The sequence below is a fragment of the Triturus cristatus genome, chromosome 9 (genome assembly GCF_964204655.1).
Source record: "Triturus cristatus chromosome 9, aTriCri1.1, whole genome shotgun sequence".
In the NCBI taxonomy this organism is placed as follows: domain Eukaryota; kingdom Metazoa; phylum Chordata; class Amphibia; order Caudata; family Salamandridae; genus Triturus; species Triturus cristatus.
In genome coordinates this window covers 1,249,917,850-1,250,206,207 of record NC_140592.1, presented here as the reverse complement: position 1 = coordinate 1,250,206,207, position 288,358 = coordinate 1,249,917,850, and positions in this window count along the sequence as shown.

The following is a 288,358-nucleotide window of genomic DNA, read 5'->3' as shown; positions in this document are numbered from 1 at the left end:
TTGCCTTCCTGTAGGACAGTTCCATTGTCTTCCTGCAGGTCAGCTCCATTATATCCTTGCAGATCACCCCCAGTGTCACTTGCAGGTCACCCTCATTGTATTCTTTCAGGTCATCCTCATTGTTTCTTGCAGGTCATCCCTATTGTCTTCCTGTAGGACATCTCCATATTCTTCCTGTGGGACAGTTCCATTGTCCTTCTGTAGGATAACTCCATGTATTCTTACAGGTCATCCCCATTTTCATTTGCAGGTCACCCCCATTTTATTCTTGCAGGTCAGCCCCATTGTCTTCCTGCAGTACAATTCCATTGTTTCCCTGTTGTACTGCTCCATTGCCTTCCTGTAGGTCAGCTCCATTGTCTTCCTGTCTTAATCATTCAATCAATCAATCAATAATTTGTAGAGCGCACTAATCACCCGTGAGGGTCTCAAGGCGCTGAGCTGGGGGTGGGGGTGTAGCTACTGCTCGAACAGCCAGGTCTTGAGACGTCCCCTGAAGGTCAGACGGTCCTGGGTCTGTCGCAGCTGTGTGGGGAGGGTGTTCCATGTTTTGTCAGCGAGGTAGGAGAAGGATCTGCCACCGGTGGAGGTCCTGTGGATGCGTGGGACGGTGGTGAGGGCGAGGTCGGTGGAGCGAAGCTGGTGGTTCGGGGTGTAGAAGGTGAGATGCTTGTTGAGGTATGCTGGTCCGGCGTTGTGTAGTGCTTTGTGGGCGTGGGTGAAGAGCTTGAAGGTGATCCTCTTGTTGACTGTGCGCCACTGCAGGTCTTTCAGGTGGGCAGTGATGTGGGTGTGGCGGGGTATGTCGAGGATGAGGCGTGCGGAGGCGTTCTGTATGCATTGGAGCCTCTTCTGGAGTTTGATCGTGGTCCCTGCGTAGAGGGTGTTGCCGTAGTCCAGTCTGCTGCTGGCGAGGGCTTGTCTGACCGTCCTTCTGGTTTCAGTGGGGATCCATCTGTAGATCTTGCGGAGCATGCGGAGGTTGTTGAAGCAGGAGGACACAGCATTGACTTGCTGGGTCATTGAGAGCAATGAGTTAAGGATGAACCCCAGGTTGCGTGCGTGGTCGGTGGGTGTGGGTGCAGCTCCCAGGGCTGCTGGCCACGAAGAGTCATCCCAGGCGGAGGGAGTGGATCCGAGGATGAGGACCTCTGTCTTGTCTGAGTTACGTTTCAGGCGGCTGTTCTGCATCCAACTGGTGACGGCCTTCATTCCTTTGTGGAGGTACGTTTTGGTGGTGGCGGGGTTTTTGGTGAGTGAGAGGATCAGTTGGGTGTCGTCTGCGTAGGAGACGATGTTTAGGTTGTGCGAGTAGACGATGTTGGCGAGCGGTGCCATGTAGACGTTGAAGAGGGTAGGGCTGAGGGATGATCCTTGGGGCACGCCACAGATGATCTTGGTGGCTTCAGAACGGAAAGGGGGAAGGCGGACCCTCTGGGTTCTGTCGGTGAGGAAGGAGGTGATCCAGGTCAAGGCTTTGTCGCATATTACAGCTCCATTGTTTCCCTGTAGAACAGCTCCATTGTTTTCATGTAGGTCAGATCCATTGTCTTCCTGTATTACAGCTCCATTGTCTTCCTGTAGGACATCTCCTTTGTCTTCCCGTAGGACAGCTCCATTGTATTCTTGCAGGTCATCCCTATTGTTGCTTGCAGGTCATCCCCATTGTCGCTTGCAGGTCATCCCCATTGCCTGCCTCTAGGACAGCTCCATTGTCTTCCTGCAGGTCAGCTCCATTGTATCATTGTATTCTTGCAGGTCATCCCCATTGTTGCTTGCAGGTCAGCTCCATTGTCTTCATGTAGGACAGCTCCATTGTCTTCCTGTAGGACAGTTCCATTGTCTTCCTGCAGGTCAGCTCCATTGTATTCTTGCAGGTCATCCCCATTGTTACTTATAGGTCATCCCCATTGGTTCTTGCAGGTCATCCCCATTGTCTTCCTGTAGGTCTGCTCCATTGTCTTCCTGTATTACAGCTCAATTGTCTTCCTCTGGGATAGCTCCATTGTCTTCCTGTAGGACAGTTCCATTGTCTTCCAGTAGGTCAGCTCCATTGTCTTCCTGTAGGACAGCTCCATTATCTTCCTGTAGGACAGTTCCATTGTCTTCCTGTAGGTCAGCTCCATTGTTGCTTGCAGGTCATTCCCATTCTCTTCCCGTAGGACAGCTCTATTGTCTTCCTGATGGTCATCCCCATTGTTGCTTGCAGGTCAGCTGCATTGTCTTCCTGTAGGACAGTTCTATTGTCTTCCTGTAGGTCAGCTTCATTGTATTCTTGCAGGTCATCCCCATTGTTTCTTGTAGGTTAGCCCCATTGTCTTCTTGTGGGTCTGGAAGATTGTCTCCTTGAAGGTCAACCCCATTATCTTCTTGTATGTGAGCCAAATTGTATTCTTGCAGGTCAGCTCACCTGTGGTCTTCCTGGTCAGCAGCATTGTGCTGTGTGTTAGCTCCATCTTCTTATTTTCGGTCAGCCTAATTGTTAGTCAGCTCTGTTGTCTTGTCCTTCTCTGGTCACTTTCACGTCTTCTCAAATTAACATTTCCTTCACCATGGAATTTCCATAATTATTTTGTGATTTACCGATTCTGCCTCTTCACTTACTCCCAGTCGCATTCACCAGTTGCACCAGTTTGCTTTTCAGGTGTCCTCACAGCAGGGTGGCGCATGGTCTGTTCATATCTGAAAGATTCCCTAGCAGCACCCGGCATAACTACACTGCTCTATTGTTTTCAATAGCAAAAGAAGAACTGAATCCTATTATTTTGCAAGCTATTACAAACTAGTGATTTATATTCTTAGTTCATCTTTCAATATATGTGTTTTTTTATTCATCCCGAGAGAGATTAGTACAAAATCTTCGAAATAGGGAGATGTGCAAAAAAAACAAATTGCTCCACTTGAGAGATGGTTAATGGGTTTTGGAGGCGATAGCTTCGTTAGTCTTCTGCGTTCTTTCATCTGGTGCTCTTTTGCTAAATCCCGGTGGAAATGTCCCATTTTCAATATGTTTGGCCTGCAGCTCAGTTCAGGGTGGATTTATGCATCTCATATATTTGTAATGCTGTTTCTTCTCATCCCTCTTCAGATGTTAAAGATGCATAAACGTATCGAACTTTGGAGCTCATCTGGACCTCAGGGGCCCCATTCACAATACATGTAACTTGGCTCTGCCCCATCCGTCTCTGCAGCACACCCGGGTTGGAGCTCCCTGTCGTGTCTGTGGGGAACGTTTAGAGACACAGCTGGAGAAACTTTGTGAACAATCAGTGCAAGGCCGGCCGGACTACCAGGTTATTTTTTGTTGACCAGCAAAAAAAACAAAAGTGGGGGCAGCTTTGGGGGAAAAAAACCAAAATGTGCTGGGCCACTACTTGTTATTCTCATTGTTTGAAACTCCCTATCTTTATCAACTGAGATCTCGCTGTGGTATCTTGAGGTGAGCATAGAAGGAGCTGAGGTAACATGGAAATAGGGTGAGGTAGATTCAGAGGTGACTCGAACGCATCTGAATTCTGTTTTAAGATGCACCTTGGGATCCTCCTATCCTATTGCTGCAGAGTTCTTTATGGGACCCAAAAAGTTGACTTCCACAGCTGTAGCTCCTTGTGAACTTCGCCCCCGATTTGGCTCCCGGCTGAGAAGGTGCAGGCATTGTGGCTGGATAGCCAGGCAATCCTGGGCAAGGACAAGGCCCCCCTGGGTGTCATTCAGAGCCTCTTGGGGAAGCTGAATTTCGCTGCCAGGGTAATACCGCAAAAACCAAAGGAAATGATGGACGGAGTGTTGAACATTGCAAGCACTCACCCCCAGTCAACTGATCTGGGTTTAATCCATCACTGTTCTTTAGCCCACTCTGCCACCCCAGTTCAGACATGGCCATATGCAAATCAGTATGACCCTGTGCCTCATGGGAACAGTCCAGCCCGAACTGCCAAGCCATGTCTTCCCTGGACCGGAAACAAGCTTCCTAGGACCGGTTTCTGGCATTTCAGCCGTCTTCAGCCAGGCTTGCTTGAATCCAGTGGCAAAGTGAGCAAGGGACTCACGTCTGAGCATACCCTGCCAACTTTTGGCGAACAAAGCAAAAACCAAAGGAAATGATGGACGGAGTGTTGAACATTGCAAGCACTCACCCCCAGTCAACTGATCTGGGTTTAATCCATCACTGTTCTTTAGCCCACTCTGCCACCCCAGTTCAGACATGGCCATATGCAAATCAGTATGACCCTGTGCCTCATGGGAACAGTCCAGCCCGAACTGCCAAGCCATGTCTTCCCTGGACCGGAAACAAGCTTCCTAGGACCGGTTTCTGGCATTTGAGCCGTCTTCAGCCAGGCTTGCTTGAATCCAGTGGCAAAGTGAGCAAGGGACTCACGTCTGAGCATACCCTGCCAACTTTTGGCGAACAAAGCAAAAACCAAAGGAAATGATGGACGGAGTGTTGAACATTGCAAGCACTCACCCCCAGTCAACTGATCTGGGTTTAATCCATCACTGTTCTTTAGCCCACTCTGCCACCCCAGTTCAGACATGGCCATATGCAAATCAGTATGACCCTGTGCCTCGTGGGAACAGTCCAGCCCGAACTGCCAAGCCATGTCTTCCCTGGACCGGAAACAAGCTTCCTAGGACCGGTTTCTGGCATTTCAGCCGTCTTCAGCCAGGCTTGCTTGAATCCAGTGGCAAAGTGAGCAAGGGACTCACGTCTGAGCATACCCTGCCAACTTTTGGCGAACAAAGCAAAAACCAAAGGAAATGATGGACGGAGTGTTGAACATTGCAAGCACTCACCCCCAGTCAACTGATCTGGGTTTAATCCATCACTGTTCTATAGCCCACTCTGCCACCCCAGTTCAGACATGGCCATATGCAAATCAGTATGACCCTGTGCCTCATGGGAACAGTCCAGCCCGAACTGCCAAGCCATGTCTTCCCTGGACCGGAAACAAGCTTCCTAGGACCGGTTTCTGGCATTTCAGCCGTCTTCAGCCAGGCTTGCTTGAATCCAGTGGCAAAGTGAGCAAGGGACTCACGTCTGAGCATACCCTGCCAACTTTTGGCGAACAAAGCAAAAACCAAAGGAAATGATGGACGGAGTGTTGAACATTGCAAGCACTCACCCCCAGTCAACTGATCTGGGTTTAATCCATCACTGTTCTTTAGCCCACTCTGCCACCCCAGTTCAGACATGGCCATATGCAAATCAGTATGACCCTGTGCCTCATAGGAACAGTCCAGCCCGAACTGCCAAGCCATGTCTTCCCTGGACCGGAAACAAGCTTCCTAGGACCGGTTTCTGGCATTTCAGCCGTCTTGCCTGGCTTGCTTGAATCCAGTGGCAAAGTGAGCAAGGGACTCACGTCTGAGCATACCCTGCCAACTTTTGGCGAACAAAGCAAAAACCAAAGGAAATGATGGACGGAGTGTTGAACATTGCAAGCACTCACCCCCAGTCAACTGATCTGGGTTTAATCCATCACTGTTCTTTAGCCCACTCTGCCACCCCAGTTCAGACATGGCCATATGCAAATCAGTATGACCCTGTGCCTCATGGGAACAGTCCAGCCCGAACTGCCAAGCCATGTCTTCCCTGGACCGGAAACAAGCTTCCTAGGACCGGTTTCTGGCATTTCAGCCGTCTTCAGCCAGGCTTGCTTGAATCCAGTGGCAAAGTGAGCAAGGGACTCACGTCTGAGCATACCCTGCCAACTTTTGGCAAACAAAGCAAAAACCAAAGGAAATGATGGACGGAGTGTTGAACATTGCAAGCACTCACCCCCAGTCAACTGATCTGGGTTTAATCCATCACTGTTCTTTAGCCCACTCTGCCACCCCAGTTCAGACATGGCCATATGCAAATCAGTATGACCCTGTGCCTCATGGGAACAGTCCAGCCCGAACTGCCAAGCCATGTCTTCCCTGGACCGGAAACAAGCTTCCTAGGACCGGTTTCTGGCATTTCAGCCGTCTTCAGCCAGGCTTGCTTGAATCCAGTGGCAAAGTGAGCAAGGGACTCACGTCTGAGCATACCCTGCCAACTTTTGGCGAACAAAGCAAAAACCAAAGGAAATGATGGACGGAGTGTTGAACATTGCAAGCACTCACCCCCAGTCAACTGATCTGGGTTTAATCCATCACTGTTCTTTAGCCCACTCTGCCACCCCAGTTCAGACATGGCCATATGCAAATCAGTATGACCCTGTGCCTCATGGGAACAGTCCAGCCCGAACTGCCAAGCCATGTCTTCCCTGGACCGGAAACAAGCTTCCTAGGACCGGTTTCTGGCATTTCAGCCGTCTTCAGCCAGGCTTGCTTGAATCCAGTGGCAAAGTGAGCAAGGGACTCACGTCTGAGCATACCCTGCCAACTTTTGGCGAACAAAGCAAAAACCAAAGGAAATGATGGATGGAGTGTTGAACATTGCAAGCACTCACCCCCAGTCAACTGATCTGGGTTTAATCCATCACTGTTCTTTAGCCCACTCTGCCACCCCAGTTCAGACATGGCCATATGCAAATCAGTATGACCCTGTGCCTCATGGGAACAGTCCAGCCCGAACTGCCAAGCCATGTCTTCCCTGGACCGGAAACAAGCTTCCTAGGACCGGTTTCTGGCATTTCAGCCGTCTTCAGCCAGGCTTGCTTGAATCCAGTGGCAAAGTGAGCAAGGGACTCACGTCTGAGCATACCCTGCCAACTTTTGGCGAACAAAGCAAAAACCAAAGGAAATGATGGACGGAGTGTTGAACATTGCAAGCACTCACCCCCAGTCAACTGATCTGGGTTTAATCCATCACTGTTCTTTAGCCCACTCTGCCACCCCAGTTCAGACATGGCCATATGCAAATCAGTATGACCCTGTGCCTCATGGGAACAGTCCAGCCCGAACTGCTAAGCCATGTCTTCCCTGGACCGGAAACAAGCTTCCTAGGACCGGTTTCTGGCATTTCAGCCGTCTTCAGCCAGGCTTGCTTGAATCCAGTGGCAAAGTGAGCAAGGGACTCACGTCTGAGCATACCCTGCCAACTTTTGGCGAACAAAGCAAAAACCAAAGGAAATGATGGACGGAGTGTTGAACATTGCAAGCACTCACCCCCAGTCAACTGATCTGGGTTTAATCCATCACTGTTCTTTAGCCCACTCTGCCACCCCAGTTCAGACATGGCCATATGCAAATCAGTATGACCCTGTGCCTCATGGGAACAGTCCAGCCCGAACTGCCAAGCCATGTCTTCCCTGGACCGGAAACAAGCTTCCTAGGACCGGTTTCTGGCATTTCAGCCGTCTTCAGCCAGGCTTGCTTGAATCCAGTGGCAAAGTGAGCAAGGGACTCACGTCTGAGCATACCCTGCCAACTTTTGGCGAACAAAGCAAAAACCAAAGGAAATGATGGACGGAGTGTTGAACATTGCAAGCACTCACCCCCAGTCAACTGATCTGGGTTTAATCCATCACTGTTCTTTAGCCCACTCTGCCACCCCAGTTCAGACATGGCCATATGCAAATCAGTATGACCCTGTGCCTCATAGGAACAGTCCAGCCCGAACTGCCAAGCCATGTCTTCCCTGGACCGGAAACAAGCTTCCTAGGACCGGTTTCTGGCATTTCAGCCGTCTTCAGCCAGGCTTGCTTGAATCCAGTGGCAAAGTGAGCAAGGGACTCACGTCTGAGCATACCCTGCCAACTTTTGGCGAACAAAGCAAAAACCAAAGGAAATGATGGACGGAGTGTTGAACATTGCAAGCACTCACCCCCAGTCAACTGATCTGGGTTTAATCCATCACTGTTCTTTAGCCCACTCTGCCACCCCAGTTCAGACATGGCCATATGCAAATCAGTATGACCCTGTGCCTCATGGGAACAGTCCAGCCCGAACTGCCAAGCCATGTCTTCCCTGGACCGGAAACAAGCTTCCTAGGACCGGTTTCTGGCATTTCAGCCGTCTTCAGCCAGGCTTGCTTGAATCCAGTGGCAAAGTGAGCAAGGGACTCACGTCTGAGCATACCCTGCCAACTTTTGGCAAACAAAGCAAAAACCAAAGGAAATGATGGACGGAGTGTTGAACATTGCAAGCACTCACCCCCAGTCAACTGATCTGGGTTTAATCCATCACTGTTCTTTAGCCCACTCTGCCACCCCAGTTCAGACATGGCCATATGCAAATCAGTATGACCCTGTGCCTCATGGGAACAGTCCAGCCCGAACTGCCAAGCCATGTCTTCCCTGGACCGGAAACAAGCTTCCTAGGACCGGTTTCTGGCATTTCAGCCGTCTTCAGCCAGGCTTGCTTGAATCCAGTGGCAAAGTGAGCAAGGGACTCACGTCTGAGCATACCCTGCCAACTTTTGGCGAACAAAGCAAAAACCAAAGGAAATGATGGACGGAGTGTTGAACATTGCATGCACTCACCCCCAGTCAACTGATCTGGGTTTAATCCATCACTGTTCTTTAGCCCACTCTGCCACCCCAGTTCAGACATGGCCATATGCAAATCAGTATGACCCTGTGCCTCATAGGAACAGTCCAGCCCGAACTGCCAAGCCATGTCTTCCCTGGACCGGAAACAAGCTTCCTAGGACCGGTTTCTGGCATTTCAGCCGTCTTGCCTGGCTTGCTTGAATCCAGTGGCAAAGTGAGCAAGGGACTCACGTCTGAGCATACCCTGCCAACTTTTGGCGAACAAAGCAAAAACCAAAGGAAATGATGGACGGAGTGTTGAACATTGCAAGCACTCACCCCCAGTCAACTGATCTGGGTTTAATCCATCACTGTTCTTTAGCCCACTCTGCCACCCCAGTTCAGACATGGCCATATGCAAATCAGTATGACCCTGTGCCTCATGGGAACAGTCCAGCCCGAACTGCCAAGCCATGTCTTCCCTGGACCGGAAACAAGCTTCCTAGGACCGGTTTCTGGCATTTCAGCCGTCTTCAGCCAGGCTTGCTTGAATCCAGTGGCAAAGTGAGCAAGGGACTCACGTCTGAGCATACCCTGCCAACTTTTGGCAAACAAAGCAAAAACCAAAGGAAATGATGGACGGAGTGTTGAACATTGCAAGCACTCACCCCCAGTCAACTGATCTGGGTTTAATCCATCACTGTTCTTTAGCCCACTCTGCCACCCCAGTTCAGACATGGCCATATGCAAATCAGTATGACCCTGTGCCTCATGGGAACAGTCCAGCCCGAACTGCCAAGCCATGTCTTCCCTGGACCGGAAACAAGCTTCCTAGGACCGGTTTCTGGCATTTCAGCCGTCTTCAGCCAGGCTTGCTTGAATCCAGTGGCAAAGTGAGCAAGGGACTCACGTCTGAGCATACCCTGCCAACTTTTGGCGAACAAAGCAAAAACCAAAGGAAATGATGGACGGAGTGTTGAACATTGCAAGCACTCACCCCCAGTCAACTGATCTGGGTTTAATCCATCACTGTTCTTTAGCCCACTCTGCCACCCCAGTCCAGCGGGCAGAGTCTTCGCAAGGAGACTAGCGAAGGCCACAGCCAATGTGCGCAAAAAGTATCACATGGTCAGAATAGGGAAGGGTTTGAAGGAGGACCTCCTGATTAAGGGTGGGCGTAGTTCGCGAAGTAGCACTTCGCGAAGCTACGCAAAGTGAAGTTCGCACTACGCGAGCTACGCGTAGCACTTCGCGAACTGCGTAGTAACATGTTCGCACTGTGCAAGATGTTGTTTTCAATGATTGCACAGTGCGGATAAGCAACCGGCACTGTGCAATCATTGAAAATGGCATCTTGCACAGTGCGAGCTGTAGTTTTCTGCTGCTCGAGTAGATTTTTACTCGAACGGCAGCTTTCTCAACGCGAACTGGTAGTTTCTCATCGCGAGCGGTCGCGAGCATACGCGACCCCTCGCAATGAGAAACCTCGCATTGGGAATCTCGCCGGGAGGTTTATTTTCCATGCTCGCGATCGCCAACTTGATGTTGCTGATCGCGAACAAGGAAAAAGTCTCGCCGGGATGTCATTTTGCTTGCTCGCGGTCGCCAACTTGACGTTGAGGACCGCGAGCAAGCAAAAAATGACCGCAGCACTACGCAACACTACGCTACGCATGTTCGCACTGTGCTACGTGCAGTTCGCGTAGTGCGAAGTAGCGCGAACTTCGCAAACTACGCGAGCGTAGCGTAGTGCTTCGCCCAGGCCTACTCCTGATGTGGCATAAGTTTCTGCTGAGTTTTAATGGAACAGTCATTTGGAGATCCCCCTGGGCTGGTAGCAAAGAAATCTGTCTCTTCACAGATGCGTCAGGCAGGGAGGGCTTTGGCGCTATAATGGACTGCAAATGGTGCGCGCAAATGTGGCTGAATGCTTTGCGTAAAAAGAACATAACAGCAAAAATAACGGTACTTGAGCTGTTCCCCATAGTGGTTGCCCCACATTTGTGGCCTGAGGCGCTGTCAGTCAGAAGGGTGGTATTCTGGTCTGACAATATGGCGGTGGTGCAAGCCATCAACGGGCAGACAGCCTAATGCCCCTGGTGCTGTGTCTGTTGAGGGAGCTAATCAGGGCGTGCATGCGCTGCAATGTCGAGCTTAGGGTGAGACACATTGAGGGGGTCAAGAATGTAGCTGCTGACGCTCTCTCTCGATTTCAGTGGCTCCGTTTTCGGGAGGCCTGGCCATGAGCGAGAGCGGCGATGACCCCTTTCCCAGCGCATCTATGGCGACTTCTGCAATGGAACAGAAACTGAGGGCGATGGGTGAATGTTCTCTTGCACCAGGGACCAGAAAAAGATACAAAACTGAGCTCACCACCTTCCAGAACATTTCAAGGGCTCTGGGCCAAGCATCACATCCCTTATGACAGATGGTGCAAGGCTTCGTGCTATGGGCAAAAGAGCATTCATGGGTGCGTGGTCATTTGGCGTCACTAAGCCTGACACTAAGCTGAGAGGACAGCAAGATCCGACCAAGGCCTTCTTGATCAGGGCAGCTCTAAAAGGGTGGGCCAGGGAGGAAGTCAGAGTTCCAGATAATAGGTCGTCCATTGATTTCCACACACTCCAGGGCATGCTTGACGTAGTAGACCATGTCACCCATTCACATTTTGAGACCCGACTCTTTGCGGCTGCATTCTGCCTTGCGTTGTTTGAGGCACTCCGGATTAGCGAACTGGTAGCTAGGGCCAAAACCGACCAGTCAGGAGACGCCTTATGCAGCCAAGATGTAAGAGTGACGGATAGGTTGGTGATCCATCTCAGGAGGTCCAAAACGGACCAAGCAGGGCGGGGGGCTGACATACTGATGCCGCTGGGGGATCAGAGGTACTGCCCCGTTTCTAGAGTCAAAGAATACTTGGCCATTCACCACAATGTCCCTGGGTACTTTCTGATACACGCAGACCAGGTGCCACTCTCGAAATTCCAAATGGATAGGGTCATGTGTGCTTGCCTCGAGCAGGCTGGCCTCGCCCGTCCTGACAGGAAGTATTCTAGTCACTCATTTCGGATCGGGCGGCCACTGCAGCGTTTAAGGCAGGCATGGGGCAGGAATGCATAAAGAAAGTGGGACGCTGGGAGTCCCATTGCTTTGAACGCTACATTCGTCCTTGAGTGGGACAGGTAAATGTAAGCTGAGCCCACATCCTCCTGTTAAGTAAAAAGGGGCAATTGTATATTATGTGTGCAGTGAATTTCAGTAGCATAATGAGGTATCAATTGTATATATGTGTGCAGTGAATTTCAGTGGCATAACGTGTAGTCCATTGTGTGAACACCAAGAATATTAAAAAATAAGTGAGTGAAAATTGCATCTGTTTATTTTGCCAGGATTCCCAGTGTGGGTGATCGGCCACTCGTTCGTCTCCAGACTGGCTCAGTGGGCCGCACGCAGGAAGTGGATGCAAGGGTTCTCACAAACTAAGTTTGTCTGGTGGGGTTTCCCCGGCATGAGATGGAACAGCCTCCTGAACAGGCTAGAGCAGGGCCTGGCTGGGCAAAAAGGTTTCCCCAACATCTTAATAATCCACTTGGGAGGCAACGATCTCACTGCCATGGGCAGGGGTGCGCTCCTACAGGCTATGAAGACTGACTTGGGGGAGATCAGCAAGTACATAGGGTCTGAAATAGTGCAGCGCCTGGCTTGGCACGGGTCCAAGTCAAATGAAGCGGTGGAACATTCCCGCAAAAAGGTGAATAGTGCAATGCGCAAGTTCACAGACCAAAGAGGCTTTGGGTTTATCAGACATGAGCTGATCCAAATGAAGGTGAAGGGCTGTTTTGATATGGATGGGATTCACTTGTCACAGGTTGGTATGGACGTGTTCCTCTTGGACATGCAGGAGGCCCTGGAAATAGCAGGTTGCAAGTGAGAAATTGCTGTGGTGGGGGGGCTCTTTAGGCGACGGGGGCCGCCACCAGAGCTGTGGCGGAGTTACAGGGCGATCTGGAAGCATTATGGGTCCAGAAGGATACCTCTGCAAGAGCACAATTGGGGTGCCAGAGCCAAATCCCAGGAGCCTGGTGGGAGGGTCCTGGAACAATTACGTTGGGGCCCCGTTAGCCCTTTGGGCGGTTGTGGGCCTGAACGACCGGGATCTTGCCTTGCTACGCTCCACCCTGAAAGGGGCGTGAGTAATAAGGGACCAATGTGTCACGTGTAAGGGTAAGAGTAAGGGGATCACCCCCATAAGGGTAGTGCTGATTAGGTTCTCCACAGTGCTTGGCTGATCAGGCGGGCAGGGCAGCATAGGTTGGTACAGCTGCCTGCCCTTGTATCGCCCGTAAGATAACCCACCATATTTGCATACTTTTGTATGGAATAAACCTGCAGCAATATTTTCTCCAAACCAAAGTTGGGTATTTATTTATGCATGCCTACTCTGTTGTGGTGTGGGTCGGGTGTTTTGCCGATAAAGGGACTATAGGGTGAGGTAGATTCAGAGATAACTCGTACGCATCTGAATTCTGTTTTAAGATGCACCTTGGGATCCTCCTATCCTATTGCTGCAGAGTTCTTTATGGGACCCAAAAAGTTGCCTTCCACAGTTGTAGCTCCTTCCGAACTTCGTTCCCGAATCAGAATCATTGAAGCAAAGTGAACTGAGCAGAAAGTGCATATATAGCTTCCTTGTTTCAAAATGGCTGCCATTTAGCTTCCTTGTTCTAAAATGGCTGCCATGCATATTAGCTTATTTGTTTCAAAATGGCTGCCATGCATATTAGCTTGCTTATTTCAAAATGGCTGCCATGCATATTAGCTTTTCTTTTAATTGATGGCTGGTATACATATTAGCTTCCTTGTTTCAATATGGCTGCTATCCATGTTCGTTGTTGTTGTATGAAACATATCATGAGCTTGTGCTGTTTTCACAATTCAGGGACCCAGATTGTGGAACATGCCTATCTCTAGCATTTGCACCAATACAAGGATAGTTGGTCTTAGAAAAAAACAGATCTAGTGCCCTTATCCATAATGAAATAAATAAAATGTATAGCGCATGGTATAATTATTGTGCCACTTCTACAGCAAGGAGGCACCTGGAGGGAATTCAGGGCAGGGTTCAGTACACTGAATCATTTGCTCACACATTGAACCAACCGGATGTTGTATTTACCCAATTCATAAGAGTTGCCCATAGGCGGACTATCCTGCCCTGGGAGTTAACTTGTGTGTGGATTTCTGGTATGAGTTGTAAGAATGGCTATTTAGAAACCTCAGTCGCTCATGGAAATTGTGCATGGTGAGGAGTGGTGTAAAGGAGCAATTATGATCCCGCTCTCATGAATAATTAATCTCCCGGAGATACCCCCACAGCCTCCAGCATGGTTCATTGTGGTCGCGGAGATGTCAATATATGGGCTGGATCCAATCCCAGGCTCTAAGAGTATTGATGGTGAATGCCATGAGTGGCTTGTAGCGTGTCAATGAGAAGACAGACTGCTGCCGCGCGCGACCCTGTGGGAATCGTATGAGCCTGTAGGAAAGGCCTGACCTTTTCCAACCCCTTGGTGCCCTATAAATGTAATTGAAAAGCTGTCACGTGGGCATCATTTTGGCTCGAATGTCTTGGAGCTAAAAGATCAATTTTGTGTCGTGGGACTTGAGGGGCCAAAGAAACGCGATCATTCATTTAGGAAAAACTGTAACTCAGAAATAATAGAAGGGCAGTGAATCAGGGAGGAGAGCTCTTTCAGGGGAAAGCACTGCCCGCTGTGAAAACATCTGAATTAAAGAAAGAGCTGAGGCTGAGAAGAAAAGGTCACTAAAATGAGTAACAACTGTTCTGCTGAACGCACCCCTTCAAGCAGAGGGTAATGAAGGAGTAAGTGATTCCTTCTGCGTGCCATGATGGTCAAGAACACATCACAATGGATTCCTGTTATAGATATAGGCCCTGATTACAATGGCGGTGAACCCGCCACTGACAGGCTGTCGGTGGCGGGTTCACTGCCATCGTGCAGCCATTTTCCACCCACCAGATTGTGATGGCGGGCGGTGTGCTGGCAGGCAGAAAGTCGCCACGGGTCCGACAGTAGCAATTTTTCCGATTGCCTGTCGGACCACCTTGCATCCCCAGAATGGTGGCGGTGCCTAGCAGGCACCGCCCGCCCTAATGGGATGCAGGATGCCCGCCAGCCTTCAATGGCGGTTCAACCGCCATGGAAAGGCTGGCGGGGATGGACTTTTGGGGCCCGTAGCGTGCCCCTCTTTCCCCCGGGCACTTTGAATTTCCACTGGGGACATTTCTCTGCACCATGTGGCAGGCACTGCATGGTGTCTGCCACGTAGAGCAGGAACATTTTTAACATAGCGGCGGGTGCTGCAGCTAGCAGCAACCGCCGCAATGTTAAATATAGCAGATTGGCGGTCGCATTGTAATTACATGTGTGGGACCGCTGCCTTATTGGCGGGCGGTCCCCATCCCTGGGACGATGGCGGACGGACTGAAGTCTGTCCGCCATCGTAACGACCCCCATAGTGAGGTTGCGCTAGACCATAGAACTTCAGTGTGCATTACAAAGAAAACCTCATATGACAAGGGAACTTGTGTCTGCGAACTGTTCCATCCTTAAAATTCTTAAGCCGAGAGGCAGAGGAAGTGATATGGACCGGAGTTTTTGCAAGCCATAAATTAACAGTGCTGCCTCAGTCCTACTTCTGCCTAGTCCTTACTCAGTGAGGTGGTCACACCTCTCCACACGTGCTTAGGCACCAAAGGTCTCGAGTTACCTACAATCAGAAGGAGAAGGAGACCACTCAGCATCCTGTATCTCCCGTCTGTTTCCAACAGGTGTCATTGTGGGATGAGACTGAGCCACGTCCATTTCCAAGGTCATCGATTAGGGGAATTAAGATCATTGTCTGATAGAGCTCCTTCTCTGTGCTTCTTCCCTGGCAGACCAGTGTTATGTTTCGGACCAGGGTTCCGTCTTAAGGTGACTTCTTCTTTCCATAGGACCAGATGATTGGTCTACCTTCTTTTTTCCTGTCTCCTCCAGACTGAGGAAACAGCATTGCATCTCCTGGATGTCAACTGAACACCACCGCTCCCCAGGCATCCATGGGATAAGACAGTGGTCCTTGAAAATCCAGAGTATCTACCAGATAGGAACAAAGTCTACGGGGGACCCCATCTACTCGGTCCACAAATTCAGAAAGTCTTCATATCTAAACTGACACAAAGTTAGGTCCCTTTGAGGCACTGTTTAGGAAAATCTAAATCCCTATGATCAGAATTTTAATACCACAGTATTTCATATAAAAATATTGAGAAGTTTGCTTCAGGTCCACTCAGTCATATATTCCAGTTCTTCTCAAGAGTGAGTAAGGCGCTTTATTGTTCGGTTGGAAAAATTCTCACCTCTTCTGTTACCAATAGGCTTGCACTCAAAAGCGGGGCCCATTGATAAGTAGGAGCAGAGGAAGCTCCCCGCCTGCTGGCCTTGGAGTCATTCATCTGCTTTACTCACCGTAAGAAAAATAGGCTAAACGGCAAGTTGAAGTTTGATACAAGAGCAGAGCTAAGGTGAGAAGTTCCCACAAGATTTTGCCTTGAGATGTAGCAACATGCCATTCACTTTTCAAACAAGACAATCTGGCAATCTGTGTATACTGAGCTGGAACTGATTGGAGTAAAGCAGCATTGGTAAACTTTTAACGAAAGTATAATTTGTAAACAATATTCCATTGTTAGCGGTTGCTATTTACATTGGGTCTGTATGTTTAGTTAAGTGATTGAATGCCAGGAAGAGGTGTTCCAGAACCTCCCATTACTTTGTTCAGTAAGAAGGATGTGTCTTGTGAGTTAATCTCTTTGCATATGGATGTTTTGTGTGTGGATGTGTCTTTTGTGTGAATGAGTGTGGATGTGTCTTGTGTGTAGACGTATGTGGAGTGCGGATGTGTCTTGGGTGTAGATGTGTGTGGAGTGTGGATGTGTCTTGTGTGTAGAAATGTGTGGATGTGTGTGGCATGTGGATGTGTCTTGTTTGTGGATGTGTGTGGAGTGCAGATGTGTCTTGTGCATGAATGTATGCGGATTGTGAATGTCTTGTGTGTGAATGTATGTGTCTTGTGTGTGTATGTATATGGAGTGTGGCTGTGTCTTGGGTGTAGATGTGTGCGGATGGTGTGGCTGTGTCTTGGGTGTAGATGTGTGCAGATGTGTGGGCAGTGTGGATGTGTCTTGTGTGTGGAGTGTGGATGTGTCTTGCGTGTGAATGTGTGTGGATTGTGAATGTGTCTTGTGTGTGAATGTATGTGGATGGTGAATGTGCCTTGTGTGTGAATATATGTGGAGTGTGGATGTGTCTTGTGTGTGGATGTATATGGAGTGTGGCTGTCTCTTGGGTGTAGATGTGTGCGGATGTGTGGGTAGTGTGGATGTGTCTTGTGTGTGGAGTGTGGATGTGTCTTGTGTGTGAATGTGTGTGGATTGTGAATGTCTCTTGTGTGTGGATGTGCTTGGAGTGTTGATGTGTCTTGTGTGTGGACGTGTGTGGATGTGTGTGGCGTGTGGCTGTGTCTTGTGAGCAAATGTTAAAGTCTATATTATTGCCCCTCTCCAACACAACATAGGTTTTCACGTTCCAGATTGATGCTGAGCTGGGAGGACGTTTTCCTGGGGTTTCACCCAGCTGATAAAGGACTGGTGCCAAGCCAGCTCCCACCATTAACACTCTAATTCCATGACAGCAAATTACTAAAGAAAGAAGCAGTGACCATCTCTTTTACTCCGTTGCCTAGAACCCCCATGGTGTGATCCACATTATTTTCACTGTCTGAGCCAAGGCAATGGAGGTTGCAATAGAAAGAGACAGTGAAGAAACACTAATCACAGGAAGTGATGGAGAGGAAATGGAGTATCCTCTCTGATGTTGTTTCGCAGAAAGAGTTAAAACTACAACTAGGCATAGCAGAAACACCAAAACCAAAAAAGGAAATGTAAGGTTCGCCCTTTAAAAAAGCTTTTCCCAGTGCTGGGTGAGTGCTGTATCACTGCCATCTGGCACATTTCACCTCTGCCATACGGTTCCTCCCCAGAGCTACTGCTCCTTCTCTCGCCTCTCTGACACTATGGCCCAGATTTGCAAATATATATCGCAAAGCAGGACAGCGCAGCAAGTGAAGTTTCTGCGCTGTGTTACGAGGATGAGAAAGAACAGAACAGCGCCATATGCGATTCTGTTCTTCAGTTTGCAAGCGCTGGCGCACATAATGCTTCCATGCGCCAATGTTGGGACCTTTGCAACATGGTGCAAGGGTGTCTGTGTTGTGATCAGCTTTGTGTTTGGCAGGACGGGGTTCCCTCCTGTCGGAACCTATGCTGAAAGGCAATTTTCTCTTTGTATATATGTTGTACAATGCAGCACGCATGCAAAGAGGAAAAAATGAAACAAAATAAAACTATTTCTCCTCGTTACACACGGCTCAGAGAGGTGCAGCATTTTTACGTAAATCCATGTCTTCCAGTCTTTGTAGATATGTATTTGTATCAAAATCCATTGGTTGATGCACACAAGCACCCATGCACCACCCATGGAACTTCCCCTTGATGCAAATATACGCAAGACAGCGCATTGACTGTCTTGCGTTACTTTGGAATACGAGCCAATGCGAATAGTGATTTGCATTGGATTGTAGATACCAAACCAACACTTTGCAGTGGGTCTGCTTCAAAAAACGTAACAGAAACCTGACACGACATGTTTGTAAATCAGGGCTAATGTGTGTTTCCCAGACCAATACCAAGCTGCCATAGCAGCTCCAACACAGTTCCTTCCTCTCACAGTGGATGTTGGGGACAGTAGGCTGACGTTGTGTGCTCCGCTGCATGATCCTGCATTGCGTGGTGGGGTCTTTGCAGGCATGCAGTGCTGTGCCTGGCAGTGAGTGTGCTGCTTCCATGCTCGCCTTGTCAGGATGAGCTAGCCTGCTTCCCTTAAGCTTGTTTCAACCATGCAAACACCTGAGATGTTAAGGCTCTTGAACCCTGATGGTTCCCATCTTCCTGGACCACGTAGCACCTGTATGGCGTTTCCCAGCAGACATTGCTGGCCTGAGGCTCCACATCAGAATCCGGAGGCTCAACAGGAGTGGGCACGGGCTGTCATGGTATGCAAGGGCCTGCCACTTCCTGGCCCGCTCTTCCTCAGTAGACCTTGATGGCCCTACAGCTACCTGAATAAAGTCTATGCTTGGCCTGAGTCAAGACTGTTTAGGAGAGGGGTTCTGGGTACTGTCCCTAAAGGGCATGTATGCACCTTGTCCACATTGGCCAGACGGTAACCCGACCCCCTTAATGCGGGACACAGCAGTGACCTTGGTGGACATCCCAAAATACTATGTAGGCACTGGAGTACTACATATAGCTGGGAGGCTGAAAGGCCTTCTTCATCCTACATGAGCTGTGGGATGGAGAGAACATTTTCTGGTGGTGGGACCCACACAAAATGAATCCTCCACTTGGCTCATAGAAGAAAGGAAATGACAACACAGAAAATATACATCACCAGCACAGGACAGGTGTGTTATGGACGGGTGCTTCAGAAAACCAGGTCACACTTTTCTGACTACAGTTTGAAGAGCAGAAAAGATATTCATTCAGCCAACTTTCATGACAGGAGATCAGAAAAAAGCAAACTGAATACCAAGACCACATTCTTCAGAAAACTTTGCTGCTCGTGCCCATGCTCTGAGAAATAAAACACCCGAATTAATTGCCATAGCTGGACTTGGCAACAAGAAGAACACCTAAAACATATTCAAACCAGTCCCACATCCTTCCTCGTCTCATGCTATCTCATTCTTTTCATCCACCCATTCTCTCTCTTTTTATCTCCTTCGCTCTCCTCCCTTTCTGATCACTTTCTCTCTACCTTCTCCCTCCTCGAAGCCTCCCTGTACTTTTTGTAGTTATCATGAGGGAGCTGTGAAAACCTTCCTCCAGCCCACTGGAGGAATCCCAGTGGGATAACAGGCCCTTTCAATGACAGAGGCCATCCAGAGTTAGATGCAAGAACTTTCAAAGAAGACGTGTACTCATCACACCAGGATCGTCCAAGTACCTGCAGGGGGCTTGGAGCCAGGAGACTTTAAAAGGGGGGGTCAGGAGATCTATGCCAGTGCTTCAAGTTCTGTATTAGGCGTGGTTAGTATAAGCTGTGCATTAGGACACCCCAAGCCAGATTAACCTGCTACTTTCGTATGACAAGCTCCAGAAGTATAGCTCATTAGCACTCTAGGGGTATAATCAGGTCTTCCAGGATCATCAAGGATTCTGAATACCACTGGCTCCAAGGACAATAAACCACAGAAGAAGCTGAGGAGACCGGGATATCAGTGCAAGTGCTGAGAGGCAGAGCTCCAGAGACACAGAAGAAGACCTGAGCGTCAATAAGACGCTAGAGGAAAGGCACGGACCTACAATGCTCCAGAAACACAGATGAAGAACCTGTGAGTTCAAGAAGACAATGGAGTGCAAGTACACACCGCAGAGCTCTGGAGACTCGGAAGAAGAACCCGGGGGTTAAAGAAGACACTAGCGGACAGGTACAGAATGGCAGAGCGTCAGAGACACAGAAGAAGAACCAGTGAGTTAAAAAAGACATGAGAGGACAGGTACAGACCTGTAGAGCTCCAGAGACATGACGGAAGAACATGTGAGTTCAAGAAGGACAGGGACATAATGGCAGAGCGTCAAGACACAACAAAAGAACCCTTGAGTTCAAGAAGACACTAGAGGGCTGATACAGACCTGCAAAGTTCCAGAAACACAGAAGAAGACCTCTGAGTTCAAAAAGGAACCAGAGGGCAGAGCCCTGGAATCATAGAAGAACCCATGAGTTTAAGAAGATACTAGACGGGAGGTAGAGAATGACAGAGGTCCAAAGACACAGAAGAACCAGCGAGTTCAAGAAGACATGAGAGGACAGGTACAGGCCTGCATAGTTCTCGAGGCATGGAGGAAGAACCTGTGAGTTCAAGAAGACACTAGAGGACAGAGGCAGAATGACAGAGCTCTAGAGACACAGAAGAAGCCCTGTGACTTCAATAACACACTAAGGAACAGGTACAGACTGGCGGAGCTCTAGAGACACAGTTGAACCCGGGAGTTCAAGAAGACACAAGAGGACAGGTGCAGACTGTCAGAGCTTCAGATACACAGAAGAAAAACCTGTGAGTTCAAGAAGACACTAGTGGACAGGTACAGACCTGCAGAGCTCGAGGAACACAAACAAAGCCCTGTGAGTTCAGGAAGACAGTAGAGGGCAGGTAAAAACCTGCAGAGCTCCAGAAACACAGAAGAAGGGCTGTGAATTCAAGAAGACAATATAGGTCAGGTACAGACTGGCAGAGCCCTGGAAACACAGAAGACGCCCTGTGAATTCAAAAAGACAATAAAGAACAGATACAGTCTGGCATAGCCCTAGAAACGCAGAAGAACCCATGAGTTCAAGAAGACACTAGAGGTCAGGTACAGAATGGCAGAGCTTCAGAGACAAAGAAAAAGAACATGTGAGTTCAAGAAGACACTAGAGGACAGGCACAGACCTACAGAGCTCCAAAGACACAGAAAAAGAACACCTGGGGTTCAAGAAGACACTAGAGGAAAGGTACAGACCTGCAAAGCTCCAGAAATACAGAAGAAGAACCTGTGAGTTCAAGAAGACACTAGGGAACAGGTGCAGAACGCAAAGCTCGAGAAACACACAGGAAGCCCTGTGAGTTCAAGAAGACTCTAGTGCGACGGTACAGACTGTTAGAGCCCGAGAAACACTGATGAAGAACTTGTGAGTTCAAGAAGACACCAGTGAGCAAGTACAGAGCGCAAAGCTCACAACAAAAGGGTATCCCCTGCCTTCACAGAATTAGTTTCTAACTAAATACCCTGTCTGATATTTTCAATGAAAAATATATATTTTTCTTATGTTAGACCTTCACGCATTCTAGTAGTGGTATGCTTCAACATTGGGTCTCATCCTGATCCCTAAAAACCAGGATGGACTCGGCCATATGTGTATGTGTTCTGTGAAGGCAGGGGCTACCCTTTTATTGCGGGTTCTGAGTAAAACAGGGTGTTAAATGGTTACTTCGTCTTCAATAAGTAGATGACGCCATGAGTTCTCAACAAGTTGATTTGATAATTACATTGAGTGGAAGAACAGCTCGGCCCCCATCTAGCTCTGTCCATAGGCTCTCCTGATCTGCGCACCAACATTCCTAGGACATTACTGCATTCTAGAATAAAGATATGCTAATACACATTACCACACAGGAAGAGTGTGTCCCTTGGACCAAATTCAATGTCTCACTCTAGCTTCCTAGAAGCCGGGTTCCGTTGAGATCCCTGTATTTGGTTTACCAGACTGCAAAGCTCCAGAAACACAGACGCACCTGGGGGTTCAAGAAGATGCTAGAGGGCAGGTGCAGGCTGCAGAGCTCCAGAAACATAGAACACCTGTAGAGTTCAAGAAGGCACCAGCTGGCAGGTGCAGACTGGCAGAGCTCCAGAAACAGAAGAACTGAGAGTTCAAGAAGACACCCTGGGGCAGTGGGAGACTGGCAGAGACCCTGAGTCAGAAAGTCTTGCGGGTTCGAGAAGACACTTGAGGTTAACTGCAGAGTGCCAAAGCTTCAGAAACACAGAAAGAACCCTGCCAATTAAAGGCAATAATGTAGGAACTGGTGGTACCCTCAGTGAATGAGAGAATGAAGCTGGAGGGTCTTCAGTGGATAGCAACATCAGACAATGGTCTGCATATTATCATCATCTGCATCACTGGTTGTCATGTGCCCCCAGAAAGGAAGGAAGGAAGGAAAGGGAACAGCATCATACAACATTACACTTCACTGCCTTTTGGCTAGAATTGCACTATATACATATCAGGTACACACACACACACACACACATATATGTGTGTGTGAGTGTGCATGATATGTATTTAGTGCAATTCTAGCCAAAAGGCAGTGAAGTGCAATGTTGCATGAAACTGTTCACTTTCTTTTCTTCCTTTGGTTTTTTCAGTGAATATATATATATATATATATATATATATATATTCACTGAAAAACACAACAGTTACTGGGACGTTATAGTTAGGCTCAAGTTTCACTCATACAAAATCAGTGAAATCCAGCAGTATAACTCGTGCCCCTGCAATGCACTGCTTATGACCTCACATACTACATCACTCATGACATGGTCAGTGACATCAATTGGGGAAATGTGTTTTGAGACCCCCCTTTTTTCTTGGCTCATGCTTGACAACTCATCCTGAAACTTTCAACACAGAAGCTCAACCGAAAAAGGGGAAGTTTTGTTAACATTTAGTGAAGATTCCTCAAGCGGTGCCGAAGTTATTGGCAAAACCAAAAACGCTCTTCCTATGGAAACTTTGGTCCTAACTATAACTACCTACTGGCGACCACCAGTAGGTAATAATATATATATATACACACACACACATATATATATATCTACATGTGATCAAGGCCAGTTTAGGTTAAAACGCATCTGTTTGTGCCCGGATACAATTGATATTTGCAAACCCCTTGGATCAGAGTGGCTTGTGCATACTGGACTTGTGTAAGCTTGGTGGTGGATATCTATCTATCTATCTATCTATCTATCTATCTATCTATCTATCTATCTATCTATCTATCTATCTATCTATCTATCTATCTATCTATCTATCTATCTATCTATCTATCTATCTATCTATCTATCTATCTATATATATATATATATATATATATATATATATATATATATATATATATATATATATATATCGGAGTTCCAACTGTGCTCTCAGGTCAAGGAAAAAGACACCACACCGTCCAAGTTGCTTCAAGGGGGTTTATTGCTTCATAAACCCAACGTGACGCGTTTCACCCTCAACGGGCTTGCTCACACACCGTTATGCTGCCGGACCATCGTATACATACATTATTCGTACAACCATGGACATGAAAAGAGGACTCTTGCAAAGGTTTATACAGCGCCATGTTGGAAAGGTAAAATCTTCTCAGATAGCAGTACTTAATGGGCGCCATTACAAAACGGTAAAAACAAAACGTATAAAGTGGCAAAGCATACTTCACAATTCACTTATTTTTGAATGGAACATCGGTAACCCGCTCCTAGTGAGCTTGGTACTGGGACATGGCTGTCCGGCTCTTGCAAACATGTTTGATAAACATTAGATAAACAATAGAAGCACCCCCGGGACTAACTATGTGCCGTGTGGTTAATTCTCCACAGTTGCTCTCTATGCTTTAGTAGCGTTCCACATTCTGATGTCTTGATTAATATTAGGAGCGCGTCTGTGTACGATCTGTATGACTCCTTAATGGTAACACGTATTTCCATAGTGGATACCGTCCGTGTTAGTGATATATGTGTGGCAATTGCCGGAACATTTGGCTACAATGTACTTCCACCCACATGTAAGTTAAAATTTATGTTGCTGGGTGTCCTTGTGTATTAATAATTGGTTGCGCAATCTCTTGCGTCATAGATCTTTACTGAGTGTCCTTGTGTATTCATAATTGGTTGCGCAATCTCTTGTGTCATGGATCTTACTGATATAAAACTGGAAGCAGGAAAATAAACTGCCTGTCACACTTGTCCTGTCCAGCTGTACCGAATAATTGTAATTGTAATTGTAAAAACACTTATATAGCGCATGGCTACCCGTAGGCATCCCAGCGCTCTAACCTTGCATTGGTCTCTATTAAGTCCAGATGTAAAAATTACATTGAGTTGTATTGCAACATATTGGTCCACTGGTGCTCCCTTAACCAAAATCAAAACAAATTCAATTATAAAGTTAAAATAGAATTGATCTTATCTGTCCACTGGAGAGCAGCATGGGAAGAAAAGGGTAGGGATCCTGTGTCGCGGGCCCGAGACATAGTCCCTTCCTTTCTTCCTGTAAAAGAGAAACACAGGGTCAGTTGACTCAAACTACAATAGACATTCGACAGACAATCAGAATACACATCATTCGTTATATAAACAGTTCATCGTTGTCCTTGCTGGGCCTCAATACAACCTCCCTCATAGACCACCCTCCTTGGGGTATCCATACTGTTCTCAAATGTGATCGTATTGACGTCCTATTTGTGGATGGAAATTGGCTGTCCCTTTAGTCCCCATGTAGGTGTATGGCCATCTCCTCATCCATGTTATGGCCGTTCGGATACCTAGTCCCCATCCCAATTATGTGACGTGATTCACGTTGTCTCAGTTTAAGAGTACTATCACCTCCTCTCTTATTGGGTAAGATTCGTTCAATTACATATTAGGACAGTTTGGTATAGTCCGAAAAGTGTTTTACTTCAAAGTGTCGAGCAATGGGGTACTGTTGGTCCTTATTCGTAATCGCCCTCATATGCTCGAGGACCCGTTTCTTGGCCATGTGTGTGGTGCTTCCTACGTAGCTCAGTTGGCAAGGGCATTCAAGCACATAGACTACGTTGGTGCTACTACAAGTGAGGAACTGTTTAATGGGAATCATGCTGTTTGTACTGCTGTTCCAAAATTCCTTACGTAAGCGGCTGTTGCCGCATGCCTTGCAGTGTCCACAGGGGTAGAAGCCTTGTAAATCAATAATATTGCTTCTTTCCATGCTGGGTAAATCACTGTGTACAAGCATGTCTTTTAAGCTACGTCCTTTCCTGTAACTTATTGAGGGATGCGTAGGTATCATCTTGCCTATAACAGGATCTCCTTTGAGGAGATTCCAGTTCCGGGAGATCATTTTCTTGATTTTATCTGAGTGTCCGTTATAAGTAAGAATCAGCCTAGTTTCTACGTTCTCATCATTTGTTAATGAATTGGAATCAGGGGAGGGTTCTAGGATTGCATCTCTGTCAATCGTTTTAACCCTATCCATGGCCTTTTTAAGTACCCACATGGGATATCCTCTTTCTTTAAATCTTTGTGTCATGGTTAATTGTTCCTTTAGAAAACCTTCCTCTGTGCTACAGTTTCTCTTTGCTCGGAGCAATTCCCCGTAGGGGATGCTCCATTTGAGTGTGTTAGGGTGACTGCTAAGGGCATGTAATAACGTATTACCTGCTGTAGGTTTGCGAAACAAAATGGTTGTTAATTTGTTATTCGCAATTTCTACACACGTGTCAAGGTACTCAACCCTCACATTGCTTGTAGTATGTGTGAGTGTTAGATTGTTATTGTTCTGGTTCAGTCTGGTGATAAAGTTATTGGCTTCTTGTTTGCTGCCTTTCCAGACTACAAACAAGTCGTCAATATAACGTAACCAGAGTTTGACTTTAGTGAAATCATGTTGTAGGTTGGATTCCTTCCTGATGTCCTCCTCCCATGCTCCCATAAAGAGATTGGCAAAGCTCGGCGCGAAGCTGGTCCCCATCGCCGTACCGAGGGATTGTTTGTAAATCACATTGTCAAACATAAAGAAGTTGTTTTTCAGACAAAATTTGATAATTTCAAGTATCATCAGAGTGTGCTCTTTGAATCTGATGTGTCTGCGTTTGAGGAATCTTTCGCATGCTTCTATTCCTTGTTCATGATTGATGACAGTGTAGAGGGAATTGACATCCATGGTTACCAGTAAGAAATCATCTTCCCATTTTACATCATGTATTTTAGCCAAGAAGTCTTTTGTGTCCTTGACATAAGACGGGAGAGTAATTACAAACTCCCTGAGGAAATGGTCCGCATAGCGCGATAGATTTTCCAAGACACATCCTCTGGAAGAGATAATGGGTCTACCTGGGGGATTGACCTTATTTTTATGTATTTTGGGAAGTAGGTACATCACAGGGAGGATAGGGTGATCTTTCTTCAGGTAACAAAATTCTTCCCATTCAATCAATCCCTTGTCCTTCCATTCGCCCAGTTTTTCCCAAATCTGTACAATGCTATTGTTATAATCTGCACGGTTAGATCTGGAGTAAGTGCTAGTGTCGCTCAGTTGTCGCGTAGCTTCTGTTACGTACATTTCCCTAGACAGGATGACAATGTTGCCCCCCTTATCGGCGGGCCGGATTACAATACTGTCATCTTCGGCTAGCTCTTGTATCGCCCTCCTTTGTGTAAGGGTGAGATTGTGTTTGAAAGTTTGCATTTTCTTGGCCCAGTTCTGTTGCCTAAATTCCAGAAGGTTCTGGCTCACCTGCTCCTGGAAAGTGTCAATATTGTCGTGGCTCATAGTCGGTAAAAAAGTGGATTTTGGTTTGAAACCAGAAATGGTAGATGCGTCGCACCTTATCTCCATCTCATTCAAAATTAGTTGGGCCTCAGTATTGGCATCTCCGTCACTGCTATCGTTTTGTAATTCATGCAATGCAACCAACAGATCAATATCCCCTATAGTCAATTCCTCATCTGTTACAGGGCTCTCTTTATGGGGCCTGGTTCTATTTCTTGTTGGTTTCAAAGTGTGCCATTTTTTAAGTTTTAGTTTTCTGCAGAATTTAAAAATATCAATTCTGTCATTTACATAATTCATGGGGATTGATGGACAGAAAGAGAGGCCAAGGCATAGGGTTCTTTTGTCTTTGAGACTAATGTTTCTATTGGAAAGGTTCACAATAGTTAAATTTACCATGTTGTCATCCATTATGCGTTGGTCTTGGAGCGTGTCTGTTGTCTTCCCACTGGCTCCGAATCGTAGTCTTTTCTGTCTCCTCTGTAGGATCCTCTTCCTCCTCTTCCTCTTGGTCCTCTTGTTCTTCCTCTGCCCCTTCCTCTTCTCGTTGGTGTTGCATCTCTCTGATTCTCCTGATTTGTTTTCAAAGTTTGACGGCTCCATCTCATGAGCCGATATTCGTCTAAAAAAGACGTTGGACGTGAGGTGGCTTCCCCTTCCGACGTTGTTCCTTCGGATGTAGGTGTCGTATCTGAGCCTTCAGTGTTCGTATCACTTGAATAGATGGTCTCGTCCTCATTGTTATTAGCTGGTATTGAGGTTGTCGGTATGTTCTTTTTTGCGTCCTTCTCATAAAGATGGTCGTATTTTCTACTGTGTGTAAGGATTCTTCCTGACTCATAATCGCCACAGTCTCTGTGGAGTTTCCTTTGTTTTCTAGCCTTTATATCCTCTTCCACCAGTTTTAATCTCTTTTTCATTTCTTCCAGAAATTTACAGATTAATTCTTGTTCTGGGTTAGACTCTAATTCCTCTTTGATGCGTCTAATCTCTATTTTGATATTGTCTCTATCTGCCCAGGCGTATTTCACCAAAATCTTTAACATATTAGTCGAGCTGTTTGCAGAGTTCGCCGACCATTCCTCCAACATTTGGGGATTTAGTGAATCATAGGAGGGAGTGATGTAAATCCTTAATCCGCGTGGGACCATGCCCTTGTCTATGTAGTCCTGTAATGATGTCGCTTCCCACCACTTTGAGATTTCTTGTTTATGAAGTTTTTCATATTTCCTTAGTGTCTCCATAATGGTTGGTTCATTCCTCGTGGTGGTGAGAGCAGGGTTATGACCTTTCCCAGGTGCTCTCGCAAACAGCGTTTGTGCTGCTGCTCTGCGTTCATCATCCTCTTCCATTGCAAAAGAACTGATGCTCTCCAGTGGACCAGCTCCTGGATTTGGTGCGTGTCGATCCGAAACCCCCCTGTAACAATACAGGGTTCCCCTTGCCACAATCTAATCTGTGCAGGTGTCTTACAAGGAAATCCTTGTTCTTGAAGCACAGAAATAAGCGCGAGTCCTCCGTATTGTAGACCTCTCCTTGTCAGATGATATTAATTTGTGTTATGGTTGAACAACACTTCCACATAATCACTGCCAGGTAAAGCTCGGCTTGGACATGAAACGGATGTTGATTTGTCCACCCTTCGTGACTGTGGACTGTACTAGTGCTGTGGAGTCAGACGATGCACCTACAGGCGTGTCGAAAATTAGCATTCGAAAAAACTGTTCACAAACTTTGTGTGCGCCTGGACCTGCTGAACACCCGTTCTCTCTCGGTGATCGGCAAGTTTGTCAGCGTAATGTCTGCTTTCGGATGTTTGACAAAATACGGAAGTGCAGTCTTGTTGTATATCCAAAATAACAGGAGGTTCGCTCATGCGGGACTCGAAACACTTATTACATTAATTACCACGCATTAATCACACCAATTCCTCCCGCCTCCGACCCGTTGAACTTACCTCACGGTGTATCCCGTTCCAGGGATAGCGTGAAGTCGGGTCCTTCTCGGGGTATACAGGAATGCGTTGGTAGCTCGATTGTGGCCGGCCGTCGCTCTCCCATTCAATATCCAATAGAGATGCACTCCTGTCGGAAAGCGTAGCCCTCCGAGGGGTGGCACCGCGCCGGTGGAGTAACCCGGTAATATTATCCTTGTGAAACGGAGTTCCAACTGTGCTCTCAGGTCAAGGAAAAAGACACCACACCGTCCAAGTTGCTTCAAGGGGGTTTATTGCTTCATAAACCCAACGTGACGCGTTTCACCCTCAACGGGCTTGCTCACACACCGTTATGCTGCCGGACCATCGTATACATACATTATTCGTACAACCATGGACATGAAAAGAGGACTCTTGCAAAGGTTTATACAGCGCCATGTTGGAAAGGTAAAATCTTCTCAGATAGCAGTACTTAATGGGCGCCATTACAAAACGGTAAAAACAAAACGTATAAAGTGGCAAAGCATACTTCACAATTCACTTATTTTTGAATGGAACATCGGTAACCCGCTCCTAGTGAGCTTGGTACTGGGACATGGCTGTCCGGCTCTTGCAAACATGTTTGATAAACATTAGATAAACAATAGAAGCACCCCCGGGACTAACTATGTGCCGTGTGGTTAATTCTCCACAGTTGCTCTCTATGCTTTAGTAGCGTTCCACATTCTGATGTCTTGATTAATATTAGGAGCGCGTCTGTGTACGATCTGTATGACTCCTTAATGGTAACACGTATTTCCATAGTGGATACCGTCCGTGTTAGTGATATATGTGTGGCAATTGCCGGAACATTTGGCTACAATGTACTTCCACCCACATGTAAGTTAAAATTTATGTTGCTGGGTGTCCTTGTGTATTAATAATTGGTTGCGCAATCTCACTAAATCCCCAAATGTTGGAGGAATGGTCGGCGAACTCTGCAAACAGCTCGACTAATATGTTAAAGATTTTGGTGAAATACGCCTGGGCAGATAGAGACAATATCAAAATAGAGATTAGACGCATCAAAGAGGAATTAGAGTCTAACCCAGAACAAGAATTAATCTGTAAATTTCTGGAAGAAATGAAAAAGAGATTAAAACTGGTGGAAGAGGATATAAAGGCTAGAAAACAAAGGAAACTCCACAGAGACAGTGGCGATTATGAGTCAGGAAGAATCCTTACACACAGTAGAAAATACGACCATCTTTATGAGAAGGACGCAAAAAAGAACATACCGACAACCTCAATACCAGCTAATAACAATGAAGACGAGACCATCTATTCAAGTGATACGAACACTGAAGGCTCAGATACGACACCTACATCCGAAGGAACAACGTCGGAAGGGGAAGCCACCTCACGTCCAACGTCTTTTTTAGACGAATATCGGCTCATGAGACGGAGCCGTCAAACTTTGAAAACAAATCAGGAGAATCAGAGAGATGCAACACCAACGAGAAGAGGAAGGGGCAGAGGAAGAACAAGAGGACCAAGAGGAAGAGGAGGAAGAGGATCCTACAGAGGAGACAGAAAAGACTACGATTCGGAGCCAGTGGGAAGACAACAGACACGCTCCAAGACCAACGCATAATGGATGACAACATGGTAAATTTAACTATTGTGAACCTTTCCAATAGAAACATTAGTCTCAAAGACAAAAGAACCCTATGCCTTGGCCTCTCTTTCTGTCCATCAATCCCCATGAATTATGTAAATGACAGAATTGATATTTTTAAATTCTGCAGAAAACTAAAACTTAAAAAATGGCACACTTTGAAACCAACAAGAAATAGAACCAGGCCCCATAAAGAGAGCCCTGTAACAGATGAGGAATTGACTATAGGGGATATTGATCTGTTGGTTGCATTGCATGAATTACAAAACGATAGCAGTGACGGAGATGCCAATACTGAGGCCCAACTAATTTTGAATGAGATGGAGATAAGGTGCGACGCATCTACCATTTCTGGTTTCAAACCAAAATCCACTTTTTTACCGACTATGAGCCACGACAATATTGACACTTTCCAGGAGCAGGTGAGCCAGAACCTTCTGGAATTTAGGCAACAGAACTGGGCCAAGAAAATGCAAACTTTCAAACACAATCTCACCCTTACACAAAGGAGGGCGATACAAGAGCTAGCCGAAGATGACAGTATTGTAATCCGGCCCGCCGATAAGGATGGCAACATTGTCATCCTGTCTAGGGAAATGTACGTAGCAGAAGCTACGCGACAACTGAGCGACACTAGCACTTACTCCAGATCTAACCGTGCAGATTATAACAATAGCATTGTACAGATTTGGGAAAAACTGGGCGAATGGAAGGACAAGGGATTGATTGAATGGGAAGAATTTTGTTACCTGAAGAAAGATCACCCTATCCTCCCTGTGATGTACCTACTTCCCAAAATACATAAAAATAAGGTCAATCCCCCAGGTAGACCCATTATCTCTTCCAGAGGATGTGTCTTGGAAAATCTATCGCGCTATGCGGACCATTTCCTCAGGGAGTTTGTAATTACTCTCCCGTCTTATGTCAAGGACACAAAAGACTTCTTGGCTAAAATACATGATGTAAAATGGGAAGATGATTTCTTACTGGTAACCATGGATGTCAATTCCCTCTACACTGTCATCAATCATGAACAAGGAATAGAAGCATGCAAAAGATTCCTCAAACGCAGACACATCAGATTCAAAGAGCACACTCTGATGATACTTGAAATTATCAAATTTTGTCTGAAAAACAACTTCTTTATGTTTGACAATGTGATTTACAAACAATCCCTCGGTACGGCGATGGGGACCAGCTTCGCGCCGAGCTTTGCCAATCTCTATATGGGAGCATGGGAGGAGGACATCAGGAAGGAATCCAACCTACAACATGATTTCACTAAAGTCAAACTCTGGTTACGTTATATTGACGACTTGTTTGTAGTCTGGAAAGGCAGCAAACAAGAAGCCAATAACTTTATCACCAGACTGAACCAGAACAATAACAATCTAACACTCACACATACTACAAGCAATGTGAGGGTTGAGTACCTTGACACGTGTGTAGAAATTGCGAATAACAAATTAACAACCATTTTGTTTCGCAAACCTACAGCAGGTAATACGTTATTACATGCCCTTAGCAGTCACCCTAACACACTCAAATGGAGCATCCCCTACGGGGAATTGCTCCGAGCAAAGAGAAACTGTAGCACAGAGGAAGGTTTTCTAAAGGAACAATTAACCATGACACAAAGATTTAAAGAAAGAGGATATCCCATGTGGGTACTTAAAAAGGCCATGGATAGGGTTAAAACGATTGACAGAGATGCAATCCTAGAACCCTCCCCTGATTCCAATTCATTAACAAATGATGAGAACGTAGAAACTAGGCTGATTCTTACTTATAACGGACACTCAGATAAAATCAAGAAAATGATCTCCCGGAACTGGAATCTCCTCAAAGGAGATCCTGTTATAGGCAAGATGATACCTACACATCCCTCAATAAGTTACAGGAAAGGACGTAGCTTAAAAGACATGCTTGTACACAGTGATTTACCCAGCATGGAAAGAAGCAATATTATTGATTTACAAGGCTTCTACCCCTGTGGACACTGCAAGGCATGCGGCAACAGCCGCTTACGTAAGGAATTTTGGAACAGCAGTACAAACAGCATGATTCCCATTAAACAGTTCCTCACTTGTACTAGCACCAACGTAGTCTATGTGCTTGAATGCCCTTGCCAACTGAGCTACGTAGGAAGCACCACACACATGGCCAAGAAACGGGTCCTCGAGCATATGAGGGCGATTACGAATAAGGACCAACAGTACCCCATTGCTCGACACTTTGAAGTAAAACACTTTTCGGACTATACCAAACTGTCCTATTATGTAATTGAACGAATCTTACCCAATAAGAGAGGAGGTGATAGTACTCTTAAACTGAGACAACGTGAATCACGTCACATAATTGGGATGGGGACTAGGTATCCGAACGGCCATAACATGGATGAGGAGATGGCCATACACCTACATGGGGACTAAAGGGACAGCCAATTTCCATCCACAAATAGGACGTCAATACGATCACATTTGAGAACAGTATGGATACCCCAAGGAGGGTGGTCTATGAGGGAGGTTGTATTGAGGCCCAGCAAGGACAATGATGAACTGTTTATATAACGAATGATGGTTTTTTCAGTGAATTTGTACGTTTTTTTAAATGCTAAGTTATGTAATTATTATTTATTTATTTATTTTTTTTAAGGTTTTTCACCGTGCGCGTACCGTGCGCGCACGGTGCGCTTCGCGCACCTTGCGCGCTCTGTGGGCCCGCGGTGCGCTTCGCGCACCGTGCGCCCACGTTACGCCGTTCGCGTAATTTTCCCGTTTCTACCGTGCGCGCACGGTAAGCGCACTCCGCGATTTTTCGTAAAAATATTAAAAACATTTATGGCCCTAGGGGGTCCTTTGGGGACCCCCTGACAATGGCTAGGGGGTCAGGAACTGTCCACCCTGCCCCCTTTTCATGTTCTCCACCTTTATTTTTCACCTCCCTCGAACTGCGAGAGACAAAATGGAGGCCGACACTTCCTGGTTTCGACCGATTCAAATGTTTACTAAGATCTAACAACCAATCAGAATTGCGCTCGCGCACGGCAGGGTGCGCTTACCGTACGCGCACGGTGCGCGCCTATAGATATATATATGCTTTTAAATGCTATTTTCTCAGAAAAAACTGAACAGATTTACACCAGACCTGCAAAAGGCACATCCCTGACCTGAGGACTACCTCTCTGCCAAATTTCAAGGTTTTCTGTTCAGCCGTTCAGGCTGTAGCGCGGACTAAAGGTCCTATGGGAAAATGCATGGGGAAAACGCGTTTTAGGACCCCCCCTTTTTCTCAGCCCCCGCTTGACGAATTCACCCGAGACTTTTAGGGAAGGAGCGGAGCGGAGCGCCCCACCTATTTTGAAAATTTCGCGAGGATTCGTCAATCGACGCAAAAGTTATTCCAAATAGAATGTTGCGGATTTCCTATGGAAACACGGTCCTAACTATAACTATCTACTGGCGACCGCCAGTAGATAATATATATATATATATATATATATATATATATTATCCACTGGCGGTCGCCAGTAGATAGTTATAGTTAGGACCGAGTTTCCATAGGAAATCTGACAATTTGAATAACTTTGCCGCCGGTTGACGAATCCTCACGCAATTTTCAAAACTAATGGGGCGCTCCGCTAAGCTCCTACCCTGAAAGTCTCAGGGTGATTCGTCAAGCGGTGGCTGAGAAAAAAGGGGGGTCCCAAAACACGTTTTCCCCATGCATTTTCCCATAGGACCTTTAGTCGAAGGTACAGCCCGAACGGCTCAACAGAATTACTTGAAATTTGGCAAAGAGGTAGTCCTCAGGTCAGGCATGTGCCTTTTGGATATATGGTGTCAATCTGTTCAGTAGTTCCTGAGAAAATTGCAGTTAAAAGTACATAAATATCTACAAGCGCGCACCTTAACGTGCGCGAGCGTAATTCTGATTGGTGGTTACATGTTAGTCAACATTCGAATCGGTCGAAATCAGGAAGTGTCGGCCGCCATTTTGTGTGTGACAGTGAAAAAGAAAGGTGCAGAACGTGAAAAGGGGGCAGGGTAGAGAGTTCCTGACCCCCTAGCCTTTGTCAGGGGGTCCCTGAAGGACCCCGAAAGGTGAAAAAAACATTTTATTTATTTTGAAAAAATCGCGGGGTGCGGGCACCGTGCGCGCACAGTGCGCGCACCATGAAAAAACCTTAAAAAAAAACATTTTAAACTGTTTATAAGTTTATAGAAGATATTAAGTATGCTGTTCAACTTTATCCAAATTAAAAAAAAAGAGCTGAGCCATTCCATATTACAGGATACAGTCAATCTATAACTATATACATAGGTAGTTTATTGTAAAATAAATATATAAAAAATATAATAATACATACATAAATTAGCATTTAAAAAACCTTACAAATTCACTTAAAAAACCATAGGTTTCACACACGTTATAGTTAGGAATTAGCATTTAAAAAACCTTTCAAATTCACTTAAAAAACCATAGGTTTCACACATGTTATAGTTAGATGGACATTTCACTCGTAAAAAACCATTGAAATTCCCCCGTTATAGTTAGTTCAGATAACTATAACTCGCGCGACCGCCACTCTATCACAAGGATGATGTCATTAGTGATGTCATGAGTGATGTCACTGACCATGTCATGAGTGATATAATATGTGACGTCATCAGCAGTGGATTGCGGGTGCGCGAGTTATAGTTATCTGAACTAACTATAACGGGGGAATTTCAATGGTTTTTTACGAGTGTAATGTCCAGCTAACTATAACATGTGTGAAACCTATGGTTTTTTAAGTGAATATATATATATATATATATTCACTGGAAAAACCAAAGGTTTCAGGGGCGTTATAGTTAGGAATTTGCATTTAAAAAACCTTAGAAATTCACTGAAAAAACCATAGGTTTCAGGGGTGTTATAGTTAGCTGGACATTTCCCTCGTGCAAAACTCTAGAAATTCCCCTGTTATAGTTAGTTCAGATAACTACAACTCGCGCCCCCGCAATGCACTGCTGATGACGTCACATATTACATCACTCATGACATGGTCAGTGACATCACTGATGACATCACTGATGACATCTCAAATGACATCACTGATGACATCACTGATGACATCATCCATTGAGTATGTGTTTCTGAACAGTTTTATTATGTTTAATATATATAGGGAAAGGCCTGTTGAAAAATAAGTGGGTGTACAAGTGTGTGAATGGATGATTTTGTAGGTGCGTAACTGAGTCTATAAGTGAGTCATTAAATGTATCTTACTGCAGACTAGTGACTAAACTGTGTGAATGTCTGTATGTGTCTGTTTGTTGGTGTATAAGTGGCTGCATGGTTTTGTGAATAGCTATATGAGTGTCTATATGGGTTATTGATTGGTTGTCTGAGTATCTGTATGGGTGCCTGAGTGTTTGTGTGGGTACGGTGTGTGTGACTCTGTGACTAGATGTGTGAGTGGGTGATTCAGTGGGTGCGTGTTTTTAAGAGTGCATCTGTGATGGACTGTATGGTTGGGTGAGTGTATGTATGGGTGTGTTAGTGATTGAATGTATATCTCAGTTGTACATGTGTTAGTAACTACATATGTGAAACGCAGTGTATATGTGTGTAAGAGTATATAACTATCTATATGTGAGAGTGTGTGATTTTGAGAGTGGCTGTATGCACCATAGTGCAAGGATATCTGTGTCATGTGCTGTTTGTTTTTCTGCAGGAAGACACAGAATTTGTTAGTATTTTTATGAGTAAGTGAACTTGAGTGTTTTTAACTGTATAGGTGAGTAAATTTTACTGTCATTAATTATTTGCATGACTGACTAGATGTGTCAGTACCTCAATGGATGATTGGCGGTGTGTGAGTGTCTATATAGGTGTATAAATGCACAGAGTGACTGTAAGTATGAGTGACTGTACAGGTGACTGAGTGGAGATGTATGTAGACCTAAAAGTCAATGAGTGGGTGAGTAGTTATTGATATTGGAGTATCTATGGTTGTCAAAATGGCCATGTGAAATTTTGAGTCGGTGTATCAAAGGTTATATTAGGGTGTGAGAAGATACACTAATTTATCACATGGATGACATCATCAGTGATGTCATCAGTGATGTCATTTGAGATGTCATCAGTGATGTCATCAGTGATGTCACTGACCATGTCATGAGAGATGTATTATGTGACGTCATCAGCAGTGCATTGCGGGGGCGCGAGTTATAGTTAGCTGAACTAACTATAACAGGGGAATTTCTAGGGTTTTGTACGAGGGAAATGTCCAGCTAACTATAACACCCCTGAAACCTATGGTTTTTTCAGTGAATTTCTAAGGTTTTTTAAATGCCAATTCCTAACTATAACGCCCCTGAAAACTTTGGTTTTTTCAGTGAATTTCAAAGGTTTTTTAAATGCCAATTCCTAACTATAACGTGCATGAAACCTATGGTTTTTTCAGTGAATTTCAAAGGTTTTTTAAATGCTAATTCCTATCTATATAACTTATCTCTGAAGATATCATGAAAAGCATTCTTTTTTAAAAGTAGGGTGCACATTATTTTTGTGGAAAAGCATCTTTGTGATTGGTTAAGAAAAAGCAGTTTCAACGTGGAGTACATATCATAGGATAAAATTTGCTCAGCTCAACCACACCTGCTACTTGCATTTAGAAGGCACTGTTCGAACTTAAAACAATCGTCAACTTTTAACCTGCACGTGTCGTTAAATGTTCAAGAAAATGTTACAAAAAAATATCGTAAAGTTTTAAAAGATTGATGAACTTTTAACCTGCACGTATTGTAGAATGTTCTAGAAAGTGTGTTGATAGAATACGTTGCACTTCTGACTTCTATGTGTTGTTGAATATTTAAAAAAACGGATCATATGGAAAATATAAAAGAAACCAATAGAGAAGTTTTGAAACCTAAAAGAATCAAGGAACTATTCTAATTTATTCTTTACATGTATTTATGTGTGCAGCAACAAAATTATAGACACAACAGCACTAGGAAGAGGAAGAAGCAGGGAGTGGGGGGAAGGGGGGAGATGGGCAGAATGTCACACATGCACAATTAAGTACAACACACATATAGACTAACAATGGCCAAAATGAAACACACCAACAAGGAGCACAAGTCACACAACCTGCCAACATCACACCACTGAACGAGCATAGAAGTGAAAACCATGCTGCATTCATAAAGGATGTGTACAAAGGCCAGTCGTTGGTGTTGTGGGATGTCTGCGACCGTGGTCATCATGGATGAGATTCCCAGCATGTGGCACATGGTCGAGTTCACTGTGTGTTATGTTGCCAAACAGCTGCTCCTCCCTCCCACGAGCCCCCACACTTTTGTACGGTGAGCTGTTGTATCTCGTGCACTCGTACGGCACGCCATTGTAATGCCTATTTGCGCATGTCCTGCTACATTCCAACTACAACATCACAGTGCCGTTTGGAGGTGGTGCATGCCACTTTACAACATCGACTGCTGCGGCTCTTGTAACAGGCCACACTAGAACACAGAGACACACTTACCGCACTTCCTGTACACGGACATGCCCGAGACACCCCGTTCCCCTTGCCGGATAGGCACACCCCTGCACTGACCTGTGAACAACAGACCAGCACACGCCAGTTGTGCATGCAGGAGGATGCATACGTAGCTACATGTCCAGGCTCACTGCCAACGCTGAGGTGACAGCACACTGTGATGTTGCAGGGCTCGTGCCTATCATGCTAAGACAATGACCACAGGGACACACTTACTAGATGTGGGTTTGGGGGGCATTGGCAGTCCTGGAGTTGTTGAGATGAGTCTTCTGGCCCTCATGGGTATCCCTGAATCATGCTCATTGACTCTATGGCACCTGTGGGTGTTCTGGTGTGGCTCTTGGTTGTGTTCCCTTTCATGATGCAGGTAGTTGTCCTGCTTAACACCAGCAGAAAGCGGGTGTGAAATCCCTGGTGCTAACGTGTCTTATCGACGGAATTTGTTTCGCATTGCAATTGGTGTGAAAGTTGTGATGTGATTTTTTTCCTGTGCACAACAATATACGAACTGAGCAGTGTATCTCGTCAAGTTCCAGCACCTGACACACTATTCCCAATCAATATAAATACAATGAGATTTCTTAATAGATTTTGTGTGTACACTGTAAGTGCAGCCAATACCTCAGTGCAATACAATACAGGATTTTAGTATTTAGAATAAATCGCAAAGGTGCACCTCGTGTCTTTTTGCACGGGAACGGCTACTCTCCATTTCATTATCAGCACTTTAACGGAAGTAAAGTTGAGATAAATCTAACACACTATTCAGAAGTTGGTGCAAACTGCAGATATCACCAGTATTCCAGCGATAAGTGCCCCAAAATTTAACACCATGGTGGACTCCATCCAATAACAGTAATAAGAACAAGAAAGAGTCACACAGCAGTTAAGAGAACAACCAAAAACATTATTAATTTTTTTTTCAAACTTTCTTTTTTATAATAATAAATATATAAACGATAAACTATTTTCAAACTTTATTTTTTTATTAACATAAATATAAACAATAAACTAATAAACAAAATGTAATAACAATAATACAAAACAACAAGGCGGAACACTCCTGTGGGAACCACGGATGTCGACGACAGACCTGGAAAATCAGAAAGATTGTTAAAAAAAACAACAACATGGTATTCTCAACAAAATACCACAAGAAACAAATCACAGATATATAAAATGCATACAGCTAACAAAATTTTATAAGTTTAACTTACAAAAACTGTAAATGTTGCCGCTTTCAAATATTTACCGAATCTGAGGAAATTTTTTTGCAGAAGGCACCACGCCCACAACGTTTTTCTTCAGTGGTGAAGAAATGTTTAACTTTTTGCAAGGGGCAAACAAAGACCAATGCCACCTTCTTCATTCGCAAGATTTGCCAAAGAGTTCCTAACAAAAAATACTCGTGCGGCACAGCAAGTATGATGAAACACCTAAGGACCCTTCATCCGAACAATCTTGCACGAGAAGAGTGCAAACAGATGAGAAACACTCCTGTTCTGTATCTGTAAAAAAGAATCACAAATAAATGTATATTAATAACTTTCAAATTTATACTATTCCATTACTGTACAAACACATTTTATATAAAAACTGACTAAGAAACTATAGCCCTGAACCACAAGTGTGACGATCGTTAAAACACTACATGCATAGTGCATAATACTTTGAAGCAGTTCATGCCCTAAAGCCTACCTCACTAAAAGACTACATGCTAACTGACTAAATGATTACAGTACTATAAGGAGACACACTGGGTGAGTGACAGGGTGTTTGCTAGAAGAGTATGAATACTAACTAGGGAATTGAAGGTGTGAAACACAACTGTGTAGGTGATTAGAGGACTGCATCCATACTGCATAGGCATTTAAAGCAGTCCATGTGCTAAGGCCTGGCTCACTGCATGACTACTTGGGTACTCACTGAATGATTAGAGTACAGCAAGGAGAGTGCCTAGGTGAATTTATAAGTGCTAGGCTTTTCGCACAGGGAATGGATTAGTACTTGGTACTGAATGGGTCACTAGACGAGTGCAAAGGCAGTCACAAGTGCTGGACTGTATGGATACTGACTAGGAAATTGAAAGTGTGAAAGACAAATGTCTAGGTGGTTAGAAGACTGCATGCATAGTGCATAGGGGTTTGAAGCAGTCCATGTGCTAAGGCCTGGCTCAGTGTATGAATACTTAGGCACTGACTGAATGATTAGAGTACTGCAAAGATAGTATCTTGGTGAATTTATAAGTGTTTGGGTTTTAGCACAGTGAATGGATTAGTACATGGTGCTGAATGGGTCACTAGAGGACTGCAAAGGGAGTGACATGGTATTTCCTGGAAGTGTATGGATACTGACTAGGGAATTGAAGGTGAGAAAGACAATTGTGTAGGTGGTTAGAGGACTGCATGCATAGTGGATAAGGGTTTGAAGCAGTCCATATACTAAGGCCTGGGTCACTGGATGAGTACTTGGGTACTGACTGAATGATTAGAGTACTGCAAGGAGAGTGCCTGTGTGAATATATTAGGGTTTGGCGCAGTGAATGGCTTAGTACATGATGCTGAATGGGTCACTAGAGGAGTGCAAATGGAGTGACAGGGTGTTTGCTGGAAGTGAACGGATACTGACTGGGGAATTGAAGGTGTGAAAGACAAGTGTGTAGGTGCTTAGAGGACTGCATGCATAGTGGATAGGGGTTTGAAGAAGTCCATGTGCTAAGACCTGGCTCAGTGCATGAATACTTAGGCAGTGACTGAATCATTAGAGTACTGGAAAGAGAGTGTCTTGGTGAATTTATAAGTGTTTGGGTTTTGGCACAGTGAATGGATTAGTACATGCTGTTGAATGGGTCTCTAGAGGACTGCAAAGGAAGTGACAGGATGTTTCCTGGAAGTGTATGGATACTGACTAGGGAATTGAAGGTGTAAAAGACAAGTGTATAGTATGTTAGAACACTACATGCATACTGCATAGACATTTGAAGCAGTCTATTTGGTACTTAGAAACTGACTAAATAATCAGACTACTTCTAGGACAGTGCTTAGGTAAAACGTTTAAATTTTCAGTTCTGCCACAGTGAACAGAATAGTACATGTTACTGCACCTTAGTGTCAAACCCTGACTCATTTTATCAATGCATAAGCAAAGAATAGCTCCTAATGCTACTAAAACTTGACAACATGAGAGGTTTTAAATTAGTTATTTGTCAGCAAATACACGATGTTACCAAATGCTTCTCTCACAGTGGTTCTCAAATGCACACAGACTCACAGTGTGATTCTAGACAACAACCACTATACCTAGGAGTTTACCAAAAATCATTCACTACTGTGGAAGTGGTAAGCGAACTGCACACAATCTTCATATTTCAGGACTGCACTTTTATGTCAAAGCCTGACTCATATAAACAAAGCATAAGCAAAGACTGGCTTCTAATGCTACTAAAACATGACCGGTTTTGAAACAGGTATATGTCAGCAAATACACGATGTTACCAAATACTTCTCTCACAATCCTTACCCAAATGCACACAGACTCACAGTGTGATCTTAGACAAGCAACACTATCCTAGGAGTTTACCAAAACTCATTCACTACTCTGGAAGAGTTAATGGTACTGCACACAATCGACATATTTAAGTACACCACATCAGTGTCAAAGCATGACACATTTAATCAACGCATAAGCAAAGACTGGATTCTAATCCTACTAAAACTTCACAACATGACAGGTTTTAAAACAGTTATCTGTCAGCAAATACATGATGTTACCAAATGCTTCTCGCACAGTGATCCCAAATACACACTAACTCACAGTGTGATTCTAGACAAGCACCACTATCCCTATGAGTTTACCAAAACTCATTCACTACAGTGCAACTGGTAAGGGAACTGCACACAATCTACATATTTCAGGACTGCACTTTTCTGTCAAAGCCTGACTCATTTAATCAAATCATAAGCCATAACTGTCTTCTAATGCTACTAAAACTTCACAACATGACAAGTTAAAACAGTTATCTGTCAGCAAATACACAATGTCACCAAATGCTTCTCTCACAGTGGTTCCCAAATGCACACAGACTCACTGTGTGATTCTAGACAAACAACACATTTCTTCATCTAGAAGTAGTACTACATTTTAGTATAGAAACATAACATAACTCATTTCACAAATTCATAAACAATGACTGGTTTCTAATTCTACCAAAATATAAAAACTGCACAGTTATCTGTTTACAAACACATGAAAAACACAAATGCTTATCACAGAATGGTTTCTACATGCACACACATTGTAGAGAAAAAAAGTACTCCCTACACTTTAGCAGGAAAAATACATTAGTCTGATTAAAATCAAAATAGTCTACATACATCCCCTCACAATTAAATAACTCATCTTTCAAGTTCCTCTGTAGATTAAGGAGTATATCAATCACTCACCATATTTTCTTTTACAGAATCTCTGCACTGTGCACCTCTCAGCAAAAGCAAAGAATGAAAAAGTTTCCCTTTCATTTTCCACACATATACATGTAAACATCAAATCACAATCCTTTGCACATAAACTCAAAAGCAAACACACATTTCTATTGGTTAAACATTTCAACCCTTTCCAACTGAAATACATTTCAACCCTTCCCCCAATCTGCCTTCTGCCTGTTACCATAGAAACAGGTCATGGAACACTGCACTGAGCTCACAGGTCACAAGTTCAGCACACAATGGTCCTACACAAGACAGGAAGTGTGCTTGACTTTTCAACATATCAGCTTATCATATATAATGTTCCTTACAATCTGTTTTTGTTAACCAATAACAATCATACCTTTAAAAAACAGAAATATACACCCTACCTTTCAGTGTAGAAAGTTGACATAAAACCAATGATTTCTTGTCGTTTTTCAAAAAACGTTGCCGTGGATCCGCGCATCCACCGTGAGAGAATCCGTGCATCCAACGCGATAGGATGTGCGCACCGTGCGCGCATTTCTCGTGTTTTTTAAAAAAAAAAAGGGGGCCCCAGGGGGTCCTTTTGGGACCCCCTAAGCACCTCTAGAGGGTCAGAGTATTTCCACTCTGCCCCTTTATATGTTTCACACATTTATTCCCCTTGCATCTTCAGCCTCGCTTCTACCGAGGCAGAAAATGGCCGCCAACAGTTCCTGGTTTCGAATGTAGAGAGACACTCGACAGCCAATTAGCATTCAGCGCGCGATCGGGAAGGTGCGCGCTCGGTTCGGGGAGGGCGCGCTTACGCTGCGGGTACGGTGTGCGGATCCTCCGCGGCCATAGATATCACTAACTTTTTTACCCTAATTTTCTCAGGAACTACTAAACAGATTCACACCATATATGTAAAAGGCACAAGTCAGAACTGAGGACTACCTCTTTTCCAAATTTGGTGTCATTCCGTTCAGCGGTTCGGGCTGTAGCTGCGACAACAGATCCTATGGGAAATTGCATGGGGAAAACGCGTTTTGGGACCCCACTTTTTTCTCGGATCCCGCTTGACGGATCACCACAAAACTTTCAGGGTAGGAGCGGAGCGGAGCTGGCCAAAAGTTTGGAAAATTTCGCGAGGATTCGTCAACCGGCGCCAACGTTATTCTAAATAGAATGTTGCGGATTTCCTATGGAAAATAGGTCCTAACTATAACTATCTACTGGCGACCGCCAGTAGATAATATATATATATGTATATATATATGAAGTTAGATCGTCTTCAGGTAACCAATTGCCGGAAAACAGACGAAGCGAACCCAAGGTTTGTTAGTGCCAATGTTTATTCGGTGCCCAACACCATCGCCCCCATAACGCGTTTCAGGCGTCTCCACAGTAGGCTTTCTTCTTTGGTGGATATATAGATATATATATATATATCAGCTCCAAACTGCCAGTCGGTAATCGTACACATTCACAGAAGACAGCACTCACGGGGGAGAGTTCCAATGATGTATTTATTTCGGGAACTCTGGGCGCACAACAGACGCGTTTCGGCAGGTCGCCTTTCTCGATGTTTAGCACGAAACGCCGATATCGCCATTGCCTTAAATTCATTATTCGTGCTGACAAATTGCAATCAACACAGTGAAAGGACTACTCCGGCAGATCCCCACAATCTGGGTACTAAAATTCCGCCATCTTTGAATATTCAAAGTAGTGGCACATCACCGTAAATCGTATATAACGAACTATGTTACGAAATGCATAGATAAATACAATTCATAAATGTCATAACCCATAATTGAGCCCTGGATGGGCATAATTTTATTCGCAAAAATAAAGCGCAAATAAAACCTCTCTGAATTCGTAATGCAATGAACAGCGGCAACTGGACTTCATAAACAACGCAATATATAAATCAGTACAATATTCATGATAATTCAATGGATGAATTCATTACCCCAAACACAGAAAATCAGATAAGCATATACATCAAAAAATGTGTGTATGTGTAATAGACTCATTAGTCACCCAGGTGTACAGCTAATTCTTCACTACTATTTAGACCTTGCGGATTCTTACACTGTAGATCGATTATATAACGTGACTCAAGACGTCTAAGCTATCAGATACCATCATAGGTAGTGATTTACCTTCTAACCCTTTGGTCATATTCAAGAAGGCTAGATCCCTTCGGGACACCTTGGTACACAGTTATCACAATACTGTGGACTCAAAATCACCTTTTGGGGTACTTAATGGATTTTATCCTTGCGGTAAATGCAAGGCCTGTAAGAAAAGCAAAAGGGTCTTGTCATATAATATCCCAGGCCTTACAGCACCGAGGAAAATTACCAAATTTCTTACATGCACCACTCCATACACAGTATACTGTCTGACATGTCGTTGTGGACTCCGATACATCGGGAGTACCATACACCCTGCCAAGATTCGGATCCTCGAGCATATGCGGGCCATTTCCAATGTGGATATGTCCTACCCGGTTGCACGACATTTTAACCAATGTCATAAACGGGATCGAGACCTACTGTCATACTTCTGTTTGGATCATGTACCCATTAATCCAAGAGGGGGTGATAGGATTCAAAGACTTAGACGTCTTGAGTCACGTTATATAATCGATCTACAGTGTAAGAATCCGCAAGGTCTAAATAGTAGTGAAGAATTAGCTGTACACCTGGGTGACTAATGAGTCTATTACACATACACACATTTTTTGATGTATATGCTTATCTGATTTTCTGTGTTTGGGGTAAGGATTTCATCCATTGAATTATCATGAATATTGTACTGATTTATATATTGCGTTGTTTATGAAGTCCAGTTGCCGCTGTTCATTGCATTACGAATTCGGAGAGGTTTTATTTGTGCTTTATTTTTGCGAATGAAATTATGCCCATCCAGGGCTCAATTATGGGTTATGACATTTATGAATTGTATTTATCTATGCATTTCGTAACATAGTTCGTTATATACGATTTATGGTGATGTGCCACTACTTTGAATATTCAAAGATGGCGGAATTTTAGTACCCAGATTGTGGGGATCTGCTGGAGTAGTCCTTTCACTGTGTTGATTGCAAGTTGTCAGCGCGAATAATGAATTTAAGGCAATGGCGATATCGGCGTTTCGCGCTAAACATCGAGAAAGGCGACCTGCCGAAACGCGTCTGTTGTGCGCCCAGAGTTCCCGAAATAAATACATCATTGGAACGCTCCCCCGTGAGTGCTGTCTTCTGGGAATGGGTACGATTACCGACTGGCAGTTTGGAGCTGATTTTGAAGGCGGGATGTGTGCGTTGGGCTGGTGCAACCAGGGAGCGAAAAAAAAATAAAAAAAAAAAAAATTAATATATATATATATATATATATATATAAATACATTTATATAAAAATATTTTACCATTTGGTATACTTACCATCCTGTGCTGAGATCTCACTGGCCTGGATTACGCAAACATAAGTCTAGAAACCAGCAGAAAGGAGGGCAAAGTATTCTGGAGAGTTGGCAAAGTCATCCTCTCAAAGAACAGATGACCACCATTACCCCTGGGCATGCCAGATAGCCAGGCCAGTGAGCCAGGTTGTGGGCGGTTCAGCGGTAATGACAGACCTCATAAAAAGTATTGCCTCCTATTTGTGCTTTGACCCTTAGGGACTCATTTTGAGTACCCTAGTGCTGGTGGTGGTGATTCCACACCCTGGCGATATTGATAATGGAGGTCCCTTTTAGTCATTGGGTGTGGAATTACAGGTGGGTTGAACACTGCAAATCCTCTAAGAATGGAACAATTACCTTTCTCTACCACTCTGCAAACGCGTCTCCTGGTGCACTACTAGTTGGGGAATGAAGACCTCTTGGATGGTGTGGGGCCTTGGGGGCCAAGAAGCCCTCCTGATAACAAGCTAATCAGTAAGTTCTGGCTTCATTCCTTCTCAGACTGCTCATTCTCCACTGCAGTTTGCCCCAGAGATTTCATCTGCTGCGGCTTACCCTGCAGTCTCCTATGCACAGCAAAAGAGTCCAAGACAGTATATTGCTGAGCGAGCGACCTCCCTTCGTTTTAATATAAATCCCCATTCTTACGGCCTGCCAAGAGAACAGAGAAAATTATAATCCACAGCAGAGTTTTATTGAAGTCCCTTCACCAATGTGGCATTTAAAATTTAAAACACATAAATATTTTACAAGGAAGGAGCTCATCGTGGTCCCTCAGAACGAAGTTTCTATTGCATTAGAGACGAAATTCACACAAGATTTAGTGAAAAATGTTGGAAGACATCAATCTTTTGTATTCCATAATCGTTATATGAAGGGCACATTTTTTATCACACTCCGGTATATCACTGTTTCATAATTAAACAGGGTTTCAAATCACATACAGATTTTATACAGAGACTATTTCACTGTTAGGTTTTGAAGACACTCTGTGTCTAACAATACATCCGGGTCAGGTGAACAGGCAAGTCTGGGCCACCTGTGCCCGCATCCATGTCAGTAAAGAGGTAGTTGAAGCTGATTAAGTGGTAGCTGCACTTTCACAACATGCTGTAGATTCATGTTTTCTGTTAGTGACACTCATAAGAAGGAATGTGAGTCCCTGCAGTGAAGAAGCCATGAGCCGGCAGCACAGCGGCTCCAGTCCCTTCCACCCAGCATTCACGTGAAAGTCTTGATGGTCAGCCCACCCCTACCACATCATTTGACCCTGTCTTGTACCAATCAAGTGAGATTGCATAAAGATGTTAGATTTGTTTGTGTATTTAATATTTATTTTGCATTATTAACAACATCACTTTCGAATTTACTTGTACGCCAGTGGCGGCTGGTGACATTTGAAAGTGGTGAGGCGTAAAATAATTGTCGTACTTCACGGTGACGAGTGAGCGTATCGCACTTGCCTGAACCACCTACGAGGGGTTCGGGGGGGGGGGGGTTTCCCCCCCCCCCAAGAACATTTTGAAAAAAGAGTGGGCAAATGGTGTATTTTCAAGCAAACCAGAAGGTGTGAAGAACAGCTCAGTCAATACTTCTGTTTAGAGTTGTGGGAGTTAAGAAGCCTTATAGAAGTCTGACACATAATGAGAATGCTCTGGGAATATGGAACTAAAATCAACAACAATTTACTGGTACCGGAGTAGCACAACTATTCTTAATCATACTGGATAGATCACGGTACATCCAACATGAAATAAATTCCAGTTAGGGGTCTCATATAGTTGTGAATAGTGTGCTTTTCCTGCTTCCTGGTCCAAGCCTCTATTGATAGCATTAATTACGAACCCTCAGGTAGGCATGTCTGGGACCCTCAAGGAGTATTGTGAGATATATGTCTATAATTACTGCTAGAATGCACTATGTAGTCTAGTGCCTCAAAGTACTCAAAAGGCACAGTCAAGCACCTCTAAGCAGTTATAATGACAAATGTAAGCTCCTTTGGCACTCAGACACAGGCGCCTCAAAACTCTAATATTAGCAGTGAGGCGTACATGTGTTCGGTACAGTGAAGGAAGCTTTGAACACTTTGGAAGACAGACACAAGTACAAGTGCGCTCAGGAGAGTAAAGTTAAGCACAACTAGGCACTCTGAAAATCGGTCAGGCGGCTCAATATACGCATTATAAGCAGGTAGACAACGATGCAAAAGCAAACTAGTGGCAAAACACAAGCACCGTTTAATGCAACTGTAGATTTGCCCATTTCTCTTTGCTCTCAGTTTCGCTTATGAATTCATTTCGCCAGAAATAAAACTGCGATAAACGAATTTGCCCAGGGTCACAACAAGCTGCGCGCTTCAACAGCGGATTCCAACACAGCACAAGTTTTCATAGGGTAACCGCAGATCACAAGCCCCACGCTCCCGCACCCTTACGGATCATGAGGGCATGTGCGCTTTAAAAGGCCAGTAAAACAATGCTGCAACATGCACAGCACCTTACCATTTGAAAGAAACGAGACTGGTGAACTGGTTTTGTTTAGCTGGCAGGAAACTCGTATCGCTGAGGGCCAAGGCAGGTGGCTGAGCGCAGCTCTCTGATTCCAAGCGCTAGAAAGCAGGGTCGGTTGGGTCAGAAAACCAGCCCAGGCAATAACATTAAAGTGTCCCCATTAGCGAGCCAGATAGATAAAAAGCGTCCTACATTTGGAAAACGGGGAAGCGGTGAACCTGTAAAGACGCGCTGTACGGGTGTTTCGGAAGGCTGCATGAATCTGTGTTTGCAGTGAGCAATGGGGCATATCAGCAAGGGCCGGCGATAATTAACGCTCAGCGCACTTAGCGTGAGGATAATTATCAACGGCCAACTCTGAATTTTATCGCGGAGATAGCGTGCTATCAGCAACGCTTATCTCCAAAGCGATAAAATTCAGAGCGCAAGCTGCCAATTGTGAGATTATCGCTGGAAATACAGCGATAATCCCACAAGGTTTGGCGATAGCTTGCTGATAGGGATAGACATACTTAGCCATGATATCCACCTTACATAGGATATCATGGCTAAGTCAGAAAAATACCAGACGTAAAAAAGCAGCGTTAACCGCGGTTAGCGCTGCTTTTTTTTATCTCTAACAGGGTTAGCGAAATCCTTGATAATAGGAGAAATGTCGCTAAAATTATTTTACTCTGGAACGCCCCCTTTGCATCTCATTAGAGATGCAAGGGGAAGCGTAGAGTAAAAGGGTGCTGACATGCAAATTTGCGTGTTAGCACCCTGTTGCTGATAGGGTGCTAGTTTTGTCTTTTAAAGCCAAAAAAGCAGAGATAAAGCCCTTGTTGATATGCCCCAATGTTTGTTTCCAGGGCTGGCTTTAGCGCCGTGGCACCTGGTGCGGAAATCCATTTTGGCACCCCAAGACTACTTCATCAGATTCCCGGACTACCACCGAGCAAAAGTGCCCCTCATCTCTCCATAGACACTCTCTCACGTGCATTTCATTCATTAAAAGGCGCTGGTAAAGGCTGGCTGAGGCAGGGCTGGCTGAGCAGCGCAGGCCTGATATGAAACTTTCTGCGCTCTCTCCTACGAGGGGGTCTCGGCTGAGTACAGAACCTATCGTGGGAATGTGACACCATTTGTAAAGCGCCTACCACCTCGCTGGGGTGTTTTGTGCGCTTCGTTGCCACAGCATTACCTTTCCTTCATCCGTAGTAGTCTCCTGACTGTACCATTTGACAGACGCCATATCTGAGACCGCCAATCAAAACTTAACCCAGTTCAATGTCTTCCCATCGGTCCCAAAAGCACTTTCTTTGTTCTGTGCTCTGTTACCCCACCTCCTTCTTCCCCATGTCATGTGGCTGTCCCTTCATTCCCCTTCCTGCCCCCTTTCTCGCTCCTTGCTGACCTCAGTTCTAGCACCTCGTGGAAAATCTGTACCCTTCACTCTGTCTGATGTTGCTTTTGCCAATTTAATTTTCCCGTCGCTGGGTTACAGAGCGCCATGTTTCCGTTCGGACATTCACCAGGTAGCGCCTTGACTCTGGTAGTTAGCAGGTTCACTTCAACAATAGAGGAGGACCCCCCCCCCTAAACTTACTGGGGAGCCAGGCGACTGCTGGTAAATGATTATGGGAACATAAAACAATGGACAGATTTGAATAAGTGTTGTAAATCTATGCAACCTGTGAGAACTAACAAACATATCAAAACACAAAGCAAACACATGTAAGCTGGCAATACTCACGGGGGTGGAGGGGTCGCGTGGGGGCCGGGGGAGAGTAAAATAAAATAAAAAATAAAGAAAACTTACCTGACCGGGTCCGCACCGCCTCTGTTCCTGGGCCGGGGTCCCCCGTTGGGGCCTTCAACGTCTTCTACAGGAACAGCCGTGTCACTCGAGTGGCAACCCCTCTCAGCCAATACTGACGCCGCTCCAGCAGCGCCAGGATTGGCTTAGCAGGGATACTCGCCGCCCGCCTGCCCATTAGGAGACCGAGTGTTGCGGTGTTGATCAACCCTCACTCTCCTAATGTGCAGCCGCCATCCAGACTCAGCACTAGTGCGCATGAATGGGCTGGTCGGAAAAATTCTCCGACCTAAACCCAGCATGTGCACTTGTGCTACTGCCTGCTGTGCGCTCCGCGCCACCCCCTGGCCTGACAATGCATGTCAGTCAGCATGGCGCCGGACCGCTGACCCCCTTCAGACTCTGAAGGGGGTGGGCAGTCCAGCGTCGTGCTGACTGACATGCATTGTCAGTTTCCTTAAGTCAGAGCCGCCGAGGGAGCTGCAGGCGTGGGCGGCTTGTGGGTCAATGCCCCAGTGCCCTAATGGACGCACTGCCACTGTTGTATGCACAGACATGCTGCTATTACATTTGAAAGCACAACAAGGGAGACCAAGGAAATTAGAAAGGGCAATATATTATTTGCAAGTAGTTTAAGCAGCACTACAATACAAATACATTGCAGTAACCAAACAAAACCAAATGTGCACTGGTCGTGTTAGTGACAGTGAACGGAACAGTGACACAAGTGATATAGACAGCGTGAAATGACAAACAACAATAAAAGACAACAAATTATACAGGGTCAAAATAAATACAAAGTAAATCAGTACAATGCAATTTCAATATTAATTACTAAAGACCCTATAAAGGTCACATTTGACGCTGGTAAGTCGACGGCGTTTCGATCAATCTAAGTAATGGTCATCATCAGGACTTTGGTTACAATTTTCTTAAGTAGTGCTGTGTGAAAAGGAAAGAAAAAAAGGGAAAGATTTAAAAGATGTGCCCAAGACTTAAAACCAAGCCAAAGACCCAGGTTAGTAACTAAAAAGGTACCTGGCAGTGCCGACTCTAAAAGTCACTGTTCCGAACTGTAGTCTGTCTAAACCAGTTTGAAGATCACTAAAAGAATTTAAGAGGTAATGTAAACAGAAAAGGCAAAGGTAAAGCAGCCTTGAGCTATAAACATATTTATGTCCTACAAAGGAACCTGTTGTTGTAGCTGGAGGGTAAATGAATAAGGACCCACTTCCGCAGAGAAATGGAAGCAAATCAGATCTCAGTATGCCATGGATCTACAAAACCAAAAAGCGAAACTTATTAAGGCATCTTGGTACAAAGTGTCTCTATCAAGTGAGACTGAAGGTATCAATCCGAGGGCCCTTATCTGGACATAAATAATTTGTCGAGGTGATGGCAAGCGCATCCTTTATGTAAAAGGGGAGTTAGAACCTAATCATAAAGGGGGCAACAAACTAATTATCGACAAAGCCAAAAATAGGTCATGGCGAGTCGCGAGTCATATATTAAACAACTCTTACCCGAGTGTAGCAGGAAGAACTTATTTGATCGTTCGTGGGCACGAAAATGACATTCAATGTCAAGCGGAAAGCCGGTAGTCAATAAATTGGGCTACGGGTGAGAGTTAATCTCGAACTGCAAGTGAAGCATCTCAAACAGGTTGGTTAACCGTCAGGGATAAAGATTCCCACGGGGACGCGGGGCATTGCATACCGGGACTGAAACACTAGAGCGTGTATAAAAAGTAGCTAGAATGTTCCCCTGGGGGACCCGGAAATGTAATTAGTAGAGTCCAAAGCGTTATGCCGGTAAAGGACATAGAGGAAATATTAAAAGGCACCAAGAAGTTGCGAAAATACATTCGACAATCAGTATCAAAAATCCAAATAGATCCCATGTTCATAGTCATAAAATTCATAAATTGTGGCAGTATTTCCTTACATTAATAAAAAACATTGAGATATTTAGATAAGGATAAGAAAAAATCTCCAGAGGATTATTAAAGAACAATCATCAAACACCTTATAAATGTCAAACATGCAATGTCTGTGATCTTACAAGCAATACGAAAATATTTGTCACCTCTGACCATACCTACCAACTAAAACAATTTTCTATTTGCCGTACCACCAATGTCATATATGCAATTTGCTGCCCTTGTGACCTATTGTATATAGACCAAACAACCCAGATGGTTAAACAGCGTATAGCACAACATAAAAGTCGCATCAGGTGCAATGTTGAAACAGCACCACTAGTGATACATTTTAGAGAAAATAATCACTCTGAAATTGATATGACTTGGCAGGTTATTGACCGTCCTGAATTACCTATTCGGGGTGGCAATATACAACTTTTGCTGAATAAATGTGAATGCAGATGGATCGCACATTCCGTAAATAATGGGCTTAATTCCCTTGATGAGTGGAACACGCTAATTGCTATTCCATAATATGTTTCATATTTAAATTGCATGAACATATATGAACATATATGTTGAGCCCTTGTTTCGATTCTAGGCCTGTCACATGATTACTGCATGTATATATTTTACATCATTGACAATTGCTTACATCTCTTATATCATTGACAACTGTCTGCATGATTATTATGTAATGTATATTGGTGTTTGATGATTGTTCTTTAATAATCCTCTGGAGATTTTTTCTTATCCTTATCTAAATATCTCAATGTTTTTTATTAATGTAAGGAAATACTGCCACAATTTATGAATTTTATGACTATGAACATGGGATATATTTGGATTTTTGATACTGATTGTCGTATGTATTTTTGCAACTTCTTGCTTCTTGGTGCCTTTTAATATTTCCTCTATGTCCTTTACCGGCATAACGCTTTGGACTCTACTAATTACATTTCCGGGTCCCCCAGGGGAACATTCTAGCTACTTTTTATACACGCTCTAGTGTTTCAGTCCCGGCATGCAATGCACCGCGTCCCCGTGGGAATCTTTATCCCTGACGGTTAACCAACCTGTTTGAGATGCTTCACTTGCAGTTCGAGATTAACTCTCACCCGTAGCCCAATTTATTGACTACCGGCTTTCCGCTTGACATTGAATGTCATTTTCGTGCCCACGAACGATCAAATAAGTTCTTCCTGCTACACTCGGGTAAGAGTTGTTTAATATATGACTCGCGACTCGCCATGACCAATTTTTGGCTTTCTCGATAATTAGTTTGTTGCCCCCTTTATGATTAGGTTCTAACTCCCCTTTTACATAAAGGATTCGCTTGCCATCACCTCGACAAATTATTTATGTCCAGATAAGGGCCCTCGGATTGATACCTTCAGTCTCACTTGATAGAGACACTTTGTACCAAGATGCCTTAATAAGTTTCGCTTTTTGGTTTTGTAGATCCATGGCATACTGAGATCTGATTTGCTTCCATTTCTCTGCGGAAGTGGGTCCATATTCATTTACCCTCCAGCTACAACAACAGGTACCTTTCTAGGACATAAATATGTTTATAGCTCAAGGCTGCTTTACCTTTGCCCTTTCTGTTTACATTACCGCTTATATTCTTTTAGTGATCTTCAAACTGGTTTTGACAGATTACAGTTCGGAACAGAGACTTTTAGTGTCGGCACTGCCAGGTACCTTATTGGTCACTAACCTGGGTCTTTGGCTTGGTTTTAAGTCTTGGGCACATCTTTTAAATCATTTCCTTTTTTTCTTTCCTTTTCACACAGCACTACTTAAGAAAATTGTAACCAAAGTCCTGATGATGACCATTGCTTAGATTGGTCAAAACGCTGTCGACTTACCAGCGTCAATTGTGACCTTTATAGGGTCTTTTGTAATTAAGATTGAAATTGCATTTGTACTGATTTACTCTGTATTTATTTTGACCCTGTATAATTTGTTGTCTTTTATTGTTGTTTGTCATTTCACGCTGTCTATATCACTTGTGTCACTGTGACGTTCACTCTCACTAACACGACCAGTGCACATTTGGTTTTGTTTGGTTACTGCAATGTATTTGTATTGTAGTGCTGCTTAAACTACTTGCAAATAATATATTGCCCTTTCTAATTTCCTTGGTCTCCCTTGTTGTGCTTTCCCTGTTAACTTGATTCAAGTACATTACTTAATGGTCCTTACAAATGATTACCGGTTGAGACATTGTTGTTTTGATACATTACTTACCCGGTCTCTACTGGGTTAACAGGTTTACTCCTGTTATTTTGTTTTATGCTATTGCATTTGAAACAAATTTGCAATGTTTCGTTAAAGTGTGCTTTTCTGCCGTATGTTAACTGGGTCTCAATTAGGCCTCAACGCCATCTTGTTCGAAATGGATGTCTTCTGCTATATGTTCACTGTTCATTATTTCTGCGGCCTAGTGGTCATGCTTGTTTATTTCCACTGACGTTGTTGCTGCTGTTCTCAAGGAATACTTTCCAACATAGACATTGCATTTTCAAGGTCCTTCCGCGAGCTCACTGTTCGAGATTCATTCACAGTAGTTTGTCCTGTGATCTCTGGATGCCCTTAGCATGGAGAGGGCAGACTCAATATTTATGCAGTGCGATAGTGCTGGGAGACAAAATGATGTTTAATAGAACTGTGCTCTGATTTGCTAAAAGTGTTATTCTTTTGCTCAAACTGTGAAGATGTTTGCAGAAACAAAAGACTTTCTATGCAAGAAAGCAGTGTGCCACTTTTTTCTACACTCTCTAAATCTGTTACATACTTAGAACCTTTTCTCCTGACATCTTTCTGATATCCTCTATCTGAGACCCTCACCTGTCATCTCTTTCGTTTTCAGCGGTCTTTTCATCCATTCCTACTTGCTTCCATCTTTGCCACTTCACCATCCCCTGCCCTCACCTACTCTACTGTAAGCACAGCATTTATATTTCCTTCAGCACTGTCCACTACAATTGGCACTTACGTGACCATTGATCTGAAAGCCCTGCAGAGAGGCCAAGAATAACCCTGGGCGTAGTTCGCGAAGTAGCGCTACGCGTAGCTACGCAAAGTGCACCTAGCACTACGCGAGCTAAGAGTAGCACTTCGCAAACTGCGTAGTACTCTGTTCGCACTGTGCAAGATGCAGTTTTCAATGATTGCACAGTGCGGTCAAGCATCCTGTATGAATTGCTGTATGGGTGGAAAGTTCTGGACTTGCGGCGCTACAGTTGTTGAGGCCCAATTTTATATGTGGCACAATCCTCGTTAATGGCTACACCCAAGAGCCATTGAAAAGGTAAGGTTAGGAAACGGTGGAGGTTAGTGCCTTCTTATATGGTCCACGTCAGTGGATAATCAACATCAAGAACATTGCTCAAAATGAGGTTACTTGTGTTGTTTTTATTTATATTTTGGGCAAAAAAGTGCAGGTATAAATTGTGAAAAGAAAAGCAACAAGCCGACACGTGTTTCGCCCTAGTGGCCCATTGGCCTTGGGCTTTTTCAAGGCGGTTTCCAGTAATTGTCAAAAGTCTTCCTGCGGATGTAAGTAGATGAGTCTCTGCGGTCTCGTGGAAATCGAAGGAATGAGCTGTCAGAAGGAAGACTTTTGATGATTACTGGAAACCGGTCAAGCATCCTGCACTGTGCAATCATTGAAAACGGCATCTTGCACAGTGCGAGCTGTAGTTTTCTGCCGCTCGAGTAGATTTTTACTCGAGCTGCAGCTTTCTCAACGCGGACTGGTAGTTTCTCATCGCGAGCGGTCGCGAGCATACGCGACCACTCGCAATGAGAAACCTGACCTCCCCACATTGAGAATCTCGCCGGGAGGTTTATTTTCCACGCTCGCGATCGCCAACTTGATGTTGCTGATCGCGAACGAGGAAAAAGTCTCGCTGGGATGTCATTTTGCTTGCTCCCGGTTGCCAACTTGCCGTTGAGGACCGCGAGCAAGCAAAAAATGACCGGTGCACTACGTTACGCTACGCAACGCGTGTTTGCACTGTGCTACGTGCAATTCGCGTAGTGCGAAGTAGCGCAAACTTCGCAAAATACGCGAGCGTAGCGCAGTGCTTTGCCCAGGCTTAGCCAAGAATTGGATGTGCGTGTAGTTTCCACACCCATGTGACTCATTGACCGGCACGGTGAGGAACTTGCACTGCCTCCAGCCTCGACTTCAGCGCTCTCAATAGAGTGCCATCATAAACACACACGCGCAGCCTGAACGCACTCAGACACCTGGAGCCGTATTCTACATAGTGCCCTTGGGGCACATTTTCTTTGTGCTGCCCCCGGGTATTATGGTATTACAGAAGGAGCCGCAGACAGTTGTGCGGTCCCTTCTAGCATACTGCTACTGCTGGAGCCCATGTATCACCAGAGGTACCTTCAGAGGATGTCCCCTCGTTTGCAAGGGGGCGTGGCCCCACGCAAATGAGGGAATCAGTTTGCCTCTATTCCGTATTATGGATGTGGGGGCAGAGGCAAACAGGCTCTCAAGAGGCACACTGACAGTCGCCACAAAAAAGGTAAATCACTGTCATTGTGCCCCCTGAGGGCAGCCCTTAGTAGGGAAGAAAGGAAAGATTCCCCTGCAGTGACCTGTCCTTAGAGTGCAGGCGGGCTGCTGCCTGCGCTGTGACCGTCCTTAAAGTGCAGGCGGGCTGATGCCTGCGCTGTGACCGTCCTTAAAGTGCAGGCGGGCTGCTGCCTGCGCTGTGACCGTCTTTAAAGTGCAGGCGGGATGCTGCCTGCGCAGTGACCATCTTTAAAGTGCAGGCTGGCAGCTGCCTGCGCAGTGACCGTCCTTAAAGTGCAGGCGGGCAGCTGCCTGCGCAGTGACCGTCTTTAAAGTGCAGGCGGGATGCTGCCTGCGCAGTGACCATCTTTAAAGTGCAGGCGGGCTGCCGCCTGCGCAGAGACACATAGCGGGGCTTTGAAACAGCTGCTCCGTATTTCACTGTGGGCAGTGCAAGTTTGCAGCTGCCCTGAGGGCTGCACATTCATTGTAACGGGGCGCACTATCCCTGTTTGTTCCCCGCGCACCTGTTTAAAGCTGCGTCGTGGCGCACACAGGGACAGTGCGTCCTGCTCAGTTCAAAGGGTGCGCTTTAAAAGAGTCATACTTACATGAAAGACAAAACTACAGAAACACAAAAAGCAAATACTCTTAAGGAATGCAGGAAGAAGAAAACATGGGAAACGTAAACAGGGATTACATCACTGGCATGGAGTACCTAGCGGGGATTTTATAGGCATTTTTGAGAAACTGAAAAAAAATGTTGTCAGTAAAGAAAAGGTCCTGAATATACAGCCCAAGAGGGACCCGTTTCAAAGCTGTTTTTCAACTACTGCTGGATCTGGGACCCTGCGAGACCCGCCTGACTTAAAGCCCTGTGCATGGGCATGTCCGTAGCACTGACATGTCTCATCAGCAGCGGTGTTTGTAGGGTGCAGTGTCTTGGCCTCTTACTACTGACTGACACATTGTCAGCATCACAATGATGACTTTCAGGCAGGTGCGAGTCAGGGGGGGAGGGTTATAATTGGCTTTTGGCTCTAGACACCCCCACATCACGACCCACCCAGCTAAGTAAACTCGTGGGGTCCCCACCGAAAAGATTGTAAATACATTTGGGGGTTGCTTAACTAAAGCAATTAATTATGACTCCGGGAAGGAGCAGTACAGACTCTGCTTACCCTACTCCAAAATGCCTCTGTGAAGAGGCCTCTTCAACGACCAAAATATATCGACCGCAGTTGAATGTATGGCTACCATAATCTCACATGAATACAGCCAGACTCGTTCCTACCTGCTGGAGAACTGGGCCAGTTACCACTCTAGTCCAGCAGAGCCTCTTGAAGGGAGATATTCCTGCATTGTCGACATTTCAGAGTTCAATACATTTCGGTGTTTGTGTTTTTTTAGGCCGGGGGAGTACACCACGTTAGTTGAAAATACCAAAATCTGCATTGATTCGATATCGGTGTGTACCATAAACAGAATATGGATCCCTGGAGCAGGGGGCAGTGTTACATGTCTCTTTTCACATCTTGTTGTCCACTTTGCAACTGAGCAGTTGCTGCTTGCAATAACACTGCAACGTTTTTCGAGAAACGGTAAACAAGAGAGTCATGTAGAAAATCGGGAAACAGCCTTTACCACGAAGGCTTTTCTACGCGTTACGTTTACAACGGTACACTTACCTCGTAAACGTCGTCACAACGCGTATTGCTTCCACGACCGTCTTTACCACGCAAGCAACGTCATCAGGGAACGTCTTCTTCCTAATCCAAAAAAATGCGTCAGTCCTTTTTTAGTGTCGGCGAAGACGTGAGAAAAAGGCAAAAAAAAAGAAGAAAGGGGGCTGGGGGGGGTCTCCCCCCCAAAAAGAAAAAGCGGGGTAAAGGAAAAATCGAGGTAAAGGCAATGCGTAGAAGAAACATTCCGTTGTAACGCATGCGTGGTAAAGGCATGCGTTGCAACGGAATGCGTAGTAACGACATATATTCAGAAAATCGTCCTGGGGAACAGGGCCCTTTAGAAAAGTTTTCGATGGCAGTCAGTGGTCGAAGTGCACTAAAAAAGTATGGGAGCTGTGTGCAAATGGGGCGGTCGAGTGAGCTTGGGGCGTGGTCAAAGGCGTGGCTAAAAACAAACAATATATTCGTTAACTTTTTTCGGTCTTTCACCTTCAGGTACCTATATATAAGAAAAAATGCAAAGCTTAAATGAAAAAATAAATGCAAGTTAAATTAATCAGTGGGAAATGCACTACCGTACATTACAAAGCCTCTATTAGTTAATGCACTGGGGACTTCTGTGTCTGTAACCAGACAGCCGCAGAATTTTGGGGCATATCCGCAACACCCGGCGATAATTATCGCTCAGCGCTCTTAGCGTGAGGATAATTATCGCCGGGTAACGTGGATTTTTATCGCTGAGATAGCGTGCTATTAGCAACGCTTATCTCCTCAGCGATAAAATTCCTCACGCTATCTGCCTAACGTGAGATTATCGCTGGAAACCCAGTGAAAATCTCCCAAAATGTGGCGTTAGCTTGTTGCTATGGCCTCACAAACTTAGCCATGATATCCACCCTCCATAGGATATCATGGCTAAGTCAGTCCTGAAGCAGGTGTAAGGAAAGTAGCGATAACGGGTTATCGCTACTTTTCCTGACGCTATGCTTCATAGCGTGGGGCTTGATGATAGGAGAAATGTTGCTTAGCGACATTTCTCCTGTCATGTTAGGTCAGGAACGCCCACTTTGCATCTCATTAGAGATGCAAAGCTGGGCATAAAGAATCCCCACGCTAAAGCAAGGTTTCACGTGTTAGCGTGGCCTTGCTAATTAGGCGATAAAATTATCGCCGCTTTTCGGCCGAAAACGGCCGCAAAAGCGTCGATAATTTTTTTATCGCCTGCTTGTAAATATTCCCCTTAGCCTGGTCGGTGCAGTGGAAAATAGTGACTTTTGTGCATTTAGTGCTACGAGGTCCCATTCTGTGACATAAAGCACTGTGAATATGTAAGTCATTATTTTAAACTTGCATTAGACACAGTAGATGATAGGCTGCTATATAATGCCAAAACGTTTTAAGATAAAAAAGTGCTTCCAAAGTATAGATTTTAGTAATGCTCAGACTGTGTGTACTGCAATTATTGTTATAACTGCTCCTTAAAACACACACTTCACAGCTCAGCTGGTAAATCCCATGAAATACCACTCACAATGCTTGCACTACTGTGTCATCAGGAAGCTTCAAGGGATTCCATTAATTAAAGCACAAACTGGGTTCCAAGCTTCCTTTCCATTTGCAGATCGACCAGTTGCACACATTACATTTCTTTCTGGGAAGGAGGCACCGTGGCAAGAGGGCTTGTGTAGCTCTCTGCCTCTCCCTCGGGTTCAGAGTAGACGAGGCTCCCTGCCTTACACTTCATCTGAAGCATTCCAGCAGTTGGAATTAACCATCCCGGAATGGTTGCATTTTCATAAAAAGTAGGGGAACTGTTTTTCTCAAATTAAAAAAGTGTGGGCACGTCGTACCCTTCAGATCCTGCCCACTTCGACCACTGAGTTGGCAGTTAATATTAAAATATCGATTGAATCCCTTCTTAACACTTTAAACTCTGCACCAATCCTCTCCCACTGTGGCGCGCCGAACCACCCCTGACGTCACTGGAATGTGGATGGTTCATTTGTGCCGACAAAGTTACGCCAAAAGCGGGTATTGACGTTGACTCCGTGTGCTGTTTACCTCGGCGGTTTCCGTAGGCAGAAATTTCGCAGCCCCTCTCTTATAATGTTTGTTGAACTTCATTCTCTCAAACTTTTCCTTTCAAATGAGCCAAATGCCTGTAATATGATTCACGCTGAAGTCCAACTGGCGCCATCCGCCAGAATTCTGCCAATTAAGCCGCGAGTCTCCGTGCCAGGCAGGGTCTGCCCACGCCACGTAAACACAAACCAGTCCAAGGTGGCACTTGACGTTATGTCAGTGGCGGCGACGCCACGCAGAGCCCTGGCTGCGGAGAGGCCTGTTTGTGTTGGCAGGTAGTGGTACTGAGTCCAAAAGCAACACGCTGGCATCTGAAAGCTCTTCTCAGAGCAGCCCACTCTGCAGCTGGCATCATTAGAGCTCAGGGAGTGCGTAAAGCTTCGCAGCTGATGGCGCTCAAGGATGGAACCGGTCGGACGGCCATTTTGTTTGACCCATCATGCAAATGGCCATCTGGAAGGTGGGACGCAGCCAGAGAGAACTTTGTTGAAAGGGCCAAGAGGAGCTGGCAGGACTGCTCCACATGGTGGCAGTGCCAAGCGTGGGCCTGTCTGCATCTGACCTTGGAAGCCGGTCCAGATCCTACCCACTGGCTGCGAAAGGGAACAGAAGGGAATCCTTTGAAGGCACTCCACGTGCCGCTTGTGGTGGTTTGGACGCAAACTTACGAGATGGTGATTGTCCTCCCACATGGAACTCCCTCTTCCACCTCTCGTACCGCTTCCTGTTCAACCTCCAGACTGACCTGACCAGAACCAACGTTAAGACTCACCTGACTAGACCAAACTGCCAGACTGACCGACCTAACCAGAACCAATCCCCAGACTGACATAAATAGGCCAACCCCCAGACTGACCTGACCAGAACCAACCTCCAGACCCAACATTCAGACTGACCGACCTAACCTGAACCCAACTCCAGACTGACATAACTAGAACCAACCTCCAGACTGACCGACCTAACCAGAACGAATCCCCAGACTGACATAACTAGAACCAACCTCCAGACTGAATAACTAGAATCAATTCCAGACTCACCTAACCAGAACCAATCCCCAGACTGACATAACTAGAACCAACCTCCAGACTGACCTGACCAGAACCAATGTCCAGACTCACCTGACAAGACCAAACTGTCAGACTGACCGACCTAACCAGAATCAATCTCCAGACTGGCATAACTAGAACCAACCTCCAGACTGAGCTGACTAGAACCAACCTCCAGACTCACCTGACCAGAACCAACCTCCAGACTCACCTGACCAGAACCAACGTCCAGACTTACCTGACTAGACCCAACTGCCAGACTGACCGACCTAACCAGAACCAACCTCCAGACTAACATAACTAGAGCCAACCTCAAGACTGACCTGACCAGAAGCCACCTCCAGACTGACTGAGCTAACCAGAACCAATCTCCAGACTGACATAACTGTTGCAGAGATTCTGCACATATATGGAACTAAGTGCAGGAAACCAGGACCTCGTGGATAGTGGTTTACCAACCTATCACCTCAGTGCCCAAAATCCCCAAAAACGACTAGCAATAGTGTCTCATTCGTTCTCCGACTAACAGCGAAGCTACCAAAGATTAGAAAATCCAGAATACGACACTCCCGACTCCCTCAGGAATCACGGGAGCAAGACAACTCTTTCGCTTACTCACTCATACTTGTCCACAATAAGAGTAATCCGAGTCACGGTATGGTTTAAAATGTTTATTTTAACTAACCTGCTCTATGGTACAGTGCCATTACTAGCAGCAAAATGCTTAAACACAATATGGTCAGCATTGTCACAATTCCATAGAATACAAATGGGGATATAATTTTATAGAGACAGTGGAAAAGGGCTACAGTGCCTAACCACCCTCCCCGTGATAAGAAGTAGTTTATTATAAAAAAGAAGACCTCTGGGCTTTGTCGGCAGACCCCATACCTCAAGGCCTAGATGAAAGGTTTACATCTCGGGACAAGCACAGCTCTTCTCACTGGAAAGGTCTCTCTCCAACTGCCTGAACAACATGCTTCGCTTGCAATGTTAAAGCATACGACTTTCAGTAGTGCAGCTGTGTGTCATGTTATGTCTAGGTGCGAGGGACTGACCAGAACAGAAAAACAAGGGGCATTGTTTATCGACCTTGTACATCGTGTGTAGACTAAACCTCGGAGCACAGCAGAGAACGCGAAAAGCAGCCAGTTCTCATTTGAAAAGGGCACAAACAAAGTCTTGCAAAATAAACGCATGTAGTGTTGTGTGCAAAAGCAGCCTCATGGCAGCGAAGCTCATGCTAACTTAGCAATGTTGACAATGAACCCACCACCCATACTACATACCTAGAACCAACCTCCAGACTGAAATAACTAGAACCAATTCCTGACTCACCTGACCAGACCCAACCTCCAGACTGACCCACCTAACCAGAACCCAACTCCAGACTGACATAACTAGAACCAACCTCCAGACTGACCTGACCAGAACCCACCTCCAGACTCACCTGACCAAAACCAACTTCCATACTCACATGACCACAGAACCAGCCTTCAGACTGACATGACCCGAACCAACCCCCAGACCGACATGACCAGAACCAACCTCCAGACTCACCTGACCAGAACCAACCTTCAGACTGACTGATCTAACCAGAAACCAACTCCAGACTGACATAACTAGAACCAACCTCCAGACTGACCTGACCAGAACCCACCTACAGACTCACCTGACCAGAACCAACCTCCAGACTCACCTGCCTAGACTGAACTTCTAGACTGACCGGCCTAACTAGAACCAATCCCCAGACTGACATAACTAGAACCAACCTCCAGACTGACCTGACCAGAACCAATGTCCAGACTGACAGAACTAGAGCCAACCTCCAGACTGACCTGACCAGAACCAACGTCCAGACTCACCTGACCAGACCTAACCTCCACACCCAACCGCCAGTCTGACTGACCTAACTAGAACCAATCCCCAGACTGACATAACTAGAACCAACCACCAGACTGAAATAACCAGAACCAATTCCAGACTCACCAGACTCAACCTCCAGACTGACCGACCTAACCTGAACCCAACTCCAGACTGACATAACTAGAACCAACCTCCAGACTGACCGATCTAACCAGAACCCAACTCCAGACTGACATAACTAGACCCAACCTCCAGACTGACCAGACCAGAACCCACCTCCAGACTCACCTGACCAGAACTAACCCCCAGACTCACATGACCAGAGCCCACCTCCAGACTCACCTGACCAGAACTAACCCCAGACTCACATGACCACAGAACCAACCTCCAGACTGACATGATCAGAACCAACCTCCAGACTGACATAACCAGAACCATCCTCCAGACTCACCTGACCAGAAAACACCTCCAGACTGACATGACCAGAACCAACCTCCAGACTGACATGACCAGAACCAACCTCCAGACTCACCTGACCAGAACTAACCCCCAGACTCATATGACCAGAACCCACCTCCAGACTCACCTGACCAGAACTAACCCCAGACTCACATGACCACAGAACCAACCTCCAGACTGACATGATCAGAACCAACCTCCAGACTGACATAACCAGAACCATCCTCCAGACTCACCTGACCAGAACCCACCTCCAGACTGACATGACCAGAACCAACCTCCAGACTGACATGACCAGAACCAACCTCCAGACTCACCTGACCAGAACTAACCCCCAGTATTTATGAATGTTGTTATCTAAGTCTACCTGTAAATATATCAATTTCAGCTTCGTATTGTAAGGACATGTTATACGTTAACCCCTTCGGTGCTGACGACTGCTGGGAGCCGTGATGGCACACAGTGGGCGTGTGCTCATGATGGCTCCCAGCCGTCGTGACACCCACCCACGGGGGAAGTGCTGGCGCTCCCCCCGTGGGACACCGATCTTTGGTCCTGCACCAGGGAAGGCAGGGGAAGGGCTTCCCCTGCCTCCCCCCACACCCTCCTCCATGTCAGGCCACATCAAGCCATTTGCTTCCAGCGCATTGGGAAAGTAAGAGGTAAGCTTTGCCTCATGGAGGGTGGGGGGTGTATTTCCAAAGGCATCGGAGGAAAGGAAAGGGTTTTCCTTTCCTCCGATGTCTTGAAAAATGCATTCCTGCTGCTCGATCGCGCCTGGGGCGCGATCGTGCAGCAGGAATGCATTTTTTTGTGTTTTTTGGGCGCAATTTGTCTCGGGGAGCGGCCCTTTGGGCAAGGGTCGCTCCTCTTTTGGGGGTATAATTTTAAGTTGGATCTGCCCCCCTTGGAGGGGGGCAGATCCGTTTTAAAACATATCCCCCAAAAAATTGTGTGTGGCCCAACCGGGCGTTTTGGACAATCTGTTTTGGGGAGCGGCCCCATGGGCAAGGGTCGCTCCCCTTTTGGGGGTATAATTTTAAGTTGGATCTGCCCCCCTTGGAGGGGGGCAGATACGTTTTAAAAAATATCAACAAAAAAAATTGTGTGTGGCCCAACCGGGCCTTTTGGACAATCTGTTTTGGGGAGCGGCCCCTTGGGGGGAACATGTAGTGTTATTTTTTTTTTAAATCGGTGTGTGTGGCCCTACTGGGTTAGTATGATTTTTTTTTTTAAATGCCCTAGCTGTTTTAGGGAGTGGCCCCTTGGGCAAGGGTTGCTCTCCTTGGGTGAGCAAAATGTTTTTGGGGAGTGGCCCCTTCGGCAAGGGTCGCTCCATTCTGGGGAGCATTTTTCTTGGCCGTTTCTGACCCCTTGGAAGGGCAGATTCAACAATTAATTTTATTGTATGCCCACTAGGCCACCAGGGATTGTTTTTTTGTTGTTGGGAGCAGCACCTTGCGCAAGGGTCGCTCCCCTTTATGGTTAGTTTGTAGACTAGTGCATTATTTGTATATGTGATTGTAATGTTTTATTTCTCCTTTTTATTCTAGTGTAAAGCTTTTGATTCCTGTTTGCGGTTTCGGCAGTGGTTGTTTTGCAGTTTTACGTAGTTGACTTTTTTTGGTAAGAAAAACATTTTGTTGTATTTACTCCAAATGAGTATTATTGTCATGCATGAATTAATTTTTTTGTAAGTGGTTTCGTAATGGCAGCATATTTTGTTAGTGTTTTGAGCATGTAATTCTTTGCGATGTGTTTTGTAATGTCTTATGTGTCATTTTGTTTTCTTTTTCTTTTTTAGTGGGATATTGTTGATCCTTACTGTGTCTGTGCAGAGTAGGTGGTGGTGAGTCTAGCTGCTTCTGGCATGTGAGTGGTATCGTTTTGGAGTATTAGGTCTTTGTGATAAAGAGGCATTTTGTTTATAACTTATTTTTGAAAGTGTTTGTTGTTGACTGGTTTGACAAGTTACCTTTATTAGTAAGGATTATGGCTAGCCGTAGAATGACTGCTCAGCAGGTTGTTGGTATGCTGCTTGAATCTTCCTCTGAGCATGATTATGAGACTGACAGTGCGTCTGAGGGAGAGGAGGGAGGGGAAGATTCAGGCAGTGAGTTTTCTCTCCACATGGAATCATCGGATGATGAAGATACTCTCAGTGCAGATGAAGCTACTCTCAGTGCGGATGAAGTGCCTGTTTTAGAGGAGGATACTGCTGTGCCGATGGTACAAGAGGCATCTGGATTGCAGCCTGAGGCTGCTAGGCTTCCTACTGGAAGTGCTGGACTGTGGGTTGATCCAACTATGGTGCAGCCGGTGTTGCCTGCCTTTAGTGGTGATGCAGGGTGTAGAGTGGATTGTGAAAATGTTTTGCCTATACAGTTCTTTCAGTTGTTTATGGATGATGTATTTTTGGCTGAGATTGTTGAGCAGACTAATTTGTATGCTGAACAGTTTTTGAGGGACCACAGTGCCACACTTAAGCCCCACTCTAGAGCTACCCGGTGGACTCCCACAAATCTGGATGAGATGAAGAAGTTTTTGGGTTTGACTTTTTTGATGGGCTTGATAAGGAAACCGTCCATGGCTTCATATTGGTCTACCAGTCCCTTGATGGCAACAGCCATATTTCCTGCAATTATGACCCGTGATCAGTATTTACTTTTGCTTCGGATGCTGCATTTTGTTGATAATACTTTGGCATTGCCACAAGATCACCCTGACTGTGACCGTCTTTTTAAGATTCGGCCTGTAGTTGATCACTTTGTAGATCGATTTTCAGAGATCTATACTCCTGGGAAAGAAATATCTATTGATGAGTCTTTGGTCCCGTTGAAGGGCCGTTTGGTTTTTAGGCAGTACATCCCTAGCAAGAGGGCACGGTATGGAATTAAGTTCTATATGTTGTCTGAGAGTAGGACAGGATATGTTTTTAATTTCCGTGTGTACACTGGGATGGATTCCACTATTGACCCCCCTGGTTGTCCGTCTACTTTTGGAGTTTCAGAGAAAATTATGTGGGTTCTTGCTAGAGGACTGTTTAACAGAGGCCACCATTTGTACCATGATAACTTCTACACTGCTGTGCAATTGTTTAAGGATTTGTTTAAAGTTGACACTTTTGCTTGTGGCACAATCCGCTCTAACCGTAAAGGTTATCCAAAAGAGCTTGTTTCCAAAAAGCTTCAGAGGGGGCAGAGCAGTTCCTTGCGTAGTGATGAACTACTTGCTGTGAAATTTGTGGACAGGAGGGATGTGTACATGCTGACTACCATTCATGATGAGACTCAGTACTTTACCTGTGGCTGTTTGGGGCCAGTTTGCTGAAGTACGCAAACCGGTGTGTATTTTAGACTACAATAAGCACATTGGTGGTGTTGATAGAGTAGATCAGAGGTTGGAACCTTACACTGCTATTCGTAAGGCGTACATTTGGTACAAAAAGTTGGCCATCCATCTCTTCAATTTAGCAACTTTCAATGCTTTTGTTGTGTACAAGGAGTGTTCACCTGGGTCAAAGTTGACTTTTGTTCAGTTTCAGCAGTCTGTGATAGGAAGCCTTGTTATTGTGGAACAGGCAAGTGTTCCTAGAGTTGGAGTGGTGGAGGATGTGGCTAGATTGAAAGATCGCCATTTTCCTGATATAATTCCTCCCACGCCCAAAAAAAACAATCCCTGTAAGAGATGTAGAGTCTGCTTGCGAAGAGGTGTGCGGAAGGAGACTCGTATGCAATGTGCCGATTGTCCTTCTAATCCTGGGCTGTGTGTGCCCTCATGTTTCAGATTGTATCACACTATAAAGAGTTTTTGGGAGTAACCGTGAGTCTAATCGTGTACTGCCTTGTCTGTATGGTTTGATATAGTTGTTCAGTTTCACATGTGGCAATAGAATGATTTCTTTCGTTTCTGCTGTTGTTTTTGTAGTTATAGTTTGGTATCTAGTACCAATTGGTTTGTGTTTTCTTTCTTGTTTTAAAAAAAATTTATAACGGTGTGCGTGGACTGGCGCTTGGCTGGCAGTGTGCGTGGACTGGTGCTTTGCTGTCAGTGTGCGTGGACTGGTGCTTTGCTGGCAGTGTGTGTGGACTGGTGCTTGGCTGGTGGTGTGCGTGGATTGGCGATTGGCTGGTGGTGAGTGGACTGGCGCTTGGCTTGCAGTGAGTGGACTGGCGCTTGGCTTGCAGTGAGTGGACTGGCGCTTGGCTTGCAGTGAGTGGACTGGCGCTTGGCTTGCAGTGTGCGTGGATGGGCGCTTGGCTTGCAGTGTGCGTGTATGGGCGCTTGGCTGGCGGTGTACATGGACTTGCGCTTGGCTGGCAGTGTGCGTTGACTGGTGTTTGGCTGGCGGTGAGTGGGCTGGCGCTTGGCTGGCGGTGTGTAAGTAGTGACTAGCTGCTGGTCTCTACACACACTGCTAGCCAAACGCCACTCCACGCAATCCGTGAGCTGGTGTGGTTGGTGTGTCAGGAATGTGAGCGTGTGAAAGTGATGGGCCCTTGAATGGCGCTGTCTGCTGGTGTGAGTGTTGTAATGTGCTGGGCCCGCGGCTGGCGGTGTGAATGGTTTTGTATGTGTCACACGTATGAAAGGTGTATGAATGGCCTGTAAAGAGGTTGGTGCCTTGTCGTGGCTTTACAGCTCACGAGCTGTGAGTCAATGGTTCAGTTTCTCGTACTTTCAATTATTAACAGTGCATTTCTTTTTTGTGAAATCTCTGGTTAATACAAGTATATATACTGAACCATCGCTCACCCTCGTGCCAAATCCAACCAGTATGTATGTGTGCTTCAGGAATAAATGGTAGTGTAGATAAACATTTCTATTCTGTTTTCGTCAAGCAGGGTGTACCTTGTCCCTTTTTGTGAATGTTGTAATGTGTTGGTTTTGTGCCTGGTGGTGTGAACGTTCTTTTGTGTCTCATGTATGAAAGGTGTGTGAATGGCCTGTAAAGCGGTTGCTGCCTTGACGTGGCTTTACAGCTCACGAGCTGCGAGTCATTGGTTCAGTTTTTTGTCATTTCAATTATTGACAGTGCATTTCATTTCTGTGAAATCTCGTTAATAAAATGTTATATACTGAACCATCACTCGCCCTCGTGACAAATCCAACCAGTATATGTGTGTGCTTGAGGAATAGATGGCTGTGCAGTAATCTTTGTCTGTTTTGTCTCTCTTCCAAGCTGTACATTTCATTTAAGAATAACCTAACAACTGTAGTTTTTGTCGTAAACTAAACACCCATGGGAGTGCATGTTGAGGTATCTCTTGTGGATCCCAACATGTTATCTTACCCACAATGTCCTGCAAACCTCAAAATGTGACTGTGACATTTTCCTTGCATTATTTTGCCTAAATTTTCACGCGGCGGAAAGTAACAACAAATTTCCAACCCCCCTGCATTTCTCCAAGTATCCCAATAGAAATGGTACCTCACTTTTATGGGTGGGGCAAGTAAACGCGGCAGGGAAGGGCCCAAAACCTATTGATGTGATATCAAAATTACCTATCACAAACCAATCTGGTTTTGCAAGGGGGGTCCCATCAGTTTTTGGTCATGGGCTCAGCGGCCATCCAGGAAAAACTACCAAACCCACACATTTCTGAAAACTAGACACCCAGGGGGTTCCAGGGAGGTATGGCTTGCGTGGATCCCCCAACGTTTCCTTACCCAGAATCCCCTGAAAACTTCAATTTTAGCTGAAAAAATCGCTTTTTTCACACATTTCTGTGTGGGAAAGTTGTGGCATCACCGGGCTCACACAAATTTCCCACCACCCAGCGTTCCCCCAGGTCTCCCGATAAAAATGGTGCCTCACTTGTGTGGGAGGCCCAAGTACCCGCGACAGGCAAGGGCCCAAAACGTAGTGAGGCAACATTAACATTGCCTATCTCAAAACCACCTGGTTTTGGAAGGGGGTCACCTGGGTTTTTGGCCCCGTACTCGGTGGTCATCTAAGGAAACCTACCAAACCCACACATTTCTGAAAACTAGACACCCGGCGGCTTCCAGGGAGGAATGGTTTGCGTGGATCCCCCAACGTTTCCTTACCCAGAATCCCCTGCAAGCCTCAATTTTAGCTGAAAAAATCACTTTTTTCACACATTTCTGTGTGGGAAAGTTGTGGCATCACCGGGCACACACAAATTTCCCACCACCCAGCATTCCCCCAGGTCTCCCGATAAAAATGGTGCCTCACTTGTGTGGGAGGCCCAAGTACCCGCGAAAGGCAAGGGCCCAAAACGTAGTGAGACAACATCAACATTGCCTATCAAAAAATGTTTTGGGCCCTGGGGGAATGCTGGGTGGTGGGAAATTTGTGTGAGCCCGGTGATGCCACATCTTTCCCACACAGAAATGTGTGAAAAAAGTGATTTTTTCAGCTAAAATTGAGGTTTGCAGGGGATTCTGGGTAAGGAAACGTTGGGGGATCCACCCAAGCCATACCTCCCTGGAAGCCGCCGGTTGTCTAGTTTATAGAAATGTGTGGGTTTGGTAGGTTTCCCTACGTGCCGGCAGAACTAGGGTTCAAATACTACAGCTCGGCACTTGGCAAAAAAAAGGTCATTTTTCACTGCAAAATTGAGGTGTGACCACGTTGCGTTTTGCGCCATTTCCTGTCGCGGGCACTAGGCCGACCCGCACAAGTGAGGTACCATTTTTCTCGTAGGACTTTGAGGAACACAGGGTGGGTGGAAATTTGTGGATCCACGCAGATTCCAGAACTTTCCATCACAGAAATGTGGGGAAAATGTGTTTTTTTGGACAATTATTTAGGTTTGCAAGGGATTCTGGGTAACAGACCCTGGTGGGAGGCACTCAAGTCACCCCATCCTGGATTCCCCTGGGTCTCTAGTTTTCAAAAATATATAGGTTTGCTAGGTTTCCCTAGGTGCTGTCGCGGGCAGTAGGCCAACCCGCACAAGTGAGGTGCCATTTTTCTTGTAAGACTTTGGGGAACACGGGGTGGTTGGAAATTTATGGATCCACGCAGATTCCAGAACTTTCCACCACAGAAATGTGGGGAAAATATGTTTTTTTTGTCAATTTTTTAGGTTTGCAAGGGATTCTGGGTAACAGATCATGGTGGGAGGCAGTCAAGTCACCCCATCCTGGTTACCCTGGGTGTCTAGTTTTCAAAAATGTATAGGTTTGCTAGGTTTCTCTAGGTGCCGGCAGACCTAGGGTTCAAAAACTACAGCTAGACTCTTCTCAAAAAATGTGTAAATTTTCATTGTGAAAATGTGGCGTGTTCACGTTAAGTTTTGAGCCATTTCCTGTCGTGGTCACTATGCCTACCCACACAAGTGAGGTACCATTTTTATCGGGAGACGTAGGGTAATTCAGATTTGTAAAGCAACTGTTATTACCTATTAATTTTTGATGCATTTCTCCCTTCCAAATGAAGGACATTGTGTAAAAAAAAAGTCATTTTGAAAAATGACCAATAATTCTCATGCTAGTATGAGTATTCCCAATTTCGAAAATGTGCAAATATGCACTGTTTCTAAACTCTGTAATTTGTTCCCATTTCAGAAATACATAGGTGTCTTTCATACCGATTTTTCCATGTATACATTTTCCCACAATAATTGCTATATACCCGGAACATAATAAAAAACCATTACAAAATGCTGCTCAGTTTTTTGCTCTGGGTTCGTTGGGCTCTTGGTGAACCTACAAGTCCTATATATCCCCACAACTAGGAAGGTCCAGCGAATGTAACGGTACATTGCTTTCAAAGAGATGTCATAACTAGAAGAAGTTACAGGTGAAAACGTTTACACAAAAGGCTGCTTTTTTTAACTAATTTTTAATTTTTCCTATATTTAACTGGTAGTTTCTATAAAGAAACCTTGATGGATCTACACAAATGACCCCTTGCTGAATGAATTCAGAATTTTGTCTACTTTTCAAAAATGTATAGCTTTCCAGGAGCCATTATTGCTTTTGTACCCATTTCTACCATTAACTGGAAGGAGGTTGAAAGAACAAAAAATAGCAAAAATAGGGTATGTCCCAGAAAAATGCCAAAACTGCGTAAAAAATGTTGGTTTTCTGACAAATTCTGTCATTCCCTAAAAGCTGGAGAAATGGTGATTTCAGCCCCACAACCCCTTTTTTGATACCATTTGCAGAGAAAAACCCAGACGCTTTCATTTGCAGCCCGTTTTTCCCATTTTTCACAAAAAAAACAAAATTTTGCTGTATTTTGACTAATTTCTGGGAACCCTCTAGGAGAATCCACATTCCCTGGGTACCTTTAGCATCCCCATGATGTTGGAAGAAAAGGACGCAAATTTGGCGTGGATACCTAATGTGGTCAAAAAGTTACAGGGGCCTAAGCGCGCACTACCCCAAATAGCCCAAAAAAGACTTAGCACAGGAGGGGAAAAGGCCTAGCAGCGAAGGGATTAAGGACATTTTATATATGTGGTATGTTCTTGCTTCATGTTGTTATCACGTACAAACATTGGTTTTGCACTGGTTTAATAATTCCAATGCATGTAAAGGGAATTGTAAAACAATAAGTGCAGGAGCTCTACATTTTTGTTACTAGTCGTCCGTGCAGCGTTGCACCATCCCAAGGCTGCAAAGTCTGTCATCCAAGTCATGCCTCTTCCTCCCACCTCCAGACTTCCTGTCTCCTTATCTCACTCTCTCATGTCCTTTATAATCCTTGCAGTCTCTGCCACTGTGTCGCCACTTGTCTCCTTTCCACATGCTCTGCCTTTCTCTCTGTTGCTATTAGTCAACCTCTGATGAAAAAACACGTCTTTTCCCCCCCAAAAATTAATGCCGACAGCCGCCACGTGCATCCAGCGGCACAAATTAAGCACTGCTGAGCTCAGTCGAGCGTTACTGACCAGGGCTCATTTATTGGGGTGAAATTAACCCTAACCCTGACCGTCTCTGGGTGCCAGAAGGTGTTGGGCCCCGATGAGCCACTCACCCACCACCACACTAAGGAACAGTCTGACTCCTCAAATGCTAGTTACATCTCTTGCAGAATGCAGCATGTGAACCCGAGGTCATGCCCCAAGGTGCCACCTGTATGTCACATAAGGCTACCAGTAGAACAAGGCACATTGTACATCAATAACCATATTTTATAGATAATTTAGCATTTAGTTACAGCTTGGTGTTGGTGATAGCAAAAGCGACGCCGAATACTCCTCTGTCAGGAGTTATTTGAGTACCAGGCATATACCAAGATCTGGTATCCAGGTGCTTGCAGGTCCCGAAGGCTCGTCCAAACAGCCACGTATTGAGGGCCCTTCGGAATTCCAGAAGTGAGGTGGTGGTCCGGAATTGAGTGAGGTCTGCACACATAAATGGAGGAAAAGCAAAGAGAAAGCTGTGAGAATGAAGGTGACGTAAGGAGAAGGCACAAAAAGAAATGGGGGTAAAAGCAGGGGAAAGCAGTGAGAACACGGGAGAAGCAAGGAGAAGGCATTCAAAAAATGGGAAAAAGCAAGGAGAAGACAGGAGCTGGAGCGAAGCAGCAACACTGGGAGAGCTGGGCATGGGACCTGGGAAAGCTAGGCCTTGTCCCAGAAAGCATGCTTTATATGATGTGGTGTAAATCCCTTCAGTAGTTTATGCGATATTAAGGCTCATAACCTTTGTATATTTCACACAACAGAAGATCAGCGGAGTCGACAGATCACAAGATGAGATCTGATTGGCTGCTACCACATCAACAACTATGTGGTGGCAGCCATCTTATGACTTGCGACTTAGTCCCTAGTGCTGTAAAATAAACATCGAAAAAAGATATAATGGTGGCAGGGTAGGGATAGCCTGTCCTCCCCAGGCCTGGCGGAGTCCCAAAGTGACTCCCTTGGGGCCAAAAACATATTTTGTAAAAATACTACTGCAAATTTATGGTGGATCTGCAAATCCACAGTAAAATGTGAAAAGAAAGTGTGGGCTCCAGCACTTTAAAAAAATAACCCCCTAGGGTGGGCTTGGGCCCAGGAGAGTGGCATGTTTGTTTATTTTGGGGAGTGGATGTGCAACTCTTCCCATGCCTCTATGAGGCCCCAGCGACCCCATCCAATGGGGACAATATCTTGAAGGGAGGCGGGAGCATGGTCCCCACCCCCATCTCTATGAGGCCTTGGGGACCCCATCCTCCTGGGCCAACTTTATAATAGATGGGGGAGAGCCTGTGGCTCCCCTCCCAGGGCCTTTAGGAGGCCCCGGGTACTTCATCGAGTGGGGCTGGTAATTGAGAATGGGGAGGGGGCATGCGGCCCCCTCACTGCCAGTCTAACGTCCCGGACACCCCATCTACAGGGCCAGTCTCTTTAACCATTGTTTTTTTCAATTCATTTCTAAGGTTTCTTTTAAATACCTAACTATATCTGTTACTTTAACCTTTGTTTTTTTCAGTGAATTTCTATGTTTATTTTAAAGTAAAGAAAGTTATCCATTGTCATGTGTGGCATAAGGTGGGGCGCAGGGTCTTGCCCCCCAGCGCCTATGGCTGGCTATATATTGTAACAATATGAAAGGTGTCATTTTAAGTAAGGCAGAGCTTCTGGCTTTGTGAGAGGCTCAAAAAAAAAAATTTGTGGCAAGGCATTTTGGCTTTATCAAGAGGTCAGCACAGTAACATATTAAGCTGACCTATTGGCTTTGCCAAAAAGTCAATAATAACCATAATCAAATGTATATTTCATTAACTCATGCATTGAAATACTTAATAAAAGTGACAAAATGTTCTCAATAAAGCTCTTTAAAAAAACATTAAAGTGTTTGAGTTTTAAAAAACGTTATGCCACGAAGGGGAGGATTTAAAAACACTTTGGGGGAGATTTACAAAAATGTTGTGTAACATAGCGCAGCCCCCCGCGAGGCTGCGCTGCGTTGCGCGACAGGGAGGGAGCAGGAGAGCGCCATATTTTTAAAGATGTGGCTCTCTCCTCCCCTTACTCTTGCCCCGGCGCTGATTTCAGCTGCTGTGTGCCACGCACACACCTTAGCGCTGTAGCGCTAGGGTGTGTGCATGAGTGTAGCATTGCTTTTGTACAGGAAGGGTAGTCTTCCTGTACAAAATACTATGCTAGACAGGAGTGAAAGCTTTCCCCAATTTGTATGCACGCTGCACAGTGCAGCACGCATGCTAAGTCGGAAAAGGAAGGAGAAATGCTTTCATTTCTCCTTCCTTGCGCCAAGTTGAAAAGGGCACAGTTTTCTCACGCTAAACTCAATCTACTGTTTTAGTAAAGTGGGTTTAGCGTGAGAAAGCTTGGGTGGGTGCATGGGAACGCCCATGCACCACCCTTGGCACGCCGCCATGGCTCAAAGAAATCTGAAGCAGCGCAAGGCGCTGCTTTGCATTACTTTTACGTTATTTTCAGCGCTAAACAAGTTTAGCACTGGAAAGTTAAGAAAAAAAGATTTTGCGCTGTTTTGCATACCTTTTGTGACGCAAACACGGCGCAAAATCTTAGTAAATCTCCCCCTCTGTGCTGGATTTGCATCACAAATGTGAAGCAAACCAGCACAAAATGTCTCTGTAGATACGATGCTCTCTTGGTCTCTCTTTGTCACGCGACGCAGCGCTGTACCTGTGGGTGCTGCGCTGCATTGTGTGACACCTTTGTAGATCTGGCCCGATGTGTCACCATAAAACCAAGCGCTAGAGGTCTCTGCACCCCAGCTGAAGAGCATACAGCTTGACTTCAGAGTGCTTGAAAAAAACAGGCGGTGCACTCTCCTGGGTCATGGATTCAATGTTGGAGCAGTCAATAGGAAATAAGTGGCTTCTGGAGCTCATTTATTCACCTTTTAAAAAAAAAAATTTTGGTTGTTCTGGTGCCCGCCCGGGACACCTACATTTTTAATTTTCGTTCGGGGCCACGGGGTGCACATACCCTGCACCTTCACAGGTGACAAGAAGCACTCTTCAAATCTGATTGATTGATTGTATCTTTTTTGTGTTTATTTCCAGGCCAGGGGAATCAGTCCTCAAGTCCTAAATTGACGGCTGCCACATCTTTGTTGATCAGAACTTATCTCAAGATTTGTCGACTCCGCGGATCCTCAGCGGCATGAAATATCTAAAACTACTGAATGGATTTACACCAAATCACAGCATGCTTTCTAAACCAAGAACGAACTTTTTGCCCACGCTGTAGTAATTCTGTTCAACCGTTTTGGCTGTAGTTGTGTCTAGTTTTCCAATGGAAATATGAATGGGGAAAACATGTGTTGGGACCCCCCTTTTTCTCAGCCACCGTTCGATGGATCACATCAAAACTTCCGGTTAGGAGCTGAGGTGGAAGAACATATTTTTGGGGAAAGTTTTGTGAAAATTCGTCAGACGGCATCGAACGTATAGCAAACCCAAAAATGACAGGGTTGCAAATAAAGAGAGGATGGAAGTATAGCTGACAAAGGATGTAGGACAGAAGAGAAGAGATTCTCAGCCTTGAATGTGTTCGGATTAGGGGTGAGTGAAGTTATACCTTTTCCCGTGAGGTCAGGGAGAGTTTTCCAACTTTGTGGTCTTCTTCTGTTGCTCCAAGTCAATGCAGCTGAATATCGTAGCTATTAATGGTATTGCCGATACTTGTTAACAGAGGCAGAATTGCAATTTAAAAAGGAATTTTCAAGTACCAGCTGCACACTCATCCAGAATCCCAAAACTGGAAATAAATGTCTACTAGCACCGTGGTTAGGTATTTGGCAGGGGTTAGGTATTTGGCAGGGGAAGATGCTGTTGCCAGAGATGGCTTATAAATACTTAAACTCTTTAATGAGTGTTCAAGTAAATGCAAAAAAAAGCAGTTCCCTAAAAATCAGTAGTGTAAGGATGAAAGCAAGCCAATCAGGGTGGTAAAGAGAATATGCTCGAAGGAAGGGACAACCATAGAATGGACAAGGAAAGCCATCAAATAAGAAACAAGCAAATGAGAGTGACAATACAGCCACTCAATCATAAGCAATGGGCGGGCTGCAAGCCCTTGTGAGCTCTTGGTAAGTGCACAATAGGTGTTTTGTAACTGCGCTGTCTTGTCAGATTGATATAAAAAGATAAATTGTGCTTACGTGGTAAAATTTCCTGCTGGTAGCAAATAAGGTAAATCCCTGAAAAATAGAAAGAAATACCAAACAAGCATTTGCAAAGGAATCGGTCTCGCCTTTGGGACCTTATATGTATTTAGCTATGCAGCACTTTAGCCGAGGTGCTGAAACATCTACTGTTCTTTAACATGGAGGGAAAGTAAGCACCAAACTGCGTGACACGCCAGGTATGTGAACACATGGAAGAAATATTGCCTTTCAGTGGGAAATGGTATAGGCCAAAGCTCTGTTTTTAATAGGGCCTCCGGTGGTCATATCACTGAAAATACAAGATTTGACAAAAATATTGTCTACGGGTGCTCGTAGAAGACAATTTCTATGGACTGGAGTCTAGAGAATGTTAAAGTGATTCTGGTATTTTACTGACCTTTGCTGGTCGTTTTACCATGAAGAAAGTTAAATAGAGGCAGTTGCCACACAAATAATACAAGCATTGGCATAGCCAATAAGTCTCGCTTTTGGGACCTTATAAGTATTTAGTTATGCAGCACAATGTCCTTGCTGCAACAACATTAACTGTTGCATGGCTAAACACTTATAAGGTCCCAAAGGCGAGACCTATTGGCTATGCCAATCCGGGCCTATTTTTGTTCCCAATCCAAGCCTGCTCTGTTTCCACTGCCCATACTCGCATTGTTCGTCTGCGCCTAGTCATGGTTCCCTCGTCTCTGCTGACTGGCATGTGTACAGTGATTTTGGATGAAAAGAGGGAGACACTGCCGAAAATCACAGCTTTACTTTACTACAAATAATATTTCATTTAAACAGTTGATTCTCTGTGTTGGCTGAGTCTGTCCCCCTGACATAGGAGCCGTGATGGGTAAGTTTGTTAGTGCTCATGGAAATAAATGCGCTTCTCTATCAACAAGGAACGTTCTATGCCATGCCTCGTTTGTTGAACAAATTGCTTAGTTTTGTGGTTTCAGTCATACACCTGCAATTTGTATCAATTTCAGTCATAGGTGAATGGAAGTTTCTGGAGCATAATTTCGAAATGAATAAATATAAGCATGGTACCTATATGTTTTGCCAACATCAAATACTGTCGCATTACTCAACTGTACATGGCACTCGCCCACCAGCTGTATCCAAGTGATTGCTGGATTTTAAGCAACGGGTCTGCTCTTTACAGGTCCCTGGCTTGCACTTTACCAAAGTCACATGTGCTTCCAACATAGAAAGGGCTAAAGCTCCTGATGGCAGTCTGCTTTTAAAAAAAGCAGAAGAGGCGGCCTAGCAGAAATGTGGAAATAGGCCAGTTTGAAAACATGTTCTTCTCTGGTGCAGGGCAGCAAACTTGCATTAAATGGATCTCAGCTTGCTTGTTTACTGGTTTCTCGCAGTGATTTGGGCACGTTCATTTTTTAGGTCTCGCCTGACCCAGCGCATGCGCTGGTCTGGCAAGACTTATTGAGAGGGCTCCAAAAAGTGCTACCAGGCCAGGTCTCGCTTTTGGGACCTTATAAGTATTTAGTTATGCAACTGTTGCATGGCTAAACACTTATAAGGTCCCAAAGGCGAGACCTATTGGCTATGCCAATGCTTGCCCTTAATGTCTTCGCCCACCCACTTTAGAAGGACAGTCATATACCTGAAAATGCCCTGCATTTTATTCATTAAATGGGCGCAAATTGTTGGCACATTATATACAGGACCGAGCAATATAATGATTATAAGTGCATTAAAGATCTACAAACATGCATTAATGTATTTTCTCGATGTCTTATGTACTCATCCACAGCACAGAGTTAAAATGATGAATACGTTTTAAAATGACCTCGCCGCGTTTAACACTTGCTGTTTTGCACCCACTGTTGTCACTTCTGGAACATCTATTAACAATATTTATAATATCGGAATAGGCCTTTTCTCGAACAATTCCTAAAACAATATTTAATGAAGTAAGATTGTTTTATTTCCAGCCATCTGTCAACTGGGGGTGCTGGGGCGGGGAGATAATGCAAGCAGGGAAGCTTCTCTTGATGCTGCCCAGGGGCCAGGCTTTTGTCCTCTCTGGGTGGAGACAATAGCTCACGGGGAGGCTGGATGGATGAAACCTATTGTGAAGCTGACCTCCATTATCGACTTTTCGGACAAGAAGCCAGAGTAGCATAGGAGTTTTATTTCCACTCGCTCGTAGTCACATATTTGGCCACTCTCGAAACTGACTGAACGAAGCCAGTTATGGAGAGCTTATTTCTAGATACAGTTGCCTTTGAACATTGAGGTTTTGAGCCTGATTCAGGAAGAAAGTAAAACAAGCGCTTGCGCCCCGCGCTGCAGCGGGAGAGAGAGGCGGAGGGGTGCACCCGTGAGTGGTGCGCGCACGCTGGAGAGAGCAGTTTGCTCTTTTTCAAAGCACATACTCGTGCTTGTGGCATGCCGCTACGCACTCCCACAAGGCGTATGCCACCACAAGCACGAGTATGTGCTTGGAAAAAGAGCTGCACGGAGGCTAAAAGTCTCCTATGCAGTGCATGCGCACTGCGTAGGCGAGACCTAAAAACAACGGGCAAGTTCCAGGTGTAGTCGTCTATGAAGTGCAAAAAAAGGCTCAGTCAATCATCTATTTGCTTCTTTATGGACACACTTTGTTACTTCTTTTTGTGACATCTCAAGGGTCTGTTGTTACACAACCGCACCCCATACTGCTCGTAAGCCGAAAGTGCTGAAAAACATCTTCCAGGTCCAGCCTGAAGCCTGGAAAGGATTTATGAGTAGGAATGTCACAGAAGGCATACATCAGAAAGGATTGGTTCACAGGGCTTTTGAAAGTAGAAGAACATGCTATATCTGGTCTTTTAAACCTAGTCCTATAGAATCTGATTTGAAATAGGTGGCCGAGTGGAACTATAGCCTCAAAATTACCCCCATACGGTGTTAACTTCCAAAGCTACACAAATGAAAAATCAACAAAGATAATGATTATTCTGTCTTCAAAATTTTAGATTGATGGGAAGGACAGACTTCCAAAAGCAAGGGATATTGAGTAAACTGGGCCATGTCGAAAGAACACCAGAATAACAGGAGTGAGTCTCCACATTTGAACAGCCAAAACAATGACGTGTAAGCCAACGACTCTTTAATCAAGAAGATCCAGTTTACATAGAAACAGACTCTAGGGTGAGTCTCAGTGGGAGGTGAAAGGGGTGGAGCATATTTACAAGAACCTAACACCGATGGATCATGACTTCTTTTGACACTCGGGTGGCGCTGTGTGCTGGCCCATATCCAGAAGACCCTACGTGAACTTTCATGGCCTTGTAAATACGGTCCCTTTTCATGCATCACTTTGCGTAAAAGGGGTGCGCAACGCGTGTTGCTGTGGGCATTCCACCGCAACATCCATTGCTTTTAGATGATTCTCCAGTTACAAGGCTGTGTAAATCTGAGGCAGCGCAAAAAACTAACGCCATTGAAAATCAGGCGTTAGAGTGGCGCATTGAGGAGAAATACTTTTATTTCTCCTTGTTTTTTGCTCTTTTTATGTGTGCTGCCTTCTGCACCACCCCTAGAAGGAGAAAATCACCTTTAATGATTGTTTATATGCAGTAAGGTGTCCCTTCCTGCATATAAACAATCATCCCTGCAACACAGGCACCCTTGCACCATGGTGCAAGGGTGTATGCGTTGGCGCTAGCTAGCTTTCTTAGTGCCGCTGCATGGGGAAACACAGGGGTGTGCCATATTCTTTTTTAAATGACACAGCGTGGCGCTGCTAAATTGCTTGCAGAACCACGCTGTATCATTTCTTTGTACATATGCCCTTCTGTTTTAAAGTTCTGGAAAGACACCACTTGAAACCAGCATCACAACTGTGAGATTATCTCAGAACAAAGGCCACATTTTTAAGCAAGACTTATCTTTTTCCATGCAAGGACCACCCCATGCTCCCATCAGTCACCGCAGAAGCTGCATTCAAACATACTAGACTGGGCACCAAAATCAGCCCAAGGAAAAAATGTTCAAACCAGCCCGCTTTCTCCCTCCTCTCTTATGTCTCTCCTTTTCTTTCTCTCTCTCTCTCCCTCTCTCCCTCTCTCTCTTTCTTCCCCTCCTCTTCTCTCTCCCTCTCACCTCCACGTCTGCTGTAATTTCTTGTAGAAGCTGGAGGATGCGGCAGAAGTGCCAGCAGCATCCCCCACCTTAAAAACCAGCATCCCACGGTCAGGACGTAGCTTAGTTTGTGAGATCCGTGGGGTATGAATCGCAAACTTCCCAACTAAAAACAGTATGCCAAAGGGTGGAGGGATGACCAAGATTTGAGATACACCTTCCCCATGAGGAACAGGCTCAATACGTATTTGCATTAGATGGGCCTCCATCTAAGATCCTTAAAAAGAAAAGTTAAAACATTTTAGTCAAAGAAAGATGAGCAAAACCAACAAAGGCATAGAAGACCCGACTCAGGACCCCCAGACCCAACTCTCAAGCCAAGAATTAATATTTTGGGGGGAAGTGGGTCTCACCCCAAATACCTCCTTGAAACTATGCCATTGCCAAAGGCACTAGCCCACCAGAGAAATGCCGGGTGGAAAAAAGGACATACCAAGCCTAGGAGCTGAAGAAAGACTACAGTGGGTGGTACATTTCAGCTCTAGCTTCAGTACCAATGGAAGGTTTCCCATGCTCACCCCTTGTTGCTATTAGGCTAGGAGCCCTCAGAGGAGACCCGACAGCCACAAGGAAAGTCGGAATTTGAGGACCCAAGATGTGATGGACAAACGCTCTGAGGCAGATGGCTGAGTGCATTTAATGTTAATATTCTAGTGTGCACAGATGTGCGTGGACATCTGGCATCCTCTTGCATAACCCATTGACACAACTTTTCTGATCTTAAAATTGGACATTTAGTCAATAATTTGCCTCCATTGCACGCATATTTTTTTAATGAAGTTGGGCTGGGAATAAACATATGTCCATCAGAGTTATTATTAATTACATGTATTTTTTATCACTGTTCTGGTACTCATTTTTGTACGGTGGCTCCTAACAAATATTGAGCTCACCACTCGCAAATTAACATGGCACACTAGAACAAATCTGATTAAATACGCACAAGCATTCATGTACACTGTCAGAACACCTTTCAGAGGGCCGCGGGGCAAGCACAGGTTGCTGGGCCCAGCCATGATGGCTGAGACCTTTAAATCCTTATGCCCCGGGGCCCGCCCTACTATGGTTCCTCAGCAACTGGACCAAGTACCATTTAGCATTTGTCTCTCAAAGCTAGAATAGGTTGAGCAGTTCAAGGCTCTTCGAGAGGGAGGTATCTGTGAGTCATACACAGACCTAAGACTTGAAGTACAGACAGTAACCACAATAAGTTGATTCTCCACTCAAATACGGGGAACAGCCATTACAACGCGGGTTTTACCACGCGTTGCTATTACATCGCATGCGTTACAACGCAAGCGATGTTACAACACGTGGTAAAACCACGCATACCATTACATCGCATGCGCTTTTACAACGCATGTGATATAATGTGGCGGCGGCAGCTATCCAAGTCGCTGTGAGGAAACTCAGGCTGTTTCCTCACAACGACGTGAAGCAAGCAGGAAGGAGGAAGCAGGATCCGACGGCGACGCTGGAGAGGAGAGAGGTAAGGGGGTTTGCGCTTGTGGTGGGGGTTAATTTTTTGGGTTTAGGGTAGTGTAAAAGTAGTGTTCTGTGTGTTTTTTTTAACGTTTTAGTGTGTTTTTTTTGTAGTGCAATGTAGAGTATTAGGGTTTAGGGTAGTGTTGTAGCGATTTAGGGTTTAGGGTAGCATTGTAGAGTTTGTGTAGTGTAGTGTTTTAGGGTTTAGGCTAGCGCAGTTTTTTAGGGTTTAGGGTAGAGTAGTAGTGTTTGCGTAGTGTAGTGTTTTAGGGTTTAGGGTAGTGTAGTGTTTGTGTAGTGTAGTGTTGTAGGGTTTAGGGTAGTGTAATGTTTTAGGGTTTAGGGTAGTGTAGTAGTGTTTGTGTAGTGTAGTATTTTAGGGGTAAAGGATAGTGTAATTTTTTAGGGTTTAGGGTAGAGTAGTAGTGTTTGTGTAGTGTTTTACGGTTTAGGGTAGTGTTTGTGTAGTGTAGTGTTTTAGGGTTTAGTGTATGTGTAGTGTTTTAGGGTTTAGGGTAGTGTAGTAGTGTTTGTGTAGTGTAGTGTTTTAGGGTTTAGAGTAATGTTGTAGAGTTTGTGTAGTGTAGTGGTTTAGGGTGGTGTAGTGGAGTTTGAGTAGTGAAGTGCGTTAGGGATTAGGGTAGTGCTGTAGTGATTTAGGGTTTAGGGTAGCATTGTAGAGTTTGTGTAGTGTAGTGTTTTAGGGTTTAGGCTAGCGCAGTTTTTTAGGGTTTAGGGTAGAGTAGTAGTGTTTGCGTAGTGTAGTGTTTTAGGGTTTAGGGTAGTGTAGTGTTTGTGTAGTGTAGTGTTGTAGGGTTTAGGGTAGTGTAATGTTTTAGGGTTTAGGGTAGTGTAGTAGTGTTTGTGTAGTGTAGTATTTTAGGGGTAAAGAATAGTGTAATTTTTTAGGGTTTAGGGTAGAGTAGTAGTGTTTGTGTAGTGTTTTACGGTTTAGGGTAGTGTTTGTGTAGTGTAGTGTTTTAGGGTTTAGTGTATGTGTAGTGCTTTAGGGTTTAGGGTAGTGTAGTAGTGTTTGTGTAGTGTAGTGTTTTAGGGTTTAGAGTAATGTTGTAGAGTTTGTGTAGTGTAGTGGTTTAGGGTGGTGTAGTGGAGTTTGAGTAGTGAAGTGCGTTAGGGATTAGGGTAGTGCTGTAGTGTGCATGTGTTGTGTTGTGTTTTAGGGTAGTGTTGGGGGGTCGTGTAGGGTAGTGTAAAGTAATTGTAGGGAGAGGACTGGGGGCGGGGGAGGGTTGTGTAGGGGTAGGGTAGTCACTTACCTTGCAAACTAACCACGAATATAGCTTTACCACGCATGCCTTTGCGTTATAATGGCATGCGTGGTAAAGGCATATTCGTGGTAATAGTTTGTGATGTAATGGCATGCGATGTCATTGACATCGCGTAGTAATACCCGCGTTGTAATGGCATGCGTGGTATTACTATGCGATGTAATGACATACATCCGTCAAATACTTGCTTTTATGAAAAAAGTAGTATTTTAATATAAGCATACAAAGCAAAGATGTAACACATTGAATAATGTCCACAGTCTCTTATGGTTGGCGCGCTAGCATCATCCTAGGCAATATCTCGGAGTCCCTCTGTCCCTTCTAGTGAGACTGGTTATTCCCCATTCAATACGGGAATTCACTTTCAGATACGGCCCACGCAACAAGGTCTAAGTTTGGTCTAAAGAGTCAACTTCAGTAGTGCTGTGTGCAAATGTTGTGCAATACCCTAACAGGCATGCCAGACTTGAACAGTCTTACTCAACTTAATGGGAGATGGCACACCCGAGCTGCCGACTTCTCCTGCACAAGGACAACAATTTCACAGTGGCCTCTCTTGGCTCACCGGGGTTGCTGCCTTCTTCTGCACAAGGTCAATGACCCTAATTTCACATTGGCCCCCTCATACACAGGAGCAGCTGACCACTCCTCACAAGGTGGGACAACTGTAATTTGACAGTAGCCCCCTCCTTGCACACAGGAGGTGCTAACTTCTCTGCACAAAGCGACAGCCCCTATTTCACGGTGGCTACCACCTGGCACACAGGGTCCTCGATTTCTTCTGTGCCATCCTCTCCATCATGATTCCCTGGCCCTACAGTGCCAACATCATGAGAACCACCATCTCGCTTTAAAATGAGACCAGGCCCCACTGAACAGTATCTCTTACGGGAATCAAAGAGATCTTTGATGTGCACAGAGGATGTCCTGCTCTCCTTCCTCCAGTGTGTGTTTTACCGCCTCATCTCCTGTCTGGGAGTGCAGTCCTTGCCTCCTCCAGCCTTTCCAGGTCCTGGGCTTCCAAGATGGAACCCACAGGTCTCCATGTTATGTGTCATGCACAGGCACACATACATTCCCGCATGCTCCCACAAGTATCTGACGCTGGCCGGTGCTACATTCAGTCACTATGTAGGCCAAAGGTGAATTACGTACACAGCAGCGGAACTTTACATGAGTATGCCGGCAGGCACCCCTCCAGGGACACAGGTAAAAAGGACTGTTCACACTAATGACTTTTACTAAACATAAAACGGGCATACTGACACCACCGTGTTTGTGTCACTTAACTGCTGATCAGAGCAGTAGTCCTCTACCACTATGAGAGTAGTACTTGGCGTGCCCCTCCTGGTCTAACAAGAACACATTTCCATGAGACAGGCCTAGGTCATGGCGCACACGCATGACCCATGTTTGCCCATGAATAAAGATCAGTACCCGAGATCCAGATATCCATGCAGTTGGGGCACTCAAGGCAGGGGTGCTCATCTGCCACTATGCATGGGACTTTTCCTTCCCAACATACACCTTTCCATCTTCACTACCGAAAGGAAACTAGCTTTTTCAAGCCAACTCATAGGGCTATTTTTTTGTTTTAATCACTTTTGGTAAAATAAGACTGAACTGCTTTTTACACATAGCATAGTATTACAAGATGAGACCTATGGAATGAAGATACGCTATGCTTTACATATGCCTCATCATTAAAATAATGTAGTATTCTGCATTGCGCATGGCTGCAAGTATACACACAGATATCAAATTCCTATGATTGGCTGGTTTACTCCTTTTAACTAATTGGCCCCCTTCAAACAGTAACTTGTTCAGGCCCGCTATTCTAACCTCAGTTTGGCAAAGCCAATAGGTCTTGCCTTTGTGAGCTATTGGCTTTGCCAATGCTTTGCAGTGATGATGTACAGCATCCCCGATGCAGTGAAGCACGGCTAAATAGGAAACAAACAAAAAAGGTGCTATGACGCAGCTGCTTCATTTTGTGGCCCACATACCACGCATGTGTGTGCCTACAATATTCAGTGGGCACTTTCTTTTTCTTTTCATTTACCAATCTGAGATAAATCATTCAATAACAAAAAAAGAGCTCAATAGCATTTTTTTCTTTTTTCCCAAAGTGGGTGGGGGGCAGAAAAGGGAGGGTGGGGAGAAAACTCAGGAAAGAGGCAATACCGGGGTGAAAGAAGCAATATGGGAGGGCAACACAACACCCAGAGGGCAGAAGTAAAGTGGAGGGGGAGGGGGAAAGACACATGCAGTTGACTGGTGCAGAAGCAAAATACAGGGAAGGGAAGCAGTACTGTCGAGAGAGAGGAAAGAGAGGCGGCATGGGAGAGGAATACGTCTCATCACAACGTGAGGCATTACATTGCGTGCTTTTACAACGCGGTTGTTACAACGACTGCGCTGTTACAGCGCAGTACCATTACAACGCAAGTCATGTAGATGACGCGCAGGACTTAGGAATAGTATAATTTCCTATTCTAAATCCAGTGTGTGCAACAGTAGGGAATGTGATGGAATAGTAAATTATACTATTCCTTAGTTTAGACGCCTTCTAGAGCAAGTCGTTTTAACAACTAGCGTTGTAATGGTACTGTGCTGTAACAACGTGCGCGTTGTAAAGGTAACGTGATGTGATGACCGTGTTGTAAAGGTTGTTTCCTGGTGGGAGAGAAGCACAGGGGCAGAGAGAGGAATGAGGAGCTGGGGGAGAAGAACGCGGGTTACAAAGAAACTGGTGGGGAGCACACAACAGTGAGCACAACACAGAGGGGCCGGGGAGAAGCAAATGTGTGTGAGAAAGGTAAGGTAAGTGTAGCTGTACTATTCTTCACTCCACATCTACATACCTTGAAGATATATCATCAAAGTAGATATATATGGAGTTATATATAGTAAAGCATTGCTCACCAAGAGAAACTTACCTTCGCAATATTTTTGTCTTCGATTTCTTGACATGATATTGTGTCCCACAATATTTTTGTTTCCAATATTGTGTCTAAATAGCATAAAAGTGCAGGTACTCACTATCCCAGAGTACCTGTGTGGTACTGAGAAGTGCCTGTACTCCCTCATTAAAAGTATTACACCCCTTCAGATCACTGCAGGTGAGCTCCCTTTAAAATTTCAAAAGTGCAAGTCCTCAGTACCTGTGAGTACCTGTCCATTTACAGCACTGTTTGTAGGCCTTTGTCTTGATTTGGTGCCATCTTGCATCCTCTTGTCCGTGGCAGGAAGACAGCGTCGCCGTCACCGGTGCCTTTATATTCTGTAAAGACGATGAAAGAGAGTTTTGGGACTTTTGTTTCTTGATTTGTAGAGCTTGAGAGATAGGTTTGATGAACCGTCTGCTTGGGCCTCCCTCTCACTTTCAATACTGCAGGTGGGCTTGGATGGTAATTTACCAATGCGCTACTTGTGATACTGGAAGTATGAGGTGTACCCTCATGCTCTGGGTTGGTGTGCAAATGCTTAAAGACCATGAGGCATGTTTATCATACTTTCACGCAGGGCAACGCAGCACGCCACCTTGCTGCTAACAATGAAAGGGAAAGCACCGGAACGTGCCGTATATAATCACTAATATTTATTTGAAAAGTTTAATATAGCGTGAGCATGACCCGTCAAGGTATAAGAGTGCTGTACATAGAAGGAGACAAGATAAGCTGGTAAAGATATAAGTACTAAACATATAAGTAGTTCAGCAAACAACATGTGAAAAAAAACAGCCCACAGCATAGAACAGGGTCATGGCTCATTTACACATGGCTGGGTCTAAACTGGAACGGCATGGGGAGCAAACAAATGATGGTTTTAGGCCCAGATCTCTGTACTGGGGTGAATGTATGACATTGTTCTGCATTCTGTCCATCAACGGTTGTTTTTGCATTTGTCACCCCGAGTGGGAAGGGTATGCCTAGACGTGAGTCCCTTGCTCTCCATGCCACTGGAATCAAGCTATCCTGGCTGAAGAGGGGTGAAAGCCCGAAACCGGTCCTAGGATGCTTGTTTCCAGTCCAGGGAGGACCTGGCTTGGCAGTTCGGGCTGGACTGTCCCCATGAGGCACAGAGTCAAGACGGATTTGCATATGGCTGTGTCTAAACTGGAATGGCATGGGGAGCAAACAAAGGATGGTTTTAGGTCCATATCTCTGTACTGGGGTGAGTGTATGACATTGTTCTGCATTCTGTCCATCAATTGTTCTCTTTGCTACCTCATATTAGCATCATCGCATTGACAAGATGGTAGTCGAAAAACCGAGCTCTGTACAAGCTGTTGATTCTTGTCTTCAAAGTCATGAACAGCTTTCCCCAAATTACGTCTCTGAGACCCTCTGTCGCATCGTCCTTTCTCAGCCTTACTCTCAGCCAATCAGACCTCCTGGTTGCAAACAAGCTTCCATATGTGGCCTTGAAACGCTCGTCCTTCAATCCTCTGGGTCAGCTCCATTAGAACCTCTTCTCTCTGGCGTGCCGTCACCCCATCGCTTCCCATTTTCAAACCACCCTCAAAGAACACCTCCTCCTGCATGACCTGCAAGGACAACTAACCAGGCAGTGAGCCTCTGCCTCTTCAGACCCCACCACTGCAAATACAAGGAGTAAATACATCTAATGCCTTCTTGACATGTGGATTTGTAAAGTGCATTTTCACCCAGAAGGGTATCTTGGCGCTGAATAACAGATGTTCATTGTTACCCAACTCAATGGTACTCATTTTATTGACCTCAGATGGATGAAAGGCTGAGTGGACCCACCAGGATTTGAACCTGTGACCATGGGGTCGAACACAGGCCCCCTGTAATGGACGCACCAGACCCGGTTCTTGTCAGCTTCACTACCATCTGTCATAATTACCATGAGTTCTAAACCGTTTTCACTCAAAACTAATGTTGACCTATGTACCCTGCTGTATAAAGAAGAAATAAATGAATGAATGAACAGATCAATGAATGAATGCAGTGATGTTCTAAAGACGCCAGTGTTCAAAGCGCTAAGTAGGAAAATGACTGTGACGATAACTGCTTTTACAACGTGTTCATATTGTCACTCCATATTCCTGGAAACCTGTGCCTAGGAACTGAACGAGGCTTTTCCAGATGTCTTCCGTGATCCACATGGATTTCCTGTGGGGCAGGGGCATAACACAGGCCCCCGCAGCCCCTGCGGTGCGGTGGGGCCCCAAGCTCCAGGGGGCCCCCTCAGCACAGCACTCTTGCCGGAGAGCTCTTGTTTGAGAGCGGAGGGGGCCCCTTCCCGTTCCTTGCAGGGAGGCCCCCTCAATTTTTGTTACGCCAGTGGGCCGTCCCTCGAACGCCCCGTTGTCAGCGATGCTGCCCCCAAACCCCATCTGTCTGGTATGCGGTACCACCTCTGCACCGGAGGAGAGGCTCGTATCATACATTCCGTATTAACAGGAGCCAGGGAGAGGGGCTGGCAGCGGGGACAAAGGATGACATTATGCAAATACAGTGATCTTTGAGAAATGAAAGCCGGATCCTGGGGGACGTCAGACAATTTCTTCTCACTGCTCTCCCAGGCCCGAGCTTGTAAAACCCTTGTCTACTCGGATGGAGCAGGTAACAGATTAGATTATTTCCACCAGAGCGGTGCTCCGAAGCATTCACGGCCAATCTCAAAACGCAGGACAGAGCTGCTCCCTCCAGGGCCTCGAATAACACACACTTCCTGCTTTCATTTCGGAGGACTGGAACAAAATGGCGGCCGGGGCCGTGGGCAGCTGGCTGGAACAGGTGCGGCGGGAAATTACCCGCCTCCTCGGAGAGATGTCGCTTCTTTTATAGCCCTGCTATGCGTTCTGCCGTCAGCGCGCCAAGGGGAGCCACGTGCCATCATCTGGGCAGGAATGTCAGAGATCTGAAGGGCAGGAGCCAAAAAAGCAGAATAAAACCTAGCACAGCACGCAAATGCCTGCAACGAAGAATCTGCTCAAAAGGTGTCCAGATGTAATGCTGCTGTAGGGGAAGGAGTGAGGGGAAGGGGGAAAACAAGAAAACTGACAAAACTATTCAACCAAAAGTGAAATCAATGTCAAAATGGTTCTCGATTTGCAGTACCAATAAAAGCATCCATGAGCCATTAGTTTGAACTTTCTCCAGGGCTTTAAATGGGATGAAAAAACGGTGCGTGAGGGGGAGGGGGGAGGGGGGGGGGAATCTCTGAAAGGAGCGTGGGAAACGTCCAAAATAGCACTCTCAGATTGAAGACAAAATCTAGGGGCTCATTATGATGGCAGGCGGACATCAGTCCGCCCGCCATCCTAACGGTGATGGGACCGCCCGCCAGATGTGCGGCGGTCCCACCAGCCCAATTAGGATGTGCCCGCCATACTGGTGGGCGCATCCTGGCCTTTTACCATTGCGGACGGTGCTGCTGGCTGCAGCACCGTCCACAATGGTAAAAGAGCATGCACAGCATTTCCTTGCACCACGTGGCAGGCACCACACGGTCCCTGCCACTTGGTGCAGGGGGGTATCATGGGTACCCCCCCTGTTCATCCCCCCACTCCTCTCCCCAGAGTGGGCCCCCACAGGTCCCCAAAGCCAATCCCCTCCAGCCTTTCCATGGCGGCATTGCCGCCATGGAAAGGCCTATACATCACCCACATCCTAATATGTCGGACAGTGCCTGCTAGGCACCGCCACCATATTAGTGGCCCATGGCGGCATTGCCACCATGGAAAGGCCTATACATCACCCACATCCTAATATGGCGGACAGTGCCTGCTAGGCACGGCCACCATATTAGTGGCCCAGCTCCGCCCGGCAGGCAATCGTAACGATTGCCACTGGCGGAAAAGCGGCGGATGGACTTTGTGTCTGCCGCGATACCCACCTCCATCCTAATATGGCAGTGGGTAATTCTCATTACGATGGCGTAACGATCGCCACCACCGATTGTTACGCCATCATACTGAGCCTCCTAGTCCGGTCCCTGCCAAGTGCTGCCCGTGGCTCATCTTCTTCCATGAAGTGTCTGCCCAGGGATGATTCTAGTTCGGTTGTAAACACCACCCCATCCAGCAGGAAATGTGAGGTTCACAGGATAGCACACGGGCCAGCTGCAGAAGGCTCCAAAGTTACTCTAGCCGTGTTGCTCGAACTGAGCAGAGAAAGGTGGAATGGCTGCTCCTTTAGCGCCATGGGCGAAAAGAAATGTGCCGCCCTCACTACTGTTGGTGTAGGAACAAAAATGAGGCAGCATTCCCTTTTCGCCCATCAACCCTTCCCTGGCTACATGAAGCCGGTGACTTGCCTCCGCACACGCATCTCCGCACCTCCCACAGCTCATCTTAATCACACACAACTTACCTCCCTCAGACTGGTTCCAAGTTATTTGTCGGGGAGAAGGGGTGTTGATGTGTAGTGGCGCCCCCTTTTCAAAACTGCTGGTTCTCAGCATCAGCAGAACGCAGTCCACTTAGAGCCCTGACCGTCTCATTTTGAAAGACCTACACCTTTGCCCTAAATTTCGACTATTTAGGAAAAAGGGAAGCTTTTCGGGTGACTTTGCAATTATTGAAAGTCTAGTCTAAAGACCGTCGCAAGTTAGGCGTGACTGACATATGAATGACTCTTGACCAGATGGGAGCGGTCCTTACTTTTTCGATTTCGAGCTGAGACAATTTACTGGTCTCTCTTTTTCAAACATTCTTTAGATCCTGTAGGGAATACGGTCTCCTGTTGTCCCTGCGATAATCACACTGTCCAATCTTTGGTGCACTATATGTTTTTCTGCAATTCGCACAGTGTAGCACAACGGCACTTTTTGATTCCCCTATTAAGAAGGCTAGGCCTTCGCCGCTGTAGTCCAGCTCTCCTTCACCTACAATCCTTGCGCTTCCCTGAAATTGTTTTTTCTGTTTGTGCCTTCCTGAAAGCAGCGATTAGGACTAGACACACTATGTTGGGATAGCCCGATAGAACTTTATGCGCAGTGCGGTTCAGTGCACTGAACTTGGTAGGTCCCGTAGGGCTTATTTAACGGGGGATAGTAGGAGCTCATGGCGGACCCTATCTGAGGTCTTTACCCTCTCTTTATCCCCCTTCTTGGTGTTTCAATTGCAGCTTCTATCCTCTATTTTGTATGTGTTCTTCAATTTGAATTCTGTTTTCGCATCCTAGATTCCCTTTTTAAACTTTCAATGTCTAATGTACTCTCTGATATATCACTTTTGAAATTCTGAATGCCCCCTGTGCATCTTGCCAAACACCTTTTTAATTTTTTGCTTATTTTAATTACGCTTGTGTATTCATAGCTACGTGCAATATTCCGTCATAATTTTAGGGACATGCTGTTCAGCTCGTTTGGATATCTGATATATTAAGTATCTTAACAGTCTTTAACACTTTTAGAATATTCCTCATTATACAATTATTTTAAACCTATGTGTGTTTACAGTTATGTGAAATATTTAATGTACTTTTATGGTCTAGTGTTCTTTAGACCGAATAAAGGTTTATTGATTGAATGATTGATTGACTCTTTCCTAACACCAAATGACCACAAAAAGCAGTCAATTACCTTTCTGCACTTGGCGAATATTTCATTCAGCAAGTATCAGCGTGATGACCTCATGAGGAACATATCATGTAAGTCCGTGAAAGTGGCTCTCCAGGGCAAACATTTTAAGTGCAAGCGCATGAAAAGTTAATTATTTTGCCAACTCTAAATTGCATTTATTTGGTAACAGAGCAAAACATGGCACACATGGAAAATGGCATCTCCATTTTGGTAAAAAAAATGAAGATTTAAGGATCTGAAGGCAACTTTAGTTTGTGTTTCTTAAAGTCCGAGTAATACTGGTGTTTCAGCAAAGTTATTTGTTAAAGTCCTGAAACAACAGGGGGCAAACACTTCACACACAGACTGCAACACTCTGGAACACACTCCCAACCTCCCAAACAACATGTCATGAGTGATGTAGTATGTGATGTCATAAGCAGATCATGATGGGTGCACCAATTTTAATTAGTCACTGATAAATACCTGGTGTGTTTTTTAGATTTTTAACGTTAGCTCGTACCTCATTTCAATGCCTAATTATAGGCAACTTTAACCAACGTTTTTTCTTTGAAATTAAGGGGCATATTATCAAGCAAGGTGTTAAAATTATCGCTGCTTTAGCGACAGAAAACTGCTGCTAAAGCGGTGATAATGGGCTTGATAATATGCCGCAGAGAATTCCAATAGAAGCCCATGTTCCGGTGTCAACATGGGCTTCTATTGGAATTCTCTGTGGCATATTATCAAGCCACAGAGAATACGGTGTACGGTGTACCATTTGTGCATGGCATATTACAGATGTGAAAAATTAAAATATTACCTTTCACAACGAAGCGCATCATATGTCCTCCATGTGCGCACGGTGCGTATCATGGAGGACATATGATGGTGGCCCATCTAGCGTAACGTGGGCACGCGGTGCGCGTAGCGCACCGCGTGCCCACCGTGCGTGCACGGCACTAACTGCGTAAAGTGGGCGCGCGGTGCGCTTCGTGCTCACTGTGCGCGCACGGAACGAACTGCGTTAAGTGGGCGCGCATGCCACTAATGGCGTAAAGTAACTTAGCATTTAAAAAAACGTACAAATTCACTGAAAAAACCATAGGTTTCACACACGTTATAGTTAGGAATTAGCATTTAAAAAACCTTGCAAATTCACTGAAAAAACCATAGGTTTCACACATGTTATAGTTAGCGGAAATTTTACTGATAAAAAACCAATGAAATTCCCCCGTTATAGTTAGTGCAGGCAACTATAACTCACGCGACCGCAATCTTCTGCTGATGACATATGTGTCTTTATGAAAAAAAAATATTTGTAATATATGTATAGCTAAAAATTTATGGAAGAAGACATGGGCAAATAAGTGTCTAAATACAGTATTAGCATCAGCAGAGGATTGCGGTCGCGTGAGTTATAGTTGCCTGCACTAACTATAACGGGGGAATTTCATTGGTTTTTTATCAGTAAAATTTCCGCTAACTATAACATGTGTGAAACCTATGGTTTTTTCAGTGAATATATATATTGTTAAAATTGGGAAGGATTTCAGCGAATGAGATGATGGAAAGGCTGGGTTAACAATCAATCAATCAATCAGCCATTTGTAGAGCACGCTACTCACCCGTGAGGGTCTCAAGGCGCTAAGGGGGGGGGGGGGGGGAAGCGGCTATTGGTCGAACAGCCAGGTCTTGAGTAGCCTCCTGAAGGTTAGTAGGTACTGGGTCTGCCGTAGGAGGATGGGGAGGGTGTTCCAGGTTTTGGCGGCGAGGTGGGAGAATGATCTGCCGCGGTGGTCGTTCGGCAGATTCATGAGACGGTGGCGAGGGTGAGGTCGGCGGAGTGAAGCTGGCAGTTCGGGGTGTAGAACGACAGTCGTTCATTGAGGTATGCTGGTCCGGTGTTGTGGAGTTCTTTGTGAGCGTGGGTGAGGAGTTTGAAGGTGATCCTCTTGTTGACCGGGAGCCAATGCAGGTCTCTCAAGTGGGTGGTGATGTGGCTGTGGTGAGGGAGTCTGAGGGTGAGGCGTGCGGAGGCGTTTTGTATGCGTTGGAGTCTCTTCTGCAGTGTAGCCGTTGTTCCTGCGTAGAGAGCGTTGCCGTAGTCCAGCCTGCTGCTGACGAGTGCTTGGGTTACTGTCATTCTGGTTTCGGTGGGGATCCATCTGTAGATCTTGCGGAGCATGCAGAGGGTGTTGAAGCAGGAGGAGGAAACAGTGTTGACTTGCTGGGTCATAGAGAGCGATGAGTCCATGATGCACCCCAGGTTGTGGGCGTGGTTGGTGGGTGTCGGGGCAGCTCCCAGATATGGAACGAGATACAGTAATTATGCAGACGTTTCTAGATATTTGTGGCCACTTTAAAAATGTATTATGCCTCAAATTACTAAAAACTCAGACATCCCATGCATTAACATCTCAATGCAAATTTACTTCTGCCTGCTCTTAAGGAAAGGCTTTAATTTCAACAGCTCCTATTCCAAAAAAATGGTATTCAGGAGTGCCTCACTTTTATCTTGAATGCAAAATGTAAGCACTCTAGTTGTTCATTCGAACTCTGTGGTGACACTGCAGTTGATTATTAGGGTGTTAACTGACTGACTGCTGCTGGTGAGGAAGAACCATTTAACTTTCTAGAGTGCTAACCACAATTTCTATGAGAAAAAGAAATCCCTTATTTATTCATTTATTGCAGTATCTGCTCTAGGAAGTTCCTTTCAGTTTACAGTTTTGATTACATTAGAAGGGCGTTCAGGTTCATCACACTTTTATCACGAATACAGACTGTTAGCACTCTAGTTGCTCATTAGATCTCTGTTGTAATGCCGCGTTGATTACTAGGAAGTCAACTGGCAGACTAGTGTTGGTGTTGAAAGTGCATGCTTCTCTCTGCATTTCGTAATGTTTTCTGACATAAATGAGGAAGATATTTGAGAGCTCAGAAAATGTGTCCTCATTTTAGCTTTCTAGAGCTCTAACCATCATTTCTGTGACAAAAATCAGCCCCTGATTTTTCTCCTTTACTGCAGTCGCCTCTGTAGGAAACGCTGTCATTTTACAGCTTCGATTCCATCAAAATGAGATTCAGATGTGCCACACTTTTGTCATAAATGCAGATTGTTAGCACTCTAGTTGCTCATTAGAGGTGGTTAAGCTGCAGTCGATCACCAGGGAGTTAACTGACAGACTGCTGTTGGTGCTGAAAGCACATGTTTCAGTCTGCATGTCAGAATGTTTTACGGACATGAACGCGAAAGATATTTGAGAATTCAAAAACTAATGAGTCTTCACTTAGCTTTCTACAGCACTAATCATAATCTTGATGGCAAAATGAACCATCTCCTTTTCCTATTTTCTAAAAGAAATCCTTCAAGCTTACAGCTTTGATTTCATCAAGATGGTGTTTCATGGGGCCACACGTCTGCCATGAATACAGAATGTTAGTGTTTTCGCTGTTCATTAAAACACAATGGAGAAGCTGCCGTCGGACACTGGGGAATCAGCCGACAGGCTGCTGCTGCTGTACATGCTTTCCTCAAAAGATCAGACTTCATTTTCAGATGGCGGTGGAAGATAGTTCAAACTTATAGAAATGAGCTTTCATTGTCAGCCTCTGGAGCACTTTCCATTATCTCTAAGAGAATATCATGAAGGAAAACAATTTTCTCTCAAACATGTCAAACATAGTTCATCAAATTCTAGCAGAAGGTCAGAAATTTCCCACTGGGCAAAATCCCCTGAGAACACTCCAGGGTTCCTGAAATGATTATACCACCAACAACAACTAACTTCAATTGTGTCTAAAATTTGTAATCATCCTTTAAATGTGTTTTTTTTGTGACCTTCAAAACCTGGCTTTCACTATAATGCATTTCAATGGAACCATAAACTTAAGCTTGGTAATTGTTACCACAACATTTTGTTCAAGTTGTGTTCAGCCAATCAAGCGATGTTCCCTTGGGACTACCCCCACATACCTGTGGGATCAGAGAGTGCTCACTCTGCTGTCTTATATTTTATTTGTTATCCATTTTCAGGAGCCTGGGATCATGTCCGTGAGTCCTATAGTAGCTGCCACCACATATTGTACATAGTGTGGCTAGCCAATCAGGATTGACTAGCTCCCTTCCTCAGTTTGTAGAGGTTTCTCCTCTAGCAAAACACACGGAAGAAGTTGCAAACAGGCTGGATGAAAAATGTTCTGCTGCCAATCATCTACTGGTTCACTTCCATGCAGAAACACAGCTTCCACTTTCTCCAGGACCTTCGGCACTCAGCGAGTATGACCAGCTGGCCAGGACTGCGGTTCTTTTGTCCATGTTGGTCTGGAAGAAGGTTTCTTCCTCCGCCACTGAACAGTCTTAGAGTTCCAGGATAAAGCTGGAGGAAACATTTCCTCCACGGTGGTCTTTCGAGAACATGGGAATTCCTCTATCAGGCAGCAAGGGGGTCTTCTTCTGTTGTTGTAGAAGTTTTCAAAAGGTAAACAGCTTTGATTGACAGAAGCTCCTAAGCCAGTTAAACTAAAGTTATTGCAGTTTCCTGATTGTATTTTCAACCGTGTGACCCAGTTTCTGTTTTTGAAAGGTGCATCAATCAATCAATCATACATCAAAGTGCGACAGGCCACGTGTGAGGGTCTTAAGGCGGGTCCTACAGTCCGTGACAGCTCGAGGCTTCTCAAGCTCATCGCCATTCTTATTCAAACTCTGCTCAAAGCTGGCTTCATCCTTCCGCTGTCGTGCACCCCAGGCTGGGAGGAACTCTGCTGTCTCCGGAAGATGCTTCCTGTATGAAGTGAGCATAGATTCGAGCTACTTTTGATAGGAAGACGTAGCTCGGGTGTAGGGCAAGGTAATTGCTCAAGCCAATTGGACTACAAGCCTTTGATGTTGGGCAAGTAGCCATAGTCCTGCAGGGAAAATGAGGTACAAACTGTGCACAACGAAGCGCATCATATGTCCTCCATGTGCGCACGGTGCGCGAAGCGCATCGTGCGTACATGGCCCATCTAGCGTAACGTGGGCACGCGGTGCGCATAGCGCACCGCGTGCCCACCGTGCGTGCACGGCACTAACTGCGTAAAGTGGGCGCGCGGTGCGCTTCGTGCTCACTGTGCGCGCACGGAACGAACTGCGTTAAGTGGGCGCGCACGCCACGAATGGCGTAAAGTAACTTAGCATTTAAAAAACCGTACAAATTCACTGAAAAAACCATAGGTTTCACACACGTTATAGTTAGGAATTAGCATTTAAAAAACCTTGCAAATTCACTGAAAAAACCATAGGTTTCACACATGTTATAGTTAGCGGAAATTTTACTGATAAAAAACCAATTAAATTCCCCCGTTATAGTTAGTGCTGGCAACTATAACTCACGCGACCGCAATCTTCTGCTGATGACATATGTGTCTTTATGAAAAAAAAATATTTGTAATATATGTATAGCTAAAAATGTATGGAAGAAGACATGGGCAAATAAGTGTCTAAATACAGTATTAGCATCAGCAGAGGATTGCGGTCGCGTGAGTTATAGTTGCCAGCACTAACTATAACGGGGCAATTTCACTGGTTTTTTATCAGTAAAATTTCCGCTAACTATAACATGTGTGAAACCTATGGTTTTTTCAGTGAATATATATATATATAGATCTATATGTACATATATATATCTATTTTTTTTTGACTGGGCATCACGGATGCCTACGTGGAAGCGGTGATGGCTGTGCGGCATACCAAATTTTTTGACTCACTGGTCTCCGACGACTCCGGATTTATGCCCATTATGAACTTCAGTTTGGTGCTGTCCGTTAATAAAGACACCGAGACACTCTTTTCCGACTATTTCTACAGTTTTCTTCAGGATTATCAGAGCTGACGGTCACCGGCATAATGAACCCATGGTTCTGACTTGTACTCGGGTGGTATGCTCACGAACTCCAGACATTCATGCAACCGTAGAGAGGCATCATGGGAACTGCAGTTTGGTTGGGAATTACAGCGTTCACCAGGTGGCAGGCATTCATGCCCATAGTATACAGATTGTATTGTATTGTTTAGCCCCCGTATACAGTGTTAAACCTCTGTTTCCCTGCCTCTTGCGCTGTAGAGTGAAGTTCTTTACATAATGCAGCAAACTACAACTCTGAGCCCGTAATTCAAATCACAGGTCGATTATCGGAAAACCAATCTGTATCAGAGTTAACATCAAGGGGTCAAAGAGGTCTCAGCTAAAACGCGAGGTTGGTTTGAAAAGCACGATTTTAATATAAATTAATGCATTTACATGTCTTGTTGTATACATTGAAGGTTTTATTTTTCTGAGAGGTTGGCGCTGTTAAAATTTGTAACAAGCTGGGGGCATATTATCAAGGACGGCGTTAAAAATTATCGCACGTTTAGTGTCAGAAAACTGCCGCTAAAGCGGCGATAATGGGCTTGCCAATATGCCCTTGGGAATTCCAAAAGAAGTCCATGTTGTGGTGTGAACATGGACTTCTATTGGAATTCTCCAGGGCATATTATCAAGCTCATTATCGCCGCTTCAGCTGCAGTTTTCTGCTGCTACACCGGCGATAATTTTAACGCCGTCCTTGATAATATGCCCCCACGTGTTTTATTCTTCTCATGTGCACGTTCAGACACCATTATGTCTATCCCCGGATCAGTGCAGGCTGAGGAAGCATTATGCTGAGATATGCTTGGTTGGATTTAGCAGTTTATTAATAACGTAAATTTTAATAATGTATGATCATCTGTACTAGCCGCACTGTTCAGTTATTATTTTGTCAGGGCAATGTTCAAATAACATAACAGGTCTGTCCCAGTGCATGACCTAAAATGTAAAAGTATTCTCTTTATGTTTATGTGTGCCTTTATTGGGAAGGGCTATATATACTTACGTGTATTTGGCGCCAATTAGATTGACAAAGGCTTCTGCGAAGCCAAAACGCGTCTCTCCTGTCACGGGGTCAAGGGAGACCCGAGAAAATAAAAAGGCCATATTTCTGCAGTCTTGAGGGCCACACGCACTCCCTGGCATAGTGTTATTTCCAATCCAGTTTTAATTATATCCGCAACATTGCAAGCAGGTTAACAACCCAACGCGTTTCAGTCTACTCAGACCTTGTTCACGGGTAAAGGACATTTTTTTCAACATTCTTTTTTATACAAGTCACCTGATGTTACATCACATCCTGCTTTGAATTCTGGTCCTTTTAGTGTACAGACCATATTGGAATTACGTTAAACCTTAGGATTATGTGCCAATGTTAATTCTCTCTAACATTATTTGGTGTCTGTTTATCATGTAGTTGTTTCATGTCCTTAGGGGAACATAAGGTGTTTATTTGACAAGTGTATTAGATTAGCAATCTTGCGATTCTTGTCTAGTCTATATAGAATGCACATAGGTCAATTTTATATACCTCTTGTTTAGTTTACTGTGTATTCTTTTGCCCCCTGGTGGGCTTTTAATATATACCTCTATTCATTCTCTATGTACCCTCCGGTGGGTGATACTCTTTCTAAGCCAAACAATACCCCCTATGGACCTACTCTGTGATATCAATCCTAATCTCATGTGAAGTGTGCTTAAAATTTGCATATATATATACACACATATTTTTTAGTCATTCCATATGATATCTTATTTCCTATCTGAATATCGAAAGGCGGTAATTATAACGCTTTTTCGACTGTGGTGCATTACATCCCATATTAGTATGACCTGAATCTTAGTGTCACCAATAGTCAGTTTTGCTGCTTCATAGGTGGGAATGCATCTCCTCGTCTTTGTTCAAACCATACGGTACCAAACTTCTGAAGGAAAGGATATGGCGTGATTCCTTCTGCCTAAGAATCTTTTCCCGATTGCCACTTCTCACATGGCAACCGACCATTTCAACAGCATAAAAACTCAGTTTCTTCCAGTCACTTGCATGGTGTCTTTCCATATGTTCCGCAACAGCATAGCTGCGGTCTTTGTTGATTGTAGCCCTTACGTGTTCTAGGATGCGTTTCTTCAGTTCACATACCGTGCTCCCCACGTACTTTAGTTTGCACAGACATTCGATGATATAGATCACGTATTGGCTTTTGCAGTTAATCATTTGATTAATTTTCCATTTCTTTTGATTAGCCATTGTGATTTCTTTCATATTGTGTGCTATTTGGCACACTTTACGTAGAGCACTTTTAAAAACCTTTTAGTTGCAACCAGGTTTTCTGTTTTTGTGTTTCAAAGTGACTGTGGACTAGTTCGTCCTTTAAGTTCTTAGCTCTCCTGTACGTGATTTTAGGATGGTTTCCCACTATTTTGGCCATCGTGGGATCTAAAGTCAATATGTTCCAGTGTTTCCGTAGGATTTGCTCAATTTGTTTAGATTGCGTGGACAGTGTAGTAATCAGACGAATTGCATCTTCCTCTTGTTTTTTACCTGGATTTTTGTCCCTAATGATATATTCTCTGTTTTGATTTTCAGTTCTTTTTAAGCAATCCGCCAATATTTTTGTATTGTATTTACGTTTTCTGAATCTCAGCATGGATTGTTTACTGTGTTTTTTCCATTCATTTTCTTCTGAGCAGATACGTCGTATTCTCAGTAGCTCCCCATAGGGGATGTTTCTTATTAAGGTTGATTGGTGGAAACTCCGCATGAAGTGTCGCATTGCTGGCTGTACTTTTACGATGTAATGTTGTGTGTATTTTTGTATCCTTGATATAAATCTCTGTGTCCAGGAACACCACTCTGTTGTTACTGATACTGTACGTAAAGTGTAGGTTGGTGTCCGTATTGTTTAGAATATTGAAATATGAGTCAAACTCTTCCTCTGACCCATTCCAAATTATGAGGAGATCGTCTATGTATCTCATCCAAGATACTATTTGCTACACATATTGATCATTTTTGGTCTCCCAAGCCACTTTTTGTTCCCACCAGCCCATTGTGAGACACGCGTAGCTTGGACTGAAGGAAAAACCCATCGCAGTGCCATCCTTTTGTAGGTATATTTCTTCTCCAAACATGAATACATTTTTAGTAAGACATAACTCAATCATATCTACTATCATTGCATTATGATGTGTAAAATGAATATTCCGTTCTTTTAGGAAATATTTGCACGCTGCTAGTCCAATTTTATTGTTGATATTGGTATACAATGAGATAACATCCATTGTTATCAATTTGTATGTCGGTTCCCACGTAATGTCTTGTAATATTCTTAGCCGGAGGGCAGCGGGGAAGGCGGAATTCTCTGACTAGGTGAGTGCGTGATACAAAGTTGCTTGTTGTAAGAGAAGAATAACAAACAATGTAAGCCGGTTGAGCTCCGTATATGTAACGCACGGAATAACATGTGAGAGGCATTAACTTTATGCCGCAGGCTTTCTGTTACAAAGTTATAGAACGTGGTTACAACAAGGGGCCTGGTAGTTCATCAAGAAAAAGGATTTAATAATAGCAAAATGGCAACATCAGCAGGTTCAACAATGGATAAAAGAGAGGCAAAAAGGAATGAAATAATGAGTTCCTTTTTCGAGGAACAAACGGCCACAGGCAGTGGCAATGGAGCTCAGATTACACCAAGAAATGTTGATATTAAAGCGAAAATAAGACTGTGGGAGAGACTATCCAAAAAAGAAATAAATAAATGGTTTGAGGTAACTTCATTGAAAAAATATTTGGAAGTTAAGAGAGTGCCAAGGGGACTCAGGATTAACCTTATGCCAAACCACCAAGACACAAGTAATGATCTGCTTCCTGAATGGGGAGAACATATCCTCGGTTCATCAATGGGTTTGATGGAAATTGAAAAAAATGTCCTTTGCCCGTGAACAAGGTCTGAGTAGACTGAAACGAGTTGGGTTGTTAACCTGCTTGCAATGTTGCGGATATATTTAAAACTGAATTGGAAATAACACTATACCAGGGAGTGCGTGTGTATTAATCCTGCAAAGGAATTTGGCTGATATTTATAATGGCTGACTCTGCCGTTTCCACGCTGTTCGCACCGCCAAGACGCCGAATGCCGAAAATCGAGAGTCATTGCTGTGGTAATATATATCTATATATATCTATATATATATATGCAAGAAAGAAGTGACTCAAACAGATAGATTCACCAAAGAACAAAAATATATTTCCACTACAACATTTCAGCTTCCGCCTTCCTCAGGTAGTCCAAGATGGTTTGCTCTGTGGCTGCACAGATGACAGCTGAATTTTCAAAAAGCATCATGAGTGAAGATTCCATTAACCCTGGGCGTAGTTAGCGAAGTAGCACTTTGCGAAGCTACGCAAAGTGCAGTTTGCACTACGCGAGCTACGCGTAGCACTTCGCGAACTGTGTAGTACCTTGTTCGCACTGTGCCAGATGTCGTTTTCAATGATTGCACAGTGCGGACAAGCAACCGGCACTGTGCAATCATTGAAAATGGCATCTTGCACAGTGCGAGCTGTAGTTTTCTGCTGCTCGAGTAGATTTTTACTCGAGCGGCAGCTTTCTCAACGCGGACTGGTAGTTTCTCATCGCGAGCGGTCGCGAGCATACGCGACCACTCGCAATGAGAAACCTGACCTCCTCGCGTTGAGAATCTCGCCGGGAGGTTTATTTTCCATGCTCGCGATCGCCAACTTGATGTTGCTGATCGCGAACAAGGAAAAAGTCTCGCCGGGATGTCATTTTGCTTGCTCGCGGTCCCCAACTTGACGTTGAGGACCGCGAGCAAGCAAAAAATGACCACAGCACTACGCAACACTACGCTACGCGTGTTCGCACTGTGCTACGTGCAGTTCGCGTAGTGCAAAGTAGCGCGAACTTCGCAAACTACGCAAGCGTAGCGTAGTGCTTTGCCCAGGCTTAGATTCCATCTTCAAGTACATATATATATATTTATAGATATATATATTCACAGAAAAAACCATAGGTTTCAGGCACGTGATAGTTAGGAATTAGCATTTAACAAACCTCAGAAATTCACTGAAGAAACCATAGGTTTCAGGGGTGTTATAGTTAGCTGGACTTTTCACTTGTACAAAACCATTGAAATTCCCCCGTTATAGTTAGTTCAGCTAACTATAACTCGCGCACCCGCAATGCACTGCTGATGACGTCACATATTACATCACTCATGACATGGTCAGTGACATCACTCATGACATCACTGATGACATCTCAAATGACATCACTGATGACATCACTGATGACATCATCCTTGTGATAGAGTGGCAGACCTCCTCTCAACCTAATATAACCTTTGATACACACATTCAAAAATAGAGACTACAATTTTCAAAACAATGGACATACCAATACCACGAACATCACTTGAGAGTCACAGCGCGCTCCTGGCAGAGCCCAATGTTGTGTGACACCCACCATTGCCTGCTGAGTGCCACACACCTCTGTGTTGTATTCCACCAGCTAGTGCATATGCTATGACACTCTCTAGCCCATGTGCACTGTAACACCACCCCGTGAATATGTCATGGCACACTTGTCTTTGCACGGGTTATATTGCCCCATCTAACGTGCCTTCCTCGATGCCTATGTTATAACGCACAGTGCTATGCCATACATATTACAATCTGGGATCCATATCTTTGTCACAGTGCATATGCAATGTTACACTCCCCAGCACATATTTTATATTACAACTTTAGAGACTAGTTAGGTTACACAACACTGCCCTGTGCATATTACACTCCAAGGCGCATATCGCATAGCACGCGCTAGTGCCTGTGCTATCTCGCGCTCTCCAATGAATCTGTCATTGCGCACAATGTATTGTATATTATATTTCACGCCCGGTTCATCTTACATCACACTTTTTGGTGCATAGTTTATACCATACACTATATCTAGTTTTCATTTTCAATCGTGCTCTCAGGACTATGTTCTATATAACACTGTGTTCACCTACCCTTTTCACGGGCATTACATTTTGCGATAGGGGTGGAGGGTCAGCGGGTGTTTCTGCCAAGTGAGCCCGGAGTCACAGTCACAAACGTCCTCTTCTTCCTGAATAAAAGTGAGATTATGCTGCATACTTGTTCATATTTTAAGTAGTTCGCACAGACACACATTTTAAAAACAATAAAGTTCCTAATACCCGCCTTCTCTGAACAGTTAGCTTGCTGCCCCATCCCCCTCCTCCCTATCCTCTGTTGTGTGAATCCATGGACTAGCCTCCTCCCTCCTGCCATGCATGGTCTGATGTGCTGCCACTGCCCTCAATTTAGTATGATGTACCAGTCCACTCCTCCTGCCCTCCATTGCCCAATTATATGCCCCATCATTGACCTCCTGCTTAAACTCTGTGCTTAGCTTGCTGCCCCTATTCTCCTTCCCCCTGCCCTCTGATGTCTTTGTGCATGCCCCTGCTCCATCCTTTTTGCCCACCATGTTCCATGGACCTGCCACTCCTATCTACTCTGAGTGTTCTGTTGAGCTGCCACTCCCCTCCCACCTGCCTAGCATTGTCAGATGACTGTAACCTGTCCCTGCCACCTCCACCCTGCCTGTCCACATGCCATGCCCCTATCCTCTTCATCCTGTCCTACATGGTCCATTGTACTGCCACACCCTTCTGCCCTCCCTGGTCTGTTGTGCTGCAATGCTCCTACTGCCTGCCCCGTGCGGTCTGTTGTGAGGCCCCTTCCCCTGAACTTTCTTGTCTGTGCACAGGTTCTGACCCTCCCCTCTATCATCCATCGTCCTTTGTGCATGCCCCTGCACCCTCATTCTTACCCATCATAGCCATTGTGCTGCCACTAACCCTCCCACTTGCCATGCATGGTCTTCTGTGCTACCATGGCCCCTCCCACCTTCCCTGTGTGGTCAGTTAGCTGCCCCTGACCCCCTCCCACCTTCCCTCCATGGTCTGTGTGTATTCCATCACAGTCTCACTGTTGCTCTTCATGGTGTGTCTTGCTTCTAGTGCCCATCCTGCCTGACCTCCATGGCTATCTTGCTGCTCCTGCCCTGCCCCTTTGCCCCCAGCCCTCTCTTTACATGTGCAGACCCCTACTCCCTCCCTCCTGGCTTGTCTGTTCCATTGTAATGCACCTGATCCGTCCCTCCTGCCCTTTATGGTCTGTTATGCTGCAGCTTTCTCTCCTGCCTGTCCATTATGGTCAGCTAGCTAGCATTGCCTCTTGCCCCTCTGTTCTCTGTTGTCCATGTGCATGGTCATGTCCCCTCCCTCTTGCTTTGTATGGATTGTTGTGCTGCACTCCCGTCCCGCATGCCCTGTGTGGTGTATTGTGCTGCTGCAAACCCTGATGCCTGCCCTGCAGGGTCAGTTTGGTGCACCTCTCCATGTCCCTCCTGTCCTCTGTTATCCAAGTCCATGTCCCTACCCCATTTCCTTCCATGATCCAATGTACCATACTTGTGAACATTTTGAACTTGGTAAGAGGGAGATTTTGAAAAAAAACTGGGGTATTGATTTTCCCCTTTGAGTTACATTGAAAAAGAGGAGATTGTAGACAGGAGACAGATCAAATAAAGCCCATTTGAGCTTAAAAACATTGGACGTTTCCTGGCTGAATCGGGTCTGTTGGCATGTATGGTTGTACTACCATTGCCTCTTCCTTCTGCCCACAATGGTCTATTACATTGCCGCAGCCTCTGTTGCAAGTCCTGTATTGTTGGTTTGTTGCCCCTGCCCCCCTTTCCACTGCCCTCCATAGTCTGTTGTGCTGCCACGGCCCTTCCTGCCTGCTCAGTGTGGTTAAATTGTTGCCTTTGCACCCTCCTACCTGCCTTCAATTTTCAGAGTCCGTGCCCCTGGCCTCTGCCTCTCAACAGTATCCTAATGAACAACTAGATTGCTAACATTCTATATTTATTACAAAAGTGTGGAACGCCTGACGTCATCTTGATGTAATCAAAACTGTAATACCTAGAGCATTTCCTTTAGAAATTACATATATGAGAGCGTCTTAGTGGCATCAAAATTGTGGTTAGTGCTCTAAAAGACTAAAATAAGGACATATTTTCTGAGTTTTCAAATAGCGACAAAGCACTTTTAAATTATTTGTTATCTTTATGTTTTTTTATCCAGTTGACTACTTGATTAAATGTTGCACTGAGGGGAGAGGATGTGGTGTTACTTCCAGAACTGCAGACTTTGCAACTGGGGAACCAGGTTGGAGTTTCTGCTTCAGCTCGACATTCTGTGATTCTGGTCAAATCACTTAGTCTCCCCATGTCTACAACCAAAATGAATTTGTTCTTGTGTGATGTAACCAATGCTTATGTAAAGCACTCCAATACCTGACAAGTCTGCACTATATAACACTGCAAAATCACAAAATAATAAGTGTTTTGCACACTTCTGTCATTGGGCTATATTTGGGCTACATCTGGGTGATTTTGGGCTACATTTGGGCTCTTTTGTCTCCGGTGGCCATCTTGGGAGATTTATTTGTTATGAAGTTTCCTAATTTCCTCAGGTACTGCAGTCTCCTCAGTAGGAAATGCTTTCAGTTTTTTACTTTGATTCCATCATGAAGGTATTCAGATATGTCACACATTTGCCATAAATTCTGAATGTTAGCACTCTAGTTGCTCATTAGATCACTGTAGTAAAACTACTGTTTACCATGGAAGTCTGCTCCTGGTATTAAAAGTGCATGTTTCAGTCTGCATGTCAGAATTTTTTAATGAAATAGAAGAGGATTTGAGAAGTCACTCAAAATGTGCCCTCATTTTCTTTCTTCAGCATTAATCATAATTTCTATGGCAAAATGAACCCCCTCATTGTGTTCCTTTTTAAATTAAATGTTTTAAGTGTTACCAGTTTATTCCAATCAAGATGGCTTCAGGTGTGCCATACTTTTGTCATAATGAAGACTGTAAGCGCTCTAGTTGTTTTTAAGAACACTCTGGGACATTCTGTCATTGGGCTATACTTGGGCTACATCTTGGTGATATTTGGGCTACATTTGGGCTCTTTTGTCTCTGGTGGCCATCTTGGGAGACTTATTTGTTATGAAGTTTCCTAATTTCCTCATTTACTGCAGTCTCCTCAGTAGGAAATACTTTCAGTTTTTTACTTTGATTCCATCAAGAAGGCATTCAGATGTGTCACACATTTGCCATAAATTCAGAATGTTAGCACTCTTTTTGCTCATTAGATCACTGTAGTAAAGCTACTGCTCACCAGGGAAAACTGCTGCTGGTATTGAAAGTGCATGTTTCAGTCTGCATGTCAGAATTTTTTAATGAAATAGAAGAGGATTTGAGAAGTCACTCAAAATGTGCCCTAATTTTTCTTTCTGCAGCACTAATCATACTTTTTATGGAACAATGAACCCCCTCATTTTGTTCCTTTTTAAATTAAATGTTTTAAGAGTTACCACTTTAATCCAAGCAAGATGGCTTCAGGTGTGCCATACGTTTATCATAAGTAGGACTGTTAGCGCTCTAGTTGTTCTTTGAACACTCTGGGAAGCTGCAGTAGAACACAAAGGAATCAACTGACAGTCTCTGCCCTTTTTGGATGTACATGTTTTACTGAGAATGTCAGACTTCATTCTCACATGACTGAGAAAGATAATGTGAATTTACAGAAAATAAGCTCTCAGTTTAGCTTATAGATCACCTTCCAAACCTCTGTGGGAAAAGCATGAGAAAATATTTTTCTCTCAGTCATGATATCCTAGCAGAAGGCTTTTTCACATGGTGAAATCACCTTAGAACATACCACAATTCCTAAAATGAGTATGGTACCATCAACAAATGATTTATAATGTAACTAAAGTCTTAAAACCTTCTATTAACTGCAACGCTTTTTAATGAGGTGCTATCATGTATATTGGTCCCAAGATGGCTGCCAACACTTCTTGGATGAAGTGCTGACAGCCAATCAGATCTCAGGATGAGATGTGTGGTTAGGCTCCACCCACATATATATATGATTTTACTTTTGATTTTCTCAGGAACTACTGAACAGATTGACTCCATATATGCAAAAGGCACATCCCTGAGCTGAGGACTACCTCTCTGCCAAATTTCAAGTAATTCTGTTCAGCCGTTCGGGCTGTACCTTGGACTAAAGGTCCCTATGGAAAATTGCATGGGGAAAACGTGTTTTGGGACCCCCCTTTTTTCTCAGCCCCCGCTTGACGAATCCCCCCGAGACTTTCAGGGTAGGAGCGGAGCGGAGCGCCCCACCTATTTTGAAAATTTTGTGAGGATTCGTCAACCGGCGCCGAAGTTATTCCAAATAGAATGTTGCGGATTTCCTATGGAAACACGATCCTAACTATAACTATCTACTGGCGACCGCCAGTAGATAATATATATATATATATATATATAAATATATATATATATATATATATATATATATATATATATATATATATATATATATGTATATATCAAAACAAAGTCCTGAACTCCCAAATGCAAGCTGGGGAGTTTAGAAAACAGGTACGGACCTCAATCTATGCACCATGCTGCCTTCCAAGAAAATACACCAAGCGGTTTGACGTATCAATTCTGACTTTTATTTCATGTAGTCAGACAAGTGTCCGCCTCAGAAGCGTTTCGATCGCCGCCGCGATCTTGATCACACATATATATATATATATATATATATATATATATATATATATATATATATATATATATATATATATATATATATATTCACTGAAAAAACCATAGGTTTCAGGCCTGATATAGTTAGGAATTAGCATTTAAAAAACCTTAGAAATTCACTGAATAATACAATAGGTTTTAGGGGTGTTATAGTTAGCTGGACATTTCACTCGAACAAAACCATTGAAATTCCTCCGATATAGTTAGTTGTACTAACTACATCTCGCGCGCCCGCAATCCACTGCTGATGATGTCACATATTACATCATTCATGACCTGGTCAGTCACATCACTGATGACATCTCAAATGACATCACTGATGACATCACTGATGGCATCATCCACGTGACAATCAGATACACCTCATCATACACTAGTATAACCTTTCATCAGATTTAAAACGAGCCCCCCACACAGGATTTTTTTTTTTTTTAACAAACAAGCCATGAGCCCCCCGCATACATTAACTTAAAGCCCCGGGGGGGTGGCAGGCGCCGGGGCTGGGGGGCCCCTCTGGGCCCCCCATTACTATAAAAAATTGCCCCGGGACTTGGCCCCCCCCGGGGGCTAATTGTAAACGAAGCGCGGGAAACCGCGCTTCGTTTTTTTTTTCATCAGCGGGAAGCGCGGACCCTACGCGCATCCCACGATTTAAAAAAAATAAAATAATAATAATCATTTTTTGCCTTGGGGGTCCTTGTGGGACCCCCTGAGCAGGCCTAGGGGGTCAGGGTGTTTCTACCCTGCCCCCTTGTCGCGTTTTGCGCCTTTTTTTCGGTTTTCTTGTGCCGCGGTTCTACCGAGGCACAAGATGGCTGCCAACACTTCCTGATTCAGAGTGTTGGCAGCCAATTAGCATTCAGCTCGTTCTCGGGAGGGTTCGGGGAGGGTGCGGGGAGGGTGCGCGGATCCTCCGAGGCCATAGATATATATGTACTTTTAACTCTAATTTTCTCAGGAACTACTTAACGAATTTACACCATTTAAGCAAAAGGCACGAGTCTGAACTGAGGACTACCTCTTTGCCAAATTTGGTGTAATTCCATTCAGCAGTTCGGGCTGTAGCTGCGTCAACAGGCCCAATGGGAAAATGCATGGGGAGAATGTGTTTTGGGACCCCCCTTTTTTCTCGGACCCCGCTTGACGAATCACTGTGAAATTTTCAGGATAGGAGCAGACCGGAGCTGGCCAAAAGTTTGGAAAATTTCGCAAAGATTCGTCAATCAGCGCCAACGTTATACCAAATAGAATGTTGCGGATTTCCTATGGAAAATAGGTCCTAACTATATCTACCTATTGGCGAATGCCAGTAGGTAATATATATATATATATATTCCACCTTCTCAACTTGTCCCATTTAGAAGAGCCACACACAGGTAGATATTCTTCCTTTAATTGTGCAATTTACAGCGCAGTGGAGGGAATTCAGACCAATTGTTCAAGCAGCCTGACACGTTTCATGCTTCCGTGGCATTTCATCAGAGGCTATGTTCAACACAGCATGTAGCAACCAGCATCACTTTGAACTCTCTCCACCTGCCCCAGTGGGCGTCGGCTCTCCCACAGCCTGATGGTATTCGTAGTGCTGTTAATTTTGCTTCAGTGAGCTGCATTCATGCGATGCAAGGTAAATAAAGATAAAACCCCAGTGGGTCTGGAAAAAGTCCAGTTACCTCTGGGCTGCAAGTACCAGCTTGCACAAACCGTCCTCTCTGACCTTTGCGCCGCTCATCGATTGACTTTAGCTCAGTCCACCTCCTCACAGATCGAATTCTTTTGGGGCGGATTATTATGTAGCGCGAATTTGACCTGAATCACGTATCAGAGCGCGTTACATAGCACCAGTTGCGTTACATGAGGACACATTAATGTTTTTGTTAGGCACGGGGAGATTAAGGGGCATATTATCAAGCCAGGCAATAAACTTATCGCCGTTTTAGCGGCAGAAAACTGCCGCTAAAACGGCAATAATGGGCTTGATAATATGCTCTATGGAATTCCAATTGATGCCCATGTTAGATGTGAAGGACATCTAACATGGGCTTCTATTGGAATTCCATAGAGCATATTGTCAAGCCCATTATCGCCAGTTTTCTGCCCCTGAAGCGGCGATAATGTAATCGCCTGGCTTGATAATATGCCCCTAAGTGATTGGTCACAGGATGTTCAGCGTCGTTGCTGAGTCTCGAACCCAGTTCCCCAGATTCGAGGACGACCGCCCTAGCCGTTAGGGTAACTCCTCTCCCTCTTTACGGTGCCTTGTAGGACACCAGCTTACCTTTCAGTGTTTTCAGCAGCTGAATATCCACGGATGGCGCTCTTCCAGCGGGTCCCTAGACATCCTTGATCACATGATCTGCGATCAGAAGCTTCCGCAAGGGATCATGCCATTTTAACTCTATAAGTTGGTGTAACCAATGTTTACCAACATCTCAAGAAGCGCCGCCCATGGCGTCAGTGACTGCCAGCTGAATCTGACTCCACACGCCCCGTATGTGGACACTGTTCTTTGGGGAGGAGCTAGATAGTTGGCAGCCATTGAACAGGATAGAAAGAGGTAAGCAGGGAGGTAGATGGTTTGGCAGGAGTAAAAGGACAGGCTGGTGCCAGAATGACAATGTTGATCCTGACTGCCTGGACCTCTTTTGTGTGAAGGGGATACCCTTTAGTGCCGATACCGGCAACTGATGTCACCACACACATAAGTACATAAATAAACCACACGACACATATGTAGGTGGAGAAATATTGCTGCAGGTTTATTAGCATAACCAACTATGCAAACATGGTGGGTTATCTTACGGGCGATCTGATCCCAGGGCAGGCAAACCCCTATGCCGCCTGCCCGTCTGATAAGCCTAAATTACACCGTGGCAGTTGCCAAATGGTGCATACCAAACCTTGGGAGGGGCCACCACTCCCATCAGTGGACCACTAGTCCACTTGCTACTCACGCCCCCCCCGAAAGAGGTGGGTGGAGCGTATTATGGAGCCCCCGGTTGCTCAGACCCACAACCGCCCGTAGGACTAACGGGGCGCCGTAGTTCTTCCAGGGGACAACGCTAAACATCCCTGGGTATCCTGGCTTAGCACCACGCTGTGCTGCTGCATGAAGTACCCCTTGGTATCTGCAGACTCTGGATCGCCCTGTAACTCCTCCTGCAACACAAAATAACATGTTAGAAAGCCTACGCCCCCTGGTACCTCCGTCTGCTGGGTAAGTGGAGGGGCGGGCAAGGCGAGACGGAAGGGACAAGAGGGCGTGGAAGGGGCGGGGACAGCCTATATACCCCTGCCCCTCCCGCTTCCGCCGGAAGTATCCATTGCCGGACGTCTTCCCTGGCCCAAGCCAGGAACTAGACCGGCTGCCCCCAGTGCCTTCATGCGGCACTAAGGCGGCCGCCCTTTTAGGGGGGTTGCTGCGCAACCCCCCCCGGGCAGCCTTGCATAGTGCCGATATCGGCAACTGATGTCACCACACACATAAGTACATAAATAAACCACACGACACATATGTAGGTGGAGAAATATTGCTGCAGGTTTATTACCATAACCAAATATGCAAACATGGTGGGTTATCTTACGGGCGATCCGATCCCAGGGCAGGCAAACCCCTATGCCGCCTGTCCGTCTGATAAGCCTAAATTACACCGTGGCAGTCGCCAAATGGTGCATACCAAACCTTGGGAGGGGCCACCCCTCCCATCAGTGGACCACCAGTCCACTTGCTTACTCACGCCCCCCCCTCCCCGAAAGAGGTGGGCGGAGCGTATTATGGAGCCCCCGGTTGCTCAGACCCACAACCGCCCGTAGGACTAATGGAGCGCCGTAGTTCTTCCACTGGACAACGCTAAACATCCCTGGGTATCCTGGCTTAGCACCACGCTGTGCTGCTGCATGAAGTACCCCTTGGTATCTGCAGACTCTGGATCGCCCTGTAACTCCTCCACAGCCTTGGGAGTGGCCACCGTCACTACTAGGGCCCCCCACCAAGGTAGCCCACTTCCTCACAACCTGCTGCAGCCAAAGCTTCCCCTAGGTCCAATAGGAAAAGATCCATGCCTAAAATAGAGAGGTGCACCCCATCTCCCTCCAGGCACTCTGTGGCTTGGCGTGTATAAGACCATGCCTAATGAAGCCAAAACCTCCTTGCTCTGTGAAACTGCGCATGGCTCGATCACGTTCCTCCTTGACACCTCAATCGCTATAAATAGGCGTTGGTCCCATGTTACCTTGGCATGGCTGCAAAGTTTGATGCTCTACCGACTGAGCTATCCGGGCTCCTGGGAAGAACAATACCTAAGACAAGCCACTCCTTCCAGGAAGTGCGAATGCGGGTGGAGGTAAGAGTTGACAAGTCAGCTCTACTTCCTCTATCCTCAGTTATCTGAGTCTAGCACTAGTCGGAGTATGACCACCACCTTCCGACAGTCACCACCCTATGTGAGGCCTTGCCCTCCCAAGCTTCAGCTAGCCTATCAGGGAGCAGACAGGCCAGCGTGACCCAGGGGCGGGGGGGACCAAAGCATAATCACCTCTCTATGTTGAATACTGGGAATGCAATAGTACTCCTGCTACCTTTGATGAATACAAGCCCCAGCTAGGCCCGCAAGAGACAAGGGTTCGCTCTTCTGTAACGAAATCTATAAGGAAGTTGGCACGGAAACTGCAAAGTACAAAAACAATGTTTATTAACCCTTAAGGGTGGTCCTACAATCCACACAACACTCTTCAGTATTGCAAGGAGTAGCACACCGAACTTGCGTACACAGTCCCCTTTTATACACAACAGAGGGGCTCATGGGTGGGTGGATAGTACATGAAGTCGAAGAACATTACCATTTAGGGTCATTCTCGATTCTAAATCAATACATGGGCGGAGCTAACACACTCCTTGAGCCCGCGAAAACACATGGTCAAGCAAAGCTAATTATAACAGATGTGGTCAAGTCTGGGCATGCGCCAGATGGACAAGAGGGAACTATTTATAACTGTTGCTAGGCAGATTACAAGAGCAACTAACACAGAAGTCGGACTCTCCTCGTGGTGAACACGTGGCAGCATGTCAATACAAAATGGAGTCCGGACTTCGGCCAACATATGAGGAAAACACGATAAAAGGGAAACACTAATGCTTTCAGTAAATGCTTAATCACATTCTGCCTTAATTTACAACAGACGACCCTTTCAGCATTTACTGAAGACATCTGGCTTCCAAGAATAATCATCGTATATGTCAATTATCATCATTCCTTTAACCTCTTTAGCTAGACCCTTCTGGCGGGCAACTTCGGCAATAGCTTTCTTATCTGGAATGCAGAATGAAATGCAGACAGAACAACATAATGGTCCACATTGAATACACATACAGAGAAAGAACAGAATTGCTATAATAATGCAGAGACCAGTTAGAACCTTCCATCCCCAGGCGGTAATTAACGCCCAAAACCATCCAGAAAAGGACCAAGTGCCGTTTTCTGTATGGATCTCAGCTGCAATTTTATGCAGTTTATTGATGGCATTATAAACTGATGGCGTATGATCAGGGATAAACACACAACAGCTACTTCCAATAATTTTACATGCTCCTCCTCTGTCAGCTAGCATAACGTCTAATACCATACGATTCTGTAATGCAACAATTCTAGTAATTTGCAATTCCTCCGTAAGATTCCCAAGAGCAGCAGCAGTCTGATTTGTCACAGCTTCTACCACTCTTGTTAATCTTCGGATCTTCCTACTGTTCAGGGCAGCTCCAACAAAGAAAAACAGTCCTAAGTTAAAATCAATATACTGCTGCAGACTGGTGTCAGTCTGATCTACATCGTCAATTGATAAAGTACGTTTATACCTATTTACAGTCACATTATTCAACAATTTCAGGTCTTTATGATACGATGCAGGTGCTAGGAATACAGGGGGTAGTAGGAATGATACATAGCATACCCCGGACCACCCAGCCGGCAAACGGTAATAACCTTTATTTCCACATACAAAATAGGTATTATGAGATGCTAGGAAGGTGCTGTTATTCAGTCCGTCGATATTCAGAACAGTTAAACAATCACTGACACCAACAGGGATGAAACCCACACTCTGGACACACAGGTCCGCTTGGGCTTGTGCCACTTGGATCACAAACTTATCCTTCCCCATAGTGTCTCTAGTGTTCGTAAAAATATAGGGAATGGATTCATTGTCTGGTCGGTACTCTTCCCATTCCCAAATCGTTCGATTTGCTTGTGGATATCCATTTCTGTCCTGATGACATTCTTTATTAAGTCTAAAAAGCAGTCGTCCCACTGTCGGTTTCCGAGTGGCAAACAACAAAGTGTACCATGCTCTACAAGAGCCATTGTGAGAGAAAGGAAGTGGTATGAATGGCGTACCTCCTTTCTTCTGATGGGCTGGCATCATCCCACATATCCAACAGTTCGTAGCATTTGTAGCAACGTGGGTGTGATGCAGCATCTGAATGAAAGTGTTATTCAAATAGGATTGTCGATGCTTCAACTCTTGATATGGCAATGTGTAAAAGTAGTGCTCCGCAGGCACTGGAGTCGTCAACACAAGTGTCTCTCGGGCTGGAGTTGCCTCCTCCACAAACCATGTGGTTATACCAACGATAGCTACTGTTAGCATGAACCCCAACGCACAAAAAATCTTCTTCTTCTCCATGTCAAAGGAAACAATACCCTAATATCTTCCTGAAACTAAAAGTCTGTCAGAACTCTTCCCCTTGGGCAGCGGTTGATTTCTTCACCAACGGGCCAAGACGGGTGTCGCTACACTAATGCAGGGCTGATCCCCCCCCCTTGCCTCAGCGGCTCTCCGTTTCACTAACCCAAGGGCCGTTCTGACAGTATGTCCCAGTACTGAAGATCTCACTTCCTTGGTCGCAGATGATATCGCCTTCCTCCAGAAGTCATGTGGTCCGAAAAGAGCTCCTCAGTGTCGTTTGGCCTCGCAACACGGCCTGTCTCTGCTGCTAGGACTTCTCGTTGATCGGTCAGCACGGCAGACTCCACCAATCCGGGCGGTACCTTTCGACAGTGCAAGGAATGGATCCAATTCTTCCTGTTCGAGACTCGCACTGCCGTCCTCGTTGCCAGAAGGACTTGCTCAGGTCCGATCCATCTCGGCTCCAAACTGTTCGATCTATCGAAGACCTTTATCATCACATGGTCTCCGGGCCGGAGACCATGTCCTTCGCCAGTAGACCGATCAGGGAGCGCCTCTCGGACCTGTTGATGAATAGAAACCAAGTTATCCGTTAACTGTGCCAGATAATCACCCATCATCACACAAGGTACATCATACACAGCCTTAGGCCTTGGTGGACCCCAAATGTTCATTGGTCGTCCAAATACAATCTCATAGGGCGTAAGGCCGGTTCGAGAGTGTGGCACCGACCTAATTGACAATAACGCCAGTGGCAAGGCGTCTGGCCAAGTCAAAGATGTTGAAGCTTGAATTTTGGCGATCTTAAGCTTCAGTGTACCATTATACTTCTCGACTAGTCCTGCAGACTGAGGGTGGAACACGGCATGGAACTTCTGAGTGATGCCTAGGCCCTTCAAGACATACTTTATAACATCCGCTACAAAGTGAGGGCCATTATCACTCCACAGAAGTCTACAGACGCCGTATCGGGGGAAAAACTCTTTCAGCAATAACTTCGCTGTAGTCATTGCAGTATTGTCTTTCGCAGGGTACGCCTCAACCCACTTACTGAAGGCGCAAACCACTACTAGAACATACTTCAAATTGTTACAGCGCTCAAGCTGGATGTAATCCATCTGCAGAACCTCAAAGGGTGCAGTGGGTGTCGCAAATCCTCCTGCTGGAGTTCGAGTGCCTTTCCCTGGGTTATACCTCAGGCAGATCATACAGGTCTGCACCACCCTCTTTGCTGTGCTAGCAATCTCTGGATGCTCCCAGACTTGGGTAAGCAATTTCACAATTGCGGAAGCTCCAACATGTGCTAGCCCATGTGCCATCTGGACCATAGGTTGTACAAAAGCCGTGGGTAATTTCCATCTATCCATCTGCTTATTTCTCCAGCAACCCTCGTCATCCAGTTCTCCTTCGCTAACCCATTGTTCCCGCTCTTTGTCAGAAGCGGTCTTTTGTATTTCTCGCACTTGCTCCTTCGCATCATGCCATCTCTCCACCTGTGACTTCACTACATACATGGCAGTAGTGCCGGGCTGCATCGCGGTCTCCCGTGCTACTCGATCTGCTAACGCATTCCCTTCTCCAACCTTATCAACCACTTTCCTATGGGCGCTACACTTAACAATGGCAATTTTCTTTGGGTATGTCAATGCAGTTAAAAGGTTATGAACTAACTCCCCATGCATTATCTGTACCCCATGTGACGTTAGAAACCCTCTCTCCTTCCAGAGTAGGCCGAAATCGTGCGCTACTCCGAAGGCATAGCGGCTATCTGTATAAACATTCACACACAATCCTGTACTGAGCTCACACGCTCGTGTTAACGCTATCAGTTCCGCTGCTTGAGCTGATTTCTGTGGTATGCGTGCTGTCTCCACTATCGTCTGTAACGTGGTAATTGCATACGCTGCTGAAGTCGTACCATCTGGTAGCTTCAGGCATGATCCATCCACCCACAACTCTCCATCTACATCTGAAAAGGGCGTATCCTGGAGATCAATACGACCCTTTGTTTGTTCCTCAGTCACAAGAATACAATCATGCGCTTTCTGTGCCTCAGGCTGGGTCTCGGGGTATGGCAACAATGTAGCCGGGTTTAATGTCACGCACCTTTTCAACGTAATATGAGGAGCCAAAAGCGTCAACTCATATCCCGTTAAACGGGCACTAGTCAAATGCTGCGTCTTTGTTTGATTAAGCAGGGCATCAACAGCGTGGGGAACTAACACCAACAGTTTATGGGACAATACAATTCCTTCACTCTGCCGTATTGACACAGCTGTCGCCGCAACCGAGCGAAAACACCCTGGTAATGCTCGGGCGACAGGATCAAGCACAGCCGAAAAGTATGCACACGGGCGCTGCTTGTCGCCGTGCATCTGCACTAAAACTGATAATGCACATCCATCTTTCTCATGCACATACAACGAAAAGGGTTTTGCATAATCAGGGGTCCCTAACACTGGTGCTGAACAAAGGGCCTGTCTTAATTGCTGAAAAGCAGCGTCACACTCATCTGACCAGGGAATCGGGATGGGCGTGTCTTTTGTCAAGAGAGCTAGCAATGGCTTAGCTATGTGTGAAAACCCCAATATCCACTGTCTACAAAAAGAAACAAGACCCAAAAATGCACGCACATCCTTCTGCGTGGATGGCCTTGGTGTGTCCAAAATTACTTGGATACGATCTGGTGTGAGTGCACGCCCCTCCTTAGACAAAAGGTGACCCAAATAAGTCACCTTTGGTCTACAGAATTGCAATTTCTTCCTAGAGACCTTATGATTGTGGGATGCTAAAAAGGAAAGTAAGGCTATCGTGCTTTTCTCGCACAACTCCAGGGTGTCAGCCGCCAACAGGATGTCATCGACATATTGAATGAGGGCGACCCCCTCGAGTAAAGCAAAGGAATCCAACTGTCGTTTCAAAGCCTGACTGTAAATACTAGGGCTTTCTGTGTAGCCCTGGGGAATTCTACAAAAGCGATAAGATCTATTGTTTAATGTGAACCCAAAAAGGAATCGGCTATCAGGGTGAATGGGAATAGAAAAGAAGGCATTTTTCAAATCAATCACTGAGAACACGGTCGCCGTAGGCGGGACCAGGGTGAGCAACGTCGTGATATCGGAAACCACCGGGTACTGAGGTATCACGACCTTGTTCACCTCCCTCAAATCAATTATGAACCGATAAACTTTTGCATCCGTGTCCTTTTTCAGAATAGGGAGAATCGGGCTGTTACAGATATTATAGGGGACTTCTTCCACTACTCCCACTGCGATCAAATCTTGCACAATCTGTATGAGAGCTTCCTCGCCCTCCTGGGAAATACGATACTGGGGGAGGCGCGGTAGCACCGCCCCCTCCTGGACGCTAATGCGGACTGGAGGAATCACCATTTGTCCCACATCCGTGTCCGATGTTGCCCATAAAGTTTGGGGGAGGGTAGCCAACAACGCATCCTCTGAGACCGTACACATCCGCCCAGATCGGGGGTAGTTGTCATTTAAAATCACCCTCACACCCTCAGGGGAACAGCGAATTGTAGCCCTAAAATGCTTTAACATATCAAGGCCCATAATGTTATCCGGTGTGTACGGAGCAAGCAGAAACGGACAAGGCGCAGAAAAACAATCAACTTTAAATGCAAGGGGCTGTGAAAGAGGGCTTCGGGAAAGTGTACCGTCAAACCCTACCGATGTAACTATTGAGCCGGATGGGGGAGCCCCCGGAACCAAGTACCTAGACAATGCACTACGTGTCGCTCCTGTATCCACTAGGAACTGATCAGTAGAACCTAAAACCTCAGCCGATACATAAGGACCCGTCTGATCGACCGGCACCTCAACTGATTCGGACCCCCATCCTACGCATTCCTATGCATGCTGAGAATCGTAATATCCCGAATGATCGGTGTCCGATACATGGTACTGATGCTGGCGATCAAAAACATTCGAGCTATCTCGGTGCTGTCCTGCAGTATCGAAACGGGCATTATCGTTGGAATTCCCTCTAAAGTTCGAGAAGCCCCCTCTACCTCTCTGGCCACCCGGAGTGTGCCCCTGCCGCGAAGCGCGCAACGCTGGGCACTCCCTGGCCCAATGGCCCAACTGCTTACAATACGCACATTGGTTCTTATTCAAATCAGGTCGGCCCGAAGGGGGACCATAAGATCCGCTCCTTCCCCTATTGTTATTACCCCGGCGGGGCGGGCCATATACTTGTGCTAACATAACTTTCGTTTTGAGATCTTTCGACTTCTTCTCCTCCTGGCCCTTCGCCTCGTGCTCCTGACGCTCATAATACTGGGCGATGGTCAGTAGGGCCGTCGGTGTCGCGGAGGACCAAGAACTCTCACTCGCTTTTAACCGGGCCGCAACTGCCGGCAGCAAATTAGCCACATATTTGTCCGCAAAAAGGTGGCGGCCTGTGTCGTCGGTAAGCGACTGGCCACTAAAATCATGGAACGTTTCTTCAAAGCGCGTGAAGAAATCTGCCACTGACTCATCAACTTTCTGCTTACATGCCGCCAACATATTCCAGTCAATCTTCTTGGGGGGGATTATTGTTTTTAATTTAGCCACAATAGCAGCAGGGAGATCTAGAATATTCCGGGGAGGTTTCTGTGCGGGCTTCCGCTCCCTATCCTCATCCTCAAGGTCAGACCACCGGGCCTTAAAAGCAACTATATCATCCACCCTTCGGACAGATCGCCACGTGTCCGGTGGTAGAATAAGGCCAAAGAACAGATCTATATCCGCTAAGGTCATAATGCAAGAATTCAAGGCCCCCTCGACTTCTTCATAGAAGGCCGCTGGATTCTTGCGGGGGTCAGGCAATGCATTCTTTAACGCCATAACATCGGCTCTATGCCATGGAGTATAAACCCAATTATACACGAAATATCCCTTAGCATCGACGGAGTTGATATCGGAGCTAGTCCCCGCTCCCTTAGGAGGAACATACAAAGGCGCCGCCTCTCGCATTGGTTTAGCATGCACTATGTCATCCTTATCTGACTGGGAGGCGGATGGGTGGCCCTCTGCTGCAACCGAATCCGACTGCTTCTCCGTTTCCGCTCGTTGGCGTGCTTTCTCTCGAAGGGCCAGTACCTCGTCCCGCAAGGCGAACAGCCGCCGAGCCGCCTCAGGAGCCTTAGAGGGAGAAAAAGCACCGTTACGTATTGCTCTGGCATCCGAAGACACTTCGTCAGGCTCAAAAACATGAGAATATTTTCGGAAAGCATTAATCACTTCATCCGCGAAATGACCCAGAAAATACACTTTATCTCTCTCCTGCCATGGCCCCCAAATTTGAAATAATTCCTCCTGGGATACCTTGCCTTTCAGCGCACGGAAGGAGATTTGCCGAAGCTCAGCCATTTGCTCGGCTGGCAACATGGACCGTGTGTCTACCTTACCCGAAGCCGGGTCGGAATCTTGCGGCCGCGGAGCCGATGCGCCAACATAAGGGGGCGGAGAGCGATCTAGTAAATAAAAATCGTCATCAGGATTATTAAGGACAGGATAAAGTGGCTGGCGAACAACATATTGACCCGAAACTTGTAGCCTACGCTCTTTCTCTTGTCTATCCGTCTGCTCTTTGTCCTCCCGACGCTTTGCTTCTTGTGCTCGCACATGATCATTCTTTCGTTGCTCTTTATCAAACAGCGCTTTCTCACGTTTCTCTCGCTCACGCACCTCCTTCACCCATAACCGCACACACTCAAACATATCCTGACGAGCACGTCGCTTACACATACACTGTTCCACATACTCAATCTTACGCATATCAAACGATCCATACAAAGGCCATCGCAACTCAGGATCCTTCTTGGTATATTTCCTCCACAATGTGCTGTACATTATGGATGAAAGACCATGCTTCACATACATATCCCTATTAGGAGTCCCCTCTGGGGGAGCTGGAGCAGATTCCTCGAGGTTCAACCGGTTACCCAGACAGCAGCACCACTTACGGAGTGCGCTAAAAGCAGGCATGTTAGGAATAATGCAAAATATGCAGTATTATCAAGAAAAATGGCACTTAATCGTTGCGCCGTTCCAAGTTTACACAGCTCCGGAGAAATTTCTCCACATTACCTGCCTATATGTGTTGCAACGCATATATGTTCACAAAGACAAATTCAAAATATGACTAGTCACCATAAATCAAACTCAAATAGCCAGATCAGGCTTCAAAACTCGGAGCAAGTACCGTACAACGGTTCTTACCAATCAAGAGTCCAGGTTCCAACTGCCAAGCTCCACAATCGCCCAAACGGCTCTCACGGCAGGACCGACAGAAGAGGTCTCAGTCGATGACCGGCGCCACCCAGATGGTCAGCTCGGAAGGGAAGGAAGAAAAACCTCGGGATGCCAAGGCTAAAACGCCGCTGGCAGTGATCACGTCCCCGGCCAAACTCCTCACCTTCGTCGCGACCAGTCCTTCGAGCATCCGAGTCGCCGATGAGCCCCACGTGACGGGCGCCAATTGATGAATACAAGCCCCAGCTAGGCCCGCAAGAGACAAGGGTTCGCTCTTCTGTAACGAAATCTATAAGGAAGTTGGCACGGAAACTGCAAAGTACAAAAACAATGTTTATTAACCCTTAAGGGTGGTCCTACAATCCACACAACACTCTTCAGTATTGCAAGGAGTAGCACACCGAACTTGCGTACACAGTCCCCTTTTATACACAACAGAGGGGCTCATGGGTGGGTGGATAGTACATGAAGTCGAAGAACATTACCATTTAGGGTCATTCTCGATTCTAAATCAATACATGGGCGGAGCTAACACACTCCTTGAGCCCGCGAAAACACATGGTCAAGCAAAGCTAATTATAACAGATGTGGTCAAGTCTGGGCATGCGCCAGATGGACAAGAGGGAACTATTTATAACTGTTGCTAGGCAGATTACAAGAGCAACTAACACAGAAGTCGGACTCTCCTCGTGGTGAACACGTGGCAGCATGTCAATACAAAATGGAGTCCGGACTTCGGCCAACATATGAGGAAAACACGATAAAAGGGAAACACTAATGCTTTCAGTAAATGCTTAATCACATTCTGCCTTAATTTACAACACCTTGTAGCCCAAATATGTTTCCCAGAAGTTTCCCCCAATCCTATGGACCAAATCGACCCCCGTTGGAAGGCCACTTCCACATCCTGCATAGCTGGCATGCCAGTGCTGAAGGGCGGGAGAAGTTGCCCGTTACCCTTACTCACATCACTGATACCTGTTGCGTCGAACTCAAGGACGGGCTACTAAATGAGCTTGCCAGGCTCTGCCCTTGTAACCAGAGGTCAGGCCCCAGACCCTCTAAGTTGTGCAGTGTCACCTGCCTGATAACACAACTCCCAGGGCAGACCACTGGCCTCTAACCCCTGCTTGGCCATGCCTGAGCCAAAACCCCCTCTGAAAAGCATGACAACAGGCTAACCACCAACAAAGCATTCTGGATGTTCCTGACACTGCCACACATTCGCATAACTGAAGCAACTGGCAACCTGCCTAAAAAGTATCAATTCAGCCTTCTATGAATGCAACCTGTGCTATTGTAGCTATCCGTGTTAGAGCTCCCTCCCAACAAGCAGCCCTAACCAGGCAACCCGCACCCTCTTGGCACTGGCACCCACCCGCCCCAGCTACCCTAGAGTGCCCGTTCGTGTCTAGCCACAACCTTACGTTTATCACTGGCGGTATCCCAGGGTATGATGACCTCAGCTGACTCTACTGCGGAGTGCCCGTTGCACCATCGCAAGTAAGTCTTGGCCTAATCAGTGTCTGGCTACAAAGGATGCTGACAATGCCAGCCCCAGTCCTGGGCGAAAAGAAGCTTTACAGCTGCTATTCCCTTACTCTTGTTGAGCACAAACCCACAACCAAATGCTCACCATGGTTCAATAACTTCCTGCTAATAATCATTTCCATGAGGAACGTTGACAAATCTATGTTCTGCAACGGCACTACTGAGCAGCCTGACCATTCTGCCAGTGCCGAAACGACCTTTGTCCTGCTGCCTTGACTAATCATTCTGACCCTGCTCTAAAAGCGCCCACGTCGGCCTTAGGTCAAACAATTCGCCAATAACATAGCTTAGCAAAGTGTGCTGCTGGGTCATGCCTCCTCATCCATTGCAACCAATATGAATCAACCCTCATCCGGCCTTGCAGCAAGCAGGACTAGGACTCGAAGCGTCACACCAGGACTCACAGTCACAACCCCCGGAACGGACGCGCTCCCCCCAACCCACTGCTCCCCAGACCGCCTGCCTACTGCTCACCGTAAGGCTGCGGAGAGAGGCTGTTGATTGAAAAACCCTTGTAGCTGAGCATTAGACCGACCCGACAGGGAGCATCATACGAAATGAGGTCGGGACCACCACACCGCCTGTGAAACATCACCGGTGAATTATGTCGTGATCCCTCCTAAGCCCTTGGAGATCACCATCAACAACAGGTGTCAGGTACCTAGCGGGACCTTCAAATCCCAGATACTCTCAAAGTCCTTGCCGTCTGGCGGCGCTCCCTGCTGCAGGAATCTTGCTGCCCCACAACTCGCCCGTCTTGGCCCGTTGGAACTTAAAACGCTGAAATTGTGTGATCACCTCTCGTGGGGGGAGGGGGGAGGGGTGGAACGTGAACATGCGTCCCAAATGTAAATAGACGCGAAGGTGTGCAGGCAATAAGAATCAGAACCTAACCGTGCCTGAGCATAAGACCTAGAATTCAAACTGAGACCTACAGAATATGCGTGGTGCACTGCCGCACAGCTTGGCCCCTCAGCCACTTCCCACCCTTGGAAGCAAGCCTTAGCTGGTTGCCCTCAGATCCTAGCCGTGCACGCCTCACCCAGGGGGTTCCCTTAACGGAGCTTTAGTCCTACTGCTAGACGGCTTACCGCTCAGTGTACCAGGACATGAAATGCTAAATCCAACACATAATCTACGTTCTCTGACCGCAAGCGAAGGGTAATGTGTTCACCAAAACAAAGTAAACTAACCTTGCACGCAGCACTTTTCTGGAGACCTACAACATCTGACAAGAGGCGCAGCAACGTGGAAATCAAGCTTGGGGAGCTGACACGCCTCTGATTCCCTTGACCCCAAGAGGCCAAAGAGGCAAACCCGCCCCCCCAAGGCTAGAAGGAGGATTGGGCAGACGGAAAGCTGAATGTAAGCGACGAGCCAAATCCCACCACAGAGGAGCACAGTTACTGCGAAAATGGGTACTCCTGCCTTCCACAGGATCCAACAAAAGACCTACCTGATAGCCCTACTGGTATAGGTTCCACTGCCTCACTCATGAAAACCGGTCACCCGAAGAAAAAGGCTAACATAAAGACACCAACGGGGCAGGGGGAGCCCAGCGCCGAGTTCAAGGATCGTTTAACAGTTAACTAATCAGCAGGGCTATACAGCTTGCTCAGGCGATCACCCTGGCAAGCAGGCCAGCCACCCGAACACCGCGTCGTTACCAGTTGTTCCGCACACTGAAATCATGACTGATCACTATTCGTGGTTAATCTCCGCGCCTAGAGAAACCTCTCAATGTACAAGTGTAAATGATGTGACGCCGGTGTAGAAACGAGAAACAAGAGCTCCCGGTTACAAGGGATACTGAGCATCTGTCATGCGTCCCTATCTTAACTACAAAATAAGCACTCCCTACAACCAGTCCCTCTATTGGCTAACCAGCTGACCAACAGAAGCGTGTGATAACAGTCAAACGTGCACGTGTCGTGGGCCCACTGGAAGGCAACAGCCTTAAGCCGCCTAACTGGTGTCCCGCTCCCTGGAAGCCTGCATGAACACCATTCCTAGCGTTACTCTAGTGCGCATAGGGAAATACATTTTCAGTATACAAATGTCTGTGTATGTGAGCGCAAAGGTGTTGAAACACTAAACATGAGCTCCAGTTACATGACATGCTGCGCACCTAGCATCGCATCTCTATATTTACTATGCGAAGAGCATTACCTACCCAAGCCCATCTATCGGCGATCAGTGCTTATAATTGCATATAGAGAAATAATTCCCCATCATAACTCAGTTGCAGGCCCACCGAGAGCTATTCTACTTCATGTCAGCCTGCCTGCGCTTACGACAGCTGGGCTGTCCCCCACACCAATAAACAGCCAATTCTCTAGGAAAGACACAAACAGCGCCGAGTGCACCCTGCGCAAGCTTCAAGTATTGAATAAGAGTTAAAAACTGGTCTGCAGGGCTCCCCAACTAGCTCACGTTTCCATAGCAGGGAGACACAATGAGACCTGCAGCCCACTTATAGCATTTAATTTACAGGTCCTAGGTACAAACAGCACCAAAAAATAAGTACTTATTAGTAATTTAAATGTGCGAAATCGGTGTATGTCATTTTACCAGGTTTAGGTGAGAGATCACAAACCTATACTATTGGATAGCAGGAGTTGAAGTGTACAGTGCCCTGTGGCCGACTAAAACAGGTTCTGTCACAAAAGGCAAAACATATAAGGGGTGCCACCCAATGGTCATGTCCTGTAATCTGGCGCATAGTAATTACTGGTATAAAATTACCATACACTTTTCAAAATTGTTCAGAATGACACTGTGCTAAGTATGTCACATCTTGATAAAGGAGAGGGGCACTGCATTCCAAAGGAGCTAGGGTATGAGGCCATAAATATTAGAGATATTCCAAAGTCAATCATTATGGGGAAATTAGGCAGGTATACCGGGAAATGCAGTTCAGTGAATCCTGCTAGTACTAATAACAGTATGAACCTGGTTCAGGTATTTTAATGATGAGATAAATAACCTCTATTGAGTGCAAATTCCAATCAATGATAAGGCGCTACATGTGACGGTGCAGTGACACGAAGGTAAATGACAAAATAGTACAACGATATATACAGTGTGCATTACATAAGATAGTCTTAACCACCAGCACAATAACTTAGAATAGAGGAACTGTGGACTTAAACAGTTCTCTCATAATGAAAAGTGGTTAAGACATGATAGTCGACCTTTAAATCCCAAGAACATCTGGCCATCTTACACATGCAAATAGAAGAAGCTGTGCATCAGGTTTGCCAAGAGGTCAGTTGATTCACTAAAGGGCCCAAAAGAGACAGTACTAGGCCATGTTTTGTATTTCATTAAGTTAAACTTATAGCTCTCTCTGCAGCTATCGCAAATATTGATAAAGTTCTTCCCCTACTTCTTTCTTCACTCTCCCAGTAGTAATGATATTATGGAAGTATGTACAAAGGTTTCCTCCCCAAATCTGTTGGGTTCTCCCAGGGATCATAACAATGAGCTATTTAAACGAATGCCTTCCATCTCAAAGCCCCTGCATATAGCTGCAGTTCACCGTTTGTGCTGAGTTGCTACTACTTCAGCACATAATTAGTGTGATGGAGCCCCTATGTTTCATTAAGCCATATACCATATTTCACAAAACAAGGCAATGATAACGTGACCCCTACCTTCCTCGTCAAAGTTATTTCTAATGTGTGCCAATCAGATTATCTTGTCCCCTGAAAGCCCTTTCCCTATGTTTCCTTGCCAGAGGAAAATCATTTCACACCCATGAAGCAGAGTTATTAAATAGTGCCTAGTCAAAACTAAAGACTTCAGGCAGCCTACTCAACTATGCTCTTCTCCACAATCAGATGGTGATATCTAAACAGTCTTCAACCAAGTTAAACCATATCCTGCATTGTTACAACAAATCAACAATCTCTTTCAGGCGGGCTGAAGTCCTAATTACAACAAATGCAGGATTATTGCATTGGTCCAAACACCCACGAAGTACAATTACTACAGGTAGTAATACTTTCAGGATTGCTAAAAAACGAGCCTTATAAAAGTTAGCCCCTATTCAGGCATGTTTCCCACATTTCTGAGCTCCTTTTTATCCGGACATTTTGCCTGCTATTAGTAGAGAAAACAGCGTTAACCGTGATATTTCTGTGAATCTGTCCTAGGGCCATAAGAGTTCATTCCACACGGCGAAGGTCAGACCAGCAGGCCTTACAGTCATTTGTGACTTACAGTGGCGCGGCGACCCCTAATTTACAACCATTTACAACTGTGCCCACGTCGCTGAGATGCAGTCGCCACTGACCGCCGCGCCATGGCCCGGAGGATGGAGCCCAGTTCCTGCGCACCGCACAACCATAAGCAGGACTCGAACCGGTAGCTCAAGGGCCACTCGTTATAATTATACCCTTATGAGCACCTAGGGGAAGGAATAGTGAACGCAGCACTTTATTTTAAAAGTATTTAAACACTGTCGAACGAAGTGGCCCTTCGTCACACCTTGGTACTTCATAAACAAGGAACAACCAGCAAAGGCCCGGCACACCGCGCCATCCCCACATATGGCAGCAGGTGCCCAGCTGGCCCCCCCAAACATGACGAGCGCGCAGAGCCGAAGAGGTCCCCCATGGAGCACCCACCCGCGGCATTCTACTGCAATCAAGATATGGCGGCCTCTAAATAAGATTTGGCCTATAGATTAGACACTCGAAATAAAGAACTATGGCTATTCACCAAGACCATTGGCGCATTGAGAATGCACACGCAGCATCCCAATACCCGCGGGTCCCCCAACTGGGGCCCCTGCTGTGTCCCCAACCCCGACCGCGCCGCTATGCCCCTGGCGAGCGGCTACATTTCAAAATAGTGTCGCGTACGGGAGGGGGCAACCCCAGCGCCACCGGGTCATGTGCCGCTTGGTGACCACAACCTGTAACTTCGGCATCCAAGCCACAAAAGTTAACGAAAACCCCTTCCACACTAGAAATCGCCCAGAGGCAATAATTCAAAGACTCCGGCAACGAAGCCGGCGTGCCACAACAGGGCCAATTGTGCATATTGCGGGAATTGTAGCAAGAAGCCCCCACAGGAACCCTCCTCGGGTGGCACTGGCGGACCCATCAGGCAGTGCGCTGCCCGTGCGTATGTTGGGCCGATGCCCTCATGCTGCTCTAGTGCCAAGAGGCCCTGAGACCAGAGCGGCGGCCCGGTGCGGCACCACACCGCCGGCGGATGAGGCAGGTCTGCTGCTCCTACTGGCCTGACCGGCGGTCCGCCCCATGCCCTTGGGGAGGGATGCCATTGAAGCTAAGGCGGGCACGTGGCCCTCGGGGAAACACCTGGAGGCCTGGGAATTGAGCGGCCATTCAACGTCCTACCGTGCAAAGCCGGGCTAATCCCACAGCCACCTCGGCCACAAGGCAGGTTCCAACCTCACATCCAAGGCTGTTTTGCTATATGCGGCCGCCGGGATTGCCACCCTGCTGCTGAGGGCAATGTCAAGCCCAACCTAAGACAGAAGACCATCACGGACACGGCAGCCACCCACGACGACGACGGACCTGCTCCGCTTTCGTTCTCCTTTTTTCATTTTGTTCAACTGAGCCGAAACCATGATGTCGGCGTGCCAAATACCAAATGGGAGCCGCTCACCCGCGGCACACACCCCTGCCAGACCCGTGATCCCGTCTCGCCACAACAGTCCGAAACTTGCTCTGAGCCAGTCCCCCAGGCACACCCCCTGCCCCTTCCAAGGCGCAGAAACCCAAATCCGCCTCAACACTCCTGCCACATCCAACACCGGTCAAACCCGACCGCGCCATGCCCGAACCCCATGGGATCCCTCGCCCCAGACGTGGGCACGACAGTCCTCGCCGCCAGACCATGGGCCCCCCAATGCGTGAGGTAGGGGCCCGACACACCGCAATACAGAAGAGGCCGGCCATCAACCACGAGACAGGCCAGCAACCTGCACGACGCCGACGCATGACCACACAAGGCGAGACGGAAGGGACAAGAGGGCATGGAAGGGGCGGGGACAGCCTATATACCCCTGCCCCCTCCCCCTTCCGCCGGAAGTATCCATTGCCGGACGTCTTCCCTGGCCCAAGCCAGGAACTAGACCGGCTGCCCCCAGTGCCTTCATGCGGCACTAAGGCGGCCGCCCTTTTAAGGGGGTTGCTGCGCAACCCCCCCGGGCAGCCTTGCAGTCTCACTTGGGATACAATTATATTTGAGGAAGACGGTGAAGAAGATGTTGCAGCTTGTGAAAGTCTTGGATGAAAGAAGAGGCCAAAATAATACCATCCTGGTGGGTTGGGGGGAATTGTGGTGCAAAACAGAGCCCCTTGAAATGATACAATTGGATCCTTAGATTAAAGGTAATTCAACTTTCGTTTTTTATGAGGCGAGAAGGAGATAAGACATAAGAGCCCTGAACCAATGATATAGAAGGCTGGCTGGAGGACAAGAAAGTCCAGAGAGGGAAAACCAAGAGGGAAAACCAGTGGAGCGGGAATGCAAGGAGCAAGTAATGAGGCAAGCAAGTAATGAGGCCAGAAGGCATTTGAGGGTGTAGGGGTGAAGTATAAATGTGCATGTACCAGGATTAGGGTTTTCATTCTAGTGAATGGAAAAATGAGGCATCCTTTCTCGTCGTACAGAGGTGGGTGGACCCCTTCTTGTAGTCCCCAGGGCCTCACCAAAGGGGTGAAGCCACCTCAGGGTCGAAGTTATGGTGCAGCGAGGAAGCAAAGGTCTTGAAATAAAGGGGGACACCCCGCATCTACTTATATCAGCAGCGCCTAGAGGTGGCTTAGGGCAAAGTGTGCACTTTACAAAAACACGAGTTTATTCAAGACTCAGCTACAATCAAGATTTCCTGACGATTCAGCAATGTTGCCCCTACCTACGGCCCCCCCTCCCAAAAGATCTTCATGTAATTAACAGATCTTTGTGAGGTAATGACAAGGTGAGCCGGACCCTTCTCTAGGAGGAGATGATTGCTAGATTACTACACACAGTGCGGGGGGGGGGGGGGCGCTGGGGGCAGGAGGAGAAGAATGCTAAGGCCGTTTATCTTCTAATTAATCCGGCTCCCTTATCTGCTCGGGCCTGACATTTCTGCTTTCATAAAGTTCACACACTCTGGAGCATTATCTGCAAAGCAGCAGGTTTCTGAAGAGCCGGTGCGGGCTCCCCCACCGCACGAGGTGGAGGGTAGATTTCAAACACCTCCGGGTCATGGCGGGGTGGGGGCGAGGGCGTGCAGCGGGCATCGATAGTGTGGAGAGAGAGGTGGGGCCCTGAGAGTGAGTTCAATCAGAGAAGGAGGCGAGAGAGGCGGCAACGACAGATATGAGGTAGAGAAAGAGAGGAGCCAGAAAGGAGTATGAGTGAGGTGGGTGATGGAGGGAGAAGAGAGGCAGAAAGAGAAGGTGGAGAGGTGCGTTATCGAGCAAATGGTGGAGAAATGAAGTAGAAAAGGCAGAGTGGTAGTGAGGAAAGTGAGATAAAGGGAAGGGCGAGGTATGGGGTGATGGAGAAAGACACAGAGAAGAGGTGAAGAGATATGAGAGACAGGGAGAGTAACTGGAGGAGACATAGAGAGATATGGGGAGGTGAAATTTAAACCGAACAGTGAGGTGCAATCAGAGGGTGAGGTACAGAGGCTGAGGTTAAGACTCGGAGTAGAGAAGTAATAATGCAGAGGTAGGCGATAAAGGGGAAGATACAATCCAGAGATTCAAGTAGAGAGAGGTGAGTAAGAGAGACAGACAGAGATGAGGTACAGAGAGTATGGATAGAAAGATGGGAGCAGACACACGAAGATGTGGCGATGGGTGGGGAGGGGTAGAGACGTAGGTAAAGAGAGGGGTGTGGTAGATGAGGTGAAGTGAAGTAGAGACAAAGGTATCTGAGGCAGGGGAGGAGAAGTTGCAGGAGATAGGGAAAGGGGAAATACGTAGTCGGAGAGAGGAGTCTATCGGGAAGTGAGGGAGCGAGGATGGCTGGGGTTTGGTGAGTATGTGGCAGAAAGAGAGGACATGCAACAAGATAGGGAGGTAGAAAGAGAGGCGGAGTTGAAAAGGATGAGATAGTAAGTGAGGAGGGATGGGAGAGAGACAAGGTAAAAAGTGGGACCTAAGACTTAGATACAGGGTAGTAGAAGGGTAGAGGGAGATGATAGAGTGAAGATAGGTGAGGTATAGCCGGGTCTGGTGGATTAATGGACCAGGTTGAAGCCGGGGGTGGTGGCTTAGTGAACTAATGTGTCCACTGAAGGGGCCTGTGTTTGGCCTCATGGTCACAGGTTCAAGGGGCATATCAGCAAGGGTCGGCGATAAGTATCGCTAAGCGCACTTAGCGCTAGGATAATTATCGCCGGCTATCGTGGAATTTTATCGCTGAGATAGCGTGCTATCAGCAACGCTTATCTCAAAAGCGATAAAATTCCTTGCGCTAACAGCCAAAAGTGAGATTATCACTGGAAATCCAGCGATAATCTCACACATTTTGGCATTAGCTTGCTGATAAGGCAGGGCATACTTAGCCATTATAACCACCTTACATTGGATGTAATGGCTAAGTCAGGGTGAAAGCAGGCATAAGGAAAGTAGCGTTAACTGTGGTTAGCGCTACTTTTCTTATCGCTATGCCTGTTAGCGATTCCCTTGATGATTGGAGAAATGTCGGTTAGCGACATTTCTCCAGTTATTTTGGGACGGAACGCCCACTTTGCATCTCATTAGAGATGCAAAGGTGGGCGTTATGGGAAAGGGAGCTAAAGCAAGGAATCACGCGTTAGCGTGACCTTGCTGATTAAGCGATAACATTATCGCCGCTTTTTATCCAAAAACGGACGCTGAAGCAGTGATAATTTTTCATCGCCAGCTTGCTGATATGCCCCCAAATCTCGCCTGGTCCACTCAGCCTTCCATCCTTTCGAGGTCAATAAGATGAGTACCATTGAGTTGGGTAACAATAAACATCTATTATTCCGCGCCAAGATACCCTTCTGGGTGACTGTGCACTTTACAAATACACATATTATGTTATATAAAGAGAGGTAGATAGAATGGTAGAGAGCAGAGAGTCATAGGGGTTATGCCTTCCAATCACGCCTTGGTGCAAAGAAAGTCCTCAGCAAATGCCCTTTTGTAAAGTTTCGAGCACAGTTCTTTATCGGCTAATACTCAGCGCATCTTTGTTTTATTGCTGAGTGTGGGCACGAACCAGGAATACCTGAGAAGTGCACCTTGTTGCAATCAATCAATGAGTCATTAAACCACTACAATAAAATACAGTTCTTTCGAAAAGGCCCGGACTGGCCTCTGATAGATTTGGAACAGAAATGTGCTTTATGATTCCCTGAGCACAGTTATAGAAAAGACATTAAATGTCAGATAAGCAACTTTATATTTCAGTCTGCCTCCACCTTCCTTCCAGAGGCAGGTGGGGATTCAAGTTTTCAAACTTAAAATGTCTATTTGTTTTCAGGTTAAAAAAACCCCAAAACTTTACAAATGAGTACAGTGGTGCTGCCATCAATGTTAGATTACTGAAGTCACGGGGACTGTGAACAATGCAAGCGTCACTCAAGAATAACTATTGCTAATGAGACACACCTTTGAGTACCATACCAGGCGGGTTGCAGGCGCCTGTTTTGGAGTTCTGAGGGGCCTTCGTAAAACTCTGGATATGCTGCCTACTGCAGCCAGGAAGACCATGGTCCATGCCCTGGTGACTTCGCGCCTTGATTATGGCAACATCCTGTACTTGGGTGCAACGGCGAAATGTATACAAAGACTCCAGGGTGTAAAGAACGCAGCAGCTTGTCTGGTTCTTATGCGCCTGAGGAGGGCCTCCTCGAAGGTGGCACTTGCTTCCCTCCACTGGCTGCCGATAAGAGAGAGAGTCTTGTTCAAGGTATTGTGCGTCTGCCACTGTATTATTCAGGGGACGGCTCCATCCTATTTGTTTGATCTACTCACCCCTTATGTCCCAACAGGCCAACTTAGATCAGGAGGGAGGGGCCTGGTGTGCATTCCCGCTATTAAGAGAGCAAGGATGGGCGAGTGGTCCTTTAGTTTTTTGGCTGCACAACATTGGAACAAACTCCCTTTGAACCTCCGGGTGGAGGCCATGAAGGGCACCTTCAGGAAAAATTTGAAAACTCAGCTATTCCCTCCAGGAAAATCAGGACTGGCTAGGTTAGGATGTAGCATTCAGGGCAGTTTGTACCGCAGCGCGGGGACACACTGGTCGAGTGTAACCATGCGCTTTATAAATGTGCCTATTATTATTATTATTATTATTATTCAGCAGGAAGCGTCACACAAACATAACTGTAGCTAAAGAGCCAAAGCCATTCAGGAGGAAGCGTCACACAAGAATAACTACAGCTAGTGAGCCACACCCATTCAGCAGGAAGCATCACAAAAGAATAACTACAGGTAGTGAGCCACACCCATTCAGCAGGAAGCATCACAAAAGAATAACTACAGGTAGTGAGCCACACCCATTCAGCAGGAAGCGTCACACAAGAATAACTACAGCTAGTGAGCCACACCCATTCAGCAGGAAGCATCACAAAAGAATAACTACAGGTAGTGAGCCATACCCATTCAGCAGGAAGTGTTACACCTTAGAACCCGGTCCCGGTCCCTGGTTAGTCATAAACACTACATTACCCAGAAGGCAGTGGGAAGGGGGAGGAGGTTGTGTGCGCCCGCAGAGATCACCTGATTTGAGAGGCGGATATATAGCGTCACTCTACGTTATGCCGGTGCTTGACAATCCCTCCTTTGGATGGACCACGCCTCCCTCAGCTGTGCGTCGGAACTTTGTCTGCAGTTGAAGTTCGTCAGGTAGCGCGTTGCTGCCTTCCTGACCTGAACCTGTTTTCACCATTGCCTGTTACTTTTTCGCAATCTTTCCCGTTCCTGAAGCCTTTGCATACTGTATCGTTCCTCCGCAGCCCCGCGGACCAGCGAATTACCTAATTGGATTCTCCGGAGTCCGAGAGCGTGCATGCTCTCATTCAGGTGTCTCACCCCCCAATTTCAGTCCGTGTTTTTCCTCTCACCTCATGCTTGCCGTTTTAAGACAGCTCTAGGTTTCAGAACCCCTGCCTTCTACCAACCACTGAGGGGGCCGGACTTATCTGCACACAACAACATTTTCTCTTAAAAGACGTTACTGGACCTTCTCTCTGCGCGTCTGATGTGGAAAACATTTCCAAAACGCTGTTAAGATCGAGTGCCTGGTGGGCACTTCCCGAGGAGTGTATGACTCACAAGGAGAACCTTGGTGCCACCTGTGACTACGCCAGATAGAGCGTAATCCCTCAAGATCTGCTGCCATTTACGTCGGGGAATTTCTTGTCCTCGAGTGCCATCCAGCCTCCTGCTTCTAGCGAATACACCACTTACAGCAAAACGCCCTGGTGAGTCTGAGAGAGCACACATCCTGGGAAGGGTAGTTGTTATAGGAGTAGAGAGATAACTGGCGGGAGGGAAGGTACACAAGGGTTTCCCACCATATGCCTTCACTTACCTGCTGTTTCCTCTCTCTCTCTCTCTCTCTCTGTAGGGAAACCTCACTCCTGACAGCCTTGCATCTCTGCCGTCCCTCCTCGAAGCCTGGTGGTCCTACGCTGTCTCTTACCTCCCCGTGGGGCAGTTGATCAGTGGTCGAGATTCTTTTCGAGTCTGGTCGTGCCCTGAGGGGAGAGTGGAGAATATTCTTCGCTCCTTAGGTTTGGTATCCTTTGTCTGGAAATCGTGCCCTGACAGGAAGCGTCACACAAGAATAACTACAGCTAGTGAGCCACACCCTTTCAGCAGGAAGCGTCACACAAGAATAACTACAGCTAGTGAGCCACACCCTTTCAGCAGGAAGCGTCACACAAGCATAACTACAGCTAGTGAGCCACACCCATTCAGCAGGAAGCGTCACACAAGAATAACTACAGCTAGTGAGCCACACCCATTCAGCAGGAAGCGTCACACAAGAATAACTACAGCTAGCGAGCCACACCCATTCAGCAGGAAGCGCCACACAAGAATAACTATCGCCAGTAGCGGCTCCTCGAGGAAGTGCTGCGGGGCGGTGGGGGGGGGGGGAGGGGCAGGGTGGGGGGTAGTAAACTCCGGCATACGGCCGAACAAGAGGTAAGTAAATAAATAAATAAAACGAATTACATTGCACATGCTGACACGCCAAATGTAATTTGTTTTATTTCTTTACTTACCTCTGTTTGGCTGTATGCTGGAGTTTACTACCCCCACCTTGACCCTCCCCCACCCCACCGCCCCGCAGCACTCCCTCGAGTAGCCGCTACTGACTATCGCTAGTGAGCCACACCCATTCAGCAGGAAGCGTTAGGCAAGAATAACCATGGCTAATGAGCCATAGCTAATGAGCCACACCCATTCAGCAGGAAGCGTCAAACAAGAATGATTATAGCTAATGAGCCACACCAATTCAGCAGGAAGCTTCACTCAAGAATGACTATAGCTAATGAACCACACCCATTCAGCAGAAAGAGCAGGAAGTGTCACACAAACATAACTATAGCGAACGAGCCACACCCATTCAGATAGAAGTGTCACACAAGAATAACTATAGCTAATGAGCTACACCCATTCAGCAGGAAGCATCACGCAAGAATAACTATAGCTAATGAGCCACGCCCATTCAGCAGGAAGCGTCACACAAGAATGACTATATCTAATGAGCCACACCCATTCAGCAGGAAGCATCACACAAGAATAACTATAGCTAATGAGCCACATCCATTCAGCAGGAAGCATTACATAAGAATAACTATAGCTAATGAGCCACACCCATTCAGCAAGAAGAGTCACATAAGAATAACTATCAGCAGGAAGCGTCTCACAAAAGAATGACTACAGCTAATAAGCCATACCCATTCAGCGAGAGAGTGGTAAGGGTATGTGGTGCATTTTATACACAATGTCAGATCTGTTACTTTTACAGAAAGCACATTTTTTATTGAAAGGGCCACACAATTTGCACTGACATACAGTTTAACTGACAAAATCACAGTGCACAAACGATAATGTGTTAAAATCGAGTTGCAACAAATATTTACTGTTTGTACATCGCCAAGAACTGCCCGTGAATACAAAGAGCCTCCACACTTGTGGCAGAGACTCCTCCCTTGTGACAGGATCTCCGCAATGAGAAACCGTAGTGCAGAGATCCCGTCACAAGTGCAGAGATACTGGCATGACTGAGGTGCCTCTGGCAAGAGTGCAGAGATCCTGCCACGACTGCAGTGCCTCCTCCACGACTGCAGAGATCCTGCCACGACTGCAGTGCTGCCGCCATGAGTGCAGAGATCCTGCCTCGACTGCGGTGCCTCTGCCACGAGTGCAGAGATCCTGCCACGACTTCGGTGCATTCACCACAATTGCAGAGATCCTGCCACGACTGCGGTGCCTCTGCCATGAGTGCAGAGATCCTGCCACAACTGCAGTGCACCCACCACGAGTGCAGAGATCCTGCCACGACTGCGGTGCCCCCGTCACAAGAGCAGAGAATAATGGCACGACTGCGGTGACTCTTCAAATGTGCAGAAATCCTGCCACGACTGCGGTGCCTCCGCCACAAGTGCAGAGACCCTGCCAGGATTGCGGTGCCTCCGCCACGAGTGCAGAGATCCTGCCACGACTGTGGTTCCCCTGCCACGAGTGCAGAGATCCTGCCATGACTGTGGTTCCCTGTCGCAAGTGCAGAGATACTGCCACATCTGTGGTGCCTCCGCCAAGAGTGCAGAGATCCTGCCATGACAGCGGTGCCTCTGCTATGAGTGAAGAGATCCTGCCACGACTGCAGTGTCTCTGCCACAAGTGCAGTCATCCTGCCACGACTGCGGTGCACCCGCCACGAGTGCAGAGATTCTGCCATGACTGCGGTGCCTCTGCCATGAGTGCAGAGATCCTGCCACGACTGTGGTGCCTCCGCCATGAGTTTAGAGATCCTGCCACGACTGCGGTGCACCCGCCATGAGAGCAGAGATCCTGCCACGACTGCGGTGCCCCTGTCACAAGAGGAGAGATACTGGCGCGACTGCGGTGCCTTTGCCAAGAGTGCAGAGATCCTGCCACAACTGCGGTGCCTCCGTCACGAGTGCAGAGATCCTGCCATGACTGTGGTGCCCCTGCCACGAGTACAGATATCCTGCCATGACTGTGGTGCCCCGTCACAAGTGCAGAGATACTGGCACAACTGTCGTGCCTCCGCCAAGAGTGCAGAAATCCTGGCACGACTGCGGTGCCTCCGCCACGAGTACAGAGATCCTGCCATGACAGTGGTGCCTCCGCCTCGAGTGCAGAGATCCTGTCACGACTGCCACGACTGCCGTGCCTCCGCCACGAGTGCAGAGGTCCTGCCACGACTGCTATGCCTCTGCTTTGAGTGCAGAGATCCTGCCACGACTGCGGTGCCTCCACCACGAGTGCAGAGATCCTGCCACGACTGCGGTGCCTCCGCCATGAGTGCAGAGATCCTGCCACGACTGCGGTGACCCCGTCACAAGAGCAGAGATACTGGCACGACTGCGGTGCCTTTGCCTAGAGTGCAGAGATCCTGCCACAGCTGCAGTGCCTCCGCCATGAGTGCAGAGATCCTGCCACGACTGTGGTGCCCCTGCCACGAGTGCAGAGATCCTGCCATGACTGTGGTGCCCCCGTCACAAGTGCGGAGATACTGGCACGACTGCCGTGCCTCCGACATGAGTGCAGAGATCCTGCCATGACTGCGGTGCCTCTGCCATGAGTGCAGAGATCCTGTCACGACTGCGGTGCCTCCACCTCGAGTTCAGAGATCCTGCCATGACTGTGGTGCCTCCACCACGAGTGCAGAGATCCTGCCACGACTTTGGTGCCCCTGCCACAAGTGCATAGTTCCTGTAATGACTGCGGTGCCTCCGCCATGAGTGCAGAGATCCAGCCAAGACTGTGGTGCCCCCGCCACGAGTGCAGAGATCCTGCCATGACTGCGGTGCCTCCGCCACGAGTGCAGAGATCCTGCTACGACTGCGGTGCCTCTACCACAAGTGCAGAGATCCTCCCACGACTGCGGTGCCTCCACCAGAAGTGCAGCGATCCTGCCTTGACTGCGGTGCCTCTGCCACGGGTTCAGAAATCCTGCCACAACTGCGGTGCCTCCACCACGAGTGCAGAGATCCTGCTACAACTGCGAGGTCTCTGCAACGAGTGCAGAGATCCTGCCACAACTGCGGTGCCTCCCCCCCGAGTGCAGAGATCCTGCCACGATTGTGGTGCCTCCGCCACGAGTGCAGAGATCCTGCCACGACTGCGGAGCCTCCACCACAAGTGAAGAGATCCTGCCAAGACTGCAGTGCCTCTGCCAGGAGTTCAGAGATCCTGCCACAACTGCGGTGCCTGCACCTAGGCCTGGGTGGTAAATTCCGTTCCTCTTCCGGAATTTGGGTAATTTCGCGTTCTGGGGAGAACGCAAAATTGCCCAAAATTCTGCGTTCCGTGGCTCTGCGGAATTTTTTGCTTGTTCGCGTTCTCCAAATGAATGTTCCCAAGATATTTCCCCCGAGCACGCAAACAGCGTTCGCGAACAGGTAAAAAGCATCGCAAACAAGCAATTCCGCATGTTCGCGGAATTTCTGCATGCTCGCGGAGATTTCCTACCGTTTCGCAGACCTTTGCGTGGTGCGATTACGCAAATTCCGCCCACCCCTACCTCCACTATGAGTGCAGAGATCCTGCCACGACTGCGGTGCCTCCACAATGAGTGCAGAGGTCCTGCCCCGACTGTGGTGCCTCCGCCACGAGTGCAGAGATCCGGCAACAACTGCGGTGCCTCAGCCATGAGTGCAGACTTCCTTCCACGACTGGGGTGCCTATGGCACAAGTGCATAGATCCTGCCACAACTACGGTGCCCCCGCCACGAGTGCATAGATCCTGCCATGACTGCGGTGCCTCAGCCACAAGTGCAGAGATCCTCCAAAAACTGCGGTGCCCCTGCCATGAGTGCAGAGATCCTGCCACGGCCCCAAGTGTCCTGATTAGTTTTGATCCTAATAAAATCTTTACCAACACCCAACAGATTGTCAAAATGTGTTCTTCATTTGTGCGTTCCTAACTTCTGATATAATATGAAATATTTACACAGTACATATACAGGTATTTAAATGTTGTTGTGTGTTAGAAAAAACAGACAAAGCCTTTCCATTCACGCTCCCTGTTTCTCGGCAAAATTGTCAGATAGTTCACCTTACAAAATGCTGTAACCTGACATTAGTCTCCATGTTAAAAGAATAAGCAGCAATTTGTCAGAAGACAAGATATAGCCAGACATTTGACCTTTGTATTTAAACCCACCATGACTGTGAGAAGATAAAAATAAAATTTAGACTCATCTTTATTACTCATTGACCATCTGTACTCCAGCCAGTTTATTTCGGGAGTGCTGCAGCACCCCACCCCATATGAGGAAAATACCTCCTAGGCAATCAGGATAATTCAAGCAATATACATAAAAAATATAATCAAAACAATGTAATATATAGGGAGAAGACAGAGAAAAAGAGAAAATGTACAAAATATATTCTTTATTTAATAATTATTTGTTAAAAACTTCATATTGAAAAGAAATTGCTGAATTTTACACAATATCCAATACATACAAATTTATAATAACATATACATAAACAAAGTATAAAAAGTTAAAAAGTGGCAATATCTTTAAACTTTCGACGTGCGTTTCGGCGTATTTGACTCCTTCTTCAGGAGTAGCCACACAATGATCTACAATTAATAAAAATACGTACTCAATAATTCAGTTACAATGTTGACAGTAAATCCATAGTTAATAAAACACAATACGTCACAAAATTAACAAACAAATATGTCATACAATAGTATTTTTCATTCTATCAGAATCTTAGTCTCTTATTTCAAAAATCTCCCTATATATGCAAAAAACACATTCACATCATTCTGTATACAATTTCGTCTGAGTGCTCTTACCAAACTTAAACATGTCACATAAAGAACCTTGTATAATTCAATAATAAAGAAAAGAAAAGGAAAAGACAGATACTTAAATGAATTATTGTCGATTTTCTAATGTATGGCTAAACGATTGCCCACATTAACTTACTTAAAAGATATGTAGTAGGGACAGTTCTTAAGGATGAAGGACTGAACTTAATCTTATGATCGATCCAATTATTGATTCTGCAACAGAAATTCATACTCTCAATTATTGCCTTTGAGAGGAAATTTATATATAATGAAATCGCACCATTCTTCGAGTCGGTCTTCCATTGGTCCAGATATATAGACAACATCTTTTTTATATGGAACAATGGGAAGACTCGCTCTTCGAATTTCTTGAGTGGCTTAATGCTATAGCTCATAATCTGAGATTTACAGCCCACAGAAGCACTGAGAAGGTGGAATTCCTTGACATTATGATAAGACATCAACAAGGTTATTTAGAAGTAGATCTTTTTATTAAGCCAACAGCAAGAAATACGTTGTTACATTTTAGCAGTTTTCATCCCCGTAACCAGAAACAAAGCATTGTCTCAATTTTTGAGAGTACGAAGAAACTGCACAAATATAAAGGATTTTGATAAACAAGCTGTGATTATGAGACAAAAGTTTTTAGATAGAGGGTATCCGCACCAGCTGGTGAGGGATTCCTATAAACGAGCTAGATTTTTTGACCGTGATCATCTTTTAAAACGAATGTGCGAAGTGAAAATACTCAGCTTGTTTGCGTTACTAGACATCCTACGGTGGATACTAAAGTAAGGCAAATCATAAATGCAAATTGGCATATTTTAAATAGCAATCCAGAGCAGGAACAGAAACTCATAAAACCTTTGTTCGCCCACCGGCGAAATAAAAAAACATTAAAGATTTGATTGTTCAAAAAGGTCGATCTTTCACTCAGAAATCTATTGATGGCAATATGCCTATTAGAGGAACAAATAAATGTTCGTCGTGTAAATCGTGTGAAACAATAATAGTGAGAGAAATTCTTGTACACAATGGCTTTACTATTAAAGCAACACAGATGTGGAACTGTAAAACTCAAAATACCGTTTATTTCATTCTCTGCCCATGCCAACTAGGCTATGTAGGAGAAACTTCTAGAGCCATCCAGACCAGGATCACCGAACATCGGTCAGCTATTAGGACAGTGAAGCTTATGGCACCTTTGGTGAAACATTTTATTGAAAAGAACCACAAACCGGAAGATATCCGGTGGAGGATCCTAGAGAAAATCAAACCACCCTATAATAAAGGTGGCCTCCAAATACGCAAAAACGCAAAGTTTTTTGGATTTTCTCTCTTAATACGTTTAAGAATGGATTAAATAGTGAAATACCCTGGGAGAATGCAATAATTGGATATCCTATGACTTAGTGACTATGTAGATAAATAGAACAGTTGCAGTCATCGGTACAGGGCAATGAGCATCTCTTTAATTAAAACTGAAAGATAAATAAGATTGGATGCCACTTTTTTACTTTAGTTAGAATATTTAGGCTATTGAAATTACCACGATATTAATCATCGACTTATCCCATCTGTATTAGGTAAGGAGAACTAACTTTTGACATCGGTTTGTTAATAATTACTCCCTCCTATTTACAATTAATTCCACTGTAGGAGGTTAAGATTAAGAGAATATATCACATCACAGGAATAGATCTAGAAAATAATTTATTATACATCATATAAACAGAACTAGCTGGATTGTTTGAATAAAGTTTATTGAAGATTGAAAAGCATCACGATCACAGTCAGAGATTTTAGTCCCCTTTTTATTTTACCGATTCCGGGATTCCACATGGATTCGGGTTTGTGTGAAATATGTATAAAACATAGTAGGATGGTAAATACCTTTTGTGAAATATTGAGAGATTTAAGTATAGAAAATTATATATTAAATATTGCCGAAGCTCAGTATTAGCGTTATTATGCTCGTTTTGGTGTGTCACATGATTGTTCACGTGACAGATCATAGAGTATTTAACACCACGATAACCACTAAGATGGTTGATACTCTATCTCATAATGGAAGACACCGGTTGCCATTGTCAGCTCGGCCATAAGAAACAGGTAGTAGTGGAATCAGGTAATTTTAGATACGACACAGCAACACTTTGAAAGAGGATCAAGTTGGGACTTGTGATTTAGTAGAATTTTTTATCTTTTTTCCTTAGAGAGACCGCTCATCTGTACGTATTTACTGGTTAAATATACCGCAATATAAACTCTCACTTGGAGACACGGGTAGCTATCAGGTAATTCCGAGCGCCCCGGTGACTGTACATATCTTTTTTCTGGGTCTCTGGTGGGCTACTATATTTGATATTTAATTATTTTTCTCTTGGTAGATCATTAAATACGGACAGTTTTTTATCCGAAAACAAAAGAAGGCATCACCTTTTATTGTCAATGTCGGTGGTCATCCTACCATAACACATAGGTGCATAAGATTATCAGGTACCAAATCCAGTGGGGGTATTGCGATCGGTGTTCATCATATTTTATTATGTATAGGCAATTATTACATTGTGACTATCTGGATTAAATAGTTACAATATAAAACAAAGCATATTAAATTATACGCTTAACATGTAGCATGTTTTTTGTTACAGATCCATTATTACGTGCAATTATAGATTGGGTGCAGATCGTCAATTTAGAGAACCATCTTTCTCGCAAACTTCGAAAGTAAGTTTGTTCAGACAATAGATTTATGTATCCTTACAGAATCATTGTTAACCATAAATACCAGGTTTAATGTCTCAATAATACCATACTGAATGCATAATTGAGAGTATGAAATTCTGTTGCAGAATCGATAATTGGATCGATCATAAGATTAAGTTCAGTCCTTCATCCTTACGAACTGTCCCTACTACATATCTTTTAAGTAAGTTAATGTGGGCAATCGTTTAGCCATAAATTAGAAAATCAACATTAATTCATTTAAATATCTGTCTTTTCCTTTCCTTTCCTTTTCTTTATTATTGAATTATACAAGGTTCTTTATGTGACATGTTTAAGTTTGGTAAGACCACTCAGACGAAATTGTATATAGATGTGAATGTGTTTTTGCATATATAGGGAGATTTTTAAAATAAGAGACTAAGATTCTGATAGAATGAAAAATACTATCGTATGACATATTTGTTTGTTACTTATGTGAAGTATTGTCTTTTACTGACTATGGATTTACTGTCAACATTGTAACTGAAATATTGAGTATGTATTTTTATTAATTGTAGATCATTTTGTGGCTACTCCTGAAGAAGGCGTTGCATACGCCGAAATGTGCGTCGAAAGTGTAAAGATATTGCCACTTTTTAACTTTTTATACTTTGTTTATGTAGATGTTATTATAAATTTGGATGTATTGGATATTGTGTAAAATTCAGCAATTTCTTTACAATATGAAGTTTTTAACAAATAATTATTAAAGAAAGAATATATTTTTTACATTTTCTCTGCTTTCTCCCTATATTCCATTGTTTTGATTATATTGTTTATGTATATTGCTTGAATTATCCTGATTGCCTTGGAGTTATTTTCCTCATACAGTTTTACCCTGTCCTAGCAATCGTGTTATTCACTGTTCAGGGGGTCCTTGTGTTTTTTCATTTGTTGCACCCCACCCCATATACTTCCATTGCCTCTAAATGTGTACAAATTAAAATCGTTCAAAGACAGTGAATATAGTATTAGAATTAGTTATCAGGATCTTTCATTAATCCGACTCTCTCTTCCTAGTCTTGGTAGGGATAGCTGATGAGGTAAGGGTACTCCGAATCCCAGCACCACGTTACTAACTAGTAAAATGTCCACGGCTATAGTGTGTTGATTGTAGGAATATGACTTATTTCACATTTTAGCATGTATACTGTATTCTGAGCCCCGACTAGCCCCTCACCCTGTTAAGAAGGGGTCTCAAATGCAGTCTACACCTTACCCCTCATCCTCGAATGATATCTAAGTTCAACCAATTGAAGAGGAGGTAAGATTGGGATGGGATATGCCTTGGTGATGGGTAGATTGATGCACCATCCAAATGTAATGCAATCTACTGAACCCATCGTCAATCGCACATACAGAAGATATGTTCTGCTGCCGCGCTTACTGTCATACCAAAAATGTAATCCCGCCACCTGTAACATCGAAACAGTAAGGTTAAATCCAGGAAGTGCATCTGATCTCTGTCTGTGAAGCCACAATGTCCTGGGTAGATTTGCTTTGCGCAGACCAGGAGAGGCATATGACCGTCTCTTGATAAGTCAGGGCAGTCACTATGCTGATCCTACTAATAAGAATGGATGTATAGGTCTTGAGACTTAATCAATGCCACATTGATTACCCAGACTGCCACGTTGCCACTAAAAGGTTGCACTGCTGAGATTACCTCCAGGAAAAGAAGCCGTTCCTCTGGATCTAATGCCGGGCTGGAGCAATAAGATTGGGAAACAAAATTCTGTTCTTTATGAAAGCCGGAAATTACCTTTGGAATGAAGGCATAGGCAAAATATTATCTTCCGAAGCAATCCTTATACAGGAAGACTTACACGGTAAGCCTCCAAATTTGATTAGGTGACAAAGTGCTGTTATCAAAACTAAAATTAAAACAAGAAGATGAATTTCAATGTCGTGTCTAATAAAGGTTTGAATATAGGACCTGGGAGGACTAAAACCACCAGAGGAAGATATTATACTCGTGCCAAAGGACAGGAGGCTGGTCAAATAAGGGCACACCAAGGTAGCAATCTAGCAATAAATTTTTTCCTTAGCCACAGTTGCTCCAAAGGTTTTTGGAAGGCCCTCAGTACTTTCCACTGGACCCCAGGGTTCACCTAATGTCAAACACCTCAGGGAGAAAAAAAAGACAAGATCAACTCCACAATGTGAGGAAGACATTATTTGTCCATTCCAAAATATGTGGAGGAGATAATTTGTCTAATCCACAATGTTTGGAAGATATCATTTGTCCACTCTACAATGTGTGGAAGAGATCACTTGTCCACTCCACAATGTGTGGAAGAGATGATTTGTCCACTCCACAATATGTGAAAGTGATCACCTGTTCACTCCACAATGTGTGGAAGAGCTCATTTGTCCACTCCACAATGTGGGAAAGAGATCATTTGTCCACTCCACAATGTGTGGAAGAGATCATTTGTCCACTACACAATGTGTGGAAGAGATTACCTGTCCACCCCACAATGTATGGAAGATATCATTTGTCCACTCCAAAATGTGTGCATTTGTCCACTCCACAATGTGTGGGAGAGATCATTTGCCCACTCCACTATGTGTGGAAGAGATAATTTGTCCACTCCACAATGTGTGAATGTGATCACCTGTCCATGCCACAATGTGTAGAAGTGATCATTTGTCCACTCCACACTGTGTGGAAGAGATCATTTGTCCACTCCACAATGTGTGGACGAGATCATGTGTCCACTCTACAATGTGCAGAAGAGATCATTTGTCCACTCCACAATGTGTGAAAGTGATTACCTGTCCACTCCACAATGTGTGGAAGAGATCATTTGTCCACTCCACAATTTGTGAAAGTGATTACTTGCCCACTCCACAATGTGTGGAATTGATGATTTGTCCACTCTACAATGTTATGAAGAGATCATTTGTCCACTGTACAATGTGTGGAAGAGATCATGTGTCCACTCCACAATGTGTGGAAGTGATCATTTATTTGTCCACTCCACACTGTGCGGAAGAGATCAATTGTCCAATCCACCATGTGTGGGAGAGATCATTTTTCCCCTCCACAATGTGTGAAAGAGATCATTTGTCCAATCCATATTGTGTGGAAGAAGAGATCATTTGACCACTCCACAATTTGTGGAAGAGATTTGTGGAGAGATCATTTGTCCACTCCACAATGTGTGGACGAGATTACCTGTCCACTCCGCAATGTATGGATAAGATCATTTGTCCACTCAACAATGTGTGGAAGAGATAACTTGCCAACTCCACAACGTGTAGAAGAGATTACCTGTCCACTCCACAATGTGTGGAAGTGATCATTTATTTGTCCACTCCACAATGTGCGGAAGAGATCAATTGTCCAATCCACCATGTGTGGGAGAGATCATTTGTCCCCTCCACAATGTGTGAAAGAGATCATTTGTCCAATCCATATTGTGTGGAAGAAGAGATCATTTGACCACTCCACAATTTGTGGAAGAGATTTGTGGAGAGATCATTTGTCCACTCCACAATGTGTGGAAGAGATTACCTGTCCACTCCGCAATGTATGGATAAGATCATTTGTCCACTCAACAATGTGTGGAAGAGATAACTTTCCAACTCCACAATGTGTAGAAGAGATTACCTGTCCACTCCACAATGTGTGGAAGAGATCATTTGTCCAATCCACAATGTGTGGAAGAGATAACTTGTCCACTCTACAATGTGTGGAAGAGATCATTTGTCCACTCCACAATGCGTGGAAGGGATTACCTGTCCACTCCATAATTTGTGAAAGAGACCATTTTTCCACTCTACAATGTGTAGAAGAGATCATTTGTCCACTCCACAATGTGTGAAAGAGATCATTTTTCCACTCCACAATGTGTGGAAGAGATAATTTGTCCAATCTACAATGTGCGGAAGAGATCATTTGTTCACTCCACAATGTGTGGAAGAGAGCATTTGCCCACTCCACAATGTGTGGAAGAGATCATTGGTCCACTCCACAATGTGTGAAAGGGATTACCTGTATACCCTTTTTCAATTGGAGAAGAGATCCTTTGTCCACTCCACAATGTCTGGAAGAGATTTGTGGAGAGATCATTTGTCCACTCCACAATGTGTGGAAGAGATTACCTGTCCACTCCACAATGTATGGAAGAGATCATGTGTCCACTCCACAATTGTACTGCTCGATTTTCCCGGCTCTCTTGTGATTAAGGGGACTAATGTGACTTCAGTCTCTTTCCATCCAAGTCTAAGGGTTAGAGTAGTGTATAGAGCCTATTTATTAGGCACTTCGACATGATCCTGTGTTCTTCCCCATAGATTAGGGTTTGCACATATATCCTAGAGGATAGATCCGTTAGTATTAGGGGTAATCTGTTCTATAGTGAGGGTATTTCATGGAGTCGTGCTGAATCCAGGCCTGGTAGGCCTTAAACGGGAGAGACTCCATCTTTCTTTCCTCTCCGGCAGCTTGGAAAGTTTCTAGGTCGAGGGTGATGTTTTAGTTACGAGGTGTTATTCGCTTGGAGAGAACCGGTTCAGGCCGGCCCTTATCGAAGGATTGTATTTTTCTTCATGCCGAAGACACTACATCAGGCCGGCCGGCTGGGAACGTGTCCTTGGTACGGGGAGGTACAAGAATTTGGTGGGCGGCAGGTTACGGGCTGGAATTTTCCATGAGAAAATGCACCTCTATATTAGTGAAAGTCTGAGGCAGATACTGGCACTTGCTTTTAGTCCGTAGGCGGCACCTGGCCGTTAGCAGTAAAGCTACTACTTATTCCAGGGAATACAGATGACAAACCTGAAGGTGGAGAAAAACCGAGAGATAGATATTCTTCTAACAGAATAGCCAAAGAAAAGAGAGTAGCCGATGAGGAAGAGGTCCCAGTGACTCGGAGAAGGAGAAGGGAGTAGATCCGTGACTGCGGAGGTGTGACTTCCAGGCGAAGCCGAGGCACAGACGAGAAGGGAACCTAGATGACCATTGAGTGCAGGCTACATACGACCAAGGTGATGTCAACCCCTTTATTATTAGAGTGTACAACTTAATCTATCACTTTTCTTTGCAGGTCATATGTAATATGTATTATGTTCTGTAAGTGTGTATGTAGTAACTAAATAAAGTATCCAGTTTGTAGTGAATCAACATGTGCTGCGTGTTCTTGTATAAGAGGGTAGCCTATTCTTCTAGTCAGCTGTGACTTGATATGAACAGATGTTAATCCTGATCAGGTAAGTGGTAGCTGAATAAGGGAGAAAGGAGCCCCTCGAACTGGGGAACAGGTTGTGCTCAACTAGTAGTCTTTGTGTGATCTGATACATAGTAACACTGGTTCCCTTGTTGTATGTCGTGGTAATTATAGGATGAACTTGTGCTAAGGCTGCAGTCTGGGTAGGAAGTCCTGGGTCCGTTTGGGACCGCGAGGCTAAGGCTGCCGTCTGGGTAGGAAGTCCTGGGTCCGTTTGGGACCGCGAGGCTTAGGCTGCCGTCTGGGTAGGAAGTCCTGGGTCCGTTTGGGACCGCGAGGCTGAGGCTGCCGTCTGGGCAGGAAGTCCTGGGTCCGTTTGGGACCGCGAGGCTAAGGCTGCCGTCTGGGTAGGAAGTCCTGGGTCCGTTTGGGACCGCGAGGCTGAGGCTGCCGTCTGGGCAGGAAGTCCTGGGTCCGTTTGGGACCGCGAGGCTGAGGCTGCCGTCTGGGTAGGAAGTCCTGGGTCCGTTTGGGACCGCGAGGCTGAGGCTGCCGTCTGGGTAGGAAGTCCTGGGTCCGTTTGGGACCGCGAGGCTGAGGCTGCCGTCTGGGCAGGAAGTCCTGGGTCCGTTTGGGACCGCGAGGCTGAGGCTGCCGTCTGGGCAGGAAGTCCTGGGTCCATTTGGGACCGCGAGGCCGCCACTTGTATTATAAGAGGTCTTGATATATATATATATATATATATATATATATATGAGTAGGAATTCCCTGTCCTTAGGTGGTATGTATATATGTGGTTTCTTAGGTATGAATAGGCCCTAGGGAGGGGGTAACGTTCTGGCTGGGTTAGAGAGGCTCTGTTGAGCGGGTTCTATCTGATCCGAAAACCCAAGCAGAACAACAATGTGTGGAAGAGATAATTTGTCCACTCCAAAATGTGTGGAAGAGATCATATGCCCACTTCACAAAGGGGGAAGAGATTTGTAGAGAGATCATTTGTCTACTCCACAATGTGTGGAAGAGAACACCTGTGGGAGAGGAGGACACAGCAATGGCAAGTGAGAGGGTATATAGGAATAGTAAGAGGAAAGGGAATATGAGAGTGGAAAAGAGGTGCATGGTGAAACCAACTCTGGAGCAGCTGTCATTTGCTGCATCAAGGAGTCCTAAGTTCCCCAGGGCTCAAATGGTTCATCTTATTGCAAATGTGAGATGGATCACCTAGCAATCGGAGGTAAATGGAGGAACTGCATAAATGAGACACAAGGCCAGCAAGAATTCAGGATCACTTACTTTGAAATACAAATCAATTTTCTTATAGTAATGCAGTCAAGATAGCATACAGGCTCTTCTGTGAAACAAGAAGAACACTTCTCAGCAGCAGTTGTTGTTATTTTGTGTTGGCAAGATCTGGTTTAGATAGTTGACCTCCGGTCAAGAGGTGTTTCATGGTTTGGATGCAGGTGGTGAAAGCGACCAGTTCCTCTGCCCTGGGAATGCAGTGCTTCCTCAGAAGAGTGCTCAACCACCATTATTACTAGGCCTGGTCAGTAAATTCCGCTTTTGGAATTTGCAGAATTTGGTTAATTATGCGTTCCGCGGAGAACGCGGAATTGCCCAAAATTCTGCGTTCCGCGGTTTCGCGGAATTTTTTGCTTGTTTGCATTTTCAAAATGCGTGTTCACAAGATATTTCCCCTCGAGCACACAAACAGCATTCGCGACCAGGAAAAAAGCATTGCGAACAAGCAAATCCGCGTGTTCGCTGAATTTCTGCGTGCTCGTGGAGATTTTTTACCGTTTCGCGGAGCTTTGCGTTGCATGACTACGCAAATTCCGTCCACCCCTAATTATTACTAGGTATATGGATGTCGAAGAGTGGACTTGAGGAAATGCATAGGGTCAAAGCATTGTGGGGTCATGGTATTGTGACTGTCTTGCAAGACCCACACTCTTCTTTTTATTCATGCAGCTCATCTCTCTCCCATGGGAAAAGCCACACCTTTCATACGGTAATCTGCACATCTCAAACAGCATGCCATGCATGATAGGTGTCATATCTGAGTGCAAACATCACCTGTAAGTAACTTACAACAGTGCATGTTGTTGTATGCACCACATCAAATGTTATGAAGGATAATATTTGATTAGTGTTGCTCAAACATTTTAGAATCACCTCACTTTTAGATGACTCTTGGTACAGGCTCAGGAGACCAACTGATGGCGTGGGCAGAGTCTGCTGTGTTCTGCCTTTGTTTACTTGGACAGTGACAGCTCTGCATCAAGCGGATGTTGTGTCACTGATGTGATGAGAATGTCTTTCAAATGCTGATGCAAGGCAGGGCATGGGGAATGCTTGGCACAGCAGTGGTTTTAATGCCAGCTGTTTCAGAATGAGATGCCAGCTGGGCAGGTGTTCAGTCATTGATGGGCTCACCTCTGACAGCTGGCTGCCTCTGAAAGGACTTTCACTTCAGGCTGGCATGTGACAGAATTAAAATAATACTGAAATAGCTTAACAACCTCACCAGTGATTTCAACTCTTCGATGGTCACCACTTCCGGTGGTCAGCATGTCTTCCGAACAAATGATGAAACTAAGTTGCCTTTAAGCGCACCCCTGTGAGTTCAGACTGAATGCCAAGGGAGCAGTGATGCAACTGAACTCGTGACACCATTTCTCTTCAAGCGACATGTCCAATGTAGACTTTATGGTGCCCATGCCATAACTCAAAGTAGCACTCTAGCATCCTCATGCACAAGAGATCTCTACCTCATGACCCTACTAACCCTCCAGCTTTCTACAAAATAACAGTATCCACCACCTTCCACTCTGTCAGCACCCCCTGACACCTTCCTTATTCTCTATCTGTACCCCTATTATGTCCTCTATGTCCACGCTTTCTCCTACATAAGGACATTGCGATACTGATACATCTATTGTTTACTATTATCAGTGTTTGACATGCTACCAATAGAAACTTGCCTGTCAAATCTATGTGCTGCCCCTACAAGCTGGCATTGAGGTACATTGGACATTTTAATATTTAAATACATAAGAGAGAACTTGGCCAAGGACTAGCTGAGCACTGGCTTTCCTTTGTTCTTCATGAGGCTGGGCTGAAAGGCACATGGCAGGATGTGGGAGATGTGGGAGAAAGGATGCAGCTCACAATGGCAGACGTAGGGTCTAACTTTCTTAACTACATAGTGTCATGGGCTCTGGGAAATAAATTGTGGTGCACGGCACCTCCACGGAGCGGGAAGTGCATACAACTATAATAAAGGTATAAGTGGGAAGTGAGGTTTAGTGAACTACTCTGAAGACATCTTCAAACAGAACTCAGAGCCTGATTCACAAAGGTAAAGTTACACTTTGGTGTAAGTTTACGACTGTTTTGTATTCACAAAGAGATTTATGAGTAGTATCTTTACAAGTGCAGAGTCTTCACACAACAAGCCTATCTTTTTATGTGTGGAGATTTTGCACTCATCAAGGTCGCGCCACCGCAGGGACATCATCTATTTCCCTGCCTGCAGGCGTTTACTAGATGCATCATGGACTTCCTTTTTCTCTACTACTCTTTTGTTACTATGCATATGTGTCTGCCATATTATAATGTCTAACTACAGGGAAGACTTCACCTCCATCCTCTAGAACCTAAACCCTTTACCAACAGGGTAAGAAAAAGCTATATATTTCTTTTCATTGTGTTTACTAAACGCTGGGATTTTTTCTTAAAGAAAAGACTCATGAGTAATGTGGTTTGTTGTGTTGGTTTGCACATGCCTGCCTGTGTGTTGCACATTGCATATAGTTGATGTAGTGTGTTATCTCTTGATCTTATTATTTCTTATCATATTTTATGCATGATAATAAAAAGATGATGCCAATGAGTAGACCTCTTTTTTTGTTTCATCATTTCATGTTTTGAGTTCACTTACACTTCATCTTCCTCCATATCAGAGAAACTTTGAAATAAAATAGGAATAGAGTTTTCAGGTCCATTTCAGGTCCTGCCTGAAAGCTCAGATTTGCAATTGTGTTAAGGGCGCATAGATCAAAGTGGGCAGGAGCAGGGTCTGTGAGGAAGAGTCATAGTTTATCTACTGTATATTTTTTTTAGAGAAGGTTATTCCAAAGAGAGTGTTTCAGACAATGGAGTGCAGTTAATGTGGAAATGGGTTAAATCAATTTTTCGAACAGGCAGGCACCAGATACAACATGTGCACCCTCTTTCATCCACATGGTGATGGGATGGTAGAGATTGGTAGATGCCCATATTAGATGGACAGTGGTTGTGGTGCACCTTAAATTAGATGCTAACAGAAAAATGTTTTGGGCATACCGTGTCACTCCATATAGCATTATTGGAAAAAAAAACTTACCTCCCTTTAATCTAGCCAGTACTGAACAAATGGTGGCTCCGTAGCAGCATCTGGGTGCAACCCTACCTTCTGTGAAGGACCACTTACTGCACCTTGCCTCTGCTGCTAATGATTTAACTAAGCAGTGTCCATAAAAACACAAATTCCATGTTTTCATGAACACTGCTTGTAGGTAAGCCTTCTTGGCCCTATCTCTAGGCTCCAGATGACAGGAAGGGGGATGAGGGGACTGCGGCACAATCCAGCGATCCAGCTATCCAGCTACAGTGTGTAGCTTTAAAACACATCACTCTGTAGGTGAACATCTTCTTTGGAAGCAAGATAACTAGTAAGGCACTGAACACCTCCATCTCCCTGGCCTCCTTCCCTGCGGACTGGAAGTATGCTGAAGTTAGGCCCTCCTGAAAAAACCTTCCCCCAACCCAGCCGAACCAAAGAACTACTGGCCAATGACTATGCTCCCCTATCCAGCAAAGGTTCTCGAGAAAGTGATCCACCAGCAACTCACCCAACACCTAAAAGACCTCAAAATCCTGGACTCATCCCAATGTGGATTTCGAGCCAACCCCAGCACCGAGACAGCCCTGATTACAGCCACCAATGACATCAGAGCCCTCCTGGACCACGGAAAAACAGCAGCCCTCATCCTCCTTGACCTGTCCACTGCTTTTAACACCATCTCCCATCACATCCTGATCAACAGACTTCACCACATCGGGCTCCAGGGAGACACCCTCAAATGGATTGCCTGGTATCTCACCGGCAGAACCCAAAGGATCCATATCCCACCATTCACCATGGAGCCCATGAAATTCATCTGAGGAGTCGCCCCAGGATCGTCCCTCAGTCCCACCCTCTTCAACACCTACATGACCCCCTTAGCTGACCTCATCAGATCAAACAGACTCAACATCATCTCCTACACTGACGACAACCAGCTCATCCTCTAATTCAGCGTTTTTCAACCGCTGTTCCGCGGCACACTAGTGAGCCGCAAGATGTTGCCTGGTGTGCCGTAGGAAAACGTGGGAAAAATGGAAACATTCCCAACATTAAAAAAAAAAAATAATAATTCCCCCACTAGGCCGGGCGGCGGGCACTGGACTGTATCCTGGGTATGTGGGGGGTGGGGTTTTTGGCGCTCCTCGGATGTCCGGGCTGTGATTGGTCCAGACTCCAGCCTGGACCTATCACAGAGCAGTATCTTCGGACTTCCTTCCCGCCCGAGCGCAGTGTGCGCAGCAGCGGAGAGAAGAAGACGTCGCGTCACCAGGAGGACCGGAGCAGGAGGACTGACGGACGGAGACCAGGACTCGGCGGGAGTCGGCACTGAGAGACCGCATCCGGATCCAGACCAGGCCGCAGGTATTTAATGTTTAATTTCCTCCTATCCAGAGTATTCTTATGCTAGTTTGTACAACAGTAATCAATTGGTGGTGCACTGTATCGTTTGGTGGTATACCGGGGCGTATGGCTGAGGCCGGGGGGAGCACTTGTGGTCAGGGTGCAAAATCTGTCACCTAATAGTGTTTCTTGTGTAACTGTATGGTATGCTGTTGTAAACCTTAAATAAAGTTTTAAAAATTCAAGTGCGTCCTCCGCTGCTGTCCCACATTCACAAAGGCCCTATCACTGACGATGCTGTTTCTCTTTAGCTTTATGGCAGACGAGCAATTTGAGAATATGGTAATGGGTTACAAACAATATTATGACGGGAAACTATTGATCCAAAAAGGCCTGCAGTATTATTAAAAACGACTTAATATATATAGAATTTATAGAGATCACCGTTAACCCATGCACACGCAGCTGTCAACCAAACTATTTCCAAGTCTATAAATAAAACTAAATGACAATTGATAAGACATAGATTCGATGTTAATGTGGTTATGGCGTAAAGGGGGGGCGTAGATCGTGCCGAAAACGTGATGAAACACAGGATGTGTCTGTGGTGACTGTACAAAATCAAGTGCATGCATACACTGCCGTTTTTTGAAGTCAGTAATATGAGGAGCGTGATCGGTTCTGTGGTAAGTGCGGCGGTGTGCCAACCGTAATGGTGAACTTCGCTAAATCAAGACCGTGATCGTAAAAAAGTGCCGGGTGCATGCTTGTGTTTATTTGATTCCTATTCAAGAGAATTACTTTATATATATAGTCAATATATAGGCACAGAGTTAAATTTTTTAACATTTTCTAATGGTGGTGTGCCTCGTGATTTTTTTCATGAAACAAGTGCGCCTTTGCCCAAAAAAGGTTGAAAAACACTGCTCTAATTGTCCAAAGACCCCTCCACCAAAACCAACTTCCACAAATGCATGATGAACGTCGTGAATTGGATGAAGGACAACTGTCTCAAACTCAACACAAAGAAGACAGAAGTCCTCATCTTTTTTAACAACACCTCGCCATGGAGCAACGCATGGTGACCCGTGGACCTCGGCCCACCCCTGCCCCAACAGACCACGCCCACAGCCTCATAGCAATCTATCCATGAAGAAACAAGTCAACACAGTCTCATCAGCCTGCTTCCACCCTCTACGCATGCTCCACAAGATTCCAAGTGGCTCCACATCAACACCAGAAGGACTGTCACACAGACCCTCATCAATCACAGACAGAAATACAGAAACACACTCTATGTAGGAATCATTGCACGCCCCTGAAGAGACTGCAGACAAAACTCAGCGGCAAAGCTCATTTTCGACCTTCCCAGAATAACCCACATCACACCCCATCTCAAGAAACTACACTGGCTCTCGATTCAGAAGAGAGTTCAAGTTGCTGACCCACGCTTACATGACCTTACACAATGAAGGATCAGAATGCATCAACAAAGCCTAACCTTCCACCAACCGAAAAGAAACCTTCGATCCGCTTCCCTCTCCCTCATAGATACCCCACGAATTTGCCGAACCAACAGCAGAGGACGCTCCTCCTTACACCTGTAAGCCAAGGCACGGAAAACCTCCCCCTGATCATGATCATACCACCACACAGTAGCCAACATCTTCAGAACCTCAAGACCCTCACGGATGACTTGCCACGCCTTATAAATATTGGTTGATTGATTGATTGATTGATTGAGAGTGCGAGTTTGAGTGAGGTGGTAGAAAGTGAAGGTGAGAGAGAGTGAATATGAGTGAGAGAGTGTGAGTAAGAGTGTGTTTGTTTGCATGTTTTATGCTTGTGAGTCTGCGTGATAAAGCCCCACCCCAGGGGCGGCGGCCCCTGAGTGCACTGCAAGGTATCCAAGAAATGGAGTGATCCAACTTTAGTAAAGAATAAAACAAGTTAATCTGTTCTCATTGCATATAATTTATTGTATCATCATACATTCTTATTATGATTAATGCTGATGCACTGTGTTTGCGTCACATATTTCTGTTTGTTGTGAAGCCCCTCATCAGGGGAACATTAAACATCAGAGAAAAAGAAGCAGGGAAAATGCGGGTTACAGTATGGTAATGAGATAGTATCATGTTTTGTGAACCCAAGGGTTGTGTGCCTGTTACAATTATGTGATCAGTGAGAGAAGCTGCAGTAAAACCATGTGGGCAGTGAAGTTCACCGCTGGTTAACCTTAAAAAAGAAAGTGAAAAATGCCATGACAGAGGTGTTATAGCGGTACCAGTGTCTCATTGGGTGAGTCGGAACCCGTATAGTTATGCTGTGCTTTCATGCAATGGTCATATCTTTGCTTACCGAGCTCGTTAAGCAAAGATATAACCCTTTCGCATGCCATTCACTGTCACTTCCTCTGACGTACACTACAATCTCCATGCACCTTTAGGTAACTGTTATTGTCATACAGCCCCAATACCATTCCATAAACTCTGAAGAGGCCCTGATCCTGATGAGCCACATCTGGCCCCAGGTGTAGCGTGTGTATCACTGTTTACAACCTTCCAAGAACTGGGTGTGGATTATTGTAAATTAATCTGGGAAAAACAGAAAGACGAGCATTGAAATGTTGAAGCAGAGGGCCTGTACCACCCACTATTGGTCCTCTCGCCCTCCATATTTCTCTTTGAGCTCCCTATAACCCCAATATTCTAATGTATTAACATAGCATGATGTTCAGGGCTAAAATGGTTGTTAAAGGTCCACTTCCTCAGTTACTGGCCCCTGCTGCAGATGAGGGCCTATAACAAGGGAGAGAGGTTTTAATAACCATTATAATCAGAAGCAGAAGAGCTGTAATCCTATCTGAACATTCCACCCTCTGATGGTGAACTATTTATTTACAATAAATTCGGTGAAACAGAAAGAAAAGTATTAGACTGTGGGAGCAGAAGATCTGTGCCGGCAAATATCAGTCCTGAGCAACTTTATCACCTTCAATGGAGCTCCCAACATTCCAGTGCTCTAATTTGGCATTATAGCCCACTGTCAAGGGTTATGCCAGTTGTTAAAGGCCCTGCACTTTAATTATAAGCCAAAATTACAGCCTGAACCTATAACAAGGGAGAGGACCTTCATCAACTGGTATAGCCAACAGCCGAAGTACTATAATGCTAGTGGAACATTCCACCCGCTGAGGGTAGAATATTCAAGATAAAAAAAGAAGAAACTTAAAGACAAAAGAAGGATTATTGAAGCAGACGGTTTATTCCAGCCATTAGTGGGCCTGGGCTATTTCAGTGGAGTTCTCAACATTCCTGTGTTCTATTATGATATCTAACATACATTTATGACTTTTCCGATAATGCTGCATTGCAAGGAGATATCTGTATGTATATTATTTCTTTTACATGGAACAGTGATTAGGAAACTGTCAGGAATTTTTGGGTGAAAGTGGAAATAGAGGGCTCAGTGATAGAATCTGGTCTAGTGTTAGCTAAGAAAAACTGTATTAATTAAAAAGTTGTAACAGTTTTGTCTTTATTGCATAGATACACTGCCATACTTGTTTAGGTTTTATCTAATAAAAACTCTATAGTAAACATGGAGCAGAATAATGGAATTGTTTTGAAGTTATATCAGGCAAACCTAACAACATTCAGCAGATGTTGTTAAAGAAGGTCTTGACTGTATTACTAAATTTCACTGAATATTAAAAAAATGTTGAAGATTTTTCTCCAGACCCTACTGAGATATACCATGGAGTATTCAGAGGCCCTAACACCGATCTGGACAGGAAGTTGAGGGGTCTACTACACCCTCATCGCTCCTCAGCAGGGATTTGGTCACTCCCCTTCCAGGTTTGCTGCACAATGTCGGAATTTGCTCCTAATCTTATGGGACTTTGCTCCTGTTGCTGTGGGACTTTGCACCTACCACTCCCGGGATCATGAATCTGACTGAGCACTGCTCATTACCAGACCCTCCTATCTGCAGCCTGATGATAATAATACATACAGCCTTCCCTTAACTTTAAGAGGATATGTGACCCTGAGCCCATTAAAAAATGAACTCAAGGCTGCGAGCTACTTTGAAGATGTCTGCGAGCTACTCGTAGTTCGTGATCGACTGGTTGGAGGCACCTGTACAAAATAATGAAGTAACACTATCACAAAATGTGATGCATTTCAACGCATAATTTGTTTTTCCTAAGACGCGTCGCTTCTGTTGGTATGGGATTTTATTCCTATCGGTATTGGACTTTCTTTCTAATTCTATGGGACTTTTCTCGTGTCACTTAAGAACTTTGGGGCATATTAACAAGAGGGGGAGATAAAATTATCGCCGCTTTAGCATCCGTTTTCGGCCGAAAAGCAGTGATAATTTAATCGCAATATTGGCAAGGACACGCTAGCGCGTGTTTCCGTGAGTTAGCACCCGCTTTGCATCGCATCGTTAATGAAATGCAAAGAAGGCGTGCCTCAATAGACTACATGGGAAAATATCGCAAAGGCAGCTTTGCGATATTTACAACAATGCCCCGGCAGGCGTAGCGATAAACAAAATCGCGCTAACCAGCCATTAACGTTGGATTTTAACGTCTGCTAAAATCCAGTGTTAGGCATACTTTGCATGGGAGGTGGAATGTGGGGTTACGACCACAGGGTCGTATCAACAAGGTCATCGCTGTTTTGCAGGGAACATCGCTGGTTTTCCAACGATGTTCTGACATTTCTCTGCTATCGCTGGAATTTTAATCGTCAATGCGCTAAGCGTTGTAAATACAGCGCTAGCTTGGCGATGAATTCCAGCGATAGCCGGCGATAGGGAAACTCGCGCTAGGCGCGGCCAGCGATAGCTATCGCTGCCGCTTGTTAATATACCCCTCTGCTCTTACCGCTTTGGGACGTTGCTGCTAACACTGGGACCTTTCTCCTAATTCAACGGGACTTTGCTGCTAACTCTGTGGTACTTTCATATTAACCATATGAGACTTTGCTCTTCGTTTTATGGGGTCTTGCTTTTAATGATATGTAACTTTGCAGCTAACACAATGAGACTGCTTTCCTAACTCTAAGGAACTTTTCTTTTAACCTTTTCAAACTGTGGGGTTTTTCATTTTAGTTAAGTGTAATTTCTATTAACATTAACTTCACACCCTTAAAAAACTTTCCATTTAATTCAATGGGATTTTGATGCTAATGTTTTGGGACTTTTCTTTTAGGACCATGGTACTTTGATGTGAAAGCTTTGGGGCCCAACTCTTAACACCAGGGGACTTTGCTCTTGTCACTATGGGATTTGTCTTCTAATGCTTTGGGACATTGCTGCTCATGCTATGGGACATTGTTACTAAGGGTGTACTATTGCCCCCAAAGCTTTGATACTTTGCTGCTAAATCTATGGAACGTTATTACTTAAACCGAATCCCTGCTGCTCATGCTTTGGGACTTTGCTGCTAATGCTATGAACATTTGTTTCTAAGACCTTGATTTAGAGGTACACAAAAGGATTCTGGAGATACTGCAATTTTGACTAGAGCACGTTATCACCTTTGATGGGGCTTACTGTATCCAAAATCGGGGTAGAACTATGGATGCATTCTTTACTGGGCACATCCTTTGCGCCCATGCATGCAAATCTGTTGATGGGCCGATGGGAGATGGAGAGAATATGGGCTGAGGTGAACCAGTGGGTGATGGAACATGTGGAAATGTGCACCAGAAAAATTTGGAAAGGAGACAAATACTGTAGGAGGCTGGCTTAGTATATGATGCACACCTTTTTAAGTGAAGCACCCTGCATGAATCCAAACAACCCTTGTGGTGATTTTAGTGGTCTTAGACAACCATAGAAAGCTCTCTAAGTGGTAGCTGTGGACAGCAGCCTTCAGACTTTGTCCAGAAGGAGTTTCAAGCAGCTTGTTTTACCAGTACTTAATCTTATGGTATAGGTTAAGGGAAAACGTATTTATTATTAACACTCACTAACACATTGCAATATCTCCTACCCAAAAATATAATCACAATACACACAATACTTAGATAATAGATCACCTAAGGAGCACAAATACACAGTGGTCTCCAGGGGGAAGCCAAATATTATACTAAGAAGGTGGAATGCGAACCACGACCTAAGTCGAGACTGGACTCAGAAGACGTAGAAGAGCCGGGACCCAACGAACCACCCAAGGTAAATACCCAGGAACCCCACGGAGGCTGTGTGCAGAGTGGGAACACGACCGTGTGCTCAATACAAGTCAATGGGTACGTCGAGCTTGCAGTTTTTAAGAAGAAGGACTCTTCCCAGAGGACCTTAAAGAAACCCTGTAGAAGATGGAAGGTTGGATAGTCACCCCACCTGTGGATACCCTGGGAACCAGGATACCTACACCAGGGAAGTTGGGTGCATAGGTGTAAAGTGACGTCGGAAACTGCCGTAGACCACAATGGAGGACTTCAGTGAAAATGCCGCTGGTGAAGAAGGTTGAACCCAAAGGCGGATTCAGGATGAGAGGTGCCTGCAAGCAGAGGTGACAGAGTCTATGCCACTCAGGAGTGACCAGGAGGCCCGGAAGACGAATACCCACCTATGTCGGAGGATGTAGGACAGTGACCTTGGCGCTGCAGCTGTGCAGATCAGGTGATGCTGGGGAAGACCAGGATCCATTCATAAACTGTCCCATATCGGATGTCAAGAGCCAGGGGGTCGGTGTCTGCCAGGAGCACCAACAAATCTTGGCAACTGCAGCAAACTTAGTAGACAAAAAAAGGTGCTGTGTCATGAGCAGCAAGGTCCGAATGACTCACCACCAGCAAGTAAGTCATAGCAGGCCACGAGCAAGCAGGGGAGACCACTGGAACCAAGGAAGACCCTCAAGGGGACCTGCAGGCGGCAGGCACAGGCGTCGCAAGAGGGCATTGAGCAGCTCACCAATGATGAAAGCCCATGGGTGCAGAGGATGTGGTGAGGATGAAAATCTTGATTTCTAGAGATGCTGAAGGCTAGAGCTTCTTGGAGCCCAAAGATCTCTGGAGAAGAGAGTCTACAAGCCTTGGCAACGGCAAGTTGACCCAGTACACAGAGGTACTGCTCCAGCGGTTCCAACAAGTGATACTGGCTTCAAACTTGCTGTGGAGACAGTGCAGGCCTTGAGGGAGTTGCAAAGCAACCACCTGTGTTGCTGAGCCTTTCGGAGTCTGTGGGAGCTCAGGAACAGCAGACTGGTCAGCTTCATTGCGGTGCCCGCAGATGCAGGGGAGTGACTCTTTCACTCCAAGGGAAATTCCGTCAGGTGTCTTGGATGTCCACAGGCATTGTGAAGAACCTGTATGGAGCACAGGCACAGACGACACAGAAGACTGGCAGGATAATGATACCAGAAGCTGCAGGAATCTTCCCAGTTGCAGTCTCGGTTCCCAAAGCGAAGTCAAACAAAGTCCAAAGTGCCCAGATGATGTGGTTTTGGATTTGAATCTTGTCCCATGATGAATCTAAAGAACCACCCACAGGTAAGCTCTTACGTACCCTAAGGAAAGGGTAGGGGCGATTCAGAGGTCCCTCCCAGAGGAGGAGCTGTACAGTGAGTAGGATACACCCATGTCCTTTGTCCAGTTTCACACCAGAGTTGTAGCCAGCGGCTCCCTGAACTGGTAACAACGGGAGTATGCAAGGAGGACACCAAATGTGCCCCTCATGCAGACTGAGTGGCGCTAGCAATCACTCCCACCCGGCCCCAATACACTAAACCCTGTCTGGGAGGTGGTCACACCTCCCTCTGACAGGAAACCTATTGTCCTGCCTTTCCCTGCTCGAGCTTGGCTCAGCAGCAGAAGAGCAGAATTGTGTCTCTGGTCAGCAGCAACCACAGTTTGCTGTCTGGGTCTGGAAGACTGCTACCGGAAGCAGAGAGGGCTTCCCGGAGGGGCCCTACAGTGCATGTAATCATACCTCCAACACTGGTATGATTCCAACATGTTTAATACCAAACATGCCAGGGCTTGTTACAGAGAGTTTAGAGTTAGCCATCGAGTATTGACGCATGGCCACTCTATGTATCGTAATGACCGATGCACTTACAACCCTGGAAAAGGGACTCCAAGGGTTGTAGGGGTGTCCTGCTCATGCAGGGGCACCCTCACACTTATGACCGAGCACCCTGCCTTCTGTATTGAAAGGTCTGCCTTAGGGGTGGCATATGTTTTAAGTGTAGCGACCTCAGGTATAAGAAAACTCAATTCTGTCGTAAGTGGTGCTAGCACCAGCTTACACAGGCTGCAATGGCAGGCCTGTAGTCACAGTTTGAGTGGTCTACCATGGGTGGTATAATTCATGCTTCAGCCCATGGGGAAGCCCTGGTGTACCTATGCCCTCGGTACGTTAGTACCATATACTAGGAACTTACAAGGGTACACCAGTAGCCAATCTGGGGTTACCTAAGTACTCACCATTGTCCAATTTAGGGAAGAAGCACAGAGACTGGGGTCCTGATTAGCAGGATCCCAGTCAGAGTACTCAGAAACACGTAGCAACACCAGGCAAAAGTGGGGGTAACCATAAAAGGAGATCCTACTTTCCTACAAATACTCACTGGAAAATGTCATTGCAAGAATAAATTAGAATAAATGCAAACTTATACCCACACCATCATTAACGCAAGTATCAACTTTCTGGATGTTCATACACATCAAGGGTGAAGGGATGTGTACTAAAATACATAGGAAAACCGCTGCAAGTAATTCAGTTTTTCATGCGGATAATGGATGCCTGAAGGACTTGAAGTGGAGAATCCCTTATGGGGAATTACTCAGAGCCAGAAAGAATTTCTTGGAAGAGAGTGACTTTGAGGAGAAAGCCAAGCTCATGATCAATCATTTTAGATTGAAAAACTATCCAGAGAGAATTCTTGAAAACGCTGACACAAGCTTGATGTAGATGAAGAGACGAGCTAATGGAAGCTGACAAGAGAAACAAAATCAAAGATGCAAGTGATACTCTAAGGTTGATTATGGACTACACTTCTTCACATGGACAAGTCAAAGAAATATTCCTATGAATCTGGCAGCTTTTATCAGTGATGAGGATCTACAAATCAACTGACTCCACATCCATGGATCATGTGTTGAAAATGATCCTCTCTAGCAGACATCCAAATATCCAGCAACTTGAAACCACTACAAAACATAAGAAAAAATTGACTATGTAAGAACAAGAAGAGCGGATTTTGGAAATGTGCCTGCTCACATGGAATTAATAAGACCAACTACAGACTACCAAATGGAAAATGGCGAATATTTCAAGAGTAGATTACCAGTGAAACAGATTTCATTGAATGTTCTAGAATGTACTTGTGAAACAACCTATTTAGGGAGCACCACAAACATGGCAAAGTTTTGTTTGTGATGCAATATTACCCCTACTTGCAAGAAAAAACAAAGATTTTAGCATTCCAGAAACACTTCCGGAATAAACTATTGGTGATGTACAACAGCTAAAATATTTTGGTGTCCAGCAAATAAAGAGACTACCAAGGGAAGGCAATTGTGAGCTCATGCTGAGAAAAGTTAATTAGACTTACGGGCACCAAAGAACCTTGGTGTCATAACAGAGATGCAGAATTACATGTCCATTTGCAATAATCGTTATCCAGAAAAAGTGTACACATCTGGATAAAACACACAGGGACAGATGTACGACCCTTCAATTTTGAGGGTCGCAAATTGCAATTTTTTGCAACATGCTATTTGTGACTCGCAAAACGGAAAGTACTAATGTGTCTCAGACACATTTAGCGATATCCAATGGGGTCATCAATATTCATGAGGCAGGTCGCAATTTGCGACCAATTGCGAATGGGCTACAATTACAGGGATGGTGGCCTACTGGGGACAGCAGACCAACCTGTCTGTGTTTGCTTTTTAAATAAAGCAACCTTTTTTCAAATGCAGCCCGTTTTCTTTAAAGGAAAATGTGATGCCTTGGAAAAAATATAATGTATTCCTTTTAATTAAAATATATATAAATATTTTTGCATACATTCACAACGAGGAAGGGGTCCCCTGGGGACCCCTTCCCGTTTCCCGCTGCCTTACCACCTACTTGAAATAGTTGGTAAACTGCAATTGCTTTGTAACCATATTTGCGGGCGCAAAACAATCGTACATCCACCCTTTCTAAGAGCGATTCACAAATCTTATTTTGTGAGTTGGTAATAGGTTACCGACTCACAAAATAGGGTTTGTCCATGCTTCAACCCTTTTTAGCAGTCGGAAACGACCCGATTCTCCGTTTGCGATCTCTAAAAACGGTCATACATCTGACCCAAATTTCCTGGCCATCAAATATTGACTGAATGGTTTGTCCACATTTTTCAGTAGGTTTATGGATGGACCATCCCAGAACTTCACTGCTGCCAATATTAAGTAAACTTTACAGTAATTGGTGGTCATTTGTAAATACTACTGTGAGATCATGGCCATATGCCATATGTATTTCACAGGAATAAGTTATCCAGATCAAAGTAATCATGCAAAGTAATTACCATCAACAGTGCAGTGGGCACTTGGGGTAGTGCAACGTATAGGGCAAAAGGATTAAATGATGGCAATAAATAAATAAATATTAGAGCATAACCGAATGATGCTCAAACTATTACAATGTTGTGGGACGGGACAATACAATGACCAAAGGAATGACCTATATCACAGCGTGAAAATTAGGGGGGAAACGATAACAATCAATTATGCGTTGACCAATTTGGCAAAACAGACAGGATTTATATCACACATTCTCCGTCCTGTTCTTAAAGAAATTAGGGGCATATCAGCAACAACCGGCAATAATTATCGCTAAGCACACTTAGTGCTAGGATAAGTATCGCCGGAGAGCGTGGATTTTTATCGCTGAGATAGCGTGCTATTAGCAATGCTTATCTCAAAAGCGATAAAAATCCTATCACTAACTGCCTAACATGAAATTATCGCTGGAAACCCAGCGATAATCTCAAGAAATGTGGCGTTAGCTTGTTGATAGGGCCTCACAAACTTAGCCATGATATCCACCTTCCATAGGATATCATGGCTAAGTCAGTCCTGAAGCAGGCGTAAGGAAAGTAGCGATAACAGGGGTTATCAGTACTTTTCTTGTCGCTATGCTTCGTAGCGTGGGGCTTGATGATATGAGATATGTCGCTTAGTGACATTTCTCCTTTCATGTCAGGTCAGGAATGCCCACTTTGCATCTCATTGGAGATGCAAAGCTGTGCGTTAAGAATACGTGCGCTAATGCAAGGATTCACGCGTTAGCGTGACCTTGCTAATTAGGCAATAAAATTATCGCCGTGTTTCGGCCGAAAACAGCCGCAAAAGTGGCGATAATTTTCTATTGCCGCCTTGTAAATATACCCCAATTAATTTGCCAATTTGCCTTGCCTATGAAATGAGACTGCATGATGGAATTCTGGATCATGTAATAACGACAATGTGTTAATAAGGAACAGGCCACCTGGACTACTCCACAGAAGATTACATGTGAGCGCTCAGTTTCATTTCAGTTACAATGGTGGAAGGACTATGCAAGGTAGGTAGGTAAAGCTTTATTCGATAAAAAATATCATAAAAGCACAACATACAATGATAAAAAGGATCAAGATAGACAATAAAAGCAACAAGAATGCAAGGACACTTCAATAGACAATCCTTACATATTGGACTCTATGGTCCGGTTGAAGCCCGGGAACCCGAAACACATCGAACATTAGTTTTGCACTTCTGCACTTTTACATTTTAATTTTTTTTATAAACTTCTGAAATTATTACTGATGGAGTTGGGAAAAAAAGAGATTTTGGTACCACGCATTTTGTGGTACAGCCTGTTCCCTGAATGCCGGCTGATGCAAGTTTATTTTCCTCCTTTTAATAATTGTATATATACATACATCGTTCCTCCCCTGTTTCTTCAACCCATCCCCTCTACCCCCCACCACACTCATGTTGATCCTTGTTTTGATATTCTTGTGGTTTTCCACACCAATACTGTGGCTCTTCTCCCCACGGATTGGCCGAGCCCAGAAGCTTGAGGCCTACTCCCTCCAATGAACAGGGCCTTAGTTCACGCCCACATCCAGGGCTGCTCCATTTCTCTCCCTGAAGATGATCTCCCACTTTATTGGCTTGTTCTGTGAGGGTCCCAAATACCTGTTTCGTTGCCAGCCTGGTTGTGATGCTTTTTTGCTGCGCTTTTTCTTGAAAATAAAAATTAAGGTTGCAAAAAAAAAAAAGAAATCAGGCAACGCAGTGCAGCGAGGCAAGTTGCTGCGCTGCGTTGAATGAATGGGAGAGAGCTGAAAGGCACATTGGACGATGCCTAACGCCAACTCAGGCACTCTTATGCCATGGAGCATGGGGGCCTGCTTTACGGGCAGGATTGTTTTTGTGCAGGAAGGAACACCTTCCTGCACAAAAGCAAACTTTAGATGCAAAATGCAGCACACTTGGAAAGAGGAAATACTGAGGAGAAATAAAAATATTGCTCCGCGTTATGCCTGAAGGCATATCTTTTTGATGCATTCCCAAGTTTACTAGCTAATGCAAATCTGGGAATGTGTTAAAACCCATGGGTGGATCCGTGGGAATGCCCATGCTCCACCCTTGGAACGCCTTCCCTACCCAAGGTAACTCAAAACAGTGCTATGCGCTGTCTTGCTTTACTTTGTATTTACTAAACTATGTACAGGCATGTAAAGTGGTTTTGTGTGGCTAAGTAAATGCCAGAAGGATTATTCGCTGGGGCTTCCCCACAAATGTTAGCAACCACAACACAAAACCTTAGGAAATCTGCCCCCAGATGTCAAAACATGATAAAGCAAAGAGTATATGTATATATATATATATACATATTGACGTGATCAAGCTCCCTCCGAGGAGCGAAATGCGTCATGGCAGGCACTGCTCCTGTGATACTTTTTCCTCAATAAATGGTTACTGCTCCATCCACGTATGGTGTGTGGAAGTCCGTGATTTGTTCTGGAGTTTGGAGGTCCGTGCCTGGAGTTCCGCTTTCTATGATTTAACGTGGACAGGACGTCTTTGTTTATATATGTATGTATATATATATATATATGTATATATATATATATATATATATATAAGAGCAACTTCTCTCATTGGGCCTCTCTGTCCTAAACATCGCTTCTCTACTATCAGGCAAGGATTGACGTGTTTAAATTTATTAGGAAAATCAAATTAATTAAATACTTTCAGTTAAACACGTTTTCTGGCAAATCAACTGACTTCATGCGGTGTTATCAACACTGAAGGGGCATTGCAGGTAAAGGACATTCCTAATCTACAGATTCTCTGTGATTTGGCACAGGAAACCTGCAATGAAGATATACCAACAGTCAGACAAGATTTGTATCATAAAAGGACAGCCCTTAGCCCATTTCGCCCTGTATCTACCTTTCTCCCACTTATGCCCAAAGATGCAGTTGATGTCTTCGGCGACAGAGTCATCACTGAGTTGAAATCGCTAAACAAAACTGTGTCATTTCAATCGCGACAGAAAGATTTTAGGAACAATCAATACCACTTGTTAATCACCAAACTTCAACATAATCAAGATCTCATTATCAAAAAATCTGATAAAGGTGGTAACACAGTTTTATGGTCACGCAAGGACTATTTATCAGAATCTGAACGTCACCTTTCTGACACTGCTTGCTATAAACATTCCACCAAATTTGAAATGAGAGCAGCAGAAGATACAACTCGCAAAAAAATCCACCAATGGAAAAGAAATGGGCTATTGACTAAACAGGAAATTAATTTTCTGATTGTAGAACATCCAGTCACTCCCATATTGTATTTTTTGCCTAAAATCCACAATAAGGTCACTCCTGTCCCAGGCCGCCCGATTATTTCAGCCCAAGGAAGCATGAATGAGAACTTATCAAAGTATGTTGATTTTTTTTTGCAGCCGCATGTGATCAGTCTGCCGTCATACATCAAAGATACTACAGATTTTCTAAATAAGATCACAAATGTAAATTGGTGTTCTGATTATTTGCTGGTTGGAAATAGTTGAGTTGTGTCTTACGACCAACTTTTTTATGTTCCACAATAACATTTACCAACAAGTGAGCGGTGTGGCAATGAGGGCATGCTTCTCCCCCAGTTACTCATGTTTACATGTGGACTGGTGGGAGAGTCATGTCCTCAGAACCACGCACGCACATTGGTGGAATCACATTGTTCACTATTGGCGATATATAGATGATATTTGTTTGATCTGGAACGGGTCTAGGGAAGATGCTTTGAAGTTCATAGGAGAGATCAATTCCAATGATTTAAATTTAAGATTTACTGCTTCTATCGATAGCTCCAAGGTCGAATTTCTTGATGTTTTGCTGTATGTTGTTGAAGGTATTTTACAAACTAAGTTACACAGAAAGTCCACCGCTGGTAACTCGATCCTTCACGCAGATAGTGCCCACCCTCGTCACCTCATCAATAGCATCCCCTATGGTGAATTCATCCGTATCCGGAGAATTTGTAGTTCCGATTCAGTTTCCATGGAGTGTCAAATGGCAGCTTTTCGCAGATTTCTTGGCAGGGGTTATAAGAAACTCCAATTGACCCTTGCCCTTAACAAAGCTAACAATCTGCAAAGAGATATCCTGCTTTTACCCCGTTCCAACATTAGACCTGACATAGAGAGTTCTCAAAACGATACTGGCCCTATTCGGTTAATAACTACTTTTAGTGCACAAGAACAGGCAATACGCAAGATTATTTATTCTGAATGGCCCATTATCTTGACCGATAATATCCTTGGTCCTCTTCTACCCAGCTTACCAGCCATCACCTTCAGAAGGGCACCCTCCATGAGGAATGCCCTTGTTAAATCCATGCCTGCGGTGAAATCTAAAAATACTTGGCTCACCAAGACGGGTTTCTTCAAATGTAACTCCTGTTGTGCGTGCACATTTGCTAAAAACTGTACTCACTACGCAACAGCCTTTAGTGAGAAAGAGATAGCTATTAATGAACATCTCACATGTCGTACCGAATATGCTATTTACAAACTGAAGTGCTGCTGCAATCTTGAATACATTGGTAGTACGAAGCTCCCGGTCCATAAACGCATTCTTCAGCACGTTAGGGCTATTGTTAATTCTGACCACAATTACCCGGTGGCCAGGCATTTAAAATCTATCCATGACAACAAACTAAAAGATTTGGAATACACAGTTTTAGGGTCAGTTCCCAACCCCGGACGGGGGGGGTAATCGAGAGAAATTACTGAGACAACGAGAATCCCATTTTATTTTAGCTCTCGATACAAGAGTCCCTAATGGTCTTAACATGAATGAAGATTTGCACAATTTTTTATGAATCATTTTTCTGGTATTTATCTATCAAGATGGTATTGTATATGATAATCATTTGCTTTCATTGAATCTGCGTTACATCTGTCTAGTCGAACATATATTGGTTTGTTCTGTGATTTTATTATTATCCTTGCACTTGCACTTTAGGATCGTTTAGGCTTAAGCGATTCAGGGTTTTTCAATTGCTGCTAAGTGTTAGTGGATTTTTTTGCACTGCACTATTATGCACTTCTTTGTATTTTGTATCTTGGTGTTTACACAGACTTTTTTTTAACCATTTGGCATTTTCTTTGTATATGTATCTGTATTTTTAGCTTGCATTTTCGATATTTATTGATTTTAATACATTCTTGTCCTTCTTTTAGTATTGGGTCTCTTTAGATTTGATCAGCTACCTCTCCAATATTGCACTTGCACTTTATTGATGAATTTGCTGCTACTTATTAGACCGATATGGAATGGACTATTTTGTATTTATAGTTACTGATCGATTTGCACAATAGGTTATACAATTATATGATGCCTCTTGGTTTTTGTTTGGCTTGATTTACATCTGGTCATTTAAATTATTTTGAATTTGAGAGAAATATAGTTGGAAACTGTGTATTCAGGGCACTTGTCGAATATTGCTTCCAAAGCACAGCATCAACCTCCATTTTTAGGTTACGCATTGGCAATTACAGTATTCATTTATGCACTTTGTATTTATTGCATGTCTTATATCACTGTAATGTGTGATAATATTATTATATTATATATTTCTCTCTGAATCACAATTAATTTATATTGTACTGAAATTTGAATCCTCCCAAATGTTTATAGTGGAGTGTTATCGTCAGTAGTTGACCATATATTGACCACAGTCTGTTTTCTATACTGATTAACAACAACAGTTTGTTTTTATAGTTGATTGTGCACATATTTCACCTTTTAAAAAAACGCCACAGTGTGGAGACGCATCATGGGATCAAGCTCCCCCCGAGGAGTGAAACGCGTCATGGCAGGCACTGCTCCTGTGATACTTTTTCTTCAATAAACTGCTACTGCTTCATCCACTTATGGTTTGTGGAAGTCCTTGATTTGTCCCTGGAGTCTGGAGGTCCATGCCTGGGGTTCCGCCTATAGGGATTCGGCGCGGAAAGGACGTCTTCGTATATATATATATATATATATATATATATATATATATATATATATATATATATATATATATCCAAAGACCGCTGGTGCAACAGGAAGACGAAATGCATCGGAATCCAAATTCACAGGCGGACACGGACCTTTGTTAAAGTGCTGAGTTTATTCGGTTAGGTTGTCGTCATAACGTTTCGGCTCAGCAGAGCCTTGATCACATGACAACGTGAGTTTACAATAAGATCCAATAAATAGCAGTCACCATGGGTTCAAAGTGCAAGATCATAGACACATGACTTCCGGTGTAGAAGACATAGAAAAAACACTGAATGTGTTATGACAGTAAATTGCAATGTAAACAACATGTCTTAAAAAATATATATATATATACTGATGCCGGGACAATCCCAATACATGTGCAAAATTCGCTGTTTTATAGAAATGTAAAACAATAAATAAATAAATAAGTAAGTTAATAAAAACAAACCATCTATTTACAATATAAATCATTTATACATCAATTCATGGCTTGAATGCCTAGAAATATAATAGTATAGTCCATGGGACATAATTGATTAAAAGGCCATCATAGTTCAATATAGCTATTGCAACGAAATATACTAAAAATATATGTATATTGATAATGGCATAAATGCCTGTTGCACCTAACAATCAAACATAAAGATCATCATATTCACATGCAAAACAGCAAAAAGTATTAAAAAGGCATGATCCTGGCTTCAATTAATTAAAGACATGTACATCACTTCTGGGGTTCCATGTGTCTAATATAGAACTTATGGTGTATATCTGTGCTAAAGTTGGATCAAAAAATATGTGCCAAATATGTGCAAAGAATAATAAATGAACAAGGAAAAAAGGGGGGAATAGAAACCAAAATGTCCTGCTGTGTGGTAAATATTTAAATTACCTGTACTATTTTTTATGCGGAAAAGTCTAGTAAGAATAACTCAGTCAAAATAAGAGGCAGAATCCGTGGTATTAGAGGTTCTGAAAAGGGCTTTATTCCTTACAAAGGAATCATGGTTCGAACCAGGCAATCTTATTCCATCACCACGAAGGTTCAGGAAGGGATAGGCAATACATTATTGACAAGTAACAATATATATATGAAAAGCATTGCATTAAGACAGATGCAGGAGGCGTAACAGCTGATAATACAGATAAGAATACACATACGTAATGGAAATAGGCGTAAATACAGGCGTATACTAGAAACGTCATTTAAAATGATGTCACAAGTGGGTGGATCCATAAGAGAATCCTGCAGTGTCAGCAGAAATATTTGGCAGAGATGCGCGCGCAGCCGCATGACGTGTGATTGACGTGCAACTAGAGGGTGAAGGGGAATTGACATTTAGCTCTACATGTGGAGACAGAAGTCTGGGGGTCAGGTCAACCTAATCCCAAATCGTATCTAATATCTTTGTTTAAGGAACTGTTTTATCCAAAAGGAAAGGTCTCTCGGACGGAATCTATTCTATACTGACTGTTAGTGCATGTACAAGCGTCTATGTGTCTACATGAGATGCGAGGGGGCAGGAATCTTTCATGGTAACAGGGGCTATGAATTACTTGTATAGAGACAGCGAGGCAGGGCCCTTTGCTCGGTAGCTGGAAGGATGTTTACCTAAACTACTAGACAGGAATGCATTGGATGAGGAGCGGAGCAGATAACTTGAAGGCTGAATACAGTTTTTGGCAGGCAACAGGCCGCGTCAGGCACCGTTAGCCGCACAGGGAGTAAGACAAAGTTCATGGACACGGATGAAGGTCCAGGCTGGAGCATTTCAGAGGCAGAAGCAGGAAAAGGCTTGATGGCAGAATTCAGGGCCTACTTGTCTGAACTGCAAAACGTGAAAAGTGAATCATATAAAGTCGGTGGCCAATCATATTTAGAAATGGAATATTCGACCCATTCATGGTGGATCTGAAAGAGGACATGTTGGCGTTGGACGTACATGTATTTGCGTCTTCATAGCTAGTACTGGAGGGAACATACATGTACTTGTAGCATGTACATGGAGTCGTTGGGGTCTAAGATAGGGGACACAATTGACCATAAAAATTCATATTTCCTCATTCCCTCCTTGTCCCCTACGGACCCTTATGAAATATCCATCTTCATCAATCCATCAATCTGTTCATATAGCATCATTTGTTCTTCTTTCTTCTTCCGGGATCTTGAATGAAAATTCGAAGGCGGGATACACGATGTGGCACACAGACCACAAATCGCTGGCCCACATTGTAGACACAAGCAGCAACTGAATAGAATGAGAAAGCCAATACCTAGGAAGGATAGGATCCTCCATCCCCAGGCTGACAACACGCTCCAGAACCAACCGGACCAAGTCCAGGTGCCTGGATTCTGGTGTATCTGGCTTACGATCTTATGAAGTCGAGTTATGGCTTTATATACTGACGGCGCGTTTTCTGGTATGAAAACACAGCAACTTGATCCGATGACCCTACAAGCTCCGCCCCTATCGGCCAGGATGACGTCAAGGACAAGACGATTTTGAAGAACAACAATCCGCATCGCAGACTGCTCCTCTGTTAAGTTGCCTAAGGCGGAAGTAGTTTCATTCACTACTGCTTCAAGGGTTCTAGTTAATCTACGTATCAACTTAATATTAGTGACTGTACCTATGTAGGGAAAGAAACCTTTATTAAAATCTGTGTATTGCTCCCATGCTGTTTCGGTGTAGTCGACAATCGGGAGATCTCTCCGCTGTCTATTGTGTACTAAATGGGTATTCCTATGGTAATCAGGCGGGGCTAGGAAAACAGGTGGCAGAAGGAATGCAATGTAACAGGTACCATCCCAATCTAGGGGTAGGCGTATGTATGCGGTGTGACCACAGATGAAGTAGGAGTGACGAGAAGCTCTAAATGTAGATTTGCCTTTATCACTGAATTCTATTACAGTGGTACATTTACTACGGCCCATGTGTATTGAACCATTCTTTCTTACACATAATTCGCCTCTAACTGGAAATACTGACATAGCGGGCAAGATTGATGTAGCTTCGGATTCAACATTCAGGATCATGAGATTAAGTGTAAAGTTACCTAATCCATATACTTCATTTTCTAGATCAGTTCCTGTTCTTTTGGGAAGTCCCTCCTTGTTAGGGTAGCAGACTTTAAGTAAAACTAGGTTCAGGTTTCCCCAAACCCAGTTGTCTTGATAAACTACTGAATTTGAATCTAGGGAATTAATCAAACTAAACCATGCTCCACAGGAGCCATTGTAGGTGAATGGATACGGAAAGAGAGGCAGAACTCCCTTGTATTTCTGATAGGGAGGGAGTCGGCCACATATCCAACAATTTGTAGCATTGCTGGTCTGATGAGAATGATGTAACATACTAATGAATGTGTTGTTGCGCAGCGCAAATCTATAGGACAACTCATGCGGGGGTAATTCGCTAAAAGAATGTTCGGCAGTAACATTGAAAGCACGCTTGGAAATAGGGTAATACATGTGTAATAATATACTGGCAATGATAATCAGAAGACTTAGAAAAAACATAATTAACAATGTCACTATGCAGTGACTACGAAGTGATTTACAGTACGCATGTTTCTTGAGCTGTTTCTGTCTATTTCTCTCTCTATTTCGGTCTAGAGGATACATGTCAGAGACAAATTAAACCGATTCACCTTGGAGAGGACTTAAACAATCAAATTGTCTGACTTGCTAGACCTTAGTTTCAGTTTATAGTTTTCTTTTTCAGTCTTGTCAACCAGGGGGAGTTTTGAATCAGTCTGTGAGGGAATGCAGGGCTGATAATTCAAGTCGGATGATAGTCCATGAAATTTTTTTATATGGCTCGAGTGCAACCACCCTTTACGTCCCTCAATTTTCACAGCTGTCCTTGTAGTCAATAAGACGAGTTTAGGCGACTGCCAGCGAGGCTCCAGCGGGTTCCTTCTGTCGAAGTTCCTTATAAGCACAAGATCTCCCGGAACCACGTCATGGGGCTTCACCTCAGTGTTATCGGGAAAAGCTGCAGCTACCTGTGAACGACAAGATTGTAGTGCAGACATCAAGGAAGCCAGGTAATCTGTCAGCATATTACAATCAACATCAGTTATTTTACGGGGTATAGGCGTCCCCCACATATTTGGTGGTCTACCGAAGATCACCTCATACGGGGATAGCCCTGTTCGAGAGTGTGCTACCATTCTCATGTAAAAGAGCGCAACTGGTAAAGCTACTATCCAGTCGACACCTTTTTCTCTACATACTTTGGACAGTCTAATTTTCAAAGTTTGATTATGTCGCTCCACGAGACCTGCTGCCTCGGGATGTCGGACACAGTGGAATTTCCATTGATAGCCTAACAGAAGTGAAACATGTTTCATTAGCTCGGATGAGAATGGCTGGCCATTATCTGAGTACACGACACGGGGCAAACCATACCGTGGGAAGAATTCTCGAACTAACTGTTTGGCAGTAGTCGGGGCAGTGTAATCTGAGACGGGATACGCCTCTGTCCACCGGGAAAGAGCGCATACAACTACGAGGACATATTTGAATCCTCGACATCGTTCCATCTGGATATAATCCATCTGGAGGACTTCAAAAGGGTGATCGGGGGGTTGAAATCCACCCTGTTCTACAGGTACGCCTTTTCCTGGATTGAACTGACAACAAATCATACAGGTACGTACTTTCTGTTTAGCTGCTGCTCGCAAGTGTTTATTGAACCAAATGTGTTGAATACTGTCTAGCATAGCTTTCTCTCCTAGGTGCGCTGGACTATGTATTGTGTTAATGATGACTTGAACCATTGAGTCGGGGAGAAACCATATAGATTTTCCCTTCGTCATCCATCCTTGATCCGTTTGGATCCCTCCTAATTCAGTCCATCTCTTTATTTCTTCTGGTGTAGCATGTGTCTGTATGTCAATTACATCAAGGGCGGGATCCTTAACTGTCATGCAGTGTGTTGGTGTCTGAACTATTGTCTTTGGCGTGTCAGTTGTATGAGTCTGATTCTGAGCAGTCTGTTTAGCTGTTCTGTCAGCTAGGTCGTTACCCTGAGAAATAATGTCAGTCACTTTTGTATGGGCTTTACACTTCATAATCGATATTGCAGTCGGCAGATGTATTGCATCTAACAGAGCTTGAATAAGGGGACCATGCTGGATGTGGGCACCGTGAGAAGTCAAATAACCTCTCTCTCGCCACAGCACACCGAAGTCATGGACGACTCCGAATGCATAACGTGAATCTGTGTATATGTTGACTTTCTTATTTTTGGCTTGAATACAGGCTTGTGTCAGAGCGATGAGCTCTGCTGCTTGAGCTGACAGGGTATCTATACAATTTGTTTCAATAACTTCAGTGTCTGTTGTGACTGCATAAGCGGCCACTAACTCTCCTGTACTTGTTCTCATGCATGAACCATCTACATACAATGTCAGGTCTGGATCTGATAGTGGAATGTCTGTCAAGTCTTGTCTGGGTTTCGTCGTAATAGTAATAACTTCAATACAATCATGTGCCAATGGGTCTGTTCCACTTAATGGCAAAAGTGTGGCAGGATTTAATGTACTACAACGTCTGATTTCTATGTGTGGCTGGAACAATGTCAATTCATAACCCGTCAGTCTTGCTATAGTCAAGTGTTGTGTTTGGGTCCGGTTCAAGAGAACCTCTACTGCGTGTGGTACTTGTACTGTCAATTGATGTCCTAACACTATGGCATCGCTTTGTCTGATTGCTAAAGCTGTTGCTGCGACTGATTTCAGGCACGCAGGAAGAGCCTGAGCTACGGGATCTAATGTATTGGAAAAATAAGCACATGGCTTGTGTGATCCTGCTTGTTCCTGCGTGAGTACTGACAAAGCAGTACCTTCACGTTCTGTAACAAAGAGTGTAAAACGTTTTCTGTAACATGGTGTTGCTAAAACAGGTGCTTGGCATAAAGCCTGCTTTAAGCTTTCAAAGGCTTGCGTATGTTCTTGAGTCCAAGGGAGGACAGTCGATGTCGCTGCCTCCTGTGTTGTCAACTGAATGAGTGGTTTCGCTAGAAATGCATATTGAGGGATCCACTGCCTACAGTACGAAGTGAGGCCTATGAATGCCCGTACCTCCTTTTGTGTCTTGGGTGGCGGCTTGTTAACAATTAACTGGATACGGTCGGGTGTAAGCTGTCTTCCCCCCTTGGACAGCAAGTGCCCATGGTACACAACTTGCTGGACACAGAATTGCAGCTTTAAAGGGGACACTTTGTGCCCCTTGTCGGCTAAGAAATGTAAAACCGTCAGTGATGCTTTTTCACATTCAGGTTCGCTTCGGGCGGTGATCAGCAGATCATCGACATATTGAAGCAGGGCAGTGTTAGCTGGCATGTGGATACTGTCAAGTTCTCTCTTCAGTGCTTGGCTATAGATGCTGGGGCTTTCTGTGAATCCTTGAGGTGCGCGTGCGAATTTAAAACTTCGTCCATTTAAACTGAATCCGAACAAATATTGGCTTTCCGGATCGATTGGGACGCTAAAGAAAGCGTTCTTGAGGTCAATTACAGTAAAGAACGTTGCTTCTGAATCTATGGCTGTTAGCAATGAAGAGATATCTGGGACCACGGGGTATTGTGGTACAATGCATTTATTTAATTCTCGCAGATCAATAACTAATCGATATACTGGTGGTGCTTTTGGATCAGTTCGTTTAAGAATCGGAATTATCGGGGAATTACATACATTGGAGTCGGTTTCCACAACCACTCCTTGTGCAATGAGCTCGTCAACGATTTGCAGTAAAGCCACAACAGCATCTGGGGGTAACTTGTATTGTCGTATTCGTGGTAATACTACTCCTGTTTTGAGTGTGACTCGATATGGTGTAATGTGCATACAACCTACATCAGTGGGCCCTTGCGCCCATAAATGTGTGGGTAAATTCTGTAACCGGTGATCCATGTCTCTGGACACATAGTGACCTTTAAAGTCACGCAAAAATAGTCGTACTCCTTCCGGAGAACAACATATTACAGCTCCTAGAGCCTTCAATGTTTTTATACCTAACAAGTTTTCTGGACATGATTTAGTAAGCAATAGATCTGTAGTTCGTGTTAATGGACCGACTGTGAATGCAAGTGGTTGCGATACTTCGTTAATAGTGGGCTTTCCTGAAAAACCAAGGGAAATATTTTGTGAGCCTGAGAGGGGTGCCCCTGGGACTTCGCTGTGACTGATAGTAGTTCTGCTTGCCCCTGTATCGAGTAGAAACTTTCTGTCTTTCCCTAATACGTGACTCTGTACGTAAGGACCTTCTTGATCTACGGGAACCTCAATAAGGGGTGGGCCAACTTCCCTCTCTAGGCTATTTCATGTGTAGCGCTGATACTCTGGATAGTCATTTTGTGCATACTGGTACATCTGTTGTGTCGTGTTTTGTGTTGCAGCAATAGGCTGTGGCTGTTGTTGTGGTTGTGGTGCGGTCTGTTGTGGAACTAGCATAGGTTGCGCCTGCTGAGGGACTTGTTGTTGGATCTGATCCTGTCTAGGCGGACGTGGTCTCTCTTTCGTTATACCCGTAGAGATATTATGTTTTAGAACTGCGCAATCGTGTATATAATGACCTGGCTGTTTACAATAGTTGCATGTCCCTCTAACAGGACCTACTGAATCATTGGACTGTGTTGTACCCTTTTTATGACCGTCAGCTGGAACTGACTGAACAACAAGCATTTTCATTTTCGTGTCTTTCATACGTCTTTGTTCATGTTCTTGTTCTTCTCTAATTCTATTGTGATGATATTGTAACATTTGTAACATCTGTGACGGTGTGTTACCTTGCCAAGTACTCTCGAATTTTAATACTCTACTCTTGACTTGGGGCAGGGAATTTTCAACTAATTTTGTCACAAACAGATGTGGATACGACTCACTACTTGCTTTTATGCCACTATTAATACCAAAACATTTTTCAAATCGGGAATAGAAATCACTAGTGTCTTCATCTTGTTTTTGTTTTTACTCGGGTACCTTCCTCGATTAATATATTTTCTCGGGCTTTATTTGAGTTCTCCCTACTTTTCTATTCCAGTCTGAGCGCTTTCTCTGTGCGCCTATGCGATTCTTTACGCCATAGTTCAATGGCATCTTTCTGTGACTGTCTGGCTTTCTTTTTCCATAATTCTTCTTCTACTCTCATGATGCAATCTGCATCCCATGTCCCAGCTGCGGGCCACCTCTGACTTTCTGCTAGATCCTTGGTGTAGTCCACCCATAAATCAAGATATAATACGGCATCTAGGCCATGTTTATGATACATAAAATACCCTGGAGTATCCCTAGGTGGAATGGGAACAGCTTCTTCGAGTACTCCTTTTCTAGTTTTGATCTGTCTTAATTTTGAAAAGAACGGCATCTTTAAACCTTGCTACTTGATTCTTACTCAAACTGGACTTGGACACAATTAATACAATAAACACAATAATGAACACTCATTCATACCACAATTTTTAAACACATTAAAACATTTGACATTTAACATTTAACATTTTAACGAACAATGATAATTAGAAGAAAACTAGTTACTGACATAGTACTAATACTAGGTAATATTGAATTATATACGTGAACATACTGGATATACTGCTAAACAGTACAGATACACTGCTAAAACAGTGCAGACCGGATCTGTGTACCCAAACCCGTCAGGACCGGCACAAATTAATGTGCACGTCTAAATGCCTCCCCAGCAATGGTACTCACCGGGTAGCACGGAACGGAAGGCCTCGGAACTGAACTGAACTGGACCGGACTGGACTCGACTCGACTCGGAACTTCGGAACCTGGTGGGCCTCTGTATACCTCGGATCTTGCTCTCTCAGCTAGGCTCTGGTCGGGATACTTCGCACTTCTCACCGCCTCGTCTGGGTGTTGATCGCAGCCTCAGTCACCCCCGCTTGGCCGGAGGGAGATACAGGAAATCCTGCGGGTACGCGTTTTTGTCCGTTCAGCTGTGGCAGGGGACCGGGCCTGCAACGCACCTCCGGCGCGTGAGATGAGAAAGTGTCCCTGTTCGGGCGCCAATTTATGTGGTAAATATTTAAATTACCTGTACTATTTTTTATGCGGAAAAGTCTAGTAAGAATAACTCAGTCAAAATAAGAGGCAGAATCCGTGGTATTAGAGGTTCTGAAAAGGGCTTTATTCCTTACAAAGGAATCATGGTTCGAACCAGGCAATCTTATTCCATCACCACGAAGGTTCAGGAAGGGATAGGCAATACATTATTGACAAGTAACAATATATATATGAAAAGCATTGCATTAAGACAGATGCAGGAGGCGTAACAGCTGATAATACAGATAAGAATACACATACGTAATGGAAATAGGCGTAAATACAGGCGTATACTAGAAACGTCATTTAAAATGATGTCACAAGTGGGTGGATCCATAAGAGAATCCTGCAGTGTCAGCAGAAATATTTGGCAGAGATGCGCGCGCAGCCGCATGACGTGTGATTGACGTGCAACTAGAGGGTGAAGGGGAATTGACATTTAGCTCTACATGTGGAGACAGAAGTCTGGGGGTCAGGTCAACCTAATCCCAAATCGTATCTAATATCTTTGTTTAAGGAACTGTTTTATCCAAAAGGAAAGGTCTCTCGGACGGAATCTATTCTATACTGACTGTTAGTGCATGTACAAGCGTCTATGTGTCTACATGAGATGCGAGGGGGCAGGAATCTTTCATGGTAACAGGGGCTATGAATTACTTGTATAGAGACAGCGAGGCAGGGCCCTTTGCTCGGTAGCTGGAAGGATGTTTACCTAAACTACTAGACAGGAATGCATTGGATGAGGAGCGGAGCAGATAACTTGAAGGCTGAATACAGTTTTTGGCAGGCAACAGGCCGCGTCAGGCACCGTTAGCCGCACAGGGAGTAAGACAAAGTTCATGGACACGGATGCAGGTCCAGGCTGGAGCATTTCAGAGGCAGAAGCAGGAAAAGGCTTGATGGCAGAATTCAGGGCCTACTTGTCTGAACTGCAAAACGTGAAAAGTGAATCATATAAAGTCGGTGGCCAATCATATTTAGAAATGGAATATTCGACCCATTCATGGTGGATCTGAAAGAGGACATGTTGGCGTTGGACGTACATGTATTTGCGTCTTCATAGCTAGAACTGGAGGGAACATACATGTACTTGTAGCATGTACATGGAGTCGTTGGGGTCTAAGATAGGGGACACAATTGACCATAAAAATTCATATTTCCTCAGCTGCGTCAAGCAACGAGACAAATCAGGACATCAATGGTCTACAGATCATGAAACTACATCATTGTTGCCCTTGGAGAAAATAAAGGAGAAGAAACAGGTATAGAGGATGTGATATAACATCAGAAATGGACAAACATAAAAAATGGGATATGAAATCACATGAGGAAGGCAAAAAAGGGGATACAAAGTGACCCACAGTAAATGAATCCCGGGGGGCAACTATACCTAACTTCTACAAAAATTGGGGAAGACCATTAAGACTAAAATTATAGTTAAGGGTTGGTATTTGCCTACAGCTATGGTAACCTTATACTAGTGTATTTCTAGATCATGTTACCCAATCTCATATCATGGTAAACATGTATACAAATCCTCTGTTAAATTCAAACCTTTCGGATGTTTAGTAACAAGACGTAGGATGTATTGTGTTTCCAGTTTGCGGAGTCTTGTCTCTCTATTGCCCCCTCTTCTACTGGCTAAGACAGCATCAATGACGAAGTAACTGAGTAATCGATTGTCACTTTGATGGTACTCCCTGAAGTGTCTGGCCACTGGGTATGTGTTGTCATGGTTAGCTATGGCCCTGAGATGCTGGAGGATTCGCTTATGCACAGCTAGTTTCGTGCTACCTACATAGCGCAGTGAGCATGGACAAGATAACACATATACCGCAAATTCTGTTTTACATGTGAGTAACTTGCTAATCTGATGTTGAGTGTTACTGAAACCATCCTGGTATGATTTCATGTTTACCCCTTGGAGGCATGATTTACAAGTTTTACACTTGTAAAATCCTGTGTTAGATGCTAGCCAGGTAGTTTTCTCAATAGCTTCAGGATTTGTGTCAACAAGTATATCCCTCATAGAGGGGGCTCTACTGAATGTAAGAGAGGGATGCAACGGCAAAAAGGCGCCTATGACCGGGTCATTGAGTACAATGGGCCAGTTACGGTTGATGATTCTACATAGGTCCCTATGTTGTCTACTGTACCCAGTGATAATTCTAAAAGTGTTGATTGCCTCATTGGGAGTAACAGCTACATTAGCAACAGTAGTGGTTTGGCTATGGGTGTAGGGTCTTAAAAGATCCTCCCTCGAGTGTTGCATAGATTTAACTATCGCACTCTCTATGATTTTTCTAGAGTAGCCTCTTGCCAAAAATCTAGCACTGCTTGAAAGCTGCGCAGCAGTTAAATCAAAGTTGTTGCTACACACCCTTCTAATGCGTAACATTTCGCCATAGGGGATGCTTGCTATTAGGTGGGCTGGGTGTGAGCTTCTGGCATGAAGGAGCGTGTTGCCAGCTGTTTTCTTGCGGTACAGTCTCGTTTCCAATCTTTCATCGTGGACATATACCTCAGTATCCAAAAATGTTACTGATGTCTGGCTCATGTTTGCAGTGAAGGCTAGATTGTGATCATTGATGTTGATGTTTTCTAAAAAGCCTAGTGCTTGATTCTCATCACCTCGCCAGACAATGAATAGATCATCAATAAACCTGTACCATGCTACCACATGCTCATCCAACTCTTTCTTGAATTTTACCCTGAGGACCAGTTCTTCCCAAGCCCCCATGAAGAGACAAGCATAACTCGGTGAAAAACTGGCCCCCATAGCAACTCCCTGAAGTTGGCGATACATCAAGTTGTTGAACATAAAAACATTGTTGGTCAGGCAGTATTGTAGCATTTGCAAGAGCATATTGTTGTGTTCATTTTCATATTCATCCCTCTGATTTAAATAATGGGAGACGGCCCTGAGACCAATGTCATGTTTGATGCTCGTGTAGAGGGCCGTGACATCCAAGGCAAGCATCCAATAACCTTTCTTCCACTTAATATGTTGTATCTTACAAAGGAAATCCCCTGTGTCCTGAATATATGAGGGAAGCTTGATGACAAAAGGCTGAAGAAAAAAATCAATGTAAATAGAGGTTTTCTCCAACAACCCCCCTGTGGCCGAAATAATGGGTCTACCAGGGGGTTTGGTGATGTCTTTGTGGACCTTCGGTATGAAATAGATCACAGGAATCATGGGATTATCAACTTTGAGGAACTTAAGTTCAGGTTCAGATAAAAGCCTCTTATTCTTCCACTTCATGAGTTTGGAATAGTAATCCTGTGCCATCATTTTAAGATCACTTGCGTTGGTTCTTATGTAGCATTGTCTATCATTAAGTTGAGCATATGCTTCTTTGTCATAAAATGTTCTTTCCATGAGGACAATATTGCCGCCTTTGTCACTTTGGCGAACCACGATGTTTTTATTAGTACTGAGTTTTTTCATGAGCTGATTGTATTCAAATGTTTGCCTGTCATATTTTTTCCTTTGTGTAACAGTTTTTTTATAAAGTTTTTTTACTTGACAGACAGTATTCTCGTGAAATATATCGATTGAATCTCGTGGCATGATGGGTTGAAGACGGATGGCGGTTTAAAGGATGTTCTCGCTGGCTCACTGCTTGTTTGGTTATAAGCGTAACCAGATCCTTCTGTTTCCCATAGTTCGAATAGTTCTGCAGTTTGTGATAAATCACAGGAGTTGTTGTTGCCAGAGGTCTGGGTATTTGGCACGGTGGTATCGTCAGGTTTCTTGAGAGCAAAGTGTTTACGTAGTTTTAACTTTCTAACAGCTTTATATATGTCACATCTCGTGTTGGCATAATTCATGTTTGCTTGCTCCAGCTGACTTCTTCGATAACGAACAAGGGAGTTTTCCCGAAACGCTTTGAGTGGCCATTTGTTGCTAAATAAATAGCGCAATTGATCCTAAGAGTCCGTGGTTGCTGTCCTTATTTTTCATTATCGAAGAAGTCAGCTGGAGTATAATTATTGAGAGGTTCGCTTCCTCTCCACGGACCGCCATTGCGAGAGGTGGGGAAAAGGCGATCTTCGGTTGCGGTGAGCACCGATACTAAGGATATATATATATATATATATATATATATATATATATATATCAGCGTTAACTCCGTCAACACACCGAATTCCTTTCACAAGAACGGAGCACGGACCACAAAATAGTGCAGCAAGTTGGATCTTTATTGCTCGACGACCTTCAATAATAATAATAATAATAATAATACTGAAGCTTATAAAGTGCAACAGCTACCTCAAGCAGAGGTGTCCCGGCGCTATAGTAGCAGACGTAGCACACAGCGATGCCAAGCACTAAAAATCCAAGCCTAGATAGCACTGAAGAACCACGTCTTCAAAGCCTTTCTGAAACAGGTCTCTGATTTGGCCTGGCGAAGGTTCCCCGGAAGGGCATTCCACATTAGGGCCGTTCTAACTGAGAGTGCTCTGCCACCCAGCCGTGCGTTCTCAAAGCGGGGGCTGCAGAGCAGAATCTGAGAATTTGACCTTAAAGATCGATTTTGTTTGTAACGGCAGAGTCTTTGTTTAAGATACTCAGGGCAGTTCCCATTTAAGCCCGGTAGGTCAAGGTCATGGCCTTGAATTCAATTCTTTTGGTAACTGGGAGCCAATGGAGCTCACGTAAATGCGGAGAGACATGGTTCCGGAAAGGGATCCGTCTGACCAGTCTCGCAGCCGCATTCTGTATCATCTGAAGGCGTCGGATGGAGTATTTGGGAAGGCCAAGGTATAAGCAATTTGCGTAGTCAAGCCTAGATGTCACTGTGGCATGGACCATGACTTCACGGCAGTCTTCTGGTAAGAAGTGTAAACATTTCCGGAGGTTTCTTAGTTTGCTGCAGTAGGTAGCGGAGACCTGTTGGATTTGGGCCGAGAAGGCGAGATCAGGCTCCCATCTCACCCAAAAATGGTTGGATTCTATTTCCGGTCACACCATGCTTTGCACTGTAGACGCTTTGCTCGCTCCAGACGCGGTCTGGACTATTGCCGACACCCGTATTCCTTACAGAGTGGATTAAATTTGGACTCATCCCTGCCCCACAAATTGCTTCCTCCGAGTGCTGCAATCTTCCTACATGCTCGTTCCCTTAGATGTTGGACCTTCATTTTTGACCACATCTCGGATATTGATCGCTCTTCAAGCCTTACCGCCTTATGGTTTCCAGAAGTGTAGGACACACGTCTATGTAATGCTTCCTGATGTTTTTTGCTTATTGTGTGAACAAGACAAACAAAAAAACAGGAGTAAACCCGTATACCCAAATGAGACCGGGTAATTTATGGCAACAATAAAACAATGTCTCAACAGGTATATCAAGTGGGGGGACTGTTCAAAAGAGATTCAATCACATAGCACAGGAAGGAACAAGGGAGACCAATGGAGAATGGAAAGGTTGTTATTTTTGCATATAGAAGCACAGAAATACAACTAAATTGCAGTAACCATAACAACCAAATGTGCACTGAAAGTGTTATAGTGAATGAACGGCGCAGTGACACATGTGGTGAAAGGACAACGTGAGGCGGTGCAAACAGTAAGGTGATCGGTGGAGGTCAAACAAAAATATTTACATTCACAAACATAATTTCATAATTTCTGAGTGACCATTTAACATGCCGCAATTGGCGTTGTGGGATCGACAGCGTTTCGACCTCTCTAACTTGAGGTCATCATCAGGACAATGGTTACACAATTCAATAAGAGTGCTCTGGTGGCAATCAATGTGGATGGGGGAGGGGGAAGACCAGAAGGTCGGACCACTTTCCTATATTTTTCTTCTGGGAAGTTACGCGGCCTGCACGACCGGCACGCAGCTTGTGCCGTCCGACTTATAGTAGAATTGACCCTCTCCAGTTTATCAGTTCTTTGGCTGCCTCCCCGCCCTCTCTCCAAGAAGACCTTGAGGGTAATGTGTCCAGATTCTCGGACTGGATTGCTGATTCGGTATCTGCCCTATCCGCTTCGCGTCCACTTCGCGTCCGCCTAAGCTGACAAGAGATTCCCCTTCCAAACCCTGGTTTTCTCCCGAGCTGAAAGCCTTGAAACATGACTGCAAAGTATTGGAGAGGGCGTGGCGCTCCAGTGGTTACTGTTCCAAGGCTAAACTCGCACTTAGAGCCAAACAAAAAAACTATTATGCTGCCATTGTGGTCGCTAAAGCAGATACTACACTTCACGTATCGACCTGGCTAACAATTCAAAAGAAATCTTTGCGATTGTGCAACGCTTTATGTCCCCCACTGCTCAGGCTCATGCCACGCCAGCTTCGGAGTCCTGGTGCAACATTCTTTCTAAGTTTTTCCTGGATAAAATACGCAGTATTCAAGATACTCTTGCGGCCCTTACCAGGGTGCCCACAGTTGCGGCACTGGGGCCATTGGCGGCTTGCCCTGTTAAGTTGCTCTCCACTTTTATGCCAATCGAACCGTCTCGCTCACTTAAAATTCTTAAAGGTTTGAAGTCAGGCTCTCCAAACGACTGCGCTGCTAGACTCCTGGCTGCCGCTGTGGACGTCATTAATCCCGAAGTCAATCTAATGGTTAACATGTCTCTTCGGAAGGCCGTGGTCCCGGTGTCTTGGAAACAGGCACAAATTCTTCCTCTTCTTAAGAAGCCATCTCTTGACTCGTTGGTACCCGGTAACTATCGTCCTATTTCGCTTCTGCCAAGTTTGGCTAAGGTCTGTGAAAAGGTGGTTACGATTCAACTTACCAATCATGTGGAGGTATCGGGTCTGCTGCACCCGGCACAATCTGGTTTCCGGCCATTGCACAGCACAGAGTCGGCATTGCTGGAGGTGCCGGAGGCGATCTGGGAGTGTCTGGACGCCGGCGGGAGAGCAGCTCTAGCCACACTAGACCTCTCGGCGGCGTTCGACACGGTGCCCCACTCCTTACTCCTTGATCGCCTCTCGGAGATAGGCGTTTCCGGGTCTGTGCTGCGCTGGATCAGGTCCTTCCTGGAGGGCTGGTCACAGCAGGTCTGGCTTCCTCCGTTTGCCTCGGTGCTTCAGCAGGTGGCCACTGGTGTCCCGCAGGGGTCATCCCTTAGTCCCCTTCTTTTTAACATCTATGTTACTTCCCTGGTTTATCTAGCGGAATCATTAGGGGCTAAGTTGTTGGCTTACGCTGATGACACTCAGCTTCTGTTCTCTTGGGGTATAGACGATGACTCAGTCCTTGCTGCGCAACACTGCCTTTCCTCTGTGTTTCACTGGCTCGCTCAGGCGCAGCTGAAGTGCAATGAGGAGAAGTCCGAGGTTCACTTATACGGTTCGTTTCCTGCCAATTTCAGAGAGAGGCTGTGGCCCCCGGATTCCCCCTGCCTAGTGCAGAGAGAAATGCCGCAAAAAATCTGGGCGTTTGGTTCAATGAAAATTTGAACTTTTCAACACAGGTCAAGAAGCTGGGTGGGACCTGTTTTGGCACCTTGAAGGCACTGGGGAAGTTTCTCCCTCTTCTCCCTAGACCTGCCAAAGAAACGGTGGTCCGTGCGTTGATTCTGTCCCGTCTGGACTATGCGAACACACTCTTTGTGGGTGTCCCTGGCTACCTCCTAAAGAAATTGCAAGTGGTCCAAAACTCGGCAGCTAGACTCCTGCTGGGTCTGTCAAATAGGTGTAGTGTGCGCGCTCATCTGCACACCCTGCGCTGGCTCCCAGTGGAGTCTCTGATAAAATTTAAAATGCTGACCATTGCTCACAGGGCCCTCTTTGGTCTTGGCCCCATCTACCTACAGAAGAGATTTGCTTTTTACAACCCAGGGAGACAGCTGCGTTCCCACTCTCAATTACTTCTGTAGACCCCTAGGTTAAACCGCCAATAGCTTGGCGGGAGCTCTTTTGTCCGGATAGCTGGCTTGGCCTGGAACGCACTGCCACTGACATTGCGTGGCATCGAGGATCCTATAATCTTCAAGAAAAACCAAAAACCCTTCTCTTCTTGTTACTGCAAGGCTTTAGCTTCCTTTTCCACTGCACGCGCCAGGACATTCTGGTGAGTAGCCGTGCGCGCTACACATAAATATGACATAACATATATATATATATATATATATATATATATATATATATATATATATATATATATATATATATATATATATATATATATATATATATATATATATATATATATTTCTACCAAGGTGCCAAGAGGTGAAGCCGCACTCCATCACAGGTGAGTGTACCACACCTTATTATTCACATGAGACTCCCTGTCCCGCACTGAGGTCTTTGGTCCGACGCGTTTCAAAAGCATTGAGGCTTTCTCATCAGGGACCGTGTCAGGACTCGCTGTTTGCTGCCACATCTTCCCCTGTGTGTTCCGGTTTCCGATTGGCTTCAGGTGCGCCAAATCGTATAATCCCGCATTGAACAAAGGACACTGGGACATGTAGTCTATTTGCATATTTTCCCTTCGGTGGGTCCGAGTTCTGGCACACATTAAAAGACATATTCTCGCCCTCTGGTGGGCTCCAGGGCAAGGTTTCTCATGTGCAAATAGATTCCTGTGATGCCTTCACAAAACCGGGTGATCCGGTAATGCAGGAACTTCACATTTTTGCAGGCGGTGCGTTGCTTCCGCGGCCTGGAGCCGCCGCGATTTGTATTTCTACCAAGGTGCCCAGAGGTGAAGCCGCACTCCATCACAGGTGAGTGTACCACACTTTATTATTCACATGAGACTCCCTGTCCCGCACTGAGGTCTTTGGTCCGACGCGTTTCAAAAGCATTGAGGCTTTCTCATCAGGGACCGTGTCAGGACTCGCTGTTTGCTGCCACATCTTCCCCTGTGTGTTCCGGTTTCCGATTGGCTTCAGGTGCGCCAAATCGTATAATCCCGCATTGAACAAAGGACACTGGGACATGTAGTCTATTTGCATATTTTCCCTTCGGTGGGTCCGAGTTCTGGCACACATTAAAAGACATATTCTCGCCCTCTGGTGGGCTCCAGGGCAAGGTTTCTCATGTGCAAATAGATTCCTGTGATGCCTTCACAAAACCGGGTGATCCGGTAATGCAGGAACTTCAAATTTTTGCAGGCGGTGCGTTGCTTCCGCGGCCTGGAGCCGCCGCGATTTGTATTTCTACCAGGGTGCCCAGAGGTGAAGCCGCACTCCATCACAGGTGAGTGTACCACACTTTATTATTCACATGAGACTCCCTGTCCCGCACTGAGGTCTTTGGTCCGACGCGTTTCAAAAGCATTGAGGCTTTCTCATCAGGGACCGTGTCAGGACTCGCTGTTTGCTGCCACATCTTCCCCTGTGTGTTCCGGTTTCCGATTGGCTTCGTAAAAAACCAATGAAATTCCACGTTATAGTTAGTGCAGGCAACAATAACTCACGCGACCGCAATCCTCTGCTGATGATGTCAGATATTACATCACTGATGACATATGTGTCTTTATGAAAAATAAATATTTGTAATATATGTATAGCTAAAGATACAGTATTAGCATCAACAGAGGATTGCGGTCGCGTGAGTTATAGTTGCCTGCACTAACTATAACGTGGAATTTCATTGGTTTTTTACGAGTGAAATGTACAGCTAACTATAACATGTGTGAAACCTATGGTTTTTTCATTGAATTTGCAAGGTGTTTTAAATGCTAATTCCTAACTATAACGTGTGTGAAACCTATGTTTTTTTCAGTGAATTTGTACGTTTTTTTAAGTAGGTAATATATATATATTATCTACTGGCGGTCGCCAGTAGATAGTTATAGTTAGGACCGTGTTTTCATAGGAAATCTCAAAATTCTATTTTGAATAACTTTGGCGCCGGTTGACGAATCTTCGCGAATTTTTCAAAACTAATGGGGCGCTCCACTCAGCTCCTACCCTGAAAGTCTCGGGGGGATTCATCAAGCGGGGGCTGAGAAAAAAGGGGGGTCCCAAAACGCGTTTTCCCCATGCATTTTCCCATCGGACCTTTAGTCGAAGGTACAGCCCGAACGGCTGAACGGAATTACTTGAAATTTGGCAGAGAGGTAGTCCTCAGGTCAGGGATGTGCCTTTTGCATATATGGAGTCAATCTGTTCAGTAGTTCCTGAGAAAATTGCAGTTAAAGCACATATATATCTATAACCCTAACGTGCGCGAGCGTAATTCTGATTGGCGGTTACATGTCAGTCAACGTTCGAATCGGTCGAAATCAGGAAGTGTCGGACGCCATTTTGTTTGTTTTCAGTGCGAGAGTGAAAAAGGAAGGTGGCGAACGTGAAAAGGGGGCAGTGTAGAGAGTTCCTGACCCCCTAGCCTTTGTCAGGGGGTCCCTGAAGGACCCCGAAGGCAGAAAAAAACATTTTAATTTTTTTAAAAAAAAATCGCGGGGGTGCGCGCACGGTGAAAAGACATAAAAAAAAAAAATTATAATACGTTGTTTATTGTAAAATAAATATATAAAAAAAATAATAATACATGCATAACTTAGCATTTAAAAAACCGTACAAATTCACTGAAAAAAACCATAGGTTTCACACACGTTATAGTTAGGAATTAGCATTTAAAAAACCTTGCAAATTCAATTAAAAAACCATAGGTTTCACACATGTTATAGTTAGGTGGATATTTCACTCGTAAAAAAACCAATGAAATTCCCCCGTTATAGTTAGTTCAGATAACTATAACTCGCGCGACCGCCACTCTATCACAAGGATGATGTCATCAGTGATGTCATGAGTGATGCAACTGACCATGTCATGAGTGATGTAATATGTGACATCATGAGCAGGATTGCGGGCGCGCGAGTTATAGTTATCTGAACTAACTATAACGGGGGAATTTCATTGGTTTTTTACGAGTGAAATATCCACCTAACTATAACATGTGTGAAACCTATGGTTTTTTAAGTGAATTATATATATAAATAAAGCTGGAAAAAGGTGAGCAAAAAAAATATTTGAGGAGCAAAGACTTGCGTTGTAAAGAAAGCTATAATTACTTTACAGGAAACTGCAGAGTAAAGGCTTGAGGAATGAAGTCTGCAGACTAAAGGTATGCAGACTAACACCTGATATTTCCATCACAAGTGCGATGCATATTCCGCCACTGTATTACAATTGAATTATATTTTATTATGGCGGATGAGATATCCGTCATATTAGTAACAGCATATCCGGTCAGCAAACTCTAAATAAAGCCCTAAATCTGCATCACTGCTGTTAATGCTTTGGACTCTGCTGCTAATGAGAAGAAGCTTTGTTAATAAAGCTGTATTACTCCTGCTAACACTGTGGATCTTTGCGGCTAACTCGTTGGGACTTTGCTGCTAATGCTGCTGCACTTTGCTGCTAACTCTGTGGGAGTTTGCTGTTAACACTGTGGGACTTTATGGAACTGTGTTACTAAAACTGTGTCACTGCTGATGATGCTTTGGGACATTGCTGCTAACTTTATGAAACTTTGTTGTTAAAGCTGTATTTGTTTTGGGACTTTGCTGCTGGCACTGTGGTACTTCCTCTTAATGAAGTGTGAGTTTTCTGCTAATGCTATGGGACTTTGTGCCTAAAAATATGGGACCTAGCGTCTGACAATATTTCACTTTCCTGACAAAGTTTACTGAAAAATGTTTGTGACTTTGCTGCTATCCTATAACCTTTTCTAGATGACACTTTAGAACTTTCCTCTTAAACCTATGGGCATTTTCTGGTAACATTGATGGGAAAGCCATCGGATTCTGTTCTTAATACTATGAAACTTTGGGCCTGAATATGATGATGTGGGACCGCCACCGACAATCTGTTGGTATCTTTCTGCCATATTCCAAAGGCGGGCGGATGGGTGGCGGTCGGCAAGACTGACTGCCACGCATCTGAGGGGCTCCTCGAGCCCACTGGTGTGGCGGAGGGGGTTGTAGTTCCTATCATGGTGGTGGTGCCTGCCAGGCACCACCGTGGGATTACAATGTCCCTTTCCACCCACCTTTTAATGGTGGCTAACCCGCCATGAAATGGCTGGTGGAAAGGGACTTTGGATGCCCGTAGCAGGCCCCCCTTCCTCCCTGGCTCTCTGATGTGGACACTAGTGAGCACCTATTCGTGCCTCCCTCCATGTCCCTGCACCATGTGGAAGGCACCGCATGGTACCTGCCACGTAGTGCAGGGATATGTAACATGTCCCGTTTTTACATTGCGGCGGGTGCTGCAGCCAGGTATTGCGACTGCTGTGGTGGCGGTCGCATTTTAATGCCTATGTCCGCACTGTTGGGTGGTCCCGTTTCTCGATAGGGTGGTGGGCAGTAAGTCCACCCACTATCCTAACCAGTCCCTTTGCTCCTAGTACTATGGAACTTTGATGTTAAAGCATTTGGACTTTCTCCTAATTCTATGGGACTTTATTCCTAAAGATATTGAACTTCTGCATTAGCACTCTTTGATTTTGCTGCTAACACAATGGAACTTTTGCCTTAAAACTTTGGGATTTTGCTGCAACTCTGGGTCTGATTCAAGCTGTGGAGTACAGTTTGTACTCCGTCATGATGATGAACTAAAATAATCAGTCACTCTGACGGAGTACCCGTACTCTGCATTTAGAGATGTCCGCTGGTCCTCTGGATATCTCTAGACATTGACAGGATCCGCCATCATAGCAGTTCCTGTCAATGTGTTAAAAGTTTGATGGACAGCACCAACACATTCATGGCCCCTGTCAAACTTTTAACACATTTTTGCTTTTTAAAACAAAATCACAAAGTGGTATTTCTTTTGAAAAATCAAAAACGAATCATCCCCACACCGTAGGAATTTCTTTACAGCTTTTTGCTGTCCCTCACCTGCAGGTTTTACTCAGAGGCGAAGGACAGTGAAAACTGCCCATGTGACTGTCCTCTACATCAGGTGGGCAGTTGAATAGCCAAGACTCTGAGGGCCTATACTCTGTCGTGCCGCTGGAGCACTATCTGGGCGATGGAGCCAGACGAGGCTCCCTCGTCGGGCGGGCTAATGGTTTGGTGGAGAAGGTATTCGGTTGCAGTTGCGACGAAGTACCTTCTCCACCAAACTCTAATTCTTGGCCTCTCTGTGGATTTGCTCCTACTGTTATGAGACTCTGCCTCAAGACACCATAAAGACTCAAAATTAATCCATATTAGCAGCAGTTGAGGCAAAAAGGAGCATAGCCAGAGTGTGAGGGGCAAAGCGAACACCCGACCTGAGGCAATGGGAGGAAGGCTTGGATTGGTGCTCAGGAGCTGAGAAAGCAACGCCTCAAGCCAAAGGCTGCCCGCGAAAATGGGACAAAGCGTGGGGGCCATGGATGGCATACAGGGGACATTAAAACAAAATGTGCCGCACAAAGGGTGAAAGAGCAAAGGTAGATCATAGGGGGAATAAAACTGGGAGCCCTTACTTCCAGTAGGGCGCAACAACAATAGGCTGAGACCCGGTGAGGAACAGACGTACGATATAAGAAATGTATTGTACGAGAAATGAATGTTTCATTTGCTGTGATACCCATGTAATGGTCTGATGAACTGAGCAATGACTAATAAAAAAGACTCAATAAAAAAAAATGAATCAATGTATAATACTCACATCTGAATCAACAGTAAACTCTGACTCCTTGATTAACTCTTCTTTAATCTTCCCATTTCGTCCTTCTTGTTTCCCTGTTCTTTTGCCTTCTTCCCCTCCCCCTCCCCTGCCCTGAACTGCCCCCTTTCTCTCAATCCCAACCAATCAGAAACAAGTAGTGTTCAGGGTACTGCAACAAAAAGGACCAGTTTATTTCCTTTGATTTTCTCTCCAAATGTAGCAATCACGGCAAGGTTAATAAAGGTGTTGACACATCCCCGAGTCTAATTCCTTTCTCGCCGCAGCCTCATTTCCGGGGAGACCAGGCTCCGACGCCGCGAGATGCGTCCGAGTCCGTGTTTGTGTTCATGGATTGAAACAGAATGCAAATGATGCAAGCACGGAGCCCCTCACGGGTGGAGATCTCAATGTGAAGCGGGGCTTAGAGAACTCATGAATATACTGACTGGAGGCAGGAAAGAGCCCCAGGCCCTGGGCTCTGACCTGAACACACATCTCAGGACCATGGGGCAGATTTATGAGCCCCTTGCGCCTCATTTACGCCGCCGTTGCGTCACTTTTGTGACGCAGCGGCGGCGCAAATCCTGCGCCATGCTGCGGGGTATTTACAACGTGACGCATCTGGCAGATGCGTCACGTTGTAAAGCCCTGCGCCACATGTAGGCGTTCTGGAGCAGGGGGGGGCATTCCGGCGCAGGAACGCCTCCTAAAAGTGGCTGAGTGAAATCTACAAGATTTCATTCAGTCACTTTTAAGGCCATGCTGCGTCAAAACCCTGTGCCTGCTTGAAGCAGGCGTAAGGATTGACGCAGCATGTAAGTGATAGGGCACCCCCGAGCCTTGCTGGAGCTGCGTTGCGCTTGCGACACAACTCCAGCAATGCGCCGCCTTTCTGACAGGAGATGCGTCACGCATCTGCCCATCCGAGTGCCACGGTGCGCCGCATTGTAAATGCGGCGCATCAATGGTGGCGCACGGGTGGGCAGATGCGTCGCAACTCTTCTGGCGCATCTCTGCTGATTAGCAGAGATGCGCCAGACGTCATAAATCTGCCCCCATGTGGGAACCAGGCTTCTTCCTGGCTGGCACCAAGGACCTGGTGCCTACTGTGCCTGTTTTAGTCAATTGCAGGGCCTCATTGACAAACTTTTGACGCACAGCAGCGCAGCAGGCCTTCCTGCTGCGCTTGCCTGCTGCGCTGACATGCGTCAAAAGAAAAGGATTGGAATGCACTGTTTCTACAAGATACGGTGTATGCCTTGCCTTCTCCTCTGAGCCAGTGCACAAACAGCAGCTGTGCACGAACGCAGACACCCTTGCGTCATGTTGCAAGGGTGCCAGTGTTGCAGTGATGATTGTTTTTGTGCAAGAAGGGACACTTTCCTGCACAAAAACAATAATTGATGGCATTATCCTCTTTCTATGCGTGCTACAGAATGCAGCGCGCATAGACAGAGGAATAAACAAGGAGAAATTAAAGTATTTCTCCTCGTTGCGATACTCCTACACCTCACCTGGGAAGGTGTAGGAATCTGACGCATTACCAGGTTTACGATTCTTTGTAAATCTGGGAATGGTTCGGATTCCATGGGTGTTGCGTGGGAACACCCACAGCAACACCCATGGAACGCCCCTTTCACGCAGTGTTCTGCATTAAAGGAACACATATGTCCAAGGCCATGAAAAGTCATTTAAAGTGGCTTTGCTTGGCCTTGTAAATATGCTGCGGCACATTGCACCACCATAGCATCAAAAAAGTGACCTCCAGCGGCACAAACGGCCACTAGGGTCTTGTAAATGAGGCCCACAGTGTTTACTCACAGCAGTTCCAAATTCCCTCTACACCCTGTTCATATATGTGTGTGTGTCTTGCTGGCACGGCATAAAATTTGGAATGTGGAATTGTCTTCTGATTGAGTGCCTTACCATTATTGTGTGTGTGTGTGTGTATATGTGTGTGTGTATGTATATATATATGCACTGAAAAAACAAAGGTTGCCGGGACGTTATAGTTAGACTCAGAATTCACTCATACTAAACCAGTGAACTTCAGCAGATATAGTTACCTGAGCTAACCATAACTTATGCCCCCACAATGCACTGCTTATGACCTCACATATTACATCACTAATGACATCTCAAATGACATCACTGATGACATTATCCAGTGATTGTGAGTGTTTTTTAAACGTTTTGTGTGTGTTAAATGTATATACTAAGGTACCACAAAAGTTAAATTTGTATACTGTGTGTACTCCTAATGAGTGATTCGTATTTGTTTTTTTCTCAAATTATATTTATTTAGTTTTACCGACACATACACAAATAAGAAACATTGCAGCGATCAAACCACTTGCATAAAGCATGCCACAGTGGAAACAGAGTCCCTCCATATTGTTCTTACATTTGTCCGTGGAAATTGTCGTTCTAGCTGCATCAGCTGTTTCAATAGTGTAGGGCCGTACTATACAAACAACTAACAAGTTAAGTAAAATAATATACAAAATATGAAAGGTGGAATAAGCATACACAGAGCACCAGCAACTCAGATAAAAGATGATAGCAATACAAGATGGACACGAGTCATCCAAGACACAGTCCTGAACAGAAAGGATCCTCCATTTCATCCTCTACTATGGACATTCATCAGTCTGAAGAGAGGTATGTACAGAAAGAACAGTTTCTACCCAAAGCCTACTTTGCACATGTTATTCTGGGGAGATGTCTCACCTGAGAGGTCAGTGTGTGTTTTCATACCATAGTCTCAATAGATGTTATGTGAGACATTATTTTGAGTATAAATGTAATTCCAACTCCATACTTTACTTTACAGCTTCTCTCCACAGTCTACTATGCACACCTGTCAGCATGAGAAGAGGTATGAGTAGAGAGATGCATTTCTCTCAAATCCTACTAGAGACACCTCTTACCCTGGTAAGATATGTTAGCAGAGAGATGAGTCCCTTCCCAGACAGTACTGCATACCGTTGTTGTTCTAAGGAGAGGTGTGAGGACAGAGACCACCGGCTGATTACACTGTACTGTACATCCAAATTGTCTTGGAGATAAATGTTAATGAAGAAGACGATATTCCATATATACTACTGTAAATGACTGTGATGCTGGGGAGAGCTGTGAGGGAACAGGGAAATCCATTCCCACACACTAATAAATCTGGTTATTTCTCTGGGGAGGGATGTCAGTGGGGAAGCTAGTACTTGTTATACTTAGTATGGAATAGTAAGGTCTTATATGTGAAGTGAGTGTCATCCTCAACCTATTATGCATACTACTGAGCCTGGGAAATGTGTGCATGGAAAGGCAGTCTCTCTTTACACCCCACTCTACACACTAGTTATCGTAATGCAAGATCATAGTGGAGAGGCCAGTCTCTCACTTAGTCTAGTAGTGCGGATTGTAGGAGGTAAGTAATGTGTTATGATTGGTTCTAATGGAGTCATTGATGTAATGTGGAATCTTCCCTATGTCATGGAATGGTGTGATGCGTGGTATGATGCTTCACTCATTCCAGGGATTGAAAGGAAGATTGAGACGGTTGGTGCTGCTCTATGGATCTTGCTGTACCACTGAATAAACCTTCAATTTACTTCTAAAAGCGGATCCTGACTATCATTACACTGGCGACGAGAAGACAATACCTGATTGGGGACAGGTAACACGGCGAAGCACCAATTCCCCTGATGACTAAATTTTAACGTCTCATTTTCGAGTCTGTCGGAGCTAAAGTGACAGAGACTCGTGAACGGATTGTGATTGGAGCGGAGGTTGAGCGGGATAACACATCACCTTCCGTGAGTTGCTTGACTGATTTTGGACAATTTTTAGTTCTTTTAAATTTAAGAAGAGAAACGTACCGTACCGTTATCCTCCACGCGCCTGCCTCCTCGAGCCTGCTTTCGCGTGTTGGTTTCCATTCTAAGCCTGCTTCCTTCTATCGGCTGGAACGCACGTCTTCGTACGCACGCTCCTGTGCACCTCGTCATCACGTAGTTTCGGAGCATCTAAGGTTACCTAGCAACGCTTGGTAATTCAGTGCCCGCGCAACGAAGACACGAACGAAGCGTTTTAACAATAAAACCTTCGACAATAACACACGACTGCAGTTAAATATTGCAAGAAAACAGTACTGAACTGTTGAATTTGGACAGTGAACAAACAATATGGAATTTGACAGATTCTGATGGAATTTTGTGGGAAATAAACGCATATTATTTCCTTAACAATTTATTTTGACTAAGTTCCAGTGTTCTCTCCCTTTAGTAAAAATGGCTTTAGCATCGTCTTCCAGTATGTCACAACCACCGCCCTTTTTGTCAGAAGAGGGTGATCCCATTCTGCCCTGGAAGAGGTGGAAAAACCTTTTTGACTCCTACATTGTAGCCATTGGTGGGGAAAAGTTTTCGGCTGTCAGAAAACAAGCTATCCTTCTTCATAACTTGGGCGTAGAAGGAAGAAATACTTACGACAGCATGGACATCATTCCTGTGGGCGAGGGTGATGGTGCCCCTAGCGATGTGTATGAGATGTCCCTGGTCATGTTGGAAAAGTATTTCGGTCCACGTATCAACGTGGTTCTGGAGAGACATACATTTTTTACTAGGATCCAGGGTCCCGTTGAACGTGTAGGCAGCTATGTGGCAGCTCTGAAAACTCTCGCACGCACGTGTGAGTTTGGTGATCTTTCGGATTCGCTAGTAAGAGACCAGTTGGTAAGATGCACCAACAGTGTTCGAGTCCAGGAGAAACTTTTATCGAAAAATCCCTCTTTGACTGAAGCTGTAGCCATTGTGGAGGGAATGGAGAACACTTCCAAGTGGGTTAAAGAAATTAGGAAAAACAAGGAAGAAAAAAGTCAGAAACCTAATGAAGTGCATGCCATAGAAGAAGAAGATAATTTGGAGACTTGCAACAGTTTAGCAAAGATTTCTGCGCCTACCAGTGGGAAGACTGTTGAGAAGGATACCCGTGTGCGTGTTCCTTTGAAGAGCACTCAAAGCAGGGTAGAGCATGACAGTCACTCTGTTGGAGGAGGAAATGGTTCTTCTCCTGATAAAGCCACTTCTACGGTCACCAAACCTAAATGCATGAGATGTGGAAGTTTTTCACACTTCTCTAATTATCCACATTGCTTTGCCAGAGAGGCGGTGTGTAACAAATGTGGTGTCAAGGGGCATTATGCTAGAGTCTGCAGAGCTTCTGACAAATCTCGCAACCCTCAGAAAAATGTGGAAGTAGTTCGTACCATTCTTTTGAGTGTTAGGGCTGATGATGGGAAAGTAGATGCTGATAGTATAACTATGCCAGAGTGTAAAATAATGGTTGATGGGTTTGATTTTTCTGTGTTGGCTGAGTCTGGATCGCCTTTTACCATGATTGGTTACAAACAGTGGGATGAGTGTGTAGGTCTTGACAATGTAGCATTGTTAAGGCCAGATATCAATCCTGTCAGCTACGGGGGTTCCAAGATCAATGTCCTAGGTTATGTTCAAGCATCTATTCAATTTAAAGATAGGTGTACTATGGGCAAGGTTTATGTGGCTGAAAGGGGTGACAACCTGCTTGGGTGGAGACATCAGCGTGATCTTGGCATCATGCTTAACCCTTGTGCTAAAGATCCTGAAAATCAAGTCATGTTGGTAGATTCTTGGGACTCAAGTTGTGAATGCTTTGAGAAATTTCCCGAAGTATTTTCGGATAGCCTGGGCTGTCTGAAGGGGTTTGAGCATCGCATTGTCCTTAAAGAGAAAGCTATTCCTTGTGTGCACAAGGTAAGGAGGGTGCCGAACATGATGATTGAACCACTGAAGGCCGAGTTACAGAGATTGCTCAATTTAGGGGTTATTGAGGAAATTGAAGCCTCAGAGTGGCTTGCCCCCATTGTTCTTGCCCCTAAGGATGGGGGGGCAAGTGTCCGAATGTGTGTGGACTTGAGGGGACTGAACGAATGGATTTGGGTAGATCGCCAACCCTTGCCCAATATAGCCGAGTCTCTTAGTGTTCTCTCTGGGGCCAAAATATTTAGTGTGTTGGATCTATCCTCGGCCTACCATCAAGTTGTATTGCATAAAGACTCAAGACACCTCACATCTTTTGTAACACCCATGGGAGCTTACCGTTTTTTGCGTATGCCCTTTGGGTTGGCGTCAGCTGCTGCATGCTTCCAGAGGGTCATGAAGATGGTATTAGGGAAAGTAATTAATGTGATGTTCTTTCAAGATGATATCTTGATATATGGAAAAGATGAGAGAGAGCATTGTACAACCCTTTACACAGTATTAGAGAAACTGAGGGATGCTGGGCTCACGGTTAAGAGACAAAAGTGTCGGATAGGTGTAAGTTCAGTAACATACTTGGGTCATGTAATCTCTGGGAAGGGGATACAACCGAAGTTGGAGTTAGCAGAAAGTGTGGTGAAGACTCCTATTCCTCAAGATAAGGACCAAGTGAGGTCGTTTTTGGGACTCGCTGAGTTTTATTCCAAGTTTATACATGGGTTTGCAAGTGTTGCTGAGCCAATCAGAGTCCTGCTTAAGAAGGGGACACAGTTTACCTGGTCTGATGAGTGCCAGAAAGCTTTTGATTGTATAAAGACTGGAATAGGTAAAATGCCTACCTTAGGACATTTTGATGTTAATCGGAAGACTATACTTACAACTGATGCCAGTCTTAAAGGGTTAGGGGCTGTGTTGTCTTAGGTTGTGGATGGGGAGGATAGGGCAATTGCTTTTGCCTCTAGAGCTCTTAAGGATGCAGAGGCAAACTATGTGTGTATTGAGAGGGAAGCCTTGAGTGTGTTCTGGGCGGTACAGCACTTCAGGTTTTACCTTTGGGGAATTCCTTTTGTGGTCCGAACGGATCATCGTCCTTTGGTGCAAGTCTTTTCGTGCAGGCATAATGAGAACATCACACCCAGGCTTAAACGCTGGAGGGAAGGTCTACAGGAATTCAACTTTGTTGTTCGGTATATACCTGGCATGAACAATAAATCTGCAGATTGCCTCTCTCGTCTGCCTGTTGGCCAATCCACAGATTGCAGTGAGGTGGAATGTATATCATGGGTTGCTGAGCCTGCTTTCTCATCTGAAGAGTGGTTGGAGGGTGTAAATAGTGACAAGGAATTTGCTTGTCTGAAAAGATGGGTGAGTCAAGGATGGCCTGATTACAAGGTTTTGGATCAGGAGATGAGATCTTATTGGGCTGTGAGAGAAGAGTTGTTGTTTTGTTGTGATAACCTCATGAGAGGTGGTAGAGTGATTCCTCCTTGTGTGTTCAGGGACAAAATAATTAACCTTGCTCATGAGGGACATTTGGGCAGGAGTCTGACGAAAGCCCGTGTGAGGGAGAAATACTGGTGGCCTGGTATGGATCGGATGATCGAAGGGGTGGTTAAGGATTGTATGTCTTGTGCCTCCAACGACAAGTCTCACATTCCTAGCAATGCTCCTCTGTCTCCTGTGGTGGTTCCTGAAAAGGTGTGGTCGAAGTTGGGTCTGGACATTGTTGGGCCATTTGAGCTTTTACCTTCTTTTGAGAGGTTTGTTCTGGTTCTTGTGGACTATACCTCTAAGTGGGTTGTTACCAAATGTGTATCAGTGGCCAATACTAGGACGGTAATAGACTTCCTTAAAGATGTCTTTGTGTCTGAGGGAGTTCCTAGGTTCTTAATTACTGACAATGGAGTGCAGTTCGTTTCCCATGAAATGTACAGCTTTCTTAAAGACTTTGACATTATCCATCAAAAGACAGCTTTATATTCACCTCAGGCTAATGGTTTAGCTGAAAGAATGAACAGGGTGGTCAAGGGATGTGCTCAACGGGCTCTTGAATCAAAGATGCCTTTTAGCACTGTTTTAAGAGATACTTGGTGGGCTCACCGCACTACACCTAATGCTGTTACTTTAAAGTCTCCTTTTGAAGTTTTGAGGGGGAGGAAAGCTTCTTCCAAATTAAATCCTAGTTGGCTACCTTCTAGTTTGGGAGAGGAGTTGCCTGCTGAAACTAGAAGAGCTAGGATTTCTGAGTATCAAGACAAATACAAGTCTAGTTATGATTCCAAAATGAATGTTAGGTACAAGAAGTGGTGTGTAGGAGACTATGTGTTGGTGAAGAACCCTAGGCATACTTTCAAAGGTAGAACGTGTTATTTGGGTCCCTTTACCATTGTAGCCACCAGGAAAAATGTGGTAAAGGTTAACACGGGCTGCTGGTGGAGTATGTCTAGGTTGGTCAGGCACACTGGTGGTTCCCGGAATGCAGAGAGTTTTGATCTTTCCGAGATGGGTGGTAATCATTCAGATGGTGAGGGTATTGTGGTTGAGAGGGAATCTGAACAGTATCCTTCCAGGTCTAGGAGGGTGCCTGTTAAGATGAAGGACTATGTACTGTACTAATGTTACCTTGGTCGAGTCTGCTCTTATTTTTTTTATGTTCATTTGATGATATGTTAACTCTCATTAGAATAAGTTCTTAAGGTCTTTTGTATTCTCTTCATTTGGGTGGGAAGGGGATGTGTTATGATTGGTTCTAATGGAGTCATTGATGTAATGTGGAATCTTCCCTATGTCATGGAATGGTGTGATGCGTGGTATGATGCTTCACTCATTCCAGGGATTGAAAGGAAGATTGAGACGGTTGGTGCTGCTCTATGGATCTTGCTGTACCACTGAATAAACCTTCAATTTACTTCTAAAAGCGGATCCTGACTATCATTACATAAAGCAATGAAGGAAAATATAAATTCTTCCTCTAAAGTATTTTAACGATCTTGCAAGAGTCTCACAGGATCATATAAAAAAAAGGGGGTAGTGAAAATCCGGTGCAAATAAATTACATGTATTACAACAGGATATGTTCATTGAAAAGGCAAATTCCATTATAAAAGTATGCTTTCGTGAGAGGCCCTTGAGAGTCAACCGCTCTATGTATGAGAGCATCATGGCTCTCACGAGTGTCTCGCAAGAGTCATTGTTTATGTGGTATGTCTGGGAGGCCTCAACATGCTATATTCTCACAACACAAAGTGGATGATCCTTGGATTGAACAACAATAATCCTTAGCTCAATCCTGGTAGTGTGACAAAGAGCAGTTAGGCATTACTGGAGTAACATGTTTTAGGCATTTTACAGTACCATTATGGTGCATAAGTAATTGAGACAACTCTAAAGAAATCCGATACCAATTTATAAAAATAGAGTGTATTTTTTGTATATAAATATAGACACCAAAATGAACTTTGTTTCATATATGCAACCAGAGTGGTGAATTTTTAAATTGTTCAAAAATAGATGCACTTTAACCTGTCCAGCTATTCCCCTTGAAATCAATGGGGGAAAATACAGGTGACACTCGGTCACTTGCAGGGCGGGTTCAAGCAAACTCTCTTGTGGATAAGGTCATGCGGGTACCTAGATCAAGTTCCAATAGTTTTTACTTTGTTACCTTGCCCAGGGAGTCTGGGTGCAGAGGTGACTTGGCTGTCCTTCATACTGAACAGGCTCCACGGGAGTTGCCAAACTTGCAGCACTTGACAAAACCACACTTGGAGATGGAGTTCCACTCTACCCACGGAGAGTAGAGGTCTTTGGGGTCTTAGGGCCCAACTTCAACAGCTGGATTTCTCCTACCTTGCATGGAGGCTCTGGGTGCAGAGGTAGCTAACAGCTGTCAATCCCCAGACCAGGTCGCGTCAAAGATGTTTTACCTCAGACTTGAAGACACCAGCTTCGGGATGCAGGAACACAGCAGAGGGGTAGTTGCCGACATCAGTCGCTGTGAGTTACTCTAGGGCTGAAGTTGTCACTCTAGGGGTCGATCACCCCACTGCCGATCACCAAGCCTTGGGTGCGTCAAATGTAGTCCACGGTAACTTCCAGGAGTGGATTAGTGGATTGAAACTTGATGGGAGTTTGGCTACCACTCCAGACTTGCAGGACACCACTTCCCCCTCAGGCTTACTCTTTACAGGTCCAGGGTGTCGCAATGCTTGTCATGGAGCACGTCGATTTTCCTGCAGCTTGTAGGGGACTGGTCCCACCAATCCTTTTGAGTCTGGTTCGATTTCAGCTGTCCACTGGAGTCCCTCTTGCTGGGAGCAATGAACTTTTGCCACGGGCACACATTGAACACACGGTTCCAGTATATTGTCTCTTCAGGGCACTTCAGTGTCCTATCTTTGCACGTCGGCAGGGTCCACAGTCTTGTTGTCGGTGACAGTGTCTTGCTTGCCTCTTCACTGAGTCAAAGTCAGTACTGAATTTCTGGTGTCAGGGGAGACCGTAAATCATTGTTTAGAGGGTGTGAAGGGCGTAAGGACAGTGGCATATGGGCTAATGATCCCTGTAGCTAACCTGCCCCTGAGGTGACAACATCTTGTGGGTGTATGTCACTTTTCTACCCAGAATACTCTATTTCAGGTTCTGACAGTGCCGGCTGTACAGACCTCCTAGCCCACCTTAAATGTGTGGTTAGCCATTTGGAGGTGTATGCCTCCTGACTGCCTAATTTCCCTGCCTTTATGCAAGCATATCTTCTTCAGGGGAGGAAGGGCTTTGTCCTTGATTGGGGGACAAGTACTTTTGCACCTCGGGTAGTGAAGCCTTTGTGGCTCACTGCCTTGATTGCTGTGTTGATTGTTGTGACCTCCTTCCTGCCCAGGCCTTTGCCTCCATCCTGGGGAAGTACTAGCACATCCCACCTGGAGGGCAAACGGCTCGGGGAATCACGCCAAGACACTGAGTCACTATACCCTATACCACTCAGGTGGCACCCTTGTGCATGCCAGCTCACCCACGACATGAAAATGATGTTGAGAGTTACAAAGCACTGTGTTTGACACCAAACATGACACAATTCGGTCATTCCGTAATGGAGCTGGCTAACTTGAGTTTTCTCTGTAGCCACCTCATGTTACTCTATGGATCCTCAGTCACTTACAGTAAAACCTATAGGGTTACTGTTGGGATATATATCTATAAGCGTATATATCCACACCTTTTTTATAATACACTTTACCTCCTGGTCTTAGGAGGACAACCTTAAGAGTGATTTACTACCATTAAGGCAGTGATGTGGCTCTGAAGCACATGGTGGGTGCAGATTCACTCTCAAGCAGACAGGCTGCTTGTGGAAGGCTGCAATGGCAGACCTGCAGACATACTTTTACTTGGGTCGCACAGGGTGGCATAATATAGTGCTGCAGCCCTGGCGACCCCTTTACCACCTTTGCCCTGGGTAACACTGGTACCATATACTAGGGACTTATAAGGGGGCAAAGGACCGTGCCAATTGGGTGTAACGTTTCACATCACCTTTAGGAGAAAGAACACGTCACAGGGGCCTGATTAGCAGGTGAAAAACCAGCATCTAGCAGTCCATAATGGAGGCAAAAAGGGGGGGCATCTAGAAAGAAGCCCAGTTTGCTGCAGTTATCAAGAAGGGAAAAAAGGAAACAGTACAAACAACATACATAATGAAAGTATAGAGTAGCTCTGAGAGGAGCTTTTTTAATTAACAATTTTTAACTGCTGTATTTTTTTGTGCTTTTTAAAACTTTTTACTTTTTTTTAAACAGTGTCCAACAAAAACAAGAAATTGGGAGTAAACAAAGAAGCATCTACTTCAACACATAGAGGCAAAAACTAGAAATAAAAAAAATTACAAAAATGACTGCCTATGTGGTCATTTATGATCCTTGACAAGCCTGTCCTGGGGAGCCCTGCAAGGAAAATTTATCTGCTTGCATAAGCATCAAAAAGGTCTCTGTTCAGATAAGCAGAGTTGTTATCTGCTTGAGTGGTGAGTACCTGGGCAGGCACAGTGTCACTAGGTTGAAAAGATGGTAACACCCCATATGAGTTATCAAGCTCTGCAGCATGGGCTGACTCAGCCACAGCAAGGCGTTGCGGGTGCGTAGCTCTCAAACGTCACCACATCCCAGTGCTACTCATGCTGTATTGCTTGTTCCTGCTGCCCCTACTGAGCTCCTTTTCCATATTTTGCAAATCACATTGTTCTCACACACCTTTTCCCACCTGGCCGCATTTCAGAAAATTCCTACACCAAGGACTCCTTGGGTGGCTGAGGCGGCTGATTTGCAGAGATAGCAGCAGGGTTCTCATCAATCTGAAAATGACATTCTGGTGACAGAAAATCAGCAATGTCACAAGCAAGCCAAAAATGTCTAACCCCAGCAAAACCCAATAGGTAAATGAAGCAACAAAGAAGGACTCTTTCTTTGCTAAATAAAGACATCCATATGAACCAATTACAATCCTTCCTTGCGTCTTGCAGGTGTCTCGCGAGAGGCCCAAAAGATCATAAAAACAGAACTTTCTTAATATCTCAAATGCCAAAATACATCAACTGTTTTTCTACTTTAAGCAGCACTTATGTCTTACTCTCTTCAAAGGAACATAAATACACTGTTATGAATTTAATTACAAATTTACGATCTAGCGAGCAACTCGCAAGAGCTGGACAGGAAGTATAGACACCTCGTTGTCCTTGGGATTGTGTGTTCAACTCGCTCTATTGTCTCATGAGACCTGTAAGTTTTAAACAGACTCATTAATACAATACATATTATGTACTGACTGTATTATTGAAGATTAGCATTTAGAAATAACTGATTACATGAAAAAGATCTCTGTACAATAGATCACAACAAAATGTATAAATCGAGTCTCCTGTGAGCCGCCTGCAAGCCTCCCATGAGAGCGATCACACACCTTAAAAATGGATGTACATAGTGAAAACACATAGTTTACAGTATAGTTAAAACTGCTCAGTGTCTTTTTGAAATATACATATGAGGTTTATGCAAAGATGCATACAAAGAGTATGAAAACTATGCTGGGAATATTTCTATATGTGTGAGTTATAAAAATTAAGAAGTTGAACATTCTCTGTGCAAACACAGTTGGAATATTTAGTTTCCATGCATTTTTAAATATATTTCTATATTTAGGTGTAATAAAAATATGTTTTCAATAATAAAAAAAACTTAGAAATTCACAGGAAAAACAAAGGTTGAAATAACATTATAGTTAGGTGGTTTTCTCAATGACGTTAACATTTTGAAGTAAAACAAAAACACATAAATTCACCACTTATAGTTAGCAGCACTAACCAAGCACTGCTTATGGCCTGACATATGACATCACTCATGACATGTTCTATGATCTCATTTATGACATCACTGATGGCAACTCAAATGAAAAAGAAAAAAATGAACAAAAGACAAAAAGGCATAGGCCTCTTCTATCAATGTCCCTGGTAAATGGCTTTGAAAAGTGAAAGAAAAGGAACACACTGGCTACACAAAATGGTTTCACTGGCACATGGCAACCAAGGGCAAAGGCATGGACAACAAAGAACACATGCAGGCGTGTGGCAAAAGCAAAGCACACTGAATACAAAATGGTCACCGGCCATATGGTCATCAAGAGCATGGACAACAAATGACACGTGCAGGCCTATGGCAAAAGGAAAGCACACTAACTGCACAAAATAAAATGGCCACATGGCATGGAGAACAAAGACAAAATGGTGGTCAATTGCAATCACACACACACACACACAAACACACTGGCCACACAAGAAAGTGACCGATTGGCCTGTAAAGGAAGGAGGCAAGGTAAACAAAGAAGAAAACACTACCATTAACTTAGCAATGGCAAAAACGGAAACACATTTTTTAAACTTATCACCCACAAACATCTCAAGAACGCATCAAAAATTACCCCACCAAAATACTTTAACACTTTGCAGGAAAATGTCAAATATAAAAAACATATACTGCATTTAATCCAAGCCCATTTCTGAATCAATAGATCAGGGGTCTCCAACGAGTAGCTCGGGAGCTACTGGTAGCTCGCCAGTACCTTCAAAGTAGCTCTCTGAGGTGAAGTCAAGTCCAGTATCAAATTCAGAGAGTAGATGCCTATTAAAGAAGGCAGCACTGTTCATCTCAAGACCATTAGAGTGACAGCCAGGAAACTTATGGCAGTAACTCATACTAACACTCAAATACACACTGAGTCGGCCTATAGGGCCTGCTACATGACAGTCTGTATCCAATCTCAATATAGCTAAGCCACAAAGTGATTGACCATGTAGTACAGGGGTCTCCAACGAATACCTCGGGAGCTACTGGTAGCTCGTCAGTATCTTCAAAGTAGCTCTCTGAGGTGAAGTCAAGCCCAGTTTCAAATTCAGAGAGTAGATGCCTATTAAAGAAGGCAGCACTGCTCATCTCAAGACCCTTAGAGTGACAGCCAGGAAACTTATGGCAGTAACTCATACTAATACTCAAATACACACTGAGTCGGCCTATAGGGCCTGCTACATGACAGTCTGTATCCAGTCTCAATATAGCTAAGCCACAAAGTGATTGACCATGTAGTAGTTCCTCCTTTTTCGGTGTGTGAACAGTGCACCATCAAAGAAGTATGGCAGCAGTAGCCTGAGCAGTAATCAGTGCTGACCCACCAAAGTGCGGGACTGCAGGAGTCTGAGTGAAACGTGATAGTTGGATGCATGATCAGCCCGAGACCCGAGGAGAACAGGGTATAATCCAGACCAGAGAAAATTAAGAGATTCATCAACATTTGTGTGTCCATAATAAACACTATTGCTTCCTGAAACTATGCCTAGTGCCAAGAACCGCCAAGTGTATATGCTAGCCCCCATCATAAGAGTGTTATCTCTGCCATAATTGTGTCCATTCCTGACATAATAGTGCCAATGGCATAATAATGGTCATCCTTGACTATTTTAGTATTTTTGGTCTAATTGTGGTATACTGGCAGCTATCATTGACATACTAAGAGCATAACTGGCCTATATGAACCTACTCCTGGCATATTAATGGTCATGACTGATATATGATCTCATTCCTGATCCGTATGGTTTCCAGCCTTGGCACAGCTCTGGCCCTAGTACAATGGTGGGCATTACTGGCATATTACAGGCATCCGTGGTGCTACGGTGAGCATCCATGGCATTGAACTAATACTTGGCAATTCAAAGTAGTCTGTCCATATGAGGCATTTGTATATGGGAGTACATGATGAAAATGACAAGCTGATGTTTTGGGACTAAAACGGATATTTTGAAGGCAGTTTTAGTTTTTAAAAATGGGTTTTCTTCTGGAAAATTGAGTTTGTTTGCCCACAGTGGAAAGTGGTATTAGATAGAAAAATGTGCATTTTCAGAAACTGGTGAATGTTAATTCAAGCTGAGCTGGGGAGGCGTACTGCTGTGCTTATATCCTTTGTACCACAGGGCATGCCACGATTTGAATGTTACTTCATAAGTCGGGGGGGGGGGGTGCATTTAATATTGATGAACTTTTTCCCAGCATTTGTGCTGGTAACCACACTTGGTATACTTGGGTGGTAGCTACTGAAAATCCTGCTTTGGGTGGTCATAGTGTAGTCACCATTTTACAGTTATAAAAATTTGCTAGTAGCCCGGAAAGACTGTCCTTGAGCAGAAGTAGCTCTCACTACAGAAAAGGTTGGAGACTCCTGCAATAGATGTTTAAAAAAACATATACTACATAAAGAACAGTTGTTTAATATATATCCAAATCCTACAAATAATAGCTGGCTGGCAGTGGACAATGGCGTAGGGAGACTAGTCCCCACGGTAACATGAGCAAAATAATAGTGTATAATTCTCAAACAACAAATGAGAGTATGGAGAAAAAGTTCTTTAAGAGTTTTAAAACCAGGCCCCTCGCCCTCGCATACCTGTGCAAGCCTTCCCCCTTGGAAAAGAATAAATATGTTAATGCAAAATAGGACACTACTGTAACTTCTGGCCACCGTCAATAAAATTTAAAAATGGAAGAAAAAACATAGAAGGTAAAAAAATATAGGTTCATGACCTCCATCAAACAACAAACGTATCCAAATGTTCTGTAACTTACTTGATTCCTCAAAAAAAAACCTTGAAAATCCAATACTATAAACAGCAGGGATTGCAGGCAAAGAAGAGAGTGTTCCTTTCATTTCAAAATCCAAATGAAAAGTGACCAAGGGATGTACATAGCACTAGGAGGAGGTTTCGGGACAGGAAGAGGAAGTTGGAGCCTCATTGGCATTTCCTTCCTGTTAAAAAAAGTAACATTTTTTAAAAAGTATTTCACACTAAAAAACTACTTAAACTGCCCATTCGTGTAGAATAGTTTCTCGAATATCCAATTTCGAGTTGCTTTTGCTGCTTCTTGATTAGAAAATCTCCCCGAGAAACAGCCTCCGGAACACGACCACTGGTTATCATCTGTGATAGAAAATGGTACTATAAGGCTTCCTAGCAACTAGAAATCACGATAAGGGATGCCTAATCTCGCTTGTGCTTGCCAGCTCGCTTGCTCGAGCCTTGCGTTGTTCCCATTATCACTGTGTTGCTATAAACAGGAACAACATTCCACCACGCTGTAATTAGTGGAATTTTGGCTGGAACTCCACGGTAAAGAGTAACATTTGAAAAAGAAGAATACTGTCCCTCCTAACAGGAGTAAAGAAGGATTCTCACAGTGCAAATTTTCCAGACCCATAGTTTGTCAGAGGGGGTAACCAACACCAAAGCCTTACCTACTAAGGTAATATGTGAGATACCATGTAACAAAAACCTATCTGTGGGCTTTAATTCATGGTAATAGCAATCCACCCTTAAATGTCTATTAACTTTAACAAATGCTTTTTACAATCAATATGTCAGGCCTACTGCAATTATCGTAACTTTTCAAATTAAACAATAGTACCTATAGCCTTAATCACCGGCACATCACTATAACCAACTCAAGCCTGCTGAAATAATCGCAATCTTTGTACAAAGCAGCCATCGGCATGCAGTCTTAAAAGTGCAAATGTGTACAAAAGTACAGTTGGCAAAGCAAAATACTCTCTCCAAAGAGAGCCTTAAAAGATTTATTGTAATGCATATCTTCCAGCGCAGATGTTTGTTCACGTGAATCAGCAACACGCAAACCCTTGTCTAAACGGTGATCTGTGACAAAATGCCTGCCCGCAGGATTTAGCACAGTGTAATATCAATCCATCCTTAAATTCCTATTGTCCATTGCATATGTTTTCACAATAGGTAGGACAGACCGACTGACTTTGTTATAACGTTTCATATTAAACAGATCAAACCTGTGATAATCTCGTGTGACGTTTTCCAATGAACGGATGAAGTCTTTACCCTCTAACCTTAGCTTTACAGTTCAGTTCATACGCTTTATATTCAGTTCATGTCATAAATGCATTTAATTACACGTTCGGTAAAAATATAGATAATTAAAAGCATGATCTTATAAATAATCCATCATGAGAACCTAACCATCGCAGAATGCAGGGATGGTTGAAAACCTATTACAACATCTGTTCACCGCCGCTGAATCATGATACAATACATAAAGGAATGATGTATTGGTAGATAGTGGGTAGCAAAATTAAATAAAAACATGACCAACTGTGCAATGTCAGGAAGGGAGTTTAGAAGGGGTACTCAGGTTGAGCACATGGCTGTCAGCCTGGATCTCAGGGCCCACATCCTGCCCAGAAGCTTGGCAGCTGAGCATGCATTCAATGAACATGGACCGGACATTGGAATTCTCGCTGCATCAGAGCTACTTCTGGTTCCCACGGACTTGTATATGGGTTACAGCCATTGATGGCGTGGTCTATGTATGCTGGGCATACAAACAAGACATGGGAGATGGTTTCCTATTGGTCAGTGCAGACAGGGCATTTGTCATCCACTTCAGGGGCCCAATTACTTGTGTAAGATTTTAATGGGAGGGATCCTACCCGAAATTGGAAGTAAAGTTTCCTGTCAAATGGGACAGATATAATGTCCCAGTTAGCTTCCAAAGAGTGGCGGAATTTGATTTCTAAGAACCTCCCCACCAGGGGCGTGTTCTCGGGAGCTCGTAGTTCATTGGTCGAGATCATTAACCAGTAGTGTTTCTTCAGTTTCTATGTTAGGGGAAACGGGGAAACAATTCAATTGTCCCATAATACCTTCATTCCCATATTGGTCAGTGTTTTTTTTAATGTTTTTTGAGCCAGTCATTCTTATGGAAATGGTCAGCCTCCGTCACATCCTTTATGGCTTTGGCATGATTGGCCAGCTCAGATGTAGACCACAACCTACTCTGGTATAGTATTGGGCGGAGTCTTGCTTCATTAGCTAGAGCCTTTCTCCCTAAATCAAGCATCAGAGGTTTTAGAGGGGTGCTTTGCGGGATGCGTGTCACGTTCCTCAAGAACTTATTCTCCAAGCTGGTAAGAGTGGATGTGTTCGAGAAGCCCCATAGAAGAGCCATAAAGAACTGAGCCCAGCACCTTGGCGTCATAGATCTACAAGACTGGGCTAGTTGGTTTGAAGAACAAACTGTCAAATTCTTTAACTAATGCACCAGCGATTGGACGGTATTTGAGAAGCATTATTTCCACTTGGGGTGTCCATGAAATATTCGAGACCAAAGTAACACCAAGATAGCTAAAGGGCTCGGTTCTCACAAGGGGCTTGTCACCCAGCCTTACACTGCTCTTGAAAGATTTATGCTGTTTAAGCATCATGTACTTCGTCTTCGTGGTGTTGATAACAAGACCCCGCATCCCGCAAAATTCCTCAAAGTAAAGCTGTAACCCACTAGGGGTTTTTGAAATGAATAATGAATTTGAATAAATTAATCATTAGCTTTACACTTTACCCAACACTGGCCTGTAAAAGTGCACATAAACCGGCAACCATGATTCATGCAGTTATAAAATTACAAATATGTAGAAAATTACAGCTTGAAAAGCAAAATATAACCACTCTCAACAGGGCCTAGCAAGAGTCATCTCAATAACAACCTCTTGGGTTTGTCAGAATAGGATGTAAATGTAAATCCAGTATTTGTAAAGCACGAACAGCTACCCGAAGGCATCCGGGCGCTGGGGGCCATCAGGAAGATTAAGCAAGTTATTGCCCAGAGTCACAAGGAGCTGGGCTGATCTGTCGCCAATGCCAGGGATCAAACCGTGAGCCCTAGATTCCAGCGTCAGTCGCCCTGTCCGCGGCGCCACACCTCTTCCCTGGGAGCACCAAAGCCCTTACCTACTATGGTAGTCTGTGAGATTACATTTAACAAGATACACATTTACAGTCTGTCACACAATGTGATAGCAACCAAGTGTTAAAGGCTTAGCAGCTTTAACAAATGCTTATCACAAGTAATGAGCTAAACCAACCGCCTTTGTTTTAGTAATGGCAGACCGTGACTACAGCATCAGACATAACGTTTCCCAGTTCACCAAACAAGCCTATATCTTATCGTCATAATCACTCTGGCCTACAGTTTTGACCGTAAGCTTTTTTACAAGGCATTCATCAAACGCACAGTCATAAAATAAACAAGCATTTGCAATGCAATAGGTCTCGCATTAGGAAAGTTTGAGCTTTTTGTATTGTAACATGACAAATTTTTTATTTATGTGTTGGTATTGAAAATATTGAAATTACTAGCTTTCTCATGTACAATGTCAATAGTTTTAACTGTTGCAAATGTGACACCTATAGCATTTGTAATGCAATATGTGTTGTATTTACGTGACTTAGATGTATTGATATTACAAATAACAATGGCTTTTAATTTTTGCAAACAATTAATACTTAAATAAAAGTTAATGTAAATTATAATGGCAATCGTTTAAACTTTTGTTAATAACTCTTGTGAAGATTATGTTTAGTGTATTTAATTGCGCCTAAAATCCAAGAACAGAAGTTAAATATTATCATTTTTTTGTGCCATTTGTAATAAAGCCTAAATATTGAGAGAACATATTAGAGCCAGTTGTTGTTGAATGGTTGTACAGATTGATACTGTGGTGGCGGTGAGTGATGTTGTGGTGGTGTCGAGTGATGCTGTGGCGTTAATTGATGCTGTGGTAGCGCATAGTGATGTAGTGGTGCACTTGAGTGATGCTGTGGTGGTGCTAAGTGATGCTGTGGTGATGCGACAGATAGATAGATAGATAGATAGATAGATAGATAGATAGATAGATAGATAGATAGATAGATAGATAGATAGATAGATAGATAGATAGATAGATAGATAGATAGATAGATAGATAGATAGATAGATAGATAGATAGATAGATAGATAGATAGATAGATAGATAGAGTGCAATAGTCCGATAGATAGATAGATAGATAGATAGATAGATAGATAGATAGATAGATAGATAGATAGATAGATAGATAGATAGATAAATAGATAAGATAGATAGATTAGATAGATAGATAAGATAGATAGATAGATAGTTAGATAGATAGATAGATAGATAGATAGATAGATAGATAGATAGATAGATAGATAGATAGATAGATAGATAGATAGATAGATAGATAGATAGATAGATAGATAGAATCTAGATAGATAGATAGATAGATAGATAGATAGATAGATAGATAGATAGATAGATAGATAGATAGATAGAGAGGGCGATAGATAGATAGAGTGTAATTATGTAGAATATAATTATGTGGCACTGAGTGGTTTTGTGTGGAGTGTATGTTGATTTTAGTGGCGTGTAATTATGTGGCATTGACTGTTATTTTGAGTGTATCTTGCATTGTTTGCATTGTAATTAATTGGCACTGAGTGTTATTTGGAGTGCATGTGGCATTGAGTGTAGTGTAATTATGTGGTGTGTAATTATGTGGCGCTGAGTGGAATTTGAAGTGTATGTGGCATTGAGCGCTGTGTAATTATGTGGTGTGTAACTATGTGGCACTGATTGGTTTTTGGAGTGTCTGTTGTATTGAGTGCATTGTAGTTATGTGGCATGTAATTATGTGGCTCTGAGTGGCATTCGGAGTGTATGTTGCCTTGCCTTGTATTTCTATGGTTCCTTAAACCCTTAGAGGCAATTCTTTTATTTTAACTAAAAGGATGGTAGTTAAATGGTGTTTACGGCAGGATGGTCGTTAAATGGTGGCTACGGAGAAGCTGTGTGCTGAAAGGCAAAGAGAACACGGGCATGAAAGTGAAAGCGAGGATGAAAATAGAATGAGTGTGGCAGGATAGTCGTTAAATGGTGGCTACGGAGAAGCTGTGTGCTGAAAGGCAAAGAGAACACGGGCATGAAAGTGAAAGCGAGGATGAAAATGGAATGAGTGTGGCAGGATGTTAGTTAAATGGTGGTTACGGGGAAGCTGAGTGCTGAAAGGCAAAGAGAACACGGGCCAAAGCTGGAAGAAAACACGAGATGCGAGAGGCATGTGTGTGTGGCAAACACTGGTGGGGCTCAGAGCATTCTGTTGCTGCCTTGATGCCTGTGTGTGTGAGCAGTGGGGCTGTGTGTGTGAAGTGCCTAAAGTTGCAAGAAAACATATGGTTATTTAAATCCTTAGACGCAGAATTAATGGAGCTAATGTTATCGACCTTAGAAGGATGAAAAGGTAATGAGCGCGGCATATGTTAACTTTGTAAGCGCAGAAAGCGTGCAGGGCAAACTTATTATTTTGGTTGTTTGAGACTCAGATCTGGGCAAAGCTGCAAGAAAACACGGAGGGGGGAGGGCGGGGGAGAGATAGGCGAGAGGCATGTGTGTGTGGCAAACACTGGTGGGGCTCAGAACGTTCTGTTGCTGCCTTGCCTTGTATTTCTATGGTTCCTTAAACCCTTAGAGGCAATTCTTTTATTTTAACTAAAAGGATGGTAGTTAAATGGTGTTTACGGCAGGATGGTCATTAAATGGTGGCTACGGAGAAGCTGTGTGCTGAAAGGCAAAGAGAACACGGGCATGAAAGTGAAAGCGAGGATGAAAATGGAATGAATGTGGCAGGATGGTCGTTAAATGGTGGCTACGGAGAAGCTGTGTGCTGAAAGGTAAAGAGAACACGGGCATGAAAGTGAAAGCGAGGATGAAAATGGAATGAGTGTGTCAGGATGTTAGTTAAATGGTGGTTACGGGGAAGCTGAGATGCGAGAGGCATGTGTGTGTGGCAAACACTGGTGGGGCTCAGAGCATTCTGTTGCTGCCTTGATGCCTGTGTGTGTGAGCAGTGGGGCTGTGTGTGTGAAGTGCCTAAAGTTGCAAGAAAACATATGGTTATTTAAATCCTTAGACGCAGAATTAATGGAGCTAATGTTATCGACCTTAGAAGGATGAAAAGGGAATGAGCGCGGCATATGTTAACTTTGTAAGCGCAGAAAGCGTGCAGGGCAAACTTATAATTTTGGTTGTTTGAGACTCAGATCTGGGCAAAGCTGCAAGAAAACACAGAGGGGGGAGGGCGGGGTGTGTGCTGAAAGGCAAAGAGAACACGGGCATGAAAGTGAAATCGATGGATGGCAATGCGTCCGTGAGACTAGCCCTGTGGTGGGGGAGGGACAGTTGTGAGAGGTGCCATGAGGAAACAATCTCTCGGCATGCTGTGGCGGGGGCGGGGGAGCGCATTCCAGGCGGGGGAGCGGACCCTTTGAAGTATGATGTCGTGGCTGTGGCTACACGTGCACGCGCCAGTGGGCTGAAGCGCTTCCCCAAACGGATTGCATGGCGGCACGATGCACGTGATTGTGCGCGTGCTCGCCATGCAATCCACTTTTGGGAGCACTTGAAATGCCCCTCTTACTAGAGTCTCGCATAGCGATTGCATAAACGCAATAGCTAGGCGAGGCCTAAAAAGGAATTCAAAAGTACAGCTGGCGGAGTAAAATGCTGTCTCGTCTAAGATGGCCAAACATGGATTCTCACAGAGTAAACCTATGTCCATGGTTTGTCACACAGAGTAACCAACACCAAAACTATGTGAAATTCCATATAACAAAATCCCTTCCTTTTTGTAGGTTTTATTATAGAATAATAACAAGCTACACTTAAATGACTATTGGCATTGATATATGCTTTTCACAATAAATATGTCACACCCAGTGCGTTTATCATAACAATTCATAAGCAGATCAGGCCGGTAGCCATAATCATCGGCTTGTCATCATAAAAAACTCAATTCTGTATTGAGTATATACTTTAACACAAACCAAAACGTGCAATGCAAGCAGTCAGTTCAGACTGTATTCGATTTTACATATATGATCATACAAGTGTGCGAGCAAAAGACATTTCATCACCAGAAGGAAAGACAAAATAAGATAACATAATGTGTATTTGTAAAGCGCACATTCACCCATAGGCCTCTTGGTGCTGAATAACAGATGCTTATTGTTACCCAACTCAATGGTTCTAAATTTATCAACCTCAGAAGGATGAAAAGCTGAATGGACCCACTGGGATTTGAACCTGTCATCATGAGATTGAACGCAGGTCCCTACAGTGGATGCATTAGTCCACTAAGCCACCTGACCCAGAAGACAAGAAAGAAAGTAGTAAAATAAAACCATTCCATTTAAAACAACACTGGTATTACCAGCTCCAGGGGCAAAAACATGTCATATATAATATCTATGGGTAAAGCACAATGCGGAAGTCAGGGTCAAATAATGTGAGGTAAAAACCCCAGACAAGAACCAAGACACATTAAAACAGATTTTGGATGTGGCTTGGAGCTGTAAATATAAAAAGGCAGGTCTGACCTGGCTTATGCACGTGGTCTTAAAAACGTATGGCAAAGGGTGCTGTGTTTAGAGCAAATAAGAACAATGGGCAAAGTATCGCACGCTGAACACAGGTGCAGGTGGGAGATCCGTGGTTTTATTCCAGGTGCCTTTTGAGAAAAGCAGCTGATGGAATATGGCCAGCCTGAGATAGTTCAGTAAACTCTGTTGATGGTTGGGCCTTTCTAGAAGATAAGGTTCTATCCCATTAACTGCTTTACCTTAGTGTATGGACAATATGTATTTTTGGATAAAGCAGAGGTTCTCTCTCAGCGGCCTCCCTAAGATGAAAGGCCTGCTTTAGTCAGACAGCAGCTTGTCTTGTGTTCTTCTTGGGGTTAGAGAATAGCTCAGGCCCACCAAGGGCTTTAAAGTTTACCCTCAGATAGTGCAGCCAGGGTAAGTTGGAGATATTATCCAGTTTCAAACAGTCCTGGATGACTAGCCTGGTAAGGCTTAGTTCCTTCTTAAGCCAAACTGTACACCATAACAAAGGAGGAGGCAGCCAAATGAAATCAGCGATAGAGCCCATGCCTACTACCTCTTCGTGTATAATCTCAGAGGGTGTGCACTGACCTACGCCCAAAAAAACCCTCAAAAATGTGTTTTCCGCCACCGATATCGAGGCTATATTAACATAGCCCCAGATCTCACAACCAAAGGTGAATATTCGGAAACACCTAGTTTTATGAACATCAAGTAACATTTTCATTGGCTTCTGACCCAAGCAGAAAGGGAAATCAATTAAGCTGGCAATGGCCCTCTTGAGACTCACGGTATTTTTTTCAATAAAGGTTTCTAGCAGAGAAGTGAGTCTATTAAAATCCTGAGATAAGAAACATTATCCACCTTGCTTAAAACCCGGCTCTGCACCGAACAAGTAGAAATTTTAGTGTTCTTAGGTCACAAAACCATAACATGAGATTTATTAAATTTAGTTAATAAGTCCAGACTGCCCATAAAATCGATAAAAAGGTCTAGAAGCCGATGAAGACTTCTATCAGTGTGTGCAATCAAAATTGCATCTTCCGCACATAAAAGTGCATGGCGCAGTACCCCCCCCCCCCACTCTTGGGACATCCAGACCCTTAACTGAAAGCACCCCCTCTAAGCAAATAATGTACATAATAAAAAGAAAGGGCGCTTGCAACACAAGCAGTCTTTTTAGTGAAAGCACACAAATTTACCCACTCAAATCCTGTACTCTGGGGGACGAACGTGAGAACGGAGACTAAGCCCCTCTCTCAATAGTAATCGGAAATCTCTTTTTTGTTGATTACAGAAGTTCAGGTGGCTTTTGCACTGTCAAGCCAGACCTAAAAATTCATTTAGATTAATTTGGCCTGAGTATCCCATACCACACTCAAACACAAATCTGTCCGCTGAAGTTTAAGGAGTTAGTAATAGAAGGTGGGGTGCTGGGACTACAATACATTCCTCATGACTGCCCCCCCACCACTGTTCTGCTAGATTAAGACAAACACCATACATTATCTACTTATGTAAGGCATTTCACAGCATTACAATGTCATGTGAGTGCCCCTGAAAGTTCAAGCACAGGCAGCTGGCAAAATAAACAAACTGATCACAGCTGCCTGGAAGGCAGGCACCTTTTTCTGGAGGCACACAACTTCTGCCCAATCAGCACAGGTACTCCTGGAACCCCAACATGTTAATGGGGTCAAAGCCCCTCACTATAGATGCTCACACAATAGTCTGAGGACAGCTGCCCTTTAAAGTCAGACCATAAAAAGGAAGATAGAAAACTAGAGCAAAGAACTGGAATGCTTATTAAAAAACAGTCAGCTTTCAAAAGCAAAAAGCAAGCAAACTAATGTGCTGGAAGGTATTGGTAGAAACTGCCACAAAGCGTAGCAATGCTGCAGGCACGGAAAGAAAGTAATGCTATAAAGATAAATAGTTTAAGAGGCAAATGAATTAAGGAGAATTTGTACCTTTTTAAAACATCTCACTTAAAGCAGCAATTTTTCCATTAAAAAATACCTGAAAAATTATCCAAATTGTAATTTAATACAGAAAATACCCTCATTTATATTCCCATCAATGATTTTTCTGGGCCTGTAGATCATGATTAAAAGCTAATGACTGATGGGAAACGTCTGAGGAGATAATTCTTATGCAATTGTGAATAGGAAAAAGGCAGGTCTTGAGAGATTTTCAAAATTGCAGATGGTTGGGAGACACTCTCATGTGGGCAAGAAGGGTATCGTCAAATTACAGATCTCCCACTAGTGGTAAATCTGGGATTCCACTCACACTCCACCCATGGAAAGCCTCCCTGGGGCAGAGTGACCCAAGCAGCGACTTGCACTGCCTTGCGTTACTCCATAATTATAAAGCCAAGCAGGGCCATGCAAGGTGATAAATCTCATTCTAGGTTTTGCGTCGCCTTCGGTGGCGCAAGGGTGATGGAAAACCTTGATAAATCTGACCTTCTGTTTTTAGGATACGTAAAGAAGCAATTAGGCATCATATTAGCCCATACAAGTCCATGGATGGCCCGCCAGACTGTCTTTGACTCTTACAAACAGGACATATCTGACATTTTCACCTTCTCTATGCAATGGTACAACAAAAAAGGCTTTGCCCTGACCCAGGGCACCAACACTGCAATAGGTCACTAACATGGCAGCGCTGGCAATCACACGGTGACACCCACTCACAGGATTGACACCGGGACATTGCCACTAGGACACAATTACTGGGCGACTGCCACAGGAGCACCAAAAGTAAGACAGAGATATTGATTTGACTGTAGGCAGTGACACTGGAACACAAGCATAGATGCTGGGACAACTCAATGCAGCAGTGACAGTGGGAGATTGACCGGGCGACATTTCGACACTAAGATATTTACACCAGGGCTGTGACGCGACACAGGGACACTAACACAGGTCCAGTGACCAATGGGACACAACACTGGGTCCTGATTTGTGGTTACTGACATAGATCTCTGACCCTGGGATACTGACACAGGGAGTCCGACATGGAGGCGCTAACACAGGCACACAGGCAGTTGTGCTGATACTAGGAAGGACACTAATGTGGACATTGGGCATTGACACGCTGCCTAGAATTGCTGCTGCAGCGACACTGCCTAGGCACGCAGACACTGGGACAAGAAAACACTGAAACCGACATGAGGACATTGACACTGGTATGCTGACATTGGCACATTAACTATGATGGAGAACAACCAACATAAGGACATTGAAACTGGGATGCTGACATTGGCACATTAACTATGGTAGAGAACAACCGACATGAGGACATTGACACTGGGATGCTGACATTGGCACATTAACTATGATCGAGAACAAGTGACATGAGGACATTGACACTGGGATGCTGACATTGGCACATTAACTATGATAGAGAACAACCGACATGAGGACATTGACACTGGGATGCTGACATTGGCACATTAACAATGGTATAGAGAACAACCAACATAAGGACATTGACACTGGGATGCTGACATTGGCACCTTAACTATGGTAGAGAACAACCGACATGAGGACATTGACACTGGGATGCTGAGATTGGCACATTAACTATGGTAGAGAACAACCGACATGAGGACATTGACACTGGGATGCTGACATTGGCACATTAACTATGGTAGAGAACAACCGACATGACGACATTGACACTGGGATGCTGACATTGGCACATTAACTATGATAAAGAACAACCGACATGAGGACATTGACACTGGGATGCTGACATTGGCACATTAACTATGATAGAGAACAACCGACATGAGGACATTGACACTGGGATGCTGACATTGGCACATTAACTATGGTAGAGAACAACCGACATGAGGACATTGAAACTGGGATGCTGAGATTGGCCCATTAACTATGATGGAGAACAACCGACATGAGGACATTGACACTGGGATGCTGACATTGGCACATTAACTATGATGGAGAACAACCGACATGGGGACATTGACACTGGTATGCTGACATTGGCACATTAACTATGATGGAGAACAACCGACAGGAGGACATTGACACTGGGATGCTGACATTGGCACATTAACTATGATAGAGAACAACCGGCCTGAGGACATTGACACTGGGATGCTGACATTGGCACCTTAACTATGGTAGAGAACAACCGACATGAGGACATTGACACTGGGATGCTGACATTGGCACATTAACTATGATGGAGAACAACCGACATGAGGACATTGACACTGGGATGCTGACATTGGCACATTAACTATGATGGAGAACAACCGACATGAGGACATTGACACTGGGATGCTGACATTGGCACATTAACTATGATAAAGAACAACCGACATGAGGACATTGACACTGGGATGCTGACATTGGCACATTAACTATGGTAGAGAACAACCGGCATTAGGACATTGACACTGGGATGCTGACATTGGCACATTAACTATGATGGAGAACAACCGACATGAGGACATTGACACTGGGATGCTGACATTGCCACATTAACTATGATGGAGAACAACCGACATGAGGACATTGACACTGGGATGCTGACATTGGCACATTAACTATGATAAAGAACAACCGACATGAGGACATTGACACTGGGATGCTGACATTGGCACATTAACTATGATAAAGAACAACCGACATGAGGACATTGACACTGGAATGCTGACATTGGCACATTAACTATGATAAAGAACAACCGACATGAGGACATTGACACTGTAATGTTGACATTGGCACATTAACTATGATAAAGAACAACCGACATGAGGACATTGACACTGGGATGCTGACATTGGCACATTAACTATGATGGAGAACAACCGACATAAGGACATTGACACTGGGATACTGACATTGGCACATTAACTATGATAAAGAACAACCGACATGAGGACATTGACACCGGGATGCTGACATTGGCACATTAACTATGATGGAGAACAACCAACATAAGGACATTGACACTGGAATGTTGACATTGGCACATTAACTATGATAAAGAACAACCGACATGAGGACATTGACACTGGAATGTTGACATTGGCACATTAACTATGATAAAGAACAACCGACATGAGGACATTGACACTGGAATGTTGACATTGGCACATTAACTATGATAAAGAACAACCGACATGAGGACATTGACAGAGGGACATTGACACAGGAGCACTGACACTGGGGCATTAACACAGGAGCACTGACACTGGGGCATTAACACAGGAGCACTGACACTGGGGCATTGACACAGGAGCACTGACACTGGGACATTAACACAGGAGCACTGACACTGGGGCACAAGTAAACGCGAAAGCAGGGAGACTGGCAATGCTACTGGAACACTGGCAGAGGGAAGCAGAGGGACAGTGACAGATAACACCGACAGGGGAACACTAATCTAAGAACAATGACAACTCTACCAACCCTGATTGTGGGGCACTAACAGCATTACGACACTGACACGGGATGCTATAACACAAGGAAAGTGAATCTAACACAAGGAAGGGGCATAACACGATGACCCCAGCATGGAGGCACTGACACTGGGAAGTCCATCCCTGACACTGGGCCACAGTCACTGACACTATGAGACACTAACACAGTTTAACTCACATGGGAGGCTGACATGGAATGCTGACACTGGGTGAATGACACAGACATGGAGATGAAGATGTTGACACTTTGACACTGACACAGGGACAGTGAAACTAACAAAGGGGCACAAGTAGGCATGGGGGACACCGACGGTGATATGGAGCATCGAGATTGGGACATTGATGGACCACTACTGACAGGTAGATATGGTGACTGGCACACTGACATTGAGAGAGTGACACTGCAACATGGACACAGGTACATGGGGATAGAATGACACAAGGACACTGACAGGGGCACTGAACCTTAAACAAAGCCAGTGGGACAAGAGGACACAGGGAAACGAATATGTGGACAGAAAGATTAGGCCATTGAAACACAGATGGGGCGACCATGAACATTAGAACAATCAAGTCAATGACCCCAACAAAATCACAATGGGTCTGATCTAAAGATTGGCAGGTGGAGGGCTGTTTGTCATGTTGGTGGAAGACATTACTTCCACCAACCTGAGGGACTACTGCTTGGCATAGTTAGAGATCACCACTGGCCTAGCAGTGACTTCTGTACCTTCTCAAGGACCACCCTCATGGCCCATCCTGTCAAGAGACAAAAAGGTTTGGTGGACGATCACCATTGGTGTTGATGACCATTCTCTCATCTTTACTAAACTTTTTGTTTCCCAGAAACAAACTCCTATGTCATTGAAAAATAAGTAATTAATGACCCCCACACCAAGGGAGTTGTTTTTCTTGGTGTGGGGGTTATTATTATTTTTTTGCTAAAAAGGTCTTCACACTGTTTCCCTATCTTTCTCTTCCCCCATCTTTCTCTTTTTTCTGTTCAAGTCCCTTTGTTTTGGTCCAAAATCTAACAATATGATGAAAATAAGCCTAGGCCCCCAAAAAAGTAGTGCTGGTGCCCACCACCTGCACAAGTTAAGCACTGAACTCGGTCCTCTGAACCAATAGCTGAGTGACTGCCACCTAGCTCTTGCACCCTTGACTGATGGAAGTGGGTCCATACCATATACTCACTCTCTTAGTTGTGTCCATGCTGCCCCCGCCCTCTAAGCCTGCCCGACCACCTGCCCTCCTGACTGCTCCATCTAGGTCCCTCCTGCAGGAGTCAGTGCTGACTGACTTCAGCCACGTCTCTGTCTCTGTAAGCGCCATATCTGTGCACTCATTCCTATATGTGCCAATGTGCTTTGAACGGCCCTTTAAATCAATTCAATTCCTATCAATGGCTGTTCGTAAAATGTGCTTCGAAATGCAGCATTTGCAACACATGTTCACAAAGGTGCCGGAGGGAGAACAACAAGCCCACGAATCGTTGTATTTATACTCCAAACTCCACGTTTTTAATGGCTACTTTCCCACCCACCGCACACATCCGAGAAATAAGATTTAACCTTAACAAGCTGATGTCCATGAAGTTAAAAACATTACCGTGATTTAGTGGGTGTCCATTTCCGCTTCCCTCACCAGCACCGCTGGACTTAATAGGATTTTAACACTGCAGCAGGATTAAGTGAAGTGCAGAAAAAGGGACTGAATGTGTAAAAAAATAATTGCATTTATGTTCTATTCAGTTTTCATCAATTTTACTGGCCGAAAATGCTTTCAAAACACAATTTTCATGAAAAATGTCCCTGTGTTCCTAGCTGTGCTTTGAAAGGCGCCATTTCCTACCAACTATTAGAAATCGCAGTAATGGCAGAATGTTACTAATTCTTTAAAAAATACTGCAACATTTTCTATGGTCTTTAAAATCTCACCATATTGTGCCACTTTGAAAGATATATTGGCACGAGCCACACCCTGGTGCAGCTACGAGACAAGTTTATGGTGATGTTGCTTCTTGTGGCCATGGCCCCGTGAAACTTCTACCAATGGCTGTGAGCCTACTGTAATATAGTAACTCTGTCCTCAAAGACATTCAACCAGTGCTTAATTTGAGCCTGTGGTTTCCGGTACTCAGCACCAGCAGGTAATTGTCAGCACCGGCTCTACTGACAGTCCACCACATGGTGGTGCTGTCTCTCTAATTTTGAGATGAGCACCACAGCTGTGTTTAATAAGCCAATATACATTACAAATGAATAATACCTGCCGAGCACGCCATTAATATAGCTGTAGGTAACCTTGCATAGTCCGAATTGCCACACTTTTAGGAGTGCAATGGTTAATAGTTGTGTTGGTGCCGTAACTGGCAGCGCTGGCAGGTGCAATGGGTGGTGCAGGCTGCAGTGGCCTCCCGAGAAGGGCCCTGGCACTTACCTTTTTACAAATAAAGCACTGACTCCCACAGCTTTGAACACCTGCATCACACAATGGAACACGTACAATGCACACTCAGGAGAAAGGATTGCAGCCAGTTATAGGGGACAGAACACAAAAGTCCCTTATGACATTGTCGGTCATGTATCAGCCTACCCATAGCCAGGGAAGGTGCAGTGAGAATCCTGTGTGGGTTGAAGGAGTTTATGTTTATGTTTTGTAGAGCGCATGGCTACCCGAAGGCTTCCCTGTGCTGGTGAGTACTGTGCTGAGAGTTGGGCCTCTGGTACATTAACGGGGACACAGCCAAGTCTTAAGTTTCTTCCTGAAGGAAAGTTCATTTTGGAGTGCACTTTGGAGGCAACCAAAGCCCAACAGGGGGTCACGATCCACTTGTAAAGTGCAAAACAACTTGAGAAGTCTCCAACAGGCTTCAAAGTGGCGAGAGCCCTGAGGGGTTGGGGGGCGGAGGGGCATAGGGAGGTGAAATTGGGTCAGTGAGAAAGCTTCATAAGTACAGTATTAAAAAGGATGAGGTCTTTCAGCTTTCATATCAGATATCAACATGACCTTCAGCTCATATTTCCAATCCCAAAAGTGATGACTACTATTTAATTGAGCAACACCTTTTATTTATAGCTCCTAGAAAATGCTATATTGTGGTAGCAAGCTATAGATAACAGAATAATCCCCAAAAGAAATGTAGGTAAGTATTGCACTGTACCAAGGAGGGTTTCTTTTATAGGTCGGTTGAGAACCATCACTGTGTGGCATTTTTACTTTCAGTAGCCAGCTTCATCCCTGTGCCAGGAATAATGATGCGTGGAGACCTGGTTCTGCGCTGGGGAAAAGGCGAAGGAGAACTGTTACACCAGTGCTTAATTTGTAAACAAATATGTGCCAGGGCTCTAATCAGCAGGCCACTTTCACGCGCACTGCGCATTGACGCTGTCAATTGCAGTAACAGCAGAACTAATAAGTCACACTCCTACAAGTGTGACAATTCTGACAATTTCAGGACCCCAAAGTTAAAAGAATGGCTTTGACAGCAGGTATTAGTCATTTTTAATGTATATTGAATTAATAAACAACAGTTGCTGTGCTCATCTCTGCATTGAAAAAACAGCACCACCATGTGGCAGACTGTCATAGGTACCGTGCTGACAATTAAGTTCCTGTGCCGAGCACCGGAAACTACAGGCTCAAATTAAGCACTGTGTTACACACATTCATGTCAGACTGTGACCAACTGGGCTGTGGTAGCTTGGTCACCGAGACTACTAAATGGAAAAAGTCAAGGGGTGAGGCTATAGGGCTGGTAGTTTGTGGTGTTATTTAAGAAGGGAACCTTCCATAGGAAGGTGACTGGGAACTCTCTGCATTCCATTAGGGTAACCACTTGCCGTATCATTTCCATTACCAGTGTTCTGTCCTTCATCTTTGTTATTTTTTCCATGACTTCCTGACCTCCTGGGTGTCTTTGACCTGATTACGTATTATGCGTTGGCTTTGTTGTTTCGCTTGTTCTTGTTTCCATTACTCTGTTTCCAGGTTTTCTAATGACCTGGTTTTTGCAACCAATTGCACCCCTTTCCACCGATCCTGGCTTTGTTTCCCAGTGGGGCACTCAACAAAAGGGTGTTTAAATGTATAGGGCCTAAGAGTACTCACTAAGCCTGTTCATCATAACAACAGCTCTTCCATCACCACAAATCAACCAGCCACAAATCAACCAGCCACAAATTAAATAATTAGAAACAAACATTTGGGTATTTTATCAAGCCCCTATCACCACCACAACATCACTTTTTGTGACGTTGTGGTGGTGATTGGGTCAGCTCCCTATTATTAAGGCAGCGTTAAGCCACTTAACGTGGCTAAAGCCACGTTAAGTGGCCTAACGCTACCTTGCTAATAGAGCCCTTTCATGCTAAACTTAGCATGAAAGGGGGCGTGCAGTGGGTGTTGCGGAGGGTGTTCAACTGCAACACCCATTGAATTTGACACTGCAACCTATTATCAAGGGTGGCGATAATAGGTGGCAGCGCCGAACTTAAGAGCAGAAAAATCCTGGTCTTAAGATGGCGAAAAGAGGAGAAACGCTTTATTTCTCCTCTTTTTTGCTTTTTCCATGTGTGCTGCCTTGTGTAGCACTCATGGAAAAAGCAAAATGCAATGGATTGTTTATGTACAGGAAGGTATCCTGCATGGCTGCACCGTATCCTTGATAATATGATGCAGCCTTGCGTTTCTGCAGTGGCGGAGAGAGGCGTTAAGCCTCTTTCCGTCACTTCCTTGCCAATATGCCCCATTGTTTTTGTTAATTTTTTCTACAATTTGTTTTTCAAATCAATACAAAAAAAATATTTTTAACCCAAACATTTAAAACATGATTACATTAATAATCCATTCTTCATACAAAATCACCCACCCCAACGCCATCCTAATCAAGAACCAGTTTATTTCAAACATTAAAAACAATTTCCCTGTTGTGTGTCCCAGACCCCCCCAAACTAAGGTCTATCATATTTCCTCCTTATGTGACCAATAACAGTAGGCTGCCTGTGGACAACACACAATTTTTCCTCCATCTTTATCGGGACCAAGAGTTGCAAACTTGAAATATGAAAATCTTCAATTAAACAACCAAATCAAAGGGGGTCTAAGATTCAAGAAATATTCAATAAAGAAGACAATGACTTCTGATTCAAATCAATGAAGAAAAGCAGCCTCTCTTAATCAGGTCCTCGGCAGCCTGTGACATAGTTAGGAAAAGGCTTGAAAAATCAGTCCAAGACAGACACACAGGGCCTTAATCGAGGCTGAATAATTCTTTACATCAAGGCAACGTCCGTGAGAGCCGGGCGCGCCATGGGGTCCCATGTCTCAGCACTGGGCATAGAACAGACATTCTCGCGAATCAATGATAGCAGCTTTCTTCGGAGGCTTGCACTTCCAACCATGCACCAGAACCCAGGAGTTCCCATTGTGTTTTGCTTGTCCTTTCAAGCATGAGAAACATTATAGACTCCCTCCTTAGATTTTGGGAAGAGGTACGCAACAGGACCCTTGTTGCTAATGTCTGGACTAAACTAGTTCCTGAGTAGGATTGTGTTGGTGGGGGTCTTTGTAGAAAGAATGGATTATTAATGGAATCATGCTTTCTTTTGAGTTTTTTGTGGTTAAAAACAATTTGAAATTTTGTGTTGATTTAAACATGTTTGTAGGTAAATTAATGAAAAGGCTATTTTTGTAATTATTTATTTGATGGCTAAGTAATTTGTGGGCTTGGTAGAGCTGTTGTTATGATGTTTAGGTCCCCTGTGGCCCATCATTTCAAAGACAGTAAGCAACCCCTCCTGTACTCGCACATCATACTGAATTTACTGATGTTCGGTACGAAATATAACTATGTTCTATTGATGCGTGGTGCATGGATCCAACCAAGGTCAATGGGAGCCCATGCGAGGAGACTCCCATGCACCTCAGTTTGATCCATTCCTGTCCCGGGCATTACGTCCAACCACACAAGTGTGCAGCGTTTTTATCTGAACAAGTTCGGCAATGCTGGGTTGTACGAATTACGTGGATTCTGGAAGTTTCCATCACAGAAATGTAAGTGAAATGCATGATTTCAGGCAAAGTTTTAGGCTTTTAGGGCATTGTGGGGAAGAAAACCTTGTGGGATTCATGTAAGGCACACCGCCAGGGGATCCCCTGTTTATCTAGTTTTCAAAACTGGCTGTGGTTGGTAAGATTCCATGGGTGGTGGCCAAGCACGGCCTCAAATCCTGCAGCTATCCCTATTGCTGTGCTTGCCACATAGCACGTTAGGGCCTTTTGTGTCAAGGTCTCTTGACCCACACACACAAGTGAGGGCCACTTTCATCTTGTGACTTGGGGGAATGCCGTGTGATAGGAAATATGTGGCTCCCTGCACATTCCATGCGTTTCCTCGCAGAAATGTGAGGAAAAGTGTTTGTTTGATTCAAAGTTTGAGGATTGCAGAGCATTGTGGGTAAACAAATGTTGTGTGATGCATGCGAAGCACACCACCCTGGACTCCCCCGGATGTCTAGTTTTCAGAACTTTCTGCGTCTGTTAGGTTTTTCCAGGTGGCAGCCTTCCCAAGCCCAAAATGTGCTGCCATCAACCATTGCAAGTTGGACGATATTGGGAGTCCGCCACACTCTTCAGTCCCAAATGTCAAAACAACATATAAAAGAATCAAATGCCCACTCACTTGCCATTGGGATGGGATGCTGTAGTCCGCAGGAGAGCAGAAAGACTGTTTCAGGGGTGAGGTTGGGGCCTGATGTTTGGATGGGCAAGACCCACCCCATTATTTTATTAAAATATATATATTCCTGCCATACAGTGGGATTTCTGCCCCCTTAGGGGGCACATCTCCTTTCTGCATCTGGGGGAAAGGGAAAGACCGGTTTGTCCCTTTTGGGGTGGGGTGTGGCCAATGCCAGGGTGCAACACCGGCACCACTTTCTTTTGCCTAAAAGAAAACAATTCCCTGGTGTTAGGTGGATTTTCTACCCCCAGGGGCAAGTTTGGAACAACCACCCGTATTGGGACAGGCCTCCCATCTGCCCCATGAGCGCAGAAAGACACTATTGACCCCACTGGGGTAAGGGTACGGCTCGATGCCAGGGTAAGCCCCCCAATCATTTAGTTTGTTTTGGTGCAATTTTGAAATCCCTGGTATCTAGTGATGTTTCTGCCCCCAGGAGGGGAGTGCATATAGGTTGTGAATACGCTATCTACCCCACAGGAGGGGCAGAAAGTCAATTTAGCCCTGGGTGGGAGGGAGCATGGGACCATGCCCGGGGCCAATTTTCTAGTACTGGGTGATTTTAACCTCTGGCCTTCTGGCCCCCATGACTTGGCCTTCCGAGAACTGTGTCAAGCCTGTAGCAATATCCAACTTGCTCAACTGGTACAGGTACCCACCCATGATAGGGGACATATACTAGACTTGGTATTTGCAGATAAAAACTTGGTTGTGGTAGATAAGGTCGAGGCCCAGGGTTGGACCGATCATTCCTTGATTGTTTTGTCCCTTCTTATGCCTGCCCCATGGAGACCCAATAAACCGACCAGTAGGAAGTTGAATCGGCAATGGAGTCGTCTCCTTAGGGAACCGATTCGACCCACACTCCTACCGGGAACCTTTCAGGTGGAGGAGAATGTGGATAAGAGCTATGCTTCTCTCTGCCGGCATATTGTATCATCTCTTGATGACCTGGCCCCCTTACGTAAGGTAAGAGACAGGCACAGGGGCCTAAATGCCTGGTTCAGCGAAGAATTGGGGCACTCCAAACTTCGCTGTAAACAGGCGGAGCGTACATGGAGGAGAGGATACAGGGAGCAGGATAAGGCGGCTTATAAAGCGGCCTTGCACGAATACAAGGCCCAGTTAAGAACCGCAAAAGCCAAGTTTTTGGAAGACACTTTGGCGAAGGCCTCTAACAAATCTCAGACCCTGTTTAGATTGGTCAAGACTCTGTCTGACCCGCCTTGCATGGCGTCTACTATCCCGGCCTCGCAGGCACTGTGCGACTCGCTGGCCCTTGCATTTGAGGAGAAAATCAGGACTATTCTGACTGGACTCAAAAATTCTGAACAATCTGCAACACCCGCAGTCTCTCCTTTGGACCCGTCTGACAACCTGGACTCCAATTGGGCACCTAACAAGGAAGGTATGCCTCAGTTGTCCAGCTTTCCCGTTCCCTCGTTAGAGGAATTTGTTATCCTGGCAAGCAGTGTATCGTCAGGATCACCGCTGGATCCAATGCCTCATAAGATCTGGAAGGCTTTTCAAGAGGAGCTTTTCCCGCCGTTGCACTCCATCTGCTGTCAATCATTGACCACAGCGTCAGTTCCAGACAGTTGGAAGTTGGCTATTGTAACACCTCTGTTGAAAAAGGCTTCTCTGGACCCTCTCTGCGCGGCTAATTACAGGCCAATTTCGCTATTACCATTTGCGATAAAAATCCTCGAGAGATGGGTCACAAGAGCCTTATCCAACTTCCTAGAAACAATTCTGTGTCTGGATGCTGCACAATTTGGCATCAGGCCAGCGCACGGCACCGAGACGGCCTTGGTCACCGTGTTGGACGATCTGCGAACGCGAGTCGACAAGGGCAAGTCTGCATTTTTGGTGCTACTTGACATGTCAGCCGCGTTCGACACGGTGGACCATGAAGTACTACTTGGCCGTCTTCGGAGTGCGGGAGTGTGCGGTCTGGCCCTAGACTGGCTCACGTCCTATTTGGACAACCGACAACAAGCCGTGGCACTACCACCTTTTCGATCAGCCACTAGGCGGGTGAAACAGGGAGTCCCTCAAGGATCGGCAATTAGCCCGATCCTATTTAATATATATCTCCGTCCCTTGATAGCACTGATAAAGTCATTCGGCATATCTGTTGTCAACTATGCCGATGACACTCAGTTGATCTTTTCATTTGAGGGTTCTGAGTCCATTTCAAGGGATGCCTTTCACCGTTGTATGGCAGCCACAGCAGCATGGCTGCGAGCCAATGCGTTGCAATTCAACGGGTCAAAAACGGAGGTACTCTACTGCTCCTTGGACCGAACTCCCCGTACACTACCGGCCGATTTTTGGCCAGTGTCCATCCCGGGCTCGGTGGAGGCGGAAGATTCAGCTCGCAACCTGGGAGTTCTATTCGAACCCAATTTGCAGCTCGATGCCTCCGTAAACAAAACGGCAGCAACATGTATGGGTTTGCTCCGTGCTCTACGGAAAATCTTGCCACTTCTCCCACGGGGCTCCAGAGCTGAGGTAGTGCGTAGTTCCATTCTTAGCAGGATTGACTACTGCAACGCACTACTTCTGGGTGCCCCGAAGACTCTGGTCCTAAAGCTACAAAGGATACAGAATATGGCCGCTAAACTGGCCTTGTCTCGACCACGGTCCGCCTCTTCATCGGCAGCTTTGGCCGATTTACACTGGCTCCCAGTCCAGCAGAGAATTGCGTTTAAGGCTCTCTGCCTTGTTTTTAGGGCCCTGCATGGACTGGGACCAATACCTCTTCAGACTCTCTTCCTCTGGTATCAGGCAGCCAGACCTTTAAGATCATCTTCGGCGTTCTTGGTAAAAGTCCCTAAAATTAATAGAACGAGAATGGGTGGTCGCGCTTTTAGTTTTGCGGCTGCCACGCTGTGGAACACTCTCCCCTTAGCATTAAGGAGCTGTCCTGATCTGCTCACTTTTAAAAAGAGCCTTAAAACTTACTTGTTCCCCAGAGTAATGTAGCTGGTTAATAGATGCACGGTTAGGTCTCAGCGCCAGGATACCCTTTGGGTGACAGCTGCGCTCAATAAGCAATAAATACAATACAATACAATACATTAACCACTGTTATAGCAGTCAGCAGCAGGCAATAAATGTATAATTTACATATACCTTGATCATATTTGGTAGCCAATAATGCGGTCATGATATGTCTGTGTGGATTGCCATTTTAGCTGCATTCGGTCCATCTGATTGGATGCTGATTCACCAAAATATCAGGGGTGGTGCAGGTCACAATACATCTTCTTTGTTGTTTATAATGAGAAAGGTTAACCACTTCTCCCACCCAAAGCTCAATAGCTGTTTATGTGCCACTGAGAGTCCAGGGCGGTTGTTCTTATCCTTTTCAACTTCTGTGGACCCCCACGTAACCATTATTACATCCAGGGATACCCACCGAAGTATTATTGGAATCTAGCGACCTCCACTGGGTCATCATGGGATGCCGGAGATCCCGCCTGAAGCAATTTGGATGATTTAACCCTCAGAACAATACACAAAAATACAGAAACAAACATTCATCATACAAATACACAAATAATTAAATGTTTTATTTAATTCACAAACAAATATAAAAAATGAAAATGTTCATTTCAATGGGAAGGTTGGGGCTTTTCTAAATCCAACTGATGCCACCCATAATGTGTGTGTGTGTGTGTATATATCCATATATGCACACACATATATGTATATTCTGTTCATTTGCACGGCTCCCTTGAATCAATATGAGGACACAAACTTAGAGGCATATTTACAAGAATGTCATGCAGTGCAGTGCAGCAAGTCACCATGCTGTGCTGCATGACAGAGAAAGCGCAGGAATGAACTGCATTTAAGGCAATACTACACATTCCTGTCTTTGCCCAACGCTGACACACAATGTGCTGCCTAGCACCAGCTCAGGAACCCTCGCACCACGGTACAAGGAGGCCTGCATTGTAGACAGGATTGTTTTTGTGCAGGAAGGGACGCCTTCCTACACAAAAGCAAAACTCTGAGGCATATTTCTGTTTCTGTGTGTGCTGCAGAATTCAGCACACATAGAATGAGAAATCAACGAGGACTAATACAGATATTTCTCCTTGTTACACCTCCCATGGGAAGGCGTACATTTTTGGTGCATTACCTCGTTCACCAGTTCTGCTAAATCTCAGAATGCGTCAAAAACCCTGGGAGTTGTGTGGGAGCACCCATGCACTACCCATGGAATGCATCCCCAGGACAGAGTAATGCAACTCAGTGATTTGCGCTGCGTTGCGTTACTCCAGATCTATGGAGCCACTCAGGGCCACGCAGGGTGGCCTGGCTTGCGTTGCATCGTAAACCAGCTCATAAATAGGGCCCCTGATTTTTAGCCCCAATAGCATTTATTTAATATTTTAAAATGTTCCATTTTTTGTTTTTCTTCTTTATGTACATGCACTTTATTATTCTGTTAATATTATTTAATTTTCTAAGCAACTTCAGCCCCCTTCAGTAGAGTTCATGGACCACCAGGCCCCCCTCCCCCCGGACCATTGGTCTAGGGGGAAGCTACAGAAAGTAAAGTGACCTTTAAATGCCCTATGTACTTTCTGTTCCTGTGGGTGCTTTAATGACCCCTGAGACCAATGGTAACAATTGCAGTGCCCCAGGTACAAAATGGCAGATGCTTTCCCCAGTTACCCCCAGTTCACCTCTATGGTGCAGCTCGCACCCGTTCCGGGATATGTAGATACCTTTCCAGTTTTCAAACTCTTTCTCGGCTGGGGAGGCTGGTTAGTCCTGTGGTGTCGCGAGAGTTATGTGCATGGATAGCTCCCTCCCCCCCCCGGAGCTCAGGTGGTCCCTTCATTCCCTTCCCTGCATCCCTCCCCCCTGCGAGATCCTATAAATGTTCTTTTGTCCTGTAACGTCAAGCACCATGAGAAGTGACACCCTCACGTCACAAGGCTCCGGTGTAACACAGCGTAAATAACTGTATTTGCATGACAAGCCAGGCGGGCTCTGTCACAGACAGACAATAGTTGCCTAAAATTGATCCATTAATTACAGTCATGCACATTGCAGATTCCAGACTATGTATTCACCAACCATGTTGTTTCGGTTGACAGACATAGTTCAGCTCTTTGGCGCTTTATTTCTGGGGTCTGTCGGCTGCTGTGCGGTGTTCTTTATCCTGTGATTCAAGGAGCCTTCATCTGTCTGAGACAGACAGGGTGGGAAAGCAAGGAGTGTGTCAGGGATGTATTCAGTGCAGCTGAGGAGGGTGTGTTTACCAGTTTTAGTGTCTCCTGGGTTTCACTCTGCCATTTCTGTCTTCTTCAGGCGTCTCATCTGATCCTTTGCACCAGCCTCCATTCCCAGGCTAGACGCGCCTTCAGTGGTTTATGACAGTTTGGCAGTGACTTGTGACCATAGTAAGGTATTCTGCTTGGTGGGTGTGCCATTTGAGGGACCTTTACCTGTGTGCTGTGGTCTGTTGTTCTTTAATCCAAGCCAGCGGTGCAATGGTTTTCTCGGGTGCTCTAACAGGCCATGAAACAGCTTTGGCCTATGTTTAATTTTTCTACTTTTGATGTCCTCCAGTACTGTGGCATGGTGAGCAAAAGAACGATGGATTATCATTTAACCCAGATCTCTTGACTGGGGGTGAATGGTTGATTTATTCAACATTCCGTCCATCATTTGTTTGCACAGCATTTTATGCCTTAAGTGGGATGGGTAAGCCCATACGTGGGTCCCTTGCTCACTGTGCCACTGGATTCAAGCTAGCTTAGCTTATGAGGGGTGTTACCCCAAAACTGGTCCCAGGATGCTTCTTTCCATTACAGGGTGGACCTGGCCAGGCAGTTCGGGCTGGACTGTTCCCATGAGGCACAGGGTCAAGACTGATTTGCATTAGGCCGAGTCCAAACTGGGGTGCCATGGTGAGCAAACAAACGATGGATTTAACCCAGATCTCTTGACTGGGGGTGAATGTTTGATTTGTCCAGCATTCCGTTCATAATTTGTTTGTGAATAATTTTTTGCCCTAAGTTTAAGGGGTATGCCTAGATGCGGGTCCCTTGCTCACTGTGCCTCTGGATTCAAGCTAGCCTAGCTCATGAGCGGTGCTACCCCAAAACCTGTCCCAGGATGCTTGTTTCCAGTCCAGGGAGGACCTTGCTTGGCAGTTCGGTCTGGACTGTTCCCATGAGGAGCAGGGGCAAGACTGATTTGCATATGGCTGGGTCCAAACTGGGGTAGTGTAGTGAGCAAAAGAACGATAGATTGAACCCAGATCTCTTCACTGGGGTGAATGTTTGATTTGTTTAGCATCCCTTCTACCATTTGTTTGAGCAGCATCCTTATGATCACTTACACCAGGTGTCACCATGTACAGCTTCTTTTGACCATGTCTGGGTCTTTCTACCACATGTAATCCAGAAGTATAAAATATAGAAGCAAATAAAAATGTAGCACAGGAACATCTGTGACCCTATTACTCATACGCGCATTGTTCCTGTTTGCACCACAGCACACCTTTGAATAGGTGGGGACAGCACATTCAAGTAAGTGACTTGATCAAAGTCACAAAATCTGGTTCGCCTCACGACCCTTGTGCTGCTGCCATCATGAGCTTGGCTCCTGAGGTCATTGCTTACAATCTCGCTGCCATCTTTAACAAGATGATAACAACCAGGCAGTTCCTGACACTATGAAAAAAGGCATCAATACTCCCCTTGCTAAACAATCCCAGCCTAGATCCAAGTGACCCTAATTGTTTTGGGCCCATAACCACACTAGCCTAACCTGCAAACACCATTAAAAAATCCTTAAATCATCAACTGGCTGCTTTTATGCAGTCACAAGAGCTCCTGGACCACACGCAGTATGGATTCAGGAGCTGTCACAGCACGACAAACACACTGATAAAGGTGACTGGAGAAATTAGGTGTATATTGGACAATGGCGGGTGCGCCGCTCTTATTCTTTTAGACCTATCAGCGGCGTTTGATACTGTCAGCCACAGTTTGTTGGTTGACTATCTGGAGAGCATTGGGATTAAGGGGCATGTCCTGTCTCTCCTGGGCTCCTTTCTTAGTGGAAAGGAACAGATGGTATCCTTGAAGGGATTCGAGTCTGAACCTTTTGTCTTGCCTTGTGGAGTTCCCCAGGGGTCTTCATTAAACCCGACACTATTTAACATTTAAGTCTAGCCCCTGGCAGCTTTGGATAAAGCATTTGGCTTTTCTTTAACATCTTATGCTGATGATACTCAAATCGTTGTGTCTTTCTCCGACCTACTTAACAACACGTCAGAATTTCTGCTACTGTATGCTAGCTATTCGCTATTGGACAGACCGTAACTGTCTGAAATTAAATTCCAGCAAGACGGAGGTTCTTCTATTCAGGAAGGATACCTCCTTCTGGACGCCATCTTGCTGGTCTCTGGAGTTAGGATCCCCACCTTCACCAGACAACAAGGTAAAGAACATAGGCATCCTTATGGATGACACGCTTGCATTTGGAGACCAAGTAGATGCGCCCATGTCTGCATCCTTTCATACACTCAAGATAATTAAGAAGATCTGGCCTCACATTCATCCTACTCTACAAACTACAGTGGTAACTGCTTTCATTTTAGCAAAACCGGACTATGGCAATGGCTTATATCTTAATATGCAATTTCAGTATGCTAACAAGCTCCGGGCTCTCGGTTGTTGTCGAACCTACATTACAGAAGCTGCATTGGCTTTCACTAAAACAAAGAGTGAGTTTTAAGGCCTTGTGTATCAATTTTATGACCCAACATGATTCAGGCTGTAAATTCCTAAATGAAAGGCTTAGAAGGTACCAACCAGGGAGGCCACTGAGCTCTAGCACCACCAGGAACAATGTCGTCCCTAAGTCTAAGCTTTCCTCCTGGGGCTGAAGAAACTTCGTAGTAGGGCCATCGAAACTTTGGAATACCCTTCCACTGCATATAAAGTTAATGCCTGATTTACTGTATTTTAGAAATGCTCTTAAAACCTGGCTTTTCAACAACTAGTTGGACAGACCTTTCTCTGTATCCTTGCAGTGCCTAGATGCCTCTGGGTAATTGTTGCTTTTTATAAAAACATTTAACATTTTACAAACACAGAGCGGCTTTGGAGCATCCACTCTGTGTTTCACTGTGCAGGCGGTATCCGCCTACACTTTAAAGAGGGGAGAGAGATCCCCTTATAGGCGGGTGCTGTGAGTGACAGCACCAGCCTGCACGGAGATGTCTGATGGATCCCTAGGACCCCCTTGGCCCCTTCTAGAGGGCAGCCTTGAGGGGACACACTGACAGTATGCCACCTTTTTGTGGTGCACTGTGAGTGTGACTCCTGACATCTTCTTTGCCTCTGCGCCCATGTCTACTATAGGGCGCGGGCACAGAGGCAAAGAGGTTTCCTCATTAATATGGGGCCACGCCCCCATGCAAAAGAGGGTATGCCCTCTTGAGATAGCGCTGAAGCTATATGTGCGCCAGCGCTATCTGTATTACGGAAGGAGCCGCACAAACACCTGAGGCCCCTTCTGTGATACCAAAGTGCCCGGGGTGCACAAAGCAGGTGCACATGCCCGTTGCTCCCCCGGGGCACTTTCTATAATACGGCCCGTGGTCAGTATAATAACACCTAGTGATTACAGCTGTGATAAAAACTCTGCAACCATTCCAGCACAAATTGGAATGGAAGTTACATTTTCTACCACCTAGTAAAAAACAGTATTAAAATGTTAGGCACATAAAACAAATCTTGGTCTGATGACTAAACCTCAGTTAGAATCCTGCACATTCTACTTGTGAAGGGACATGTGAAGCAGATGAGTGCTAGGGAAGTGGGACAGCGCTGTAGGGCATAGGGCCAGATGCACGTACAACTGATCGCAAAACACTGGCCACAATTTGTGGCCAGTATTTTACAACCAGTGAGGTTATTTGCAAACCGACCTATGTACTAAAAGGTTAGTTTGAAAATACCAATTTATAGTGTGTGGCAATTTGAACTACCTCATGAATATTGAGGTAAGTCACAAATTGCAATCCACTATGAATCACAGCCATCACAGTGATGGTGGCCTGCTGGAGCCAGCAGACCGCCATGTCTGTAATTGCGTTCAATAAACCAATCTTGTTTTTTTTAAATGCAGCCAGATTCCTGTAAAGGAAACGAGACCGCGTTTAAAAAGAAAAGCTGCTTTTTTTTGGTTTTGTTTTTGTTTATTTAAGAAGATGCAGTCGCTTTTTTGGGGCACTGCCTCCTTCTAAACAAGCTTTCTTTTTCATTCACCAAGTGCTATGAGTCCCACATGGATTCCTTCCCATTTGTGAAAATATTACCACTACAGGTCTGTAGTCAAAAAAGTATTAATGTTTTGCAACCAGAATTCCGTTGCAAAAAATGAATACATACCATTCTGATTCGGTGTTTGGAAGGGACCCCTAAACACGCCCCTTCCAAATACTGGATCGGTAGTTTGTCACAAACCAAAATTGTGATTCAGTAAAGTTTTACCAAAACGGAGTTTGGGTTTCGTACATACCAAAAGCACAGACGGCTCCTCCGCTGAGGGCGGAGGAGCATTGCCCAACTGCATTTTGAGCAGGGACAATAAAATGATAATAACATAGTTATTATCAATTTAGTTTTCGCAGGTTCGGGACTGGGTTAGAGCAGGGCGGGCTGGAAGCACAAGGGGAAGAGTGATTTGCACACTCCAAGTGCCCATGACTGCTTGGCCGGCCGTCTCGGGCTGGCCAAACAGCAATGCCCACTTTGCATGTTCCCCACCAGGCTGCATTACTCAGCCTGGTGGGGAACTTGCCCAGGCCCCCAGACCCTCTCTGAGTGCCGATCCATGGTGCTCAGACAAATCACAACGTTGTATTGCATCGCTGTGACTGGCTTAGGGGAGCCAATCACAATGCTGAATTGCAGTGTTGTGATTGGCTTTTGGGAGCCTAGGTGCTTCTTGGTTGCAGGATTAGCCAGAGAAGCGGAGGAGAGACTCGGACGATAAAAGAGGTGAGTGGCATTTTTTTTCTTGCCCCGCCCCTCTACCATCATTCCCTGCCAGCCACTACTGACCAAAAGGCTTTTTTTATAGTTGCAAAATGGATGATCCTGCTAATCAGCCTGTTTGTGATTGCAAGAAAGCTTAGTACATAGTCCATTACGTCAGGCAGGTCAGTCGTCTGACTTACCCTAACTTGGCTCCGAATCACTTGCAGTTTTGTCTGCCCCACTACAGATATCAGTTCCCTTGCGCTAAAATCAAACAAACAGGGACCTAAGTATTTCCTGCATCTAATAGTTGCTTAACTGTTTTTCTCCTGCTTTATTTATTCATTTTAACTTTATTTTTCCTTTTGCTTGTTCCCGCCGCTGATGCCCCTGCGGCCCCTCGCTCCCGCCTCCCAGCCTCTCGTCCCTCCCCCCTCCCCTATTTAATGGCGGTCTCTGCACGGTCCCGCAGTGGATATGCCGAAGGCGTGCCAAAGGCAAGCTCTTCCGCGCCCGTCCGCAACCCGACCGCGGCCAGCACCAGGGACCCTGGATCTTCCACCATCCACTGCTATGACCCAGCCACCCTCCTCGCACTCAACAACAACTGCCAGCAGACCACACTTAACATGACCCATGGCCGGTTCTCCTGCCACCACTGCTGCCAGACCTTCACCACTGCCCCGGCCGCCAACACCCCCGATGCCCTAAGATGCATCCTCCTCAAAGTGCACTCCATGCCGTGGAAATCTGGAACCTCCTGGACTCGCTCTCACCCGACGTCGCCTTCTTCACTGAAACCTGGACCAACGCCTCATCGGATCCCGACATCGCCATCCCGGATGGGTACAAGATCCAAAGGAAGGATGCCAACGTGCATAAAAGCTCCCTCCGCCTCACCACCTCGGGCGAAAACGTCTCCGCCGCCGAACACCTGCACTTCCAGGTGCAGATCAGCCCTAACTCCACACTCTGCGGCACCCTCGCCTACAGACCCCTAGACCCCCAATAACCCTTCGCCGACACCATCACTGACCTCATCACACCCCACGCCATCGCCGCCACAGACTACATACTCATCGGAGACCTGAACTTCCACCTCGAGAACCTTGGTGATCCCATCTCCGTCGCCCTCTGGGACAACCTCACCAACATCGGACTGAAACAACTTGTCACCACAACAACCCACAAGGCAGGACACACTCTCAACCCCATCTTTGCTGGAGATAGCAACGTTCATTTCAGCCACACCACGAAGCCCCCATGGACTTGCCACCATTGCGTACACTTAATAGTCAACAAACCCAAGCCACCTGAACCGGCTCTGCGCCTCCCGCGTAGGAACTGGAGCAGAGTAACCGAAGAACAACTCAACTCCACCCTCAATGGCAACACCCCCTCTGCTGCAACCGACGCTATCCTCTTGGCCATGGAATTTAACACTTGGATTGCCTGCTGCACAATCCCGACAAGCAACGCCCCAGAAAAGCCACCTGGTTCACCACCGATCTCCAAGAAGCCAGACACACCTGCAGATGCCTGGAGAAGAACTGGAGAAACAGTAAGACACCCGACAACCACACCACCTACAAGTATGCTATGACGGAATACCATCAACGCATCAGATTCAGAACCACCAAAAGGACTTTCATCCACAACAGAATCCTCGCCAACTCTGGCAACTCCAAGGAACTTTTCAGCGTTATCCAGGAATTCACCAAGCCCCATAGAGAAGCCACTGACATCACCCCCTCTCAGGACCTCTGCGACAAACTCAGCTCCAACTTCCACCTGTAGATAAAGAACCTCTACGACAACATCAATGACCACACGCCCCACACCGCAGTCAGCCTGTCCAGCGACAACGCCAGCCAGACCACCATCTCCGCTTGGACACCGATCACGACCGAGGAGACCGCCGCGACCATGAAAGGCATCCACTCCGGGGACCCCACAGATCCCTGCTCACCCCACATATACCACAGAGCCGCCACCACCATCGCACCCGTATTATAACACGCCATCAACACCACTTTCAAGACCGTCTCCCTACCGGACTACTGGAAATGCGCAGAAGTCAGGCCCCTGCTCAAGAAGCCCTCAGCAGAACCGACGAACCTCAAGAACTACCGGCCCATCTCGCTCCTCCCTTTTGCAGCTAAAGTCGCTGAGAAGGTCGTCAACACAGAACTGTCAAGGTTCATCGAAGACAACGCCATCCTCGACCCTTCCCAATCCGGATTCCAAAGCAACCACAACACCGAGACCGCCCTACTTGCCGCTACTGAAGACATCTGCCCCCTCCTCGACCAAGGCCACACCGCTGCCCTGATTCTACTCGACCTGTCAGTAGCCTTCGACACCATCTCCCACTGCACACTCGCAGACAGACTACACACCGCCAGCATACAAGGCACCACCCTCCACTGGATCAAGTTGTTCCTCACCGGCAGAAGCCAAAGGATCAGACTGCCACCCTTACTCTCCCAACCCACTGAAATCAACTGCGGAGTCCCACTGGGATCATCACTCAGCCCAACCCTCTTAAACATCTACATGGCCCCCCTCACCGTCATCGTCTGACGGCATGGCCTCATCATAGTCTCCTACGCCAACGACACCCAGCTCATCCTCTCCCTCACCAAGGACCCCATCACTACCAGACGCAGCTTCCAGAAAGGAGTGCAGGACATCGCAGCCTGGATAAACAACACCTGCTTAAAACTTAACTCAGAGAATACAGACGTCCTCGTCCTCGGAACCACCCCTTCAGCGTGGAACAACACATGGTGGCCCACCGCCCTCGGCAGACCCTCTACCCCCACCGACCACGCCAAGAACGTCGGCATTGTACTTGACTCCTCCTTCTCCATGAATCGACAGGTCAACGCCGTGACCTCCAGCTGCTTCAACACCCTCCGCATCCTCCGTAAGACCTTCAAATGGATGCCCCAGAGGCAAAGAAGACAGTCACCCACGCACTCATCACCAGCAGGCTGGACTCGGAAACACCCTCTACTCCGGCATCATCAAGTCCCTACTCTGCAAGCTCCAGACAATACAGAACACCGCTGCCAGACTCGTTCTCGGGGTCCCTCGACGCGAACATAGCAGCCAACACCTACGCAAACTCCACTGGCTCCCCGTGGAGAAAAGTGTCACCTTCAAGATACTCACCTACGCCTACAAATGCCTACACAACCCCAAACCACATTACTTCAATGACAGAATCACCCTCCATGTGCCCAAACGCAACCTCCACTCCACCAACCTCCTCCTCGCCGAAACCCCATGCATCCGCAGAGCCAGAGCAAGGGGGAAGGTCCTTCTCCTACATCGCAGCCAAGACCTGGAATGAGCTCCGGACCGACATCAGACGTGCCCCCTCCCTGAACACCTTCAAGAAGGCTCTGAAGACCTGGCTCTTCGACCGACGGACCTGCCGACCCCCCCAGCGCCTTGAGACCCTCACGGGTGAGTAGTGCACTTATAATTCCCCTGATTGAATGATTGATTGTAACTAAAAGCCCTAGGAATAGACACATCCCGCCATCTCGATAAGGAACATTTGATTTTGTGTAAATAGTGAAATGTTGTTCTGATACTGAACGTCGATTAATTTCACTCAATTTATTTAGTGAATGCTCTGCACACTATAACAAGATTAATCCATTTTTATGGCGCATCCTTATTTGACTCAACACTTCCTGGTCCACGTTCCGTTGTCAAGCATGGCACGTGCCAAGCACCTCGTCCCTGACTCCCCAGATATGAGTAATCTAAGCCCCTCAACAGTGGGACCAGGGAAAACGGGGCATCGATTGACTTGGAATTCTGTTACTCGTCCTGTCTTCCTTCTGACATCACAACTTTCACCTCGCTAACCAGGGCTTTAAGTGGGCCGGGTCTCACCGGTGCTGAGCACCGGCAGTTTTCTAAAAGGGGCCTCGAAACGAGTCTCTATCCTACTCTGTTTTGTGCCCTGGCACAGGCGGTCCATTTTTCCCGGACTGCAGTGACAGCAGGCACATCGATGTGCGCTGTTCACACTGCTCACTTCTCACTTGTGGAGAAGTTACGGAATGACGTCATGCCAGGTGAGCGTTGTAGGGGAAGGGAAATCCTTAAAAGAGAGTCATTTTCTCTCTGGATTTCCCTTCTCTTTTTGAAAAGCAGGAGCAGCAACATTGTCCTAGCGTCACCAGGGCTGAAAGTGGAAGCTTTTTCAATATTATATACAAGTCATAGTTGCTGCTTATTTATCTTATATATTAAGCTACAACGGCTCTGTCGGGATGAAGCAATTGCGTTGTCATACAAGTACTTGTATAAAGGATTATTGAAACACCATTTGAAAACAGTATATTGAGCATTGAATGAAGCTTGCAATACTTTAAAGTAGGAAAAGTCTAAGCGTGCAAGATAATAATATAAAGAACAAACCCAATAAACACAAACTGCTCGGCTTTGAGTGAAGCTTTTTGTTATTAACTTGTTTCATCAGAAATAACAAATAGACATACTGTAGGGCTGTCCAAGTTAAAATTCAAATATAAAAGTGACAAGTGCTTTGAAGTGACAATAGGTGCTCAGTGCTGGTGACACGGTGTGTATATGCAAATGCGGAACTATGTACAAATATATACAATTTTCAAAGCTGGTCAGGTCAATAATTAGCATAACCACTCTGGGGATGGCAAGATTGCTCTAAGTTGTAGACCAGAGGGAAGCAGTGGCTGAACCAATGAAAAGCGTCGACGTTTCGACACTAAAAACGCATAACTACTATGTCGTAGCGGGTCTTCTTCAGGACTGGGGACAGCCCCTGTCTTGTACAAGCGTCCCGTAAGGATTGGGGGCTGCCTGTGCGAGGTCAGGAAGACTCGTGTATACTTAGTAACACGGGGAGGAAGTCAACATCAAAAAGTGGCTGAAACTTCCATTCAAAATGACGTTCAATGCAAATTAGTGGTGAGAAAGTTTATCAGGTCAGGTCCCTTCAAAGGTATTCAATGCAGAGTAGTTCGGAGAAGGGTTGTCAAGCCAGGCCCTGCAAGGTACCGGCCAGTGCGGGGTAAAATGCAACGCGTGAGACCCAGGAGAAATTCCTTGAGGGACCCACAACGGCACTGCAATCCGTATTTATCTAATACAACTAACAACCATTGACAAAGCCAATAGTCCTGACTTGTTGTAGGTATGATGTTACTTGTTGTATTATATATTTGGGTGCAATCACAGAAACAGCAAAATACAAGCCGGGCGGCACACTGTGCTAAGCACAGATTTTTACCTCAATGGGTTTAAACCACGCCTTTAATTACATTGGCTACGACACTTTGAGAGACCCCCCCCCCCCCAGTTTTTTCATCCCACTTTAAGGTCTGTCGCCAACGACATTTGAAGACACAATCTTATCTTTTTCATGCCCGTGAACCTCTCCTCGAAGGCGCGCGCAGATCTGGCGTGATGGAAGCCCCCGAGGCCATCGTCACATAAAATCCCCCGTCTGCTCGTCCATGGGCTTTAAAACACAGAAAGGGGGCGTCTGGGGGGCTGTGACTAGTCAGCCATGTTTGTATTTATGAAGAGGAAATGGTTTGCGTGTGTTTTAAGAGCGCGCAGCGTGTTTTGCCAACTGTCAGCTGAGCATGGCGGGAGCAATCTGGAGACGCGCGCCCCTCCCCTTCAGAGTGGGCTGAATGATCACCCCCCCCCCCCTCCCGCCCCCCCTTCGGAAGGGCTGAATGACAGTCGGAGACGGGAAGGCGGGGGGCTGTGATGGCGCCTAATAACGGCTTGGCACGAGCACGGGCAGATGTGACAGGCAGATGGGGGGACTTAATGGTACCAAGCGCTTTATTAGCGGCTCAGGGATGTGTTGAATGTCAGCCAAAAAAATGCGGCGACCTGGCAATTTAGCGCTGAAAAATCCCATCTCGCCGCCGAGGGATGCGCTCCAGACGACATTGGGGTTTTAATCGGTCTTGGGCTCGCGGCGGAGAGGAATGAAATAGGTGTGCGCTACCTGTGTCCACGCTGCGCTTCTTGTCACATCCACACAGATGTCTTCGTGACCCCCCCCCCCCCCCCCATCCCCCAGCAGCCATCATTGTTTCCTCCAGGAGATAGGCAGGCAGGCAGACGGCCACAAAAGGAAGCTGTAACCGCTCCTAATGGGAAACCGTGCCCCTGGGAGAGATTTAGAGGGCGTCTTGTAGGATTACAGGTAGATAAGGGGCAGCAGCTGCCCAGGGACAACAGATAGGGTATTGCTCACTCCTCCCTGATCCATTTCTGGCCCTCTGTACCATGGTGCATGCTGAAACACCACTGACCTGTTTGTCCCTCTAACAAGTCGTGTGAATTAACCAATGTTAGTAAATGTTGAAGTGTGCAAGGGGGGCGGGGGGAGATGGAAGGAAGAGCTGACATGGGAGCATGGCCGTGTGACCTCTCCAGGTTTAAAGGGACATGTCGATTCGGACACCACAAGAGTGCATGAGTCTACGTAGGACCACATACAAGACCCCCAGCATCATGGAGCCTGATGTGTGCAACCGCCTGTTGTCTAATATTATCACACTCTGGCGTTTCCCACACCCCACCCATGCCCCCCACCTCCACACACTCCTTGTACGCCTAGGGCCTCATATATGGGGAATTGGCATGAGGCAGCGCCGCAGGGCTCCTTGCAACGCTGCCCTACGCCAATGTGAAAGGGCAGTAATGGCCGCATTTATGCAATACCGTGCATCCCTGTCCTTCCCCGTGCGCAGGCGCACAATTTGCTGCCTAGCACCAATGCAGACACCAGGGTGCCAGGGTGTCTGCATTCCGTGCAGGATTGTTTTAGTGCCGGAAGGCACAAAAACTATTCTCAGAATTGCACAAAAACTATCCTGAGAAGTGTTGCCCTTGTTCTATCTGTGCTGCAGAATGCGCGGCACAGACGGAAAGAGGAAAAACCGAGGAGAAATAGAAATTTTTCTCCTCGTTGCGCTTGATCGGGAGAGGTGTACGGTTTGGGCCCTGCCCCAAGTTTGTGTGAATAAGTACATCTGGGGCAGCATCAAAATCCATGGGTGTTGCGTGGGAAAACCCACCTCCACACCAATGGAATGCCTCCCGGGCACAGGGTAAGGCAACGCAGCGACTTGCGTAGCTTTGTCTTACTCCAGGAGGCCATGCAATGCCGCGCAGACGGGCTTTACGTGTCCTCATAGATATGACTGAGAGGCCTGAGCCGCCGGAGCATCAAAGAAGTGACGCTCCGGCACGCGGCCTCGCATAAATCCGCCCCGTAGTGCCTCAGGATTAGAGACCAGGGGCCAGATGTACAAAAATGTTTTCGTTCGCAACTGCCTGATTGTCAGAATTGGGCCATTTGTGAATGAAAAACGGCCTTTTTCAACATATAAAGATTTGGTAACCTATCACCAAATCACGAATTGAGTTTGCGCTTTGGCTTTAGGAAGGGGCGTGTTTAGGGGGTCCCTTCCTAATACCGAATCGCAGTGGTGTGTGTGAATGTTTTGCGACTAAAATGCGGTTGTAAGCATTCACATTTTATCACCTACTTCAAGTGGGTGGTAACATTCGCAATTGGGAAGGGGGTCCCCAAGAAACCCCTTCTCCTTTGTGAATATTTGTAAACACTTTTTTCAAGAGCAGGCAGGGGTACCACAGACAATTGCCTACGCCTAAAAAATAAAGATAAACTCTTTTTCAACACATCCTGTTTTCCTTTAAGTAAAATGGGCTACATTAAAAATAAACGTTGTTTTATTGAAATGCAATCGCAGACATGGTGGTCTGCAGGCCCCAGCAGGCCACCATCCCTGTGATTTTTGAGATTCCCAAATGGGTGGCAAACCAAGACCTACCTCATGTATATTAATTAGGTAGTTCTATTTGGGACCCCCTGGGAATTTCAACAAGTAGTCTGACACTGATCATTTTATTTTTTACTCTATAAATGATTGCCTGGTGGACAATAAAATATACTTTTACTCCTTACAATCTAGTATTGTGTGGTGCTGCATCAGTCCTGTGAGTAGGAGAGGTTCCTATGCAGACAGACACAAGGGACGGCCTCACGCCTTTCCTCCGAGTCTCTGAGACATATGGGGGCAGATTTATGTTCCCTGGCGCATCCCTGCAAATCAGCATGGATGCGCCAGGGAAGATGCGTCACGCAAGTTTACCCTTGCGCCACAATAGATGTGCCGTATTTACAATGCAGCGCATCGTGGCGCAAGGATAAACAGATGCGTGACGCATCTGATGGCGGAAGGGCGGCGCATTGCTGGAGTTGCGTCGCAAGCGCGACGCAGCTCCATCAAGGCTCGGGGGTGCCCTATCGGTACAATGCTGCGGCAATCCTTACGCCTGCTTCAAGCAGGCGCAGGGATTTGACGCAGCATGGCCGGAAAAGTGACTGAGTGAAATCTTGTAGATTTCACTCAGCCACTTTTCGGAGGCGTTCCTGCGCCGGAACGCCCCCCCCTGTGAAGGTACGCCCACATGTGGCGCAAGCTTTACAACGTGACGCATCTCCCTAGATGCGTCACGTTGTAAATCTGCCGCAGCATGGCGCTGGCTTTGCACCGCCGCTGCGTCACAAAAGTGACGCAACGGCGGCGCAAAAGTGACGCACAGGGCTTATAAATCTGCCCCCTGGTGCCAGAAACTCAAATCCAGTCCGTCTTCTCCAGAAGAGCTAGATGCTAGTTTCCATCTTCCAGCGCAGACAGAGTGTGTGTCGGCAGCTGCGCACCATTTCTTTCAGAGCTTCTGAAGGAGAATGCAGCTGCCTAGTATGTCCTGCTGTGCGGGACTTCACTACTGACTTGTAAAAAGGCATTACACGCTAGTAGTGACATAGTGTTCCTATTACAGAGCATTCTGATGTCAGACTGCGCCTCACAATTAAGAACAACAGTTTATACACATAGCTGGCATGCATTTTAATTATTAATACTACAACAACGGCAATAATAACACTAGTATTGATTATCACCATTGCCACTATTATGATCACAATTCTTGTTCTCCACGTCCCTTTACATCGCCCACAGAGAAGAACCGGACAGTCTTCATAACTGGACACGAAGAGGCAATGAGGATGAAACACAGAATACTAGTTTCAAAACAAGCCTCTGTCAACTATATATTTTTGTAAATAAAATTTTCCTACAATCTTGTGAGAAAAGCTCTTCATGGCATGATGGCAAATTGATGATAACTTATGGCAGCCAAAATGTGTGTGTGGGGCAGTGATGTTTCAGCGAGAGCAGCTCCTCAGCCAAATGTTACTTTGGAAAGCCACACACATTTACTACTGCCAGTTGCAGGAGTAAGTCAGTTTCTAGGGTAGAACTGAAGCGAGAACACTCCTATTTTTTATGAAACCGGAGGGAAACATTTTACCCTAGGAGAAACAGAACACGCAAATGTATATTTTTGTCAATTTTGTGCATGTTAAAAAATGTTCTCATGAGAACTCTACATTATGCATTATGCATGTGAGCAACTCCAGAAATCGATGACAGGAGGAGTTTTCCAGGAAACCTCATGGGATTCTTCATCAAACTCATGAAAGTCAGAAATTTGGTTCAAACCCAGAAATATCCATGTCCAGAGCACGCTTCCTGCTTTCCAAGCTAGCCTTTTGTGAGTCGGTCCGATAGTCTTCATCTGATGCGGCCATGTCCTTCCGACTGAATGGTTTCACACACCTCAAGGTGTCCTTCATAAACAGCTTACTCCCAGCTGTTTTTGTACTGCTCAGACAGACATATAGATTTCAAATCCATACTTCTCTTCCGATGTAGCTTCCTGGATATGTCTGCTTCTATTTCCGAGCATCTCGGTGGTATTCACAGCAGCACATAGAACTGTTTATTCTCACCACCTTGGGGCATTGGACATGTTCACTGTGACCCCAAGGTGGACACACTGCTGGAGCAGTGACTTACGGAGAACTGCATCAGCTGGCGGCGAGTACAAATCGACATTTCTGATATGCCATGAATATTGTAATAAAATTGTAATATTAAATTGTGCCACTGTCACACATCCGTAGCGGATGAAAACACTGGGTGGCTATTTCTTAGCTTTCATTATCTTTTGTCTACCATTGGGTTCATTTTAAGCCCAGAATCTGTGTAGTTTTGGAAATAAAAGGAGTTTACCTTTTATTAATTTCACATCCCTGGTGCACTACTATCTAAAGGGCGCACGTTACCTGTTTGCGCCCGATACACCTTTAATAGGTGCGCCAGGTGCAAACAGGGAAAGTGCGCCTGGAGCCAGCACATTCCGGTGATAAACGGAGTGACTACTTTGAAGCCACTCTGTGTTTTCACTGTGCTAGCGGCAACCTGCCTGCACTTTTAAAGGGGATTAGAGATCTCTTTGCAGGCGGGTGCAGTCAATGCTTATTCATCTACGAACAGAGGGCAAACAAGCATTTATATTGCCTTTCTGTTGTGGTGGGTTGCACCAATGAGACATGCCTTGCCTTGCACCAAAGGGAAGACTTAGTCCTTCCCCCTTCCACACCACCATCCATGACTGAAGCTCTTCATTGTGGCTCATCCTCAAACCAGCTCCCTTTGGAGTCTGGGCTTAAATTTGTGGCAGAACTATTTGTCAGGCATAGCACAGTGATGTGTTGTAATGTGACCTACATACGTCCCTGTAAATTTTTGTGCAAACTTTGTCTTCCAAGCACATCCTCTTAAACTGTAGTGAAAGTTCTAGATAAGGCAGATGCTGCAGATGCTGCGGGTCAGTCATGTGAAACTGCTCTATTGCCAGATAAGAGGGCACATATGCTTCCATTCCTTTTAAGAATGAACAAAACGTGTCACACTCTTATCCAGCGGGTGCACAGTCTCTTGATCAAATAGCAAGACAATGGGCAGCCATTCCACCCTCTGTGAAGGAAACAGCCCACACAAGGTTTAAAGTACAAAATAATCATAGTACATGGACAGCTCAGTCAATGTTTGGAAGCTCCTCAAAGCTGACCGTATAAACACACGTTTGCAGAGGTGTAGCTGCTATCACAGCAGCAGCTGCAGGGGCACCGGCACGCAGGGATAGGATGAGCGCACTACATCTCAAATACGCTATTTTTAGGTCTGACTTAGCAGTGCTGCTGTCTACTGACCTATTGTTACTAATTGATTAAAACGTGGCTGGAGATGGCTTTGTTTTGACCGGGAGGAGTCTACCCCTTTCACTCCATGCTATTGGCTGTTCAGTGTATCTTTACACACCTCCTGTCTCCTAAGAGAACTTACAGCAATGCACGAGGGACAATTTCACATCTCAAAATTATACTGAGCATCACACATTCGATTGTTTATCTCATTGTGTTTTGTCGTTGCACAATGACTTTTAAAAATATGTAAATCAAATCCCAAAATATAAACCAGACCTATTGGCTTTGACAATGCATGCTTTACACCCCAACCTAATAGAAATGTGCAAGGGTACCTTGATTGCATTAGGTCCCAGGTTACCATCACAAGGGAAACACAACAAAGGCATCATACATAACGATAAAACATCCATTGATGGGAGACGAGAACTAGCATATAAATAGGACAAGTGCAAGGAACCATGTAGGCAACAAACTAGGTAGTAAGTGCAAGGAACCGCTTGCCTACCAGCTGCAAACACCATTTCAGGGTTTGGAAACTGCAGTACATTAAGCCTCCGGTTAAAGGCGAGAGTACAGAACATCTTGTTTCAGGATAATGATTTTTAGGTGGGGTAGAGCATAATTTTTTCAACAAAGCGGTGCCCACATAAAAACGTGGTTAGTCCGGGGGGTGCTCTTTGAACATAAACAGTCGCTGTGAAACAGGCCGTGTAAAATATCTAATGCGCAGTAATTGCTTAAAGTTGGCGTGTGTAAAGCTCCCTGGCCGCATAGCGTATTATTAGACAATGATAACTGAGCAGTAGGAACAGCAAGAGGTAACAAAGCATGTGTTATTGAAAGCGTTTAACAGAAGAGAAACAAGCATTGGCCGCGCGGCAGTAAAAGTAACGCCGCGCGGCCGTAAAAGCGAAAGTCATCGCGATCACTCTGAAAGCAAAAGGGATCGTGATCGCGCGCTACAGCACGCTAGGGATGCGCGCGCAGCAGGGGGGGAGGGGCAGAGGCAGGGAGCAAGCAAGAGGAAAGGCATGGCGATGAATTCTGGCGGTTTGCGTGTGCACGCTCTCGTGAACGCAAGCTTGTCGCCAGCCAGCAGCACTTTGAAAACTCACCTACTAAAGTCTCTCTGAGCAGCGCATGCGCTCTGACTCTGCGAGACCTAAAAAGTGTTGAAGACTCATTTGTACATGGGTACTTGCGATTACCAAAATGTGAATCGCAAACATTCACTATCTGGTAATCTCAAATGATTTCCAATGTACATCTGGCCCCTGATGTTCTGATATGATTGGACCCCTAGTCACACCTTTTTAGGTCATGCCAGTAGCAGCGCGCATGTGCTGTTCTGGCGAAGACTTTATGTAAGGGCTTTCAGAAATCCACCACACGCTTGCGTGTGTGCTTGTAGTTTTGCCCCAGGCTATTGGCCTTTGCGTGCGTCTTTTTAACAAAGACAGCACGCAATTGGCCAAAATCTGTTTTTGTCCGACCCATGTGCAGTCCCACAGCCTAATGCTTGCGGTTATGCGCAGTAGCAGCATATGTTTCCAATTATCGTGCCCAGACGCGGGCGCGATAATTGGAAACATACGCTGCTGCTCGCAACCATGCGCCTTACGTCGCTTTCACTTTTGCAACTGCAGTAAAGTGCCTTGCGTCTGTCCGCTCTCGTCTCTGTTTCCCAGTACTCTTTTTTTCCCGTTTTTCAGATATTCCCTGTGCTTCTTATTTTTAAAATGTTTTGCCTCCCTTTGGAGGTTCATTATCGAAATAATGGACGTATCCCCACGCATTAAAATAGCCAACCCCTGCGCCTGCTGGTGATAGACATTTCAGAGGAATCACTCCCTTGTGCAGTCTGATTAGCTTTGCACATGTCGAATCTGAGGACCAGAAGCCAAGACTACATACATCAGGTGTTTCGAGTACAGCAGCAGTAGCCGTAGCGGCTCCGGCAAATCATACGCCTTTGTCATGCCTAGATTCTGCCTGACAGTTCTGACAATTCATTAGGCCTGCCCGAAAAGAGGTTTCACGAAGCAGAGGTGGGATCGCAGGTAGTGGAGTTGCGTTTGCATGATCTGGTAATGGCTGATTTGTTATCGTTTTGGGTGATGGATACAATGTTCAGATAAAACTCAGCAGCCCCTGCTTCATATTTTGTCGTTCCAGAGACCCCATGGCTTCTGCATGCTGCACGCGCTACCGCTCCTTAAACTCATGGCTGCAGGGCAGACCTCATTTTCTATCTGATTAAGTGAGGGGGCACTTGTTGACCGAATCCGCTGGTTCTTCATCTCATCACTTCTCCACAGAGTCTTGTAGATAAGTATAGCTTTTTGTCAGAGAATCCGCTTCAGCGCAGAGATAGATTAACAATAACGCCGGAGATGTATGTAAAGTTATTTCTGCCGGAATCTAAATCGACTTATGCTATTTGACGTGGCTATTATTTATAAATTGCATAAAATGTGAGCTCTCTGTATCAGGTGTGCGTTGTTTCTCCACATGTGTTTCAATAGGTGCCACTGGCAATGCACTGGGCACTGCTTGGTCAGACCCCATCAGTGTGCTTCATGTGTGTCATTTTTTGACTCCATTAAGTGCACTTGTGTATTTCTGCTGGTCCTGAATCTGTGCGTGTGTTCTTTAAGTGTGTGCGTCTCAGTAGCTTTATATGTCTGCGTGCGTCAGAGTGTGCATTTTTGCATCTGGACATATGCAGCAGCCTGCTTGCTAATTGGTGCATTCCCCGTCACAACGCCCCTTTCCCCATCTCTGTAGTTAGGCACTCCCATTGCGAGACGGATTGGCTATGCCAATGCTTGTTTTTAATGTTAACATTCCATTGAGTCTTTGTTCCAAGTGCCTTGAAGCCCTCATCAAGGATGCTTAGAGCATAACATCACATCCAGTACATATACCGATCCAGCAGATCAAGAAAAGGTGGCACACATGTCAGTTCCCAAAACACAGGCCCTCTATAAACTCTTCTCCTGCCTCTTCCTGGTGTATACGTCCCCATCCACCACCTTCCACCCGATCTAGCAATCATCTAGCGCCTACTCCACCTCTAAAATGCAAAACTACATTTTTATGGTCTTGGCCAACAGTTTGAACAGCATGTTTCTCTGCTATTTTGCCAAATTAATATTTCCAAATTCCGCAAATTTTGGGAGTAAAGGTTGTTACTTAGCAAGTCCATTGGGCCTGATTCACAGAACTAACTTAAGACAAAATCCTAAACTTACTACTTTTGGTATTCACAGAAGGCATTTAGTAGTAGTAAAGTTAGGATTTTGTCTTAAGTCTGTCTTAAGTCTGTCCTAAGTTTGTCTCAAGTTTGTCTTAAGTCTGTCTTAAGTCTGTCTTAAGTCTGTCTTAAGTCAAATTTAAGACAAAATCCTAACTTTACTACTACTAAATGCCTTCTGTGAATACCAAAAGTAGTAAGTTTAGGATGTTGTCTTAAGTTAGTTCTGTGAATCAGGCCCCTAGTGCCTAGTCCATTCTATATAAACATCTCGAACACTCAAGGAAAAAGTGCACTACCATCAACAACATTTCAAAGAAAAAATTGCAAAATTAGACAACACATCTAGAAAAAGGAAGTGCACGGCACTGGATGTCAACCCTATGATGCTCCTAAACGGGCAACGTTTGATGCTTTGACCCTTGATGGCTTCTTAAAACCCATCACTTTACGCAAGGTCATTATTTTTTCAGCTACTTAACATAGTCAATGCATCCCTCTCACAAAACATCTTTCCTAACTTGCCCAAGATCAGACAATTCCTGTCACTGCTTGCCAGTGTTGAGCCGGTCCCTGACACTCGTGTAAATCTCTGCCCAGTCACTCACTTGCTTTTGCTGTGCACGGTCATTGTGATACACCTGCCACACAACTACATGAGTAGATTGGGACCAGCGCCACCATCCAGTATTATTCATCTGGCTTTAGGGAGCAATGCTTTGTGCGGTTGACTATCATCCCAGTAGTCAGTGATACTCTATATCCTTGAGAATAACGATAGAAGTCTCTGGGTCCTGCTTCTCAGCCATCATCAATGCCATCGACAATCTTTTTTTAAAGTTCTTGTTCTTGATATAGCACATGACTCGCTCTCGGAGGAGTATCTCGTCACTGTCCTGATCAGAAGAATTGGTACATTCCGAAACATCCGAGTTTTTAACATCTTAAGATTCATAAAATAGTGACAGGTACCAAGAAAGAGAGAGAGTCTGTTCCAGTGATGTGGGGGCACATACGAGAAAGATCTGTCCGCAAATCTGGAGGTGCAAATGAATCAAGTGGTCTCTTCAAAAACCGCATCATCCCGCAATGATCCTTCACCTACAAGAGCATCAGTTCCCCGTTTGTCCAGACAAGCTTCTCAGGGTCAAAGTCTTTCTCTGTCTCCTGATGCAATTTGAAGAATCCATCCTGTCACAAGTGATATTCATTCACTTCACGGTAAAGGTATGGAACCTTCCTGTGTGACAAGTGTCATCGATGTGTGGACGATAACCAGGTCTTCCAGAAGGTCTCGTGAGGAGGCAGCATCATCTACTCAAAGGACTGCCATGCCATTTTCCAGGCCTGGATGTCAAAAGTTCTTTGCTACTGACAACAAGCACAAACAAGTGCAAGGAGGCCTCTCGATGATGTCACCCATCAACGTCTCATTGGTGTCATTTAGTTCTATACCCCCTTAAGAACCCATATTGCAAAAAGAAAGTGAAACCGCTTGGCATGGACTCTCTCTGCTCCACAAATGAAAGGTTTCTATCCCAAAAGCAGGCTGCAGACCGGCTCTTCCAGCACTGATTCTGTTGCTTATTGATGGCGGCAACGCTGTTCGTCGCGTCCTAAAGTCCCATATGAAGCCTTGAAGACCTCCACAGTGGGTCTTGTCTCAAGGACTGCAGATGTTTGGGACCTCAGAGAGCTTGAATGTTTCCCCCTGAGTGTCTTTACTGCCTCCAAACTCTGCCACTATTTGAAAATTAGAAAGAGCAGATAGGGGGTAGAACTTCTCCCACTACAGTTCGAGCAAATTGATCAAATGATGCTCAACTCAGCAGGTAATGCTTCGGCCCCTGCATAAGTCTCAAGCCTTCATCAGCACCAGGGAAGTTTCTTGTTCTCAACTATTGTTGACGCTGATTGGCCGCAAGACTTTGCTGTTTCTAATGTCCATACTGTGACTCTTCAATCAATCTCCTAGCTGTATCTGTACATGATCTATTTTTGCCTCCAATTCTCTCTCTCAACCATGATTAAAAAGTGTATTTTAAAGTGGCAATGCCCATCCTGCCCATCCATTTGATGACAAGTCATGCCTGCAGCTCACCTCAGTGCACATCTGTAGCACTCTGACTTGGCAGCTCTCCACACACAGGCAGAGCCTCTACTTCTCATCATCCTATTCAGATGCATGAACTGGCAGTAATCCCTCCTGGGCACTGACGCAAATCGCATGCGCGTCCTGTACGCAACTCATCTTACCTCGATACCAGCCCGCAGAGGTACAGCATCAACTTGTCACGGAAACATCTCTAGCCCTCCCGTGCGACACTAACACCATCACCTCCAGGTCACCCCACCTCATCCCCACCTCAGCACCCATATCCCTGCCGGCAACCCTCGGGCAAGGCAACGGGCTCCGCGTCATCATCAGTGGCAGGCGCGCGCAGGACGCCAAGGGCAATGTTCTCGTTCCAGCTATAACAACATTACAGTGATTTAACCTTCCTCTGTTCTTTCCCTCATTGGAAGATATTACGCTGCCGCGCCTGCCAGATTTTGTGTCACCAAATGTCACATTCATCCTTGAAGCTCATTCATTATTGGTCCCTGAAGTTTTGAATGTGTTAAAACCGTCCGTGGTAATTGCTCATTTCTTCTCTCCTGTCTTTGACATTTAAATATTATTCACAACTTTAATGTGCTTCCTTTTATCACTTTCCAGTGCCATCTGGGGGGAGGAGGGCAGGGGATTACCCAGCTTACATTTTCCCCTTAGTTCGTTTCAAATATTGCCTTTGCACTTGTGTTTGTAGGACTGCTACCTTCCTACATCCTGTCATGCCCGTGTTTCACACTCGGGGCCAGGTAACCTGTCTTAGACCTGTCGTCCTCTGTAAGCCTGTGTTTCACTTCAGTGTTTCTCTACCTTTGCTTTCACTGACGTTTCGTTGCATGTTTCTGTCTTGGTTCCGTCTCTTTGGCAGGGCGTGGATTTGTCTCACCCTCACGATTGCTCTCCTCGCCTGAAAGCGATGACCGTTGTATGAAGGCAGGGATAAAACATCTTTAATACGCCATTAAGGTTCCTTTAGTTTGGGTTTGCGGTGCACCAACATGTCCTTGAGTCCTCAGCATTAAACTCTCAGTTGGTGAAGTCACAGGTGGGCACAAGGGCCTCTGGGTGAGAGTGGAACTCATGAAGACGTTAGAAGACATGCCGAGCTTTTCCCTAATCTTCCCAGTAATCTGAGAATTGTGGGCCTGAGGTGTCCCTTAGCAAGGGCTCATTCCCTGGTGAAGGCCTCCATAGCCTGCACTGTGAAACTGCAGGTCCTAAGAGGTCAGTGACCCACAGGGCCTGGACACTGTTCTTCTCTTTGGCATGGATGGACACTGCGGCCTGAGAGAGTGCTTCTCCTGTGCGCATGAGGTCGTGCTCCTTCACTTGCCACAGGAGATGTGCTTCTCTAGTGGGCAAGTGTGCCAGTGCAGTAGTCGTGGCAGACAGGAGCTCGCAAGCACCTGTGTGCAATGAGCTCACGCCGTACCTACCACATGCACTTAATGCGTGGAAGCCACCCAGGAGATGGCTGTGGAATCCACACACAAAGATCTTCCTCTCAGAGATGGAAGAAATGTCTCTTGGTTCCTACTCAACCACATTGTGGGGAGCAGGCCTTGAAGACCTTCTTTACCCCACCTACAAGGTTACTTATGGCCATGTCTGAACTGGGGTGGCGTGGTGAGCAAAATAACGATGGATTAAACCCAGATCTGTGACTGGAGGTGAATGTTTTGCCAATGTGCAACATTCCGTCCATCATCTTGTGTGTTTTACTTAGAACGATTGCCTACGGCGGTAGAGATGTTGAATGTTCAAGTCTCTCCAAGAATCGCTTGCACTGAGTGAATGCCTGGGTACACTCTATGCCAGGCTGCTTGAAATGGAGGTGATACCATGAGGAACCTAGATACAGAAGCAGGAGCCCAGATAATTAAAGGGTGTCGCCCCTCCAAGGGTCATCTGCATATTGCAAGAGAGGCAGCTCCCTCACAGACATATTGGCCGTATGTTGATCCCATGAGCTGTTGCACACTTGAGTGGCTCTCAAGGAGGCCACAATTGCAGTGGTTTCCATTGGGTCACAGTGAACAAGAATTGCCCACAAGCACAAGCAGGGGGTGCCAGGTCCAGAGGAGGAATGGCTACTTTGGGGGCTCAATGGCAAAGAACAGCAGCCCAGACCATGGGACGAAAACAGCAATGTGGGGGGAAAAAACAACTATTTTACACAAGTGTGCTTCTGAAAATTACTCTCAGCAACATAGAATTCCAATTTCGAGAATGCCATCCCGATGCAGGGTAAAGACAAAAGGAAGTAGAGACGCAGTGGGGACTCTGGACAGGGGCCAGATGGGGCCCATGCCTCAACTCCCTTTGTCTATTTATCCATTTTATTTTAGCTTTTGATAAAAAAAGATGAAACGAGTATATTTTCACATTTATTTAATCAATAAATGTAGTCTCATACTAGAGTACCTGAAGGGTCTCAATGCTATGACTACCTATAGACAATAAATCAATACACTGATATGAAAACATACCTATTTTAGTCAAATCTTGAGCACATCTACAGATTTTTAAGCTTCATTAGGAAACTTCCTCCCCTTTCATAACTCCCTTATCTGTCAATAGGCGCAGCCATTGGTCTGCCAGGCATGACTGACAGCATGAAAAATCACTCAAAATTCAACCTAATTTCTGTTTTTATCCATAATTACAAATCAATATATAAATAAGATTTGTGTCTGTATTTAAATGTAAAAATCAATTAAAACGGAAAACTGGGAGCCTTAATTGCAATTTATTTTCTGCTATTATTCATGCGCTAGGAAGAATTCTGATTTCGAGAACGTGCATTGCAACCACTCTCCCCTAACGCTAACCTTTTCTTACACCAATCCCTTATGTAAACCCAAAACCCTAATCTGTTTCCCTAGCCCTAACACTGACCTTAATCCTAATCTTATTCCTAAACCTATCACTAATGCAGATCTAATCCCTTCCTTTTCCCCTGCCCCAATAACCTCAATCCTAATCCTAACTTAATCCTTCAATTTGTCCCTAATACAAACCCTAACTCCATCCTTTTTCCTTGCTCTAACTCTAACAATACCCTCATTCCTATTCCTAACTTAATCCCTCAAACTATCCCTAATGCCAACCCAATCATTTCCCCTTGCGCTAACTCTAACAACACCCTCAATCCTAATCCTAACCTTATATCTGAAACCATAACTAATGCAAACCCTAATCCCTTCCATTTCTCTTGCCATAATCCTAACAATAACTTCAATCCTACCCCTAATTTGTCCCTAATGCACACCCTAATCCCTTCCTTTTCCCTTGCCCTAACTCTAACAATAACCTCAATCCTAATCCTAACTTTATCCCTAAACCCATCACTAAAGCAATCCCTAACTCTAACAATAGCCTTTATTCCTAACCCAAACCTACCCCTAATGCTAACCATAGTGTACTTTGGTATTACAGAAGGGGCTGTAGACTCTTGCACTGCTGTTAATGCGAATCCAAACCCCATTGTTTTCTCTCACCTTAATCCTAACATTATCTATAGATCTATTCCTTTATGTTACCCTGATGCTAAAATAAACTCTAATGAGAGCCTTACGATATCCTTAATCCTAACCCTATTCCTAAACCTACCACTAACCCACCACTGACACAACATCAATACTAATCCTAGCTGCAGCACTAACCCTTTGAACCCCACATAACTTATAATTGCATTATGGTTAAGAGTTCAAGTCTGTCTCCCAAAGGTTCACTTTAACTCTATTAACTTGTCCTTACCATAAAACTGCTAATTGGTTTATTTTCTACACGGCAATAAAGAAATAACACGATTTCAGTAGTATTTTTATTTTCTTTATGCAGGATAAAATGTATTGCTGCTTTTCTGCATTCATTTTAATTAATGTAGTGTTTTCCACTCACAGTTCTTTATTGTCATATAACCCTTTGGGAAAGACCTGCAAACTTCTGCCTCCATACAAGAGGTTTGAATCCCCTGAGCAACACTCGTGATATAGCACTGTCCACCACTAACAAGGAACCATGCTGCGATATAGGCTTAGGCCTCAATTGAGGGTCAATAACGTGGACAGAAGATGTGACATAACGGCCAGAGCTGCCAACTTTGGAGTTGGGGATCCATGTTCAAGTCTCGGCGTCGGCTCAACATCCTGTGATTCTGGGCAAATCATGTAATCTCCCCGTGCCTATGCACAATGCCTGGATACCTGGGAGATTAGCCGTGCTCTACAAATCCAAGTATTTATTTAATAACAAGGGAGAGGCCTTAAGTAGCCAAGAAAGGACACAGCAGGAGGGCTATAAGGCTATAGAACGTTCCGTCCACTGAGAGTTGAATGTTCTAAATTAAACAGGGAAGAGAAGGACAAGTGCTGAAGTGTCAGAGAAGAAGTTCCATATCAACCATTACACTCCAAATGCAAATGTTAGCAGTATGGGCCATACAATGTCGCACTAGTATACATTTCTAATCAGTGTCTCGATTCTCTATGCTCTACTTTTCGTGACCCCACTGCTTTGAAATCACACGTAATACAAACATAAGCAAAAAGTGAAAAAGGAGCATATTCTTTTTCTACGTATAACTTGATTGATAGTAGAAGAAGACACATTAATCAATCACATCCAATTATATTCATCTGGGAGTTAGAGTTCCAAATTCCGAGCAGTCGATCTGTGACTGCTCGGGATTTGGAACTCGGACGAGGCAGATTACACCAGAGGGTTCTATTCCTTCCAATACATTGGAAAGGGAACATGTATGGGATATCTTTCACCAATATTTTGTACTACATGAAGACATTTTACTCATTTGAGGAACATTTTTAACCCTGATGAAGTCCTGTTGGGCGAAACGTGTTGGCTGGGCTGATGTACGCTTGTAAAAAACCTTCAATAAAGTGGACTTGAAACAGATGAACAAGACTCCTTGATGAATATAATTGGATGCGATTGATTAATGTGTCATATTGTACTTACAATCAAGTTATACATAGAAAAATAATATGCTCCTTTTCTCTTTATGTTTATCAGTGTCTATATCAACCATTACTGTCCTTTTACCATAGTCTTGTCTTCAATGGAGCGCCCAACATTCCAAACCAATGTTCTAATATCCATGTAGACGTACCTGTCCTACAGGACTATTCAACATTGTCTCCTAGGATCTATGATGAACGTCAGAGTTTTGTGCATAACACAAGTTGGTATTGAATTAGTCTATCCTTTTGTTTCTTCTCAAGGTAACCAAAGAGATCCAGCAGGGATGGTACTGGCCCTACACAGCAACAAAAGAATGTTGAAATTGTCAGGTCCCCCAAGTGAAGGTTAAACTCTATGTGTGGAAGTGTTGCCCCCACCACCGCAGAGCAGCTGCCCTTGCAGCGGACGGAGTGATTGACTGCTAATAACAGGGAATGGCGGTAGCGGAGGACGGCGTGGAGTATAATGTGTGCAACACCCTTGGCTTCACCTCGGATGGAATTGAATGCGCCTTCTGCCGCGCTCTGCGTCACCAGCTTCCATTCAGGTCATTATTCCTCAGTTATGGCTTGGCAATAAAACCTGTCAGGGCGGAATTTATCGCCACTCGCTCTGATTTATTCGCGAGCCGCACGCACGCGAGGGGCGTTCCGCCTGCACTGCCACCGCGCGGGATCTGGGGGATACCAAGCACTGAGCAGGCTTAATTGTCTTTTGCTGGTTCACTTCCCCCCTAATCTCAGAGAATGGTATCATGTGTAGGCTGTGCGGAATGATAATGGAGAAATGTCGCGGGTGATGAAGTGTTGATTTCATCGTATTTTGCTTCTCTTTTTTTAATGTGATGCCCAAATTTCTCGCGGGTCACAGGATCCAAACTGCATCTTTAGCAACTTGGGATGGAGGCAATCTCCTCCTGCATCCTGAAATGTATCCATTGTGTGGGGCTATGGTGGCAGGTCCCTCTAGGACATCCTGGAACTCCTGCACTGATCAGCAGTGCATTATGGGAAAGGAAGGATAAAATCACCAAGAAATAACATAATGACTAATCCAACATGAAGAAATGCGAAAATTGTGATTTGTTTTAAGATAACAGTGAAGAAAAAGATTATTGAATCAAAGTAAATTTTAGATAATTTTTAAAGGTAACAAAGTGAAATTGACAAAGCCAATCAGCCTGGCTTTGTAATAGGACACAAGAATATAGAGAACCAAATAGTACATTCATACAACCATTCATGCCAACGTTACTGATAAACGTGCATTCACAGGAAGTATAGGGAGAGGCCCCCGGGAGAGGCACCCACCCTCACCTCAAGAATACTACAGACACACGTGCCAGCACACGCGACATCATACATGGTTCTTCAAACCTCATCTACATCTGTAACGTAGGTCCACCTAGATGGAAAGAGGGAAATAAAGGCTGAGCATCTGTAAAACTTTATAAGACTCTGATTGATTGATTGAAAATCACCCAGAAATAAGTTAAATCGAAATCTCAATTCTTCGTGTGATTTTATCTTCACAAGCTGCTTCAATAACTGATTGGGTTCATTTCCAAAACCCATGATGTGGCCCCACTCCATCACAACCTCATAGCTTCATGTGTATTTCTTGGCTTTAAAGGCCCTTGATCATTCTAGTCTTCCCACTGCATTGTGGGCCTTGTAGTTAGATAAATTGCGTTTGATTTGTTCCCGCACAAATCCACGCAGTCCTTGGCCTAAGAGCCATTGGCGCAAGTAACAACGCATTATGTGCTAATAGATTTCCTCCCATTTTGCCACAATGTAGCACTTTTCTGTCATTGCATTTTTTCCCATTGTAATACATTTCATCATATTTCGCTTCAATGCAACTCCTGGGAGAGTAGAAAGAGAGGAAGGACTCGTAAAGCCGTAAAATACAACTGGAAGCCCTTAAAGGCTGGTTTGATGGAGAGCTCCACACTGTGACCAGCACCCGATTCTGAAAGGACATGAGCATTATAGGTTTCATCCACAACAAAATCAAGTGTTCCCTATCAAGTGGGTAACAATAACAGCTGTGACATTCAGAGTTAAGGGAAGAGATATTGTTAGGGTAACAGATAGTAAAAAATGTAGGCTCAGAATTATCAAGTTTTTGAGTCGTTCTTGCACCAGACAAGGCGATGCCTAACCTAGAATAAGACTGACCATGCCACGTAGAGGCCCCCTGCGTGGCCCTGCACGGCTTGGTATATGTGGTGTAAGAATGCACGATGTTATTCCGCCGCCTTTTTCCCCGCTTGGAATCGCAACACGGTTGTTACAATGACCGCGTTGTGATTCCGCATACCATTACTCCGCAAGTCGGAACAACGACTTGCGGAGGGGGGGTGGCGCTGGATGTTGGAATGGTATAATTTACTATTCCAACTCCAGTGTGTTCGGACACTAGGGAAGGTGTTGCATTATAAATCCAACACCTCCCCCTCCCTCCGCAAGTCGTTCTTCCCACTTGCGGAGTAATGGTATGCGGAATCACAACGCGGTCGTTGTAACGACCGCGTTGTGATTCCAAGCAGGGAAAAAGTTGCGGGGTAAACGTTGTTTACCGTGGTGTAACGCAAGACAGCACAAGTCGCTGTCTTGCGTTACACTGCTCTGGGAAGAGGTTGCGTGGGTGGAGCATGGGTTTTCTCACTCATCCACCCATGTATTCTGACACATTTCCGGATTTTCCAACACTGGTAGACCTGGGAATGCATCAGAATTGTCCTCCTTCCCGACAGGGGCGCAACAAGTAGAAATATCTTTATTTCTTCTCGTTGTTTTCTATTTCTACCTACAAAGAGGAAAACAACCCTCTAGATTATTTTTGTGCTGGAAGGTGTCCTGTTTTGCACAAAAACAATCCTCCCTCTAGCACATGCACCCTTGCACCATGGCGCACGGGTGCCTGCATTGGCGCTATGCAGCTCTCAGTGCGCCTGCGCAAGGAGAGGACAAGAATGCAGCATATCTTGCCAGGTATGGCGCATTGCTACCCTCTGCCTTTCCCACAGGGCAGCCAGGTGTCTTGCGCGTTGCATGAATCATAAATCTGGGCCTAAGTTTTAAAGTTAGTATAGGAATTGGTATTTAAATATATTTTAATTTTGATGGTATAGTTTTATCTTCAAGTCAGTCTTTACCCTGGGTTATTCCTTCCTTCGTATCCGCCATAAAATGTGAAATAAAATGTCAGTAGCACCTCCAATTTGTGTTCTGCGTCGTTCTTATTCATTGTAACTTTCTTAATTTAAAGAGAGATCCATATTTCAACACATTTCCTTTTCAGCACAAGATACAGACAAGGTCTGTGGGAGGTGACGCGGGGTTGCTTCTGCGTCAGAGTGAAGGCTGCAGGGGTCTCTCCAGGTCCACCATATTCCTCTTCCTCTTTCCAATGCGGGTTGCAGCTCACTCTACACTCAACTTGACACTTTGGGGCATATCTACAAGATGGCGATAGTAAATTATCGCCTCATGTGCATCCGTTCTCGGCCGAAAAGCGGCGATAATTTTATCGCCTAATCAGCAAGGTCACGCTAACGCGTGAAACCTTGCTTTAGCGCCCAGATTCCTAACGCCCAGCTTTGCATCTCTAATGAGATGCAAAGTGGGCGTCCCTGACCTAACATGACAGGAGAAATGTTGCTAAGCGATATTTCTCCTATCAACAAGCTCCACGCTATGAAGCATAGCGGCAGGAAAAGTAGCGATAACCCCTGTTATCGCTACTTTCCTTACGCCTGCTTCAGGACTGAGTTAGCCATGATATCCTATGGAAGGTGGATATCATGGCTAAGTTTGTGAGTCCCTATCATCAAGCTAACGCCACATTTCGTGAGATTATCTCTGGGTTTCCAGCGATAATCTCAGGTTAGGCAGTTAGCGCTAGGATTTTTATCGCTAATGAGATAAGCGTTGCTAATAGCACGCTATCTCAGCGATAAAAATCCACGTTAGCCGGTGATAATTATCCTAGCGCTAAGTGCGCTTAGCAATAATTTTCGCCGGTTGTTGTTGATATGCCCCTTTGTCCTTAAGTCTCTTCGCGCTTCCGGGGGTATAAACGTTTTAAGCTCCACCTATTCGTCATGCGCACATGTGATGGTATTTTTCTATTCCTGATTAACTCCTGCATAGGTAATAGAGAAATGTGCGAGAGCCAGTGAATATCAAAAATGTAATCTTTAATGTGCACAATAGAAGTGGCGTGGGAGTGGAGGAGAAGCGAGGCTAGTGGAGATGGGGCGACGCATGGACTGCGACACCAGCAGGAAGGGGAGAGCAGAAACAGAGCTCAGAAGAGGACTACAGCCTCAAGAGGCCTGAGGGAGAAGCCATGAGACTAGCAGTGGTCATGAATGGTGAGGATGGATCAAGCTGGACGTCAGGGAGCCTCCTGGCTGAGCAGAGGGACAGGAGAAGAGGTCAGGGGGATGCTGCACATGGACGATTCTCGAGAGGTCTTTCCTTCGTGTGTAGGCACAGAAGCAGGGCACGAAGGAAGCAGGCCAAGCTTTGACAGGATTTACTCTTGAGAGAATGAGCAGAGTGGAGATGCATGGCAGGCATGCTAGCCTCAGGTAAACTACATCGAATCTGAGACCCCTGAAGCGAGATGCCACTTTGGACCCAACCCTTCCTGCTCAGAATTATTCGAGAGCATAAGTGCCCACCTTCCACATCAGCTGCTCACATCCTCTGCTGAGACAACAGGAACAAAGAAAAGACCTCAATACTGGACCTTGGTTCTGGAGCTCCAAGCAGGGGATGAATCTTGGCAACATAGTCTGCGCTGCACCCTGGCGCAAGCCTCAAGCCGGGGCCGGAGGACAGGGCACCACCATCTTGAAGTCTTCATCCCAAAAGTGGTGATGACCAACCACCGGCGCGCCATGGGACTGGACGAATCCAACCAATGCGGTTTAGGAAGAACAGAGATGCACCATTAAGCGATCTTGGAAATATCACAAACTTACATTATAACTGTAATAATCCAAGCTGTATTTGTGTGGCACATTGAGCTGAAGGGCTTGAACCATACAGGACACAGGAAATGCTAAAGGGACAACATGAAACACTTCCAGCGACCTCACTAACAGAGTAGAGAAATGCAAGAGCCGGCAGCTCTTCACCCTCTAATCCTGATTGGTCGCACTCTGCTCGTCACACCAGCAAGTTGCCCCAAGGAACTATGGTCAATGAAGTGGCGACGGCGAGTACGCCTATGCCACAGTGTTTACAAAAAAGTAAGTGTCGCATTAGCCATCCCTGGACACGTGTTTCGAGGTAGTTGCCTCTCGTCAGCAGGGATCAGTTCTTCTGTCTCTGAACCAGCTTCATTTGGACTCTTGCACTCCATACAACACCGCATGCGTTACTGCCCTTGTCACAGTCGCCGATGAGGGGGGAGCAGACGTCGCGGCCCCTCAGACCGCGCAGCCGGTCAATGCAGGACAGCCACGCTCCGAAGCCCCCCTCGGCGCGATCCGGCAGCCAGGTCCCGGGTAGGTGTCTCTCCCCACGAAGATGCGTGTGGGGGAGGGGGAGGGGCAGGATAGCCCCCAAGCCAGTGCTCGGATATCCAAAGTGGGGTCGGCGGCAGCCTGCGAGCGTGAGCCTCGGGTGTAGGCCTCAGCCAGCGGAGGCCAAGCGGGCGAAGGGCCCCCCGGTTCGGCCCAGCCTCAGAGATGTCGCCGCACGCCTGCTGCGAAGCAACTGTCCCAGGTAGGGATTGCCGCCGATCCTCCGGCGTCTTTTGCAGCCCCACCAAACGGAGCCGTCCAGAGTCGCGAAGGCCCCGGAGCCCCGGGCTTTCGTGGAGCGTGCCTCCCGCAGCTCGCCGGCCGCAGATGAGCCCTCACCCTCGGCCGCGGGAACTCCAGCGAGTATCTCCGCACTCCGGCCGGCTCCAGAGACGTGGAGGGTATCGGGGAGCAGCGTAGGTCACTGCGGATACAGCCGTGGAGGTGAGGCAGAGGATAGCCTGGTCAGGATGGCAGAAAGGATCTGGAAAGTGCCCGGTCTGGCGGGAGCCTCACTCTTGTGCGGCCATCTTGGTTCGGCGCCCTCTAGCGCCCCTCATGCGTTACTGCCCTTGTAGCACCTCACAGGGCCCCTCGCACGCCACAAAAAGTCTCCAGAGGCAGAAGCATCTCGCCAGCAGACCCCCCACTGCTTCTCTGGGATCTTTGAAATCCCTCAGAGATTTTGAGTATGAATCTGCAAAATGTTGGCAGAATGTTTCAGTTCGCTCCGCACCAAGTCTGAATTTTTGGATTTCATCTTTGATGTGTTCATGTTTCTGGCTGGTACACGGTGCCCTTTTGACCCCTAAAGATATCCTCAAGCCATCTGTGCTATTTTGAGACGGGTACAAAAGGAGCCTTGCTTGGAGCTGATGTTGCTTTAGTCTCCTGCCGCTGCTGAGCCTAGAGTGTTCCTTGCACTCCCAGACATTGAGCTTTTCTGTGACCCTTGCACATACATGTAAGGTGATCAAACTCCCGAGGAGGCAGCCCTGACATTACAACTTTTCTGTGACACTTGCACATACATGTAAGGTGATCAAACTCCCGAGGAGGCAGCCCTGACATTACACATCCTTTCACAATAGATGACTTCACTGGGCTCATCCCTTGTCATTAATGTAGTCACTCAACAGCTTCCTGATTGCTGCTGCAATATTGGATAAAGGGCAAGCAGTGACAACAGCAGAAAGTAAACAAGCATTGGCAACGTTTAGGGTCTGGCTTCAACGTTCTAACACACAAACAACATTTGTGGATGCCTGTGTTTACATGCAATAGCACATTAAAGTCAGATCTTTTTCACTCTTTATAATGCTTGTTCTGTTGCCTATAGGAATAGATGTGTGTATATTAGCACAAGCAAAAAGAATTCATCAAACGCCCAGGATCACACATGGAAATCCAGGACTGTTGCAGTTTTACAAGCGAAAAGTAGAAATGTTTTGTGAATTCTTGAAATGTACTTGTTTCTTTAAGAATGAGATCCAGAAAGAGGGGGGTGGGGGGAGAGAGAGAAAGGGAGAGAGGGAGAGAGTTAGAGAGAGTGTTATTTCTTTAAGAATGAGGTCCAGAAGGGGAGAGAGAGTGAGAGATGGAGAACGAGAGAGGTGGAGTGTGAGAGAACTACTACAGGAAATGAAAAAGAGAGTGTGTGTGAGGGAGAGTGAGAGAGTAAGGCTTCTAAACATATGAGGTCATCGCTCACTTCCAAAAGGTCCTGTAGCCGTTCCTTTATGGACAGGTAGTTTCACATCTTCAAACCTTCACTTATGATGGAGACGCAGAGCTTGAGATGCAGACATTCCACTGGCCAAAGAAGCCATTGGACAACGATGACTTGGGCTTGTTCCCAGTAGCTGCACACTCACTGCCTTTCACATCACCTGGGAGATGTGAGGTCATAATTATATCGGCAGGACGAGGGGAAGGTCGGCGATAAAACAGAGTTCCGCTAACTGTCCACCGGAACACCAATGAGCGCTCGTCCTAGTCCATACGACTGGGGCCATTAGACCTCACTATTAGGTTCCCGCAGAAGGTATATTATACTCTCAATTACACTCTTTTGGGGTATGGTATTATACACATGCACGAACCAACCATCCCTACATGAGTAGATAAGGATCCCTTGGTCCTGATGAAATGCCGTGATTCTTTGGACAATACATAGGCATGCAACATGTTGACCCTTTTTCTTTTCACACACACTAACTAGCGCCTGAGAGGATCATCATACCCTACTAACACCTTGAGTTTCTTTGTTTTTAATCTTAACAAAGAAACCCAGTGAATGAAGAATCGTTAGGATTCCTCTAGTTATTTTGACCTCACACACACTCCTCCTCCACTCCTCCTCCACTTCTACTCATACCTCCTTTACCACACTCACCACCACTTCACTCAACTCACATCAGCAGAAAAGAAAAGACCTCCAGCAAAGAGCCCCCCTGTGGGGCCCGTTGGGCATTGCAGCGCCGGCCTAACGAGGAGCTGCCCGATGATGAAGCATGACACCCCTAGGGGTGTTTGAGGACCGTTGCTCCTAAAAGGAAAGCCCCCCACCCCTCTTCTGTACAAACATATGGTTCCCCCTACCTCAGGAAATGTATACTTCTTGTTTTACCAATCTAACCTAGGGGCACATATGCAGGATCTGATTCAAGCACCCGTCCATCCAGTTTCTTTGTCTTTGTAATAATTATACAGTCATTGCATTACCTGATCCAATCGTCAAGCTTGATACATCTTGGGGCTCATTTTTGAGCTTGTGACTCAGGGTAACCCAGCTAGTCATCGTGCTGTGCTGCACTGCATGACAGGGAAAGGACAGGCATTACAGCGCATTCCTGTCCCTTCTCCTTGAACTGACACCCTTGTGGCAGTCTAGCGCCAATGCAGACACCCCGTCACCTTGGTGCAAGAGTGCCTGTTCTGCATGCAGGATTGTTTTTGTGCAATGCATTATGGTAAATGTGGTACAAGAATAGTGCTTCCTAGTTTGAGCTAGTGTGCTGACCAGCTCTAGTTGATGACCTGTGGCCAGTGATTAGTATTGAGACCTGAGAAGACATTGGGCAGAACCCCCAAAATAATGTGTTGCTCTCTACTGGAGAATGACAACTCTCCTGAAACACATGTCTAGAGATACACAGCACTGGCTGCACCAACAAGCACGGCCGGACTGGAAACCCGAACCAGCTCTGGCAAATTTAGACAGACCAGCTAAACGGTTGCACAGTGAGCGAGCCCAGCAAGCGAGCCTGGCCACTACAAGGGGACTGGAGGGGGGGGGGGGTCCCCCCCAGAATATTTGGGGGGAAATGGCAAACATTGTGCATTCTACAATACATATTTCATTATATATTTAATCATATTAATATTTAAATCAAAGTTAATGATGACCTTCAAGTGCACCAGGATAAGGCAGTATTTATTGGGGCTCTTCAAATTAGCATAATGAAGGACTGGGAAAAGAACTTAACTTTCTAACCTAGATTATAATTATAACTCATGAACTGCACAGTAACAGATGTGACAAAAGAGGTAAACCACTGAGCTATGCACATAAAATGCTGTTCTGTGATCAACATAGTACACGCACTATGCAGTAGTCATATTAACCCTCTGTGCTACCTTTAGATGCGTCAAACCTTCCACTAGACAAAACTCCAATCTCTAACCAGCAGTTATCTTGGCACTTTTACTGTTGTCTGAAAACTGTTGGGTATACAAGTAACTCTCTATTGCTTTTAAGACTGCTGCAGTGCTACAAAACTGTGCCCCAGTAACAAAAGTGTTCACTCGCCCTTCCAGCCTCCTGGGAAAATGCTGTTAAGGCCAGTCTGGACTTGCTAACAAGGGTGAAAACCTGAAGACTGTCACTGAGGTAGGTGTTATCATGCACTGCATTTACCATGATGCATTGGGGCAAACTGAGTGCTAGGATGTAAGGCAGTGTGCGCCGACACTCTATTTACATTTGCTGTGCATTCAAAGATAGAGGTCAAATGCCAGTAGAGTGTTCTGACAAACTGCTGGTTATTCTTTTAACATAGAGATTACTGTTTACTTTTCTTTTTCTTACTACAAAGGGTTTGATTCCAATCTCGTAATTGGATCCGGAATGCTTTCCGTACGACTCGGAGCGCTGGAGTCCGACCGAGTGAGTACAATGCATCTGTTTGCTGACAGACTCGATTCGCTTGGACTCCTATTGACCTCTGTGGGAGCCAGTATACTGAGCGCGTGCAAAGGCTCCCATAGCAAAAAGGGGTGGATAGGGAAAAGAGTACACTATGTGGCAGGCACCCCATAGTGCCCACCACACTGTGCATGCTTGGATTGTGGTGACCCATGGGCATCCCCCTGTGACCGATTCGGAGGGCCCCGGGTGAAGGGGGGCCTGCTACGGCCCCCCGTAGTCTGATTCAGACAGCCGTTTTGTCTCGCTGAGACCGAGTCGATACGGCTGTCCTAATCGTACTCACTCATTCAAAATCCGGCTCCATTGCGCAGCACGATTTGGCTATGAACGGGTCATACAGATAGGATCAGGTTTGTAAACGATTTGGTGAACGCGAACACGATCTTCGCATCGTACTTGGTCGTTTGGAACTGTGTATGATTTGGACGGAAAGAAGGGCTACGAATTGGATCCGGGAAAGTCAAATCCGATTCAGAGGCCTCCCGAACAACATAGGAATCAGGCCCAAAGTGTGAGGAATTTGTTAAGTGAACTGTCTGACAATATTGCTAGTGTGAAGGAAAGGTTGCAAAATGTTGCTTTCTTCTAGCACACAATAAACATTAAAATACCTATAAATTAACTTTACAAATATTTCAAAATAAATAAACTTTTAGGAAAGCATACACAAAGCAAGTTTTCCAATTCTTAAGTGTAAAGGAAACACATATTTTAATAGGATCAAAACATACCAAGACCCTTTATCTGGTGATGCGCAAATAAAAACATTCACTGAATCACAATGCCCACATATTTATCTATCGTCTGAATGTGTAAATCTGAGGATCATTTCAATGGAAGATGTGTTGTCTGTAACTGACAGTGGCTATCACTCCCAGCTTTAATAATATATTTGTGACAGTGTGCTGCTAAATGCAACACTAGCTAAGTACAACATCTTTACCACTCTCCAGCTGAATGGGTGTGGCTCATTTGCTACACATGATCTTTGTGTGATAATTGCATTTTTCAAAATCCCTAAGAGTTCAGTGATGCAACATTGATGACAGCACCCCCACTCTGAAAACTGTTCCAGTGCCTGCTGCCTTTGCTTTTTGTCGGAAGTTTGCAGTTTGCGGGGGCAGTTTGGTTAGTGCCTTGCTGTGGGCTTGTTTGAGACTGGTTCTCATGATGCTTGCTTCAGGATCTGCTAATGAAGAAGTGAAGAGATGCTCACCTTGTATGCAGCATCTCATCTATGCACTGCTTCAGTACATGTTTTAGGAGAGGCAATTAAAAAATCCTGCCCCAATGAAAGAATAAAACATTTCCACAAGAAAGAATTGAAAGTTAAGCTAGGTGGAGGGCCAGGAGTAATCTTTGTCGCCTGCAACATTTGTAAATGAATCGCCCAGCTCACAGGGCTTTACTGGGAAGCATATTCGCCTTCTGGGACCTGATATATGTGCATCGTGTTCCAGCTGTCCAGCAGCAGTAAGTTATGGTGCTCACTCCTAGTAAATCACACACGGCATCTCAAGGAGACGCGCAAGGGGAACAGGCTGTCCATCACCCGGCTTCAAACCCTGGCTGAGGTTCTTTAAATGGAAGAGGTTTTAAATCTCCTTGAACTGTGACACTCTGAGTGACTGATACCACTGCCCCTTGAAACTCTGACCCAGCACCCCCTTGAAGCTTTAACCTTATAAGTGAGGGGGGACCCAGCATCCTTACCAACCCCCCCATTCCCTTGCGAGCTGTGACCCTCTGAGTGATCGGTACCTATCCACCTCCACACTCCTGTGAACCGTGATCCCCCCCCGCCCCCGGATGATTGGTGCTCAGTATCCCTCTTCGCACCTGTGACCCTCTGAGTGATTGATATCTAGAATTGAACTCTGAACTGTGACCCAACAGCCCCTTGAAACGATAGCCCTCTGGGCGATCAATGACAAGCATCCTTGCAAACTCCACCCTAGTGCCTGTGTGAACTTTGGCCCAGAATCCCTCACTCCATGTGAATGGTGACCCTCTGAGTGATTGACGCTCAAGACCTCCTCCACACTCATGTGAATAGTTACCCTCAGTGTGATTGGTCCTCGGCAACCCCCTTCTGAACTGTGATATTCTGATTGATTGGTTTCTAGTCTCCTCCACAGTTCTGTGAACTGTACCCTCCTGTTTTAATGGCACTCAGCTCACATGGGACTCGGCCTCAGGGCAGTCCTACTTTTGAACTATCACCTTTTCAGTCATGCATGCTGAACACCCGCTTGTGTGTTGTGCTTCAGCCCCCCTTCATATATCTGACCTTCTAGGTGACTGATATTCCATGAGCCCTGCAGTCTGTGAGGTGCCCTGGCACCCCCAGGTGACATGTGAGATTCTGAGTGGACAGTTCCAAAGAACCCATGATGGTACATGAACCTATGAGGGATATGTGCTCAGACCCAGCAAGATCACACCCTCAAAAGCTTGGTAGAACAGCACCCCTGTAAACTCTGAGCGAGCATCCTCTCACACACAAAACCCCTATCAGCTTAACCACCATCAAAGAAACCTAAAAACTCCTGCCAGCACCACCAGTATCCTACAGCAGACCATACCAGGTGTATCCACACACCTCGCTCACCCCGAAAGGGAGGAGGAGGGTGACTCATGGCCACTACAGCCCCTTCTGTAGACTCTCCTGCCCTTCGTTGAATTCATTTCCCTGGTTATTATGGCCTCCAAATTCTCACATCAGCACTCATTAAGGGCCCTATTTATGAGGCCTTGCAACACGTTTGCGCCGCTGCTGTGTCACGCTTTGTGACACATCACCAGTGTAAAAAATGCACCATGTTGTGCCCTATTTACAAAGTGACGCATCTAGGCAGATACATCACTTTGTAAACCCCTGCACCACATTATACCTGCGCCAGGTATAATGTATGCAGGGTGTCGTTCTCCTGCAAAAATCCTTGTAGAAGTGGCGCATTGAAATCTCTGAGATTTCAATGTGCCACTTCTAGGACGCCATTGCGTCAATATCTTACGCCTGCCTCACAGCAGGCCTAAGACTGACGCTGTGCTATACTCATAGCCTCCCCCCTGCATTGCTGGAGTTGCATCACGCTTCCAACACAACTCCAGCAATGCGTCCGTTTTTCGCCTACAGATACGTCAGTAATACTGACGTATCTGTCATTCCTTGCGACATGATGCGTCATCCAGTAAATATGACGCATCAATCATGCTGCAAGGCGGGTGCAATGAAAACTGTCACATTGCTGTTTTCACGCAGCGACGCAACAGTTTTCATAAATAAGGCCCTAAACATTTTGTGAAAATCCTGATTCACCAGTACCGGAAGTGCCAGCCAAATGGGGATTGCAAGTTATGCTGGAACATTTTGCCCCTCATATATTTTTCCCTATGCCATTTCATCAGAAAAAGCCTTGCGTAGTGTGAACTGAGGGAAATTACTCAGGATGAGCAGAAACAGAAGACATGAGGACATCAACGCTAAAATGGTGACTTCTAAGGTAAGTACCCTAATATGGCAACCTGAATCACTAATCATCATTGTATCAATAATTCTGGGCATGGCATAACTTTTTTTCTTATAAATGATTTTATAGAGACTTTATCAAACATAAAGCAGAGAGCATGTCATACGTAAATCCAAAAACCTATATCAGGCACTCAGGAACTTCAAATATAACATTAACATATATAACTCAGTGGACAACTAGCCACATCTCCTAGGCTGCTTCTTGTATGTATTTCATATGTCTAAATACAAGGTTAAGGATCAAAGCTCCCTCCATCCACCCCTCTGCACAGCCAAACATTTGCCCCTACACAGTCCTGCCTCAAATTACATTATTTGTTTCTTCAAAACTCAAACCATAAAAGTCCCTCCACCTCCCCCAGATCTTCTCAAATTTGTTAAGGCAGCCTCTAGTCTCATACACCACCTTTTCGACACCACAGACTAGTACATTGTTCCATACGCTGCCCTTTAGTCGGCATTTGTAGGGATCCCCCGTACCTGGCAATGCCTATTTTTGACACTACTAAGTCCATCATACAAAAAATCTTTCCTCAGAAGATCTACATTACTAGGAATACCCAAAATTATCAATTGAGGGATGAAGGAGACTTTGCATTCCAGTATCACTTCCAATTCTCTCAATATAACTTCCAGATAATCTTGGAACCGACTGCAGCATAACCTTCCACAGTTAGGCACATGAGGCCCCCCATCTAGTAGAGCCTGATCCTATCAAAATAAGCTCAATGCAGAACCTTAAACTGGATCACGTGAAACCTCGCCTTGATGGCTATCTCTCTCTTGTGGTCCACCCTGGCTGCCTCCCAATCGATATCTCCCATTGCACCCAGATCCCTTTCCCATTTTTGTTAGAGGGCCATCAAATTGTCTATCAACTATTCATTTGGATTTTATATCTGGCTAGTGCTGCTCCTTTTCCCAGGCCCCACAGCAAAATTCCAATTCTCAAGTGTGGTGTAGTCCAGCAAGTCAGACCACTCAAGTGCCTTAGCCTGTAGGGCATGTCTGAGCTGTTTGTATTTATAGACCTGCATGTCAGATACCTTATATTCCTCCTTTAGGTGTCCAACAGTTTTAATATTCCTTTGCTCCATGATATTCCGTATTTTAGAGATTCTACTCAGGTCCCACTATGCATAACCCTGTAGTTTAGTCACTTCTTTCAGCCTGATCCTTTTCCATACTGGTGTCTTCATACTTTGCTTTTCAATCCTAGATACGCTGTTACCTTGTCCCATGCCAAAAAGCCATCTGAGCCAATAGGAGATGTTTCTTTTTACCCTGTGCCCCGTAAATATAGTATGTCCAGGTTGGGGCCGCCATGTAGCACTTATCCAATCTCACTGCTGGGTTTTTCCCAGGGCTATATCTCCAATCATTCACTGGTTGCAGCTGGAAAGTTCAGTAACAAGTCCTTGAGTGTAGCAACGCCATTCCACCACTGTATATGGTTCTCTGCAGGTTTTTCAGTGCTATCCCTCGGTATAGCCCCATCTCAAAATAGCATCTGCAACTCCTTCTCAACCCTAAGGAACGGTGTTTCTGGTCTAGTATCGGAAACGGCACATTCTGCATCACTTACTGTAGTGGAGACATGGGTTTTGTCTGCATACATTGCTATGTTAGCATAAGCGTTGTTAGAAGTTAAACGCCATCTTGCCGCTTTGCTGCTTTTGCAAACGACACTACAGGTAGTTGTTATTACAAGTAAAACTGCTTGCTTGCTTTTTCTTCACTTGAGAACGGTCTGTTGTTCACATCCCTAGACGTGCACCGCGACCTTAGTCTGAACAGAAACCATCAAGGTCAAATAACAAAGTATGCTTTTGAATTCAGGTTGATCGGCCCAAGCTCTAGACAAAACAAGCACACAGCTGTAAATATCTGAAACTTGTGTGCCTTTAATATTGCATTTGCATGCATGATTCAGACACGTGGAGAAAACCTTTTCAGACACAGAGAGCAGTGCTGGTCCTGTGATGTGATTCACCTAAGCTGATCTTTGAGGTATGGGGTTCCCATTCAAGCCTAGAGACCTTCTATTATTATATAAAACTAGCTTACTAGGCAGGGGAGGGTGGTTCACAAGGTATTACAGGGCCTGTTTCCACTATCATTGTAATATGATTTCTCCTTTTGTTTTCTATGGTATTGTAACAATGCTGATGGTTTTATTTCTAATCATTTGTCTGCTTATGTTAGCCAAAGTACTGCATCTTAGAGCACGTAGTTAAAAATAAACATTTTAAACTTTTCCGTGTCTCTGATTACTCATGTTGTGGACTGATATGAGAATAATAACGAAAAGGTGGATTCCCACCATTCCTGAGAGTACTCTAAGTCGCTTGTTCTGGGTTTTCTAATCATTGGTAACTTCGAGATGATACGGAGAACGAATGAGACACTGATGCTAGTCGGATAGGAGTTCTGGGTACTGAGGTGAGTTTTTTGGTACACCACAATTCACTGAGGTCCTGGTTTCCTGCACAAAGTTCTGTGCATGAACAGAATCCCCGCAACATGGCGCACCTAACGTTTTGGTCTTATGATTGAGACGCCTTAGTAGTGCTTATGTTTGTCCACAACACCCTCACTCTTGTTTCCGGTTGACGGGAGTGACGGTTTAAACCTACCTATATAGTTGACTCATAGGTTTTTTCAAGCTTGATAATTAAAAAGGTTTCTTTTTAAATTACTATCCCTTTTTGTGCTACGGTTTAATATAGATTGTTTTTCGTCTCTGCGTCCTTATGGCTGAAGTTGCTATTGCAGCACATAGTCGCACACCTCTCTGACGTCATTTGACGCAGTTCGGGGTGCCAGATGATGGGATGTCTATTATCTTTGTAGTGAGTGCCGATGCATCATTTCCCTATGAGCTGTTTAACTCTTGGGTTACTTTTCCAGAGGTGAATGCGGATGATAAGACAATTCACACATACACTCCTACGGCAGTCCCAGCTAATTACACGCCGTATAGGACGCAGGAAATTTCAATTTCTGCTTGGCAGCATCATATTTGGTTCAATGGTGCCCTCCCCCACACCGTTACTCCGGTTCGTTTAGGTCCCTTGTCCATTCCTGGGGCCACTTGGCCAGTCTTGGCCGGGTTCACACCACATCCACGATATTTGCTAGCCCCGTTGGATGACTTACATCAACTAGATACCGCCCTGATTGCCGTACATAGGGCTTTAGTGAAATACGTCTCTCGCAATGTCCAGGTGGGGGCACCTGGGGTTGCGACGCAACTAGCTGGACCGGCCAGGATCACTATTAGTCCCGTCATGGTTAATTCGGTAATGGGCAAGCGCCCCCAGAATAAGGACGATATGCCTTATTGGCTTGCTGAGAAATTTGACCAGCTGGAAGCAGTATTACCTAATTCTACTCCTGTGGAGAAACACAGGATCCTTACAATTAGTTTGCAGAAAGACTTAGTCCCGGAGGTAACAGATTGTGAGAACTGGGGTAAAGTGTTTGCAGCAGTCTACGCGAAGTGCTTTGGCACACCGTCTATGACTGTACTGCCCTCCGTGATTAAGCGTGTTCAAGATGAGCACGGTCCGGAGGCGGCTGTCGAGTTGGGAATCAGGCTTGTTGGCGTGTTCGATGTAGTTGCTGATCTCATCCTTGCTAACGTCAAGGGAGATGCGGTTAACTTTCAAGTGTTGAATGCCCTGCGCCTCGTCGCCGACGTTGACAAACCCCGGCAGTTATCGAAAATTATTGCGAAGGCTTATAAGACGATTTGCCGCAATAGTTTGGGGGTTAAGCCTTTTGCTAAAACAACAGCGCAACCGGAAACTCAGATGGTTAAGTCTACTAAAGACGACCGCCCAGCTTTTCCTTAACAAAATTGGAAAACTAAGAAACAGGGGAAGGAGCAACAGAAACGGGGGTCTTGTCCCGCGTCACCGACACCAGTGACTACTGAACGCATATGAATTGAGCGATTGCACTAGAATTAGGTCTCCTGATAGATTTCAGGTCCCTGAACAACGTTCTCCTCGTTCTTCACAGGAAACATCGGTCTCACAGTCTGGTGGAGGTGAACGTGGCAAATGTCGGGGTGCCCCACAAGGACGTGAGCAGCCCCGCCCGGCTGATGGTAAAGGCAAACAGGATAAATTTGCACGACAGCGACCTCCGTTTCAGAAAAAGAAAGTTGGTGCACTAACAGTGAGGTATGCCACAGATAGTGAGAACACAGCTTCGGAACCTGACATGGGCACTAACGCTGCTAAACAGCGCAGCGGAGGTTACAATAGTGTGGCAAGCACTGCGTCCATATCTGAAGGCGACAGCAACTGACACATTTATTACTGTGGAAACTGCTTATACTAGAGTGGCTCCCCCTGACAGACTATATGACATAGTCCTTTTAATTGAAGGTGACATACAACGTACCATAAAAGGGATTTTTTTGGAAAATCTGACCTCTACATATGACATTTTGCTAGCAGAGGCGGACTGGCCCCCAGCTTTCGTTTTGGCCGCTCCCAGAGGGGAGGAGGTAATCCTCCCATCTTTCGTGCACACTGTGCCGAAGGAGCAAGCTCAGAACTTTGCAGAAGAGTGGCCACAAGTGCTTGCTCTGGCGTTGTACTGTACATAAGTTGGGTGGGATAAACTATCACCAAGCCATGAGATTCCGTTGCGATCTATGCCACAGCCATAACCCCAATATCCCATGCACCGTGAAGCTAGATCTCACGTCGCAGAAATCCTTGAACAATTGGAATATCATGGTGTAATTGAAACATGTGTGTCACCCATGAATAATCCTCTTTTCACTGTAACCAAACCAGATGGGTCGTACCGCCTAGTTTTGGATTATCGACATTTGAACTCTCATTGTCGGACGTGCGTGGTACAGAATACCCATAGCTCTGCCCTCGTCGATAGTCTCGTGAGAAAAAGTTTTAAGACCACACTTGACATCTCCAATGGCTTTTACAGCCATAGCCTGTCCTCTATTAGTAGTCAATGGACGGCCTTTACTTCTAGCGGCAAACAGAAACAGTTTAAAAGATTAGCCATGGGCTACAAAAACAGTCCTGGTGTCTTTGTCGCGCATGTAGTCTCTCTGTTGGAGAGCATTGACCCTGATGCGTACTCGTATGTTGATAATATCTATCTCACAGATGACGAATTATGGCCGCATCTGTGTCACGTTGAGCGCGTCATTGTTATGTTTGCGGACTTCGGTTACAAATTTAACTTTGCAAAATCACACATTGCAGAGTACACAGTGTTGTTTTTGGGCTATGAACTCAACAACGAAGGTCGAGGTTTAGCACCTCACTTCCTGGAGTAATGCACATGTTTGCGAACTCCTACAACTCTGAAAAAACTACAATCGTTGCTGGGTTTTTCAAATTTCGGGCGTACTTACATTCCCGAATATGCCCAGCGTATCAAGCCGCTATATGCCTTGGTACAACCTACTTTTTCCAAATCGAGCTGGCTGTCAGAGCATTCAGCTATCCTGCAATCTTTGCAGGCTGATCTTCTTGCGTCAAAATACTTATTAACGCGTGATAACCATACAAACCTCATAATAAGAATTGTGCCAGGTGTGGGTTTCACGTACTTAACGTTTAATGAGGGAGACACAGTCCCTATTGCTTACAAGTCACACTTGAACACTTCGGCTGAAATGCGCTTTTCAACTGTCGAAAAAGTTTTGACAGCAGTGCAGATGGCGATTCTGAAAGAGAGAGCGCTGTCGCAAGGGAAATGCATGTTGGTTGTCACACCGTATCCTGCGCTAGAGACAGTGGCGAAAGCCAGTGTACCGAATTCAACATTTTTGCATCCACTTTGGATACAATGGGCCACTTCTTTGACGTCTCCAGATGTCACTTTTATCTTTGACGCCTCATTGCAGACTCAGTAGTATTTGCAGTATGAATTTGTTCATCCAGCTCCTCTGTCCTTGCGCCCGCTTGAGGATTACCATTGTATCAATTACACTGACGGTTCGGTGCAACCGGTGACGGATTCTAGGCATACATATTCAGCGGCCTGCGCAATAGTGGCTGGTATTTTCTGAATGGAGAATTCAAGTCTGATGTCGTGCATACGCAGACATTGGGTTATTGTACCGCCAAGTTGGCAGAGCTTCGTGCTCTGGTGCTTGCACTGAAGTTTGCTGATCCTTGAGGGACTACTCTTACTGTGAGTGACTCTTTTTACTGTGTTCAGTCTTTCAACGACAATTTATTCTTTTGGTCTCAAAATGAATATCGTGATTCCTAAGGTAGCACAATCAAACATAAAATGCTTTGGGTTCGAGTCACAGAACTTAAACAACGTCTGCCTCTCGTGAATGTAATTCATACTCTAGGTCACCAGTGTGTAGGTGTCCACGCTGTTGGCAACAGTTTAGCTGACGAAGCAGCGAAAACAACAGTGGCAACATATCTAGTAGCAGCAGTTACAAGATCCAAAAGTAAGATCGATGATGACATCTTGGCAGCTATTGCTGCAACAGAGTAAGGTGATAATTACCCATGGGGTTTCCCTTCTAAATACTCTTATCATTTAAGTCCTGATAAAGTTCCCTATGTAAGAATTAACGACGTTGGTGACAGGTTGATTCCCAACATGGACCGCAGACTTGCCTTGATAACAGCCGCTAACGAAGGTATGGCCTCGGCCCATGCCGGCGTTTCAGCGACTGTCACTATCTTACAACAACATTACTGGTGGCGCGGATTGTATAAACAGACTCGTGATTATGTCCTTACTTGTGACATTTGCCAGCAGATTAAACCTTCGACTGTTGCGCGTCCACCTCAAACACAGTTGAACATATCTAATAAACCACTTGGGTGTGTTTATTTGGATCACTGCGGTCCATTCTCTTCTGATACTGCGTATAAGTACATCTTAGTTGCAGTGGATTCGTGCACACGTTTTCTATGGGTCTGGCCACAACGGAGTGCTGACGCTCGAACTGTCATCAGGGATTTGCGTGTCTTTGTGGGAATTTTTGCATGTGGTACCCTCCATTCAGACCAGGATTCAGCGTTCGCCTCCAAGGCATACAAGGATGGCATGAGATCTTTGGGGTCCAAGTCAAATTTTCGTCTCCATACCGGCCTGAGGGCAATAGTGTTGTTGAGCGAATGAACCGTGACTTAAAGCAGTCCTTGACAGCTAGGGTTTTAGGTACTGGCAGGAATTGGTTGGCCCATTTGTATAGTGTTCAACGTGCACTTAATAATCTCCCTAGAAGGTCTCTGGGTGGGCGGACCCCATACGAAATGCTCTTTGGCCTAAAAATGTTTGTTTCGGACCTTGATGGTCTAGACATGGCGACCTCGGCTGCACCCTTTGACGTAGATGATCATTCTGCTGTGTTACAGAATCTACAAGAGGCTCGAGACAGTCTTGCAAAGGAACACTTGCCCTCCACAACTGATGCTGCACTTCAGATTCCAGTAGTTGGCTGGCTACCTCGAGTTGGTGACCTGGTCCATGAGAAGGTGGAGAACAAGAAGGAGTTTGGCCCCTCTTATCGTGCCCCACTTCCAGTGCTTGGCGTGCAGGGTACAAGAACAGTCATTTTACCTCCACTTCCTGGTCGCAGGGATAACAGGTACATCTCCATTGACAATGTCAAACTACAACGAGTGGCCGATTCTTCTTAGTATGACTCCAGCGGTCTCTTGTCCAGCAATGTGGAGAAATTCTGTTTGGCTCCGGCAAATACCAACACGCCTGACATTGCCATCAAGATGCATACAGTTACTAATCCTTTATTGACTCCACTGGCTGGTGGTCCCATTAAGATACTGAGCAAACCTATCCCAGAGATGTGTCGTTACCTGGTGTGCAATAAAGTGCTGTTGACCAGTCACATTTTTCATTTGTCACTAACTCTATAACATCGAGTGCCCCATCGAAAATTTCAATTTTTGCTGTTTGGTTTAAAAGAAATTGTTTAATTCCCCATTGGACTTATATCTGGCTGGTGCTCATCTCTATATTTTTGTTCATGTCCATTGGATTTGTAGTTGTCTTATTTCGTCTAGTGAATGGACACTATTTTACCGAAAGATCTGCAATTAGATTAATTGATGGAACTTTGGCACCCCACTCCTCATCACACATCATGAAGAGGGACCAGACTTTTGTTAATATTACTGCCTGGCCTGTGTTAGGTGGGATTGTATGGGATGCTGTTAAATTTCAAATTCATGGCCCCACAGAGGTCATTAATGTCCCCAATGTACTTCGTGTTCCTATGGGGGATGTTGTCAAGCAAAACATACGTTCTGATGATTGGGATGTCCAAGCCGTAGAGGCTCTTTTTTCTGATTTGAAATATTATGCTGCTTTTGATGCTGAAGATTTGTATTTAGACTCAGCAAATTATGGAGAGTTGTTTTGCTACCAACACTATGGCAATCATTTCCTGCATAAAGCGAATACATTTAGGAATATCGTTAATTTTACACAATGGGAACATTGTCCAGCTCCCATTGAGGGAAGCTCCAAAACTTTAGTGAAAAAAATTACATATTTTACTGATTTCAGTGTATCTAATCCTGAAGCCTTTTATTTTAAAATGTCTGCCAAGTCAGCTTCCAAAGTTAGACTGACACATAGAATAACGAAAAGGTGTTTCTGATTCCCACCATTCCTGAGAGTACTCTAAGTCGCTTGTTCTGGGTTGTCTAACCATTGGTAGCTTCGAGATGATACGGAGAACGAATGAGACACTGATGCTAGTCGGACAGGGGTTCTGGGTACTGAGGTGAGTTTTTTGGTACACCACAATTGACTGAGGTCCTGGTTTCCTGCACATAGTTCTGTTTATGAGCAGAATCCCCGCAACATTACAGTTTAGGAAGGGTTATCATCTTGAAGATTGCCGCCTGTCCCATTATCATTAAAGGGAGGGTTCACAATCTACCGACACCATCGACTAACACCCTTTTGATAATCCAATATTAACCTTTCAATGCTGCTTTCAAGGAATAGCTCCTGTTGTGGAGTTCTGTTGATTCCTAAACATTTAAACCCTTTGGTAGTAATATTTATATCATTAATTAATTCCTCCTCCATCTCCCACCTTCCACTTATGGAACTTTCCCCAGTTTATGTAATACTGGGAATAGCTTCCATATTCCTCAACTAAGGAGAATATAGAGGGTCAGGTTCTGGTGGTGTTCACCACATCCAAGACGATGTCATGCGCGTACAGCAAGGTTTTCTCTCTTAACGGATCTGCTCCTGTTGCAAAACCTAATGCAGCATGCCAAGGGCTCTATGCATAGGGTAAATAGCAATGAGTGGAGCGGGCACGCCTGTCTAGCCCCACTTTCTGGAAGGAATGGGGAAGGCACATTACCATTTACCCTGACAGCCGCCATTAGGTCCTGGTTCTGGAGAGCTACCAATATGCAAAATTTGGACCAAACACAAATCACTTCAATACCTGCAAAATATATTGCCAATGTATGGAATAAAATGCCTTTTTGGCGTCTAATGAGAACATGGTGGGGGGGAATTACTCTTTATCTCCCTGGCTATGCAATCTCTGGAGATTCAGTCTGGTGTTTGGTCCTTATGAATAAAAGAAGTTACAACTCTTTGCAGCCTCTTGTGCATATCTAGCCAAAATGTTAGTCTCTACGTTAATCAACAATATCGGGTGATACGATGCAAAGTCTGTTTTTTGTTTGCACATCTTATGTGTCATGGTTATGATGAAGTGTCTCATGTTTGGTAAGAGAGCTTCCAGCTCCTGGACCTGGATATGCCAGTATGCGCTGGATATCTGCTATGGGAACATGGCAGCCTCTGTTGGATATCTACCATGGAACCATGCCGGCATGTGTTGGATATCTGCTATGGGAACATGCCAGCATGTGTTGAATATCTACCATGAAAACATTCCAGCATGCGTTGTATATCTGCTAAGGGAACATGCCAGCATGTGTTTGATATTTACCATGGGAACATGCCAGCATGTGTTGGATATCTGCCATGGAAACATGCCAGCATGTGTAGGGTATTTACCACGGGGACATGCCAGCAGGAGTTGGATATCTGCCATGGGAACATGCCAGCATGTGTTGGATATCTGCTATGGGAACATGCCAGCATGTGTTGGATATCTGCCATGGGAACATGCCAGCATGTGTTGAATATCTTCCATAGAAATATACCAGCATGTGTTGGGTATTTACCATGGGGACATGCCAGCAGGAGTTGGATATCTGCCATGGGAACATGCCAGCATGTGTTGGATATCTGCTATGGGAACATGCCAGCATGTGTCAGATATCTGCCATGGGAACATTGCAGAACATGTTTGATCTCTTCCATGAGAACATGCCAGCACGAGTTGGATATCTACAGCTGTCACAGTAACTGGGAAGTGTTGGACAACGCTCTTCTAGTGAAGTAGGTCTTCTGTCAAACTGACCTGTTCCATGGAAGGAGTTCAGCTAAGTTTCCTTTCAAGTCAGGAATGATGAAAGTGTGCATGACTTTGTAGAGGTGGGCTGAAGTCAACGGAGAGCGTGTCCCAGTGCCCTGATGAATCTGTTGCAGTGATGCCTTCCACAAGGATTGTTTGGAGACCTGGGAAAGCCCTTGCTCCCGTCTCAGTGAAGCTTCAATCTTCCAACTTGCCTGAGGGCAAAGTGCACATAGGTGCCTGGGACCCTCAGGGATCTCAACCCGGCTATATTCTCCGTGACGATTTCTTTAAGAAAGGGGAAAAAGGTCCCGATCCCTTACTAGCCGGATATTAAGCATAAATCCTTTTTGTGCTGGTTCTTGCCCATAACAGGGGGAGAGACCCCTATCCCCCTAATTAAAGCAGAGTTCTGTAGGTTTGTCTGGGCAAGATTATTTGTCTTGTTTTTTGTGGAAGAAATTCCAGTTCAATACAAGTTAATCCAAAGGTGAGTAATCATTTATTGGCACTCTGTTCATAAGAGTGGGTACGAAGAAAGAGAAAAGGTGGCACAGCCAACACGTGTTTTGCCCCCTACATGGCCATCCGGCCTGGGGCTTCCTCAGGGCGGGTACTTCCGTATTAAGTTTTGTCAGCGATGTAATTGGTTACAATACCAAGGGATTCTCTAATCTCGGCTAATGCCGGGTTCAAAAGATCTGTTCGGCTTCTCCGTGACGCACTAATAAAGTGTAGGATAATCCCTTGTGGTGACTTCTCTTGGGGCCCAAGGGCACTGTGGCCAGGGCCTCGACTCTGACATGTAAAAATGTGGATTTGTGTATCGTACCACCAGGATCCGATCTTCAGCCTAACTTCTAACCAAAGATACAAAACCTATCACAACGGAGGCACCAATTCTGCATAAAGACTCCTCACATCCCTCTACGTTTCACATGGACATCAGATCACATCCCCTTCACTCACAACCTCCTGCTCGTGTGCATCGGCGCCCGAAGAGCTGCACTGCGATAAATCATTCAGGAGGCGTATCATACCTAATGAAACCCATCACACTAGCCGGTGCCCAAAGCTCTGCTCAGAAGCCGGCAGGCAGGGCTATTAAATGCCAACGTGCTGACTACCGAGGCAGCGTAGTCTTAAATCCAACTCAGGTCTCTTTAATCCACTACCAGACACCCCCTGGCTCTTTATCTCACTCTTGCAGGGTTCTGCTTTCTCCCTTGCTGATGGTTTTTAAGCCTTTATCTTCTTCCTTATTTCCCCTTTGCACATTAATTCTCTCTCTTGCTCTCTGCAAATATCTGAGGAGGAAAAATAAGTGCCTTAAAATTAGTGCCGGTGCGCTCTACAAGCAACCACCAGCTCAAATTAAGCACTTCACTAAACACATTAGTAATCTTAGAAACATGTCCATATACATTACCCATACCCCCTGTGATCTGCGTAGAGGTCAAATAGGATGCATATACCATTCGGCATCTGAGCCACACATGCAACGGACAGCAGCCTTGACGTCACACACAAACAATTTAGGATTTAGGATTCTCAGCCCCTAACAATTAGCAAACTCCACCTTTGGAGGCCTCTCTACTTTTCTCTCACTGGCAGTTAATCAATGCAACCTTTCATCTACAGACGCCTGGAATTCACACATTTAAAAACAACCACCACAGTCACTCACACAAATCTATTTAGAAAGAACACCCTTCCAGGTGCACAAAACACCCAAAACATGAAGAAATTCAACTTCTGCTCATCTCTATCCTGGATGCCACCTTCCACATAAACTACCCATCCCCTCAAAGGGGATCACCATTGACCTCAATGTCCCCTCCTCTCATCTCCGAAAGCCATTCCCCACTGGTCCACCACCAGGCCATTCCTTTTCGACTTTCATCTTCGCTCCAGCATCTTCACAATGTGCTATTAAAGTACAACACCCATTCCTTGGCATTTTCGCCCTCGCTACAGGAAGTGCTTTCTTTTATTTCCGGGGTGTGTATGGACTACAGCTGTAGTTTGTGGAAACATTTGCCTTTCTGAATCCATTCAGTGGTTTCTTTAATGTGGTCACTGATGAAGGATTATGAATGTGATTTGCACAAGGAAGTGCTATGCTACTGTTCTGAGATGCTTACATACAGTTGGATGGCTATTCCTAATTCAAAAAATGAAACAAATCTTTAATATATAATTGAAGAATATGAAAAACGAATAATTTGCAATCTAATTTTGGTCCTTTAATTGTGTTTAAGTTTTATTGCTGTTGTAGTGAAAATCTGTGTGTCCTGATGTTGACCCTATTAATTGATGTGCGTGAGTCGAAACGTCAACTTTTTTAGAAGTCAAGCTGACCTGGATTTTTGAATGACTCCGAATGACTTTACCAAATTTGTTATAATTCGTTGATGTTTAGCCTTTATGTTTTGTGTTGCCAATAGTAAATGCAGCCATATTGGTTCTGACTCCGCAACCTTTTATTGTCCAATCAAAGTATAGATTATTTTCCACATATTTCATAAAATATAATTCAATCAAAGTTTTCTCTGTTTAATTCTGCATCGTTTTTGGATACTAGTGCCCACTTTCTGCTCCACTTGTAGTATTTTGCTTTCTCATTTGCTATCTTCTTCCTTTCCTTTTACCTTTAATATTGTAGACTTCGTTTTGCTATTGCAAATCTTCATTATTTTTGTTGTAACTGAATTGCATACCGGTGCATTTATGTCCTAAACGTACTACACATAACTTATTTTTTTGTGTTCTGCTGTACTTTATTGCACTGTAGCATTTAAACCGAGTTCCATTCACCTAAAGATGTTCCCATAGCTGACGTTGTACCTTTTCATCTTTGATATTTGCCTTTCCATGCGCAGACAAGCTGTGTCCCTTGGAACTTTTCTATCTGTGGAGCACGCCATTACAACAGGAGGGCCACAGGGCTCTTCACTAAGCCCACTGTTATTTAACATTTACATGACTCCACTCATCTCACTAATAAGTTCATTTGGGATCGAAGTTACTTCGTACGCTGACGATACACAAATGATCCTATCCCTAGAGTAAAACTCCAAGGAGGCAGAACTCAACTTTACAAGATGCCTTACCAAGGTCCTCCAGTGGATGAAGGATAACCACCTCAGGTGCAACACCGATAAAAATGAAATCCTACCAATAGGGAAAGAGGTCTCATTCTCGCCGGGTGAGTGGTGGCCAGAGGGCACATCACCTCTACCTGATATGGTGAAGGTGGCAAGAACCCTGGGAGTGCAGTTTGAATCCGCCCTCAGCTTCAAACCACACGCACTGACGGTAGCAGGGACCTGCTTCAGCCTTATAAAATCTTTGAAAAAATTATTTGATCTACTTCCGCTCGCGGCAAGGAAATCAGTAGCAGTCGTCTTGATCCTGGCATGACTAGACTACTGCAACAACCTTCTGGCAGGAGCTAACAAACATTAAAAAGATTCCAAGTAGTCCAACATGCAGCGGTATGGCTAGTTTTGAAACTACCACGAAAGACCTCCGCATCTGCAGCCCTGAAAACGCTTCATTGCCTCCCTCTACATAAGAGAATACTCTTCAAGATTCTCCTAATCACCTTCAGAGCCTCACTCAAACTAGGGCCAAAATACCTTGTATCAAGATTCACCCCCACAGTACAATCAGAACCCTCAGGTTATCGTCAGTGAACCTACTCAAACCTCCCAGTTTTAGATGCAAAACCAGGGGAGGAAAATCAATGGCTGTATTAGGTACCAGAGCCTGGGATCTACTGCCAATGAATCTGAGAAGGCATAAATCTGAAACACAATATAGGAAAGCACTAAAGACTTGGATTTTCGGATCCTCAAATAAACTCTGCCTCTCTCTCATCTAAGAACTTCAGAGCAGACGCTTACCTCCGTACCAGTGCCAGGATGCTCCTTTCGGAGTGGCAGTCAGCGCTGTATAAATATCACTTTTCCTTTCATTTCATTTCATTATCTTGGTCACATGTTATTGTTTTACCTTCCTTTTTATGTAATTGATTTCATTTTTCACTTGCCAGCTGCTTACTTATTTTTTATGTCCGCT